The sequence below is a fragment of the Scyliorhinus canicula genome, chromosome 21 (genome assembly GCF_902713615.1).
Source record: "Scyliorhinus canicula chromosome 21, sScyCan1.1, whole genome shotgun sequence".
In the NCBI taxonomy this organism is placed as follows: Eukaryota; Metazoa; Chordata; class Chondrichthyes; order Carcharhiniformes; family Scyliorhinidae; genus Scyliorhinus; species Scyliorhinus canicula.
The window spans coordinates 45649857-45897003 of record NC_052166.1 but is presented as its reverse complement, the minus strand read 5'-3'; the positions used below and the strand labels follow the sequence as shown (position 1 = coordinate 45897003).

General features: G+C 45.9%; 1 protein-coding gene and 1 pseudogene across 1 annotated transcript; both read right to left on the bottom strand.

Annotated features, from left to right (window-relative positions):
• Positions 1–8089: 8089 nt before the first annotated feature.
• adgrd2 (adhesion G protein-coupled receptor D2) lies at positions 8090–230036 on the bottom strand. Its single transcript, XM_038781796.1, has 25 exons — positions 229838–230036; positions 228139–228387; positions 218197–218835; positions 214348–214455; positions 207255–207340; positions 199105–199386; positions 187648–187759; positions 185505–185640; positions 183925–184004; positions 182953–183067; positions 165998–166103; positions 161000–161049; positions 158776–158902; positions 158320–158423; positions 157512–157614; positions 154230–154383; positions 148416–148549; positions 129395–129510; positions 109915–110035; positions 58377–58418; positions 56568–56621; positions 52430–52565; positions 50763–50842; positions 23252–23282; positions 8090–8765 (listed from the first exon to the last, which is right to left on the bottom strand). Exons 1-25 carry the CDS (start codon positions 229938–229940, stop codon positions 8758–8760), a joined length of 3276 nt encoding a protein of 1091 aa, XP_038637724.1. The 5' UTR covers positions 229941–230036; the 3' UTR covers positions 8090–8757.
• Positions 175984–178674, bottom strand: LOC119955779 (annotated as a pseudogene).
• Positions 230037–247147: the final 17111 nt, after the last annotated feature.

Below are 247147 nucleotides of genomic sequence, written 5' to 3'. Positions count from 1 at the left end.
AGGTCTCAGATCAGCCATGATCTCATTAAGTAGCGGGACAGGCTCGAGGGGCTGAATGGCCTACTCCTTATGCAGTGTCACTTTTGTAAAACACACGCATTTATTACACTATGTCAGTTGTACCGAGACTCAAAAGATTATTTTTAAAGGTTATTAGACCATGTTTTGATGCTAGACCATGTTCATCAGGGGTATATCTTAAATATGCAATAGACGTCGATAACTTAAAATATTAATAATAATCTTTATCAGTGTCACAAGTAGGCTTACATTAACACTACGATGAAGATACTGTGAAAAGCCCCTCGTCGCTACTCTCCTGCGCTTGTTAGGGTACACTGAGGGAGAATTCAGAATGTCAAATTCACTTAACAGCACATCTTTTGGGACTTGTGGGAGGAAACTGGAACGGCCGGAGGAAACCCACGCAGACATGGGGAGAACGTGCAGACTCCGCGCATACAGTGTCCTAAGCCGGGAATCGACCCTGGGACCCTGTGAAGCAACAGTGCTAACCACTTCTCTTGAAATGAAGGTTAAATGCTTTGATTTTAAGAGGTTGAAATTATTTGGTGGATAGTATATAACGTTCCTTAAACCAGGTGGAAGTGTGTGGTGGCAGGCAGGGGAAATCATCAATGGTAAAATAATCATCAATGGGCTTTGGATGGAGTGGTGAATGGTCTTTGATCATTTGGACTTTATGAAAGAACCTGGTCAGTCTGAAAGATTATTTCCTTTAAAATTGTACCTAAAATGAACCCAAGTGCAATTCAATTGCTCATAAAGCATTTCCATTTGTTTGTAATGAACTGAAAGAGAAGTAATTTCTGAAGTTTTGTTTGGGTTTAAGTTTTCAGAAGATTTCGAGGATTAATTTAGAGACACTGGCCATAATTCTCCAGCCGTTGGGAATTTCTTTTCCCGCTGGCAGCGCATCCCTGCCCATGGGTTTCCCGGCCGCGTGGGGTTGTCTCAATGGGAAATTCCATTGACAAGCAGCGGGAAAGAGAGAATCCCGCCACCACAGCGCACCGCCAAGAAACACACGGCTGGGGGATCTGGAGAATCGCACCCACTATTTGTCAAGAGTAAAAATTAAATTATTGGCAAGAAATATGTTTTTCTGTTCTTCCCTTTCTGCATCATGTATCAACATTGTCATTAATCATTAAATATAAATCATTAAATATAAAACATTAAGCAATGTAAATTGCCGTGCTCTCATGAATTAACACGTACAAACTAAAATATACAATTATATTCAGTTAAAGTAAATGCCTTTCAAACTCCCCCAACACGTCGAATGTGGATCAATTCTGGCAGATTTAATGAACACTAAAGCTATTTCATAACTATGCAATCACCCATAATTAATTGTTTCCTTTCCTTGTTGGTAATTCTACCTTTCGGCCTTTTTCAACGTTGATACTGAATGGAGAGGAAATGACAGGATCAGATTAAGTAATGGGCATCACAGATTCATTAGAATTTTAAAGACTTTAATGCTCAGGAAATATTGAACCACTGGCTAGGATAAACTAATGTATACAAGTGTTTGGTGCACCTCATGTGATAGACGTAAATCTCTTTTGAACACAATAATAAACTGAACTATAACTAAATTCCTGAACTATGTTCGGTGTTTTATGGGCTTGTTTTCCGAAGATTTCAAGGATTCACTTGGAGACAGTTTTTGTCAAAAATAAAAATAAAGTTGTTCTCAAAAAAATGTTTTCTTCTGTACTTCCCTTTCCTCATCATGTATCAGCATTTCTTGATGGTTTATATTTAAGAACTCATTCGAACAAAGCAATGTTCTGCAACTGCTATCAGCATAACTATGCCAAAAATGTATTCGGAGCAACGTGTCTTAATGCATTGAAACATTTTATTATAAGCGCAACAAATTCAAAAGATAAGAAGCATTGACTAGTTATAGTGTTTATTAGGATTTCATACATATATTTTGGAAAACAGTTTTTTAAAGATATTATGAAATGGCAACAAAGCAGAATACTTAATTGACTGATAAGAATATCTGAAATTTAATCACTGCCACAAGTGACTGTGTTATGTGACATTTTCATTAAAGATGTATTACAACAAATTCTGTCTTGTTTTGCTTTTTATATGTGTAGAAACAATAGTTATGAAGAGCACAAACATTTCAATACTACAATATTTTACGCAAAGGCAACAATGCTGTTCAATTTCTTACCGTATATCCTAGTTATTTTTAAATCTACACACAGTAATAAAGTTCAATGATTTTGAAATCTTGTGAATGGTAATTCACATGACATGAACAAAAATCAAATAGATATGGACAAGTAACAACATGGGCTGAAAGCATGAAAGGTTTGGGTTCCACTTTATCCTTGCCCTGTGGTATCACAAAATATTCCCAAATGGCCCTAACCTGTATCAATGCAGGAACACAATTTGTTGCGGTGTTTCTGAAAATTAGTATTGACAAACTGCTAAGGCGTATCTGTTGGCAAACATTTTGTAAGTAACCCGAAGGGTGAATGCAGCAATTCACAAAGTCCCCACTGCAGCATGGTGATTTGATGGAGTGGAAACTGACATGAGGGCATATTGTTGGTCTGTCTCCTATCGAAGTGCGATGTAATAATATTCTTATCTTCGTGGTCTTTGCATGTTGCAAAAAACCAACTGTGCGCTCCTTACATAGCCTCTGATACTTTGACGTACACTTTGGTGGACTGTAAACTATCACTTCTGTGCTTTGACCATAAATCACTATTCAGATACCAGTCACTGGACAAAGCACAGGTCTCCATGATTGGCTGAACATTTATGCCAATTGCAAGCTCATTTTGGAAAGATAGAAGTGTTTCATCAAACATTAATGCAGGTGCATCATGATTGGTAAGAAGAACCATAAACAGCTTTTTAAAAATTCTTTAACGACATGCATTTATTGCCCATCCCTAATTGCCCTTAAAGAGGTGGGGATAAGCTGCCAGAGTTGATAGTCTGCTGGATGGTGTGGGAAGAGTCTGTACTTAAGGGTACTTCCTGACACTATTGGACTGGAGGGAATTAGATGATGCAGAGGTCTCAAAATCTTTATTTTCTTTATTTTTGCTAATCTCCAGGACATCTGCTGATTTTGCAGCCGGAATACAATCACATTGTCCAGCAATGCCTGACATCGCAGCCCTTTCTACACTGGGTGGAATTGTCAGAGCTTCACGCGCAATCTTTATAGAGCACCCTGATCAACGAAGAAGGAAACCCTCCCTCCACGAACACGGGGATCCCCACAAACATTGGGGCTCTTCCCCACTCCAACACAAACATCAGCATTGGGGCTCCCTCCCCTCCCTACAAACAGAATGGGACCCCTCCCCCACCACCAATTGGGGTTCACCTGGCACAGGTTGGCCAATACAACAGTGCCAACCTGTAGCGGGAAGAAGTCCCTCACCTCAGGGGTTTATATTTACCTTTGTTTTTCAAAACGTGTTGTAAAACTCGCCAACGGACGGACTATTCTGTGAGGTGGGATTATGTGGTGGGGAGCCCGCTCATTTTTTGTAAGTGTATGAAAATTAGGTTCTTGCCCTTTGCGGGTGTGAGCCTGTTATGCTGGCGAGTTCGCGGGCGGGATTTTTAGGTCCCATTCACCCCGGGCACAAATCCCACTTTGGCCGCCACCTCTGGCGAGAGGGCTGTCATAGGATTTGTGCCAGTGAGATTTCTGAGTGCGATGCCCCCTGGCCCTCCTTGATAACGTAATCTGGGCATGAACCTGATTTCAATAAAGTAAAACACATTTTAACGTAATTAAACAGCTTTAGGGAAGCACGGTAGCACAGTGATTAACACAGTTGCTTCACAGCTCCAGGGTCCCAGGTTCGATTCCCGGCTGGGTCACTGTCTGTACAGAGTTTGCACATTCTCCCGTGTCTGCGTGGGTTTCCTCCGGGTGCTCCGGTTTCCTCCCACAGTCCAAAGATGTGCGGGTTAGGTGCATTGGCCATGATAAAATGCCCCTAGTGTCCAAAAATAAAGTTAAGTGGGTATTACTGGATTACGTGGGCTTCAGTAGGGTGCTCTTTGTAAGAGCTGGTGCAGACTCGATGGGCTGAATGGTCTCCTTCTGCACTGCAAATTCTATGAAATCTATCTATTGTCGCCGTATTTTTGGGCAGTCAGATGTCCATCCTGGCAGCAAGCTGTTTAATCACGCCGGCGACAATCACTATGGTTTCTGAATACAGAAACCAGTCATGATTACCACGCCGGGGATGCGGAGATGAGTATAGTCCATGGTTGGTGTGGGACATGGCTGGGCACTGCCCTTGGCAATGCCAACCTGGCAGTGCTGGGGTGGGGTCAGGATTGTGGCAGGGGCAGAGCCTCTATGGAACCTCACGGGGGAGGTTCCCATTAAGTGGGGGGCAAGGACGATGGTGGAAGGGGCGGTTTGTGTCTGCATGATGGTGGTGGGGGGAACATTTGGGGGGGGGGGGAATGGGTGTAGAGTAACCCCGATACCTGCGTGGTGTGTGGGAGTGATCTGACCATCGAGCGGTTTGAGGGTCAGGGTTGGCCCTTTGTGTTGGAGGGTTGGGTGTGCTCCCCTTGTCTGCCAGAGTCCTGATGCCCAGGGGTAGGTGGGTGAGAGGGGTTGGGGTGTGTGTGTGTGTGGGGGGGGGGGGATCCTTTCACTTTATTTTGAGATCAGAGAACCCTATAAAAATGATGACCCTATTTCTGACTCCCAGCCTTGACAGTGCGCTTAGGCCCCCCATGCCCCAGTGTAATCCTCGCCAACACTTTAAAACTGGACTGAGCGTTGTTTGATTTGACTGGAAAATGCAGCCATAAAACCAGCAAGTTTCACATTGCTTTCTCACCTGATTCAGCCTTGATTACCCATTCCACCCTCTATTACCCATTCCCCCTCGATTACCCATTCCACCCTCGATTACCCATTCCCCCTCGATTACCCATTCCACCCTCGATTACCCATTCCCCCTCAATTACCATTCCACCCTCGATTACCCATTCCACCCTCGATTACCCATTCCACCCTCGATTACCCATTCCACCCTCGATTACCCATTCCACCCTCGATTACCCATTCCACCCTCGATTACCCATTCCTCCTCAATTACCCATTCCACCCTCGATTACCCATTCGCCATCGATTACACATTCCACCCTCCATTACCCATTCCACCCTCCATTACCCATTCCCCCTTGATTACCCATTCCACCCTTGAGTACCCAATCTCTTGGAGCAGAGTTCTCCAGTCCGCCAGCTGCGCTTTCCTGCGTGGCGTGCCCTCGACGGCAGCAGGGCCCTCCGTTCATGCAGCCGGCCAATGGGATTTCCCATTGTGGCCCCCCCATGCTGCCAGGAAACCCACGGGCGTGGGTGTGCTGCCGGTGGAGTGGAGGATCCCACTGACTGAGATTTCCACCCATGAGATTTTGCACCCCCGTTGCTGTTTGCGCTGACGGCGGACACAGGGACACAATTCATACCTATCATGTTAATCTTTGGTTACCGAATGTGCAGGCCAAACAGGTTTGAACGACTACTCCTGGGTCTGCCCTTGAGCATAGTGAGAGCACAGGTTCAGGATATTGCTTTGCTTGCCTGATAGTATTCAGAGCTCGGATACATTTACGGGGGGACATGGGAGTACGGACATGCACCGTGCATCGGTTCACCCAAAGTCCTCTATAACTTTTGAGGCACATAACCAATTCACAGTGTGAGTAGGTCAGACTTTTAGAGTGTATACCCAGGAATGGTTTCAATTTAATGGGTTAACTGATTATCTTATAGGCAGGTTGCCACGGTGAAAATTCTGAAGAGACTGTTGATGCTCAGTGTAAATTCATGTCCATCCAAAGCAGAGTCAGATGCTGTATAACTCCACGGAATAACATGCACATAAACAGGTCATTTGGCCTAACTGCTTTATGCTGGTGCTCATACTCCAAATGAGCCACTTGACACCCAACTTCCTCTAAATTTATCAGCAAAACCATCTATTCCTCGTGTTTATCCAGCTTCCCCTTAACTGTATAAAAGCTAGTCACATTAACTACTCCTTGTGTTAACGGGTTGCACATTCTAGCAACTTTCTGGATAAAGACTTTCCTCCTGAATTCCCTATTGTATTTATCGGTAGCTATTTTATATTTATAGCCCTGGGTTTTGGTTCAAGAATATGACCGGGAACAGTCCTTTTCACTGTTTGAGGAGATTCAAAGCTCTGGTTCGTGCATGGGAGGACATGGAGTACGAACATATGGAAATATTTTCGTGACATCAACCCTATCAAATCTTTTCATAATCTTAAAGTGGTCAGTCAGGTCACCCCTCAGTCTTCACTTCTCCACAGCAAGAACAACCCAGCTGCAGCAAGCATTCTTCACGGGTATGATTCAAGGTCAAAATAAATCTTTTCCACCTCAAGGAGCATGTAAATCCTATTATCAGGAACTTCGGAGTGGTGCAATCCCGACTTATAGCGTCAAGTTCAGTTTCCCTGAACATGTCAACACTATAAAAGATTTTCTCTAAATAAATGAAGGTGGGGATGAACAAAAGGATCTTGTAAGACCAGAAGACATAGGAGCATAATTAGGTCATTCAGTCCATCGAGTCTGCTCCCACATTCAATTATGGCTGATATGTTTCTCATCCCCAGTCTCCTGCCTTCACTCTATAACCCCTGATCCCCTTATTAATCAAGAGCCTATCTATTTCTGTCTTAAAGACACTGTGACTTGGCCTCCACAGCCTTCTGCGGCAAAGAGTTCCACAGGTTCACCACCCTCTGGCTGAAGACATTCCTCCTTATCTCTGATTTAAAGAATCGTCTCTTCAGCCTGAGGCTGTGCCCTCGGGTTCTAGTGTCTCCCACTAGTGGCCCGTAACTTCCTCGGAGTGGCAATTATCGACTGATTGCAACTCTGTAATGACATACCTTTGCTGGAATTCAAAAGCCCCTGTCTTGCCTGACCTTCCTGACTTATGCTGGGTGAGACAGGAGCAGTGAAGCAATTCTGGGGTTCCAGCAGCAAAGTGTGAAAGGAGTGCAGTGAAGGAGGACACGCTCTCCCCCCCCCCCCCCCCCCACTTTACACCATTAGCTGCCGTAGAGCGGGTGAGCTTAACGGGACCATTGAAAGGGGGAGCATAAGTTTAAAAGCTTCCTGAACGGGATGTGAATGTGGTAGTTCAACATCTGCAGGGTGGAGGACGTTGGGTCAGGGAAGAGATATCAGATCGGATCTGAATATTTTGTGGTTGGGGGGGGGGGGGGGGGCATTGGTGGTCAGGCTGTGTGGGGTCACCTCTTGGGCCAGGTATTAGTTGGGGAGAGTGGAATCCCATGGAAGGGGATGGGGCTTGGGAGTGTACTGGGTTTGTTTAATAGTTACTCTGAAGTTAGAAGGGCTTTTCTCCTCTGTCTCTTTCAGAGTAACAAGGAGGGTAAAACTGGCAGAACCACCCGAAGTTAACAACTCAAATTGCTTTGTCCGATGGTTCCCAGCCCAGGGGAAGTTAGCACTTCTGGACAATTGCCAGGTAAACCCTTACATGGGAACTTCCTTGAGGGATTCCCCAGTGCATCATTGTGGCTCCAAAATCCAATGCAAGGGAGCCAGGAAATTATGGACCATTAAAGTTGATAAATATTTTGCAATAGTTTGCTTTTTGAAGAATAAGTGACAATGAGATTGTCACATAAAGCACCAGACTATTGAATATAATCATTCACATTAATTGTTTTTTTATTTTTGATCTTTTATGATGCTTACTTGGGCAGCATGGTGGTTAGCACTGCTGCCTCCCAGCACCAGGGTTCGATCCCAGTCTTTGGTGACTGTCTGCGTGGAGCTTACAAGCTCTCCCTGTGCCTGCGTGGGTTTCCTCTGGTTTCCTCCCACAGTCTAACGATGTGCGGGTTACGTAGATTGGCCATGTTAAAAAATTGCCCTTAGTGTCCAAAGACGTGGAAGCTAGGTGGGGTTACGGGGATAGGGCAGAGGAGTGGGCCTAGGGAGGGTGATCTTTCAGAGGGTTGGAGCACACCTGATGGGCTGAATGGCCTCTTTCTGCACTGTAGGGATGCTATGGATTACCTGAACATTGCAGCATACATTCTGCTGTGTTCACTTATCTACTATTTTTGAAAACTATTGCGAAGGACATCATTGTAAACCTCTTAATCTCAAGAAAAATTAAGATTATAAGGCTAAACAGCCGATTAACCTGAGAAACCAGAAGTCACATTGCTCTGGCATCAATTGAAAAGTGCCTTTTGTTTTATTCCTTTCCAATGTCACCCTCTGAATACCTTCTGTCCTCCGTGTTCGAACGTGAACAGTTAGAACTTTTCTCTGCAACATAACTCTATCATAGCCTATCACACTTGACATTTCTGGTCCAAGGCTTACTATTTACTATATTACAGGGCTTAATATTTAATACATTATAAACAGAGACACCAGGTACTTAAAATATAGACTTCAATCAGTTGGTGATCTGTGTCTTGTTAATCAGCATCACAAGTGGTAGAGAGCTTGTTTGGTTGAGGTTTAAAGTCCACTTTCGGAATGCAAAAGCGCAGTGCGCAGAGCTTGGTTTTAAAATCCCAACTTTAGCGAATAGCTTTTGGTCTTCTTTCGCATTACAACTGCAGGGTCACTCAGCGAGACTTTACATCCCCCCCTCAGAATTGTTGTGTTGATGTTTCATAATCCTGCAAATGAACATAAAAATCTGAACACTGTCACGTAGCATTACCCTGAACAATCTGAGATACAGGCTGAAAAAACTTCCGTATAGGGTTGGAATAAATGTTCAACTCCAGATTATCTACTGCTACAAGACAAACAATTGCTATTCCGCACTTTCATGGAAATTGTAAGTGCTGAAAGGAGTAAGGGCAACAATAATAGGAAATGTGCTTTATATGGAAGGCTTGAATGTATTACTATGGGGGTCGGTTATCTCAGTTGGGTGGGCGGCTGGCTTGTGATGTGGAATGAAGCCAGCAGTGCGGGTTCAATTCCCGCACCGGTGGAGGTTATCCATGAGAGGACCATCTTCTCAACCGTGCCTCTACCCTAGGTGTAGTGATCCTCAGGGTCAGCTCTCAAAGGGGAGAGCAGCCTATGGTCCTTTGGGACTGTGGTGACATCATAGTTGTGTTAATGTTTTATGGTATTGTGGAATATCGACTTTTTAAATGTTATTATATGTGGTGATAACCATTGTAGATATGCATACTTGCTGTAGGGGGATGTATGGCTGTACCTGTAATACAGGTTCCTCCGGTAAGCCCCTGCCGGCTAGCTCCGCCCAAAGGGAGCTTGTGTATAAATATGCGTGTGAGTCACTCAGACCCTAGTCTACAGTTGCAGCCGGAGGAATAGCATCACACAGCAATAAAGCCTCGATTGCACTTGTCTCTCGTCTTTGAGTGCAATTGTTAGCGCCACATTATATTAGCCTGTATTCAAGAGCAGCAACAGCAAAACAACAGGGGGACATTTTCCAGCAATCTGGATGGTTACATTTCTGAAGATGTTTCCACTAGTTGCTTTTATTTGTCCTGATAGTTAGTTGTGATTTGATGCTTTAAAAAAATTTGGCAAAGTCTTAAAGTTTTATGGTCGCTGTATTGCACAGGAAGTGAGATGTGAGACACATGCTATTACCCCTTTTATAGAATTCATATATATCTGTTCACTGTAACAATGTCAGACAAAGTAGTTCCTCAGCAGAAAGCCATCCTCTGTATCGCATTTCCTCCTTCAAGCTTTTCTTCTCTGTATCCTTGTTTTCCGACCCCAATTCCCTCTCCTATCTCTTGGCCTATGGTCCTAATGTCCTGCTTGAATTTTTCTATACCACTAAAACCTATAGACTTTGAAAGCCAAAGACTGACGTTACAGATGCATTAATATTTATCTAAACTACTTTTCTCTCAACTTGTTCCAGACATGGCATTTTACACTTTACTTCGGCCTATTAATTTACAACAAAATAATGTCCCCAATTTTTCACTATGGGGCAGTTTTTGACAGGTGAGTTTTGGTTTCTGTTTAAAACTTATAAGCAGCACCAACAGTACACCAGTGACTTCATTATAATCTAACTGGTCAGTCAGAATTAAAACAGAACTACATCTATCCAGGTGAGGTTGCATTCCCCTGAGCTTGTTTTCTTTGTAAGTTGATGGAATAAGAATCTTCTCAATGGATAGTAGCCATATTCCAAGATTCTCAGAAGTATCCCTGGAAGTGTTTCTGGAATAGAAAGAACACATCCCCAGCAATGCCAGAAATGTGGTCAAATACACTCTTCACCAGGCACAGGTAGAGACTGCAGACATTGTCAGCACTCGGAGTGTGACCCACAGGACATATAGTGCAGGTCGCAGTCCAGTGACCTCACTTGGGTGGTTAAGTAAGCACTGCCTATTCATTTATCACTCGCTAGAACATAGGGGCATAGGAATTAAGAGCAGGAGGCAATTTAGCCCTTTGAGCCTGCTCCGCCATTTAATCAGACCATGGCTGATCTCTTCCTGGTCTCAAATCCTCCTCCATACCTATTGCCCATATCCCTTTAACCTGTATCTATCTCTTCCTTGAAACCATTTAATGACTCAGATTCCACTGCACTATGGGGCAGCGAGTTCCACAAATTCACCACCCTCTGTGACAAATAGTTCCTCCTCATCTCAGTTCTAAATCTACCACCTCTCAACCTATATCCGTGACCTCTCGTTCTAGATTTCCCCACAAGGGGGAACATTTGGTGCACATTTACATTATCAATCCCTTTTAGTATTTTATATACCTCGATCAGATCCCCTCTCAGCCTTCTAAACTCCAGCGAGTATAAGCCCAAACTATTTAATCTCTCCTCATACGTCAATCCTTTCATTCCCGGAATCAATCTGGTGAACCTCCTCTGAACTGCTTCCAATGCAACATCCTTCCTCAAATATGGAGACCTAAACTGGCACAATATTCCAGATATGATCTCACTAACACCCTATGCAATTGCAACACTACTGCTCTACGTTTATGCTCCAATCCTTTTGCAATAAACGCTAACATTTCATTTGCCTTTTTAAAAATTAAATATATTTATTCAAATTTTCAACGATTTTCAACAAAACACACCAAACAGAAAAAGGAATAAAGCACAAAACAAGCAAAAATTAAACATGGGATATCCAACAATATCCAATAACTCCCATTTAACAAATAAACACGCCAGTAAGGGAAATGCCCCACTCTAATCTAAACAAAAAGAGAAAAACCAACCGCCCCTCCAGAACCCCGCCAGCGCCGGGCACGTCCAGAACACATGGGCATTATTTGCTGGGCTCCCCGAGCACCTCACACACCTGTCCTCCACCCCAAAAAACCTACTCATCCTCGCCCCCGTCATATGCGCCCTATGAACAACTTTGAACTGTATTAGGCTGAGCCTGGCGCAAGAGGAGGAGGAATTAACCCTACTCAGGGCATCAGCCCACAGATCCCCATCCAGCTCCTCCCCAAGCTCCTCCTCCCACTTGCCCTTTAACTCCTCCACCGAGGCCTCCTCACCTCCTGATAAATCGCCGAGATTTCATTTGCCTTTTTAATTACATGCTGAACTTACATACCTATTCATCAACAAAGGCATCCAGATCTCTCTGCCCTGATGCATCTTGAATCTGCTTTCCATTTAGACAATAATTTGCCTTTTTTGTGGGCAAAAATGAATAATCTCACACTTATCTACATTGAACTCCATCTGACAAATTTTGGTCCAATCGCCTAGCCTATCTATATCCGTCTGTAAAATCTTCATCTCCTCTTCACTGCCCTTTCTCACCTATTTTAATATCATCTGCAAATTTTCCTATATTACACTGACCCTGCTGGCAAATCATTTATATAAATAAAAATAGAAAAATAGAACACGTGCTTGTGGTTCTTCACTCACACCCCAGCTGTCTGGGCAATCTGTCACTTCCTTCACTTCTTGCCGAAGGCTATACCCGTACCAGCTCTTGTTCACACTACAAACATTCAATCATCACTTCCTTGCTCAGTTTATGGCAACAGTATTATTCTCCCAGGGCAGCCTTTGCAGAATCCATCCTTCCTTCACACTCTGCACCCTTACTTCCCTTCCAGTGACTCTTCATCCAGCTTGTATCTTTTCTCCTACTCCTCACTCCCAACGTACACACAACTAGCAGAAGCCCCACATATCTGCAATCCTCATTGCAGTAGCTACACACTGAGTCTCCCCACAGGAAGAAAGTGCAAAACAATTGTCAGAGAAGCAAGATTGGGAGAGGACCAGCTAATCATTGGTAATGGCCTTCCAGAGTTGTGTGTATCGGATAGTTTGATGCTGGGAATCCTCACTAAACAGAGTCTCCAGCAATTTGCCTTCAATGGGAATGAAAATAAAAGGCATGTAAAGGGTGGCCGGGCCATTTTCACATGTGTTACTCCATTGTCTGAAATCAAAATAATCCCATGACATTTCTGGTCACTCAGATACCTCCGTGGTCCGAGTCCGCCATGGAGCACGGAGCTGCCGCTGGAGGCCGCTGCTGTGCGCATGCGTGGCCTCCGACTTGGAAGTGCAGGGGCCCGTATCTGCAGCAAAAGCTGCGAGATCTACTCCGGGTCCCTGCTAGGGGATGGATAAGAATTTGTGTCGCTTCGATGCCAGTTTTTCTGGCGTGAAACTCTACCGTTTTGATGCCGCCGTGGGGCATAGTCCCAATAATGGAGAATCCAGCTCATGGTCTATGCTAGCATAGGCAATGCAGTAACAATTTTATCAATACCTAAAACTTCCTGGATGATGGTCTATATCTAAGTTTTGCACTTTTATTCGCAAATCATTTGATTATTTTCATAGCTTATTATTTTCAGCCTCTTGTTTGTACTGTGATGAATGTAGGATTTTTGATACATTGGGCTGGATTCTCCAATTCTGGGGCTATGTCCCAACCCTAGTGTGGGAGCGTTTTACTCCAGGCAAACTGGCGCAAAATGGCCACCGATTTCCCGTTTTGCTGAGGGCTAGCAGGACGGCAGCGTAAAGCACCTGGCTCGGAGAATTCATGGGCCTGAAGGGTGAGATTATGAGAGACCCACACCATCGGGAACTTGGCCGGTCGGGGGTGGAGCATTGGGGGGGGGGGGGGGGTCAGGAAATGTCCTGAGGCCATCGATACATGGCAGAGGGGGCAGAGCATCGCAAAAGCGACGCTGCCCCCGATTTGGTTGGGAACTCGAATTCTCCAGCCGTTCGCCGAACGCGATTTTGGCTTCGTGACCAGAGAATCCAGCCCATTGGATTTTAAGTATTTGGTGCAGTAAGGATTGAACACATGGGTTAGAGTGTGTTTGACTGCTACAGTCATGTTTGTGAAAGAATTTTGGTTTGAAAGACAACAAAGCTTTTATGAGCCTGAGGTGTAATTAACTATAGAAAAAGTTGGGCTAATACAATTTTGTTTTAATTAAAGGGATTCCCTAAGGAGTTAATACGTTTTCAGCTTGGAGAAATGGTGTCATTTCTGGGTGGAGCTAAGACATCAGGTTTTTTGGAAAAGCATTTTTCAGTTTCAGTTCTGATCTGGCTAAAGGTGTGCACAGCAAAACAGTTATTTTTTACAGTAAGTTAGTAAAAAGAGATTAATTAAAGTTAAAGCAGTTCAGACTTGTCTGAGGACAAGGGGTAGCTGAAACAAGCCAGTTGAAACAACTTTTGAAGACATCCAGCCAGAGGTTCTGCAGGGGTTCAGACCAGAGTCAGATCTGTTCTGTAAAGCAGTGTCAAGAGATTTCTTTCTCAAAGGATAACTCTGTAAAACTAGTTTACTCTGTGCCATTGGTATTTAGAGTCGATTGAGAGCTCAGATGGTCTTTTTTTGTGGTTTGTGGGAATAAAAATAGCAAGTAGGGGTATTGTATTCACTGCATTGAGGAGTATTGTTTAAGGCTTTTCTTGAGTATAATATTAAAGATTTTAATGCTGTGTTAGTCATAAAGTTTTAAGATATCATATCCCTATTCCTTTGTGCATTCACTCTTGGAGCGAAGTATCCTTTCCTTACAGTTTTCCAAAATTAAAATAAAATATCAGGTTTTTGACCCAGTATCCTAGCCACTGTTGGGGTACGGTCTGGGATCGGAACCGTATTAAACAAAACTCAAGAGAGCTACAAACGAATGAGAATAATTTCCAAATATTCGTTTTGAATGGTGACTTTATTCAACAATAATTCCCGTATGGATCTCCAGGTAACAACAGCATGAATCAGGTTTCAGAGGCAGTTGGACTGAGGCTGGAGCAGAAACACTTGATATTGTGGAAACGGAGCAAAGTTGTGTTTATGATGGGGAGGAAGTTGGTTTGGAAGCTAAACTCAGGGTCAGATAGGATGTGAACAGTCTAGTGCAACCTCATGACAGTAAGTGCAGTGGCTGGGTAACAGAGTTTGTGGTGGGGCCCAAGGACAGTAATTTCAGTCTTCTTATGTTTATTTGGAGGGAAAGTTGGTTCACGCAGGACTGGTTGCCAGATAAGCAGTTTGACAATTCAGGGTGTATGGAGGAGTCAAGAGAGACGTTGGTGAGCTGGAGGAGGATGCCACCAGCTTACAGGTAGACGTGTTTTCAGATGTGGTTGCCAAAAGGCAGCTTGCAGATCAGAGTAGATGGTTTGGGAACTCCAGAGGCTGTTGGAAGGAAAGTCATTGCAGGAGAATTTCTGGCTTTGACTTGATAAAAATTTCTGTCGGTCTGACTGCGAAGGAAATTTCACTCAGTTGGACAATGGAGAAGAGGCGTTGGAGGAGGATTGCGTGCTCCACCATATCAAAGGTCAAGAAGGATTAGATGACATAGTACTCCATGGTGGCAGCCATTTGTGATTGACGAAGTTATATGCGTGATTCAATCACCATGTTGTGCCCGGCGCAGATCTCGGAACGCCGGGTAAATAGCGGAAAGGCCAAAAATCGAGATTCATGTCGGGCGTGAACCAGTTTGCAATTCACCCATCCTGGGCGAAATTCTCCCCCCCCCACGACGGGTGGGAGAATAGCGTGAGGGCCTTCCCGACTTTTTTGACGCCCTCCCGCTATTCTCCCCCCCCCCCCGCCGAAATCCCGACACGAATCGCTGCCGCCGTTTTTTTTACGGCCGGCAGCGATTCACAGCTGTTAGAAGGGCCGAAGTCCCAGCCCTTTACGACCTTTTTACGAACGGCAAACACACCTGGTCCTGCCGGTTCGTAAAAACGTCGTGACCACCTGGAAAAAAATAACCATGGCACCGATTGGCACGGCAGTACCACGGCCGTGCCAAGGGTGCCATGGGCCCGCGATCGGTGCCCACCGATCGCGGGCAGCGGGCCCGATGCCCGCGCACTATTTGTCCTTCCGCCGCCCCGCAGTATCAATACGCGAGGCGGCTGAGGGGCAACCCGGACCGCGCATGCGCGGGTTTCGCGCAAAAACGCGATGATGTCACCCGCGCATGCGCGGGTGGAGTCTTCCCACCTGCGCATGCGCGGCTGACGTCATATGATGCGTCAGCCGGCGCTAAATCCGACAAGCGGGCTTAACGATTTTCGTTAAGCCCGACTTGTCGGAGCCTCCGACGTCGGGCTGCTAGCCCCGACGGGGGACCAGAATCGGTCCCCCGTCGGGAAGGGGCGCGATGCCGTAAAACCCGCCCGGGTTTTACGGCAGTTTGACGATTTCTCCCGTTTTGGGAGAATTTCGCCCCCTGTTCCCGATGGTGAGTTCTGGATCGTGCCCAAAGACGCCGAGAATATCATTAACCCTCATTTGCATTCATTTCAATCTCATTAGCGAGACTGAAGTTGAACGCAGTGCCACAGTGAATTATCCGGCTCACCAGCGAGAAATCACGTGGCCGTTGTTTAGTATTCCTTTTTAAAAAGGTGAAGCTGGTGCGGTGGCTTCTGAGGAGAAGTGAGGAAAAGAATAAGCAATTACATTTTCTGGTATGCAGCCTAAGGACATCGGAGCTGCTGCCCCAGTGTTCAAGGAGGAAACCATAGAACAGCTGCCACTAAGAGCAGGGCTTCACCATTGTGCATCTTCTTGCAACCAAAGGATAAGTGTGTGGATCAGGGGAGGATACCGGAGCACAGCCTCCCTACGTTCCTGGCAGAGGTCTGGAGTATGGAGTCTCGGGTTCCTGATGTGGCCCAGGGGAACTTATGCAATTTGAGGTCTCGTTCCTTCTGCAATTCCTTCCAGGTTAAAAAATGTTTGCTGGTGTGGATCCCGCAGAAGCTGTCCTTGTGTTGCTGGTGGCAGCTGAGGCAGGCAGAAGCTGGAGAAGACGGTGGAAGTGATGACACAGGCTGCAGGAGGCACCATGTGCAAGGGGCTGCCACACACCCTGGAGATGTGGCCGCCCATCAGGCTGAAGAGGAAACCAGCGGGGAACAGCAACGGCCTAAGTTGTACAGGCATCGTTGATCTTCCAATGGGATAGTGGGCAACATTTGCTGCAGGATATTCCGTCTCAGCAGAGAGACAGTGTGGCACCTGTGCCACCTCCTCACAGACTTGGCACCCCCTGGAAAAGGAGGACACCCACTCCCGGTGGCCGTGAGGGTTACCATAGCCCTGAACGTTTATGCAGCTGGCTCTTTCCAGGGCTCGAAGGGGCCCAGTGGGACATTTCTCAAGCTACAGCCCTCAGGTGTATCCAGGAGGTTGCATATGTCCTGTTGCTCAGGCATCAGACTTTATCAACTTTGAGCTGGACTAGACCCACCAAGACATCCAGGCTTCAGGATTCTCTGCCATCGCCGTGATGCCCCAGATCCAGGGAACAATAGATGGCACATACGTCGCATGGCATGTACCGGGGCATCAGGGTGTGCCCTTCATTAACAGGGAGTGGTTAGAAATTTGAGGGGTGGCAGGCGGAACTGATGCCAGGAGAGAGATGGTAACTTACGCTTGCATCTCGGTGGAGGTCATCGGATGTCTTCCGACATTGGCAGTGGTCCGCCTGGTCATGCTGCCTGCACTGACAGCCTCTGCCACTGCCTCCCAAGTGGCTTTGCTGAACCTGCTGCTGGGCCTCCGACCCGCTCGGGGGGACAGGATGTCCTATCTCGCTTCGACGGCAGCGAGAAGCCTAGCCAGGATGGCATCACCAAAGCAAGGAGCAGGTCTGAGCGCTGCCATGCTTGTGTATTGGCTGGGAGTGAGTGGTAAGGGAGCGTTTAAAAGCAGCTCCCTCTTGTTAGCAGCAAAACGCTGAGAAGCGAGTCTGGTGAATCAGACGGCGAGACAACCTTTAATGGCGGCAATTACATGGGGCTCATTCTTTGCAGTAAGTGCCGTTGAATACGGGCCACAATCTCTCCAACACAGCTGTCAAGGAACACTGCAAAACGTGCCCAAAATTACACTTAGAAATGTTTCCGTTGAATCACGCCCCATGTGTCCAAATCAATGAGCCTAAAGATACTAGAGGCTCGATTTGCAACCAGGCTGAGCTCCTGCACTCTGTCAAATACCTTGAACGAATTGAGGGTTATGGCTGTAACTCTACTTGTCCTTGAAAAAAGTATTGTTTTTCTTGCCCACGAGACCGAATGTGACAAACAGACTGACCAATTCACTCTGAAGCCACAACAGCAGAGCAGATAGCAGGTTGTTTTGCTTAAGATGTTGTAGACTTGGCGCGCCTGACAAGTGTGTAGCCATCATCGGCTAATTCAGATTTCGTTTTGTGAAATTTGTCCGTTTTTATAATGTTACAGCCATGCAAGGAGGGGTAAAATTGAATCCCCTTGACTCTGCCTGGCTTCAGCCCTTTTGCATTCAAACGATTGTCCTTTAGCTACTTCAACCTCATGGTGTCTATCCTGATCTGTTTTATTTCCACTGGGGGCCAGCTTCCGCCTTTTTAGTTCTCTGTTCCGCACTCTTGCCGGCAGTCGACAGCCTCTCCAGCCTCCCTGATCGTCTCTGACTTTTCGGAAGTACTGTTCTCCAGCTTGTCTGGCTTCCCCGACCTCCCTACACCATTCACATAGTTTCATCTGCCTTTCTTGCTGTCTTCTGTGGAGCACCTTCTCCTTCTCTCTTTTTCCTCTCCCTTTCGAATGTTTGCAATTCCATTTCTATTCATTTCAGTTCCAGCCACATTTTTTGCTGTTCAGTTTTTTTTTCTTTCACATGTCCCAGGTTTGCAATCGAAGTCTCCAGCTACTAGTTTTAACATTTCAAATCACCTGGCTTCCAGGCAAAACTCTTCAACTCCAAAACTTTTTTTTTTTTTTAAACTGCGACAGTTAAATCCTCAGAACTAATTTTTAAGTTTATATCTGGGTATTAATTTAGATTCCACTTTTAATTTCTCTCTGTGGATTCAAATTGACTTTGGATTTATTTCTGGATGTTTAATTTCTGTTATGGACACATGAGGAGGGGTAAGATATGGCTCCCCTGTGATATCATTACAAGTCTAACCATAACAGGGTTTTCTTGTGCATTTAGAAGGTGTGGTTGGGAGCGTGGAGGCCTGGGTCAATGATATGGCGGGGTTCATCAAATTGGAGAAGGTGAAATTCGCCCTGAGGGGATCAGTACAAGGGTTCTTTAGGCGGTGGCAGCCTTTCCTGGACTTCCTGGCGGAACGGTAGGGAAATAGGCCGGCAGCAGCAGCAACCCGGGGTGTGGTTGGGGTTCAGTACTCTAGTTATCCAGATGTTAGAAGTGGATTTAATTCTTCCAATCTTTTCTGGGTAAGTATTAATGTAAGACAGTCAGAACCACCTGAAGTTTGCTATTTATATCATAGTTTTGGGTGATTCCCATTGCAGGCTGGTTGCCCCAGCGGAACTTGAACTTCCAAGGCATTCACTGCTGTGCTGGTCAACATTTCACTTTTCGTCTTCACACAATTCACAACTTTTTTTCTGGAGATAATGTAGGTTGATTTTCCAAATCAGCATCAAATTAATATTAAATACTTTAAACACTTGCTATGTGTTTTTGTTGTTTTTTTGGCACCCAGATATTGTTAATAGCCAGTTTAAGCTCTTTGGCTCATAACTTCCTGGAATAGGGGGTACCCCGATGAGACGCTCTAGGATGTTCCCACATCAGGGTTTACCTGACAACTGCCCAAAAGTGCTAACTTCCTCTGGACAATTGCGTTAGGCTGGGAACATTCTGACTGAAGTGATTTACCATAAGACCATGAGATATAGGAGCAGAATGGCCTCCTTCTGCACTGTAAATTCTATGATAATTAGGCCATTCGGTCCATCGAATCTGCTCCATTATTCGATCGTCGCTAATATGTTTCTCATCCTCCTGCCTTCTCAATGTAACCCGATATCCTTACTAATCAAGAACCTATCTATCTCTGTTTTAAAGACGCTCAGTGATTTGGCCTCCACAGCCTTTTGCGGCAAAGCGTTCCACAGATTCAGCACTCTCTGCCTGAAGAAATTCCCCCTTATCTCAGTTTTAAAGGATTGTCCCTTCAGCCTGAGACTGTGCCCTTGGGTTCTAGTCACTCCTACTAGTAAAAAACATCTCCACGTTCACTCTATCTAGGCCTCTCAGTATTCTGTAAGTTTCAATGAGATCACCCTCATCCTTCTAAACTCCATCGAGTACGATCCGGAGTCCTCAACCGCTCTACACGTGACAAGCCCTTCATTCCTGGGATCATTCTTTGAACCTCCTCTGGACCCCCACATCCTTCCTTAGCTATGGTGCCCAAAACTGCTCACAATACCCCAAATGAAGTCTGACCAGAGCCTTATACAGCCTCAGCAGTACATCCCTCCTCTTATATTCTAGCCCTCTCAAAATCAATGCTAACATTGCATTTGTCTTCCTAACTACGAACTGAACGTGCATGTTAACCTTAAAAGAATCTTGAACTAGGACTCCTAAGTCCTTTTGTACTTCAGATTTCCGAAGCCTTTCCCCATTTAGAAAATAGTGTGCCTCTATTCTTCCCACCGTAGTGCATAATCACACTTTTTCACATTGAATTTCATCTGCCATTTCTTTGCCCACTCTCCTAGCCTGTCCAAGTCCTTCTGCAGCCTCCCGACTTCCTCAATACTACTTGTTCTTCTACATATCTTTGCATCGTCTGCAAACTTAGCAACAATGTCCTCAGTTTCTTGAGGATTGTTAACGTATATCATGAATATTTATGGTCTCAACGGTGACCCCACTAATTCCACTAGTCACCGGCTGACTTCCTGAAAAACATCCCTTTATCCACACTCTCTGCCTTCTGCCAGTCAGCTAATCGTCTCTCCCTGCTGGCACCTTGCCCCTAACACCTACCTATACGGCATCCTGTCAGAGGCCTTCTGGAAATCCAAATAGATCACGTCCACTGGCTCTCCTTTGTCTAACTTCCTTGTTACCCGCTCAAAGAATTCTAACAGATGTGTCAGACATGACGAAGCCGTGCTGACTCTGTCCTATTTTACCATGCACTTCCAAGTGCTTCGCAATCTCATCTTTAATAATGGACTCTAAAATCTTACCAATGACCAAAGTCTGGTTAACTGGTCTATAACTTCCCGTCTTCTGCCTCGCTCCCTTCTTAAACAGGAGTGTTACATTAGCCACTTTCCAGTCCTCTGGGACACTCTGACTCCAGTAATTCCTGAAAGATCCCCACCAATCCCTCCACAATCTCCTCAGCTATCTCCTTCCGAACTCTGGGGTATAGTCCAGCCAGTCTGGGTGATTTATCCACCTTCAGACCTTTCAGCTGCCCCAGAACCTTCTCCCTAATGGCGGCCATTACACTTAGCTCCCACCCCTGGTACCCCTCTGGTGTATTCCACCATGAAGACTGATGCAAAGTAACTATTCAGCTCCTCTGCCATTTCCTTGTTCCCCATTACTACTTCTCCAGCATAATTTTCCAGTGGTCCATTCTTATCTTTTATAAATTGAAAAAAACCTCTTGCAATCTTTTTTGTACCACTAGCTAGCTTACACACATATTTCATCTTCTCCTCTCTTATTCATTTTTAGCTGTCCCCACTTGCTTTTAAAGGCTTCCCAATCCTCTGGCTTCCCACTAATCCTCACCACATTGTATGCTGTTCTTTTGCTTTTATGCTGTCCCTGACTTCGCTTGTCAGCCATGTTTCCTCCCCCTTGGGATGAATTTCTGTTGTGCCTCCCGAATAGCCCCCGAAATCTCCTGCCATAACAAATATTTTCATTGCGAAACTCCAGGTTGAGCGTGCCAAAATATCATTGATGAGTATCACTTGATGAGCTGCCATTGCTGTTCTGCCATCTTCCCTGCTAAGCTCCCTTCCAATCAACTTTGGCCAGCTCTTCCCTCATGTCTTTGTAGTTACCTTTACTCAATTGTGATACCTTTACGTCTGATTCCAGCTTCTCCCTTCTCAAACTGCAGGGTGAATCCTATCACATTGTGGTCATTGCTCCTTCAGGGTTTCTTCTCCTTAAGTTCCCTAATCAAGTCTGCCTCGTTACACATCATCAAATCTAGAATTACCTGTTCTCTAGTGGGCTCTACCACAAGCTGCTTCAAAATACCAACACATAGACATTCCACAAATTCTTTTCTTGGGATCTGCTACTAACCTGATTTTCCCAGTCCACCTGTATGTTGAAGTCCCCTTGATTATTGTTATTTAAAATGCTAACTTCGGACGGTTCTGTCAATTTTACGCTAATCGTTACTCTGAAAGAGCTAGTGGGAAAAAAATCACTTCCAACTCCACAGTAGCCATTTCAAAAACCAAGACCCAGCCTCACACTGCCCCCCCCCCCCCCATATACACAACACCCAGGAGGCCCACCACACCACCCTTAAACCCGACCCAACCACACCCCTCCCAAAGAAGCTCACCCTACCAAATAAGATCCAATCCGACCACCCCACTCAATGTGACCTGGCCTGACACCACCTCCTTTTGGCCTGATTCCTTGCTCCTGGCTCGATCCCTCCAACCCCCCACACACACAGACACTCCAACCTGACCACTCTTGAACAAATCCCCCCTCCAGACCGGCACGCACCCCCCCCCCCCCCACCCCCCCCCCCCCCCCCCCCCCGTATTGGCCCGCAACTCCTGTTTCTCCCCCCCCCCCCCCCCCCACTCCCAGACTGTCCCATCCTTCCCTCCACCCCTCCCGGCCTTCCCACCCCTCCTGTCCGCCAGAGTGCAGGCTGATCTCACCCAAATTAATACAAATCAAAGTCACTATAATCCCAGATGACCATAGGCTGCTTTCCCTGTTGAGAGGGAAGAGCTGACTTTAACCCAAGGACCACCACACCTCAGGCAAGGGGTAAGGTTGAGAAGGTGGGGTTTTCATGCATAACCTCAGCTGATATGGGAATTGAAACCACACTGCTGGCTTTGTTCTGCATCACAAATCAGCTGTCTAGCCCACTGAGCGAAACAGGTATCCAGTACAAAACGTAGCGCATAGTGGTGACAGAATTTGGGGACCACTATTTGGAAGGAACTATCAAGAGGAATACTAAACTCTGAGGGATTCTTGACCACCTATAAAGACAGGGGACTTCCTGCATGTGCCTTGAACAACAAACATTAGAAGAAATAAAGCATTCTAGAAAAGGGAACACAAAGGCAGAAAGAAAAAATAAAAATCATCTAATTTTTATTCACATTTTTAAAAAAGGAACTAAATTGCTCAAACCTCAAAAATAATATCCACTTCACACTTTGAGCTGAAATTTGGCTGGGGCAAATATCTTTCCCAATGTTACTTTTACACTGCACCTAATTTAATTTTTCATTGGGGTCAACTGTTAAGGCCATTGGATGGAAAAATCCTTTCATATGGACTTATCTACCATTTGCCACCTCCGTCTGAAATTGATTTAATCCCCCATTGAATAGAGCTGTACTTGCTCAGGTAAACCTTAGCCAGAGCTGTAATTAGGCTTAGTAAATTATAGATTCCATGAATAATGTCCTTATTTGAAAATATTAATCTCTAGATGTTGGTACATGTGCCATCGCTATGTTGCATGTACACATCACTGCAAGAGTATGCTTCGTGTTCTTGTTGGTCTTAGAATTCAGGGCTTGTGCAGCCAAATTTTGTTCCTTCCATTACAGTAAGAAATCATCAGTACTGTAAATTGCACATACCTGATACTCTGAACGCGGTCAGTTGAATCTCCTAAAAAAAAATTGTACAATGAAACACAACCAAAAGTAACAGAATGTGTAATATGATCACAGGATATCTTCTACAGTATGATTATAAAAACAAATTATCGGCCATAAGTTTTGGTCTTCCCTGCATTAGTGCACATCTTCCCCATATCTACCCTCTCAAAATCTTTCGCTATTTTCAAGACCTCTATCAGGTCACCCCTCAGTTTCTTTTTCCAGAGAAAGGAGCCCTAGCCTTTTCAATGTTTGCTGATAGATATAAACTTTTAAGTATGAGTACCATTCCAGTAAATCATTTTTTATAAGCTTCTTTAATGCTTCTATGTCCCTTTTTCTAAGATGGAGACCAGGTTGATGGTGCTCCAAGTGTAGAATAACCAAGCTTATATATAAGGTTAACATATTTTCTCCACTTATCAATTCTATCCCACCAGAAAGGAATTCCAGAGGTTTGTTTGTTTTGGCCTTACTTGCTTTGAATAAATTGTGTTTGTGTACCCCCCGGCCCCTCTGCTCCTCTTTTGACACTTATTTTCCAAGGTCCTCCTTATTCTTCCTATCAAAATGGACCATCTCACACTTATCGACACGGCACGTAAAAATATTCAATTCTATGGGTATCCAATACAAAACACAGTGCACAAATGACAACATTTCAGTAAACAAGAGTTTAATTTTTAATTAGCACTGTTGTTAGGAAATGAGAAGTGGTGTGCATTGTAGTTATTCTGTGCCTAACATATCGGAGCTGTATTGGGAAGAGTGGTGTTGGAATGGATTCATTATGAAAACATTTCAGCTCTGATGGGAATGTTTCACTTTCTCATTTTGTTTGTTGCACAATTCAAGCATAGTTGTCTCACACCTTCGATACATCAGTTCAACATTGACAATGGGTATTGTATGCTTTCAGGGGCCTAACACATGTGATGTGTCTTAAAAGTGTGTGTTAATTCAAATTCATCTCAAAGAATCCAATTGCCTAATTCAAATTTAAAAAGGGTTGGGAAAAGCTAAAACTGTGTGACAAAGGAAACATTTTAAACTAAGTTCCTTTGACATTAAAGCAGCTCTAGCCACAGTGCTTCGGTGCAACAAGTCTTGCTGCCAAGGTCACTGGGAAAAACATTTATACTTGTGCTTTGCTCAGTTGAAATTTTCTGGTGTGACAGTCTTGTATAATAATTCAATGATGGTATTTTAAGATAAATAAGTAATTCAGTAATATTACAAAACAATGCTTTAAAATGGACTCCTTTGCCTGAATAATTTGTAACACAACAGGAATAGAGGGTTCACATTATCAGCAAAGGACTTCTTCAAACACAGTTGTTTAACCAGGGGCGGAATTCGTGAATCCCGCCCTGCCGCTCCGACACCGGCTGCCGAATTCTCCGGCGCCGGTTTTCGGGCGGGGGCGGGGATCACGGCGCGCCGGTCGGGGGCCGTTGGCAGCGGGCCCCCCGGCAATTTTCCAGGCTCCGATGGGCCGAGCGGCCGCCCATTTTCGGCCAGTCCCGCCGGCGTGAAATGGACATGGTCCATCCCGGCGGGATCTGGCTTGGAGGGCGGCTAGCGGAGTCCTCGGGTTGGAGGGCGGCTAGCGGAGTCCTCGGGGGGTGGGGGGGGGGGATATCCGGCCGGGGGGGGGGGGGGGGGGTCCCCCACGGTGGTCTGGCCCGCGATCGGGGCCCACCGTTCTGTGGGCAGGCCTGTGCCGTTGGAGCACTCTTTTCCTCCATGCCGGGCCCAATTCGGTCGTAAACGTCGATTCTCCGCCCCTGCGCCAAACGCGATTTCGCCGCGGGGCTGCGGAGAATCTAGACCTGGAGGTGAGAACAAAAATATTTTAAAGAACAATTTACATTGATATAGCACTCTTAATATTTGAAAGCACCGGACAGAAATGTGAAAAAAGCATGCTGAGCTGAAGAATGAAATGTTAGGAAGGATGACCAAAAGCTTGAGTTTTGGGAGGGGATTCCAGAACATGGGGCCATATGTAGCTGAACATATGACCACCATCGGTAGGATAATAGGAAAGGATTGAAGAAAAAATCAGAGGGATGAAGTTCAGAAGGGGTTATGGAGAAGGTTACAGAGATAGGAGTAGCCAGGTCCTGGCCACCAAGTTGTAATGAGTTGATGTTTAGGGCGGGCGGACCATTCACAGACAACCAAAAGAGCTTTAAAGTAGTTTGGGTTGGATGTGAAGGGTGAATGAAGGATTCAGTTGCAGATGGGCCGTAGTAAAGGTGAAGGCGGGTAATGTTTCATATGTAAAAGTAAATGATGGTGCGGATATTGATTTGGAAAGTCAGCTTGAGGTCAAATGGGATGCTAAAGTTTCAACAGTCTGGTTGGTTAAGGGGGCAGATTACACCATTGGAAAGGGTATGCTTTTATGGCAGGAACTGAAGACAATGGTTCGATCGAGGCATAGATTACAAAAGCAGTGCGGTCATGTTGGAGGTCATGATGTGAAGATGCCGGCATTGGACTGGGGTGAGCACAGTAAGAAGTCTTACAACACCAGGACCTGAGGAAGGAGCCGTGCTCCGAAAGCTAGTGTTTGAAACAAACCTGTTGGACTTTAACCTGGTGTGGTAAGACTTCTTAATGTTGGAGGTGTATAGAGCTTTGGTGAGGCCACAGCTGGAGTCCTGTGTACAATTCCCGTCGCCACATCATAGGAAGGATGTGATTGCACTGGAGGGGGTGCAGAGGAGATTCACCAGGGTGTTGCCTTGGATGGAACATTTAAGTTATGAAGAGAGGTTAGTTAGGCTTGGGTTATTTTTGGTGAAGCAGAGAAGACTGAGGGGCAAACTGATCAAGGTCTACAAGATTATGAAGGCATGAACAGGGTGGATAGGGAGCAGCTGATCCACTTAGTTGAAGGGTCAGTCATGAGGAGCATCAAGTTCAAAGTAAGGTGCAGGAGGTTTAGGGGGAATTTGAGGAAAAACCTTTTTATCCAGAGGGTGGTGATGGTCTGTGACAGAGGTGGGTTGCCTAACATCAGTTACTTGGATGAGCACTTAGCACCTCATAACATTCAAGGCTTTTGGGCCAAGCGCTGGCAAATGGGATAGGTAGGCAGTTCAGGTATTCTTCATATGTCGGTACAGACTCGATGGGCCAAAGGGCCTCTTCCGCACTGTATTTTTCTGCGATTCCGTGGTTTTCCAAATGTGAGCTGGAAAAAAATTTCAATTCATCCAAGGTTGGATATCAGACAACGCAGAGCCAGTGGAGGTACTGGAGAGATAAAACTGGGTGTCATTGGAATACATGTGGAAGACAATGTCCTCTGTGTGAAGTTGTTGCCAAGGGGAGCATGCAAATGAGGCAGAGGAAGAGACCAATGATAAATTCAGAGGTAACAATGCAGGAAAGCAAAGAGGTGTCATTTCTGAAGTTTATCTGCCTAATTGGATGAGTAAGAATAAAGTTTAGTAAGGGTAGTCTGACTAAGTTGCACGATGGAAAAATGGTATTGGACAAAAAAGGTGTGTTTGACTATGTCAAAGACTGCAGGGTGCTTGAAGATGGCTGATGGTTGCTCTCCCCAATGGTCCTTGTGCTTGATTTTAGCAGAGGCACATGAGGATTGTTAGTGCTTGTTAGATCGTGTGGCGAATGACTAAAGCAGTTGCCCACCTGATATACTCAAGTCTACACTCCTTGAACTTGAGGGAGTGAAAATAGGTTTATTTCAGACAGAATGATCAGGATGTGAGGTAGTAAAGTTTTCTCTGGGGACCAGGACATCAAAGGTGGAGGTGAGAAAGCAGTTGAGCAAGGTGACAGCTGTAGAAGCATCATGATACATAGAAGACTAAAGTTGGCATTCTGAAAGTACAGGAGTCAATGACTTGGGGGAGGTTTTTCTCCCTCTCAGAGAAATACAGAAGGGCATGGATCAAAACTTTTTGGCCCTTCCAGCCAGAGGGATCATCTGGTCCCACCAAAGGCGAACGTCCCCCCCCCCCCCCCCCCCCCCCCCCACGGTGCCTTCCCCGGTGGAACGTAGCACATAAAACCTCATAGACATCGGCAGGACTGGACGTTCCCGGCGCTGGCCGATGGCGGGCTGCCTCTGCCGCTGGAAAATATGCTACAGGGGCGGTGGGAAGATGGAAAATCCCACCCATATGCAGGTTTGTAAAAGTACGGCAGAGTTCATGAGCAAAATGGCTTGTCAGTGACCAAGACAGTGAGTAGAAAGGCCACGAGAGATTAAAAAAAGGTCGCAAGTATTTTTATGAATATGTTTTCAAAAAAAACCATTGAATTGAATCTATCTCAATTTATTTTCTTCATTCTAATTTATGATTGTGATGCAAAAAGGTAGTCAATTTTGAACTTTTTTACAAAACAAGATATCGCATAGGTATCAACCTAGTTGAACTGATGTTAAGAATAAGCTAGGTATAGGGGGCGGGATTCTCTGATCCTGAGGCTAAGTGTTGACGCCGTCGTAAACGCCATCGCGTTTCTCGACAGCGTCAACATGGCCTCAGAAGCAGCGACGCCACTGCAGCAACTGATCCCCAGAGTCAGATGGGTGCCGCAGGTCTGCGCACGCGCAGTGGGATCAGCGCCAATACGCAGTGGGACCGGCGCCAATGCACGCATGAGCAGTGGCTTCCTTCTCCGTGCCGGCCCCGACGCAACATGGCATAGGGCTGCATGGGCCTGCGCGGAACATAAGAGGCCCCCAGCCTGAGAGGCCGGCCCCGATCGCGGGCCAGGCCACAGCGGAGCCCCCCCACGGGGTTGGAACCCCCTCCCCCACCACCAGGCCACCCCGTGATACATGCACGCAGAGGTCCCTCCGGGTAAGAGCAGATGTGAACGGCGAGACTCGGTTTATTTTGCGTGACCGCTCAGCCCATCCCCGGCGGAAAATCGCCTGTTGGGGGGGGGGGGGGGTGCTCGCCGCGCTGACACCGATTCTCCGCTCTCCGGAGAATCGCCGGACCAGCTTCTGGGGGTGCGGCCCGATTCACGGCCCGATTCTCCAGCCTGGGCTGAGAGAATCCCACCCATGATGTGTCAGAACTGGCTTGAAATTGGATTGAAAAGTTCAAAACAGGGGCAAACAATCTCTTTATTTAAGAAGTTCTATTCCAAAAACATCCACTGATACTTTCACAAATGCGGCACAATACTGCTTACCGGTTACCAAATGCAATACTGTACAAAGTCTGCTCATTGGATGGCACCTGCTGAATGGGATGGTAAAAGAGGGTGCCAACCTGGTGGTTCTAAAGATGGTGAATTATCAATCTCAGTTAGGTCACCTGGGAGAGAGGCCAAGAGGAGAGCTCATAGAGTGACAACTGACAGCAAAGCTGCCTGTGATCCTTCTGAGTGGAACTGGCAAACACCAAAAAACAGGCTACTTTCCTGAGCCTCTTGCCCAGTGAATGGTGCCAACAGATATATTCTCGAGATGGGACAGAAAGCTAATTATCACTGCAAATTGATGTTCAAAAGTGTATGATCATGCAGAGTTTCCACAGACTATGCTTCAGAAGCTGGCTTCTTATTGCTCTCTGTTTGGCATTTCCATTAGTTTGAGCTGGACAAATCTGCAGTTGATGTTGCCAAAAGAAAGCATGTGGAAAACAATTATATTCAGTGATCAAAATGAGCCAACTGGGGAGTACTTTTGAGTTGTGCACCATGCGCAACAAACGGTAGCGCACGGTAGCACAGTGGTTAGCTTCACAGCTTCAAGGTCCCAGGTTCAATTCCCTGCTTGTCTGTGCGTAGTCTGCACGCTCTCCCCGTGTCTGCGTGGGTTTCCTCCGGGTGCTCTGATTTCCTCCCACAGTCCAAAGATATGCAGGCTAGGTGGTTTGGCCATGCTAAATTGCCCTTAGTGTGCAAAAAAAAGGGTTAGATGTGGTTACTGGGTTATGGGAATAGGGTGGAGGTGTGGGCTAGGTAGGGTGCTCTTTCTGGGGGCTGGTTCAGACTTGATGGGCTGAATGGCCTCCTTCTGCACTGTATATTCTATAAAGAAAAACTATCTCCACTCACAAACAGATGCATTAAAATGGAACACAGATTTAGAATGATTCCACATTCTGACAGTACAGGGTTTTGTGCCTCTGAAACTTAAAAGGCTGATGAGGCAGAGATACTGAGGAAGCTTTAATTTTCAGGTATTGCCAACGAGCTCTCAAAACCTATGAATGATTCACAATAATAAAAAGAATAAAGCAGCTTACCATAGTCACCATTTGATATGTGGGCAACTGAAGCTGGTAGCAAAAATGTCTTTATTCATCCTTCTTTGTTTTATTTAGATGCTTTCACTAAGAACTGTAGTCATCAGGCTTGCTCAGTTTACCAATTTGAAATCTGAAGCATTCACATGAATATGGGGCTCAGATTTAAGGAAGTATAATAATGAAATGTATTCATTTATCTGAAGAGGTCACACTGATGAGCTTGCACATCGAGTGGTATGCAAAGGAGATCAAAGGCTCCCCCTGGTGTCAGACTAGGCGATTATTTACACTGCACAGTTAGTAATGTGAAGCCAATAGTCAAGTGGCTGAGTTATAATGATACGAGCGGTGCAAATTTTCAAACCCCAAGTTTTCTGTGGTGCTTAATACCCATGATATTAATTTTTCCATGTAACTGGGATGCCATTGCAATATATTTGCCCACTCCTGGGTATGTAACAATCTCTCTCCTATCTGCTCTATCTAGGTGGATAGTTTTACTAATATAGGAGGTGCCACTTCACGCAAGGTTCAATTCCTGGCTTGGGTCACTGTCTGTCCGGAGTCCACACGTTCTCCCCGTGTCTGCGTGGGTTTCCTCCGGGTGCTCTGGTTTCTTTCCACTGTTCAAAGATGTGCAGGTTAGGTGGCTTGGACCGACTAAATTGCCCGTAGTGTCCAAACGTTAGGTGGAGTTGCTGGGTTACGGGGATAGGGTGGAGGTGTGGGCTTAGGTAGGGTGCTCTTTGAGGAGCCGGTGCAGCACGGTAGCATAGTGGTTAGCACTATGGCTTCACAGAGCCAGGATTCCAGGTTTGATTCCCGACTTGGGTCACTGTCTGTGCGGAGCCTGCAAGTTTTCCCTGTGTCTGCGTGGGTTTCCTCATGGTGCTCCGGTTCCCTCCCAAAAGTCCCGAAAGACGTGCTGTTAGGTAATTTGGACATTCTAAATTCTCCCTCTGAGTACCCAAACAAGCGCCGGAATGTGGTGTATAGGGGCTTTTCACAGTAACTTCATTGCAGTGTTAATGTAAGCCTACTTATGACAATAAAGATCATTTTAAAAATGGGCCGAATGGCCTCCTTCTGCACTGTAATTCTATGATCCTATATGTGTAGCAGTGATCCACGAGGAGGCTATTATGTTGGGCAGAAGGCCAACAGGTATTTGAACAGTTCACAGAAGGTACGTCCACATTTACTATGGTGGTAGATAGTCTCAAAAAGGGTAATGATCGAATGATAAACATTCCACCAGAGGCGCCATTAAACAATATGTGACTAGGTCCGGCATGTAAATTTGGTACACCAATCTAAAACCGAATCTGTGACCATTTCATTGAAAAGACTTCAATTCCATGAATTAGGGGACGCCTGTTAGGAGAACAAGAACGAAAAGAACAAGAACTGTCGGAACTAACCCCTCGGACCTACAATATTATGACTAGACAAGGACAAGTCAGCCAACCACCACGTGGGCCCCACCCAACTCCCAAGAGGAATTGACCAAGGATAAATACTGGACACCACCTTTGAACCTACCTCAACTCCTCTCCAGATGTGGGCCAGCCACATTGGACCCTCTGCGGCACCCCAAAGGGAGGTAGCCCCCCCCCCCCCCCCCCCCCCCCCCCGCCTCCGGAGCAGCAACAAGATATCGGAGAACTGGCCCCAAGGACTACCATGACGCCCCTATCCTAACACCCCTCTGAAGCTATGCCAGTCCGGTATCATACACCACACAGCAGCTGAAGAAACCCTCCCAAGAGGGACCACCCCCCAGTTGCACCAACTGCCACCAAAAATAAAGGATATTTAGGTCCGCCAGCCACAGGAGCTCTGACAGCAAATAGACCAGTCAAAGAGGGAGACCTGCATCAGGAGAAATGACCGATCACCCCTAAAGGGGAGTCCAACAAATCCCAGTCCTCAACTGGACAACAATTGAGTCCCTCTGGGCCTGAAGAAAAAGGCGCAGCCCAGAAAAAGATTATGTCCGACTACGGAGGACCTCCCTCGAACGTAGCGAGGACTGAACTAACCTTACCATCCACACCTTCTACCCCACACCCCGCTCTGGCTCTGCTCAGAGAGAATTATAGAACCATAGAATTTACAGGGCCAAAGGAGGCCATTTGGCCCATCGAGTCTGCACCGGCCCTTAGGAAAGAGCCCATGACCCACCCTATCCCCGTAACCCAGCAACTCCACCTAACACGGAGGGAAATTTATCATCGCCGACCCACCTAACTTGCACATCATTGGACTGTGGGAGGAAACCGGAACACCCGGAGGAAACCCAAGCACACACGGGGAGAACATGCAGACTCCGGACAGACAGTGACCCAAGCCGGGACTTGAACCTCGGACCCTGGAGCTGTGAAGCATCTCCCCCCCCCACCCTCCCCCTCGAGGGTATATTAGGATAAAGAAACTGCAGAAAATCCACAATTAATATTCAGCTTAATACGATAAAACCTTATTAACTAACGGTGCAGGACATCACCCCTGAAATATTTACTCCACTGCAAGCAGATAAAAAGACATTAACAGATGACAACGGAATTATCAGGGAGTAAAGTCCAGGACAACAACTCAGGAATACGGTAGCCATCAAGGTAAAGATCACTCCCACTGGCGCATGACGGAAGCAGACATCTAGACTAAAGCAGGATCTGAAGCGGTGAGCATTCAGGATCTTCCGAGCATTCTGACGATTGGAACAAGAGCCTCAATACTTCCAACATGCTGACTCGACTGAGCCCAGACTGTTGTTTTTAAAAAAAAAATTTAGAGTGCCCAATTAATTTTTTCCAATTAAGGGGCCAATCCACTTACCTTGCACATCTTTGGGTTGTGGGGGCGAAACCCACGCAAACACGGGGTGAATGTGCAAACTCCACACAGACAGTGACCCAGAGCCGGGATCGAACCTGGGACCTTGGCTCCGTGAGGCAGCAGGGCTAACCCACTGTGCCACCGTGCTGCCCGAGCCCAGACCGTTAACAACCTAGGCTCCTGCTGGGGGGGGGGGGGGGGGGGGGGGGGGACCTTTCTCAGCAGACACCAGGAATAGTACCTCACCGATCCAGAGGTGGAAGGCCAGCCCAACCAGGGCCTCGGAAACAGGGTTACATTTGCTCCAGCAAATCTGAGATCTGGCCTCCAGTTGAGATTTCTGAAACATGGCAACCAATTCGCAAACTCGGCTGGGAACGTCTCCACCACCTCAGCGCAGACACCAGGCTCAGCAGGATTCTTTACCAGTTCCCCCTCGTCCTCAACTGAATCCCCCAGGATGGACAACAGGCTATGCAATAAGAACTCAACCTAGCAGAGATGGGTTTCCACCAAAGACTATGCTCTCTCCGACACAGGAACATTCTCATGCGCTGTCAATGCCTCCACAGAGTCACCTTGCAATTCATGAAATTGGGCTTAGATGTCCTGCACCGCAGAGCCAAGCCACTCAGACAGATTTACTTCATCGCCAGCAGTCATCTCATCCAACAGTGAACACCGTACTGTCATGGCAGGAATCCTCTCAAAAGCAGCTATGTCAAAGACAGGGTCCCACCCTAACTCTCTCCAACTGCTGTGAATCAATGAGGAATAAAGCCTTTCTTCTTGACTCAATGGTGCTGAAACGTTAATCAACCACTCTTGGCACATAGCATAAACTATGCAACCTAAAAAATACAACAAAAAGAGATGTGCGCAAGAATAAAAACAAAGATTGAAAGAAAAGGAGAGCCGGAGCTCGCAGATATGCAGCCACTCCTACGCTCACATCACACGGTACCCCGTGACTGCAATCTTGATCACCTGACTTACTGAATTGATCACATAGAACCACAGCTTCAAATTGGTAGATGTCGGTATAATCATTTTGTATCTCAAAGGCTATGGGCAAATTTTCTGGACCCATTCATCACGACGCAAACTTCCCTCTGTTCGAGACATTCACCCCCCCCCCCCCCCCCCCCCGGGCCAGCGATGCAATCAGAAGGCACCGGTTTCACACCAAATTGCAATTCTCCAGTGCCTCGGCAATGGCGTCAATGCGTTCCACTCCGCACGTACAGTAAACAACGTTTGCATATCATTAGTGGTCCTGACCCGGTATTCTCCAGGGCCTCTGCGATTCTCTGCCCCCACTGGGGGGAATTCCCGGCGGTGAGGTTCACTTGTGTTTTTAAACATTTTGAAACAGGCGCCATGGCATGCCGGGGGAGAGGGGGTACGGAAAATGCCCAACATTGCCATAATTTGCTGACAGTTGTGCCGTTGGCCGGGGGGCTTCTGCCAGGGCTGGATGGGGTAGAGAAGTGTGGCCACGAGGTGGGCTATGGGGTCGGAGGGGGGATGGACATGGGACACCATTGCCACAGCCTGCAGGGAAGCCATGGTGTGCAAGTCGCTGACTGCCCACTGTAAACTTAGGGCCATGGGTCATATGGGTGTCCCTCCAGGCCACCCCCCAAGTTGTCCTCAGATCTGCCCTCAGTGGCAAGATCAGAAAAGTTTGATGGTGGTGGAAGGTTAACAAAACAGGAATACATGGAGTTATCCTGTATCTGCCCACCTTCAAATAATACCTAATCTGTGAAAAGCCACAAAAGGATGATATATTTGCCTTCTCTATGAATACAATGGCATTTCTGTAGTCAGGATCTACCTGAATATTAATTCATCTGGAAGTCCTTGTAGGTCTTCAAGAGCTCTAATTTACTCTGGTAATGACAGTACCCCAGACTGTAGGGAAGACAGCGAGCTGGCAAATGTGCTCTTTTGACCTGATGCCTCCTTTTATCATGGCAAAGTAATGAAGCACACTCTTGCTGCTTGTGCATTTTGAAGACCAGCTGATCTGTTGGATTTATTCTATGGTGGCTGGGAAGGATGAGTTAGCTTAGCCCAAAGACTTAAAATACTGTGGTGATCTGCAGATGTATGCAAGTCAGTTTACAAGCAGATGATACTTCTCCTTTGATGGCTGCGATGTACATGCAGTTCTTAGAGACTGGCAGGCGTGGGCACAATGCGTCAGTTGCCACCATTTCAGCATTTGGTGAACACGGGCAGCAGGGTAGCAACGGGCAGCAGGGTAGCATGGTGGTTAGCATAAATGCTTCACAGCTCCAGGGTCCCAGGTTCGATTCCCGGCTGGGTCACTGTCTGTGTGGAGTCTGCACGTCCTCCCCCTGTGTGCGTGGGTTTCCTCCGGGTGCTCCGGTTTCCTCCCACAGTCCAAAGATGTGCAGGTTAGGTGGATTGGCCATGCTAAATTGCCCGTAGTGTCCTAATAAAAGTAAGGTTAAGGGGGGGGGGTTGTTGGGTTACGGGTATAGGGTGGATACGTGGGTTTGAGTAGGGTGATCATGGCTCGGCACAACATTGAGGGCCGAAGGGCCTGTTCTGTGCTGTACTGTTCTATGTTCTACTGCCCCCCAAACTCCCCCCCTCATTTAAATCAAGCTGTGCTGGTGCAAATGGACATTCAGCCCTCACCAGTTCACATGGTGCTATTGCAATAGCAGCTGCAATTAATGAAAACGCACAAATGCACTGACAACAGCATCACATTACATTGGAAAAATGTCCCTCTCCTCAAACAATGCACGACACAAATGCAAACAAAAATGACATAGGGAGGTACCTCTGCTGATGAATTTACTTGAAATCTTTAAGAATTCCATTTGAGCAAACAGGCCACAAGATTTGTCATTCACTCATTTTGTACAAAAGATCTCAATGTTAGGCTAATGTGCTGCCTCAAAAACAGGAATTCCAGCAAATTAAATACAGTATTTGCCATCTTTTTGCCCAAACGAACAACAATGCTTTGTCTGGCATGTCATACGGCCTCTCACACAGCTCAGGGATGGCCGGGTGGCTTCACCTCTTTTGGGTTGGTTTACAAATCTGACTTTATGTTCCGATCTTGCCACCAGCGAAACTCCCCCATGAGAGAGAGGCCTCGTAAAATACGCCACTATATTCTTATTTTATATATGAATAGATGGAATAAAGGTGTATGGACATAGGAAAGACCATATAATTTCCTTTCACTCCTCTGGGGTGTGCAAAAGAAAGGGATTTCTCAGACTTTGTCAAATATCACAAAGAAGAAATTATTTTATCTATCTACAACTTAGCCAATCATATTCAATCGGGACCCGTATTAAGGGACAGAAGAACAAAGTATACAAATGCAATGGTGACCTGTTTGGTTTGGAGTCATGTGGTGATAGTGTTCCTGATCCCAGCTGTGTCACATTACAATTAACACAAATTGGGGTCACTGTGGGTTTAAATTAACACTTATCCAGGGTGCTGAAACAAATCCTCAAATAAATGGCACATCTGGTATGGATTACATTTGATCTCCTTCGAGCTGTAACAAGTGAAGTTTAACACATCACCAGTTGTACATAGAACTGAACCCCCAATGGTGAAGTTAATAATAAATTTGCACCTGACAGTTCAAAGGTTCGGAAAATTCCAGGGTTCAGAGTCCCCAAAAAGCCACTTGAAAGATCAATAACCAGAGGTTTGACCATACCCAATATATGCATGTTTTAGGACATTTCTCATTAGAAAGATTCAGTGCAGGAACAAATTTACAGAACCTAAAGCCTTTTGTATGATTTTCCATTATGTCTTTCAAGAAATGTATTTTTTGTGGACCCCATTTATTTCAGAAGTCCTCAAAATGTTTCATGTGCCAAGAGGTCAGTTAACATGATATTTCACTTGGTTTTCCTGTTCAGCGTGATCTTTATACTTTACGCACCATACACAAAATAAAAAACTAGAATTACTTTATAAAAACTGAATGCATTCTTGAATTCTTCTCACTGCGGTCGTTCTTTGAGGTGCTCTTGTTGCTGTTTTGTCTCAATTACTCATTTTGTTTCTTTCAATTTTGAGTTGCTGCACGTCCCCCGGCTTCTTTACATCTAACCGATGATGCTTCGTCTCCCAGATTTAAAGGAAATTTAAAGTAAAGACATAGGAGCAGAAGTAGGCCCTTTGGCCCATCGGGTCTGCTCCACGATTCAATGAGATCATGACTGATCTGGTGATAATCCTCAACTCCATTTTTCCGCATTATCCCCATAATCCTTGATTCCTTCACGGATTAAAAATCTGTCTATCTCAGCCTTGGGCATAGTTAACGACCCGGCCTCTGCAGCTCTCAGTAAAGAATTCCACAGGTCCACTACCTTCAGAGAAGAAATTCCTCCTCATCTCTTGACTTAAATCATAGAATCCCTACAGTGCAGAAGGAGGCCACTTGGCCCATATAAATTGTACTAACCCTTCGAAAGAGCATTGAATTGTCTCCCGCACGCTATCCCCGCTCTGTCCACATAACCCCATCTAACCTGCACATCTTTGGACACGAAGAGGAAATGTATCATGGTCAATCTACCTAACCTGATATCTTTGAATGGTGGGGAGAAACCGGAGGAAACCCACGCAGACACGGAGAGAATGTACAAACTCCACACGGCCAGTCACCCAAGGTCAGAATCAAACCTGGGTTCCTGGCGCTGTGAGGCAGCAGTACTAACCACTGTACCACCATTCCACCCTTCCTCCCTGACAGCCTGACATCCATAACCAGTAGTCCTGAATTTCCATACAGCTCATGGCCTCTGGCTTCACAGTGCTGCCTGAGAGTGGTGGTTCATTCTCGCTGCAGTCGTCCTGACTCGTTTGAGGGTCTTCAGGCGTCACGACTCTGGAAAACACCCCTGCTCAGAGTCCCCACTCAGAGTCCCCACTCTGAGCATGCAGCCTGACCTCTCATGAAACCCCACCCAAGAACCTCACAGTTGCCCCCAGTGCTGACTCTATGGACTAACCTGCTCCCACTCACTTTCCAGCTGGCACTCTGGAAGGACAATCCCTCAGCGGTGATATCACCACAAGCCCAGCAAGCAAGACACAAGAAGCGCTGCCTTTATACCAGTCGTCAGACCACATTAAACATAGACGTTCACAGGTATGAAGAGCCTCTAAGGCCTGCAAGTGACTCCACCCCGCCTGAGATGCCGAGACTGAACCCCCCCTTCCCCATGTCTCGAGTTACACACTTGAACCTTTCTGGGTCCCCCCCGTCCGTCCGTCCTCTCAGCTGCCCCCAATGTGACTGGCACCCTGGAGGGTAATGGTAACCTGAGCGCTCACCTCCAATATCCTCTTCAGAGGCTAGGTCGCCAGGTTCTCATTTTTAGACAACTGTTGTAAATGGCGCCAACTTGGTGACCAATGGGTATTTAGAGTTGGCAAATCCCAGAGAGGGGGAATTATATTATGATGTAGTATAATGAGGTTTCCAGCCTTCCACAGCGGATTTCTCATCACATTGCCGTACCGCCTGGAAAATTGGAATTTGCAATCTCGCCAGAAAGAATTGTGTGTTCCAATTCTCGCTGAATTTTCTGCCAGCATCACCATTCTTATTAACGTCTAGGTTGGGTTCCAAATCACCTCTTTTGGCATCCCCAACACTTGACTTCCCACCTATTTTTGCGTCACCTGCAAACTTGCAACAGTTAATTCACTTTGCTTGTCCGCATCATTAATGTAGAGAGGTGATATCTGTGATGGGAGGGGTCCGTAATGTGGGTGTGTGTGGGGGGGGGGGGGGGGGGGGAAGCTGGGGGCCGTTCAGTTTCTTTGCTGATTGGGGCACCCATCAAAGATGACACCCTGATCTCTGTGTCAGCTCTGTCTGGCACCGACCTACCAGAATGGTGGCAGAAACCCCACCCACTCATTTTTCTTTCTCAGGGAGATTCAACCTCTGGGGTGAAAACTGGTCTGTGCAGCTGGGGAGCTATACATCAGTTTTCAGTCAGAGCCTTAAACTTTGAAAAAATATGGTATGGAAGATAAGTAATTGTGACCCCAGCACTGGTGATCCCTGTGGGACTCCACTAGTTACAGGTTGCCATACTGAAAATGTCCATCTTATCCCAACTCTCTGCCTTCTATTAGCTGGCTAATCCTCTATCCATGATAATATACTACCCCCAACACCATGAGATCTTGGGCGGGATTCTCTGACCTCCCGCTGGGTTGGAGAATCGCAGGGGGTCAGCAGAATCCCGCCCCCCCCTGGCTGCCGAATTCTCTGGCGCCGGAGATTCGGTGGGGGCAGGAATCACACCGCGCCGTTCGGCGGGCCCCCCCGGCGATTCTCTGACCCACGATGGGCCGAAGACCCGCTCGTTCTGTGTAGGTATCGCCGGCGTAAATTGGACTAGGTCCCTTACCGGCGGGACCTGGCAGCGCGGGCGGTATTCAGGGTCCTGGGGGGGGGGGGGGGTGGCGTGGGCCGATCTGGCCCCGGGGGGTGTGTCCATAGTGGCCTGGCCCGCAATCGGGGCCCACTGATCTGCTGGCGGGCCTGTGCCGTGGGGGCACTCTATTCCTATGCGCCGGCCGTTGTAAGCCTCCGCGATGGCCAACATGTAGGTGAACCCCCCCTGCGCATGTGCGGGGATGACTCGGAGTCCCTTCGGACCCAGCTGGCGCGGCGCCAAAGGCCTTCCATGCCGGCTGGCGGGGCGCCAACCACTCCGGGGTGGTCCTCGCCCCTGAAGGTGGGGAGGATTTGCCCGTCCCTCCGGGACCCCCCGCCCCACTGGGTATGGGAGAATCCCGCCCCATATCTTACGTTTTGTACCGTATCAAATGCTTTTTAGAAATGCAAGTATACTACATCTACTGGTTTCCCTTTATCTATCCCACTCTTCAAAGAATTGTAACAAATTTTTTAGGCTTGATTTCCCCTTCATGAAGCCATGCTGACTCTGATTATATTATGTATTTCTAAATGCATTGCTATTACATCCTTTAAATGTTAAGCTAACTGGCTTATAGTTACCTGTTTTTTTATCTCCCTTTTTGAATAAGGATGATACATTAGCAGTTTTCCAATTCTTTGGGACTTTTCCAGAATTTAAGGATTCTTGGAGGATTACCCAGTGCACCCATTATCATTATCTCTGTAGATGCTTCTTTTAATTATCTAGGATGCACCAACCCATCAGGTCCAGGAGACCTATCAGCCTTTCACCCCATTAGTTTCTCTATTACTTTTTCTTTAGTGATACTGATTGTATTTATTTCCTACCACCCCTCCCTCCCCCCTTTATTATTTAGCATTTTTGAAATATTGTCTTCCACTGTGAAGTGTGATGCATAGTATTTGTTTAACTCCATTACAATTTCTTGGTTCCCCATTATTATTTTCTCAGTCTCATTCTCTAAGGGGCCGACGTTAACTTTGCCTTTTCTTTCCCTTTTTACATGTTTAATGAAGCTCTTGCTGTCTGTCCATTTATACTTATTATTACTTGCGAGTTTACCCTCATAGTTTATCTTCTCCCTCTTTAATTTTTTTTGGTCATCTTTTGTTAGTTTTTACAACTTTCCCAATCCTCTGGCTTACCACTAATCTTTGCCACATTGTATTTTTCTTTCAGTTTAATAGTATCAACCATGGTTGATTTATTCCCTTCCTAGAATCCTTCTTCCTCACTGGGATATATCTTTGTTGCGAGTCATGAACTATTTTCATCAATGTCTATCATTGCTGATGATCCGTCCTTTCTGCTAAACTCCTTTCTCATTCCACACCTGCCAACTCTGCCCTCATTCCAGTATAATTAGCCTTATTTAAGTTTAGTAGTTATTTCCTACCCAAGTTTCTCACTCTCAAACTGAATGCTAATTCTACCACATAATGGCCACAGTTTCCTTGTAAATTTTTACTTTGAGATTGTTTCCTAAGCCTAGCTCATTATACATTACCAGATCCAAAATAGCCTGAACCCTTGTTGGATTCACAACATATTGTTTGACGAAACTGCCCCAAATAGACTATGAATTCTGCATGATGGCTACTTATTTAATTAAGCCTGGATTCAGATACAGAAAGATTTTTATGTCTCAGAGGTTCTTCTCGGATGTACTAAGTGTTAATCTCTCTGACGGTGAAACTTAGTATGAATGTGGAGCCTCATTCGTTCAGAATTCAATTTCTGTTGGAGATTTCAAAAACTGTTAAGATCTCAAATGTAATTTCAAAAACAGCATCTAATTTCTGGGCGGATTTCTCCCAAAAGACGTCTGTATCATTTTGGATGGGAAAACCAGTATGATTGCGGTGGCTTTTCCGATACGTTTACCATCACAATTCTCTCAAACGTATTCATTTTTTTGGAGCCAGGGTGAAACACGCCGATAAAGTGATGTGTGGAACCTGAAGACGCCAGCAAGGCTGGCCTGCCAGAGATCTCCCAGTGAGAGTGTAGGAATTACTGGCATCTCCCTTCAGGTCTCCCTTCAGGCTGCACCCCCTTATAGTCAGCATCAGGCCCCCACACAATCCTCAACACTAACACCCCCCCCCCCCCCTCCCCCCCCCCACCCCAGGTGAGCGACACCTCACTATGCGGTTGACAAATGCTTCTCTCTTCATGTCCCCAATACTCCCTTCATGGCCATGCACCCTTTCCCTTTCAGGCCCCACCCCTTGGCACCCTGGCAGTGCTAACCTGTCAGTGCCAGCCTAGCATCCTGGCACAGCCATTGTGCCAGTGGACAGTGCCAGGGCATTTCTCTGCCATTTCCCGACAAGCATCTCCAATGGACTCCAAGCCCCCTGGCGTGGTCAGCACGTCTGGGCCCCAGGAAGGGATTCCACTGGCCTCAGCTGTGCTGGTGCGGGTGTGGGGGTTAGAGGAAAGGGGAGAATCCCGGGAGCCAGGTGACTCTGGCTTGAAACGGTCTGAGCATATTTAAATCTGATTGGTTGAAGGGCTGTTTGTCCTGTCCCAGTTTGCCTTGCTGTGACAGCACCAACGTGCACTCTCAAAAACTTGCCATCCAAAAAAAATTTTTAAGCTAAAAAAAATTTAAAAACTTGAGTGGTGCATCAATGCTGTGATGCAGGAAAACCTGGGGTATTACTTTCACTGGGTCATACTTTCTGAGCAGTTTTAAACAACTAATAGTTTTTTTTTACTTTTTTCTAAGGTACACTATAAATTCTGAAAGAAATAAAATCTGTGATGGAGTAAGAGGGGGGGGAAGAGATGTGGAAGTACAAATACATATGCCGTTAAAATTAATGATGTAGGTTAATCAGCCCATAAAAAAGCAAACCAAGCTGACGTCAAGAGCGATGGAATTCAAAATAGAGAGGCGGTGCCAAATGTGCATCGAGCTTTAGACACTCAGGAGCGCTGTGTGTACAGATCTGGTCATCAGATCATAAAGAGGACACGGGAGTGGGTGCACAAGTTATTTATAATTGAAAGTCAGAATTAAATTACTTTAGGGCAGCTCAGTTTTGAGGAAATCCAGTTCTTTTTGGGCAATTATTTACCTGAGAATATCTTTTATTTACCTGAAAACTAAAAACAGAACAAGGACTGAATATTTTGTTTAATATTGTTGGGAACGGCGTTACTTGAAATTCATAGAATTGTGCGATTTATAAACTTGAACATACATTAGAAAGAATTGTTTTTTCCTCCATACCAATCAGTTTTCTGTCGATATGCCACATATGTATCTTCATTGTGATGATTACAACGGAAAAATGCTGAAGGTGACAGCATGATGTAGAAAATATACACAAAATGGGTGTAGATTATTTAAGACCTAGGGCACGATAACTTTGTGATCAGAAAATCGTTTGCTCTTGTTTATATTGAGCAGGCTTCAGCTTGTTTTTTTAAAATGAGAAGCTTTCTACGAGGCAACACAAAGTGTACAGAATACACAAGTAGCCTTGTGGCTACACTTTATGGGTTTCTATTCACTCTGGAAGAACTGTTTTATCTCTAACCAGTGTCACATGTCTTGACCAGGCAGCTGAGTCTAGAAACGGGATCCAGCAAGAAAGAAAACCGCTTATTGTCACGAGTAGGCTTCAATGAAGTTACTGTGAAAAGCCCCTAGTCGCCACATTCCGGTGCCTGTTCGGGAAGGCTGTTACGGGAATCGAACCGTGCTGCTGGCTTACCTTGGTCTGCTTTCAAAGCCAGCGATTTAGCCCAATGTGCTAAACAGCCCCAGGATCCAGGGAATAACCCTGCTGCAGAAAGTCTGGGCTCAAGACCATAACGAATTTAGAACACTATATATTTTTGGTACCATCGTTACAAACCATTCTCTTTTTAATGAGTCAGTTTTGGCGGCTGAATTGTCCATCAGCGTCGACTGTCAAGTTCAACTACTGCAAACCTAATCGGTAAAGTCTACCCTTTCTCCATTGCCTGAAGTCAACATCATGGGGACAATAAGCAAAATACTGCGGATGCTGGAATCTGAAACAAAAACAGAGGATGCTGGAAACAAAACTCAGCAGGTCTGGCAGCATCTGTCAGGAGAGAACGCAGAGTTCACATTTTGAGTCCTCTGGCACTCCATCAGAACCGATGAGAGGGAGAATATTAGATTTTAAAGTCTAGCAGTGAGAGATTGCAACAAAATGTTGCAACTTTAAAAATAAAAGATCGAAGGCCTGGGGGTGTGGGATGGCAGGGGGTTGCATTAAGGCAATAAATGTATGGGATATTTGTTAAAAAGGGTTTAAGATGGAGGAGAAAGGTCACAATCTAAAGCTGCCAAACTCAATGTTGAGTTCCAAGGGCTGCAACGTGCTCAACTGGAAGATGAGACGCTGCTCCTTTATCACAAGAACATATGAAATGGGAGTGGGGATAGAGCAAATGGTCCTTCGAGCTGCCCCAATTAATACGATCATGGCTGATCCTTCTATCTCAACTCCATCTTTCCATAAAATTCACATACCTCTTAATTCCCTTATCATTTCTCATGCATGGGAACATTGGGACTTTACGGCCGTTCCCGTTAGAGGGATCTTCTGATCCTGCCAATGGCAAGGCCCCACCGTGGGTTCCCCCGGCAGAAGAGGGTGCAAACAGTGGGAAACTCCGTTGACAGGGTAGGGCCGGAAAATCCCGCCGTTGGCTAAGGGTGGGATGGCTCTGATACCACAAAACAGGGGAGTTGGGGGTTCAGGTAATTCTGCCCATTATATAGTTCTGCTTTGTATGCTGTTTTGCATTGTGAGAAAAGTCAGATAAAAAGATGTTGAACTATTTTCAGCTTGGGGCAGATGCTCCCCACTGTGGCAAGTTGGATTTCCTACGAACAACACGGTGAGGGGATTTTTGATTTGATTTGATTTATTATTGTCACATGTATTAGTATACAGTGAAAAGTATTGTTTTTTGCATGATGTACAAACAATGCATAGTGAGTCCCAGCCCTACGGAATGGCAGCCCCCCCACCCCTGCCCCCACCCCCGGCTGAGACACCATAAAATACTCACTCTTGTCCAGGTTCAGCTTGTACCCAGAGAAAGACCCAAATACTCGCAGTAGCTCTAATATTCCCCCTATCGACACACTCGGTTCCGACACATGCAACGGCAAGTCATCGGAATATAAGGACACCCTATGCTCTATCCCCCCCACCTGCACTATTCCTTTCCATGCTCCCGAACGTCTTAATGCGATGGCCAACGGCTCAACCGCGAGTGCAAACAGCAAGGGGGACATAGGGCACCCCTGCCTCGTCCCACGGTGGAGAGAAAGGTATCTCGAGCTGGTGTTATTTGTGCGGACACTTGCCTTCGGCTCCTTATATAGTAGCTTTACCCAGTTCACAAATCTTGGTCCAATGCCAAACCGCTCCAGATCTGCCATCAAGTACCCCTATTCTACCCGGTCAAACGCCTTCTCGGCGACCAATGCCACAACCACTTCTGTTTCCTTCCCTTCCGCCGGTGCCATAACGACGTTCAAAACCCTCCAAATATTCAAAGAAAGCTGCCTCCCTCTCGTGAACCCCGTCTGATCCTCACCTATCACCTTCGGGAGGCACTCCTCCAGCCTACCCGCCAGTACGTTCGGCAATACTTTTGCGTCCACATTCAGAAGTGATTATGGACGTATACGACCCACACTCGTCGGATCTTATCTTTTTTTAGCAACAGTGAAATCGATGCCTGCCCCAAGGTTTGTGGCAGCACTCCCTTCCCTATCGCCTCTTTAAACATCCCCACCATCAGGGGTGCCAACTTATCCTTGAATTTTTTATAATATTCCACCGGAAAGCCATCCGGCCCTGCCACCTTTCCAGACTGCATCCTCCCAATCGCATCCTTTATCTCTTGCTGCACTATTGCTTCTTCTAGTGTAGCCCTGTCTCCCTCCCCTACCCGCGGGTACTCCAACCCATCTAGAAATTCCTGCATCTCACGGTCTCCCCCGGGTGGCTCTGACCTGTGCAACCTCTCATAGTGCGTGGGGTCCTTAATGATGCTGGCTGCCTTTCTGAGGCAGCGGGAATTATAGGTAGAGCCAATGGATGGGAAGCTGGTTTGCGTGATGGACTGGGCTACATTCACAACCTTTTGTAGTTTCCTGCGGTCTTGGGCAGAGCAGGCTCCATACCAAGCTGTGATACAACTAGAAAGAATGCTTTCTGTGGTGCATCTGTAGAAGTTGGGCTGGCTACCCCATAAGCATGCCCTTTTCTGTGCCCAATATGCCCAAGATACACGAATAGGAAATATCCTTTGCCTCATACTTTATATGTACAAATGAAGTGTTGTAAATATTCCTGTGAATCAAAAAAAATTCAAAGCTAAAAGAGAAATATTGGAAACCATTAGTTAAAAATGAACAAAGCACAGTTACATAGAATTTACAGCCCAGAAAAAGGCTATTTGATCCAACAGGTCTATCCTAATGTTATTGTTCCTGTACACGCCTGCTTCATTAGCATATCCTTCTGTTGGACCAACACAGGTTCGCGAGAATGGCTTTTACATTAAATTGCAGCAGAATTTGTTGATTATATATAAAATTTGCACAGCTTCATCTTAATCTCCCTAGGTTTCTTGTTACAAGCATTTTAATCGTCAGTAGTTAAGAAATACTGCATTAGAGATTCACTGAACTAGAAAAAAAATGTATTTTTGACAGTTGTAGAAATTTCCTCCAACTAAATATTTGGAAGCCTAAAGCCTCGGTTCCCTAGATGCCACCCCCCCCTCCCCCCAAACTCCATCCCCCTCCCATGCAACTGGCAACGCTAAGGGTGGCACAGTAGCATAGTGGTTAGCACTGTTGCTTCACAGTGCCAGGGACCTGGGTTTGATTCCATGCTTGGGTCACTGTCTGTACGGAGTCTGCACATTCTCCCCATGTCTGCATGTGTTTTCTCCCGGTGCTCCGGTTTCCTCCCACAAGTCCTGAAAGACGTGCTGGTTTGGTACGTAGTACATAAAACATACAGTGCAGAAGGAGGCCATTCAGCCCATCGAGTCTGCACCGACCCACTTAAGCCCTCACTTTCACCCTATCCCCATAACCCAATAACCCCTCCGAGGTGAAATGGGCATTCTGAATTCTCCCTCAGCGTACCCAAACAAGCGCCGGAATGTGGCAACGACGGGATTTTCACAGTAACTTCATTGCAGTGTTAATGTAAGCCTACTTGTGACACTAATAAAGATTATTATTACTAGTATGTTATGACACCCTGGTCCAGTGCGCAGTCAATTCCAGCACCACTTGTCACAGAGTCACAAACGTAAGTGAATTAACCAATAATTCTTATAAAAATACCTGGGGTTTTGGTCCTTGGCTGCCAAATAATCACAGTCACCACGTTTGTAAGTTGAAACACATTTACCATTTACTTATACCAGGAACTATCATGAAATATGTAGTAAATACAACTAGATAACAGCAAGCTAATACCTACTACCCACTTTAACCACCTCCACCATCTACCCACACACACAAGACAGGCAAACACACAGAAGTGGAAAGGGGTATGAAAAAAATAAGGATAAAGTCGAACGATATGAGTATTTGCTTCAAATGGTGGTTCTTTAGCACACTTTCCTCACAGCACACTGGTTGATCAAAGCTTTAGAACTGGTAATAGTCTTCTTTGCAGAGCCATTCATTCAAGGTCCTTGTAGTTTAGAAACCAAATGCAGTACTCACAAGCAGCAGGTTTTCTGGAGGGGCACTTTAGCTCTTATCAAACTGGTCCTTCAGCTCGAGGTTCACTTTTAGGTCTATATCTTTCTGTATAGACACTTTATTTCACATCAAACCTGGCTTTCAGCTCATGGTTAGACCTCAGACCAATGCAGTCTCAAGAGAATAACACCCAGACTTGCTGGAGAGTGAGTCAGCCCCCACGGTAGTCTTCCGAAGAGAATTAGTTAAATCCTTTTAGAGAGAGTTGGTTAGATCGCTCCATCAAGGCTGCAGAATCAAAAGTGAAACCAAAATGGAACCTTGTGGCTCTAAAAACGTTCCGGTGGGATAATATCTAACCATCACTTGTTACCGGGCCGGGCACAACATTTTGGGCCAAATCATTGGTCACCAGCCAAATCAATCAAACTGAGTCATCACGTATGCCGGCCAGTCGGGAATCACCAGTCGAAAACAGCACAGCCTTCTGAAACCTTCTGTTTAAATTAAGGCACAGGCCCCTGCTTCCTTCTGCTTGAATTTAAATGGCAGGCTGCCTTAACTCCACCTGTCCATAAATCATCCATGGATCAAAAATGTAACCGCAAAAATAAAAGAAAGGGGAGCTAAGGGGATAAACAAGATCAAACAGGAAGGACCCTTGCAGGTGTCATATATGAATAGGAGATGAGCTTCTATCAATATATCCTTGCCATCACGAAGCCCAGTTCTGATGAAAGGTCACAGATCTGAAACATCAGCTTTGTTTTTCTCTCCACAGATGCTGCCTGATCTGCTGCGTGTGTCCAGTATTTCCTGTTTTTATTTTGTTCCATCACTAAGACTGCTTCTGTCCTCCTCTAGAGCATCTGCTGCTGAAACCCTAATTCATGCCTTCATTACCCCTAGACTTGAATATTCCATTGGAGGAGGCAGGAATCAGAAGGCAGGTTCAATTCCTGGTCACGAACCAGCCCCCGACAGTGAACCGGAGGTAAAACCAGATAATTAATTGGCTTAGTCTGCACAGAACATGAACAGTAATGTCCATGGACTACATGAAGTGCCATAGAGGCTGGAAAATGGGCGTGTGACAGCAGAACTTCTACTATTACAAATGTATGGAAGTATACTCTGGCAAAGTTTCAAAGTTGTGATGAGTACCTGGATCTTCCAGAGGGACTGTTGCTATGTTGTCACCGAAATAGCAATTGAGCGGATGAACAGTGCAAACAAAGGCTGCAACAGGTATGGGGACAGCAAAGGGCAAGAAATGCACAATGCCCCCTGCCAACTTGGGACACTGAGAGGAGGCTGTCTGGCAGACCAGCTAATGCACATTGCACCTCAGTGGTTATGCCCACATTCTCCTGTACTAGCCCCATTGAGGTTGTCACCTGCATTAGAAGTTTCCTGCGATCAAGTCCTAGTTTCACTCTGATCTGCCTGCAGGCCACCCTTGCCCAGGTGGCTCAGTGTGTGTTGATTCCTACCCTCCCTAAGGTATGTGCAATGCCTGTATCTGAATTGGTGACCGCAAGTGTCAGATCAAGTGAATATTGGTGTCAGAATGGTTTAAACACGGGAAGTTTTAGTGGTGTGGGACTGTAAGAGCCACTTTATCTTGTTAGGCCTGCATTATTTTTGATTAAGGGAATCTCAAGCTAACGTTAAGAAACACAAAATCTGTCCATGTGGAGTTTGCACATTCTCCCCATGCCTGCGAGGGTCTCACTCCCGCAACCCAAAGATGTGTAGGTTAGGTGGATTGGCCATGCTAAATTGCCCCTTAATTGGAAAAAAAAAATTGGGTACTCTAAATTTGTGAAAAAAAGATTTTAAAAAAAGAAACACAAAACAAAAATTTCACACTGTAGCATTACTGGGTGTATTGGGGGGAGAAGGGAAGCACAGATGGTAGCTTTATTTAAAATAAACTCCAACTAGCTGGGGGAGGACTTTACATTAAACAAACTCCCTCCAGTTTTACTCCCTTTTAATTGAGTGCATTAATAGGTCAGATTGGTTGGATGAATAAAAGGGAATAGAAATACACAGCAGGAAACACATTTTGGTAAATCACAATTCTTTGCAATATGTTTGAAGGTTAGCTGTTGCTGAGACACTTCAAATTGCTAATAAAAAAAGTTAATAAAAACATGTGACTGGCTACTAAAAATAGCCTTAAATTACTAAAGTAACTAGCTCCGTATATCAAGAGTATTACTGTTTGGCAGGCAGTCAGATGTACTACCAATAGCAACATCCTTAACAAAGAACACACAATAATTGACTTAAAGGAAATTGTAAGATGGAGTATATTCGGTATGATCCATTTCTCCCTCTAATCCAGTTTTTTAAAAAATCATTCTGTAGCACTTTATCTTGCAAAAAAAAACTTACTTTTTATTTCTATTGCCTCCTCATGAGCTGCCATTTTTGATCACACAATTATAAAAGCTACTCATCTAATGTCAAGCTACAATGCCAATTAGCGTGCACCTCTATAAGGTGTAACGTAAATCAATATCTTTTAATGCCTTGAGTATAAGTGAGGTGTCAGTGATTGGCACACACCAATACCAAGTGTTACTAAATTTTCTGATACAACCAACACCTGACCATCATTGCCACATTATGTGAGAAGATACTGATGAAATTCCAGAGACTCACAAGAAGGAAGAGAAAATCAGAATGATAGTCCTCCCTGGATTACCCTCGGGTAATTTCTCGCAGTTTGCTCAATGCCTGACAACTGGCTATTAACCCTTTCTGCTTAACCCAGAAAGAAGGGAAAATCCAAGCACCCAGATTATCCCCCAAAGTTAAAACGCTACAGAAAATAACCTTCAAGCACATTTCATCATAGGTTAATCGCTGAACTGGTCCAGATGCGGCGCTAGTTTTGCTGTTGTGCAACTCCACGAATCCTGCCCCGGCGTCAACACTTAGTCTCAGGAACAGAGAATCCCGCCGATGGTGTTTGGTCGCTGCCACAAACTCCATACCTTGACCATCGCTCTCCCTATCAACTGTCTGAGGCAGAACCACACCTTCCATGACACAGATGTTGCATTTGACCTCAAGGTGAGTTTCTGACCACATATGTGCACTGTTACTATGACGTACTGCCTGTACCTCCACCTCATATCATCGCCCGATGATTCCCTACCTCAGCTCATCTGCTGCTAAAACACTCACCCATGACTAAACTCAACTATTCCAATGGTTTCCTGGCTATATCCCACCTTGCAGCCTAGAGAAACTTAAAACCCTTCTATCTTATCTTAACTTCTACCAAGTCCTGATCACCTACCGCATCTGTTCACTGACATACCTTGCCTCCTGGTTCAGCAAAGTCTCACCTCTCACACTGAAAAAAAATCCTTCCATTGTCTTTGCTCTCCTAATCTCTGTAACTTCTTCCAGCCCCGACAAGCCTTCGCGATCTCTGATTTCCTCCAACCCTGGCATCTGATACATCCCCAACTTTAATTAGTCCACCATTCAGATGCCTGTTCTCCAAGCTCTGGAATTCTCTCCTTATAGCTCTAGAATTCTCTTCCTAAATCTGTCCTCCCTTAAGATGCTCCTTAAAACCTACTTCTTTGACCCTTTTGGTCATCTATGCTAATACCTCCTCCTGTGACTCGGTGTCAGATTTTGATTGCCATCACTCTTGTGCAGCCGTGTGGGACTTTGTGCTGCATTAAAGGCACCATATATATTCAGTTTGCCGCTCTCCCCCTTCCCCCCTGAAGTATGCGATCCTATAGGCTGTGGCACTCCCGTACTTTTATCAACTGGCCCTCAACAATAAATGACAATCGGCTACTCGACAACAGGAGCACAGCAGACACCAGGGCATAAGCACTTGCAGTAGGGATCATTGATTAGCGTTGAGAGGTAGGGAATCAGGAATATTTTCCCTTTGCCACGAACACTAGAATTCCAGGAACAGGAATTGTGATGTCTATTGCAACACTGTGCATGATCAGTTAACTTAGCACGGATTGGAAACTGAAGCTAGAAGCTTACCGGTTACACAATGGACAAATTTGAAAAGCAACTATAGTTTACGTAATTGAACGTTATATCATTCTGAAATTACATTATGGTGATTAGCTTTCTGTAGAATTAAAATTTTATCTACAACAAGGCCATGGTTCACTCACTGGGGTGTCAGGAGTTAAGCTCGCAGGGAAACACATCACACCTTCTGCTCCAATTTCCCTGTTGAAAATCGCAGCTTTCCCTGAAATAAAAAAACATAAGTTAGTGAAGCAATTAAAAGGTCTGAGCACCCTACAGATAAATATTAAGAATGTTGGTTAGTCCTATCATGCACAATTTATGAGCACTTTATAAATGTAGAATGGGATCTACCGGTTTGCATTGGGCCTGTAAAGCAGTGCAGTGCAGAGCCACCCGGGAGATGCTGGGAAATCCTGCTTCCGAGCTCCACCCGGCTTCCCACACCTCGTGAGGTCAAACGCGATCTCGCGATATGTCGCAATGCGCATCCCATTGTGAACGGGATCACTATCTGGCAAATCTGCACATTACCTGTCTCAAATATGCGTTCCCAAGGTCTACCCGAGTGGGATCTAACTCCCTTACCATGGAGACCTCAGTCGATCGGCATTCAGTGCTGGTCTCCACAAACGGCACTTATGAGGGTCTCTCAGGGGGTTGGAGGCCTCCAGGCACATGCCCTCTGGGCAGGGTGGTACTCTGGCTCTGCTGGTGCCACCGTGACACTGCCCGCCTGGCACTGCCATCTGGACACCAGTCTGGCACTGCCCAGGTGGCACATTTTGCGCAGCGTTGATAGGGCTGGGAGGATTGTCCTGTGGGGAGGGAGGGAGGAGAGGGGAGGTGGGAGGCCCTTATAGTGAGTTGGGACTTGGGGGGTGTTGGAGTGAGGGGGCGAGAGACTGAAGCGCCATTTTAAAATGGTGTCCCGATCTCTTGCTGCATTGAGAAGCTCTGCTCGCAGTGCAGAAAACAGGGCTGTGCAGCCTCGTCGGGGAGTTCCCCGCTGAAGCCCCCGATCTATCCGGATGGACGTTGGATTAGGGGGTGTTTCACGAAGCTCCTGGCTAATCCCGCATGCTACGGAACTTCGTCCCCATTTGGGTGGAACGGGCCCATAATTTTTGAATTCAATTTCAAGCCCAGTGAAACCCTGGAAGAATATTGTAGCTGTACAATGGCATTGGGTCCTGTGTGGATAATGGGCTATTTAATGGTTGGCGTTGTGGTGTATTGTGCTATAAGCATTTATCACACTTTGTAACATTTAGTTCCATGTGCCTCAATATCGTTTGTGTGCTCAACACATGTTTTAATACAAGTAACAGATTTGCCGGAGGTGATATTTCTAGTTTTTTGAAAATTAGATGCTATCACAACAAGACTTATGCAGCATTAACCCCACAATTTGTAAATAGGTTGTGGGGGAGGGGAAATATACAGAGAAGGCTCAGAAGTATTAGTTCCGATATTAAATAAGAGATGAGCTAGGGAGTGAGGATTACAATATCCTGCACATCTATGAGTGATTTTTGTGGCTCAGCATCTGCCATTATCGTCACTTTGCACCATTGCTGAGGATTATCACACTTCATTATGGTGTTTCAATCAATGTTAGAGCAAATTATGTAATGGGTGGGGTTGGGGAGGTGAATTGGAGAGGAACAATCTGCAGGGTTCCCCCGCTGCTACTTCAGTGGAAGATCGACGAATCCCTAGAGAAATGGTAGCTTTTTCCATCGTCTCTCTGGAAGTTTTAGTCATGGATTGGCAAGGTGCCATGGACATTCCAGGTATACATGTTTACCTTCATTGAAAGCTGAGTTACTGCTCGTAGGTTTTGAAAGACTCTTATCAGGTGCAGAGATATATTTGCCAGCATCCAGTGAGGTGGTCATCTTTGGACTAGCTAGACAACTTGACGGCCTTGAGCTTGTGCAGTTCTGCAGGGTATCAAAATAGATAGATACATTAGCTTGCCTACTTTTTGCCAAGTCCCAAAATTGAACAAGGGGCGAGAAAGAGTTGGACTATGGCTTGAGTTCTGTTATTTGTCTACAGTTTACTGAAGTTCACTGACAACTAGACGATAAGTTTCAGGGATAATGGGAAAATAGGACTGTGCTGGTTAAAATCATGGTGCAATTTGAATATTTTCAGATTGCCTCATCAAACACATAACTGCTTAAAACTGGGTACAGACACGATCCCTCCCAATGTGTGAATATTCTGAATACCTTGCTAGAATTATAGTAGATAAACCAGGTCCTAATAAACCTTTTACCTGCTGCTTAACATATTTTCACAATTGTACAGTTTAGTGATTATTATCATGCAGAAGGTGAAAATGGGAGATTAAAAGATTTACAGAAAAATACTACAGTTTTATCTAAAAATAATGACACCTTCAAATTGCAATGGTGCCTCAGGATTGCAATAAGCAGTGTTAGGAAAGCAAAGTTAGTTTTATGGGATTTATATTTGTATTTATGAACATTAGAGATGAAGTATAGTTTTGAGGGGTTTCATTTAATGTTTCTGTGGCTGGAAGGGTAAAACCTATAGTTAGATTCATGCTGGACAAAGGTATTTGCATGTGTGGGAGTTGGTTTCAATTCTAACTGTGATTCTATTGTGCTTATAGAAGACTGCGGCGTGAAGTATAAATAAACCAGCAGCGGTTGCTTAGCAGATGGGGCCTTGTAAGGTAGAAAAGCTTTTACATTTTAGTTTAGCTAACTTAACTGCAGTCGGAGAAATGAATGAGAGGGAAGGCAGCTCTCACAGCTCTACTAGAGGCAATTGCTTTTAGAAGGCTAAAGAGGGACAATCTCTCTCAGCCTTGCGAGGCGAAAAGCCACACTATGAAGTAATGGTGAAGAAAAAGATGCCGGAAACCTAAAGTCAAGCTAGTTAAGGTAACTGGGGAAATTAAGAAAAGTTTCTAAGAAGTCTGGAGTTGGAGGAACAGAAGAAACTGGGAACGAGGGCAGATTACTGTCAGTAAAGTCACAGAGAGTTGAAAACACATTGGATTGTGAGAGGCCAGAAAGATATCAAAAGTAGTGCTAATGTCTGCGAGAAAATTGCTTCAGTTTGAGAGTCATTATTTGAGATAATTGTGGAAATTGGAGGCTGGACCCCAGCGTTTGCGTACAAGCAAACTGCTGTCTCACATCACCAGGGACCCAGGTTCAATTCTGGCCTTGGGTAACTGTGTGGAGATTGCATGTTCTCCCTGTGTCTGCATGCGTTTCTTCTCTGTGCTCCGGTTTTCTCCCACAGTCCAAAGATGTGCAGATTAGCTAGAATATCCAATCTAAATTGCAGCTTAATGTCCAAAGATATGCAGGTCAGGTGAGGTTACGGGGATAAGGTGGGGAGTGGGCCGAGGTAGGGTGCTCTTTTGGAGGGTCGATGCAGACCCGATGGGCTAAATGGCATCCTTTAACACTGTAGGGAGTCTACGATTCTATGAAAGAAAACATGAAGGGAGAAGTGTAAAACCTGAAAGTGAAACCTTGATGTAAGCAGCGGAGCGAAAGCATAATTTAAAAGAAGATTTGAAGTGTTATGTTTGAAAGCGGAATTTGAAATCATTCGTGTGGAAGCCGGAGTTCAGTGAGACAAGGTGGCTCATGGTGCAAGAATCATCTCGGGAGATTTTGAGGAGGAATCCACAGACATTAACTTGGGTTCACAGAGGAGTGTGTCTTGCCACAGTCATCTTGCGTGCTTGAAAGGGACTTTGTGTGTTAATGAGACCATGGTAGCTTAAGATGTAGTTTGTAATCTGTGTTCATCCTAAAACCTGTGTATAATTGTTACAATACAGGGGGAACTAAAAGAGTATTTTTTGTAGTGCAAATCTTTCATGCTGAATAAATGTTTTTTCTTGTTGTTAAAATTAATTATCAGTCGTGTGACTGTTCCTCCACTTTTTATTAGAAAAAGGCATTGTTACGGTCCTCTAAGCCAGGGTTCCATTCTGGAATTTTTCTGTCCAGTTATGGTAACAGCATCAACCTTTCCTTCAATTGGAATAAAATAGCATGCTAATAATCAGTTTTTAGTTCAACAGTTATATTGCTTATTTTTTTCCACTGATACATGTTTATTGCTGGTAAACACCATTCAATATTTTAACAGCAGTTGCACAGATACTGAAGGATAATAGTGAATGGCTATGAAGTGGGAGGATAAAAAGGACGGCCAGAGTGAGTGCAGCAGTAACATGCTATCATGATTTATTTCCGCAACTTGGTTAAAACTATAATAGAGAAGAGTTCCTAAAACACAAACAGGGATGAAAGTCTAGTGCTGTAAAAGTGCAATACACCCAACGTTATTAATGACCAATCTATTAAATCAGTTACTTGTAAGGAATTCTCTTAGCAAGGGTAGATTGTGTGCCTGCCTTTTTGACAGAACATATAAAGAAAATGGTCCAGAAATTGTTCCTTCAGATTGAAAAATTTAAAAAGAAATCCATTATTTAAGAAAGAGAAAATAAGAAGTTATAGACTTGTTGGCATAGATTGACTCAGCACTTTAGAGAAATTTGAGCTTATTAGGGAGAGCCAAAATAGATTTGTAAAGGGGAGGTCATGTCAAATGAATCCAATTTAATTTCTCAAGGAAGTAATTAATGTAATTGTAAGAATATCATGTAAGTAGATTATAAGATGTAGCATTAGGATTTGGTTTAATATCATACGATTAAGGTTTCGTTTTCTTTTTAACCAATAAACGGCTTGTAGATTTTTACTGTAGCTAAAAACAATCAAACAGCTAAAATTGTACATTTTCCGAGTGTTTTATGTTTTCCTGTGTCAGGGTACAATTTAGCTGTTTAGCTTCTGCTGAAAATGCAGGACGTGTGATTTATGTCTCTTGACTTGCCACCTTGTGAAGCAAAATAGTCAAAACAGTCTTGAGGTAAGGAGATGGGGAAATGAGTTCAGGATGATTCATTATAACTTGGACATAACGCATTGGCCTGTTGGAAGTCAGCAGGAACTACCTCATTTCTGGGGGGTGGGGGTTCTTGTTCACAATAACATTTGTCACACCGTAATGAATCAGCAAGGGTTTCATCGGAGGTCCATGACGATCAAAACGTTTGGTCGCCGGTGCTCCTTTGAAAGCCGAGGATGTAGGCTGGATGTAGGCCGAGTAGTCCATTCGCCCCTCGAATCTGCTGCGCCGTTCGATAAGATCACGGCTGATCTGTTTGTGTTTTAAACTCCCTATTCCCATCTACCCAGATAGCCTTTGATTCCCTTGCCTAACAAGAATCTATCTGCCTCCACCTTAAAGATATTTAATGACTCCGTCTCAACTGCCTTCTAAGGCAAGTGCAGGGGAGTTGTTTTCTGCAGCACCATTCCTTCCCCTTGTCAGATCCCTCAATCAGGCACTGAATGCCCTTGAATAAGAAAGTTCCTCCCTGGGAGCCAATAAGCAAACACAAAGTTGAATACCAGCAGCAATGGGATGTGGGCCTCAAATGGCTCTTATTTGCCTACATGAGGGATTCAATTGACGCTCAAGTGGGAACACTATCCACGAGCCTTACCACTCAGGGCATAATTAGGTGGAGGCAGGAAGTCAGTGCGTTCCGCATCCCACATCCATTCTACATCAGAATCGATTACCCCATTTGGTACCAAAATGAAGAAACAATTTAAAAACGCACGAGAATGTTTAATATTGTGTAATTCTGACAGTTTTAATGCATCTGAAAGATTTGACGTAAGCCTTGCTCTCAAATCAGTTAGGTGGGCATTGTTATGATGAGACATTAGCAAACAATCTTCTAAACAATTAATTAAAGGTAATCTTTACAAATGGTACTAAAGGATTTTTCATCTTATTAACTTGTTTGTGCAGAATACATGAACAAAATATTTAAACAGAGCTAATTTTGTACAAACTGTACTCACTGTGAAAGACAAAGCTTTCTTCTTTTCTTTCATTCTTTTAATGGCATTTCTCACCTGCAGAAAATAAATCAATCCAATCATATTTACTACTTGGTGCGGATGGGTGCAAAGTACCTGATTATATCTGTATCAGAAATTTGCTTTAATTTTCTTGCAATTTTCATTTATCGTTTGCGCTTTTAGGATTATAATTTTGTTTTTTTAAATACAATGATCACAGGAAAACCACTACACTGTGCAAAATAGCAGATTGCACCTTACAGCGCAAAAGGGAAATCTGAAATAATCTCATGCATGCAAATAATATGATATAAATGCTCAAAAGCAAAGTGACCACAATATCAAAAAATTCACCAATATTACACAGAGCCTTCTTTGACCTTGCGACGTAATGTTAATTCCTCTTTCCAATGGAGTTTTTTTTTCCTTTTTCTTTTTTTATTATTAATTTAGAGTACCCAATTCATTGTTTCCAATTAAGGGGCAATTTAGCATGGTCAATCCACCTACCCTGCACATCTTTGGGTTGTGGGGGCGAAACCCACGAAAACACATGGAGAATGTCCAAACTCCACACGGACAGTGACCCAGAGCTGGGATCGAACCCGAGATCTCGACTTCCTATGGAGTCTTATCCAGATTTTACGTTGTCACCTTTCTGCTCAAGCAAAAACAAAATAACTAAAAAATGGGGTGCCGCTGCTGAGTTATTATTGGTGAACTCCTGCCCTTCATTGTGCTGCCAATTAGGAATTTGCCTTCTTTGTGGGTGTGGAGGTGGTGGAGGGGTGGTTGGTGCCAGGAAACTGTGTGCCATTGTTGGATATTAAAGGCCTAAAGCAGCTTAAAATTCTATTTCAAGGGCAGCACATTGGCGCAGTGGATTAGCCCTGCTGCCTCACGGCACCGAGGTCCCAGGTTCGATCCCGGCTCTGGGTCACTGCCGTGTGGCGTTTGCACATTCTCCCCATGTTTGCGTGGGTTTCGCCCCCACAACCCAAAAACAATGTGCAGCGTAGATGGATTGGCCATGCTAAATTGTCCCTTAATTGGAAAAAATTAATTGGGTACTTTAAATTTATTTTTAAAAAATTCTATTCCACCATATTTTGACAATCAAATTCTGGAAAATCAGCAACAAAGCCGCCAAAACGGCTAAAAACTGACCGTTTCACAAAGAAACAGTGGATATGCTTCTCCACAAAATAAAACAGAGGACAACTATTCTGCTTATATCAGACAGCAGCCAGTCCAAAGGAGAGCAGCAGAGCCACAGTGGGCAGGGCAGTGTGCGCCAACAATAACATCCATGGCAAGAACATTACCTCAGTGGAACAGGAGTCAACAGCATAATGCGAACTGCACTTACAAAGCAGGCTACCATTGCAGTGACCAACCCCCACCCCTGTGCCCCCCCCTCATAATTAGTTAAATTAAATGCATAGTTTAACGTGAATGCCAGGAGCCAGCATGATGTCTTTTACATCCAGAGCTTTCTCATAGAAATGTCCTTCCCTCTCATCCTTACATGAAATCACCCTACTCCAAGCCTCATATGAACTCTAATTTCCATTATGCCAGGAGTGACAGCTCATATGGTGTATCTCAAATAGCAAATGGATGAAAACCCTATTACAGTTTTCATGCACTGAAGCCTTCAAATTGATGTAGTCTTTAAATTATCACACTCATTCAAAAATATCCATATAGTTTCAACTTCAGCTCTTTGCCCATACTTAGAACATTAGGAGATTTGCATGATTTTATGCATATATAAAATTGATCAACATAAAATTAAATACCTCATACCTCACTGTTATAAACAGCGTACACCAAGAATATATACAGCCCCTAAAACAAATCAAAACAAATTATAAACACGATGGTTATACTGATGTTTACTTGCATTTAATTTTAAAAATGTTATCACAGGTCATTTTAAAAGAAAACCGGTTAATCTCCGGTTGTTGTTTCATATCTTCAGTCTTCCCTTGGAGATCAGCATGAATTCTTGGTAGGTTTCGCTAATTGATTAATAGTGTGACAGGCCATGATATGAATACTCATTCCATGGCCATAAATATCTTCGTACCAGCCGATAGGGTGCTTTGTCCTCTACAAACATGGGCTTTCACAAGCTACCACAGTTAAAGTACTGCTCGCAGTTCTAGTTTCCATGCTGTAAAAAGGGTATAGACGCCCTGGAGAATGTGCAAAACAGATTTACAATGATGATTTTAAACTGAGAGAATGGTTAGAACATGGATCTCACGACCACAGGAAGTGGTGAGGCTTGGATGTTTCCAAAAGGAAACTAGAGAAATGCACGAGAGGAGAGGATAAACAGGTATGCTGAAAGGCTGAAATCGTGATAGATGCAATGGAAGGAGACTCATGCGAAGATAAGCACCAACACGGGCTGGTTGGGCTGTTTCTGTGCTGTATGTTCCATGTAATTCTATGTTATGTATATGGTGAGAGGGGTTGCGGGGGTTGTGGTTTGGGTCGAAAAAAAGTACACAAGTGCCCCTGCTGCATGTTGGTACAAAGATGGGCGAGAATGTTGGAGCTCCAGAATCCACCCACCAGAACTGTCCGGAGCTTGGTTTAAACCCTGCTCTTTCAAACCTGGAGGTGGGAAAGTTAGCATTAAGCCAAAGACTTTCTACTAAGTAGATTCATTGGGGAATAGCCCATGTTTGCTGATGTACCAAAGGATCCTCAATCATTTAACACAACACTTTTTTCACTCATTCTTGCAGACATGAAGAGATTGGATAGACAGATAGAAATTCAAATAACTTGAAAGGCCTTCTTTCATTATTAATGCACATCCACATTCATTTATCAGAGTGAACACTTAGAGAAACAATTATCCATGGACATGTCCACAGGATCTATCTAATTGACTCCAGGTTTTTCCTCCCCCTCAGTTATGCCGGTTAATAATTTGTATCATGCTCACTTTGTACACATCAAATACTGGTACAAATTCCTGGAGTTCCCTTCTTAACAGCACTATGAGTGTATCTAAACCATATGGTCTAGCACGGATCAAGAATGTAGCTCATCACCACCTTCTAAAGGGCAATTAGGGAACGGGCAATAAATGCTGGTTTCGCCAGTGACTCGCACATCCTGCAAAAGAGTAAACTTTCAAAAAATGGGCAACTCTGTTCTTTAAGAGCCTCTGTTCAGAACCCTCCTCCATCCTTCCCTCCAGATAATTCATTGGTACTTGCTTCACTCCCACTGCAAATCCCACAACTTTAACTAGTTTCCTAACCTTTCTTCTGTCCCTTTGCAACCTTTTATCCACCCATCACTAACACCCCACCTCGTTCCCGAAAAAGGCTTAGGGCAAGATTCACCTCTCCCATTCCCTTCGGGAAGGTTCGGCGATTGGAATGGAAAATATCGCGAGGTCAAAGTTGCATTCCATGGCAATGTCGAAGCAGGAAGCGATGTGTCTCTCCCTCCTCCCCCAGCCCCCTCCTCCCCACCCCACCCCGCCCCCGCCCCATCTGTGGCTGGCCGTGTTTCTTGACGTTGAACTTCGGGAACCTCATTGCGGTAAATTAACATTATTATCGGGCCCATACACAGGAATGATCCCCCCCCCCCCCACCTCATAAGATCCATCCACAGCAGTGTGACGAAGCAGGACTGATCTCAGAAGGCATGCACCCGGTGAACACTACTCCCAGGGGAGCTCAAAGGTATGGGCACTGCTCAGAGGGGAAGAGGGTCATGCCAGGTGATTCCAGGGTAGTGCCAACTTAATGCCAGTGGGGTGCACCTGGGAATGGACTGTTTCTTAGTTTGCTCGTTATGATTGCGGGGCGGGTGAATCAGAGGCCGCCTCACCAACGATACGCCGTGAAACCCGTGGCTACGATACATTCTAACACTTGGACTAAATGGCAGAAATAGCCAGCACTGCCATTGGTGGGCTCGACGCTGCTTCTCCCGCTTGACATCGGCCTTTGCCGATATCGGAGAAAATCTCCCCCACCCTTGGTCTTGACTAGCTGTTAACAATGTCAAAATAGATCAAATGACTACTGATAACTGGGAAATAATTTGTGGCACTCCACCAGTTAACACCAATACTACAAGTATGATTTTCTTTCATGTCAGATTTAACTGGAAATTCTTAGATTTAGTTAAGACTCACATCTACCTTTTTCAAGTGTAGAAATCAGGGGCTATTATCATGTTCAGTCCAAGCACTAACATTTTAAAAAAAGCACACACAGCTCAAAGTTCTCACTTATTAACACAACAGTTGAATTTTCTATTTCCTTTTGATTGGGTTACTGAATGGATAATTAAGAAGGTTTACAAGACAAAGATTGTTGTTTATAGAGATCCTGATCAAAGCGATAATCTGATCTAAATATAGTATTTCTTGGCAAAGTGCTTACATGTTTATCAGGATTCAATTGTTGTATACTTCCTTTTTCAAACAGGAGGGTGGGACAATCAGGGTTGCAAATTTCTTTAGTGCCACTCTCATTACTCAGTCCATCACAGACCAACAGATGTGCTTTGATGCGCTACATTGGTCCCAACAGTTCCCCTTCCCCTCCCGAGATGGAAAGCTCACTCCCACACAAAATTCCACCCTGCAGTGCAGCTGAAACTGGCTAAATGTATATGAATGCAACTGACAGATAAGACAGCAATTCAAATGTTCAATGTGTTGGATCTGTAGCCCCCATACTAGATTAGAGCTCATAGGGCCAATAATATGCTGCTTTCTGAGAAAAGGTAAAAATTGTGAATAGTGCACTTGTAATAGCTCTTAATGACTAGATAGCGGGAATGGTCATGAATTTGCCTTCATGAATTCCCCCAAACTCTTTGGTAGTGGAAGTCATGCCGTTGTCGGTGATGAACACCTCCGGGATTCTGTGCGTACTAAACAAGAGTCGCAGTTTGTCAATCATCGCCTTCAGAGTGGTGGACGGCATCCTGTGGATCTCTAGCCACTTTGAATTAGCATCCACAATAATCAGAAACATGGAGCTCTGGAAGGGACCAACAAAGTTGGAATGAAGCCGCACCCTTGGCGGTCCTGGCCATTCTCACGGGTGAAAAGGCACGGGGCGGTTCTTGGCAAATACTGCACTGGTGAGTCAGTCAACTCCACATCCAGGCCTGGCCACCAAACATAATTTTGGGCTAGCATTTTCATTTTTGTTACGCCCAGGTGCCCGTTATGTAGATCCTGCAGTTTCACGTCCTGACCCCTGCCTGGGACCAGGTTGCGAGTTCCCCATCGAAGGATGCCGTCTTTGATGCTGAACTCTGCTATATTAGTCGATAAAGTGTTTTATTCGTTGGGCAATTTCTGGTGTTGACCACTGTATAACACCATACAGCGTACTTTGGGCAATAAAGGATTGGTTTGGGCCGCTGTGACTGGCAACGTATCCATGAAGTTCAGTGTGGCTACAACTTTGTCGGCTCTATGGGGGAGTCGGTGGTCATGTTGGCAGCAGAAGTCTATTCAACGCATCTGCGTTAGCGAGCCGTGTGCCCGGTCGGTGCTCGAATGTATACTCATAAGCCGCCAATAAGAGGGCCCATCTCTGGATCTAAGTCGATACTATTGGCGGGATACTTTTTCAATTTGCACATAGTTTTCCGCTGCCGCAGCTAATGTTATGGTTTGGAAAGGGAGAATATTCCTCCTTCCTTTCCATCTGTCCCCAGCATTTTAAGCAAATTAACAATTTAAAAATACTGCACTTACAAAAACTATGGACACTCCTTTAATCTATAGCTGTTGTGTTTTAGTGAAAGTTCTTCAGGAACTTCAGGAAGCAAAGTACTGTGCACACCCCTGTCAGCATCAACGGAGCCGAGGTAGAGATGGTGAGCAGTTTCAAATTCCTAGGGGTGCACATCACCAAAAATCTGTCCTGGTCCACTCATGTCGACGCTATCACCAAGAAAGCACAACAGCGCCTTTACTTCCTCAGGAAACTAAGGAAATTCGGCATGTCCACATTAACCCTTACCAACTTTTACAGATGCACTATAGAGAGCATCCTATCGGGCTGCATCACAGCCTGGTATGGCAACTGCTCGGCCCAGGACCGCAAGGAACTTCAGAGAGTCGTGAATACCGCCCAGTCCATCACACGAACCTGCCTCCCATCCATTGATTCCATCTACACCTCCCGCTGCCGGGGGAAAGCAGGCAGCATAATCAAGGATCCCTCCCACCCGGCTTACTCACTTTTCCAACTTCTTCCATCGGGCAGGAGATTCAGAAGTCTGAGAACACGGACGAACAGACTCAAAAACAGCTTCTTCCCCACTGTCACCAGACTCCTAAATGACCCTCTTATGGACTGACCTCATTAACACTACACCCGTGTCTGCTTCATCCGATGCCAATGCTTATGTAGTACATTGTATATATTGTGTTGCCCTATTATGTATTCTCATGTATTTTCTTGAATTCTGTTTAATTCCCTTTTCTTCCCATGTACTGAATGATCTGTTGAGCTGCTTGCAGAAAAATACTTTTCACTGTACCTCGGTACACGTGACAATAAACAAATCCAATCCAATCCAATCCAAAGTTCAACTGCTCAGTCCATAATTATTTTCTGAAAATAATGTTTATTAAGGTATATTATAGATTGTGATACAGCATTTACAACATTATATACTTCTTCATCAAGCTGTTTAAAATCTTATGATCAATTGTTATATTTCAGTCAAATGTTCTTTGTATCATGGTAGTCGTCAGCAGTTGCTAGGATCAAAGTTGCAGTGACCTCAGTATTGCCGAGCGATGGTTTGAAGCTCAAAGTATATATAATGTTTAAGGCCAACTGCATCTTTCCAAATTTACCGCATTCATTAATTCATGTTCATGTATTCATCAAATGATCAGTAGCATTCGCAACTCCTCTGATACAGAAGCAGTCCATTTGCACTTGGACTGAAAAGTGGCAAGTAACACAGGTGCCACACATGTGCCAGGCCATGAGCACTTCCAACAAGAGATAATCTATCCATCTCTCCTTGACATTCAATGGCATTATCATCGCTGAATCTCCCACTATCAACATCTTGAGAATTATCATTCATCAGAAACTGAACTGGGCTAGCCATATGGATACTGTGGCTACAAGAGCATGACGGAGGCTGGGAATTCTGAGGCGAGTAAGTCACCTCTTGATTCCCTGTCCTGTCCACCATCTACAAGCCACAAGTCATGAGTGTGACGGAATACTCTCCACTTGCCTGGATGAGTGCAGCTCTGACAATATTCAAGAAGCTCAACACTATCCAACAGAAAACAACCCGCTTGATCCCATTCACCACCTTAAATAGTCACTCCTTCCACCTCCGACGCACAGTGGCAGCGGTGTGTACCATCTACACGATGCACCGCAGCAACTCACCAAGGCTCCTTTGACAGCACCTTCCAAACCCACAATTTTACCACCCAGAAGAACAAGGCCCAAACCTACACCCCCACCCTTACTTGGAGCAATTATGCCATTCCTTCTCTGTTGCAACATCAAAATCCTGAACCTCCCTTCCCAGCGGCACTGTTGGTCTATCTGCATCAGATGGAATGGGGCAATTCAATGGTCACCACCACTTACTCACGGACAATCGAGGATGGGTAATAAATGTTGGCCTAGCTAGCAATGCTCACCTCCCATGAAAGAGTAAAAAAGTTATGTCAAAACATACACTTGTGCTCCTGCATAAATTTACTTTCATTGATCGAATTACAAGAGCAAACATGAAAATCTTTTATTTAGCCGCTCAAGGAAATACATTTCTAAAAACATTTTTTATGTCTTTAATATTCATTCAGACATGCAGATTTCGACTACAGTTTCTAGTGACTTCATGACCAATCGTTTCTCTCCTTCCTACCCCATGAGGGATGGGTGACCCAACAGCGCGGGATCCAATGACATGTGCCCATCAACGTAATTAACCTGTCCTGGGGCATTGGCAAAGGTCAAAGGTGCAACAATGGAGCAGACAAAAATCTTACTCTGTTGGCTTTGTTGCATTAAGAGGGAATTTTGTTACATAAACACCAGCACAGAGCAGCTGGTCTGAGTGATTTTCTTCTGCACCATGAATGTAATCATGTCCAACCTGGGCCATTGTACCTTTCCTCAGACTGCTTTGCATTTTCAATATAATGTAGATGTAGGGATGTCTTTTCAGTTTCACTGTGTAGTGTAGCTGTGCAAAGCACCCACCTGTCAGGGAACACATCCACTGCAGAACACTCCCATTGCAGGATCAATGGAATAAAAACTGAGCTTGTTCTATCTACAATGGGTGGGTAATCTGATTGGTCAGATTGATGCTCATGTGGTGCAGACTAAAATTCATCCCCAAAGTTTGTAAAACAAATCAGTTTTCATACAATATTTAATTTTTATATTGTTAAAAATGATGGCCACGTTGGACCCGAGTGAGAACATAACGTGGCTGTAGAATACCAGGAGAGGCTTGCAGTGAGCCTGCCGAAAGGCTCCGCACCTCGCGAGATTCACCAGAGTCCCGTGAGACTTCAGAATTTGAACTCTGCCCCAAATGGGCACGGCCGAATGACGCTTGCGGAAGTAGGTCGTAAACCTACTTACGGCCTACCTGCCCGGAATCCACTCGGGGGATCAGTGCTGGTCCCCAGGGAAGGGGGTTGGGCCTCCCAGGCTATCGGAGACCCCTGGGTGGTCAGAGTAAGTGCAGGATGGACCCCTGGCCCTCTACCTGGAACATGGGCACCATGGCACTGCCACCCAGGTACTGCCAAGGTGCCCAGATGGCACTGCCAGGCCAGCACAAGCACTGCCTGGGTGGCAGGGTAAGGGTGCCTAAGTGCCAGGGTGGCACATCAAGGGTCAGGGGGCGAGGGGGGCCATGCCCATGAAATGAGGGTGGAGGGGGCGTTTGAAGGGTGGGGGAATGCAAGGCAGGTCAGGGGGGTTGATGGGTGGGGGTCCTAGAAGAGAGGGGTATTGCAAGGGGGCTTGGGGGGTCCTGAAGAGGGAGGAGCCCGTAGCGGGGCGTCCTCACTTAGGGGGTGTGGGGTAGTGTCCATGTGTGGGGGTGACATTGCCCATGGATGGGGGGTGTGGGGGACTCTTAGAGACCCACTTAGAGATCGGGTCACCCTTCAAAATGGCGGCCAGATCTCTGAGTTCAGCGCCCAAAAAATTCTAAGTGTGGGCTAAACTGGTGAGAAATTCCCCAGGGCCCAAAAAAGTGACCAAGTGTAATTGAATAGTGGTGGGGAACCCGCTGGCAGAGCCAGTGAGAAACTCCCTGAAAGCCCCCCACATATTAGAAATTGTCCAGAAGAATCGTGCCTGATATTAGATCAAGACATGGAGAACAATTATCGACAGTAGATGCTAATTATTCAATATATTTTTTTGTCCTGCACGACCCTGACGCTCAACCCAAACAAAATATTGGCAGATACAATTACTGTAGCTAGTAACATTTTCTTGTTTGTGCCAACATAAAACTAAGTAACGCAGCATCAGACCTTCAGCAATATTGTTCCCGGCACTCAGTTAAGTGAATACATGCAGCAACAATGACATCTACTTCCATGTAGGTCGATCTTTGTACATGGCCTTCAATAAAGCACTCAACCTGTCACTGCTAAGGTAAACAAGTCTACTTTGCAACAACATTTGTTCTTTATCTTTCCACCCTTTTTTCAATCGAATGGTTTTTCTGCACTTTACTCATCAGGTCTTTGGGCATTGAAAATAATTCATAATAATCCTTATTAGTGTCACAAGCAGGCTTACATTAACACTGCAATGAGGTTACTGTGAAAATCCCCTAGTCGTCACATTCCGGTGCCTGTTCGGGTACACAGAGGGAGAATTCAGAATGTCCAAATCATCTAACAGCACGTCTTTCGGGGCTTGTAAGAGGAAACCGGAGCACCTGGAATAAATCCACGCAGACACGGGGAGAACGTGCAGACTCCGCACAGACAGTGCCCCAAGTTGGGAATCGAACCCGGGTCCCTGGCGCTGTGAAGCAACAGGGCAGCATGGTAGCACAGTTGCTTCACATCTCCAGGGTCCCAGGTTCGATTCCCGGCTTGGGTCACTGTCTGTGCAGAGACTGCATGTTCTCCCTGTGCTTGCGTGGGTTTCCTTCTGGTGCTCCGGTTTCCCCCCACAGTCCAAAGGTGTGAAGGTTAGGTGGATGGCTATGTAAATTGCCCTTAGTGTCCAAAAAAGGTTGTGTGGTTACTGGGTTACAGGGATAGGGTGGACGTGTGGACTTAGATAGGGTGCTCTTTCCTAAGGGCCGGTGCAGACTCAATGGGCCAAATGGCCACCTTCTGCACTGTAAATGCAGAGGGTGGGGGGGTGGGTGGAGTGGAGAAGGGATAGTACCCTTCTCCACATCCAGAAGGTTAGGCAATTTCTCATACATACAATTGACGAGGAAACATGAAATCTCAGGACATCATGGGAAATTGACATTTGAACTTACCACTCAGCTATTTGCGAAACCAACTTGCAAGTTTCACAGCCAGATTACTGAGCTCTCAGCTACATATACCGATTAAGTAGCTTCTTACCTTGCTTCTGAAACGTTAGGTGACGAGTGTCGAAAAATATTTCCCATTAATTAAATTGTTTGTTTCAGAACTGCAGTCTCCGAGGGCAGCACGGCGGCGCAGCGGTTAGCACTTCTGCCTCACGGCGCTGAGGTCCCAGGTTCGACCCCAGCTCTGGGCCACTGTCCGTGTGGAGTCTGCACATTCTCCCCGTGTTTGCGTGGGTTTCACCCCCACAACCCAAAGATGTGCAGGGTAGGTGGATTGGCTAAATTGCTCCTTAATTGGAAAAAATGAATTGGGTACTATAAATTTATAAAAACAAAAAAAAAAACTGCAGTTTCCTTCCATTTTGCTACTGGGTCTTAACTGATTGCAAAAGGAATATAATTAAAGTCTGTTTAAATTAAAGAGAGAAACATGGGCCCAGACCTTCACAGGGACAGCAATCATCATCGGATTGCCACTTGTCTCGAAAATTCCCCCCCAATTCGACACAGGTCCACCTTTCTTTGGGGATCTTCAAAGCTTGGCTTTTCCAGGAATCCGGACCTCAGACGGCTCCGTTGAAGTGGAACAGTGTTGGGGAGGGACGACAGGACATGCCCCCATTTTACAGCACCAGCTGCCAAAGGGTAAGTTTAAAAGTCCAGTTTGAATGTTAGGGAATGGGTGAACAGTTGACTGGATGAGGAGGTTCAGTAGGTGGGTGAGGTAAGTGGATAATGTGACTAGGTAAGTGAAGTGTGCAGGGTGGGTGAGGTTGTTAAGTGGGCAGCTGGTTGAGGTGGTTAGGTGGGTAGTTGGGGAGATGAAGTGGTTAGGTGGGTACTTGGTTATGTTTGTGAGGCGGCAGATGTACGGAGCCTGAGGCTTGGGGTTGCAAGCTAAGAGACAGTGTTACTCAACACCTGACTATGCTCAGTGCTGCTTCTAGAATGTTCAATATTGAAAATGAAGTGAAAGTCACACATGAACATCTTTCACTTTGATGAATGAGTGAGCACAACAAAATGATTCAGAAGTTCAGAAGGTCTATTAAATTGATTGAAACTATTTAAATTAAACCTTAATGTTGCTAGAAAGTTAATGAAGTTACGATTTGCATTTCAGATTTACTATGACTATTATGAAAGATTCATTCAGCAGCTAAACCGAATTACTTTCAAATGTCAAAGCCAATGACTCATTCAAATGCGTTGGCTTTTATTTTTTTAGCTAAGCTACTAAATGCTGTTTATTAACCTTTAGTGTCAAACATTCTTACAATCATGGCCTCACTCTTCAGCAGGGTGAACGCAATAAAGAATCTTCCTGTCTCCTCTACCTATGTCAGATGCCATCAATCAAGGTTCTGTGCCATCTATTCAGTAACCTGGACAGTTGTATGGGGAAGTGTAGGATCATCCTCAGTGGATACAAGAAAAACAAATGGAATATTTACTTAATGAAGAGAGACTAGGGGGTGGATTCTCCATTGCCCGACGTCACGATTACGAATCGGTAAATTTGCATCCATTTCATTTGATTCATGGGCTGAAAGACAGATCTCCCCCCCCTCCCAAGTTATGCGCTGACTCCCACGACGGGAAATCCACTAGGCGTGCTTTGGTGCAAATTTACCCAAGCGTGGCCCTGATGCAGTGGACCCTCTGGAGTGGGTCAAGGGAATCAGGGTATAACGTCCTTCAATATCCTTGGATGCATCTCATCCGGTCCAGGTTCCTGGTCAACTTTCAGTGCCGACAGTTTGTTCAACACATCCCCCTTATCAATTTTGAACACTTTCTGGGGACAGGGTTTCCTCGCCTGTTGCCGTGCCAATTACAAATGATCCCTTTACAATTAATTCACACTCTTAAATGCCCCTTTCAAAAATTCTTAAAAACAATTACAGATTCCAGAGACATTTTACAGAAATTAAAATTTTCCCTGACTGCGCTGCTTTGGGGTCAAAGGGCATTACATGGGACATTTAAAAATCTAAAGACAAAAGTCAAGACAATAGAACAGGGTAGAAATACAAATAGAAAGATTTAAAAATGCAATCCACAGGTCGACCCCGGATGCATGCACACCGAGGTCCCGCCGGGTAAGAGCAGCTGTGAACGGTGGCGGGGGGACTCGGGTTTTTATCGACGGACCGGCATCAGGGCGGCGATGCGCGATTCGCACCCGTCCCGGCAATTCTCTGGCCCCGGCCTGGGCTGAGAGAATCCTGCCCAAGATTCTGAAGGAGCTTGACAGGGTAGATACTGAGCAGCTGTTTCCCCTGAGTGGAGAATCTAGAACACAGAGGCACAGTCTCAGGAAAAGGGGCCAAATACTTAGGCCAGAGGAGAAATTTCCTCACTCAAAGGGTTGTGTATCGCTTGAATCTCTGCACCGGAAGAGTTTGGATGCTCGATCAGTTAATACATTTGAGGCTGAGATAGACAGATTTTGGTCTCTGAGGGAATTAAGAGATATGGGGAACAGGCTGTAAGGTGGAATTGAGGCTAAAGATCAGCGATGATCGTACTGAATGGTGGAACAGGCTCAAGGAGAAATATGGTCCACCCATGCTTCTGCTTCTAATGTTGTCTTTTTGCGGCTGGCTGACTAATTTCACCTTGTGCAACATGACTAACATTGCTGTCTCCACTTGAAGCACTACCTCCAGAATCATATTATGCTCTGCTGACTTGTGTGTGAATCAACCTTCTTGGAATTTTTCCTCGAGTGACTAATAGCCTCTTGTGCACACAACACAAACAAACAGAATTCTTACCCCCATGGCCAAGAACAGACCTGAAAGGCCCAAGGGGGAGTAAACAGACCTTTAAAAGAGAAATGGTAAAATGGCAAAATGGCTGAATCCTCAACGCTATAAATCACAGCAGAAGTTGGGAAGCCAATTGAAAACATACATTGCATTCACAGTGCAGCCCCCCTGCTGGGGGAGGCTGACAGCAGGAGGATATTCTCCTGTACATGGTGTGGATATGGCCTCTCACTCGCCATTCACAAAAGCAGTCCAGGAAATAACTGGGAACATGGGTCCAGTGTTTAGTGCTGAAAACAAGGGCCCTCTACAATCAGAGAGCTGGGGCGGGATTCTCCAACCCCCCCGGGGGGGGTTCGGAGAATCACTTGGGGCCGGCATCAATCCCGCCCCCACCGTGTCCCGAATTCTCCGCCCCCCGAGATTCGGCAGGGGCGGGAATTGCGCCGGTTGGCGGGCCCCCGACGACGGTCCGTGGGCCCCCCGCGGCGATTCTCCAGCCCGTGATGGGCTGAAGTCCCGCCGCTGACAGGCCTTTATCGCCGGCGTAGATTAAACCACCTACCTGACCGGCGGGATTGGCGGTGCGGACGGGCTCCGGGGGGGGGGGGGGGGGGGGGGGGGGGGGGGTGGTGGCGGGGCGACCTGACCCCAGGGGTTGCCCTCACGGTGGCCTGGCCCGGGATCGGGGCCCACCGATCGGCGGGCGGGCCTATGCCGTGGGGGGGCATTCTTTTTCTTCTGCCTTCGCCATGGTCTTCACCATGGCGGAGGCGGAAGAGACCCCCTCCCCTGCGCATGCGCCGGTATGACGTCAGCAGCCCTGATGATCCGGCGCATGCGCGGACTTATGCCGGCCGGCGAAGTCCTTTCGGCCCCGGCTGGCGTGGCGCCAAAGGCCGTTCACGCCAGCCGGCGGAGTGGGAACCACTCCGGCACGGGCCTAGCCCCTCAATGTTCACGCCACTCCGACACGCCGGGACCCCCCCGCCCCGCCGGGTAGGGGAGAATCCCGGCCCTGAACACAACTTATTTCAAACCCTCCTCTACAACAGACACGGGTCTGATGCGTATGTGGAATATCTGTCAGTCAGAACGGATGATGTTTGACTTCTGCCTGGAGCCTGATCAACATAAACTACTCCCTCAGCACAACAATCCACTACCCACAAAAGCACCAATTCCAACCAGCGTAGCCGCATTCCCATTGCCTCCAGCTTTAGCCAACTACAGAACCGATGGCTCAGCATGCTCCTGTCTTATTGTCCATGTAAGCCGCCTGATGTTTTGCTCACAAGCATTGCAGTTACAGTCAGGATGTGCAGCAATTTCATGAACAATATCCGGGATCTATCACATTAAACGTGTCCAATTATACATCAGTTTACTTTATGAGCTCATAGTATATTTATATGTATGTACCCCTCATCATAGAACGGCTGCGTGTGAATGTATGCTTTTATTTATTCCAGTTTCATAAAATGTTAAAGTACGAAAGATAAATGAATCGCAAATTGGCTAAAAATCATAGAGAGGAAGTGTGTTAATATATTTAATAAATTTACAATTTCTAAGTATCTCGAAGTGGCGGAGATGGCAGGGGTGCAGTGGGGGGGGGGGGGGGGGGGCATGCTGAATGGAAAATTACCCAATATCTTTAAAACAACAGTGCTTTATTTTAACAATTTATGCACATGGCTTTGGAAATATCAATGCTGAAATCAGATAAACACTAAACCCGAGGCCTCCTATAAACATTTACCTCTCAAAGTGGGATTAAGTTAAAGCGGTGCTTACTACTTTGCATCATTGCTCGTTCTCTGCCAGCAGTTCGCAGTTTATAAGCAATGGATGCTGGATATTCTCCTGTCCATTACAGTGCACACAATTTATCTGTGTTAGCTGGAGCACGTGCAGCAGTGTAGAGGTTGAATTTAGGCCACAAAATTCAGATAAATTAGTTTTAAAAATATTACACGAAAGGCAATATTTGAAGCATACCGCTTCATGTTCTGCTGACCTGATTTATGCTACCTACTTGTTTTTATCACAACGAGATAAAATGGCTGCAGTCACCGCTATCCATCTTACAAGATTTCCTGACTAAGTGCTGTTTTTCATTTGGACTATTTTGGCAGGGTAAGTGGAAGTAATATTGCTGGACGGCTGCCATGACCTGTCCTTCGACAAAATACCAAAGACTCCTACAGGAGCAGCTTTACTGGTTAATTTGCCAAACCAAGCAACGATTTGATGAATTTCCAATGCAATTTTGGATTAAGTAAAGTCCAGCTGCAAGTCAGAAACCCTGAGAACACTAACCGCTTGCAATGTTAACAATGAGGTCTTGTCTAATTAACCATGAATCTAAAATTTGTTTTAATTTTTAAAAAAGGATGTTGAACGTGCCTTTTTGTTTACTTTCCTACAAACAGTGTGTGTAACAGAGTATCCCCAAGAAGTTATTCTATTCAAAAATTAATTGCTTAAATATCACGTAGCACCTGCCGCAACATAATTACTAATCTTTAATACAAAGCTGCTCAAAATCAGGTAGAAATCTTTAGCTCCGTATTTTTGGAAGTATAGCAAAGTATAAAATATTTCATGAAGGCTCATGAAAATAGATTATTTGGTTCTTCCTTGTAAAAGATAGCAAATATAACTGACATTTAAGGACAAATTGAGTAACTAATCCCATACAACACGAAGGCCGGAATTCTCCGGCCGTCCGCTGGATTCTCTGGTGTCGCCGGCTGCGCTCACGGTTTTCCCGGCAGCGCGGGATGGCTTCAGCTGTTCCATTGTCAGCGGCGGGAGCAGGAAATCCCGGCGCCAGCGAACCGAACGCCGCCGTCGAGGCCGGAGCATCCCGGTTGTGGTGAACGTATCATACTAATAATCCACCAGTGTATTTGTATCTGTGCTGTTGCACTTGTATTTGTATCTGTGCTATGCTGTTGCCCTTGTGGGCTTCTCCTATGGGCCACTGTATGGCATTATCCATTGGGGAACATGTTGGGGCATGGAGCCCATGGCTCCTCCCCTTGAAGGGAGGTATAAAGAGCAGTCGACCTGTAGGCAGTTCTCAGCATTAGTTCAGTCGCAGGCAGGCACTGTTCTAAGTTGATTAAAGCCACGGTTTACTTCTACTCATGTCTAGAGTGAATTGATGGTCGCATCACCGGTCTAAAGGAGCAAAATACTGCAGACCCTGCAAATCTAAAGTAAAAACAGAAAATGCTGGGAATACTGACATGTTTGGCCACCGCGGAGAGAAACATTAACAGGCTGGATGTCTGTTCTGTGGTTGGGACACGGTGACAGAGGGAGAACGTCCAGGTCCCAACCCCACACTCGCCAAAAATCGATGCACAACGTGATTTAAGAATTAAAGGCCGCTAGGGGCTGGTTTAACACAGTAGGCTAAACAGCTGGCTTGTAATGCAGAACAAGGCCAGCACCGCGGGTTCAAGTCCCTTACCGGCCTCCCCAAACAGGCGCCGGAATGTGGCGACTAGGGGCTTTTCACAGTAACTTCACTGAAGCCTACTTGTGACAATAAGTGATTAATATTAATTAAAAAAATTAAATTGGCCCAAGGTCGAAATCACTATCTAATTAGTGGCAGGTGCTGATGGGGAGAGGGCAGAGCAACAGGGCCAGCAGTGTGCCAGAACTGCCCCACACAGAGGTACTTTCAGATGCTGCGGTAGCAAGGAGGAACATTATTTTCTCTAGGAGCGTAAGGTGGAGATCACCCTGCCAGATGAAACAGGCATGGTTGGAAGTGTCTTACGCTGCAATGTAACAACAGCATTGTGGGGAGGATGTGGGTTCAGTGCCGTAAGGCCTTCAATGTCCGTCTTAGGTCTGTCAAGATGAGTGTAAGGTGATACGAAAGAGAGAAGCCTCCAGGTCTGTAGTCACCAGAAAATGCCCCAGCTGCAGTTGTGTAATGCTTCTGAACGTTAGGAGAGATGTGTACCCACGACCACTAAGAGACCTGAGGAAACCTCACAAAGCCAACATAATTGTAGAGGAGGCAACAAAGACTGCAACATCTCATGTGCTTGTTCTGCTGCAACTGGTGAGGGAGAGCAGTGTTGTCTTTATAACTCTTTACTGATCTTGTAGAGAAATAAAAAGTGCACAACATGAAAGAGAAGTCTCAATCAGCTGATGGCATGTCCTCGATTTCTATATTAACACCTAGAGAGGAGGTCTGGTGAGAAAGGTGTTGGTGATAGAGAGAGATAGGAATCTGTCAAAGAAAGGCAAAGTGATCTCAAAATGTCCAGGTGAAAGCGTTGGATCACACTCCTCCCTGTTCTATGCCATACCATAACATCAATTGTAAGGTCACGATTCAGTTCTGCAGAAGTGTCTGCTGATGGAGGCGAGTTCTCATTTAATATCTTTTAATATCTCCTAGAGGGCTGGCTGTGGAGGTGGAACCCACAGTTGCGGGAGGGATGTTGCCCATGGAGGATGAAGCACCAGAGCCTGTACTATCCCATCCTCCAGAAATGCAGACGCACTCACCTTGGTGGATCCTCAAACCAGCTTAGAATGGGTGACACTTGGTGAATCACATGTAACGAGTGAAAAAGAGGAGAGGCAGTTGCGAGAAGCCTAGGAGGATGAAGGCCGGGCAAAGCCATGTGTAGCTGGGCCGGGCTGCAGAGACGCAGAGGTCACATACAAGGCGGGTATTCCTGGACCAGCAGCATGGCAGAACGGTAGCACAAGTGGATAGCACTGTGGCTTCACAGCACCAGGGTCCCAGGTTCCATTCCCCACTGGGTCACAGTCTGTGCAGAGTCTGCACGTTCTCCCTGTGTCTGCCTGGGTTTCCTCCGGGTGCTCTGGTTTCCTCCCATAGTCCAAAGACATGCAGGTTAGTTGGATTGGCCATGTTAAAATTGCCTTTAGTGACTAAACAGGTTAGGAGGGGTTATTTGGGTTACGGGGATAGGGAGGAGGTGAGGGATTAAGTGGGTCAGTGCAGACTCGATGGGTCGATTGGCCTCCTTCTGCACTGTATGTTCTATGGTGCATACAGTGAGACAGTACAAAGTCACTCACAAAAATGGAGAAATTCATTCATCAAATGTGCCTCCGCTATGTCTCGTGCATGAACTCCTCCATTGAGGGAGTGGCCAACCTCGTGGAGACGTGTGGTGTCACTTAGATGGATGCAGGAACCCTGGCATACACAGAATATATAACACAAATGGATGCCTGCAGACCAGCTGGTAGTTCTCTCTATTGGTCACTCGCACCATGGAAAGGATTGGGCAGTCACAGATGATAATGAAGGGGCCAACCCTTGTGGAGCACTGACATCACATCCAGCTCCTTGGCCCCTCTGACTGAGGAGCCACCTGTTCAGGAAAGCACTTGATGGAGGTTGCCCCTGCGCTGTCACTGGCGCAGCAGTCTTTGGACAGGCCCTTGGCATGGAGACCGGTGGTTCCTCACCTCTGCCATGTCCGCCAGCCTCCACGTTGGTGACTGCCCTGCTCTCACCATACTAGTCACCTCCAGGGCCTGCTCCTCGAAGGTGATGAGGATTCTGATGTCTGGCACCCCACCACCATTCTGGGCCCTCTCCTGATGAATGTGGGAGAGGTTTTCCTGAGGAGACATAGAGAGGGCATTGTTAGCCACATACATGGTTCATTGTGGTGGGAGAGGATTGTGAAGGCGAGGTTGGGGGAGTTGAGGGGGAGAGGGAGGGCTGGGGGTTGCCTGGGGGTGTTGAGGGTAGTGGATGCTCCCTTGGGGGGGGAAAGGAGGGACAGGTGCGCATTGGTGTCTACTCACCCATGCTGGCCGGTATAGGTCATTGACCTTCTTCCTGCACTGCTTGCCAGTCCCCTTGGTCATACTGTTCAAACTAATTTATTTATTTCTTTCTTTAAGGGGCAGCACGGTAGCATGGTGGTTAGCATAAATGCTTCACAGCTCCAGGGTCCTAGGTTTGATTTCCGGCTTGGGTCACTGTCTGTGCGGAGTCTGCACATCCTCCCCGTGTGTGCGTGGGTTTCCTCCGGGTGCTCCGGTTTCCTCCCACAGTCCAAAGATGTGCGGGTTAGGTGGATTGGCCATGCTAAATTTCCCGTAGTGTCCTAATAAAAGTAAGGTTAAGGCGGGGGTTGTTGGCGGGTATAGGGTGGATACGTGGGTTTGAGTAGGGTGATCATGGCTCGGCACAACATTGAGGGCCGAAGGGCCTGTTCTGTGCTGTACTGTTCTATGTTCTATGTTAATGGCTGCCGCCACCTCGTTGCAGCCAGCCTTGTGGTTCACCCTCCAGGCCCCCGGGGGAACAGGACATCCCTCCTGACCTCCACCATGTCCATGGTCCTCCCTAGCTCAGCGTCCCCGAATCTTGGGGCTGGTCTCCTGGGCGCCAATATTGCAAACTGGCTGGGGTTGGCTGAGCAAGTGCAGCTCGATCTTGTTCACAGGAGGCTGGCGCGCGCAGTCCTGGCGAATCAGCTGGCGAGCCTCATTTGCGGCAAGAAGCCCGTGAAGCCTTGTTAAGTGAACCAATTAGCGTTGAATTGCATCACTGGGCCAAGTGTGGGGAAGCCTACGACAATTCCCGCTCAATGCCACACTTAGAAGTTTTTTCTGGAGGATCGCGCCCATCACATTTCTACCTCTCTCCAGTTGGGCTCGGAATGTTAATTCTGTTGTCTCTCCCCACAGATGTTGCCAGACTTGCTGGGGATTTCCAGAATTTTCTATTTTGATCACAGTGTACCTGCAGGCCTTTTGCAATTTAAATAGTCTGCTGATGACCTACCTGCCACTGGTGGGTGGGTAACCTGCCCCCTATCTGGCCTTCCCCAAATTGGCTTGTGGTGGACTGGTGGCAGTTGGCATGCCGACTGGTGGTGGGGAAATTACCTGCCCACCTGCACCCAAATTCAGGGCAAAAATCCAGCCCTGTCGCTTTCTCCTTCATCAGCCGATGCTGCTATACCTGGCCTCATCTCCTACAGACCAAAGATAGCTCCCCACCCCACCACCACCACCACCCAGCAATATGTTAATCATCAAGCACTCCCTTTCTCCTGGTGACTTCTCTTGGGTGCAGCAACATTGGACTCTGTAGGTATAGCCTTCAGATAATTTCCAGAATAAATGTTGATTATCAGCAAAGTTTGAACAAGTTGTCACAGAAAACCTCCCAATGTGTTTCAAAGGTCCTCGTCAAATTAATGTAGTGGGTGATATGCCTGTTGGTAGCACTTGAACTCCTCAGCGATCCTCCCAATGGCTGGTCACTGTTAGGATAAGGGGTTAGGTCAAGCACTATTCATCAAAATGCTGAGTTAGCCTTCTTAATATGAGTGAGCAGGTAACTTATGTGGCAAACAGCTACTTAACAATCACCCGGAGGCCGTTCCTTCGCAATCATATACTTTATCAAGAAGGCACCTTGTACCAGGTGGAGACTATACCGTCTTTTCAGTTTAAGACGTCTTGATCACCTCAGAGATTTTTCAGTGCTTGATGTGACCGGGGAAAAATCAAGCACCAAGTGTTCATTATGACATATTTTAAAATTCTGAACACATTAGTATGTTTGCTTAATACATTCTGGATTAGTTATAATGCTCACAGAGCTTCATTGCTCTTTAAGTTACACGTTAGCAATTGCAATAAAGCACCAATGTGTTTTATGAATGGAAATTATCAGCTGAGCTAGAGAACCAACTTGAAACCTTATCAGAACATAAATTTTACACTGATGTCTGCGAGAGGTCAACAGTCTACACACTCTGCCACAGAATATCTGTTGTACAAAGACTGAAAAGAAACCATTGTATTGTGTAAGTCATCAGTCAACTTTCCAACTTTGTTAATATCTGTACTTCTGAAGCTGCAACTACAATTGTCCTTGAACACTCAGCGGCTGTTACTTTACACATCTATATTAACACCTCAGACTGCAAATGTCTGGACTATCTCCTTTAACATGTAGAAAATGATTTGATGAAACCATTCACCACCATCACTTATTGTTTCAGAATAATGTATTACGATATTGAAACGCGTGTATACTGAGGAAACATTTCTGTCCTCAGCCACCAAGAAGGCCACAGTTGTAATTTTTCACTTTTAATACGGGCCTTTGCGCAGAATGGTAATCACAAAATAACTCTTGATGAAGGAGGCCATTCAGCCCATCACAATGCATGACAGTCTTCCCCCCATTTGCAACATCTAATTTATCTCTTAAAGCATTTAAATAGCTTTCTCCTCTACCCAGGAGTCACAGAATCATAGACAATAGGAGCAGGAGGAGGACACTGGGCTCTTTGAGCCTGCTCCGTCCAACTCAATAGTATCTTGCCCCCATATCCTTAGATCCCCTTCGCCCCAAGTGCTCTTTCTAACTGTTGCTTGAAAACAGGTGTCCCATGTCCCATGTGTTGATCACTCCTTAAGTGAAGTGGAATTTCCTGACATTAGTCATTGTTATTTAATGAGTTTGAATCTGTTTTTCCCTTGTCTTTTCACAATTCACTTTATCCCACTGCCTCTCAGATGCTTCCTTTCAAAGGAGAAGATTCTGTTTTGTTATGCTCTTAACATAGCATAAGCTGCTTCCTTGATGTGCACTCTGACAAAGGAAGGTTCAGACTTGGAGATAGCTGTAACACATTTATTACTGTTAACGATTCTCCTACTTGGATTCGACTCTCCTGTTGATCCTTCTATAGCTACTCAGACTGACGAACCAATCTGCTACAATCCACATGGTGGGTGTGATTTTCAATCAACCCTGTGTCTGTACTCACTGAGTGTCTCCACTGGAAAGAGGAAGATCTGTGTGCTGTGTCCTTTTATATGGGTTGGTGTAATGCCCCCCTGTGGTAGTGTCACCTCTGTGTGTATCGTGAATGCCCATTGGTCATGTCCTATCTTACTGACCTATTGGCTGAATGTCTGTGTGTCATGTCTCTGGTGCTCCCTCTACTGTCTAGCTAGTCTACGTGTATTTACATTAAACCCTTGTGTATTTACAGTGATGCATATCACCACAGATTCCACGCCTTTCCTTATCACACAGACCTCTGGCAGCAGCCATTGTGACATTTCTCTTCATTGTCTCCAGTGCTTTATGCATTATTTGTGTCTCAAGGTGAAATTTTATGACCCCCCCCCCCCTCTCTCCATGCTCCCAAATGGTGTGACAATACCTGTTACCTACATTCCTCCGTTAGTATTTTACCAGTGTTGAAGTGGGTGTTGAGGAGCCTGCCCCTCTATTGAAGCCTTTAAATAGCTAATTAATGGTTCCTCCAGCCTCCAATGGTATCATCAGTGACAGGCGATGCCCACAGCATATAGTCAGGCCACCAGGCAACGCTGAAGGCCTGGTAGAGGGAGGTGGGAGTGGTAGGGGCCTACTCCTGCTCAGGACTGTGCCTAATGGTGGCAGCTCCCCAGTTAAATGGACCTCCGTGCTTGAGCCGCCCTCCCCCTGGCACAGCCTCCCATCATCACCCCACCACTACTGGCCTTGCCACAAAGCCTGCCTGTCTGGCCCTGGTGAGGCCGCTGACCTACCGTACAATCTCAACAATCAATGTTGGGAACAGGATGCAGGCAGCAGTGTTCACTGCTCCTGGTGGCACGGCTGGGACTAGGCAGCTGCCACCCAGCAGCACTTGACTGCATGACATCCACCCACATGGGGGGGGGGGAGTAGAAGCCCCAGTAATGGCATCCAGTGGCGGCTGGGGTGGGTCCTCTCCCCCCCCCTCCTCCCGACATGGCTGCTGTTGGGACAGCGTGCTATCACCCCACCCCAGCAGCAGCTTGCCAGGGCCACTGCCTGCATGTAAAATCCAGCCCTTGACAATAACCAGACACAGTATGGAAGGATTAGAGTACTGCACTGTTTGATTATAACCTGTTCATGACTTACGATCTACTGTTTTGCTTCTATAATTCGTTTTTTCCATTGGTTCGGCTGATTGTTGCTCTGCAATTTATAAAGCTTTGCATTTGACTAATAACCTATCACGGCAACTTTGCCAAGTGCCTTTTTGATGCCCGGCTGCACTCTGCTTTAAGACTTTCCACAATACATTTGGGATATTACTTCCTCAAAGAAACTGAGATAACATAAACTGCAATAGTTTTACACTTGGTATTAAGATAAGTCAGAAATGATAACTGTTGAACCAAGGTTGCGGTGGAAGTAACATACATGCATTAATCCTGATTACCATGGATGTCTGACCACTTTTTCTATTCATTGTAATACACATAATGACGTACAGTGCACAGCATAGAAAAGGCCACTCAGCCAACACATCTGTCCTGATGTTTATGCCGCACACAAAACTCCCCCCCCTCCCTACTTCATCTAACCCTATCAGCATGTAAACACTTGTGCCTTTGGGTGTGTGTTTTTACAGTCATGCCAAGCAGGTCTGTACAAAAGATTATTTTTTCATCTTTAAAGTGCTATATTGATTAAACTTGTTTGGGAGGGGTGGGTGGTGGAGGGGTGGATTCTCCAGCCAGGTTGCACCCGGTGCAAATCTCACTATGTCGGGAGAGTTGGGGGAGAGCCCCGAAACGGGATTAGGGTGCTACTCAGATTCCGATTCTCCTGGCCCACTCCAGCTGCAGTAATCAGGATCTCATCCAGGAAGGACGAGAAACTGATCACAGCTAATTTGCACATCCATTTTAATCTCATTACTGGGATTAAAGGCCTCCTAGTATTCTCCCACCTCGTCCCAAACGGGAAGACACCTGGGAGCGAATCACTACTGGTCCTTAAAAGCGGGGACCAGGCGCCATGGACTCAGAGGGGGAGAAAGGTGGTGAACACCCTCTCCACTTACCTCCCAGGAGCCCAAGGGCACAGCAGCTGTTGGCCTATCCCATGGTGGTGGTGGTGGGGGGTGGGTGCTTCAAGGGAGCTGAGGACTGGGGGGGGGGGGGGGGTGCTCAGGCTGAGCTGGAGGGGGCCAGGTCAGGGGTCTCCCCCAGAATGAGAGTCACTTTGGGTCTGTGAAACCTTGAAGCCTGCTTTCTTTCATATTAAATACCTTATAACAGGACAAAACACAGCTGCAGCCTGTCTATCCTAAAGCTCTCTCACAGGACAGAGCCATTCTGCAGCCTGTTGCTTAGAGAAGCACTTCATTCCCCTCGAAGTTTCAATAGGCTCTGTGGTTTTAATGTCACAGTATACCTTCTTTTATCCCTTTGTACTTGGTTGTTTACATTAAATTTCACACCCCATTGACCTGTCTGAGCCTCTTGATTGACAGCTGAAGGCTATCTCAAAGGAGGGATTAGCTTTATTTGTTTTTATAGCACTTCGCCGTTCATTTATAGCAGGTGTCCTGCTTGACCACATCTTTTCTATGTTGTTTTTCTTCTACTCTGAAGTATTTCCTAGAATGAGCAGGTCCTCTGTCTGAGCGCATTTTATTCAGAGTGGGATTTTTGAAAGTCTGATGTGCTTTCTGGGAGGGAGAGGTGAGAGTCTGAGTACTTTTTTTTTACACCGGATCTTTGTCAACCTTGGATTCCTGAACAGCATGCCTGCACTGGTTGAACTTTTCCAAAATAGAAGCAGCTGGCACCACTCAAACATTGACGTGTAAGGATGGTGGTCGGGGAATAGGGCAGGGTGCACCCTGGCACTCCCCCTGCCAACAGGGCACTGCCAGTCTGGCACCCTAGGGGGAGTCAAGGAGATTTGTCCAGTGCCCATATTGACCTCAGGGCTCTTCCCCGGGATGGGGGTCCCGTGTATGGACTGCTCCTTCTGGCCCACTGATCAGAAACTGAACTGGATTAGCCACATTAATACTGTAGCTACCAGGGAAGGTCAAAAGCTATGAATCAGACAGTGATTAACTCACCTCCTGATCCCCCAAAGGGCTATCCACCATCTGCAACCCACAAGTCAGGAGTGTAATGGAATATTTTCCACTTGCCTGGGTGAGTGCAGCTCCAACAACACTCAAGAAGCTCGACACCATTGAAGGTAAAGCAGCCGGGATTGCTCCCCCTTCCACAAACATTCAAACCTTTCACCAACGACAAACAGTGGTAACTGTGTGTACCATTTACATGATGCACTGCAGTAATTCACCAAGGTTCCTTAGACAGCACCTTCCAAACCCACGACCACTACCATCTAGAACGAGAGGAGCAGCAAATACCTGGGAGCCCCACCACCTGGAGGTTCCTATCCAAGTCACTCACCATCCTGACTTGGAAATATATCATCATTCCTTCACTGTCGTTGGGGCAACATCTTGGAACTCCCTCTCTAACAGCACAGTAGGTATACCTACACCTAAAGGACTGCAGCGCTTCAAGAAGGCAACTCACCACCACCTTCTGAAGGGCAACTAGGGATGGGCAATAAATGCTGGCCTAACGAGCGATGCCAACATCCCGTAAATTATTATTTTTAAAAGCGCTGGGAAATCTGAAGATCACTCTTAGAATGGTGATCTCAGCCAGGCCTCGGCTCAAAATCCTCATCCTTGTCTATGAACTGTTTAAACATTGAGGTGGCCTTCTTACTTTGAACTGCTCTGCCCGACAGATGGTGAGCAGATCAGATAGTTCATTAAATATTCAAACCAAGAAGTTGCAAGGACTTTCCCTTTCTTCACATCTGCTCCCTCAGTCCCATACTTTTAACAGTGCTGTTTTTTTGAAGTCTCAGAGCATTCCTAGAAAGTTCACAATACTTGAAAAGCTTTGAAATCCCCTGAGATTCTTTGAAATGTTTTGCATTCATTCAATTTCACAGTGCAGTATCTTTAAATAGCCTTTGATTGACAGCCTAATGGTTTGGACACAGCAAGAAGGATGTTTGTTTATTTATCTTTCCCTTCAGGCTTGAATGCATCTGAAGGCACTCCCAATGATCCTAACCACATTGTTTATAATTTGTTCTGATTGACATCTGCTGGCCACTTCAAAAATGTTACCTGCTTTCACTTCTGCTTTTCTAACCACAGAAAGCCACGAGAGCATTTGTCATGAGTTGCCCAAAGTCCGTCCAGTGGAATATAACATAGAGGTGGGGGGGGTTGGAGATTTGGGCTTCCAGCCCATTAATCACATTCAGATGAATGCATATGTGCTGTTTGCATGTTACCACCGATGCACAGCAGGAAGCCGCTTTGGCCGGTTGGGTGGGACCGGAGACTCAGGACGGATCTGCTGCCTGACGCCGATCCCGTTTTTGAGATGACGTGGGATTCTCCGTCTGATCGGAATTTCCTATTACAGTGGGCGGGAGCGGAGAAACCCCCCCCCCCCCCCCCATAATGTTCAAGCTGAAACGAAGGCTGGTTTAGCTCACTGGGCTAAATCGCTGGCTTTTAAAGCAGACCAAGCAGGTCAGCAGCACGGTTCGATTCCCATACCAGCTTCTTGTTGCTAAATGTTGCTAAGTGTGCTTTACACTTGATTTGCTCTGTTTAATCATCTTGCTTTAGAGTCGCCAGGTATCTTTATGATACCACCACAATGTTCAAGTGCTGATCAATAACTCAATACACCAGTTCGTAAGGTTCAAATCTAAACACATTTATTATATACACAGTCATTCGCTACTCATGCGTAAAATACTACTCACTAGACTATTTCTAACACTAACAGGCCAATACTTAGCTTTGGAAAAGGGACCCACTAGGTCAGGGGAACAATTGGCTTCTCGTTCGATCCTGAGTCTGCAGGCTTCCAGCTGGTATGGACTAATGGTTAGGAGTGCCTATCTCGTAGTGTGTGTTGACTGGACACTTACTTCGTTGGTGCAGCTGCTAGGCAAGTCTCTCCGAGTTGAGAGCCACGGTCGAGTTCGTTGAGAGCTGCCAAGAAGAACAAATTGAACTTTGGGACTCTACTTTATAGTCCCCAGGGGCTCCACGCCCTTTTGGGCGGACACCGTACCTGGTTCCAAGTGATTGGACTGAGTTCTGATCACTTGGATCGATTTCTCCAATACTGGAGCTGTTCCCTGATCGCTGGGTGGTCCCTAAGTGTCCGTTGGCCTTCCTTTGTCTTGGCTCCCGCTGCCGCCGAGGAGTCTGGTTTGGTCTTGATTACTCTTAATGTTACCAATTGTTCCCGGGGATCGCTCATTACTATGCAGATGGTTTTTGGTTTCGAGTCTGTCTGGGTTCTGCAAGTTCTAATATACAGGAAACTTTGCACCTGCTTGTTTTCCTGTCCTTGGCTGAATTTCCCTGCATTCTTAACGGCTTCCATTTTGGAGTCAGGAAGTGGCCAATCCAGGTGGCTACACTCCCTCCTTGTGATCCCTAACGCGAAGCGTGAAGGATCACATAACTACGTCGTCTTCATTCCCTGACCCAGCAAGCACCCTTCCTTGCCCTCTATACTGACCATAACTATGCAAGAAATTTTTAACTGACAATTCTAAGTGGCGCCAAGTCATAAAAGAGACATGCATTACAGAACAAGAACTGGAACCTCTAACTATCCTCAATAAACTACTCTCACTTAAATCAACCAAACATATTAACTTGCTAACAGTACAAAAAATAATAGCAGCATTCACATTTTCCTCTGGCTTGGCGGTCAGGCACAGAGTTTTACAATCTTACAGTCACGAACGAAACACATTTCTTTATTTACAAATGACGCACAAACAAAAACGAAAGTTCTTCATTACATCTCAAGGGGTTCGGGGGCCTGGTGGAAACCAAAAATAGGGGATCTCATCCTGTATACCGGGGTGCGAGAGCGGTGGCTCTCCTTCGCCATTTTCTCATGCGGATAGTCTGCACGATGCTACAGAGTATCGTCAATGCTAGAAGGGATTCAACTACGTATGAAAGGGAGTGCCTTTGGGCCTCACGGTAGCATGGTGGTTAGCATCAATGCTTCACAGCTCCAGGGTCCCAGGTTCGATTCCCGGCTGGGTCACTGTCTGTGTGGAGTCTGCACGTCCTCCCCGTGTGTGCGTGGGTTTCCTCCGGGTGCTCCGGTTTCCTCCCACAGTCCAAAGATGTGCGGGTTAGGTGGATTGGCCATGCTAAATTGCCTGTAGTGTAAGGTTAATGGGGGGATTGTTGGGTTATGGGTATACGGGTTACGTGGGTTTAAGTAGGGTGATCATTGTTCGGCACAACATCGAGGGCCGAAGGGCCTGTTCTGTGCTGTAATGTTCTATGTTATAAATCTGTCACACCATGATGGTGTGTTGTTACTTGTCACTGGGCTCTGGGTGCTATGGGGAATTGAATCATTAACGGCCGGTGGGCTTGGGGTCAGGGGGTTCGCGTTCGTGCGCTACCGAATACAAATTATAATAACGAAAAACATGGCGGATGTCTTCATTGTTGTCTTCTCTCTTCTCTTCCTCTGTTCTCTCCCTGGAGCTTCTGGAATTCTGTGGATGAAGCATAGTGTCTGTTACTGCCTTGTTTAATAACTTGTACGTTAGTATGTCTGTCCTTTAGTGCCAATTTCCCTTTATAATTGGTCACCATCTGTGACTCCCTCATTTTTTATTTATTTTTTGTTAAAAAAAACGAATTTCAGGACCATACATACTCAAAAATACTGAACCAGTGCGAGCCGTCTCGCAGGCTGTGCGATTTACCATCCAAATGTTTGAGGATGCAAATAGCAGGAGGGGTGGCAACCGAAGGGTCACCTTACAGTGAAACAAAACTTTTTGAACCAAAAGAGCCAAAATGAGGTGCGTATGGGCAGCGACGGGTAAGATTTGGATGGAATCCCCGGGGAGGGCGGGCTGTGCTCTACCTGAGCTTGGCTGACCAGAGGGGGGGGGGTCTGGAAAGGTTCTACCGTCAAAACAGAAGAGCAGTTACGAATAGGGATCTGGCAAGCTCTCAGCGGTTTCGGCTGATAAGCATGCCGGCAAGTTCCTGTAGGTATCCGTGGACAAATGGGGCGTGTGGCCGTAGGAGCTGATGAAACTGAAACAAAGAACACATACAAACACAAAACAAACAAACATGCAACGATCATCGTGCAGGTTCCACCAGAAAGGACACTTTCTCTCGCAAGCGGTTCCTTTTTAAAATATCATCTGGACACCTCAGTTATCTGTCGTGAACAGGGTCGCAAAGGGATTCTCATGTTGGGAGTCAGACTCAATGTCATCCGCTTCTCCCGGATGCCATACTCTTGTATGGATAAGGGTTGCCAAAGCGGCGTGATGTGATTTAGGGTCCATCACGTTGTTCCAGGCATGCCTGTACGAAGTGTCACGGTGCCAAATAGTCGTGTCTAGTTCTGTGGGGACGGAGTCGGGGTCGTCATCGTAGGGCAGTGGTCTTGGGTGAGGGCTGTTAAGGAATGTGATCAGGAAGGGATCACTCGAGTTGTGTTCAGATTCATCAGGTGTGGGGCCTGTTGGATAGTAGGGAGGCGTGCTGTGGCTGAAGTCTGTGTCACAGTCGCTGTCTCTGCTGCTTGTGGGCGTTCCGGGGCGGAGTCTGGAGTTAGGGGGCGGAGTCGAGGTCGAGTCCGTGGATGGGCTGGACGTGTTGGGGGAGGCCAGGGGTACGTTGGCTGTGGGCAGGGCGTGGTGTGCTGCGCCGAGCATGACATGGTGTGCGTGGTTAGACTGCGAGCCATATGCCTTGAGCTGGTTTATATGAAACCATGCAGTCTTCCCGTTGGGGTACTTAATCTTATAAACTGAGGGGCTTACTTTGTCTGCAATCGAGTACGGACCGGTATACTTGGGTGACAGGAATGTGCTGGGGTTGTACAGGGATAGCATGACCTGCTGTCCTACATCAAACTCAGTCACATGCACTGTCTTGTCTAAACAAGCCTTTCTCTGTTGCTTCTGTGCGCCTAAATTTACTGCGGCTGCTAGCTGAGCCGTTTTTACATTCTCTACTAACTGTTTCACTGCATTCTCGTGGGTGAGGGCCGTCATTTCGGGGCTGGTCAAGTCCTAATAAAAATTCTGTGCCTTTGATGGGGCGTCCGGTCATGAGAGTGTGTGGGGTGTAACCTGTGGAAGTTGAAACGGTGTTACGAAAAACATCAGTGCAGAGGGGAGGACTGAATCCCAAGTGGTGTTGTTTTGTTGGACCATTTTTCTGAGGGTTGCTTGTAGGGTACGATTCATTCTTTCCATGATACCACTTGACTGGGGGTGGTATGCTATGTGGAATTTTTGGGTAATGCCAAATATCGTGAGGACGTTCATTACACGTCCCGTAAAATGGGAGCCTTGGTCGGATTCAATGCTGCGGGGGAAGTCCCCATCTCGTAAAGATGTGGTGGGTTAAAATCTTAGCTGTGGTCTTAGCTGTATTTGTCCTAGATGGGAATGCTTCAACCCATTTCGTAAACGTATCTATGACAACTAACACATACTTGTAACCATTCCTGCAAGGGGGCAATGGTCCTATGAAATCAATCTGGAGGTTAGTCCAGGGGCCATTAACAGGGCGGATGTGGCTAAGCTGAGCTTTCTTCGCATATCTGTCCGGATTGTTTTGGGCACAGATAAGGCAATTTTCTACGCAGTGCGTGACATCTTCCTTTAAATGCGGCCACCAACAGAGCTGCCTAAGGTAGGCTGTAGTGGGATCAATTCCCTGATGTTCATGACTATCATGGAACAAACAAATAAACTGATTCCTGTCCTGTTAAGGAACCACATAAAGGGTGTCTTTTAGGATCACACCATCATGTGTGGTTAGTGCGTTTTTAAACCTATCGTACGGGGCTGGGAATTTTCCTTTTAAAATCTCCCTGAGATTACTATCTTGCTTCTGGGCCTGCACTAAATCTTCAATATTTGTCTGCAAGACCTGAACTGCATTTATTGGGACGCTTTCGGGGGGGTTCCAAATATAACCATGCCTGGAACCTGCTTTAGCCAGTGCTTCGGCTTTCACATTCCCAGGTGAGGAAGAATGGTGGTGACTTCGTACTTTAATGATACCAAATATCCTGTCCTATGCTTTGTCTAAAATGTGGCGAAGCAATGGGGCTGATGGGAGGGGTTTACCGTCCGCGGAAACAAATCCTCTTGCTTTCCACAGGGGTAGAAATTCTGTAAGGCTGTTGCAGACATAGAGGCTGTCCGAGTATATGTCTTCTGGGCTGGGAAAGGAATCTGGGTGATCTACTATATATGCAATGGCCGTCAGTTCTGCTGCCTGCGTGCCAAAGTGTCCTGGCAGTTTTAACCAGATTTCTTCTAGGGCGCGTCCTCAACATAGATGCCGCATCCTGTAATGCGCTTCCCATCTAATATAGTGGAAGAACCATCCACATATATTCTTAGGGGTGTGCACGTGTCTGTGTGCTGGGGTCTCTGGGGTGAACCACCTATCTTCCTGAGAGGTGTTTTAGCAATAAAGGGGCCTGTGTTATGGTGTGGTGAGATGATTTCACATTCATGGGGGGTGCCTGGGTACTGGAGGTTGTCGGCTAAAAAAGTGTGGGTCTTGGTCCTTTTAACAGTGATGTCCCGTCCCTGCAAAAGGGTCCATCTGGCTGCTCTGATCTGGCTAACTGTACCGTCCTTTAGTCGTCCGTCTAGTAAAAGTTGTGTGGAGGTGTGTTCCGTGAGGATGGTGATGGGGTTTAGTCCGGTTATATATGAGAAATATTGAACTGCCCAGAAAACTGCGAGCAGGTGCCTTTCACAGGCTGAAAATCCCTGCTCCACAGGATCTAAAACTCTGGAGGCGTAAGCCACGGGTCTTAGCGGTTCGTGCCGTTCTTGGAGGAGCATGGCCAAAAGGGTGCGATTTGCGCTAGCTACCTCTATAGCATAGGGAGAAAGTGGGTCTGGAACCTGTAGTGCGGGGGCTGCGATGAGTGCTCGTTTTAAAGCATCCACAGCATCCGGATGCTGCGGAAGCCATTCCCAAGGGGCTCCTTTCTTCAGAAGGTCGGATAGGGGCGCTGCTTTGGGGGCGAAACCGTCGATATGGTTCCGGCAGTATCCAACCAGTCCTAAAAACGACCAGAGGGCTGATACATTCTGGGAAAGGGGCAATTTGACAATCGAGTCAATCCTTTTGTGCTCGATCTGGCGTTTAACGTGCGTGATAATCGTTCCCAAATATATCACTTTGTTTTCCAAAATTTGGGCCTTCTTGGGGTTCATTTTGCATCCAATTTGCTGTAGGAGTTCTAGGAGCTCTGACAGAAGTGCGATGTGCTCTGCCTTTGTGTCTGTCTGCAGTAATAGGTCGTCCACATACTGGACCAGACATTCGGGGCGAGAAAATTTAGCTAAACCATTTGCCAGCTGTCGGTGGAAAATGGAGGGGGAGTTGCGGAATCCTTGTGGAAGGCATGTCCACGTGTACTGCTGACCTTTAAAAGTGAAGGCAAATTTGTACTGGCACGCCTTTGCCAATGGAATGGACCAGAATCCATTACTGATGTCCAAAACCGTAAAATATTGTGAGTTGAGTCCCTGTTTGAGCATGGTCCCGGGACGTGTGGCTACCGTGGGGTCTGCTGCGGGAGTGATTTTGTTGAGATCCCAGTAATCGATGGTCAGTCGCCATGATCCATCGGGCTTTCTCACTGGCCAAATCAGGGCATTATTAGTAGAGGCTACTGATCTAAGTACGCCCTGCTCTAATAAACTTTCAATAACTTTTGAGATTTCTCCCTCTGCCTCTTGGGGAAATCCATATTGCTTTTGGGGTCTAGTGTCAGGTCCTGTAATCTGAACCAAACCAGTCATCCTGCCACAGTCATGTTTATGACTTGCAAATGCTGTCCTATTTTTCTGCAGAACTGCCCTAACTGTTTGTCTGTGCTAACCGTGGTCGGGTCAAACCAAAAATCGCCGACTGCGCTAATGTTATTAGCATACTCACCTACTGTGAGCGTTGCGGGGGCTCTTGCTGACTTTGCCATTTTCCATACACATTGATTTACTGGGTCAAATGACAGGTTATGCGAGTTCATAAAACCGATGCCCAAAATGTGTTCTGCTGTGTGGGGCAGATCGACCAAAATGATGGGGTGTTTTGTTGTAATGGTGCCAATTTGAATGGATACAGGGGCTGTGATGTGTCCCTGCTGTGAGTGGCATGTGAAGCCGCTGAGGGTGATTGTGGCTGTAGTGGGCCACGTGTCTTTTTGGAACATGTTGGAGGAATTAATTGTGGTGCGGGACCCTCCTGTATCCCAGAGAAATTCAATGGGCTGTCCCCGTATTTTCGCTGCAACGACCGGTCGGCCGGACCTATCCCAAAGGGTGTCACAGACCCAAGTGGGGGAGCCCGAACACCGTCAGTCCGTTCATGTCTGTCTGGTCTGAACGGGTGCTAACACTGTGAATAGTCTTTGCCCTATTCCTATTTAGAGTGCCTGTCTGTTGGGCTCTCTGTGCTTTCTGTGGGGCGTTGCACTCTAGTGCAAAGTGACCTAAGTGTTCACAGTTGTAACATTCCTGTGGTTTCTGTGGGGGGCTGTTCCTGCCTTCATTCACCCATGCGGGGTTCTGGTGTGCTCTAACTGCTTGAATATCTGCCTCTGCCTGCTGATCTTCGGGTTTTCTAATCGCGGGTTTATTGTGAACAGATTGCTCCCAAGCGCGGGACAACCTTTTTAAAACCCATTTCTCATGTGTGCTTCTTCTGAGGGGTCATAGTTCGTACAAGCTCTTTGTCCTGCCTCTGTGGCATGGGAGCTAAGGGTACGGGTCCATTTGGCCGCGTCATCAGGGGTCAAATGGGCACGGTCTAAGTCGCCGAAAACGGCTGTAAAATGGATCCACAGGCGTCCAGCAAACGCTGTGGGGGGGTTCAGTTTTCTTCTGCCTGCACTTATTCAGCCCTTCTACTGGGTCACCTCTATTATAACCGATCGCGTCTAGGATTGCCATGCGCATCTCTGCAAGGGTGCCTCCTCCTACGTTCTGCGGGTGGGGAAGGGCTGCTACAACAGAAGGGTCTAAACTTAAAACTGTGAGCTTCACTTGCTCATGCTCATCCAGGCCATACATGGTCGCCTGCTGTTTCACTCTAGCAAAGAATTGGTTGGGGTCTGAGGTGGGGAGGAACGGTGTGATCTTGTCGCACGCATCCCGTAATTGGGTCACGGTTAAGGGGGTCATGTACAGGAATTACGCTTCTCCGTCCGCTGTGACTGTGCGGTGGGTGGTGACTGGATTCATGGGTGCCTGATCTATCTGCTCTGTGGGGGGTTGGGGTGCTTTTCTCTTTTGGGGCTTTCCTTGTGCACATGTGCCCTGCACATATCTATACGTTGTTTCGTTTAGTTCTTGCCAATCTAACTGGGATCCAAAGGTGCTTTGAAACCCGTTTTGAACTGTAAGCAAAGACTGCAGTTCTGCAATCTGCTTCCGGTATTTCGCATGATCCACTGAGCTTTGTCTCTGCTCCCTGGTGGCAGCATGGAGTGCTCTTAACGCTGCTTTCAGATCGATGCATTGCTTTTGCAATACCTCTACCTGTTTCTCTGTCTCTTCTCTTACCAGTTGCGTGTCTGATACGCCTTATCGTATTGGGTTTGGAAGCTGCTCAGATGCGCCAGACAAGGCTGGTGTGCCCTCCTGGCATCATCCACCTCTCCGTCTTTTGCTGCTAGCTTCCTTCTCAATTCTATATTCTCTCTCTCGATCTCACTAACGTCAACTTTACTCATTCGATTTCTCTCTTCTAACTCTTTGCGGAGCGTCTGAACGACCTCCTCTGTGCCTCGCAATTGTGCCAGACAGAACACGATTGCCATCGGCTTACGAGCTTTCTCTAAGCTCTTCTTATGGATTTTGGTCAGGTTCTGCCACCAAGTATGTCCTATACTCCCGGGACCTGTTTCCTCATTTAAACAAAAGTCACTCCAAAGGGGCCATCCCTTCCCTTTGAGGTACCTTCTAATCTCAACTTCCCAAAAGGGACACTGTCCTACTCTGCTGCTGGTCGCTGCGACCACGAATTCTTGAGGGTTCATGAGGCGTTTCATTGCCTTCATTGCCATTTTTCCTATTTGAATGCTCTCTTTTAAATTTGGAACGAGGGGTACTAAGGTGGTGCTGTGAACACGGGTACGGCTTTCGCTATTTTCCGGAATACAAATTCGCGACATTTTTTCGCAACAAAATCTATCAGTTTTACCTTATAACCCTGTTAGTTACACATGCATTAACACACTTCCGAATTATGAGGATTGATCAGAACTGCTTGAACACTTGTGGTTATCTCTGTTCCCAATTGGATTCTAATTTCAAATGTCTGGGTTCTCTCGGAGTGGGGGGGCCACTTCTAAGTCGGGTCCCGGTGGAGTCGCCACTAAATGTTGCTAAGTGTGCTTTACACTTAATTTGCTCTGTTTAATCACCTTGCTCTAGAGTCGCCAGGTATCTTTATGATACCACCACGAGGTTCAAGTTCAAGTGCTGATCAATAACTCAATACACCAGTTAGTAAGGTTCAAATCAAAACACATTTATTATATACACAGTCAATCGCTACTCATGCGTAAAATACTACTCACTAGACTATTTCTAACACTAACAGGCCAATACTTAGCTTTGGAAAAGGGACCCACTAGGTATGGGGAACAATTGGCTTCTCGTTCAATCCTGAGTCTGCAGACTTCCAGCTGGTATGGACTAATGGTTAGGAGCGCCTATCTCGTAGCGTGCGTTGACTGGACACTTACTTGGTTGGTGCAGCTGCTAGGCAAGTCTCTCCGAGTTGAGAGTCACGGTCGAGTTCTTTGAGAGCTGCCAAGAAGAACGAATTGAACTTTGGGACTCTACTTTAGAGTCCCCAGGGGCTTCGCGCCCTTTTGGGCGGGCCCCGTACCAGGTTCCAAGTGATTGGACTGAGTTCTGATCACTTGGATCGATTTCTCCAATACTGGAGCTGTTCCCTGATCGCTGGGCGGTCCCTAAGTGTCCGTTGGCCTTCCTTTGTCTTGGCTCCCGCTGGCGCCGAGGAGTCTGGTTTGGTCTTGATTACTCTTAATGTTACCAATTGTTCCCGGGGATCGCTCATTACTATGCAGATGGTTTTCGAGTCTGTCTGGGTTCTGCAAGTTCTAACATACAGGAAACTTTGCACCTGCTTGTTTTCCTGTCCTTGGCTGAATTTCCTTGCATTCTTAGCGAATCTCCATTTTAAAGTCGGGACGTGGCCAACCCAGGTGGCTACATCCCCGGACAGGCGCCGGAATGTGGCGACTAGGGGCTTTTCACAGTAACTTAATTGAAGCCTACTCGTGACAATAAGCGATTTTCATTTTTTTTCATTTTCATTTCATTTCATTCATTTTCAAAAACAAAGGGAACAGTTGGAGAATGGAGATGAACATTTATTTTTCATTAACATCAACCATACATCACCAGGATCATAAATAAGTAAAATACTGAACAGCAGATAGCTGAAGACTCACTCAGTTCCTGATACCTTATCGCGCGACCAAACAGCTGCGCTTGGTCAGCGTAATAGGCTGTATTTTACTAATCAACTTGAACATCTGTTTTACTAGTAATGAAACAGGACCCCATCTGTTGTTACTTTATGCTCCATGTGTCCGTCCTTCAAAACGTGAACTCAATACATCACCTTGCTCTGGATTTCAGTTTTATCTCTTTATAATCAATCTTCTGTAACAAATTGATATTGTATTCAGTCTTTATAATCATCTTGGCTTTAGACCCACTGCACTAAGTTTCCATCTATTCCAGAGGAACACAAACAAATCAAGAAATTGTTTCTAAACATCTGGGAATGATTTATTTTTGAGCATTTAAATTCTCGAGCAGTTTAATAATTTGTTTGAATGCCCCCATGTTTGCGAGTGTATCGCCTGGCAAAATGTCTGATCGAGCAATGGTTTTTAGACAAGCAAAGTGCAGGGTATGCATCAGTTGTCCATATTTACAAAATAACATAATTTCAAGTTTCAATTTCAACGTCCTCCCAATATTCTTCGACATTAAGCAACCTGGACCCAGGGAACATCCATGCAAACTGCTGAAAGAAGGTTTGGTTATATGACCATTACAATGAAAAAGCTATAATTTGTCCTGGCCACATTTATCAGTCAACACCATCAAAATATCACATTGTCAGTTAGCACCTTGCTGTTTACCTACAGAATAACAGGAACAACATTTCAAAACTAATTAATTTAGCTGCGAAGTGCTTTGAGATATTCGAAGGATGCAAAGGGTTCTAATAAATGCAAATTTATAATGCAATTTCAAAATAAGGTATTTGTGGAGAAAATGGGTATGTAACTACATTGGCAGTAATACCAGTGTCACACATGTAATGCACTATTTTATAAATAAACACACTTAACCAACAGACTGAAAGATTAACTCCGATCTGCATTTCATGACTTTGTGCATGATCCTTATGTCGCATCTATGGCTGAATAATGTCTAGAACTTTAATTCACAGTCAGTGACAATTAGTGATAACTTGCTCACTTAGCTGTTTGTGAAGGTCATAAAAACCTGCAGGAGAGTGTGGCAAATACTAAATGTTGCGGTAATTCCATCCAGTTCAAAACTGAACTCTCAAATTAAAATAATCACCGACTTACTCATTTTCTGAGCTTCGTTAACCAGTCTCGGCGATGAGAAATAATACTTCACTGACTTATCTGCTTTAAAAGACAGCCTGAAGAAAAGACTGCTTTAATGTCTGTAGACAGTCACTGGTTTGGTGGCAGGAGATGCCTAGGGAGGGATTTTCCTCCCCCGTTTTTGGCGTGCTGGAATGGCACCGGGACAGAGAATCGAGGGGGTAGCCCCAAAATGGCCTTCGTTGACGGTGGGATTTCCCCGCTCGATTGTCCCTGCCATTACTATATAATACCAAATACATAGCGGGCACCCCCCACTATATCGTTTCCCCCCCCACTCGGCCAGCATGACATCATGGGACCCGCCTGCAGCATTTTTAAATACAAGTTTAAAAACATATGGTAGGAAAGGCTGGCAGTGGAGCTGGAAGGCAGCACACCGCTTTTCCCGCCTGAGTTCACACTCATACAAAATGAGAAAATTCCGCCCTTAATAGGCCAACATATCACTTTTCCGTGGACTAGGACAAGAAGCAGCAAGCCTGTTTGGCAAAACAATGCATGATTCTCAACATAAAGATCAGGAAAGCTGCTCTGGAATTGTTACCGCCCATGTTCATGGGCTTTAGTTTTGCTCTCCTGGAGAACGAAGAACATACCAATGAAGCTTTGATCTAAAATAGATAATTTTACAAGTCCGCAGATAGGGATGGAGGTGCACAGATTCCTGAAAGGACATGGTGGAATTCAAGTGCTCTCCCCATGATTTTCCGACATATCAGACTTTCACAATTATTTTTTACTTTATGTACATTAATCAAGCCAAATGGAGACAGATCCAAAGTTTATCCTGCCACTATGCGGCTATCTCACACCATTTTTTAAAAACAAATCTAAATTTTAGCATCCCGAGGTGAAGTAGGTTTGAGCGCTATGGAAACTGCTAGGAGATACAGCAAAATTAGTAATTTGCTTCAGCATTAACATTCTTTGGCGAATTTATTTGTAAATTTTAACTTCTGTGTTATATTACACTTCCTCCTCCCACAAGACAGATATCACTGTTATGGAAAGTGAATGGCATCTAAGGAGTAAGCGTGGAGGAGTTACTGAGCCAGTGCTGTCAAGCTGAAAATATGGTCACTAACTCAGGATACATTACAGGTCTTGTCATTTAAATTGTACATGTTAATTCAGCTCCCCAAACTGCCGGGCACAGGAACTCCTCCAGCAAATTACCGGTCAACGATGCCTCTTAGTCAACATGTAGTCTTCAAAGTAAAACAAGGTTCTAAAATCAGCACTGGCAAGAAAGGAAAGGAATCAAAATTATGCATTTTAAGTTTTTTAAAATTGGTGCTTTGCCCACCTGAGCTCGCAGAGAATGCTTCATCGCGTCGACTGAATTTTTCTAAATCTATCCTCTTACGGGTTGATAAAACTTAACTGAAGTAAGCATTCAGCTCAAGTTGAAACGCTATCAGTATGAGAAGGGAAGTGATTTATTATTACATTAGATTTTTATGGGTACTCAATTGAAGGATTTATGGTAAAGACAATTCTCCAACTATTTGGCGATTATTAACATTCTGTCAGACTACTATAGTTACTTTAACTACTTATCAAAGAAATTCTAGATAAGGTTAAATTCATGAGTTTTAAGCGTTTTATGTAATTGGTGGTGCTTTTACCAACATTTCATTTTGTCTCATTAATCTCTGTACTTTAAACCAGTGAGAGGTAATTGTTTTCATATTGTCATCCTTTTGGGAATTAATTAGCTTGTAAAATCTATTTCAATGCAGGAAATACTAGGCATTTGTCTTGAGGGTTAGACATCAACTGAATTGGATAGGTTTCTTAAATTGATTTATACAACCAATTATTTGTGTTAGTATTGCTTTAAAGACATAACTATTTCCCATCAGATTATGAAAGTTTCAAACAGCATCAAACTAATAAATGAATGACTGAAAAATGACACCCGCAGTAGGAAAAAGGCAATGGTATCGCTGAGTTTGTAACTTTCTTTGAGAAGAACACAAAGAATGTGAATCCCCTAATCTTATAATTTCTTACTTCCCAGGACAGAGGATGCCCCCACCCCTGCCGTCCCCCACCCACCGTCCCATCGGACTTATCACTGGAAAATTGGAATCATGTTTCAAACTGGCAATACAACAAATTTCTAAAACTTATTTTTAACCTCTATAATGAAGTTTAGAAATGCAGTCATGCTGTTTAATACTTACAGAGTACACAGCCCCAAAAAAGGCTCTGCTGCCAGAAAACCTTCACTTGGCAGGAACATGGATTGGAGAGTCACTTCTCGAGGTCAGCATATTTGGGGGCGAATTCTCCGCCGGCGGGATTCTCCGTTCCGCCGGCAGCGCACCCCTCACCCACGGTTTTCGCGGTGGTATAGGGGAGGGCCACAATGGGAAATCTTTGCCCGGAACAGACAATCTGGCCTCTATTACCCTCCTTTCTGGTGGGAATTCATGGCAGGAATGGAGTCTTGTCATTTAGGATCTGATTTGATTCTAGGAGCACGATCTACTGGCATGCCGGGCGCGAATCCACTGAGCCGGTTAGGTCGGGCGAGGGGCCAAAATCGGGCATCGCGCTGATTTCTGATCTAACCAGCACGCTCCCATTGGAGAGATGCGGGTCCTGCCGCGGCGTGGTGAGAAACCAAAACCCACCAATTATAGCCAATCTCCGCCCATCAACGGGAAGGAACCCATTTCAAGTGGCCTCCCGTGATCCAGCTGGCTCTCCAGCGAGCAGTCACACTTATGCCCTTCAGCACATCTATTTAAGTGCAATGACTGCTGTGGGGATCAGAGGGGAGTAGCCATCTTGGAAATCGGACAATCAGCCCAGGGGCACTGGGGTGGCTCAGGGTGGGTGGCCCGGGGGGGGGGGGGGGGGGGGGGGGGGGGGGGGGGCAGTCGGGGGGGGGGGGGGTCAGATGCCAATAGTGGATGGTAGCCCCTGGGCTTGGGGTTGAGGGGCTCAGCGCCCTCGGGTCCAACATACCATCCCCAGGATCGTTTACACCTATACCAGGGGCAACTCCAGTTGCTGCCTGTCCATCCCACCGAACACCCCCAGAACAGAGTCCGTCTAATATGGACAGGTCACTTTAACTTCCTCTGACAATGGCGGCCTGTGGCTGCACAGCTGAAGCTATCGCTAAAAGGGAATTGGCAGTATTAGAATGTGAGCACTCCACAGCTCCCAAGTGGATTCCCGTGGGTAGAAATTTAATGTCACAGGTGAGTGTTACTGCCTGGCATCCCAGTCACACCAGGTTTGGACAGTCTGCCGGAACACTGGAGGCATTAACACCACAGAGGCAACAGCAAAAACACCCAAGTGCTGATCCTCAGACCTACGATTGCTGTCTCCTCTGGATGTTCCTGCCTCCTCCTGAGATCCATCAGCAACTGTGTGGTGCTCACCAGATTGTGCCCCAGAAGCCTGTGCACTACTTTCGGCCACCGAGGAGTGTGTCCCTCCGCTGTTGGAGGGTGGGGATGAAGGCTGTGAAGCCTTGAACATGGCATCCTCAGAGCTCTCCTTGGAGGTGTTCCCCTGGATGGCTGGGGAGGGCGAATGGAACCACCCTAGATGGCCGTCACCATCGGATGGAGACCCTGCGGGAGAATGGACATGTGATCAGTGGAAGGAGAGGATCATTATTCTGGCATGAACAACACACTTGTGACAGCTCATCAGGGTGTGGGCTGGTGGATACTTACCACTGTGGCGCAGGCCAAGCTCGACGTCAATGAGAGCTCTCAACCTTTCCTCGTAAGACCTACTCTCCATTCCAGGCAACATCCTGGTAAATCTCCTTTGCACCTTTTCCAAAGCTTCCACATCCTTCCTAAAATGAGGCGACCAGAACTGCACACAGTACTCCAAATGTGGCCTGACCAAGGTTTTGTACAGCTGCATCATCACCTCACGGCTCTTAAATTCAATCCCTCTGCTAATGAGCGCTAGCACACCATAGGCCTTCTTCCCAGCTCTATCCACTTGAGTTGCAAGTTTCAAAGATCTATGAACATAGACCCCAAGATCTCTCTGCTCCTCCACATTGCCAAGAACCCTACCGTTAACCCTGTATTCTGCATTCATATTTGTCCTTCCAAAATGGACAACCTCACACTTGTCAGGATTAAACTCCATCTGCCACTTCTCAGCCCAGCTCTGCATCCTATCTATGTCTCTTTACAGCCGACAACAGCCCTCATCACTATCCACAACTCCACCAATCTTCGTATTGTCTGCAAATTTACTGACCCACCCTTCAACTCCCTCATTCAAGTCATTAATGAAAATCACAAACAGCAGAGAACCCAGAACTGATCCCTGCGGTACGCCACTGGCAACTGGGCTCCAGGCTGAATATTTGCCATCCACCACCACTCTCTGACTTCTATCGGTCAGCCAGTTCGTTATCTAACTGGCCACATTTCCCACTATCCCATGCCTCCTTACTTTCTTCATAAGCCTACCATGGGGAACTTTATCAAATGCCTTACTAAAATCCATGTACACTACATCCACTGCTTTACCTTCATCCACATGCTTGGACACCTCCTCAAACAATTCAATAAGACTTGTGAGGCAAGACCTACCCCTCACAAATCCGTGCTGACTATCCCTAATCAAGCAGTGTCTTTCCAGATGCTCAGAAATCCTATCCCTCAGTAGCCTTTCCATTACTTTGCCGACCACCGAAGTAAGACTAACTGGCCTGTAATTCCCAGGGTTATCCCTATTCCCTTTTTTGAACAGGGGCACGACATTCGCCACTCTCCAATCCCCTGGTATCACCCCTGTTGACAGTGAGAATGAAAAGATCATTGCCAATGGCTCTGTAATTTCATCTCTTGCTTCCCATAGAATCCTTGGATATATCCCGGCAGGCCCGGGGGACTTGTCTATCCTCAAGTTTTTCAAAATGCCCAACATATCTTCCCTTCTAACAAGTATCTCCTCGAGCTTACCAGTCTGTTTAACACTGTCCTCTCCAACAATATGGCCTCTCTCATTCGTAAATACTGAAGAAAAGTACTCGTTCAAGACCTCTCCTATCTCTTCTGACTTAATACACAATCTCCCGCTACTGTCCTTGATCAGACCCACCCTCGCTCTAGTCATTCTCATATTTCTCACATATGCGGAAAAGGCCTTGGGGTTTTCCTTGATTCTACCCGCCAAAGATTTTTCATGCCCTCTCTTAGCTCTCCTAATCTCTTTCTTCAATTCCCTCCTGGCTACCTTGTATCACTCAAGCGCCCTGTCTGAACCTTGTTTCCTCAGCCTTACATAAATATCCTTCTTCCTCTTAACAAGACATTCAACCTCTCTTGTCAACCATGGTTCCCTCACTCGACCATCTCTTCCCTGCCTGACAGGGACATACATTATCAAGGACACGTTGTGTCCTTCCCTGACAGTCTATGTTCCCAACTTATGCACTTCAGTTCTTGTCTGACAGCATCGTATTTACCCTTCCACCAATTTTAAACCTTGCCCTGTTGCACGCATCTATCCCTCTCCATTACTAAAGTGAAAGTCACAGAATTGTGGTCACTATCTCCAAAATGCTCCCCCACTAACAAATCTGTCACTTGCCCTGGTTCATTACCAAGTACCAAATCCAATATGGCCTCCCCTCTGGTCAGACAATCTACATACTGTGTTAGAAAAGCTTCCTGGACACACTGCACAAACACCACCCCATCAAAACTATTTGATCTAAAGAGTTTCCACTCAATATTTGGGAAGTTGAAGTCACACATGACTACTACCCTGTGACTTCTGCACCTTTCCAAAATCTGTTTCCCAATCTGTTCCTCCACATCTCTGCTGCTATTGGGGGGCCTATAGAAAACTCCCAACAAGGTGACTGCTCATTTCCTATTTCTGACTTCAATCCATACTTCCTCAGTAGGCAAATCCTCCTCGAACTGCCTTTCTGCAGCTGTTATAATATCTCTAATTAATAATGCAACCCCCCCTCCCACCTCTTTTACCACCCTCCTTAATCTTATTGAAACATCTATAACCAGGAACCTCCAACAACCATTTCTGCCCCACTTCTATCCAAGTTTCCATGATGGCCACCACATCGTAGTCCCAAGTACCGAGCCATGCATTAAGTTCACCCACCTTATTCCTGATGCTTCTTACATTGAAGTATGCACACTTCAACCCATCTCCGTACCTGCAAGTACTCTCCTTTGTCAGTGTTACCTTCCCCACTGCCTCACTACACGCTTTGGCGTCCTGAATATCGGCTTCCTTAGTTGCTGGACTACAAGTCCGATTCCCATTCCCCTGCCAAATTAATTTAAACCCTCCTGAGGAGTATTAGAAAATCTCCCTCCCAGGATATTGGTGCCCCTCTGGTTCGGATGCAACCCGTCCTGCTTGTACAGGTCCCCCTTTCCCCAGAATGTGCTCCAATTATCCAAATACCTGAAGCCCTCCCTCCTACACCATTCCTGCAGCCACGTGTTCAACTGCACTCTCTCCCTATTCCTAGCCTCGCTATCACGTGTCACCGGCAACAAACCAGAGATGACAACTCTGTTCTGGCTTTTAACATCCAGCCTAACTCCCTAAACTTGTTTATTACATCCACACTCCTTTTTCTACCTACGTGGTTGGTACCAACGTGCACCATGACTTATGGCTGCTCACCCTCCCCCTTCAGGATCCTGAAGACACAATCCGAGACATCCTTGGCCCTGGCACCCGGGAGGCAACATACCTTCTGGGAGTCTCGCTCGCGACCACAGAATCTCCTATCTATTCCCCTAACCATTGAGTCTCCTATCACTATTGCTTTTCTATTCTCCCCCTTCCCTTCTGAGCCCAGAGCCAGATTCAGTGCCAGAGAACTGGCCGCTAGGGCCTTCTCCCAATTAGTCATCCCCCCCCCCCAACAGCATCCAAAACAGTATACTTGTTTAGAAGGGGAATGGCCACGAGGGATCCCTGCACTGTCTGCCCCTGACTGTAACCCAGCTACTCTTGTCCTCTACCTTGGGTGTGGCTACTTCCCTGTAACTCTTCTCTATTACCCCCTCTGCCTCCCGGGTGATCCGAAGTTTATCCAGCTCCAGTTCCCTAACACGGTCTCTGAGGAGCTGGAGTTGGGTGCATTTCCCGCAGGTATAGTCAGCGGGGACACCGGTGGTATCCCTCACCATCCACATCCTACATGCAATTGCCCTACCCTCCATCCCCTCTTACCTTACAGAATACAGCTGCACTGTAGACCAACTGGAATTCTGCCCACCGACTCTGCTCCCAGTCAGCTGTACTCTCTATAAACTCCCGGCTCTCTTCATGCTCTTTGAGGAAATGTAGGAAATGAAATGAAAGGAGTTCCTTACTCCCTCCTCACCTAACTCCCTCAGTCACCAAACTCTCACTACAGCACTCAAATGCATCCAAATTCAGCACTTCCTCAGTCACCAAACTCTCACTATAGCACTCAAATGCACCCAAATTCAGCACTCCCTCAGTCACCAAACTCTCACTACAGCTCTCAAATGCACCCAAGTTCAGCACTTCTGCATTGTAACTAGCTCAGATTTATACTGTGTCTCTAGCATCTGAAAACTGGCCTAATCCAATTAACTAATTAACAAGCTCCAGCTGCAAGTAGTTACAAGTAGAGTCTTTGTTTAAAGCTGATTGAAAATTCACCTTCTTCTCAACCAAACAGCAATTTTTAAGTTACTTAACTAAATAAAAGAAAGACTAGACTTTCGATACAAATAAAAAATAAACCCGTAATATCCCTCAGTCACCAAACTCTCACTATAGCACTCAAATGCACCCTAATTCAGCACTCAGTGCAAACTTCTCCTGCGGGGACAGAGAGAGGGCATCGTGAACCGCACGATTCATGGATTGCGGGCGGGAGGGCGGGGGGACATGGTGGCAAGGAGCCTGGGTACCACTGCTGGTAATGGGTCAGGTATACTGATGAGTGGGCAGCATGGTGGCAGAGTGGTTAGCATTGTTGCCTACGGCGCTGAGGACCCGGGTTCGAATTCCGGCCCTGGGTCACTGTCCGTGTGGAGTTTGCGCATTTTCCCCGTGTTTGCGTGCGTTTCACCCCCACAACCCAAAGATGTGCAGGATAGGTGAATTGGCCACGCTAAATTGCCCCTTAATTGGAAAAAATTAATTGGGCACTCTAAATTTAAAAAAAAGTTATGCTGATGAGTCCCGGGGTGGACTGAGACACTGGGGCGGTATTGTGCTGGGGGTGGGGGCTGCATGCCAGGGACAGGTGTGTGCACCACTGCTGGGAATGGGTAAGATGTTGCTGTGTGCCAGGGTGCGCTGGGACACGGGGGCAGTATTGTTCTGGGTGATGCCGGTGTGGTACCAAACACAGGTTGTTGGGGAGAGGGAGGGGGTAGCAGGTGGAACCAGTGCCAGGGAGTAGAAGTCAACTCACCTATCCGAGCCAGTAGAGGTCATTTAACTTCTTGTGGCACTGGGTGGCGATCCTCTTTGTGACACTTGCCACGTTGATGGCTGCTGTTGCTGCCACTGCGTTCCAGGCCAATCAGCTGGCGGGACAGTCATTTCCGATGTGAAGCTCGTGGGGCATCATTACCGGTCCTAATTGGCATTAGATACCAGTAGCAGTCTCGCCGGACCATTGGGAACCACCTGGCAATTCTTGCTCACTACCACACTTGGAAACTTTTCCATTAGATAGTGTCCTAAGGGCAGAATTCTCCTAAGCCTCTGCCAGTGTGTTTGATGACAAATGGGGAAGAGAATGGGGGTCGGAGAATCCCCGGGGGGCAGCGCGAATCCCGCCCTCCCCCGGCTGCCATATTCTCTAGCGCTGTTTTTCGACGGGGGCAGGATTCACGCCACGCCGGTCAGAGGCAGCGGGTCCCCAGCAATTCTCCAGGCCCCGATGGGCCGAGTGGCCGTCCGTTTCTGGCCAGTCCCACCGACGTGAATCACTTACCGGCGGGATCTGACAGGTAGGTCGACTGCGGTGTTCCTCGGTGGGGCACGGGGGATCTGACCCCGGGTGGGCCCCCACGGTGGCCTGGCCCGCGATCGGGGCTCACCGATCTCCGGACGGGTCTGTTCCGTGGGGGCACTTCTTCCTTCCGCGCCGGCCCCTGTAGGGTTCAGTCATGGCCGGCGCGGAGAAGAGAACCCCCGCATATGCACGAGATCATGCCGGCCCTTCGACGCATGCACGCACTCGCGCCGTCCCTTCGCCGTCCACCTAGCCCCAAAAACTGCGAATTGTTGGCGCCGATTCTCCCACCGCTGTGGGGACTTAGTCCCTAGAAGGGAGAAGAATCCTGCCCATGGTCTCAGCAGTCGGGAACCCGGTGTGACGACTGCGGACAGTGTCTAGCGCCGCCACAGTCGGACGGGATCCATGCTGCTGGCTGGTGGGGCTTTGGTGAGGGCTGGGGGGACTGGTGGGGAGTGGCCCGGGAGTGGCGTGCGGGTGTCCAGGCGGGCACTATCAGACAGGTCGGGCCCGGGCGCTCCTGGAAATTGGAGAATCCAGCCCCATGGAAAATCCTTCACATAAGGTAGGGGAACTGGCAGCATGGGTTGATACCTGGTTGGTACCTGGGACTTCGATGTTGTGGCCATTTCAGAGACATGGATAGAGCAGGGACAGGAATGGTTGTTGCAGGTTCCGGGGTTTAGGTGTTTCAGTAAGCTCAGAGAAGGGGGCAAAAGAGGGGGAGGTGTGGCGCTGCTAGTCAAGGACAGTATTACGGTGGCGGAAAGGATGCTAGATGGAGACTCTTCTTCCGAGGTAGTATGGCAGGTTAGAAACAGGAAAGGAGAGGTCACCCTGTTGGGAGTTTTCTATAGGCCACCTAATAGTTCTAGGGATGTAGAGGAAAGGATGGCGAAGATGATTCTGGAAAAGAGCGAAAGTAACAGGGTAGTTGTTATGGGAGACTTTAACTTTCCAAATATTGACTGGAAAAGATATAGTTCGAGTACATTAGATGGGTCGTTCTTTGTACAATGTGTGCAGGAGGGTTTCCTGACACAATATGTTGACAGGCCAACAAGAGGCGAGGCCACATTGGATTTGGTTTTGGGTAATGAACCAGGCCAGGTGTTAGATCTGGAGGTAGGTGAGCATTTTGGAAACAGTGACCACAATTCGGTGACCTTTACGTTAGTGATGGAAAGGGATAAGTATACCCCGCAGGGCAAGAGTTATAGCTGGGGGAAGGGCAATTATGATGCCATTAGACATGACTTAGGATGTGTAGGTTGGAGAAGTAGGCTGCAAGGGTTGGGCACACTGGATATGTGGAGCTTGTTCAAGGAACAGCTATTGCATGTTCTTGATAAGTACGTACCAGTCAGGCAGGGAGGAAGGGGTCGAGCGAGGGAACCGTGGTTTACCAAAGAAGTGGAATCTCTTGTTAAGAGGAAGAAGGAGGCCTATGTGAAGATGAGGCGTGAAGTTTCAGTTGGGGCGCTTGATAGTTACAAGGAAGCGAGGAAGGATCTAAAGAGAGAGCTGAGACGAGCAAGGAGGGGACATGAGAAGTCTTTGGCAGGTAGGATCAAGGAAAACCCAAAAGCTTTCTATAGGTATGTCAGGAATAAAAGAATGACTAGGGTAAGAGTAGGGCCAGTCAAGAACAGTGGTGGGAAGTTGTGTGTGGAGGCTGAGGAGATAAGCGAGATACTAAATGAATACTTTTCGTCAGTATTCACTCAGGAAAAAGATAATATTGTGGAGGAGAATGCTGAGACCCAGGCTATTAGAATAGATGGCATTGAGGTGCGTAGGGAAGAAGCGTTGGCAATTCTGGACAACGTGAAAATAGATAAGTCCCCGGGGCCTGATGGGATTTATCCTAGGATTCTCTGGGAAGCCAGGGAAGAGATTGCTGAGCCTTTGGCTTTGATTTTTATGTCATCATTGGCTACAGGAATAGTGCCAGAGGACTGGAGGATAGCAAATGTGGTCCCTTTGTTCAAGAAGGGGAGTAGAGATAACCCCGGTAACTATAGGCCGGTGAGCCTAACGTCTGTGGTGGGTAAAGTCTTGGAGAGGATTATAAAAGATACGATTTATAATCATCTAGATAGGAATAATATGATTAGGGATAGTCAGCATGGTTTTGTGAAGGGTAGGTCATGCCTCACAAACCTTATCGAGTTCTTTGAGAAGGTGACTGAACAGGTAGACGAGGGTAGAGCAGTTGATGTGGTGTATATGGATTTCAGTAAAGCGTTTGATAAGGTTCCCCACGGTCGGCTATTGCAGAAAATACGGAGGCTGGGGATTGAGGGTGATTTAGAGATGTGGATCAGAAATTGGCTAGTTGAAAGAAGACAGAGAGTGGTAGTTGATGGGAAATGTTCAGAATGGAGTTCAGTTACGAGTGGCGTACCACAAGGATCTGTTCTGGGGCTGTTGCTGTTTGTCATTTTTATAAATGACCTAGAGGAGGGCGCAGAAGGATGGGTGAGTAAATTTGCAGACGACACTAAAGTCGGTGGAGTTGTAGACAGTGCGGAAGGATGTTGCAGGTTACAGAGGGACATAGATAAGCTGCAGAGCTGGGCTGAGAGGTGGCAAATGGAGTTTAATGTGGAGAAGTGTGAGGTGATTCACTTTGGAAAGAATAACAGGAATGCGGAATATTTGGCTAATGGTAAAATTCTTGGTAGTGTAGATGAGCAGAGGGATCTCGGTGTCCATGTACATAGATACCTGAAAGTTGCCACCCAGGTTGATAGGGCTGTGAAGAAGGCCTATGGTGTGTTGGCCTTTATTGGTAGAGGGATTGAGTTCCGGAGCCATGAAGTCATGTTGCAGTTGTACAAAACTCTAGTACGGCTGCATTTGGAGTACTGCGTACAGTTCTGGTCGCCTCATTATAGGAAGGACGTGGAAGCTTTGGAACGGGTGCAGAGGAGATTTACCAGGATGTTGCCTGGTATGGAGGGAAAATCTTATGAGGAAAGGCTGATGGACTTGAGGTTGTTTTCGTTAGAGAGAAGGTTAAGAGGTGACTTAATAGAGGCGTACAAAATGATCAGAGGGTTAGATAGGGTGGACAGCGAGAGCCTTCTCCCGCGGATGGAGGTGGCTAGCACGAGGGGACATAGCCTTAAATTGAGGGGTAATAGATATAGGACAGAGGTCAGAGGTGGGTTTTTTACGCAAAGAGTGGTGAGGCCGTGGAATGCCCTACCTGCAACAGTAGTGAACTCGCCAACATTGAGGGCATTTAAAAGTTTATTGGATAAGCATATGGATGATAAGGGCATAGTGTAGGTTAGATGGCCTTTAGTTTTTTTCCATGTCGGTGCAACATCGAGGGCCGAAGGGCCTGTACTGCGCTGTATCGTCCTATGTTCTATGTTCTGTACCAACTTGGAAATTTTTTGGTTGAATTCCCTTTGTCTCAAAATGGGAGAATTCTGCCTAAGATTTGAATTGTCAGCAACCACAGGTGCGATTCTACGGCCTTGTTGCCCTCTCACTTGAGCGAAACAAGGCTGGTGAATAGCGGGAGAGACTGAAATCGAGAACCCCGCCTGGCAATCAGTTTGCAGTGCAACCAGCTCGCTCCCATAGGCAAAATTGGAATCTTGCCATAGTGTGGAGGGAAACCAATTATCACCACTTCAGCCCTATTTCCAAACAATTAATGGAAGCCACTCCTTATCCAACGACCTCTCATCATTCATCAGCCTCCCCAGCAAATGGACAACTGGGAAGGGGGGGGGGGGGGGGGGCTGGGAGGACAACTGGGAGAGGGGGGGGGGCTGGGAGGACAACTGGGGAGGGGGGGGCGGGCGCTGGGAGGACAACTGGGAGGGGCAACAGCACGCAGCACCACCATGCCAACCTCTAGATCTGCATACCCATTCTGGGGACAACCCCTGTCCCTGCCCATCTGCCCCACCGACCACCCATAACCCCTATTGACTGCCAAGACCTCTGGACGATAGCTGAGGGCTATCACTAATAGCGAACTGGCAAACCACTTAACGTGGTTAAGTGAGCACTTCACACAAATCAAGTAATTAAGTCTTTAGGTTCAGGTCCAGAAGGAGCAACTGGAGAGAGGGATAATCACAGGTTAAAGAGATGTGAATTGTCTCAAGGCAGGACAGTTGTTACGATTTTGCATGCCCAGGCCAGATGGTTGGGGGTGAATGTAATGTGATATGAATCCAAGGTCCCGTTTGAGGCCATACTCATGTGTGTGGAACTTGGCTATAAGTTGCTGCTCGGCGATTCTGCGTTGTCGCGCGTCCTGAAGGCCGCCTTGGAGAACGCTTACCCGAAGATCAGAGGCTGAATGCCCTTGACTGCTGAAATGTTCCCCGACTGGAGGGGAACATTCCTTACCTGCAAAGACTTGCATTCAAAGTATTGTATTGCATCTTTGACTTTGTCCATGGATATGTTTCTGGAACCCACCTCTTCATTCACCTGAGGAAGGAGCAGCACTCCGAAAGCTAGTGATTCGAAACAAATCTGTTGGACTTTAACCTGGTGTTGCAAGACTTCATACTGTGCTCACCACAGTCCAATGCCGACATCTCCATATCTGAGCCGGTAGGTTGTGGGTTCAAGTACCACTTCAGAGATGAGCACGTAGACACTTCCGAAATCTCAGTGCCGTAATGAGGGAGTGCTGAATTGTTGGAGGTGTTGTTTTCAACAGACATCTTAATCCCTTCTGCTCTCCCAAGTGGACATAAACATCCCACAGCATGTTTCACATAAGGGCATGACGGTTCTCCTGATGTTCTGGCCAATATTTACACCTCAATCAAAATCCAAAACAGATGACTAATACAAACGCAAAATACTGGGGATGCTGGAAATCTAAAGTGTAACCAGAAAACGTTGAATACACTCAGGACTGATAAAAGGCATGTGTTCGGGTTGGTTATGTTGCAAATGTATTTCTATTGTGCTCAGAGTGGGCTAGGGTGTGAAGAATAAATAAACCAGCAGTGGTTGCTTAGCAACTGGGTCCTTGTAAGGTACAGAAGCATTTAACTTTTAATTAGCTAATTTGATTGCAGTTGAAGACATGTGGTGACAGACGGCAGCAATTTGTTTAGAATGCAAGAGAAGGAACATCTCTCTCAGCTTTGCTAGATGAAAAGCCATGGAGTCATTGTTAAGAAAACTAGTGCAGAGATCTGAAGAGCAGCTAGTTAAGGAAGCTAAAGAAATGAGGAGAAATGTTCCAGAAGTCTGGAGTTAAGTAAACAGAGACCATGCGATTGTTCAGAAGAATTCAAGGTAGAGTAAACAAAGTGTCTGAGTTAAAGAGACAATTGCAGTAACTAGATGTAACATGGGACAACAGACTTCAGAAGTAGATGAAATGTTTAATGCCATTTTAATACAGTCTGGGAATCAAGAGTTAAGCAATTGTGAGCAGTTTGCTCAGGAGTCAAGACAAATAAATCCTGAAGGGGTAGGTGTAGAATCCTGGTCTGGATTTGCTATTAAAAGTGGAGTGAAAGCTTTGTTTAAAAGTATGATTTGGAAAACCTGGTCGGGAGTTTGGAATGCAAACGGCTAACGGAAAGCATAATTATGAGAGATGATTTTAAAGCATGTTTTCGGGAGTGAAACCTCATGTGACAATCATCTGGAGGATTCTGGGGAGACATCCACAATGGAGGGTGTATTTGCCCATTCTTGTGTGTTTAAAAGGGACTTTGTGTTCACAAAAGCATTGTAGATTAAGATGTACTTTGTTGTCCGTGTTAATCTTAAAACCTTAATGTAATTGGGATGGGGGAGTAAAAGGGTATTATTATCCAATTTTTCCATGATTAATAAATATATTTTTCTTGTTGTTAAAACTAATTAGCGGTCCCGTGACTATGTTCCTCCATGCTTCATAAAATCCAAAAAATAAAAGTTACAGTATTTTGAGCCAGGGTTCGATTCCGGGATCTTCCCATCCAGTTGTAATATCAACTGGGACCGTAACACTAAACAGATGATGTTGTCATTTCTTTCATTGCTATGTGCAAGTTTGCTGTTTACTACAACCATGACTGCAGCTCAAAAATACTACATTGGCTGTAAAACGCTTTTGGACATACGGAGGTATGAAAGGCGTCATATAAGTAAAAGTTCTTTCCTGATTTGGGATCCATAACACACTTCCGCACAAAGTGACTCGAAACAAACCAGGCAGTTAATCAGAAATGACCAGGACTTTGCTATGAAATTGATTTAAAGATTCCTGATACAATTCTCCATTACGATAAGATAAATAAAATAAAACATGTCTTCATCTCTTAATCTCAATCTTTCTCGATGAAAGGAATATATATATATCGTGCACACTTACCTGGAAGGAATTAAGCACAACAAAGATATATGCAAGAGCAATACTGAGGTGGACTAATACCCCACAAAACCAGGTCAGACCCAACACTGGCAGAAGGATCACCACTGGCTTGATGGCTGCCCTGTAAACAAAGGAAACATTGCAAAGCAAACTTTTCACACGTTATATACAGAATAAAGTTAACATAAGAACATAAGAACTAGGAGCAGGAGTAGGCCATCTGGCCCCTCGAGCCTGCTCCGCCATTCAATTAGATCATGGCTGATCTTTTGTGGACTCAGCTCCACTTTCCGGCCCGAACACCATAACCCTTAATCCCTTTATTCTTCAAAAAACTATCTATCTTTACCTTAAAAACATGTAATGAAGGAGCCTCAACTGCTTCACTGGGCAAGGAATTCCATAGATTCACAACCCTTTGGGTGAAGAAGTTCCTCCTAAACTCAGTCCTAAATCTACTTCCCCTTATTTTGAGGCTATGTCCCCTAGTTCTGCTGTCACCCGCCAGTGGAAACAACCTGCCCGCATCTATCCTATCTATTCCCTTCATAATTTTAAATGTTTCTAAAAGATCCCCCCTCATCCTTCTAAATTCCAACGAGTACAGTCCCAGTCTACTCAACCTCTCCTCATAATCCAACCCCTTCAGCTCTGGGATTAACCTAGTGAATCTCCTCTGCACACCCTCCAGCGCCAGTACGTCCTTTCTCAAGTAAGGAGACCAAAACTGAACACAATACTCCAGGTGTGGCCGCACTAACACCTTATACAATTGCAACATAAACTCCCTAGTCTTAAACTCCATCCCTCTAGCAATGAAGGACAAAATTCCAATTGCCTTCTTAATCACCTGTTGCACTTGTAAACCAACCTTCTGTGACTCATGCACTAGCACACCCAAGTCTCTCTGAACAGCGGCATGCTTTAATATTTTATCGTTTAAATAATAATCCCGTTTGCTGTTATTCCTACCAAAATGGATAACCTCACATTTGTCAACATTGTATTCCATCTGCCAGACCCTAGCCCATTCACTTAACCTATCCAAATCCCTCTGCAGACTTCCAGTATCCTCTGCACTTTTCGCTTTACCACTCATCTTAGTGTCATCTGCAAACTTGGACACATTGCCCTTGGTCCCCAACTCAAATCATCTATGTAAATTGTGAACAATTGTGGGCCCAACACGGATCCCTGAGGGACACCACTAGCTACTGATTGCCAACCAGAGAAACACCCATTTATCCCAACTCTTTGCTTTCTATTAATTAACCAATCCTCTATCCATGCTACTACTTTACCCTTAATGCCATGCATCTTTATCTTATGCAGCAACCTTTTGTGTGGCACCTTGTCAAAGGCTTTCTGGAAATCCAGATATACCACATCCATCGGCTCCCCGTTATCTACTGCACTGGTAATGTCCTCAAAAAATTCCACTAAATTAGTTAGGCATGACCTGCCCTTTACGAACCCATGCTGCGTCTGCCCAATGGGACAATTTCTATCCAGATGCCTCGCAATTTCTTCCTTGATGATAGATTCCAGCATCTTCCCTACTACCGAAGTTAAGCTCACTGGCCTATAATTTCCTGTTTTCTGCCTACCTCCTTTTTTAAACAGTGGCGTCACGTTGAAATAAATGTAGTCATCCTTTATCTATAAATCTATAAATCCAAAAAGCTCAGAACGATAGGGAATAAGGCCAGCAGCAGCAGCAGCCTGGGAGGGGGGGGGGGGTTTATCAGTTGTTAATATTTTCTGTTATTTATATTTTGTAAAAATCTGAATTAAAAAAAAAAAAATTTAAATCCAAAAAGCTAACACATCCAAAAATCGCACTATTTTTGAACCTCATCAAACTTTATTGTGGGATGTTCCTGACCCAAGACGACATCAATTGAGCCGACCACACCTGCCTGACCTTTAGCAATTGTTTGTCTGAAAATCGACACTCTGAAATCTCTGTTACAAGCAGAATTGCAGGTGGTGCCACAGGTGGAAACTTACTGCTCTGTATTTATTATTTGGGCAGCACGGTAGCATTGTGGATAACACAATTGCTTCACAGCTCCAGGGTCCCAGGTTCGATTCCGGCTTGGGTCACTGCCTGTGCGGAGTCTGCACATCCTCCCCGTGTCTGCGTGGGTTTCCTCCGGGTGCTCTGGTTTCCTCCCACAGTCCAAAGATGTGCAGGTTAGGTGGATTGGCCATGATAAATTGCCCTTAGTGTCCAAAATTGCCCTTAGTGTTGGGTGAGGTTACTGGGTTATGGGGATAGGGTGGAGGTGTTGACCTTGGGTAGGGTGCTCTTTCCAAGAGCCGGTGCAGACTCGGTCGGCCGAATGGTCTCCGTCTGCACTGTAAATTCTATGATGATTCCGTGATATATCTTACTTTTCTAGCCATTTTAATTACTTTAGATTATAGCTCGCATAGGTTTAGGCTATTGAAATGAAAATCGCTTATTGTCACGAGTAGGCTTCAATGAAGTTACTGTGAAAAGCCCCTAGTCGCCACATTCCGGCGCCTGTCCGGGGAGGCTGGTACGGGAATCAAACCGTGCTGCTGGCCTGCTTGGTCTGCTTTAAAAGCCAGCGATTTAGCCGAGTGAGCTAAACCAGCCCCTGTAATGCAAGTTGCCCATGGCTTATATGTGGTATCCAAAAACCAAAATTATTTGAAACATGATCGTCCCTGAGGTTTTCGTATAACGGATACGCGACCTGCACTCGCAAACATTTCAAGAATATTTTAAAACTTCATTCATTTGATAGGGGTGTCCCTGGCTAGGTAAGCATTTTTGCCCACTCCCAATTGCCCTTGAAAAGTTGGGGGTGAGCTGTCTTCTTGAACCGCTGCAGTCCATGTGATGTAGGTCCATCCACAGTGCTGTTAGGGAGGGAGCTCCAGGAGTTTGACCCAGCAACACTGAAGGAGCGGCAATATATTTCCAAGTCTGGATGGAAAGTGGATTGGAGGGAAACTTACAGATCGTGGCGGTGTTCCCATGTGCCTGCTGCCCTTGTTCTTCTAGACAGTAGAATCAGTAAATTATTACAACAATGTGATTTAACTGATTTTACCCAGCAGCATTTTGTGGGTTATAATTTAAGATTCTGCTATAGCTGATGCAATAAGAACAACTTGCATTTATATTGGAAGAGTACTTCCTGTTCATTTCCTTTGTTCCCATTTCATTTATTTATTATTTTTGGCCCATAATCGGAATCTGCCTTTAAGCAGAAGACCCAAGCTGAAGCAGCCTGCTGGGACATTATGTTCCCAGGTTTTATGTTTGGAAAGGAGAGGCCAAACTCGTTAGGCCAAATGAATCTCAGGAACCAGTTTTTAAGGAAGTCAGATCGACTGGCTAACTGGTGGGCGGGGCAGGGACAGTGTTCTGCCTGACAACAGTCAACAATTGATTCCTGCTAGGTTGTTTGTTTTTCCAGAGAGAACCTGCCAGACACATTTGACCCTCAAAGAAAGAGGAGTTGTTTCCTCTCCCTCTCTCAGCTGCCGGTTGCCTGCATTGAGTCTGCAGTGAAGATCATTACAAGCTGAATGAAAATAAAGTACTCAACTGAAGGCCTAACTTTAAGAAAGGAACAAACTGGAAGACATCCATCTGAATCAAAGATCCATATCCCACCTCTCAACCACCCTTTCCCCTCTATGTTGTTTATCTGCGTGTGTGTATGTATTTAGTGAGTGGGGAGGGGGGAGTTAGAAAGGGGGGTGGTTGTGAATCAGATAGTAGATAGCCAGTTGTAATTTTTGCCTACTTTTTTTTACAATAACTGCTAATAATAAAAGATGACTTGCATTTAAATGTTATAAACCTAGTGACTGTTGTCAATTTAACTCAACCAAAGCCAAGGGTATTAATAGAAAATCTAATTTCACCTGTGTTCCACATCGGGGTCAAGTGGGGCTGGAATTGAGCGCATATTAGCCCAGGGTGTCGTACCAATATAGTGCCTTTAATGTTGAAAAGTGTCCCAAAGCACCATACAGGAGCATTGTAAAACACAATTACACTGAACCACAAAAGGAGATATTAGGTCAGACGACCAAAAGCTTGGTCAAAGAATAGGTTCAGTTGACAAAAAGTGGGCCAAAGTGCAGATATTTTAGTGGCTGATGAAATTAAAAGATTGATCAAAGAGATATGTTTTAAGAAGCGAGAAGTTAAGAGACAAAAATATTCAGAGAGAGAATTTCGGAGCTTAAGGCATAGCTGCCAAGGACATGGCCACCAACGCAGGGGCGAAGAGAGGTTTGTGTTCCACAAGAGGCCAGTGTTGGAGACTCAAATCGTTCTCAGGTTTCTGTAGGAGGCTACAGAGCAAATAAAGTGCAAGGTGTAAGATCTTGATAATTCTACTAGTTTTTAGAAACTGTAACATATTTGGAACGTATTCCTTAACCACTTTTAAAAAGGTCAGTTTGAATTTATGTTGTATAATTAACAGGCAAGTTACTGGGGAACAGGAAGGAGTTATTTGTGAAGAAACAAAATTGTTTTATTGTTTTACAATTGAGGTCCTTTGAACCTTGAGCTGAAGCAGCTATGTGCTGTTTTAATGGCCACAATACAATTATGTGCTTTTTAAAATCAGTTTTAAGGAATGGTTCAAAGCAATCTGAACTTAGGATGGTACTATGTTTAAACAAACCATGTATTGCTTCAATTGATCTCTGGGTCTTGAATTAAAATATGTTGACAAGAGAATGTGACTTTATTCATAGCTTCTTTATATCTGGAAGAAATATGTTATTTGTTTGTAATGAAATATAAACTTCTAACCAAGTAAGAAATAGAGCTGTGTCTCTGTTTACAACTCATGAAGTAGGGGAGAAGAGATGAGGACTTGTCTTTAGTCTACATGGCTCTAGTAACAGAGTGACACAAGATGATTTGAATCTTATAGCCGATAGAGGAGGTGAATATGGACCATTTCCGAAAAAGGAAGAGCTGAATAATAATAATAATAATTACTTATTGTCACAAGTAAGCTTTAATGAAGAATGACATTTTGAATGGGACAGGGCATGCAGGAACAGTATCTATAAGAGTATCACATAGACAATTACGGGCAGCACGGTAGCATAGTGGTTAGCATCAATGCTTCACAGCTCCAGGGTCCCAGGTTCGGTTCCCGGCTGGGTCACTGTCTGTGCGGAGTCTGCATGTCCTCCCCGTGTGTGCGTGGGTTTCCTCCGGGTGCTCCGGTTTCCTACCACAGTCCAAACATAGAACATAGAACAGTACAGCACAGAACAGGCCCTTCGGCCCTCGATATTGTGCCGAGCAATGATCACCCTACTCAAACCCACGTATCCACCCTATACCCGTTACCCAACAGCCCCCCCCCCCCTTAACCTTACTTTTTAGGACACTATGGGCAATTTAGCATGGCCAATCCACCTAACCCGCACATCTTTGGACTGTGGGAGGAAACCGGAGCACCCGGAGGAAACCCACGCACAGACGGGGAGGACGTGCAGACTCCACACAGACAGTGACCCAGCCGGGAATCGAACCTGGGACCCTGGAGCTGTGAAGCATTTATGCTAACCACCACGCTACCGTGCTGCCCAGGTGCGGGTTAGGTGGATTGGCCATGCTAAATTGCCCGTAGTGTCCTAAAAAGTAAGGTTAAGGGGGAGTTGTTGGGTTACGGGTATAGGGTGGATACGTGAGTTTGAGTGGGGTGATCATTGCTCGGCACAACATCGAGGGCCGAAGTTCTGTGCTGTACTGTTCTAAAAAAAAATACACCCTTGTAGGAGAATATCCACACCACAATGAATGTCAATGAAAAGAGACTACAAATTGACATAGCAACCTAAAACAGATGCTAGAAAACTGTGAGATTGACAGGGTCAAATGGGTTGATGGCAGTTGCCAATTATCTGACTGACTGGCTGATAGAAAAAGGGGCTAGACTGAAGACGTTATTAGAAATTGTTAAAGAGGGGCTGGTTTAGCACAGGGCTAAATCGCTGGCTTTGAAGGCAAGCCAGCAGCACGGTTCAATTCCCGTACCAGCTCCCCGAACAGGCGCCGGAATATGGTGACTAGGGGCTTTTCACAGTAACTTCATTTGAAGCCGACTTGTGACAATAAGCCATTTTCATTTCAACATTCCTATTAGGAAGGCAATGTGAGCATTGTATAACTACTTTTTTAATATAAGGAGGAATAAGGCGTATTTATTGTAGAAAAGAAAATATATAAATTTGTGTTATAGTTATTTAGGGGGGATCTGTTAGCAAAGAGTTAATGATTCCCAGTGCTTATGTTAGAATTTGTGCTTTAATTGTTTAATAGACCACACTTATTGTCTGATAGACGGCATATTGGAAAAGTGATTGTTGAACATGATATGCATGTGAGGCAAAGAAGCCAAGACTTATTTTCTAGTTCTTATTATAGTGTTACCATCGGAGCTTAACATATGTACTGAGTTACAAGTAAACATACCTACTTATGCATCAGGAACAGAAGTAGGCTGTTTGACCTCTTGAATCTGCTCTGCCATTTGATATGATCATGGTTGATCTGACTGTGGCCTCAACTCCTCTTTCCTGCCCACCTCTTATATCCTTTGACTCCCTTATCAATCAAGAATCTATGTGACTCTACCTTAAAAATATTTAACAGCACTGCCTCCACCACTCTCTGGGAAAGAGAATTGCATAGACGCATTGCCTTTTAGAGGAAAATAATTTTCATGACCTCCATCTAAAATGGGAGGACTTCATTTTTAAATGGGAGGCACTTCATTTTTAAACTATGTCCCCAAGTTCTAGTCTCTGTTGCAAGAGAAAACATATTTTCAGCATCCACCCTGCCCTGTCAGGATCTTGTATGCTTCAATAAGATTGTCTCTCCTTCTTATTTCCAATGGAAACAGTCACAATCTGTCCAATCTTTCCTCATAAGATAACCCCTTCATCCCAGGAATCAGTTAAGAGAACCTTCTCTGAACTGCTTCTAATGCAATAGTAGTCTTTCATAAATAATGAGGCCAAAACCTAACAGCACTCAGATGTAGTCTCACTAATGTCCTGTACAACCGTGGCTAAACGTCCCTACTTTTATATTCCATTTCCCTTGCAATAAATGAGAACATTCCATTTGCTTTCCTAACACTTGCTGTACCTGCACACTAATCTTTTGCTATTTGTGTACCAGGACACTCAGATCCCTCTGTAACTCAGAGTTCCACAGTCTCTCATCTCATGTATATACGCTGATTTTTTAAAAATTTCTTTGTGTCAAAGTGAACAAGTTCACATTTCCCCTCATTATATTTCATCTGCCAAAGTTATTCCCACTCATTTAACCTAACTACATCCCTTTGCAGACTTCTGTCCTCTTCATAGTTTATTTTCTCATCTATCTTGGTGTCATCAGCAAGCTTAACAACCATGAATTCAGCTCCTCTAATAATTGAGATTAACTGATCCCTGTGCACTTTATTTGTTCAATTTTGCCTCACAGAGCAGGCAGCTGGGTGGTTGGTGAGTGAGGGAATCTTCCTCTAGTTTTGTTTGCATTTGGCCTTTAACTAAACATGATCATTTAAGTTAAGTTGAAATTTCACCAGCCATAACAAGCTCTCTATTTGTGAGCAGCTGTACTTAGTTAATTAGGTGACCAGCTTAATCTAGTTTGTAGCAGCACTGATTCATCTGAGTCTCAGTTTGTACAAATACAGGGCCCTTAGTGCAAGTTGCATGGAATGTGACTTCCCAGAATGAGAAGCTGGGGGCGCGATTCTCCGCTGCCCACGACGGGTCGGAGAATAGCGGGAGGGCGCCCCCGACGTTTTTCATGCCCTCCCGCTATTCCCCCCCCCCCCCCACAACCGTGCCAAGGGGGGCATGGGCCTGCGATCGGTGCCCACCAATCGCGGGCAGTGCGTCTTTCTCAGAATCAGTCCGCGGGGCGGCCGAGGGAGATGACGGCCCCGCGCATGCGCGGGTTGGAGCCGTCCAACCCGCGCATGCGCGGCTGACGCTTGCCGCGCGGACTTAGTGACGGTCGCTAAGGCCGCGATGCCGTGCTTCACGGGGCCCCACTGCTAGCCCCGCCTGGGGGGGAGAATCGGGTCCCGGGAGGGGGCGCGGAGGCTGCCGTGAAACACGGCCAGTTTCACGGCAGCCTTTACGATTCGCCGCATTTGCGGAGAATCGCGCCCAGGGAGTTTGGTGAATAGGGAAAGGAGATGCTCTTTTGGTGAAGAGGGAAAGGAGATGCTATTTTCTTTTTCTAACTTTCTCAGTCTCCGATAATTGATTCTTACTTTGGTACAGAGGAAGAAGCTACTTGGGGGGGTAACTGATAAATTGTTCTACTTATAATAATTAGTTCGTAAAAATAAAAACACTAAACTGGGTCACTGTCTGTGCGGAGTCTGCACGTCCTCCGCGTGTGTGCGTGGGTTTCCTCCGGGTGCTCTGGTTTCCTCCCACAGTCCAAAGATGTGCGGGTTAGGTGGATTGGCCATGCTAAATTGCCCGTAGTGTCCTAAAATGTAAGGTTAAGGGGGGCTTGTTGGGTTACGGGTATGGGGTGGATACGTGGGTTTGAGTAGGGTGATCATTGCTCGGCACAACATCGAGGGCCGAAGGGCCTGTTCTGTGCTGTACTGTTCTATGTTCTATGTTCTAAAGCATGACAGAGCAGCTCAGCTAAATGGAATGTGCACTCTGTGAAACGTGGGAAGCCATGAACACACCATGTGCCCTGGACAAGCATGTCTACAACAAGTGTCACCAGCTGCAGAAGAAAGGCAGTATAATTTAGGATTGGATGGCATGTGGTACAGTGGTTAGCACTGGGACAGTGGCGCTGAGGACCCGGGTTTGAACCCCGGCCCTGGGTCACTATACCTGTGTAGTTTGCACATTGTCTGAACCCATGTGCGCGTGGGTTTCACCCCCCACAACCCAACGATGTGCAGCTTCGGCGGATTTTCCACACTAAATTGTCCCTTAATTGGAAAAAAACATTGGAAATTTTTTTTTTTTAAATAATAATTTATGATGGAGAATAAGGAAATGATAGAGAAACTAAGCAATGACTTTATGTCTATGTTCACAGAGGAAGATACAGAAAATCTCCCAAAATGCAAGGGAACTACATAGCTTGTGAAAATAAGAAATTTAAAAGAAATTAATATTAATGAACTCCTACAAATAATGGGATTGATGGTTGGTAAATCCTCTGGGCCTGATGAGCTACATCCCAGAGTATTGAAGGATAGTGGATGTGTTGGCGATTATCTTTCAAAATTCTATTGTTCTGGAAAGGTTCCTGCAGACTGGAAAGTAGCAAACGTATCTCTACTATTTAAGAAGGGAAGGAGAGAGAAAAAAAATCAGAACTACAGATCTATTCGTTTGACATCAAGAATAGTGAAAATGTTCTAATCTACTACAAAGGATGTGACTTGGAAAATAATGATATGATCAAGCAGAGTCAACATGGATTTGTGCAAGGAAAATCCAGTTTGACAAACCTCTTGGATTTTTAAAAAAAGTATATTTATTTGAAATTTTATATAATAACACTAACAATATTACGGACATTCAACAACAAAGATTTACGGGTACAATGTCAAAAAGGTACAAATAAATCCTCAATTAAAAACACAAACTAAAACCTAAACACTATAACTAAACCCCCTAACAGCCGACAGATCCTTAAAAAAGGAAATAAATAGTTGCCATCTAAAGTGGAACTTCCCAACAACCCCCTAATGGTATTTTTTTTTTTAAGTGCAGGAGTGTCATTAACCCAGGCAGGCAGAAGCACTGGGTGGGATGGGAGACCTCCAGCTAAGCAATATCCACCTCTGGGCTACCAGCGCGGCAAAGGTGACAACATCCGCCCTGACTCCAGAGTGAAATGATGGTGAGTCTGAGACCTCCAAATATGGCTACCAATGGACACTGCTCTAGGACCACCCAAAGAATTCTTTATTAATTATCTGCAAGCAGGGACAGAGTGTAACATAGCAACATTTGTGGATGATACTAAAATAGGTGGGAAAGCAGGCAATAAAGAGGAGATACAGATTTTACAGACGGATATAGATAGGCTAGGAGATTGGACCAAAATTTGGCAGATGGAGTTTAATGTGGATGAGTGTGAGGTTATCTATTTTGGCTGAAAAATAGTCAAGCAAATTATTATCTAAATGGAAAGTAGATTCAAAATGCTTCTGGCAAAGGGATCTGGGTGATTTTGTTCATGAATTCAACATTAACACAGGTGCAAAATGTAATAAGAAAGACAAATAGAATGTTCGCATTAATTGCAAAAGGACAGGAGCATAAAAGTAGAGACGTATTGTTGCAATTGGATAGGGTGTTGGTGAGACCACATCTGGAGTATTTTGTCTACTTTTGGTCTGCTTGATTAGAGGCAGGATGAAGTGGCATTGGGCACATTTACAAGGTGACTCACCGGATTGATTCTGGGGATGAAGGGGTTGATGTATGAGGAGAGATTTTGGGCTTATACTTGCTGGAGTTCAAAAGGATGAGAGGGGATCTGATCGAAGTATATTGAATCCTACTGGCTGGGAAATACTGGTTATCCCATGACTCTTGGGAAGTATGAACTCCCCCAATGAGGGGAACAGGGAAATCATTAGCAGTTATACCTGTATAAATAGAGCTGGCCAGTGTGGTACTGGCTGGAGTAGGAAGCAGTGGGGTACTACTGCTGCTATGTATATATAGTTGTAAATAAAGTTATTTTCTGTTTGAATCTACAAACTTGTGCTGGATTCTTTGTGGCCCTCACAAAATATATAAAATACTGAAAGGGATTGATGAAATAAATGTAAACCAAATGTTCCCCCTTGTGGGGCAATCTAGAACAAGAGGTCACAGATATAGGGGCTGTTTAGCACAGGGCTAAATCGCTGGCTTTAAAAGCAGACCAAGCAGGCCAGCAGCATGGTTCGATTCCCATAACAGCCTTCCCGAACAGGCGCCAGAATGTGGTGACTAGGGGCTTTTCACAGTAACTTCATTTGAAGCCTACTTGTGACAATAAGCGATTTTCATTTCAATAGGGGCTGGTTTAACTCACTGGGCTAAATCGCTGGCTTTTAAAGCAGGCCAGCAGCACGGTTCAATTCCCCTACCAGCCTCCCCGGACAGGCGCTGGAATGTGGCGACTAGGGGCTTTTCACAGTAACTTCATTGAAGCCTATTCGTGACAATAAGCGTTTTTCATTTTCATTTTTTTTCACATAGGTTGAGAGGCGCTAGATTTAAAACTGAGATGAGGAGGTACGACGTCTCAGAGGGTGGTGAATCTGTAGAACTCGCTGCCCCATAGCGTGATGGAGTCTGAATCATTAAATGGTTTCAAGAGGGACACAGATATACTTCTAATTTTAAAAAATGGGTTTAAGGGAGATGGGGAACAGGTAGGGAGTTAGCTTTGAGACCAGGAAGAGATCAGCCGTGATCTGATTGAATAGCAGAGCAGGCTCGAAGGGCTGAATTGCCTACTTCTGCTCCTAATTCCTATGTTCCTACCCTCGCCCTATCCAATGAGGCGGGATCTGACAAAAGAATATAGCTACATAAGTCTGAAATAGATCCTTCGCCAGGTTGAGCCAAGAATAAAACCTTCTTCAGCAAGGAGGAGGGCGGGGCCAAAAGAAAGGAAGGAAAAACTTTACGGGAAAAGTCACAAATTTGAAAATAACGTAAGAGACTAGAATTGGGCAACTGAAATTGGCCAGCCAGCTCTGTAAAACTGGCAAATCTCCAGGTCCCTAAAATACTCAAGTCCCTTTGCTTTCCAAGATTTAAATGAAAGGATCAAACCAGAATGTAAGAAGTGGTTGTGACGTTCTCTACTTTGTCACAATGTCTTGAGTACGTAGTGTTGAACAAAGAACATCAAGCTAAGTAAATAAACAAGGTGATTTATTTACACTACTTAAATAAGATTTAAGCAAGTTCCTAGGTAAAAGGATACTAAACTAAACTATACGATGCTATGCAACTAATCTCTCTCACGCCTCAACACTTTCTCCCAGAAGTCACATGATGTTTATATGATTGCACTTTATTCCCAACTGGTGGTGAGAAGTATTAACATGAAATTGTTAACCCTTTATTATTACAGAGGTGATTATTAAAAACAGGGGCTAAAGAAGACAGTGAAAAAAGCTGAAGTGCTGTCAAAGGGGGGGGGGGGGGGGGGGGGGGGGTGTTCACCAGAAAACACTCGCTGTTACCCAAGTTCAATTTCTAACCAGAGAAGCACCCAAATGTATCTTCATTATGCTATCCATTGTTAAGGGCCGGGTTTTAAAAATTCCAAAGTGTATTATGGAATTCACCTGACCTATAACTTTTCGTTGAATTTGGCTAGGATGAGCACAAGAGCCTTCACGTGTGGTGTGATTCAACAGTCTTCCCAGACACTTTAATCAAAGTAAGCTTTATTCTAAAAACTGAGTTAACATGCATATAAACACGCAAGAATTTTTATCAATTACAAACATAAAGACACCCCACAGCTACAGTAATCTATGTACATAACACTTAATAAACACCCCCTTAACTGTTCCAATTCAAAAACAAAATCCCATAAACCAAAACCCCTGTTCAAGAGCGTGGCCCAGCACTCTGCATTCTCACTTGAATAAGACTGGCTTTCCCTATGATTCTGACCCTGTCTCACCAGCAGGTTAAAACCTTTCTGAAAGCAAACTATATCTTTAGTTACCAAAATGGCAGGTACCTATAATCAATGTTTTTTTTTACTGGAACAGATATTTAAATTGAAAATAGAGAGAGACAGGCAAAAACACTTCTGTTCTCTGCCGAAACCAAAAACAGCTCACAGAGCCACAGCTCAGCTCCACCCACACAATGACATCACTGAAGCCATGTGATAAGATGAAAACCTTTCTTAAAGGGACATTCCCATGACATTATGGAGGGAGTCAGTCAGAAATATATAGAAGTAGGTCACCTGCATAACACGATACACGATGCACCACCTCATCCCGTCAAATACCCCTCCATTGATCAGAGGCCTTTAACGCTACAGAAAGAAGTTCTATTGGTAAGGCAAACAGAAGTGGGGAAAGAGGGCAGCCCTGTTTAGTGCCCCTACCCAAGGGAAATAATCTGAGTGTAGAGCATTTGTGCGAATGCTGGTAGTATGGGCATTATACAACAGATGAATCCAGGAGGCAAATCTATGGCCAAATCCAAATCTCCCGAGAATCTCGAATAGATAATCCCATTCCACCCTATCAAACACTTTTACAGTGCTGAAAGATACTATAACTTCAAGCTCTATTGCTGGGGAGGGGGAAAGAATAACGTTTAAAAGGCGATGAATATTGGCCGATAATTGTTGGCCCCTCACAAAGCCTGTTTGATCCTCCGAAATTATACCTGGGAAGCAAGGCTCTAGCCAGGGGGCCAGGACCTTATCCAGCAGCTTAACGTCAGTGTTTAGAAGTGAGATGGATCGGTATGAACCACACTTGGCTGGGTCCTCATTCCCCCTTAAGGAGCAAAGAGATTGAGGCTTGAGTGAAGGTCGGAGGCAATGAATCCCAAGACAGTGAGTCATTAAACATGACCAATATTAAGGATATGAGCTGATCTGAGAATTTTCATGTAAAACTCTACCAAGAATCCATCGGCACCCAGGGCCTTGCCAGGTTGCATCAGCCAATACATTTTCAAATCTTGTCCGAGCGTCATGGGGAATCAAATTCACACTCTTGACCATTTCAACAAAAGTTGGCCATGATCGCCTTATCCGCAGGGGGTTCTGACTTGTACAGGTCGCAGTAATAAGATCTAAAATCTGCGTTGACCTGGAGAGGGGCGGAAACAAGATTGCTGAGTACTCAGCCACAACCACCAAAGGGAGGAGAGCCCTATCAAAAATAAAAAAGTTAATCCAGGAATACACATGACGGACATGTGAGAAAAAAATAAAAAAAATGTCTTTGTTGTTCTGGTGCAGAAAGGGCCATGGATCCACCCCTGCCAACGCGGATCCCCCACCGCCCCCCTACCCCGAGCCCCCAATCTGTACCACCCCCACCCCCCTACCCCAGGCCCCCAATCTGTACCATAAAGAGAGGACAAAGCCCTGACCATCCCGGATGGGACAAGCGATGTAGGTTTGAATGGTCTAATTTAGGGTCCAAAACACAGTTCCGGCGAGTCAAGATTGGGGAGAAAGTTTAAAAGAGAATTGATAACATTCGAAGGGCAGCATGGGGGTGCAGTGGCTAGCACTGCTGCTTCATGGCGCTGAGGTCCCGGGTTCGATCCCGGCCCACTGTCGCGTGAAGTTTGCACAGTCTCCCAGTGTCTGCGTGGGTCTCAGCCCCACAACCCAAAAAGATGTGCAGGGTAGGTGGATTGGCCACGTTAAATTACCCCTTAATTGGGGAAATAAAAGAATTGGGTACTCTAAATTTATTTTTAAAAAAGATAAAGTTTGTTCATCCGAGTTAGAGGCATAGACATTAATCATGATTGCTGGAGTGTTCACCAGGGAGCCACAAACAATAACATAACGACCATTAGGGTCAGCTATAATCCGAGAGGAGGAGAATTGAACTCTCTCATTAATTAAAATTTCTGTGTAACTGGCCATGCCATTAAACCTGGAGTGAAAAACCTGCCGGACCCAAATCTTGCGTAACCTGGTCTGGTTCTTGACACACAAGTGGGTCTCCTGCAAGAAGACAACATCGGAGTTTGGGCTCTTAAGATGGGCAAATTACCTCAACCATTTTACTGGGCCATTCAGACCCTGAACATTCCAGGTAAGCAAACAAATTGGAGGTCTCCCACCAGTCCTTAATCCGGAGTCAGCCTTCGCAAAGAAAAGAACCAAAAAAGGGACACTGAAAAGGCAAAGTAAAGAAATTCACCAAAGGTGGCCACCGAGATGACTCGACAAAGAAGAACCCACAAACACCGTCAGCAAACTAACACTAAATCTCCAACTCTGCACCTCAATACCGCCATATTGAAACAGTAAGGTGCGCAATTTAAATGTTCTGCCTTCTGGGCCTATTTTCCAAGTCACTCAGTTTAGCCTTCAAGTGATTTGTTACATTCGATCACGAAGTAACATTGGCTTCTAGAGAAGCGATCCGATCACTGTGGTCTGTTAATGCCGTCTTGATGCCTTTAAATGTGACTCCATGCACATCTGTTCCTTCTGCCAACATGGATTACGTCAAATTATTCCATATTATATTCCATCTTCCATTTCCTTGTCCTCTCACTAAGTCTGTCCAAATCCTTCAGGCAAGATGATACTTGTAACCTGCCCTGCACAAAGTGCATCACATATATAGCTTTACATCTTCCTCACATCACACACTGCTGCCGAGCTTTGTAGCTTTGTATCATCCACAAATTAGGAAATATCACGTTTGGTCCCCACATCCAAATCATTGATATATACTGTGAACAGCTGGGGTGCAAGTACTGATCCTTGGGGTCGCCCACGTCCACAGCCTGCCAACGCGAGAATGGGCCATTGATACCTACTCTGTTTTTTGCCTGTTAGCTGATCTTCAATCCATGACAGTCTGTTGTCTCCTAACCCACCTGTTTTTATTTTGTTAATCAACCTCCTGTGGGGGACTTTATCCAAATACATCTGGAAGTCCAAATATACTACTTCCATCAACTCTCCTTTACCATTTTGTTAGTAACTTTTGCTACTCATCTTTCATGATCTCCCATTGTCTCTACCAGAGATGCCAAATTAGTTTCTGTATGTTTTATGTTTGTCTGGAAGCAGGATGAGGTTCTATTGTTTCTGAGTATCGCCCATCAGCGAGTTCAGCCAGTGACTGACTTTTCATTCTCAATCATCTTTGACTTGTATGCCCAATAAAATAAATCTCACAGGTCTTAGTTAAAGTTTCTGGACATAATTTGGCATTTTCCCTTAATTATTATGATAAATAACCAAGGCAGGTGTGATGGTCAACCGGCAGAAAAATGACAATAACTGTGGGTGGAATGTTGGAGCGTCTTAGGCAAGTAAGTATGTGACGTGTGATTTGACAAAGGGCCATCTGGACTCGAAACGTTAGCTCTTTTCTCTCCCTACAGATGCTGCCAGACCTGCTGAGATTTTCCAGCATTTTCTTTTTTCTGACAGGTGATTTGCTTGTTGATCCATCATAAATGTCAGGACTGTCTCACTAATCAATTTTAAAAAGTCACACTCACACTGAAGTAGATTGTTAGGAATAACAAGGACAGTGGGGAATTGTTAGAAAATATTGTGGAGTGACATAGTAAACATGCTACCACATGTAATAATCGAGGTAAACAGCATAGATACCTTGAAGAGGAAGTTAACTAAGTACATGAAGAAGAGAGGATTAGAAAGATAAGAAGATATGGTTAGAGGAAGTCAGGTAGGAGGTGGCTTGTGCGCAGAGCATAAACATCGGCATTAACCAACTGGTCCAAGTGAGGACCAAAATTTTACGGTTGTTCCCACTGGCAGGATCTGGACCACTGACACCCACTCCCCCCCCCCCCCCCCGCCCCGTGCCAACCCAGCCAGCCATGGGTTCCATAGTAGCAGAGGGTGCGAACAAAGGCAAAACCCGTTGACAGCGGCGGGACCGTAAAATCCTGCTTGGGCGGGGGGGAGTGGCAGAAAATTCTACCTGAACCTCCAATTTTGCTGGAAATCCCACTACTTCACAAGTTCTGGGGCAATATCGGAAGAAAACTGCACGGCGGAAACCTTTCTAAATATTGTGAACACGGCACTAAGTAGCTGCTGGGAATGAATGTCAAACGAATGCTCACTAGCAATCAGAAGGTTTCAGAATCTTGTTAGGTGAATTCATATGAAAAACAACATCTCAGAAAATCAGGAAATAAAAAAAAGCACTGCTCTGAATAATGTCAGCAAATGAAGCATTAGGGCGGAATACTGAAGTAAAAATCCCAAACAAGCAAAACTCATACCAGCTAGTCCTTGTGAGATACAACCATGGCAAATGAATCTTTGCAAGGAACCAGGGTCACACTAAATCACGTTAAGGAGCAGTAGCTTATTAATACTGTGCCTGACTACTGTGGGAGCTCAAGCTACCACAGTCATTTGGTTTCAAAATTGAGAATGTCATGGTGTGTTGTGATTAATTCTTGAAAGCCACAAATGTCTCAAAGTAAATCAAGTCATGAGAGCAATATACTGAATCTCTCTCTGAGAAACTGGTGCTTCTGTGAGACATTGAAAGAAACAAGCGGTGGCTAAATGGGTCAGGTTGTGCGAAAAATAAGATGACTCAACACAATAATGCTCTGTGAATCACTGCGCGGAACACAAGCACAAGCTATTTTGCAGAAATTTACTTTTAGTTAGTGGTTTTCATTTATCAAAACACCCCACTTGACTGAAAGAGAGAAATGATGAGAAAATGAGCCAGGGCACCGTCAGAGAAGAGAACATTCAGCAGCAGGAAGCGTGAGAATGCCTTTTTCCCAATTAAGGGGCAATTTAGCGTGGCTAATCCACCAACCCCGCACATCTTTGGGTGGTGGTGGCGAGACCCATGCAGACACGGGGAGAATGTGCAAACTCCACACGGACAGTGACCTGGGGACTGGATTGAATCCGGGTCCTTGGCACCGTGAGGTAGCAGTGCTAACCACTGCACCGCTCTAGGTGCGAGAGTGTTTGAGAGCGTTCCAGAGAGTAAGGTTCGATGGTTGAAGGCTCTGAGGCCAATGGTTCAGAGAGCTTCTTCCAACCTCTGGGAGCAAGACGACTGGGAGATTTTGACCACAGCCCCATGTGGCGATGTGGCTTATCCTCGTATGCCAATAACACAGAGGAGGAGCAGGAGAGAATGGAGGAAAAGAGTGCAGCAGCATTTAAGGAGGGTGAATCATGCACAATATTACTCCCTTAGCTAAAGAATTTGCAGGTAAGATGATACGTGTAACCTGCCCTGCACAAATTGCGTCACATTTTCCCAACTGTGCAGTTGCTCAGTGCATTGAGTCTTCACATTTTAGTTGTAGTCTTCCAGTATGTCTATGCACATATTCCACATGGCCTCTGAATTAATCACCATTCCTACATCAGAACGCCATGGTGACACAGTGGTTAGCACTGCTGCCTCACAGGGCCAGGGACCCGGGTACAATTCTGGCCTTGGGTGACTGTGTAGAGTTTGAACTTTCTCTCCGTCTCTGCAAGCGATTCTTCCAGGTGCTCCGGTTTCCTCCCATAATCCAAAGGTATGCAGGTTAGGTGGATTTACGAGAATAGGGCGCGGGATTGGGCTTAGGTAGGATGTTCTTTCAAAGGGTTGGCACCGGCTCGATGGGTTCACTGGCCATCTTCTGCTCTGCAGGAACTCTATGATCTCAACAACACAGTCCTGATTTTTCAGTTTCGGTCCAGTATGCTCTCTGCTATCCCCCCCATCAGTTCATCATTGGTGTCAGAGCCATTTCCTACTACATTTTTTACTCTGAGTGGATCATAAAAGGGGTCAAATTACGTTTGAAAATTCTGCTGCTCTATTGTAGGACTGAAAACTGGTGTAAATAGTTTTTGTACCAATTTATTGGCCATAGTACGTTGCACCATCTATAGCTGTATCAAAATCAGTGTGGAATTTCAAGGCCATACTTTGCATTGGGTACTGGGTTCAAAAAATAAACTGAGAGGAATACTCGTCATAGAATTTACAGTGCAGAAAGAAGCCATTTTGACCCATCGATTCTGCACCGGCCCTTGTAAAGAGCATCCCACTTAAGCCCATGCCTCCACCTTATCCCCATAACCCAGTAACCCCACCTAACCTTTTGGCCACACGGGACAATTTAACATGGCCAATCCACCTAACCTGCACATTTTTGGACTGTGAGAGGAAACCGGAGCATGGGGAAAATGTGCAAACTCCACAGGTGGTCACCTGAGGCCGGAATTGAACCCGTGTCCCTGGAGCTGTGAGGCAGCAGTGCTGACCACTGTACCACCCTACCGCCCAGTATGTATAACATTATTGGTGACTAGTTGCAGAGCGATGCTTAATTAAGAGGAAAATTGAAGTTTGAAAGTTTTTAGGCTTATTTTAATTCTGAAGCTTCACCTGAGGCACTTATTTCACCAGTTGAAAATTCACGTAATCGGGTGAGAAAATTCATGCTTCAAAACAAGTTCTTGGATCAGGTTTATCATTTTTGGCTTACAATGGTGGATTAGAATTGATATACCACATCCTGCCAAAATAACACGGGCTTATCAGCAAATGCACTTTGCATAATGAGTGCAAGTGCAGCTTAACTGTCCTCAGGTTAGTAACCTGCATTATCAAAATACAGGTTACTCTTCTGACGGTGCTGCCTACAAAATACAGCTGCAGGTGTGGACTTAGTTATGACTCACCATATCTGGGATGAAATCCGTTTGGCCAGGCTGCTGTCTGATGCCAGCATCATGGAGCGTCGTTGTGAACTGGCAACTGTGATCATCACTACACGACAAAGCACAAATGTGTTGATCTGCAATGCAAAAATACGAATTTACCCATTTTACACCAACACTTCTGGTAAAAAGGTTTGGTAAAAATAAACGTAAATATAGATCATAAAACCAATTTTCACAATCTTGCCTGTGCCCAAATGTACACACAATAGTTTACACAAGAATAATCAGCTTGCTTCTCTTGCACCAGCTCCTGAATATAATTAAAATGATCTCCCTGCACATTGGTACAGGTTTGGGGATGGCTGTGATTGACTAAGGGCAATCTCGTCCTTGTTGCATCACCGGTGAGGGGAAGGGGAAAATTTGAGAACAACATCCCACTATTGAGAATCTCATTCCCGCGGTCTCGCAGGGTTTTCCCTCAAGCTTGTCATTTTTGGCCGCACTGAACACTGGTTAAAAATCAGCAGCTTTTTGTTACGAAATACCACCATATTTATCCAACAATGACTCAGACTATTCCAAGGAAATGGGACTAGGAACTGATTTCCATCTTCTATAGAAAGAAAGATAATTTCCAAAGTATAGGTAGCAAAACATTTCAGTAGGAATTGTGGAGTCACTTTGCCGACCCAATATTTAACCAGCATTGAAAAAAATCAGTTCAAATTTTTTTGCTAAACATGCAAAGTAATTTAATATTTAGGATGTTCTGCAGTTGTTAAATAGATCCGAAGAGACAAAGATGATTTTTAAATTAATTAATTTTGGATGGTAAATAGTATTATTTTTCACCATTAATGAGATCATCTTTAGTTAATCTTAGGAAGATTTTCCAAGCACGAATCAAATTTATTTTGATAAATAATATGACAAATGTTTAATCCAAAATATCACAATGTGTGCCCATTTAAAGTTGTTGCCGATTTTGCAGATTTCTGTGTGACAAGCTCCAGTTGCCAGCTTCTAGACCGGCTATCCAATAACTCAAATTAATTGGGAGCTTCTTTTTGGGCATCAATAATGTTTCACAATGTTTCAGAAATTTAACAATTTCAATTTTATATGAACTAAATATGAAATCAATGAATTTCTATGCTTTATGCTACACGTGAGTGAAGCAATTTATTTTACAATGCCTATTTATACCTTTTTGTCTGAAAATCTGATTTTCGTTGGTGGGTTAAATTTAACATTTTTACTGGATAAAGCACAATTAAGAATTCCGATACATGATGGACAGTTGTTTTAAACTCCAAACACAAGTTTAAACATATCAAGAAATCTACAATAAAGGCTTCAATACAAAACAGATCATCCAGTTTTACTCTGTGCTCCCACAATTAGATTTTCTATTCTTATGGTCTAATTATTTTTGATCTTTGCTTTAATTTTTCTCCTCTTCCTTTGAATCTCCTTGGATCATTTGTTCACTTCCCTGAAGGGAGAGGTAAATGAAGAAAGCAAGAATGCGTAGGGGAAGTATAAAAACTCAGAAAATGCAACTGAGCAATAAAAGAGAAAAGAATAAAGGATAAGAAACTGGAAACGAGAAACAGCAGGAAAAGTAACAACTGGGACTTCTGGTGGCGGCCAAGGAGTGAGTGGTCGCACACAGGGCAGCTCCGGCTCGAAGACGTTGATTTGGGCATTTTATAACGAATAGTGGGGTAGTTCCGGCAGGAAAGTGGTGCAGAAGGTATAGAGGGAGAGGTTCCCCCCCCCCAAGATTAGCTACCAGACCTGGCAAAAAAAAACAGTTAAAGACCTGGCTAAGGAATTGGAGGGGCCTGTGGTGTAGCAACAATTGAGAGAATGGCAGAGGGGGAAGGGTCGTCACCAGTGGGAATGCCCCCGATGGAGCAGTTGATGGTCTTCATCAAAGACGGATTCCGCCAGCAAGGGAAGGAGATGCATGAAGACTGGTCGAAGGCCATTGAGGGAGCAGTAGCACTTCTGCAAGAAACTATGGATCAAGTAGAGAAGTGCATTAGGCACAAAGGGGTGACGATATGCGAGGTGGAGAAGGTGGTGTCCGACTAGAGCAATCGAATTGTGTCTCTGGAGATGGAGGTGGGGATCCTGGGGGGTTCTATGTGAGTCACTGAGAGTGAAGGTCGAGGAGCAGGAGAACAGGTCCAGGTGGCAGAACCTGCGAATTGTGGGTCTGCCAGAGGGTGTGGAAGGAACAAGCATCACGAAATATGTGTGGAGGATGCTTTCCAGGTTGATGGAGGAGAGGGTGCTGCTCACTGCCCCAGAGGTGGACCAGGCCCACAGGTCCTTAAGGCAGAAGCCGAGAGCGGGGGAGCCGCTGCGGGCAGTTGCACAAGTTCGTGGAAAAGGAGAAGATTTGCGATTTTGGGTGTTTTTGCTTTACAGGTAAGGGGTGTGGATGGTGGGGCCCGCTGGGTGGGGTTGCCAGCGGAGGGGCATTCAGGTGGGTAGGGGGAACAGGCCAAGGACGGACTGGTGAGGAGGGGCTTGCAGTGGAGGCCTTCAAGCAAGAGCCTCCACGTTGACAGGCAATGCTGGTGAACAGAGTTGAGGTAGGAGAAGGCTGCGAGAGGTGCACAGGAGGATGGCCAGGGGTGAGGGTTGGGAGTATTGCGATGTGACAGAGGTGAAAACTCAGCATGGTCATGGGTGGAGGGGAGGAGCAGTTTAGGGTGGTATTAAAGGAGGTAGAACCGAAGGGGGATGATGATGGTGGGCGACAGAGTGGAGTGGAGGCGTAAGCCTCCGGTAAGAGTTGTAATGTGGGACGTTCATGGGTTAAATGGGCTGATTATGAGGTCTCAGGTTTTTGCACACCTGAGGAGTTTGAAGGCGATTGTGATTTTTTTTTACAGAAGACGGGTGAAGGATCAGAATAGGTTGAAGAAATGATGGGTGGTATAAGTATTTCACTCGGGGTATGATTCAAAGTAGCGTGGGGTGGCCATTTTGTTGAACGAAAGGACGGGAGGGGGGCGATTCTCCGATATGGTGGCCAAGTGTTCGCGCTATCGTGAACGCCGTCGCGTTTCATGACGGCACGAACAGGGCCCGGGCACGACCTATTCTGGCACTGGAGCGGTTCACGCCGCTCCAGCCTCCGTACGCGGTGCCAAATGGGCGCCGCGCCAACCCGTGCATGTGCAGTTGGGCTGCGCCATCCTGCACATGCGCGAGGAACCTCTTATGCGCACCGGCCTCGACCCAACATGGGGTCGGTGTTCAGGGGCTGGCCGTGGCGGTAAGTAGACCCGGGGGAGGGCGAGAGGCTGGCCTGCCCGGTGAAGGAGTCCCCTTCCTCCCACAGACCGCCCCCCAGCGTTCCCGCAGAGTTCCCGCCGGCAGCGACCAGGGGTGGACTCTGTTGTGTCGGAGCGGCCGCTCGGCCCATCCGGACCGGAGAATCGTCGGGGCCGCCGATTCCAGCGGCCCGCGGCTGGCGCCGCGACAAATGCGGCAGGGTAAATGGCGCCGATTCTCCGCACCTTAGCGATGGGGCGTCGTGGTGCGGTTGCTCCGATTCTCCGGCCCGGCGCGGGGCTCGGAGAATTGCCCCCCCCCCCCCCCCCCCAGGGTTTGTGGGGGCCAAGGAAGTGCGGGACTGCCGGGGGGGGGGGGAGGGGGGTAGATACGTGATAGTGAGCGGGATGCTGGAAGTGACGCCAGTGGCATTCACTAGTCAACATATATGCGCCGATGTGGGATTTGTGAAGGGTTTACTGGGACTCAGATACGCACCAGTTGATTATGGGTGGAGATTTTAATTGTGCGATTGAACGAAGGGTGGACAGGTTGAATCCAAGTCAATGGGAAGGTTTAGGAAGGCGAAGTGTTGGAAAGGTTTATGGAACGTATGGGAATGGTTGATTTGTGGAGGTTTAAGAACCCGAGGTGGTGGGTTGGGGGGGGGGGGGGGGGGGGGGGGGGGGGGTACTCCTTCTTCTCACATGTGTATAAGGTGTATTTGATAATTGATTTCTTTGTGGTGAGTCGAGCAGTGTTGATGGGGGTGGTGGGCGTGGAGTATGCGCGAATCGTGATTTCGGACCATGCGCTGCATTGGCTGGAGGTGAGGCTTAACTCAGGTCAGGTACAGACACCGGGATGGAGGCTAGATTCAGGTCTTTTGGCAGATAAGGGGTTCTGCGAATAGGTGAGGTCGGCGATTGGGGACTACGTGGAGCTTAATCAGAATAGGGAGGTGCAGTGGCCACGTTCTGGGAGGCGTTGAAGGCGGTGGTCCGAGGGGAGATTCTCATTCAAGGCGCAAAGGGATAGGAGGAGGAGCGGGGAGCGTGGGCAGTTGCTGGACGAGATAATCGAGGTGGACAGGATATACTCGGGGGCCCCCGCTGTTGGAGGAGAAAAGGAGGTTGCAGGGGCAGTTTGAAAGGTTGACAAAAGGAAAGGCAGTGAGGCTGCTGCGGAGGGTGAGGGGGATGCAATATGAATTTGGAGAGAATGCTGGCCCTCTAGCTGTGCAGGCAGGCTGCGTCTAAGGAAATTCTAAGTGTGCGAACAAAGAAGGGGGAGGTAGTGTCTGAGCCGGGGAGGATAAACAAGGTGTTCAGGGGATATTATGAGAAGCTATACAGGTCCGAGCTGGGTGGAGAGGAAGGGGATATGGGACGGGTTTTGAATGGGTTGGAGTTTCCAAGTTTGGAGGAAGAGAGGAGGCAGGCGATGGAGGAGCCGCTGGGGCTGAGGGAGGTGATTGATAACATTAGGGGGATGAAGTCGGGTAAGGGTCCAGGGCCGGACGGCTTTAAAAGGCTTTTGCGGCAGTGTAGGCACTGCATTTGTTGGGGATGTTTAGTGAGGTGTTGGATATGGATGAGCTGCCAGAGACATTGACACTAATATCAATCACATTAATCCCGAAGCTGGGGTGTGGGTTGTATAAGCCCATTTCGTGGTTGAATACAGACGTGAAAGTGCTGGCTAAGTTGTTGGCAGAGAGGATGGGGGGGGGGAATGTGTGCCAAGGATGGTCGGAAAGGTTTTGTAAAGGGCAGGCAGCTCTCCAGTAACTTCAGGAGACTGTTAAATGTGATTATGACTCCTCAATGGGGCGAGTGCCAGAGGCTATTGTCTCTATAGATACAGAGAAGGCTTCTGATTGGGTGGAGTGGAGGTATTTATTTGAAATCCTGGGTTGATTTGGGTTTGGCCAGAAGTTTGTGGCGTGGGTACATCCGTTGTATGTAGTCCTGTTGGCAAGTGTACGTACAAATGAGATTAGCTCACAGAGTTGTGGACTGCACAGGGGAACAAGACAGGGGTGTCTGCTGTCTCCGTTACTGTTCGCGTTGGCGATTGAGCCTTTGGCTATGGTCCTTAGGGGATCGGTTGAGTGGCAGGGGATTGTGAGGGAGAGCAGGGAGCACCAGGTATAATTGTACATGGATGACCCTGTTGATGTAACCACATCTAACAGCCTTCTGATGTTATTAAGAGAGCTGCCTGTCCTTTACAAAACCCGTTTGATCCTCAGCGACCACCCCTGGCACGTATGTATCAGATCTGCTGGAGAGTATGGGTAGGATCATGGGAATAATGGAGAGGTTTGGAGCCTTTTTTGGGTATAAGTTAATGTCGGGAAGAGTGAGGTGTATCCAGTAAATGCGGCAAGGTGGGGCAACAAACTTGGAGGTGTTGCCAAGGTAGCGAGTGAAAGGTTCAGGTATTTGGGGATTCAGGTGACAAGGGAATGGGCTACAATATACAGGTGGAATTTGACAACATTGGTGGAGGAGATTAGGGGGGATTTTAAGAGATGGGATACATTCCACCTGACATTGGCAGGGAGGGTGACGTGCTCAAGGTGAATGTGCTGCCAAGGTTCCTGTTTGTTTTCCAGACCCTCCAGATCTTTCTCCATAAGGCCTCCTTCGGAAATTGGAAACAGTGATTCCGGAGCTTATATGGACAGGGAAGGGGCCAAGGGTAAAGAGGGCCCTGTTACAGCGACAGTTGGCGCTCCTGAACCTGCTGCACTATTATTGGGCGGCGAATGTGGAAAAGGTGAGGTGATGGTGGTGGGTCAAGATGGAGGAGGAGTTCTATAGGGACACCACGCTGAGGGCTATGGTGACGGCTCAGCTGCCACTATCTCCTGGGGAGTATACGGGGAGCCCAGTGGTACAGTTGATGGTCAGAGTGTGGAATCAGCTGCAGAGACACTTTAAGTTGGAGAGTGTGTTGGTGTTGATGTCTGTGCGGGAATCATATGTTTAATCCAGGGGAGATGGATGGGAGATATAGGAAGTGGAGGGTGGCCTGACTGGTGTGGGCAAGGGACTTGTACTCTGAAGGAAAGTTTGCAGGTCTGGATGAGTTGCGGGAGAGGTTTGAGTTGCCGAGGGCGAGTGAATTCAGATATATGCAGGTGAGAAAAAGGAGTGGAGGACGTTTCCCAGGTTGCTGGCATACACCTTATTGGAGCAACTGCTACTCCCGGATGAGTTGGGAGAGGGTAGGATTGGGGATATATATGGGTGGTTGGGGAGCGGGGCGGCGCAGGTGATGAGGATCAAGAACAAATTGGAGGAGGAGTTTGGGGGGGGAAATAGGCTGGGAACTGTGGTTCTAGGCGATATTGAGGGTGAATTCAACATCCTCCTGCATGAGGATGAGCTTGGTCCAGTTTAAGATGGGGCTTAGGGTACATATGACCTGTTCGAGGATGTGTGGGTTCTTCCAGGGGTGGCTGATGGGTGTAAGAAGTGTGGGCAGGGGCTGGCGAATCATGCGCATATGTTCTGAGGCTGTGAGATGCTGGAGAGATACGGGGAAGTGGTGTTTGGGACGTTATATAAGAGTGTGGGGGGCTGCATGTGGTTAGCACTGGGACTGCGCCGCTGAGGACCCGGGTTCGAATCCCGACCCCGGGTCACTGTCCGTGTGGAGTTTGCACATTCTCCCTGTGTCTGCGTGGGTTTCACCCCCACAACCCAAAGATGTGCAGTTTAGGTGGATTGGCCACACTAAAAAATAATTGGGTACTTCAAAAAAATGTTTTTTTAAGATTGTGGGGATGGCGGTCAGGCCGCACCCCATGATGGAGATCTTTGGGGTATCGGAAGTGCTGGAGCTGCTGGAGGGGACGAGGTCCGATGTTGTGACCTTCGCCTCTCTAACTGCCCGGCAGAGGAACTTGCTAAATTGGAGATCGGGTACGCTGCCGGGGGTGGCGGCCTGGATGGGTGACCTGTACAACTTTCTCCGGCTGGTAAAGATTAAATTTGAGTTGAGGGGGTCAGCAGAGGGCTTTGAGACACGGTGGGGGTTGTTCATGGCAATGTTTGAGGAACTGTTCATCTCGGGGAATAGGGGGGTGGAGGGGGAGGGGGAGGGAAGGGAGTAAAAAGGGGGAAAATTGCACAAACTGTGGACTGAGTTTGTGGAGTGAGTTTTTGTATATGTTGCTGTTTTTTACACACGTTTGGAATAAAATAAGTTTTAAAAAAAAGAAAAGTAACAATTGGACTAAAAGGCATTTGTTTCACAGGTGTGAAAAGTAACAACATCACAAGAATGACAGAATAATAAAAACTGAGGAGGCACAACTGGCGATATAAAACTTTTAGTGCAACAAAGTGTTAAATATAAGCAGCCATTTTTGGCACAAACATTTATACTTTGAAAGACTAACAATGTATATGTGCTCAAATAGTACACATGTATCACAGCATGCAGTGATGAAAAGTAAGGCCAATCAGAAAGTTGTCACGTTGTGTGCTAAACCCTGCCACGATCGGGTGTGAGAACCTGACTTAATTTACCTCCACAGCTGGTGGGGGGATTGATTTTATCTCCTTGCAAAGCAAACCTCTAAACAGTATATAAGGCTCATTTACCATTTGACTAAGAGAAAATCACTTTCTCAGTTAGAGTGAGATAAAGCATAACAGCAACAGATAAAGAGAGCAAAGAAAAAGGGCTGTCAGAGAAACAGATTTACAATAAAGTGGTACAATAGCAACAGGAGTCCAAAGATGTGCAGGTTCGGTGGACTGGCCATGCTAAATTGCCCTTAGTGCCCAAAATTGCCCTTAGTGTTGGGTGGGGTTACTGGGAAATGGGGCTAGGGTGGAGGTGTGGGCTTGGATAGGGTGCTCTTTCAAAGAGCTGGTGCAGACTTGATGGGCCGAATGGCCTCCTTCTGCACTATAAATTCTATGATTTTATGAGGAGATTGGAAAAGGCAATGATCAATGTAAGAAATTGCATTTTTCCCTTTGCCATATTGTGGAGAGATATTAGTCAACATGAGGTGTTAAATCTCAGCATCACTGCTATTAAAGTAATAAAACTCATTTTAAAGGTAGGGTTGCAAATGTTGACAATACAAACTGCCTCGAACAAATATTGATGATTAAAATCTCTTTTAGTTTTGCAGCTGGAAAATGGTGCATAACTGGGCTGTGCTCGGAGGAGGAATTATTGTTTATCTACTTGAACAAGGCAAAGAGAAACGTCAGTAGGTGTTCAATATTCAGTCATCACAGAGCCTCTACGTGGAATTTGATCATTTTTACATCCATTTATGGGCATGTGATAAAAAGCATTAAAGTTATGGGAAGTGCATTTGTATAGTGCCGTCAAAGAAGTAATGCACCCCAAGGCACGTCAGACTAAAGGTACTGAAACCAAACCAAAGAAGGAAACATGTAACAAAGGATCAAAAGCCTCAAGTCTAAGGTTCCAATATTATTTTGGAGGTGCTAATGGAGTTGGGAGGAGCGGCTGAGGATGGGAAACCCTGAAGTATGGATTTCTCAAACATCTTATAGGATGAGTTTTAATTTTTCAGCCTGATTGACTGCAGAAGGATGCAACAGAGCAGCAAGAAGGATGAGATCACTCTTGGGTATTCCACTGGTAGTGGTGATGGCCGTGGTGAGGTGTGACAAGAGATCTCAATTGGGGGTGGTGTACGATGGGTTCTTTAGATGTCTCAATGATGAGATCTTGAGACGTATTTAAACGTGAACCGTTTATTCTTAGTCTTTAACTATTAACAGATCTCGGGTTATTAGCATGTCTGGAGTTGCTTCCACACAGATAGGCTGTTTCCAAAGTGTTCTCTCTGAGTCTATTACAATGTGACTCTATACATTATACTGTGGGAGGTGCTTTCTTGAGTTCCACCTTAACCCTGGCTGTGCCAAGCACCATTACATTACAATGGCATGCAGGCACATAATGCAACATCCACTTTCTTCTCTGAAGAAAAAAATCCTCCTTTCTAATAGAGTATTATAATGCAAACTTCACTTGCTAATCCTGCTCCCACATCTCAAATCCCTGACTTGAGAAATTCTGATAGTCCAGAGGCTGGAAAGTTGTTCCACATCTCAGTCTGGAACAGTAGTAATATTCTGCATTTCTGGTATTTGGCTATTTCCATTTGATTTGTTTTGTTGTGCTCCTTCGAGTTGTGTTTCTCTTTGTTCACAACTCATCTGCCTTTTTTGGCCGCCATGGGCGGGATTCTCCGATGCCGCGTCACAGTGTCCGCGCCATCGTGAACGCTGTCGTGTTTCACAACGGCGCGAATGGGCCGCTGGCAGCATTGATTCAGCCCCCCCCCCCCCCCCCCCCCCCCCCCCCCCCAGATTCCGGAACCATGACCTGGAGACACCACTGCTGGACGCAGTGGAAGAGCGGAGGGCGATCCTGTGCCCAAGACGTGGCCACCGGCACCCAACCAGCACAGATAGGCGCAACTGGCATGATGTGGGCATCGCCGTTAGCGCTGTGGGGCACACCCCACGTACTGGTGAGCAGTGCCGCAAGAAGCTCCACGACCTGACGAGGGCAACCAGTGTAAGTATCCTGAAAGTTCCCCTGGGCCAGAACCCCCCATCCCCCACCACGTGTCCCGCCCCCCCCTACATACGTAGGAGGTGGGGGGCACCACGTTCCACCCAACTGACATAGGCACCACACCCCCCTTGCGAGCCGCCATGGCGTGGTGCCAAGTGCCCATCCTGCAGCCATAATGTTGCCAACATCTGCGCGTCTTGCTGCTGACCATCTAACTCTGATGCTTACCCGCCCCCTCCCCCCCCCCCCCCCTCCCCTCCCCCGCAGGATAAGACAGCCCACAACCATCGTGAGCGTGCAAGAACCGGAGGGGAATCACCTGTTCTGCACCCCCTCACCGTCCATGAGCAAAGGGCTCTGGACTCGCTGGGGAGCCGCCACCTGGGAGGTAGCGCCATGCCAGATCAGAGGCACAGTAGCAAGTGAGACTCCCCTGCCTGGCTACACTCCCTCAGCCCCTCACCTCCCCCCTCCCCCCCTCACACTGCACCCCCAGACACTGCCCCCTCCAACCTTTAACCCCCCCCTCACACTGCCCCCTCCAACCCCTAAGCCCCCTCACATTGCACCCCCACACACTGCCCCCTCCACCCCCTAACCCCCCCTCACTGCCCCCCTCCACACACTCCCCCCCCACCCCCCACACTCCACTCCGCGTGTCTAGCGATACATGCTTTATGGTCTATTCCAGGGCCAGTCGATGATTGTCCCGGCACATCTCAAACAAGCCACCGCAATCCAGGTACACATGCAGCCACCCACAGGGATGCACGCCAGGAAGGGGAAGGATGACGGACAGGAGGGCCCTCATCCGAAGCCGGGGCACTGGAAACGGACGCACAGAGGGCACACACAAATGACAGTGATTAATCGAGGACGGACAGTCAGGACACTGACGGCCATGAAACAGATGAAGAGAGGACGGAGAGCCAGGACAGTGACGGACAGAGGACGGCCAACCAGATGTTGGACAGACCGGACAGGGCCCCTCACATGGGCCGGAGACAACGTCCATCGGTTCAAGGCTTGACCCAGGAGACCCCCCGATGAGGACATGGACCTTGCGTCACAGCTGTCACCCACACCTTCCATCATCGCAGATACACTCACCTCGGTTGGGCACATTAGTGATGAGGCTTCTGGGGCACTGACTAGTGGGCACCACACAGCCGAACCGGTGCAGCAGGTGGAGGTAGGTGCAGCAGAGGGGCCGGATGGTCGGAGGACAGCCCGGCGCCAGCACCCAACTGTCGCCCAGGTGTTTCCCGGGTTCCTGGACTTACCAGACCCACCCACAGACCCGACGCGTTTGGAAACCCAGGGAGTGGACAATGGGATGACGGCCCCTTCCAGCATCTGCAGATGCAGTTGGGGGAGTCCATTCGCATCCAGGAGCAGGGAGTGGTGCCGGTCATGGCTGCCACCCAGGCCGACACCACCTGAGTGGTGTCCGTGGTGGTGGCAATGGGGGCAACGATTTCGCCCATGGGTCAGGTTCTGCAAGACTTGGGACTTCATGTGCACGCGTCATCCGTGACCCAGGACAGGGCTGCCCTCTCACAGGCAGCCATGTGCCTGAGCCAACTGGACATTGCCACCGCGCTCCGGGGTCTGGCTGAGTCTCAGCAGGCCATGGCCCAGTCTCGGCAGGCCATGGCCCAGTCTCAGCAGGCCATGGCTCAGTCTCAGCAGGCCATCGCTGAGAGCATCGGCGACCTTGCCCACGTGCTGGATGGCGTCACACAAGCCCATAGGGAGGTGGCGCAGTCCCAGACTGGGATGGCGCACTCCCTGAGCTCCATCGCTGCGAACGTTCAGACCCTGGTCGATGCCACCGCGGGCCTCCAGGACTGGCAGCGCCAGGTGTCAGTGGTGCCACGGGGCTTGTCTCCACTCGCAGCACCGTCCCATAATGAGGCCCAGGGGCCACCGGGCACCCCGAGGAAAGAGGAAGTACTGGGGCCCGTCCCGGTGACTCCTGCAAGGGAGGTCCTTGGACTCCCCCCGTGCCGTCCTCGGTGCATCTGGTGGGTAGCGGGCAGAACAGGGTGGCACCATGCCATCCAGCATGCCTGCCGAGCAGCCTGACCCATCCAAGCTGGACCACCCCAGGAAACGCGCGCCGACCGGGAGCCAAGTTGCAGAGCAGGAGTCTCAGCAGTCCGCCTCCACTCCTGCTGTACCGTCTCGGGAAACACCAAGTCGTAGTCGTAGGGCCCGTAAGGCAAAGAAGTTTGACAAATAGTAAGTTGGCACGGGTGCAGGGCACAGCTTAGTTATAGGGCCTAGGGCACTTGTGTGTGAATGTCACGATTAAAGTCACTGTTACACCAAACCTAGATGCCTCTGTGCTATGTCCGGTGCCTGAGGGGTCTTGAAGGGTACCGAGTGGCACTGGAGTCAAAGATGGTACAACAGTGAGACCAGGTGCCTGTCCCCCCCCCCCCCCCCCCCCCCCCCCCCCCCAATCGTCCTCGGAACACCAACGCCAGCTACCCCACATGCCATGTGATGGAGTGTCCGTGACACATACATGGACCACCCAGGTGGAGGGTGTAGCTGTGGCCATGAGTCGGACATTGTCTAACGATCCGGAGCTCACAGTTCATCGCAGAGCGGATTGTCATCATTCAACATGGCACTGATCACACCCGCTTCCACAAGCATTCGTGTGAGACCCTCACGTTGTGCCGCAGGTGTAAGCTGCTGTGCATGTGGTGGTGTGGGAGCTAGGGTTGTCGGATGGTGCGGGAGGTGGGGAGTGCTGGGTGGTGCGTTTGGGCGGAACGATGGTGCAAGTGCCCCTGCTCAGCGAGGCCCTCCCCCCTAGTTGGTGAAACGTGCGGCGATCAACGTCTCGCGTGCTCGCTCGCCAAACCGGTGGCATTGTGCAGCATCCCGGCCATATCCAGCCCCCATGTCGCGTCTGAGCCGCCCCTCCCCATCCTCCTCTTCTTCCTCCTCATCTAGAGATGCGTCGCCCTCATCAGGCTCCCCCTGTGCCTCCTCCTGCTCCTCCTCCAGGACATTGCCCCTCTGCTGGGCTATGTTGTGCAGGATGCAGTAGACAACAACGATGCAGCTGACCCTCTCCGAATGGTATTGGAGGGCCCCTCCAGAGCGGTCCAGGCTTCTTCAAGAGGCCAAAGCAGCTCTCGACTACACCCCTGGTTGCTGCAAGGGCCTCATTGTAGTGGGTCTCCGTGTTGGTCTGTGGCCTCCGTACAGGCGTCATCAGCCACGACCGCAAGGGGTAAAGATTGTGCCAGTATAAAGGCATCATGAACACTGCCGGGTTACTGGGCACACACGTGCATGATCTTCATGTGGTGGTCACAGACCACCTGAATGTTTATGAAGTAGGTCCTCTTTCTGTTCATGAAAACGTCCCTATTCTCCGCTGGTGGACGTATGGCGACGTGCACCCCATCAATTGCCCCCTGGACCATTGGTATCCTGGCCACGGAGGCGAATCCCGCTGCCCGGGCATTCTGGTGGGCGCGGTCCTCTGGGAAATGGATGTACCAGTCCGTGAGGCATACAGGGCGTCGGTGACTGATCGGATGCACCGGTGCACCGATGCCTGGGAGATACCGGACAGGTCCCCGCTCACCACCTGGAATGACCCCGTCGCATAGACGTTAAGGGCAACCAACACCTTCACGGCCACCGGGTAGCATGTCCCCCCCCCCTATTCCACGTGGTGCCAGGTGTGCCATGAGGTGGCAGATATGGGCGACGGGTTCCTGACTCATCCTGAGTCTCGAGGGGGGGATACAACATGTTTACCAATGGCGCATTGACACCTCAACAGCCAGGTGCCATGGGATATATGTGTGCCCCGGTTGGCTGGTGTCGCCACAGACACACAGGCACCCTGACCGTATCCGTCCACCGCCCAGTTTTGCCTGTCCTCCCTCATTGCGCCACCATGGGCAGGCCATGCCCTCACGGGGGCTGGCATGTGTGTCACCTTGACCCTTCCCAGAGATGGTCTTCATCAGCTGGGTGTTGCGGCGCCTTTGAGGAGGGGGGGGGGGGGGGGGGGGGGGGGGGGTGGGGGTGGGCACACCCAAGGTCAAGGCGTGTGGCCGTGCGGGATGGCAGCGCTAGTGGCCTTTGCCCATCAGCATGATCTCAACTTGCGGGCGTGGCTTTGCCACTGCCCTGCCATGGCAGACTGGCTAGCATGTCACTCCCGCAGAACCCCCCCCCCCGGAATATGGAGGCCCCCTGCCCCGAACACTCCCCGCCCCTGAGCATGGCGGCACTAAACGGCGCGGCATGGGAGAATCCCGCCATGGGTTTGCCCCATTCCTTACAAAGGGAATGTGCAATTTGTTCCTAGAGTGACCCAGAGTTTCTGGTTTTGTGGTGTCCGCCACATTCTTGCCGGACCCGTACGTTTTACAAATGGATCCTTCATTTCCCCTTGCTTCACAACTTCAGAAGTCTCTGAGTCTCTTCACTCAGCTCAGCTGTTTCTTCTTCTAGTTCCGTGTGCTTCAGTGCTGGATTTTTCCAATCTAATTTTCTTTCACTACCTGCAGCAGAGCTTCACTTCGGTTTCACTGTTGGGCAGGTCTGTCTCCAGCGAAGTTTCCTGTCATTGTGTTACTCCTGGCTTCGCTGTCCAATCGCAGCTTGGAAAGTTCTACTGCTTTTCCTTTCGATGTCCCTCTCATTTTCATTCCACTGCTTCTTTAGCTTTTCAGTCTGTTTCTTGTAGCATTTGGTTGCTTCCTCGAACATAGAACGTGAGTCTGCTCTGCCAACCTGTTCATCAATTGGTTCAGAGTGCCGTTAAATTCATTATGCTTCTCTTCGCAAGGTTGCAGAGGAATGAACCTCGATGACCCTTCAACTGGATTTCCTTTTCTTTGTGAAGATCGGTTTCTTCATCTTGAGCTTTTCTAGAATTCAGAGTCTCCTCAAGTTGCTTCTGCTGTGCTTTCATTCAGCTGTTTAAGATTTTTACTTCAATTCTTCATATAGCTGAATGATCACACGTTCCTTTTCGCATTTGATCTTGAAGGTTTTCTTGCAGACATCCTGCCAACTTACTATGGGTTTCAATGCATTGACTCATTGAGTCAGCTTGCATTTTGTGCTTCAGATCTTACAGTTCAGCTCTGAACTTTCTTGTAGAACAGCTTCATTTAACTTTTTGCACATTTTGCTTCTTTTTAGTTACCTCAAATAGCTTTCCTTAATTCAAAGCCATCTGCACACTCTATACTGCCATCTGATATTGCAGTTTGGGTACTGTGTCAGCATTTTCAAGGAACTCTATTTTGAGCCTCTTGGCTGCTTCTCAGCCATTTTTTCCTTCTGTACCAAACTCTTTGGCTCATGTATCCCTGCACTGGCAGGGTCATCAACCATCTTGTAGCTTGCTCGAATGGCGTCTCCCTTGCTCTGGAGTCTTCCATTTCTCAACCTCAGGGGTCTCTTGTTGCCCGTGGCATTTTATTGGAAGTTGCCTCTCTCTTGGTCTCTTGTTGTCCTTGGAGCTTTATTGGGGATTTGCCAGGCAACTCTTGCGTCTGGTGAATCCATTTGCCAAGCCAAAATGCCGCCGGCTCTTCTAAGTTTCTGTCCATGGCTATTTGCATTTTCTTGTACTTACAGCTTTAAATGTCATTACCACGTTAAGACGGTCAGGGCAGTAACTGCTTTGTTCACACAGGCTGTCTCTGCAGCTGTCGACTTTCAGTGCTGTGAGTTTCCTGCACTTTTCTGGGTTTTTCCTTGGCAGCCATTGGCCTTTTTTATAACTTCAAAATAGGAGCATTGCTTTTCTGAGATTTTTTTTTCAACTTTGCACAAATGTTTCTGTTTGCAAACCTTTGTGCGCTTTGTGTAAGGATCCTTTCTGTTTGTTCCATTTTTATTCCATGTTTATTACCTGATTTCCCATTTCTTTTACTTTGCTGTTACATTTTTAATCCATGGATGATTTATAGGCATGTGTCTTTAAGGCAGCCTGCCACTTTAATTCAAGCAGAAGGAAAATGTGGCCTGTGCTTTTAATGCAAGCAGAGGATTTCAGTAGATGGAAAGATCAGCAATAACTCGGTTTGACTGATTTGGCTGGCGGCCAGCGAATTGGCCTAAAAGGTAGTGCTCTGCCCGTTAACAGGCGGTGATTAGATCTGTTCCCCCTAAAATCGTTCAGAGACTTGAAGAGCTTGCTAAGGGAGAAAACCTCTCTTTTTCCCCACTCTGTTTTCTCCATAAATATCCAGTTAATTCTCACCAAAAGGCCATTGTGAGAAGCAACTCTTTCTGCAGAAAAGCCAGATGCAAGCTTACTCCAGAATCTTTTAACTCTCTCTGCAGAACAGGCTGATGTGAAGCCAGGGGCCTCTCCTGAAAAAGCTCTGAGTAAGGTATTGCTAACTGCAAGGAAGATTATTACAGGCTGTAAACCAGAGACTTCAATCCACACATACTGTGAAGAAAGTACATGAACGAACTCATCATCTGAAGCAAGGAGTCTTATATGTTGACCTTATTATTCTTACCATTTTCCACCCCTCTGTGTTTACCTGTCTTGTGTGTGTGTGTGCGTGTGTGTGTGTATGCGTGTGTGTGTGTATAGAGGGTGGGGCAGTTAAAGGGGGAGTAAGGCATTAGCTTGTCATTAAGCAGCTGTATTTATTGCATATTTCATATTTGTCCTTATGAATAAACAGTAATGGTATTTAAACATCTAACCTGGTGACTGTAATTATTGAACCACTAAGGGCCAAAGATTTCGGGTATTTTTTATAACAACTATTGGTTAATTCACTTGAGTTGTGACTCTGGGACAACTGAGGCTGGAATTAACTGTGCACTTGCCCAGGGCACCATAAGATTTGTGATTTTGGCGGGCTCTCAGGCAGTTGTTGGGGGTCAAGCCCATGCTCAGCCCCTGGTAATTACAATCATCTATTCTCGGTGACAAAATGCCACTGGAGATACAGAGGCAGACAGTGGAATATCTGGCAGAGGTGCTAGAATCTATAAAGTACCTCGCACAGTTATGGAAGAGTCTATCCATTCCTTGACCTCTGCCATGGCTCCACCATGTGAGCACATGGGTTTCATCATGGAGAGTTTGCCAACTGCCATGGAGAGTCAGAGTCAGGTCTATTATAGGGTCCATATGTGTGAGGGTTTGCACCCGCCTCTGTCCATGGGTTCCATAGAGTAGTGGCTAAGTGCCAGGGGAATGAGACACCTGAAACTCCCTCCAGATGTCCCTTCTCCTCAGGGATATAGGAAGGTTCTCAATTGGCAATGAGGTGCTCAATTGGTAATTGGCCTCGGCAGTGTCCTCACAGGGCACTTTCAGGGCAAGAGGCTGCATCTCAGCCCAAGAGATGGGCTGTAAGTGAGACCATGCAGGAGTCCCCCATGGATCCTGAAATCCTCTGCTTGCATTAAACGCCAGGCTCTCATGGCCGACCACCAGAAGAAGGCAACCAAGGTCATCACATACAATGAAGAATCTCTCAGCAGCCTCCCTCCTCATTAGCTGCTGATGTTGGGGTCTCATCTAGCGGTTATAAAAGAAAGGTTAAGAAGTATTGTGGGCACGAAGGTGGCAAGGGTGTTGAGACACTATTATGGGATGCACATTATATAGATCTCACAATATATTCTAAAAGCCATATACAGCTGATGCTGAAATGAAAACAGAAAATGCTGCAAAAACCTTTAGAGTCATATTGGATTCAAAACTTTTAACAAGTCTGTTTCTCTCTTCCCAGATGTTGCTGCCAGACCTGTAGGGTTTTTCCAGAATTTTCAGTTTTCATTCCACAATGGAGTTTGTTCACTTGACTATTCTGCGTATTATTGGCATTTGCTGGGATGCCCTCCTTTGGAGGGCACATTGCCCTGTCTTGCTTCATGGCGACTGTTGCTGAATGAAGGAGACTAAGGGACATCTCACCTGTGTGGGCAACAATGTGGCGGTTTGTTGGAGGTCACTCTTCGTAGGATGGTAGTGTGTGTGTGTGTGTGTGTGTGTGTGTGTGTGTGTGTCTAATTTGTTTTCTTTAGGCAAAGCGGCATGGCTGAACATGTAGCAGCGACTGGACTCCCCATAAATGACATGCTAAGGAGATTGACTGAGGCCACTAGCGAGCACAAGAAGTGATGTGCTGCTCAAGCAATAATGTCCTTGACAATGTTGGCAAAAAGAAGAGAGATGGCCCATGATAGCTTCATTGGCTTCTGTGTCAGTGCAAAGTCGGGGATCCCTGGAGAGAATCATCTCTTTTTGTCCCGTGTGTGAGAATTGTGCCGAACCCCTTTGCCTTCTCGGGGTAGAGGATGTGTGTAGTGAAGTAGCTTCTGTTGGAGGCTGGCAGAAGAGGCCGCACAATCAGAGCAGGCAAAGGTTTGCAGACGAGGAAATGAACATCAGTTAGGTGCATGATTCTTGTTCAAACAGCGATAATGAGTCCTTGGCATGCCTCTCATGGCCTTAGCATCTGGAACAGGAGATGTGATCTTTAGCTTCCAGGCAGAGGTGATTGGTGGAGGGGTGAGGGGGAGTTCTCTGCTATGGTTGGGAGGGGGCAAAATGGCAGTCTGATAGTGAATCTACAATCCCTGCCATGTAAAAATTTGTATGGCTAGGGAGAGTGAATCACTTGTGGGCACATTCCCAGTGCCAGCATAAAGCACAAGCGATTCAGCTCCGGTGGCAGAACATAATCTTCCGAACTGAGAATCCAGCCCCATAGCACTCTAATTTCAGAATAGGAAACATCTAGAGCCAGTAAAGTTTCTACTTTTTAGGAAACAATGGTGCAATATGAAAATTTTTGTCACGGTGCATCTATACTATATCTGAAGAATGGTTGCAATATTGCTTATTAGTAACACTGCATAAATTTCAGCAATAAAAAATACATTTGTACATCTGAAGCAAACTGAACTAGAAATCTGTGCAGCAAAAAACAGATCCCTGACAAAGATTGTTAGCACAAAAATCAATCACAGTTTAAAGATTGAAGAATAGTCGCAGATCCATTCTGTTACCTTTTTATATAATCAGTCACTCTAATAATATATATATATATATAAATGGAAATCATTACATTTTCATTTAGTATGTCAGTGCAGAATTCATGGGGACTGAAGTACTCACTGTTAAAGTAAAAAGGACAGGCCCAACAAAGGCCCAGATGATCTCACTCTGAACGTTCAGCCAACAGTGATTGTCTGCTATGTATTTGTCACCGGCAGTTGCTAGGGTGATGGCCACAATAAAAACTGGGAATCCTAAAGAAAAAATGTAGAAAATGTTTCCGGCTTCTCATTAATAAGCGTTTCTTTTGCTTATTTTCCGTGTGCGTTAAAGAAACCTGAACATCATTCATTTCATTTTCCTAAATAGAATTCCTATTATCCGTCACAAGCCGCACTGAGGAAAAGTTGGTGCAATCAACACAGCAAGATGCTTCACTGACCCTTTAACATTAAACACCGCAATAATGATACAATATGAACTACAGGCACTGAGCACAGACACAAGAAGAGATGTTGGGCCAAGCAAGCCGCAGTCAAGTACACAGACCAAATTTGTCACAACTGTGGGTTAGACATGTGTGTGTGTTAAAACCAGTGAGGGGGCCACAAATAATTCTGCAATGAATTGGGTCCCCTATATAAACATGCAAGCCCTGTATGCAGAATTGTAATCTCCATGCACGAAGAAGTACACTAAAAGCAAGACCCTCCCACATATGATGATCTCCTCCATTCATCCCCTCACTTCCCCCACTCATCCCACCCCCCCCCCCCCCCCCCCCACCCCCCCAAACAAATGAACTACTGGACAAAAAGAGACCAGAGACCACCTGATGACTCAAAATATTAACTCTAGTTTCTCTCTCTACAGATGCTGCCTGAGCTGCTGAGGTTTCCAGGATTTTCAGTTTGTGTTTCAGATTTACAGCACCTGCAGTATTCTGTTTTTATTCCAGGATACATCACATTTGCCATCCTGGTCATCATGTAGTACAACGATAACGGTGTTGACAACCAATCTTTTCAATCAATTTCTATCAATTCCTCCGCAACAGACCCAGATATGCGGCGAGAAAGCATACGGCGGTGATAGCTTTGGGAACCGTAGCTCCAAAGTCACCTGTCCCCCTCAAGTGTGTGACACACACCATATCTAATGTTGTAAATACTGCTATTTAGAGAGTGGCTATCTTGCTCTCCTAATTTTTATCAATCTTCCTGCCTCATGTTTTTCCAGTCCTTCTTGATTTATCTCATCATCTTTCTCTCCCTCTTTGTCCTTTGGTGGACCTCCATCTTCTGCTTTGCTGTTTCACCTTCGGTTACGGCACACCTTTGAAATTATTCCACTAATTTCAAGAGCATAATTCCCTTCCAACAGAAATTTCCTCCATTAACAAGAACACCATCAGTGAGGACAGTGATTAAAATCTCTATTCACCTGCACTGCCAATCTACCAAGTGCACAGAACATCTTAAAACGAATGTCACTATTTCACTCCAATTTCAAATCTTGGGATCACCAAGGCAACATGGGAAGTGGGAGTGCATGTTTCAGCCGTTTAAAATTGCTGGGACGAGAGGTCATGGTGTTCCCAAGTTCCAAAGCACCTGCTGCCCTTGTCACTCTAATTGGTGAAGGTAAATAATAATAATCTTTATTATTGTCACACGTAGACTTACATTAACACTGCAAAGAAGTTACTGTGAAACTCCCCTAGTCACCACATTCCGGCGCCTGTTTGCATACACCGAGGGAGAATTGAGAATATTCAATTCACCTAACAAGCACGTCTTTCGGGACTTTGTGGTAGGAAACCAGAGCACCCGGAGGAAACCCACGCAGACACAGGGAGAATGTGCAGACTTCGCACAGCCAGTCACCCAAGCCAGGAATCGAACCCGGGGTCTCCCGGTGCTGTGAGAGATGCATTGCTGAAAATGTCTTGGCAACTTGGTGCGGTGCCTACTGTAGATTGCATCACAGCAATCACGGCACGCCTGTTGGTGGAAGGAGTGAATGGGGTATCAATCAAGTAGACTGATCAGTTCTGCATCATGTTGTGCCTTGTGTATTGTTGTGTCCATTAGGCAGGCTGAGAGTATTCCAGAACAACCCATGGTGCAAATGGTGCAAAGGCCCCAGAAGGGATGCCTAACCAAACATTTATCCCAGCATTTAAAAACATGGAGCAGAACCTTTGATTAACACAGCTACATTCAGAAACCTTTGATTAACACAGCTATATTCTGGTTTTGTTGCAAATAGGGAGCTAGCAATTCACAGTTGCAGATTTTTAAAATATATATTTTCAAGGGGAGAATGTTACCTGTACTCCCAGAAATATATATAAATATTTTACTAAGTGCAATGGAGCATTTGAACATTTGGGCGGGATTCTCCTTTCGCGGGACTAAGTCCCCAAGCCAGCGGGAAAACCGGAGTGAACCACTCCAGCGTCAGCAGCCCCCGAAAGTGCGGAATTGTCCGGGGGCTAGGGTTAGCGTCGCGCCACCCGGTGCCGAAGGGACCTCCGGCGTAGTTCTGCACATGCGGAGACCGGCCGGTGTATTCTAGAGCATGTGCAGGGGGTTGTCTTCTCCGCGACGGCCATGACGGAGCCCTACAGGGGCCGGCGTGGAAGGAAGGAATGCCCCCACAGCACAGGACTGCCCGCAGATTGGTGCGCCCCGATCGCGGGCCAGGTCACCGTGGGGGCCTCCCCGGGGTCGGATTTCCCCCCCCCCCCTCCCCCCCCGAAGACCACCGCAGCCGACTTACCTGCCAGATCACGCCGTGTGAGACTATGTCTAATCCACAATGGCGGAACTGGCCAAAAATGGGCAGCCGCTCGGTCCATCAGGGCCCGGAGAATTGCCGGGGTGGGGGCCGTTGCCAACGGACCCCGACCGGCGTGGCGTGGACCCCGCCCCTGCACAAAACCAGCGCCGGAGAATATGGCAGCCAGCGTTGGGGCGACGGTGCAGGATTCCCCCCCCCCCCCCCCCCCCCCCCCCCGGGGATTCTCCTACTCGGTGGGGATCGGAGAATCCCGCTTATGGTTTGGATCGCTAAATTTGAGCAGAACATTATAATGATATTTTAGAAAGCTGTCGCCAAGAAATAAGATTTAAAAAACATTAATTAACCCTAAGGTTTAAAAATTACAATTTAAGTAGCTATCTGAGCATGGCGCATTAACTGGCCGATTATATCCTTAAATAAACAACATGCACTTTTTGCTGATCTCATCTTTCGGCTTCTCCACTTTACTTGGGGTTGTCTCAATTCTGGTTGATCACCCTTCTCCATTTCCTCCTCTGAGCCACCCATTCCTCTTGCAAACCTACTGCCTTTATGTCTCTTGCCACTGCACCTTTCCATCTGGTTTTGGGTTTTCCTCATCTCCTCCTACCCGGCAATCCCATCTCCATCATTTGCCTTACCAAGTTTCCTTTCTCCACAATAGATGGCCATACCACTTCAATCTCTTCTCAGCTACCTTCTTCAGCGCTCATACAATCTTTACTGACCCCCTAATGTGCTGGTTCCTGATTTTGTCCTTTCTCAATACCACATAAATCAATCTCAGCATCTGCATCTCGTTAGTGTCCAGCTGTTGCCCCTCTCTTCTTGATGCTGCCTGGGTTTCTGCACTATAGAACAAGTCTGGTCTCACGACCAGCATGTAGATCCTTCCTTTCAGTGTTAGTGATACTTCTCTCTCATCCAACACTGCACTCCTTCCAATTACTCCAACTAGAGCTAATCTGATGCTTGATTTCAATATTTCCATCGTCTAGCACCACTAACCCCAAATATTTGTAATAACTCACTTTCTCTCAGTCTTCACCCATAATCTTTACACTTTCACTACAATTATCTTCCCTAGGCTCAGACTGCCAGTTTATAAATTGGGTCTTCAGTCTACTGATCTTCATATCCTGTCTTTCAGTTCTTCAGATACTCAGATTCTTCATCCCCACCACAGTCAGCTGTAAACATCACCGACCATGGCACTTCCCGGTTCACTTGCTCAGTTAGAACATTGTGACAACCAGGAATTGGCTGAGTGCTGATCCTTGGTGTTATCCAACTTTGGCTTCAAAACTCTCAGTCTGTCCCATCCTATTCCTATTGTCTGGCAGTCCTTGTACATAATAATCTATGTACTTCTCAGAGACTCCATGAATTCAAGAACATCTTCAGCACATTTCCTAGTTCAATGAATACAGTCTCTGTGATGCTTTGGCTTTCCTGATATTTCCCCATTGCTTGTTTCAATGTGACAATGCATCCGCAGTGCTTCCTTCAATCATGAATCTGAACTGACCTTCCTGGATTTCCTTTATTTTTCTCAGCCTCCAGTCCGTGACTCTCTCCCACATCTCAAGGTACGTGGTAGGTGTTTAATTCCTTGGTAGTTTTTGTAAACTTGAATGTCTCTCTTTCCCTTTGAATAATATTGGCGCTAAAATGCTTTGCTTCCATTGGGACATTTCCTTTTATCATAACACAACTGAATTGCTTTGTCAGAACCCTGGACCCTGTAGTCATCCAGGCAGATCCATATTTCCACTGGTATCTCATTTTTTTCATTGCTGTTCTGATTTCATCCAGATTGATGTTAATTGTCATTTGCTGATTTGCAGCTACCTCTTCTTTGTTCTCAGATTCCTTCATTTATAAACCTGTTAAGTCACTGGCCACACCTCGGTTTTATTTCATTTTCTTTCACCAAGGTTACTCTAACTGCACCCTGGATTGTACATATATTTCCCACATCTTTTGTCAACCTATCTCTAGCAGCTGCGATTTGGAAGCTATCCGAAATTATGAAATGAAAATCACTTATTGTAGGCTTCAATGAAGTTACTGTGAAAAGCCCCTAGTCGCCACATTCCGGCGCCTGTCCGGGGAGGCTAGTATGGGAATCGAACCGTGCTGCTGGCCTGCTTGGTCTGCTTTAAAAGCCAGCGGTTTAGCCCAGTGAGCTAAACCAGCCCAGTGAGCTAAACGTCAATCAGACGTCATTTAGAGTTGAAATAAACACATGAATTTAATTGAAACAAGTCTCCTCCGTACAGAAAAAACAATAGGCTGACAAGACATTGCACACATAACATTAACAACTAAATATAAAATGTAACCCTGCACCACATTTAATCTGTGAAGCACTGAAAGGCTATCTTATTAGGACATGATGGTGCTGTCAACATCATTTACAATACTCTCAGTTCAGCACCTTAAAAATCTATAATAAATTAATCTTTATTGTCACAAGTAGGCTTACATTAACACTGCAATGAAGTTACTGTCAAAATCCCCTAGTCGCCACATTCCGGCGCCTGTTCAGGTACACTGAGGCAGAATGCAGAATGGCCAAATGACCTCACAAGTTAGCCTGGTAAATAACCTTTTTTCACGCAGCCAGTGATTCGGGTCTGGAACGCGCTGCCTGGGAGTGTGTCAGAGGCAGATTCAACTGAGGCACTCAAGAGAGCTTGAGATTATTATTTTTGAGTAGAAACTGTGTGCAGGGGTACGGAGAAAAGGCAGGGAATAGCACTAAGCCTTAATGCTTTTTGGAGTGGCGGTGCAGTCACTTTGGACCGAATGACCGCCTTCTGAAGCATAACAATTCTATATTTCTGTGATACATGAGGCCTGCGAGTCCAAATAGGCTTGCGCTTTATATCGGCTTGACACTTCCCATAAAGGCAGAGCAGTGGGGCTAGCTTAATTGCTCTCACAGTGAGCCAGCACAGAAAATACAGGCCGAATCACCCGCATCTATGTTGTAATTATTTATTTAACTCCCCCCAACCCACTGAGCTCCACAATTCACCACCCGCCCAAGTCAAAAGCATTGGGTGAAGAAAAATTTGAACAAGAACAGCACAATAAAGAGTGAACTGAAGAATACTTTACCCCAACCAATCAGATAGTAGTACTTCATTCGTCTTTCTTCACTGATATTGACGGCGACGACCTTACTCCAGAGAAGTATTCCTTCCACCAGCATCCAGGCAAAAGCAGCCATGAAGAACAGATGTAGCATCGCTGTTACAACACAGCATGCCACCTAGTGGGAAAAATAGAGAAACATAAATATTGCCTTTAGGTCAACGTATCTTACATGCACAGGCTTTACAGAAAACGAGAAAAATGGATGGGGAATCAAGGATAAATAAGGCAATATTATGTTTTTTACAGTTAAACGTACTTTCTACAAAATATTAGCCAAACTGACAAAAATTCTTGCTACTCGGTATGTGATCTAACATAGAATAAATGAGTCATAGTGAAAAAAATGAAAATCGCTTATTGTCACGAGTAGGCTTCAATGAAGTTACTGTGAAAAGCCCCTAGTCGCCACATTCCGGCGCCTGTCCGGGGAGGCTGGTACGGGAATCGAACCGTGCTGCTGGCCTGCTTGGTCTGCTTTAAAAGCCAGCGATTTAGCCCAGTGAGCTCCATCCTTGAATATAATGGGCGCGATCTAACAAAAATAACAGTCCGTTCTGGGTGAGATTCGAGGTGTCGTTCCCGGTACTCTGGGTTTTGTCGGGCCTCAGTAGGGAATACCCCGTTGAGGCTGCACTCAGTCAGTGCAGGAAGAGGTCGGGGCGCCACAATCTCTTGACCACCACCCCCCCCCCCTCTCAACGCCCCAACTCACCTGTTGGGGGTCCCCGAGTCGCCCCGCATCCCACCTCATGCGGGCAAGGTATCTCCGGGCCCAATCCCTGGCATGGGCAAAATGCCACCTTGGCAGTTTCCCTGCCATCCAGGCAGCACCAACCAGGCACCCAAGTGGCATTGCCAGGGTTCCCAGGTGGAATGGGCAGGGTGTCCAGGTGACAGTCAGGATACCCAGGTGGAATGCCCAGGATGCCAGTGCCAAGGTGGCACAAACAGTGCCAAGGTGGCACAAACAGTGCCAAGCTGCCACCTGCCCAAATACCAACCACCTGGGGCTTGGTTACGCCATTCTCTCTGGTCTCCGTTTGTGGGGGCCAGTCCTAAACGCCGCCCGGTTTTGTGTCTCCATCGGCGAAGCCAGTAGATCTCTGGTGCTAGCTAGATCTGGCGTTGGTAGAGCTGAGTTCACTTAACTCTGCAAGCCTGGGTCCCATCCATTGTGGGCAGGATCCAGATCCCAACGTCTCAGAAGATCTCGTTAGATCTCGCGAGGCGTATCGACCATCAGGAAACGCGGAAGAGGCCTCTCGCGGGATCTACCGGCCGTGTCCCATCGCAATTCCAGCAAGGCACGGCCGGTAAATCATGCCCATCATTAACAGTCAGCAGATTCTACCTTATTCAGTAACACATTCAGCACATGTCAATGACAGGCGTACTGCCAGGGTGCCAAGCTGGCATTTTGTTGTGCGCGATTGAGCCGTTGTTGCCCGGCGAAAGTGTTGAGGGGTGGGGGGGCTGTGGGAAACTCCAATGTTGCGTTAAGGCTGGTGGGGGGAGGGGGGGGGGGGGAGGGGGGGATTTGTTTGTGGGCCTCGGAGATCGGGACACCATTTAAAAATGTGGTGTCACGATCTCTCTCTGCAACAGAGTTCCGCTGAGTGGAGCTCCCCGTTGTAAAAAACGGGCTATGTGCGGCCTCAAAAATGATGTGCTTTATGAACCGCACTCTCAACCTGTCCTTCCACGTTCAATGGTTTTTGAACATAAACATAGGTGGTCCCTCTGCTCCTGCATTCCCTTTAGAATGAAAGCTTTTATTTTATAATGTTCATCCTTCAAAAATGACTCACCTCATATTTTTCTGCATTGAACGTCATCTGTAGCCTTTATGCCCATTCCAAAAACTGTGTCCCTTTGAAGTTCTGCACTCCCCCCTCCCAGCTTACAAGGGATATGCTTTTATGTTGACTGCCAATTTCTTTTGCTTCTCTTTGTTTCTCCTATTTGCTTTTTCACTTCCCCTCTGAACCTTTCATAACCAGCCTCATTCTCAGCTGCATTTGCTACCTGACATCTACCATGAGAAAATTTTTTGTTGGCAGTGCCACGAGGGTAGATCTTCAGGCGACATCCATTGGGTGGGATCCCCTTATGTACATTGGGGGTTGCCCGTATCCATTGGGAGGGGTATTGTTGTCAGTGCCCTTTGATCTCGGTGGAGCCAGCATTGGCGGCTCTATCAAGCCCCGTCCCGCCAGCTTGACAGTGAAAACCAGGCACCCAGATTTTCTGTGCACAGTGTGCCATTCACCTGAGGAAGGAGCAGTGCTCCAAAAGCTAGTGTTTGAAGCAAGCATGTTGGACTTTAACCTGGTGTTGTAAGACTTCTTACTGTGCTCACCCCAGCCCAACGCCGGCATCTCCACATCATAGTGTGCCAGAGAATCTGGAGAGAAAAGTTGGCTGTGCGGTGGAGAGTGGCACTCCAGTTTCCTCACCTCACCCAGCACTCGGAGCACAGTGTGAAAAATTCCACTCAATGGCCGGGATTTTCCACCCCGTTTTGGTGGGCAGGAATGACGGCAGAGTGGCGAATCCAATGGGAGTCCCCAAATGGCTTTTACTCTGTTGAGCTTTCCCCTTTTGATTGTCCCTGCTCCCACTGTCAATGATGTAATAGGGTTCCTGTGATGAAAGTTATTCCCACCATTACCATACTTTTCTGAAGTATCATTCGCAGGCTTTCCTGCTCTATTATACCCCACGTATGGATTTCCTTACCAATGTCAGGGTTTGCAACACTTTTTGACAAACGGGGACCTGCCGAAGAGAACCCGCTTGGGATGCACAGGTAAGTGCAGCTCCCAAGGGGGGCGGTGGTCATGCCTGGGCAGTACCTTGCCATGCGGGGGCTTCCAATGGGGAGGTCTTTAAAAAAAAAGGCATCCTGATCTCTTGAATTCTGAGGTTTCTGATGGGCGAGCTCATTCAGAGACCACCCCGCCAGCGTGGGACCCTGTGGGACCGCCCGCCATGGTTTTTGTTGACCAAGTGTCAAAAGATATGGCGGGAAAAGCTGGCAGTGGGCAGCACACCGCTTTACAGGCTTGAGGAGGCACTTTTCCAAAAAAAAGACCTGAAAAATTCCTCAGTGGTTCTTCGTTTAACCTGTCTAACCCGTTTTGCCAATTGTCCCTTGGCTGTACTTTTACTCTTTCTGGACAAGCAAGGTTCTGATCATTTACTTGCATAATTAACTTATGCCTTTTATCCACTTTCTTTTACCTGGTTTGTTTTTGCCAAGTCACTTGCCACAAGAAGAGCCTCTGCTGCGACTAGCGCAGAGATGAGATTTTTATGCACGGTGGTCCGATCTGATTTTGGGACGCTGCAAGACAAACATTGATTGAATGTAAAAGCAGTAAATAACACTGTTATAAATGCAATGCAGGATATAAAACATGTCTTGTGATCGCTTATAAAAAATTCCTGGGTTTTCGAATTAACTGTAAATAGGTGTCAGACGACATTCTCTTCCAGCGCCCTCTTATTCTGTTAGACAGACCGAGAGGGTGAGAGAGAATTCTGCTCATTGTTTGATCAAACAATTGCTCTGTCGAATTCTCAACCAGTTCCCAGCAAATGCCACCCAGATAGCACTGAGCTGCTACAACTCAAGTTACTGGCAACTTCATTGGGAAAAAGTACAACGTTTCCCATTTTCCCAGCCATGCACCCCTCATTGTTCCACACACACACACACAAGCAAATTGAATCACCAAAAAAAACAAATAAACTTCAGCAGGGAAATTTATCTGAACTACTCTCGTTCTACCAGCACTACTTTGCCCCAAAGCATGGTGAGGAATTTCCTGGCTTCTGTTAACAGAGTTCACTAGCCATTATGATTCAAGGTGGACACAGCTTGTTTGGCGAGTGCACAGGCAGGAAGATCTGGTCCCGTACTGCTTGGATGATACATTAGCAAATGTAAAATGTGGACAATAAAAAGCGCACACTTAAGTAAAAACACATGAAAATTGCTGACGGTGTACAGCATACAGGAATCAGCAGAAAATAAGAGACTACTAACCCCACCACTGAGAACAGAATCAGTGTGATCACCAACGCGCAGAACGATATAGTGCAGCCAATCAGTGTTAAATTCATAAGAACAGTTTCTTCATGAGAGCTTCTCTAGAAATATAAATACAGTGTATTTTCTTTTGATCAGTTCCAAAATACTGTAACAGAATAATTGATCATGATTATAACCCAAAGATGAGTCTTTCGTGACTCCAACAATAGGGATTGGACCTATCAGATGGATCTCCCTCGCATTTACAATATAGTTATGATGTTACAAACTGGGTTCCATCTACTGCACAGCAAAGCCTGCTTCGGAATGGGTTGCGTGAGAAAACTATTCAAATTATAATTTTAAATATAGTAGTTAGACTAAAAAAAATTTCCGACCAATGCATAAGTATTTACATAATAAGAACATTTGCTACAAAAACAGAAAAAATGTTTACTTTGTAAGTTTTACCTTCACTTCGTAAAGTTGGAAAAGCAAAGCAAAATTTGTAGTGTGATTGCAGAAACAGGTTGTTGATTCAAGCTCAGACTCGACTACTCTGCACCCATCTGTAGACCAGCTTCCGCCTTTTTCTGGCCTGTTAGTGGACAATTCAATACATTGGTGATATGCATGCGAATGTATCTTTTTAAAATACTTTGACAATTTGCTGTAAAGGAACCTTTTAAAAATGTGCTCACGGAATATTAATAATAATCTTTATTACTGTCACAAGTAGCACATTAACATTGCAATGAAGTTACAGTGAAAATTCCCTTGTCGCTACACTCTGGCGCCTGTTCTTGTACACTGAGGGAGAATTTAGAATGTCCAAATTACCTAACAGCACGTCTTTCGGGACTTGTGCGAGAAAACCCACGCAGACACAGGGAGAATGTGCAGACTCTGAACAGACAGTGACCCAAGCCGGCAATCGAACCTGGTGCTGTGAAGCAACAGTGCTAAGTTTGATGAACATGATGTGGAGATGCCGGCGTTGGACTGGGGTGAGCACAGTAAGAAGTCTTACAACACCAGGTTAAAGTCCAACAGGTTTGTTTCAAACACGAGCTTTCGGAGCACGGCTCCTTCTTCAGGTGATGAAGTTTGATGAAGTGTGAGGTTAAAGAAATTAAGCTAATGCTGCTTTCATTCTTTGTCCAGAAACGATTCACAAATGATAATCCAGGTGTTGGACTATTGTTAATTCACGTTTGCATTCTGATTTGACAATATTCAATTGGAACCTACCTAATTTTCATGTATGGATCGATCTGCCTGAACTGTAAACAGAAAAATACTTTTCACTGTACCGCGGTACACGTGGCAATAAATTTAAATATTGAAGTAATGACTAATTCATGGTTATTAACTGATACAGATTAAATCAGCAATGATGTGTAACTCTGTTATGGTTTATGGACATATAAACAGAAATGTAGTAACCTATATCAGCATCTTTTAAAGAGAACAAATGAGCCAATGTTTCAGGTGGAAAATAATAACTTTGAGAACTGGCTCCACCAGTTAACTGATAAGAAACAACATTTTGTTCCAACTATAAACAACTATTTTCAGAGTGCTTTAAAATGGTCTTTCCACATTCAGCTCCAGGGTCCAACTGCTGGGACAAATCCCAACACGTCCCAGTGAATTCCCAGCTCCCGACCCTGACCCTAGCGGGTCACGTGACCCCTTCCCTCAGTGAATGTACTTTAAAGGGGCTAGCTACTGCAGAAACCTCCAATACAGTGTCAGCCTTGGCTCATTTGGTAGCACACTCACTTCTGAATCGTAAGATTCTGAATTCAAGTCTCACTCCAGGGCTTGAACACAAAACATAAACAAAGGTGGACCCTCCGGTATAATACTGAGGAAACATTGCATTGTTAGAGATGCCATGCTTTGGATGCGACATTAATCAAATGCCCTGTCTGCCAGCTCGGTTGATGTAAAAGATGCTGTGGCACAATTCTGAAGACCAGGGGATCAATCCCCGGTTTCTTGTCCAGTATTTATCCGTCAAGCAATATTACAAGAAACAGATGGTCCAGTCATTATCACAATGCTGTTTGTGGGAGTTTGCAAATTAGCTGCTGTATTTCCTCATTACAACAGTGACAACACTTCAAGAAGTAATTCATTGGCAGTAGAACGGTTTGAGATCCCTCCATGGCCAAGAGAAGTGCTATAAAAGTGAACGGTTTTCCTTTTTTTTCCAGAACTCAAGGTATACCTCCAAAGAAGGATTTTCATACAATATATTGAAGACGTTTTAGATGCTGATAGGCCACTGTATAAATGGCCCACTTTCACATGTAGGGGGGCGATCTAACGGGAAAACAGTCCCAGATGGAGTCCCAGTGCCCAGAATGACCCCACTATCAAACAGCACTCTGTTTTTTTTTTGGGCCTCAATGAAGAATTAGGCTCCATATTTAAGTGTGTACGAGGCCACGTTCCAATTTTAGGTAGGCATCCAAGATGTTTGAAAAGCCACCTTTACCTTGCTGATGCCTGTAAAGCAGACACAAATCAAGCATGGGGTGATCAGAACGCACTAAAGTTGATCCTTTTCACCCTATTTCCTGCCTCTTTTAAAATTCAGAATGATTAATATAATGTGTTCCTTATCATAAGTTTTGATCTTAAAACGTTGATTTTTTTTCTGTGTTGACGAATTTGGAATACTCACCTCAAACTAAAATTCCAAAAGACGCAGATTGAATCCACAGCAAGACTGGTCTAAAGGGGGAAAAAACAAACTGAACTGAATATTAGATAATTCAACAAATGTGACTCTGAAGTACTGGAAATCATAATGACTTACATTTTTTTTATCATTACTCGTGTCGTAAATGGCGCTTTTGTGTTTTCTTCATTTGCAATGTAGGTTAAATGTTGCCTAAAACCTATAATTGCATTTCATATTTTCTGCTTAACATTTCAAATGCTCTATATTCAATTCTTTCCCTGTTCCTGTTCCTCTCTGAAACCTCACAGAAGTGAAATAAAGGGCATGATATAACCAAATTGCAACAGAGTCCCATGATGAGAGCGTTTAGCCGGGTGTTTCCCGGCACTCGCAGCACCGAGAAACAGCACGCTATCTATCGGGACGTTGTTGCATTTCGAGGACTCAGGGGGGAAACGCCCTGCCGAGGTCGCACTTAGTCCCCTTTCCTGCAGGAAACTCCTCAGTGCAGGAAGGGATCGGGATGCCATTTTTAAATGACTTCCAATCTCTCAACCCCTCCTGACATGACGCCCGAATCCCCCCAAAGCCCCAACCCACCTCTAAGAGACCCTCCGCACCCCACCTCAAAGGCACATGGCACCCCCAGGTCCGATCCCCAGTGCAGGAAAAATGTCAACATGGGACCACCAGCCGGCAGTGCCCCTGGGCACCTTGGCAGTACCAGGGTGCAAGATTGGCCGTGAGAAGGTGCCTGGCTGGCACCAGCAGTGCCAGGTTGCCACCTTGCCAAAGGGCCATCACGTGGGGGCCTCCGATCCCCTGAGGGAGCCCCCACAAGTGCCGCCTGGTCCCCGTTTGTGGGGACAGCCTGAATGGTGCTTCCCCCGAGGTCTCCAAGCCGAGGCGGTTATTTGCTGCCCACAATGGGCGGGATTCAGATTGTGCCGTCTCGCGAGATTGCATTAGTCCTGCGAGGTGTGGCGAACCGGGTAGATCCCGGAAGAGGGATCTCGCGGCATCTACCAGCCGCGCTTTTTTTCTGGCGCAATGTAGCCAGTAGATCGTACCCATTGATTTAATAGGTACAAAATCTTGACGAGCTTCTCTCTGCAATCTCATCTCTCTGCCCTCACTCACTCTTACCATCTGCAGGGTTTAAAAACGAAGTTTCATTTTACTTAACTGTTATTTTGTGTTTGTTAGGATGGATTTTCCTGGTCTTCCAATTAGGTATACTGGATTGGCTGGGCCCAAAATGAGTAGGAGATGTGTTTCTCCACCAGCTGGGTTGAAGGCAGAGGGGAATGTTGAGTCCAGTGGGCATCATACACACCACCTACCTGCCTGTCATGATTTTACCAGTCGTGGAGTAGACGTGGGCGGCACGTCAACATGCAGAACGATGGAGGTTCTTAAAATGGGCAATTAATGCCATTGGCAGAGAGGCCCACACCAATCCGTCAGCCTGGCAGCTTTCCGTTCGAATGCAGGTGGTGGGTAGGGATGGGGGTCTCTCTTTGGTGGGGTCCATGGGACTGCCTTACCCACAAGGCATAACCATCCCTCCCTATCCGGGTTCACCCCCGCATTGGCCTTTCCCACCATCCCCCTCGCCAAAGCTCACCAGCTTGGCCCCTGCCAGACACCAGACCCCATCTGTCGGGCTGGACTGTCTCCCTTTGGCCTAGCTGCAGTACCAGCAATAGCCACCCATCCCGCTGGAGCTGCCTGAACTGGAGAGCCACCAACCTCTGATTGACTGGCAGCTCTCTGAGTTTGGGCTTCCTGTTTCTGAGGGACAGTAATTCCATCGCTATTCAATTAACAAACAATCTGCTGCTTAATGGCTGCAGAGCAGCTGTGAGAATCAATGGCAGGCTCTCCTCGACTTTACAGTCAAGGTGGCGGAGACTACAGAACCCATTAAGTGCAGCACTATGTCCGTCGGGGAGTTTGTTTAATTTCCAGGTCATTTAAATTAATCAACAAAACACCAGATGGATTCCATTTCTGGCAAACACCCCTCCCAACCCAATTCTCCTGTATTTAAATTTCTACACATTAGATACATTTAAGGGAAGGTGGATAAGTATATGAAGAATGGATTGAAGGGTTACATTGGGCGATTTTAATAAGGATGGGCGATTTTAATAAGGATGAGAGTTGAAAGGTCCCTGGGTAAGGCGCTGGTTTTAGTTTTCCAAAATTCTCTGGTTTCGGGGAAAGTTCTTGTTGGAAAATAGTGAACGGAACTCCTTTATTCAAAAAAAGGGAGGGAGACAGAAAGCTTAACATGTGTCATGGGGAAAATGTTATCAGCCGTTATTAAAGATTATAGGGGGGCATTTGGGGAAAAAAGCATGGTAATCAAGCTGAATCAACATGGTTTTGAGAGAGGGAAATCAAGTTTAGCCAATTTCTTGGAGTTCTCTGAAGGAGTCACATGTGCTGCCGATAAAGGGGAACCAGTGGGTGTACTGTACTTAGATTTCCAGAAGACATTTCATAAGATATCATATCAAAGGAAATTGCAGAAAATAAAATCTTATAGTGCAGAGGCAACATCTTGGCATGGATAGAAGATTGGCTAGCTATCAGTAAGCATAGAGTAGACATAAATGGGTCATTTTCTGGTTGCCAATTTGTAATGAGTGGTGTGTCACAGGGATCAGTTCTGGGCCCCAACATTTTACGATCTATATAAGTGACATGGATAAAGGGACTGAAGTTATAGTTGTGAGTTTTTTTTGACAAGACAAAGATAGGTAGGAAAGTAAATTGTGAAGTGGTCATAAGAAGACCACAAGTGAGTGGGTAATGTTCTGACAAGTGGAGTACAATGTGGGAAAATGTGAAATTGACCATTTTGGCAGGAAGAATTTAAAAAAGTGAATAATCTAAACAATGAAAGATTGCAAAGTTCTGAGACACAGGGGTATCTGGGTGTCCCAGTGCATGAATCTTAAAAAGCAAGTATGCAGGTACAGCAAGCAATTAAGAAAGCTAATAGAATGTTATCAATTATTGCAAGGCGAATTGAATCAAGAGACGAGAAGCTACGCTTCAGTCATACAGAGCATTGGTGAGACCACATTTGGAGTACTGTGTTTGGAGTATTGGTTACCTTATATTTTGTTTAAATAATTTAGAGTAACCAATTATTTATTTTTTTCCAATTGAGGGGCAATTTAGCGTGGCCAATCCACCTTACCTGCATATCTTTTGGGTTGTAGGGGTGAAACCCACGCAGACACGGGGCGAATGTGCAAACTCCACACGGACAGTGACCTAGGGCCGGGATTCGAACTCACGTCCTCATCACCTCAGTCCCAGTACTAACCACTGTGTCACCGTGCTGCCCTTTGGTTACCTTATTTAAGGAAAGATAGAAATTAATTGGAGCAGTTCAAAGAAGGTGTACCAGACCGATACCTGGAATGGGTGGATTGTCTTTTGATGAATGGTTAAACAGGCTAGGCTTGTATCCACTGGAGGAGTTTAGAAGAGTAAGAGGTGACTTGATTGAAAACCATAAAATCCTGAGGGGTCTTGACAGGGGGATGTGGAAAGGATGCTTCCTCTTGTGGGAGAATCTAGAACTCGGGGCCACTGATTAAAAACAAGGGGTCACTCATCGCAGACAGAGATGAGGAGAAATACTTTCACTCAGAGGGTCACAATTCTTCTAAACATTCTTCTTCAAAAGACAGCGGTAGCAAGAGACTTGCAGTACGTTTAAGGCAGAGGTAGATGGATTCTTGATAAGCAAGAGGGTGAAAGGTTATCGGAGGTTTACAGGAATGTGGGGTTGAGGTTACAATCGGCTCAGGCATGATGTTATTGAATGGCTGAGCAGGCTCGAGGGGCCGAGTGGTTCACTCCTGTCCCAAATTCATATGTTCATATGAAAGGTAGAAGGAAGCTTGAATGGAGCATAAACACAGGCATGGGCTGACTGGGCTATTTTAGTGCAGAACATTCTTTGTAACTTGCTACACTCTGGTGTTTCAGGGTACAGCAGCAGGTACAATAAAACTCACACCACCTCTTTTTCTCATCTTCTAAGCTCAAGCTCAATGACATCCTGTACTGTGGATCTTGGCTTTTCAGCAAAAATAAAAACTGCCGATTTACACCTAAACTTATATTTTTTATGCTATTCGAAATAAATAAGAGAAGAGGACCACACGGCTCCTCGAGCCTGCTTTATCATTCAACACGATCATGGCTGATCTTCTGCCTCAACTCCACTTTCCTGCCCACTCCCCAAAGGACTTGATTCCTTGGGAGATCAAATATCTGTCGGTCTTGGCCTTGAATATGCTCCACAATGGAGCATCCACAAACCTCTGGGATAGAGATGTAAGAATTCGCAACCCTTTGAGTGAAGACGTTTCTCCTCAGTCCCAGATGATCGACCACTTATCCCGAGACTCTGCCCTGTGTTTTGGAACCCTCAATCAGGAGGAACAGCGTCTACTCTGGAAACCCCCTTCAGAATCTTGCATGTTTCAATGAGATCAACTCTCATTCTTGTAAACTCAAATAGAGGATCGGGGTCCAGTTTATGCAGCCTCTTAAGGTTGGACAACGTTCTCATCCAAGGTACCAACCTAGTGAACCTTCTCTCTGCCACCTCCAATGAAATTTATGATTTTCTTAGTATCAAGTTTTTAAAAAATGTATTTAAGTGACCGATTGAAATAGAAAGAACGGAAAAGTAAGCAGGGGCGATCTAATTTTGATACCTTATCCCAAGGATACGCTTCTGACAATGCAACATTCCATCAACGCCACACTGGAGTTCCCAGAGTATGAATGAAAATCCAGGCATGTCACTTCAACCCCAAACTTTCCAAGTCAGAGGAAGTTGTTTTACTAGCTGAACTAAGCTGACAGCATAGTTACAAGTCGCCAGTTAAATATAAATACATATTACTCTGCGTATTTAGTTGGTTTCAATAAAATGATCAGCAGTAAAATACAAACCCCTACCTTTACTCTGTGTTGCAATCTGTACTGTGTGGGTGTGCTGACTGGCTGACCCCTGTGATACACAGTTGATGAAATAATTGCTGATGCAACCTGCATACCTCCATGTCTGTGGACAGCATGGAAAACATTAAAATTGACTCAAAGCACATGGGTTTTGAAGGTTAAAGCATCTCAAATCTTCATCAAAAACCATACTATCATTTACAATACCATAGGCACTGAAAAACATTAACGAGTTGATAGAATTGTTGTTGTAATCCTGCCTGCTTACCACTGGCTGGGGTCTAATGGCAATCCCACAATCCTGAGGGAGTATGAGCTTCCCAAATGAGTCGGGCAGAGAAATTATTAGCAGGTCCCTGCATAAATAAAGCTGACCAGTATGGAACCAGATAGAGAGGAGTGAGCAGCAAGGGAGTTACTTCTGCTGTTGTATATATATATATATGTTATTGTAAATAAAGTTTTCTTTCTGTTCTATCATCTCGTGCTGGATTCTTCGTGACTCTCGGAAAACTGGCGACGAGGGTTAAAGTGGACAGCTGTCTACGCTGCTGAAGCCACCACCCTGGATTTTTGTTGGATACAGGTTGGAAGTTGTTTTCTATTCAACCATGCCTCTGTATGGACGTTTGGATGTCTTTGATGCTGCACTGGAAAGCTGGAACCAGTACGCACAATGGATGTGTTACAATTTCCGGGCAAACAACATCACCAAAAACGAGCGCCAGGTGGTCATTTTGCTCACCGCCTGCGGCCCGCATACGTTTGGGGTGATTAGGAGCCTTACCTACCCAGCTACGCCGGACACCAAGGCGTTTGATGAACTTGTGAACTTAGTGGGGCAACATTTTAACCCAACCCTATCCACGATAGTCCAGCGTTACGGGTTTTATACCGCTGAGAGGACCCCAGGAGAATCCCTTGCAGAGTTTCTATCCAGGCTACGTAGGATTGTGGAGTACTGTGACTATGGTGAGACATTGTCAGAAATGTTACGCAACTGTTGGTTTGCAATGCAGCCATACAGAGAAAGTTGTTAGCTGAGCCAATATTGACTTTTCAACAGGCCATTCAGATAGTATTGTCCTGACAGAGTGTGGAACGGGGAGTGCAAGAGCTACAGGGATTGGAGGTGCACGCTTTGGGGCGCAACCCCTTCCATCCAAAAGTGTCTCCCCACACCCCTGCCGTACCTTGGGTGGGGCGACGACCAGATCGATGCCAGTGGCAGCCGGACGTTCCTCCCCAAAGGGAGCCTTTCTCCAGAACCGGGAATGGATGAGGAGCCATGTCAGTCTCACACTTGTGGCCGCCGACCCGGTCGCGGACACCGGTCCTGGGGGTGCCAGAGGCGCCGGCATTACGCCAGAACCTGGGGCCAGCCCAGGAGCCGTACATCCATTTGGATGAACCTGTGGGGACTACTCCTGAGGACGCGGAGATGGAGGATGACTGCCTGCAGCTGCATTGTGTAGCAGCTCCCGGTGGCCCGCATTAAGGTGACAGTACGGGTCAATGGTCAACCGCTTGAGATGGAGTTGGACGCTGGTGTAGCGGTCTCCGTGATTGCCCAGAGGACATTCAGCCACATCAAGCAGGGTATACAGATCCTTACATTAACTGATACACAGGCCAGGTTGGCCACCTACACGGGGTAACCATTGGACATTGCTGGAACTACGATATCTCCTGTTGTTTATGGACGCCAGGAGAAGCGTTTCCCACTTATCGTGGTGCCCGGCCATGGGCCCAGCCTGTTGGGTCGAGACTGGCTGCGCCATTTGCAGCTGTATTGGCAGCACATCCTTCAAACAGGTTCTGGAGGGTTGACGGAGGTTCTAGGACAACGTCCTGCGCAACGCTCGAGAAGATGCATTTGTCTTTCAGTACGCATGGCCTCCCCGAGGTGCTCGTCAGGGACAACCACTCCTTTCACAAGTGAGGAGTTTGCAATGTTCATGAAGATAAATGGCATACGCCATATCCGCACCGCTCCATAACACCTGGTTTCCAATGGGTTGGCAGAGCGCTCAGTGCAGACATTCAAACGGGGCCTAAAGAAGCAGTCTTCTCGGTCTATGGACACGAGACTGGCTCGTTTTTTGTTTTCATGTTGGACCACTCCACATGCGGTGAATGGGGTAGCTCCCGCGGAACTCCTAATGGAGTTCGCACCCACCTTAGCATGGTTTTCCCGGATACTGGTGCAAAAGTAACGCTGCACTCAAGAACGGCAGGGACATGGCCTTTCTCGGCATCGGCCAATTCGGCAGTTTGCGCCCGGTGACCCGGTGTTCATTCAAAACTTTGCTGGTGGTGCCCAGTGGGTCTCTGGCATTATCTTTCGACGCGTGGGCCCAATCTCTTACCAGGTGCAAGCCCGGGGTCGTCTCCAGCGCACATGTAGACCACGTTCGGTCCAGAATCTCTTCCAAAGATTCCCTTCCCCCGGAGCTCACTTCTACAGCCACAAAGACCAGACACAGTAGAGGGTATTCCTCACGATCGTCCTCTGGTGCCGTACTCAAAGCCTGCGCAGGTCATTGCAGAACCGTGTGGAGATAGGGACGCCGAGATGACAGAGGCAGTAGACTCCAAGATGGAGACACAGGATGCCTAAGAAGGGGAATCCTCAGTCCTACGGGCTGTGGATGTCCAACCATTACGCCGTTCATCACGGAAGCGCCGTTCTCCGTTTCGTTACACGCTGCCCGATCCAGCGCCTTGTGCAAATGGTGTCCAGCCTGTGGTAAAACAAGTCCGACGCCCTCCTTCGCCAGGGTCTTTGGTGGATTCCTTGGACTTTGGGAGGGAGGGATGTTATAACCTGCCTGCTTACCACTGACTGGGGACTAATGGCAATCCCACAATCCTTAGGGAGTATGAGCTTCCCCAATGAGGGGGGCGGAGAAATCATTAGCAGGTCCCTGCATAAATAAGGCTGACAAGTATGGAACCAGCTAGAGAGGAGTGAGCAGCAAGGGAGTTACTGCTGCTGTTGTGTGCATATATATGTTATTGTAAATAAAGTGTTCTTTCTGTTCTACCAACTCGTGCTGGATTCTTCGTGGCCCTCACAAAACTTGTATTATTTGGAGATTTAATTCCAAATACATGAAATGGCAGAGCAAAAACTCCCCGTACATTTTGTGTATATTTTACACCTGGCTAATTAACAAAACCACAGAATGTTTGAGTCTCAAAAGCATATTATTAAGACATCTGTTTGAGTAATGTTTCCTTTTGCCTGGTGTGTGGTGTCCACTCACCATCTGCTGATACGGCCCACTTACCCAAGTCTGGCATAGCTGAGAATGAAGTACAAACTTCACAATATACTTCGGAGTTACTTCCATATGAAATGCCAAAGAACATCAGGCTACAGATTAAGTTAAATGGTACCTTGACTAATAATTCAAAACAAATCTCTGTAGCACTGCCACATTGAGCCCCTAACTCCATGTCTGAATGCCTACAATCAGGTTTCCAGCCCCTTTATACTACTGAAACAGCTCTTAGTTATATCCTATGTGACCAACGAAGATAATCCATCCCTCCTTGCCCTGCTGGACCAATTTTATTATTGTTTTTTTTTTAAATAATTTTTATTGAAAGAATTTTTTACATGAAGATATTTACCCCAACTAACTATAAAATATTACAAAATATTCCCTCTTAACACGCGCGCGTTGTCCCTCCCCCCTCCCCCAAAAACAAACAAAGCAACAATCAACATCAAACATGAACAGCGAGCAAATTTGCCCGCATTTCAACCGTAAATAACCCACCACAACCGTTGTTGCCACCCCCCCTCCCCCTCCTCCCCCCCGGGTTGCTGCTGCTGCGACCTCTGTACCCTATCTCTGAGCCAAAAAGTCGAGGAAAGGCTGCCACCGCCTGAAGAACCCTTGTACCGACCCTCTCAGGGCGAATTTAACCCTTTCCAACTGAATAAAGCTTGCCATGTCATTAATCCAAGTTTCCACGCTTGGAGGCCTCGCGTCCTTCCACTGTAATAGTATCCTTCTTCGAGCAACTAGGGACGCAAAGGCCAGTACTCCGGCCTCTCTCGCCTCCTGTACCCCCGGCTCCACCCCAACCCCAAAGATCGCAAGTCCCCATCCTGGTTTTACCCTGGATCCCACCACCCTCGACACCGTCCTTGCCACCCCCTTCCAGAACTCCTCCAGTGCCGGACATGCCCAAAACATATGGACATGGTTCGCTGGACTTCCCGAACACCTGACACATCTGTCCTCACCCCCAAAGAACCGACTCATCCTTGTCCCCGTCATATGGGCTCTATGTAGCACCTTAAATTGAATGAGGCTAAGCCTCGCACACGAGGAGGAAGAATTAACCCTCTCCAGGGCATCAGCCCATGTCCCATCCTCTATCTGTTCTCCCAGCTCCCCCTCCCACTTGGCTTTCAGCTCCTCTACTGATGCCTCCTCCGCCTCCTGCATTACTTTGTAGATGTCCGATATCCTCCCCCCTCCGACCCAGACCCCCGAGAGCACCCTATCACTCGCCCCCCTACTGGGGAGCAAGGGAAACCCTTCCACCTGGCGTCTAGCAAATGTCTTCACCTGCAAATGTCTAAACATGTTTCCCGGGGGGAGCCCGAATTTCTCCTCCAGCTCTCTCAGGCTCGCAAACCTCCCATCTACAAACAGATCCTTCAGCTGCCTGATGCCCACCCTGTACCAGCTCTGAAATCCCCCGTCCATGTTCCCCGGGATAAATCTATGGTTCCCTCTTAACGGTGCCTCCATCAGACCTCCCACTTCCCCCCTGTGTCGCCTCCACTGCCCCCAGATCTTGAGGGTGGCCTCCACCACCGGGCTCGTGGTGTACCTCGTGGGAGGGAGCGGCCATGGCGCCGTTACTAGGGCCCCCAGGCTTATGTTGCCACAGGACGCCCTCTCCATTCGTTTCCAAGCTGCCCCCTCCCCTTCCATCATCCACTTGCGCACCATCGATACATTTGCCGCCCAGTAATACCCCGAAAGATTGGGTAATGCCAGCCCTCCACTATCCCTACTCCGCTCCAAGAAGACCCTCCTCACCCTTGGGGTGCCGTGCGTCCACACGTAGCTCATGATGCTACTCGTCACCTTTTTGAAGAAGGCCCTAGGGAGGAAAATGGGCAAGCACTGAAATAAAAACAAAAACCTCGGGAGGACCGTCATTTTAACGGACTGCACTCTGCCCGCCAGCGACAGCGGCACCATGTCCCACCTTTTAAATTCCTCCTCCATCTGTTCCACCAGCCTGGAGAAGTTCAGCTTGTGGAGAGTCCCCCAGTTCCTTGCCACCTGCACCCCTAAATATCTAAAACTCTTTCCTGCTCTCTTAAACGGGAGTCTCCCGATTCCCTCTTCCTGGTCCCCTGGGTGTATCACAAATACCTCACTCTTGCCCAAGTTTAGCTTGTACCCCGAAAAGTCCCCAAATTCTGCTAGCAGTTCCATCACCTCCGGCATTCCCCCTTCTGGGTCTGCCACGTATAGCAGCAGGTCGTCCGCGTACAGCGATACCCGGTGCTCCTCCCCGCCCCTTGTCAGCCCTCTCCACCCCCCTGAGCCCCTCAGTGCCATCGCCAACGGTTCAATTGCCAGTGCGAAGAGCAGGGGGGACAAGGGGCACCCCTGTCTGGTCCCCCGGTGGAGCCCAAAATACTCCGATCTCCTACCATTCGTCACTACACTTGCCGTCGGGGCCGCATAGAGCAGCTTCACCCATTTAATAAATCCCTCCCCAAATCCAAACCGTTCCAGCGTCTCCCACAGGTACTTCCACTCCACCCTATCAAATGCTTTCTCCGCGTCCAATGCCACCACTATCTCCGCCTCACCCTCCACTGCCGGCATCATGATGACGTTTAGCAGTCTCCGCACGTTCGTATTAAGCTGCCGCCCTTTCACAAAACCCGTCTGGTCCTCGTGTATCACCCCTGGCACACAATCCTCTATCCTGGTAGCCAGGATCTTTGCCAGCAACTTGGCGTCCACATTCAGGAGCGAGATAGGCCTATATGACCCACACTGCACGGGGTCCTTGTCCCGCTTCAAGATCAGAGAGATCAGTGCCTGCGACATTGTCGGGGGCAGAGCCCCCCCCTCCCATGCCTCGTTGAAGGCTCGTACCAGCACAGGGCCCACCAAATCCGCATATTTTTTGTAAAATTCCACCGGGAACCCGTCTGGCCCCGGCGCCTTCCCCGTCTGCATATGCCCAATCCCCTTGACTAGCTCCTCTAACCCTATCGGCGCCCCCAGCCCCTCTACCAGCTCCTCTTGGACCTTGGGGAACCTCAATTTGTTCAAGAAGCCCTCCATCCCCCCTCCCCTCGTCGGCGGCTCTGACCGATACAGCTCCTTATAGAAGTCTCTGAAGACCCCATTTACTTCTGGCCCCTTCTGCACTACGTTCCCACCCCTCTCCCTCACTCCCCCAATTTCTCTAGCCGCATCCCGCTTGCGGAGCTGATGCGCCAACATCCTACTCGCCTTCTCCCCATATTCATAAATCGCGCCCTGTGCCCTTCTCCACTGTGTCTCTGCCTTTCTGGTGGTCAACAGGTCGAACTTAGCCTGCAAACTGCGCCGTTCCCCCAACAGCCCCTCCTCTGGTGCCTCCGCATATGTCCTATCCACGTCCAAAAGCTCCCCCACCAGCCTCTCCCTCTCCTGTCTCTCCCTCCTTTCCCTATGTGCCCGTATGGAGATCAGCTCCCCCCGGATCACCGCCTTCAGGGCCTCCCAGACCATCCCCACCTGCACCTCCCCCGTGTCATTAGTGTCCAGATATCTTTCAATGCTCTTCCGGACCCTATTACACACCTCCTCATCCGCCAGCAACCCCACATCCAGGCGCCACAGCGGACGCTGGTCTCGCGCCTCCCCCATTTCCAAATCTACCCAGTGTGGCGCATGGTCTGAGACCGCTATGGCCGAGTACTCCACTTCCCGTACTTTCGGGATCAGTCCCCTGCTCAATACAAAGAAGTCAATTCTAGAATAGACTCTGTGGACATGGGAGAAAAAGGAATACTCCCTCGCCCTCGGCCTCCCAAACCTCCAGGGATCTACCCCTCCCATCTGCTCCATAAACCCCTTTAACACTTCTGCCGCTGCCGGCCTCCTACTCGTCCTTGAACTCGATCTGTCCAGCACGGGGTCCAGCACTGTGTTGAAGTCCCCCCCCATGATCAGGCCCCCTGCCTCCAGGTCCGGAATGAGGCCCAGTAGGCGCCTCATGAAGCCAGCGTCGTCCCAATTCGGGGCATACACATTAACCATCACCACTTTCTCCCCCTGTAGCCTACCCTTCACCATGACATATCTACCCTCTTTATCCGCCACCACCTCCACCGCCACGAACGACACCCTCTTCCCTACCAGGATCGCCACCCCCCGGTTCTTTGCGTCCAGTCCTGAGTGGAACACCTGTCCCACCCACCCCCTTCTCAGGCGGACCTGGTCCGCCACCTTCAAATGGGTCTCTTGTAGCATTGCTACATCCGCCTTCAGTCCCTTCAAATGCGAGATTACTCTCGTTCTCTTGACCGGCCCATTCAGCCCCCTCACATTCCAAGTGATCAGCCGGGTCGTAGGGCAGCCCGCCCCTCTCCCCTGCCGACTAGCCATATCCTGTCACCTGCTCGCCCCGAGTCAGCCCTCCCCTTCTGACCCGCTCCCCATGGCGATGGCGCCCTCCCCCCACCCCTCCGGTCCTCAACTTCTCCTCCCTGGCCTTTTCAGCAGCAACCCGGTAGCCCCCCCCTTCCCCCCCTCCCCCTCCCCCCCCACCCCCCTCCCCCCCCACTCCCCTCCCCCCCCCCCAGGCTAGGACCCTTCCTAGCCGCGATGCACCCTCCATAGCACTTCCGTAAGTCAGCTGGTTTACGCTGACCTGGCTGCCCCTGCCACAATCCGACTCCTCCCGGCATGGGGGACATCCCCCCCCTTACCACCCCTCCTTGACCCCGCTCCAGCGCGGGAAAGGGAGCCATTGCTGACCACGCCCCTTCCTCCCACCCTCCTCCCTCCTCTGCCCCGCGCGCGGGAAACCAGAGGAAAGCCCGCGCTTTCGCCCTGCCACTCCCCACCCCTCCATCTTCAGTTCCACCCCCGTCCCCGATCCCACACCGATAAAAAAAACCCCCACAAGAAACACATACCCCCGGCACTCCCCCCCCACCCCGCCCCCCCAACATAACATTATAAATAACAGAAAGAAAAAAAAAGAGAAAAGAAAAAAACTGGTAGAGAGAAAAAAAGGGGTCCAAAAATACAGCCAAGTGAAAATCCAACCAAAAGAAAGCCACGTGTCCAGCTTAAAGTACCAGAGCGGCAACGACCGCCAAGTATCCCCTGGTTCTAGTTCGAGTCCAGCTTTTCCTCCTGGACAAAGGCCCACGCCTCCTCCGGGGACTCGAAATAGTGGTGCTGGTCCTTATAGGTCACCCACAAGCGCGCTGGCTGCAGCATCCCGAATCTGATTCTCTTGGCATGCAGCACCGCCTTCGTCCGGTTGAACCGGGCCCGCCGCTTTGCCACCTCCGCACTCCAGTCCTGGTAGATCCTCACCGTCGAGTTCTCCCATTTGCTGCTCCTCTCTCTCTTGGCCCACCTCAGCACCCTCTCCCGGTCACTGAGTCGCTGGAACCGAACCAGCACCGCCCTCGGGGGTTCGTTTGCTCTTGGCTTCCTGGCCATTACTCTGTAGGCCTCCTCCAGTTCCAGGGGCGAAGGGACGGCCCCTGCCCCCATCAGTGAGCCCAGCATTTCTGCCACATACCTCGGGAGGTCCGACCCCTCCAGCCCTTCTGCCAGTCCCAGGATCCTCAGGTTTTTCGGCATCATGCGGGTATCCATCTCCTCCAGTCGGTTTTGCCATTTCCGGTGGAGTGCCTCGTGCACCTCCACCTTTCCCACGAGGACCGTGGCCTCCTCCTCCCTCACAGCCATCTCCTGCTGCAGCTCCCGAATTGACGCCTCTTGGGTCGCCTGGGCTCCCATCAGCCTGGTGGTCGTCGCGTTCATCGACTCCAGCAGCTCCACTTTCAGCTCCGTGAAGAAGCGCAGGAGAACGGCCTGCTGCTCCTCCGCCCATTTCCTCCAGTCCTCGGGTGCGCCGCCGGCCGCCATTTTGGGTTTGTTCCCCCGCTTTTTTCGGGGAGCTGCTGCCGCTTTTTTTCCTGTCCCACTTCGGGTGACGACCATAAATTTTGCAGGGTTCTCCTCTGGGAACCTTCCCCCACCGGGAATCGTCATTCCAGCGCCGTTAGGGGCCCTCCAATCGGCCCGAAAACACCTTCCTCGCAGGAGCAGCCAAACGTGCAACTTAGCTGGTCATAGCCGCAACCGGAAGTCAATTTTATTATTGTTAACCACACCATTTCTTCCAAAGCCTTGCAAACATCGTCCAGCTTGCTTGACTGCTCTCGCCTCTTTCCATTCATCTCTATCTAATTGCAGCCAGTGAACTATCTAAAATTGCTCCTCTTCCCTCTCCTGCATCACTACCTCCGGTTTTCCCTGAAGGATTTATCCTTGACCCTCTGCTGTTTCTCATCTACATGCTGCTCCTCAGCGACATCATCTAGTACACGGCATTCATTTCCATAAACACAGGAGACCCAACTCTATCTCAGTACCGTCTCTCTTAGGTCCCCCAATATCATTCCTGGGCTCGGGCGGGGACTTGTGTGGCATCTCACAAGCTGCAGCCCACAGCGCAAAAAGAGGCTCTTTGTCCCATTGTGTCTGTGCTTACTGAGGTTAAGCTCAGTTGGCTGGACAGCTGGTTTGTGATGCAGAACAGGGCCAACAGTGTGGGTTCAACTCCCGTACCAGCTGACGTTATTCATGAAGACCCGCCTTCTCAACCTTACTCCTCGCCTTTTTTTTTTAATGGTATTTACCCCCCTTACTTTTATTGACCAATGCACACATTTCAGAGCTGTAATACTGATGCTTGTAACCTAAATTCTAACTCAAATTACTGTGAAAAACCCATCAGAAAATTAACATGTGCACCAGACTGCCGCATGCAGGAGCTCCATTCAAGTTCTGCTGCTTCATCGATGTGTGAAGAATCCCTGTGGATGATTGTATTTGAAAGGCTTGATTCGATTAGGACCTCTAACAAGATGCAGGCACATCTTCTCTCGTGGGAATTCCTTTGGTCCTTCCACACTGTTATCATGAGCCTCTGTTTCCAGATACACATGCAGACACATGCATAAACGTTGGATCTGATTTGTCAGCAGCTGATGCCCTGGCTTGGGGCCTAGCAATTCCTTGAAACATACATTAACTTCACTTTCTATAACCATTAGATTATCATCATTACGGCTTGATTTCTCTCCCTTCCAATTTAAACAGATGCTGAAGATAGGGGGGGATGGTAGAATAACCAGGATTCAACACGATTGCCACATGGAGCTTAGCTGTTCCTCGTTCTATAAAAGCTGAAAAGAAGAGATCAGTCTCATGAGCCATGTCTGCTTCTACAACATGCTTGGTGAAAGGCAGAGCCACATAGTCTCCGTATGAAATGGCACACCATTTGATCAATCTAGATATGGTCTTCACTGGGAAAAGATGCAGACACTCACTGGATATTGGCACAATACTGTGCTCAAGTGAAGCAAACTGCTTCTGCAGAGCCAGTCGAGACTGCAACCCGACACGCAGCAGTTTTATTGTAGTTTCCATGTGACTGGCACTCAAAGAATTGTCGGCCATCACAAATTTCTGTGGCTGGTCTTTTGGAAAATGCAGTCCTCCGAGCTTCTGAACTTAAACATAGGGATGTCCCAGCTCGCCAATATAGTCACTGAAAGTTAAGATTCCAACTTTCTCAAACTGATAGTGATTTGCAAGATTTGGAGTCTTCCTGCCATGGTCTCCTGGGTACAGACAACTCAGTAATGAGGCTGGAGATAACAGATCTCCAGCACTGATAGCTATGGACATTTCAGTGGCTGTGGTCACTTTAGTCTTGACAGTCATTATATTGAGGTTCATCAAATAGTAGAAATAAAGGTGAAGGACCCTGCCATCTTTGTATTTCAGGTCTAAAGTGACGGACAAAGGGTGCCGTTTTAACATTTCTCTGCGTTTATCATCCAGCTGTAGGCCAAGAGTTGGGCGACGACGTTTAGTTGTTGTCTGCTCTTCCTCGGCATCTGAGTCACTTTCATCATCTTGAGAATCTTCTGGTGGTCTTGCAAGTGCCTTGGCTTCTTCCACATCCCCATCAATAGCGACCGTAAGATTCTTATCACAAGCTTGCCCATAAGAATTTGCCTGCACCTACAGCACATGTAATGGAGGAGGCAGGTGTCTCGTGATTTTGTACTGTTTATGAGCCTGGTCAAAGGGCATAGAAAAATACTCCTGCACTGATAAAGATGCCTGCATAATAGTGTTGAGCCGTGGCTGAAGACTGCTTAAATATTCTTTTTTGATTTCAATGTCTTTTAGAATTTTCTCTTTGTTTGCTAATGTTTCTTTATATTTTTCGGCCAACCTTTTACGTTGTTCAAGTTCCCAGTCTAAACGAGACAGAGTTTGCTGATGTGGATCATTCATGGTGAACGTAGGCTTGCTAATTTTCAATGGGGCATCTTTATAGAACTCATCCACATTCACCAAGTCAATCTCTTCATGTTTAGATTTGAATTCTAAGCACTTAGTGATCTCCTTTTGAAGATGCATCACCTCATATAGAAGATTCTGAAGTTGCAGATGAAGAGCATCCACCTTCTGTTTGGCCTCATGAGTTTGATCTCGACCCTTTTTTAACCTGATATGAGCCAAATGATTTAATTTCTTTAGAGTCATGAAGTGAATGCAGCTTTGGATCCGCCGCTCATCAATCTCTGCTGACGCATCTTTTCCCCCTTTACTCTTCAGTTCGTGAATCTCAGCCATCAACCTTTGAAGATCCTCACAGGTTTTCTTGTACAGATCGTAGTCCTTAGCAGGGTCTCGTGCGTCCACTTCTGCTTCTTCACTGTAAGACTTAGTCTCCTGAAATAAGCACGTATTTTACCATTCGATACACATCGACAACTATGAGGCCACTCATAACCACTGCTATGTTCATCTGCAAAAGTTGCCTTACAGGAATGAAGGTGAAGGGACTAGATTAACATGGGGGGGTTGCTTCAGCTCAACTACCGAGCCAACTTTAAACCTGATGATGATCAGGTCTGGAGACTGAAAATACTAAAATTAAAAATAAAATACTGGATGTGGGTGATTTATCTTTAACTTCACCTTTTTAAAAGAAAACAAGATGCTGAAATGCTCCATAAACAGTTTCAACAGCAATTTCCAGATAAAACTCCAATGAATTGAAATGTTGGCTTTTCTTTGATATCCTGTTAGGCTTGAGCACAAGGTAATCTGTGAGGAGGAGGAGGAGGAACTAGATCCTCCTGTGCTTGTGGTTTGTTCAGCAGCAGCTCAGGGTATTTGTCGGGCCGGCCCAGGCCTCGGCACCCAGCGTCGCACCAACCCCACCCGCATTCAGCCAGCCAGCCAGCCACCCACCTGGTCGGCGTCCCCCCGACACTTCCCAGCTTCCTTCTCCACCGCCCCGCCATCGCTGCGAATCACTTTGGTCTTTCTCTTCTTCGCCGACTCCATGGACATCACAGCTTCCCGACTCCGCCAACTGGAGCAAGTGACCTGCAGGCTCTTCCGACTCAGGCGGCAGCAGGAGGGAGAGAAGGACAACACCTCCCTGCCTGCGGGCGGCGCTGTCGCCGCACCAAAGCAACCTTACTCCTCGCCTGAGGTGTGGTGATCCTCAGGTTGAATCACCAACAGTCAGCTCTCCCCCTCAAAGGAGAAAGCAGCCTATGGTCATCTGGGTCTATGGTGGCTTTACTTACTTTACTCTGGGGTTTGAATCCCACCATGGCAGATAGTAAAACTTGAATTCCATAGAAATCTGGAAACTCATGAAAACATTGTTGTAAAAACCCATCAGGTTCACTCATGCCCATTTAGGGAGGGAAATCTGCTGTTCTTATGCTGCCTGACCAACATGTGACTCCAGATCCACAGCAATGTGATTGACTCTGAAATGACCTCGTAAGCCATTCAGTTCAAGGGCAATTAGGGGAGGCATCCCATGAATGAAATCTGCCCCAATATCTCCTTACATGGCATGGTGTAAAATCCTATTCTATAACGCATCTATGAAATGCCATGTCTTTTACTACTTTAAAGATGCTATATAAATAACAGTTGCTGTGATTGTTGAGAATTGTGGTGGATGAGCAGCCAACTAACAAAGGAAATGTTATCATGTCAATGTGTTGAAATTCTCTACCTATCCCACTGCAGGAACATCATAGTCTCAAGAACAACAAACTTCACAGAGCATTCTGCCCATACCTTCTCAGGACATTACATGCAGCCTTTGAAGAGTCACCCACATTTTAAAAATACATTAAAAAAAAGCATGGCTATTGGCTGAAAAGGCACTGGCACGCTATCAGCTTCTTTAACAGCTAGACCATCCTGCTTCACAGGGCATCGGTTTTCGGGATTATCCAAATTTACTTGTCAATGACAAAATCAAGCTGCATTTATATAACACAATTACTACTAATAATAATAATCATCTTTATTATTGTCACAAGTAGGCTTACATAAACACTGCAAGTTACTGTGAAAAGCCCCTAGTCGTCACATTCCAGCGACTGTTCAGGTACACTGAGGGAGAATTCTGAATGTCCAATTTACCGAACAAGCACGTCTTTCGGGACTTGTGGGAGGACACCGGAGCACCCAGAGGAAACCCACGCAGACACGGGGCTAACGTGCAGAGTCCGCACAGACTGTGACCCGAGTGGGAATCCAACCTGGGACCCTGGCGCTGTTTTCAACAGTGCTAACCACTGTGCTACCTTGTTGTATATGAATGCAGATTGCTTCAGTATCTGAGGAGTTGTGCGAATGCTACTGAACACTGTGCAATCACCAGAGAACAAATTCTATTTCAATACTATTGAGGGAAGTTGTAATGGAATAACATCCCAAGCTGCTTGACAGGACAAAATTTGACACTGAACCACATAAAATGATGCTAGGTCAGAAGCCCAAAAGCTTGACCAATGTGTTAGGTTTTAAGTGGCCTCTTAAAAGAGGAAAGAGAGGCTTAGGGAGGAAATTCCAGAGCTCAGCGACTCAGCAGCTGGAAGCACATCTGTCAAAGGTGGAGTAAGAAAAATAAGGGATATGCAAATGGCCAGAATCAGAGCACAGGGATCTTGGAGGGTTGTGGGCCATGTTCACTTTAGGCTGCACACAAGTTACTACACCTGCACAGCTGGGCACAAAGAAACTTAAAGGGGTCCTGCACTTCAAAAACATTTTGAGAGTATACCTTGGCTGTACGACTGGAGGAGATCACAGATATGGAGGCATGAGGCCAGAGAGAGATTCGAAAACCCAGTATACGAATTTTGAAATGGAAGCAATGCATGAGCGGGAACCAATCCAAGTCAGTGCACACAGGAGAGATTTGTGAACGAGTGTGCAAGATCTCAGTCTGCTTATCTAGATGCGAAGTGCAGCAGGTCTACCTGGTTCATGTGTCAGGTTATAGAACCTGCCACATCGACAAACGGAGATTGAATCTTCCATCTGCTGGCATGCTATCTTGAAGCTAACGTGATCCCTCAGAGATCCAATTACCTCCCCATTCTGGCTATAATTGCTAGTATGTCTCATTCATTAAACTAAGCTATTCTATTAATACAAACAGGTGTCGTGAAACGCAACAGAAAAAGAAAATCACTCGAGGTGCTGTTTTCTTTAGGAGTACGATGCTATTGCAGATGCAATCTTGAACATAATGTTAGCGCCTCAGTCCTGCCAGGCTATACTCGACCTATCACTCTACTTATAGATCCAAGTTTAGTAAAGTATTGCTCACAAAAGGAGAAAAGGAACGATACTGGAACATGGGCAACATGGTAGCACAAGTGAATAGGACTGTGGCTTCACAGCGCCAGGGTCCCAGGTTCGATTCCCCGCTGGGTCACGGTCTCTGTGGAGTCTGCACTTCTCTCCGTGTCTGCGTGGGTTTCCTCTGGGTGCTCTGGTTTCCTCCCAGTCCAAAGACGTGCAGGTTAGGTGGATTGGCCATGTTAAAATTGCCCTTAGTGACTAAAAAGGTTAGGAGGGATTATTGGGTTATGGGGATAAGGTGGAAGTGAGGGCTTAAGTGGGTTGGTGCAGACTCGATGGGCTGAATGGCCTCCTTCTGCACTGTATGTCCTATGCAAGAACGGAAAGTCAGATGACAGAAGTAGAAATTCTTATCGCAGCCACCTTTAATGATTCCTGCATTAAACGATTTGTCCGTGTAAAGAAAATCACATGACTATTTTTTTAAAGCAAAGAAAGGCTCTAATGCATATAAATTTCCCTGAAAGTAGCAGTACTCAGACATAGAAAGACCACTCTGTTCTAACACTCCCTATCATGGTGGCACAGCAGTTAGCACCGCTGCCTCACAGTGCCAGGGGCCCGGGTTTGATTCCAACCTTGGGCGACTGTGTGGTGTTTGCACCTTCTCCCTGTATCTGCGTGGGTTTCCTCCAGATGCTCTGGTTTCCTCCCACAGTCCAAAGCTGTGCTGGTTAGGTGGATTGGCTATGTTAAATTACCCGCTTAGGGTAGGATTGCAAAAATACGCTGAGGGGTTGGGCCTCGGTAGGGTGGTTTTTCGAAGGGTCAGTAAAACTCGATGAGCCGAATGGCCTCCTTTTGCACTGCAGGTATTCAGTAATTACATATACACTGAATACACAAAGTTACTGTGGGCATTCATAGCGGCCAAACATGAAATGCGTTCTTACATGACTTTTTGTCCACCATGCCAACAGACATGAAAACATTTATTTTAGCCTCCTTCAGGGGTTTGCTGTCTCCAGAGTTGGTGGAGCACAGGGTTTTCTCTACAAGTTATAACATTTCTTTAAGTGGAATTTAATTTTAAATAGTGGTTCTGACATTAGCTTTGAGGTGGGGAAGGTTGTTTTGCAGTGGGGAATCGCAGAAGGTGAAGTTTCCATTGGAGACCCGATGAATCGAAAGGCAGGGTCTGAATTAATATTATTGCCTCCAAGGGCAGCGCGGTAGCATTATGGTTAGCACAATTGCTTCACAGCTCCAGGGTCCCAGGTTCGATTCCCGGCTTGGGTCACTGTCTGTGCGGAGTCTGCACGTTCTCCCCGTGTGTGCGTGGGTTTTCTCCGGGTGCTCCGGTTTCCTCCCACAGTCCAAAGATGTGCAGGTTAGGTGGATTGACCATGCTAAATTGCTCTTAGTGTCCAAAATTGCCCTGAGTGTTGGATGGGGTTACTGGGTTATGGGGATAGGGTGAAGGTGTGGGCCTGGGTAGGGTGCTCTTTCCAAGAGCCGGTGCAGACTCGATGGGCCAAATGGCCTCCTTCTGCACTGTAAAGTCTATGAAATTTCCCGATCACGGTCGGACAGATTGAGGTCATAGTCAGGTGGGTAAGTCTTCAGCATCAAGCAAAGAGGTGGTCAGAAAGAAGGCTGTGTTGTGTGGTGAGATTAGAAGAGTCCGTGTGTGTGTGGGGGCTCGGGATTTTTGACAGTTTAACATCCCACCCAACCAAAATCCACCTCTTTTTTTGGGTCAAATTGCTCTCAGCATGTCTAACATATTGTTACCGTTAACTATTGCAGCGTACTAATTTATAGAGTCTGCATCTCAAATTGCATTTTTAAAAATGGTTGTGGACATTTCAATCAAAAATTCTGAGAAGATTATGATACTGGAAAGTATGACCGGAAGTTCAATTGTTATATTTATGTTTTCGGTGGTATGAAATGTCAGGTGGATGAATAGGCAAGCTGAGGATAGATACTTAAAGTTTCACTTACTTAAATCCTTCATCAAAAACAGTTTCCAACAAATTATTAGTGCCCAATGTGCCATTTCCGAGCAAACTGTGAAGGGTGCCGTACCAGGTGTTGACAAATGTAGCTGCTGTTAAACCTGTATGTATTAGAGGTATAAGAGAGAACCAATAAGTTTTAACTTACATTGTTTGAAAATCATAATTTGATCTACCAATTTTTGTACAATTTATTTACGTTTTACAAAGTACTTTTCAATATTCTTATGTCACATCATTTTCTGTTGTGATGCAAGTGTTTGGTGATTGTCGGGATCCCTGGGGAGTTGCAACCGGCACGTCGCAATGAAAATGAAAATGAAAATCGCTTATTGTCACAAGTAGGCTTCAAATGAAGTTACTGTGAAAAGCCCCTAGTCACCACATTCCGGCGCCTGTTCGGGGAGGCTGTTACGGGAATCAAACCGTGCTGCTGGCCTGCTTGGTCTGCTTTCAAAGCCAGCGATTTAGCTGTGTGCTAAACAGCCCCTGTCATCCTCGTGCTCAATACAGTTTTGATGTAGCTGGGCGCTTCCTGCTCGATATGGTTTAATTCTACAATGCATGTAATTTAAACAAAGCCTGAGAGAAAGAGTGCTGATAACCAACATGATAAAAGCAGGGTGTTACAACAGAAGTCAGAGAGAGCTGGTTTGAGAACAACCAGTGTCAGAGAACAACATGTATAATAATAAAGGGAGATGGTGGGTGATACAGAGAGGAAACCAGAGAGAAACCAGTGATGACCAATAACACACAAAAGCAATGTCAGAGAGATGGGGCAGGATTTTCCACACTCCGTCACAACCTTCAGCCGCATCCCACCTTGCCACGCATGTGGAGGCAGGCCGCCGTCGACCGGCAGCGGGGTCTTCCCTTTGGCAGAAGGATTGAGAACTGGAGGACACCAATTTACCAGGTTGGCAAAAGGACCAACATGAGGAAAAGCATTTTTTACCTGGGAAAATGGATTGAATCTGTAATGCACCACCCGAGAATGTGGTGCAATCAGATACATTCCAGGCTTGAATAAGGGAACTGAAAAAAATTGTGGGGTTATGGGGTAAAGGTCAAGAAGTGGAACTGGCTGAGTTACGCTTGCAAGCTAACTCTAAGTAAATATTGTAGTTTAAATTGTGACAACCTCAGAGGTGTACAAAATTATAATAGAACGGAATCTGGTCTTGTGACTTAAAAACGATGAGAAAAGCGCACAATGGTCTGGACTCTCCGCCGGCGGGATGCTCCATTTTGCCAGCAGCCCGGGGGTTTCCCGAAGGCGTGGGACTGCCCCACAATGGGAAACCTCATTGACCAGCTGGAGAAATGGAGCATCCCGCTGGCGTGCTGAACCAGAAATCTGGTGCGGGGGAACGAGAGAATCCAGCTCTTTTTCACAAAAGAGCAAGACAGCTTATTTATTTTTATTACTGGAAAACCAAAAGGCATGGCTTTGTAGCTTAGGACGCAAGTTGAAAAGGGATAAACAGAACATAAGATAATTCAGGAAGTTATTAGGAAATGCCAGGTTTCCAGAATGCAGGAGGGTTGGAAAATGAGGAAACCCAGAGGTTCCACACTTTTGAGAAACTGGAAGGAATCACTCCAATTACATGATGGATCGTTATTCAATCTAACAGAAATGCTGGAAAGAAGATCAAGTAAGATGAGATTCGGAGAAGAAAGATTAGAGAAACACTGATCATTGTAAATTTTTGGTAACCCAGTTGCTCAAGCCTAAACCAAAATAAACATATTTGACAGGATGTTGAAGTACAAGTAACAGTGAGGCCAACAATTCTCACCATTTTTAATGCATAAATCGGACAGCAACTTCCAGTGACCGCACATGTCCAGTTAAATATGGAAATCAGGACGTTGGTGTTTGAGATACCTTGCTCCTCCAAACGCTGTGTGAAAGTGGAGAGTGAGTGTGGAGACTCACCGTTAAAATATATGGAGCAGCGGAAAGCTGCTCTACTTATCTGAAATATGCACACTAAACTCACTAGAAAAAAGTAAGGGTCTGTTCATTCTGTGGATAAGTGTGGGAGGACTTTAACAATGTGGGAGGACTTAATTGCAGCCGAACTGAAAATTAACTTTAACAAGCATGGAGCCTCATTCTTTCAGGTTTAATTAGTCTTGGTGATCTGGATTGGTTTCTAAATTTACTTTTTCTTTTCGTGTCTCCTCTCCTTCTCTCAATCTATTTCTTTCTCTTGCTATCTCATTTTCTGTACTCGATGGTGATGTAATGGGCATGATCTACCAGCTGCATTCGGCCGGAATCGGAGTGGGATGCCGCCTGTAAATGCCAGGAGAGGCCTACTTCGGGCTTCCCGGCAGCCATTGCTTCAACACATGCTTCCTGCAGGTTACTATTACACATTGAAGTTTGCACAACAGGGGACAAACTCCTCAGGAGAAATATGAAAATGTCAGATAATTGATCACAATACATTTTTGCATTAAATTTAACTCATGTCAGCCATTTTTCTGCACATAAAACAGGACGGAACACATTGTCAGCAATACTCCCCTCTTTGTTGGAGTCTTTCAACTGCTTCTTTAGGAAGTCCTATTTGATCAGTTGATTTGTTGCTCATATCACTCATATAAACTTCAATGCCATTTGTAAAACTGCTGAGTACCTTTTGTCTAATTTCAAGTTCTGCAAAATACAGTAGAATTATAAATACAATGATTTGACTCAACCAAAACGTTTTTGCTGAAATTGCTGAACTATATTCCGAATTTTGATGCAGCATTTCACAACCAATTGCAGGTGCCATACCTTGTTCTGACAAAAGGGTGGCATGGTGGCACAGTGGTTAGCACTGCTGCCTCACAGCGCCAGGGACCAGAGCTCCATTCTGGCCTTGGTTGAGTGTCAGTTTGCACGTTCTCCCCATGTCTGCGCAGGTTTCCTCCCACAGTCTAAATCCGTACGTGTTAGGTGGATTGGCCATGCTAAAATTTCCTTAGTGCCCAAAGACTGACAGGTTAGGTGGATTGGCCATGTTAAAATGCCCCTTAGTGTCCAAAGATGTGCAGTTAGGTGGTGATGCGGGGATAAGGCGGGGAGGGTTGGTACAGACTCGATGGGCTGAATTACCTCCTTCTGTACTGAAGAGATTCCATGAAAAGCAATTGCTGTCAGGCTTGTAAATGTTATAGACAATGGGGGTAATTTGGATTCTATAAATTGGAAATAGGTTTAAAAACCCACATTACACCATGTCATGTCAATCAATGGAAGAGAAAAATCAAGCGGGATATATACTGGACACTCAATACTGAAATAGTTATAATTACCCTGATGTACTCAGCAAAGTAGAAATCCATCTTTACTGTCGCTGATTTTTCAATCTTTAATTGGCTTCCTTTTATCTTTTTTCCTTTTTATGAATATTTATTTGAATCAAGGTGAGAGATATGAATGTTTGGGAACACTTTTTTTCAGGCAGCCTGAGAGAGGTTCAAGCACTGTTAAATGCAAAATAAACCTCACATCACTGGACCTCAGCCCTACAAGTGCAAAATTGACTCAATTCATGCACATTTCTGAGAAGCATTAGGAATCACAGCACCGGATGCCTTATCCCCCAGAAGGCAGATGGGACGGCCATCGAATACTCCAGCATCAACCACATGGGGGTCAACATTTAGTAACAAGTCAACTGGGCCAGTTACATAAACAAAGGAATCCATCTGGAAGGAGGTGAGACCACCAACACAGGGTCCACTCTATAGACATGTCAGAGCTCCAGCCCCTCAAGGGGCTCAATCTCTCATCTCAGATCACTTCAGCCTCGTGGAGCAAGGCGTCTTTCTCAGTGGATTGGGATGCACAAATGGTCAATGGCCGATAAGGTACTTGTGACTGGTGGGCAAATCACTAACTCAAGTTCCTGACCCACAAATGGTCCCATTGTTCCGCCAGGTTCTCAGGCAAGAAGATTTTGTCCTATATTTAAACAATGCTAACAGATTTATCTTATTTCTCTCCATGGTCTTGACACCTTTCCAAAAGTAGATGCTCAAAACTGTGGCCTAAACAATGATTTGTATGGATTTACCATTATAGTTTTGGCTTTTACAAAACTTTTTTTTATTTGTTCATGGGATGTGGGCATCGCTGACTGGGTCCGCATTTATTGCCCAACCCTGAGGGCATTTAATAGTCAGCCACATTGCTGTGGACCTGGGGTCACATGCAGGCCAGACCAGCTAAGGACAACAGATCTCCTTCCCTGAAGGTCATTACTGAACCAATAGGGGACTCTGAATTCCATATTTTGAAAAAACTGAATTTATTTATTTTTAAATTCTAATTTCACCATTTGCCGTTGCGGTATTCGAACCCGGGTCCCCAGAGCATGACTCTGAGTCTCTGGATTACTAGTTGAGTGACAGTACCACTACACTACTGCCTCCCCTCAACTTAGGACACCGTGTTTATTTTTGCAAGTTTATAATCTTCACAACCCTGTTTTAAAGCATCCAGCTCAATTAGCTTCATAAAGATAACCAAAGGGCTTGTAAAATAACAGCTGCATATTTCCCAGTTGTTGAAGGGATTTAATTTTATGGGTCATTGTGTCTTTTTTCATCGAATAGCTGAAGAATGAGCAATGTTTAAACATTTGCTCTACGTGATCCTTGACATTATACTTACGGATATTTTTGCTTCTAATGACTATATTTTCTTGATCAGAAGTAAGCAGCTTGTTCAGATTTTGCACCATTCTGTCAACAATATAAACTACTGCCATTGGACCCTGGACAATCTAAGATCAAAGATGATTAAACATCAATAAATTGTAAGGATTTTATAAAACGTGCAATATTCAAGAACTTTTCTTTTGAATACAATTCCCTCTTTTGTAACTTATTTTTCCACTGCTATCAGGTTTCCCATCAATTCCCGGGTAAGGAGGCAAGAGATAAGTTTCTTTTCAAACTGTACCAACGCACCCCTCAAACCACATGAGAGTCACGAACGAATGGCAGCACAGTTTATGGTATGCCTCCCTGTTGGCAGCTTTAGCCACAACAAAGAGAATTATAGGTCAAAATTCTATTAATCTGCAGGGTAATGCAGAATCAGACAGACTGAAGTAATGAAGAGCTTTGACAAAGAGTCACCCAGACTCGAAACATTAGCTCCCTTCTCTCTCCACAGATGCTGTCAGGCCTGCTGAGATTGTCCAGTATTTTATGTTTTTGTTTAAGTCATATAGTAGGCTAGCTTTTTGATTGTAAAATACTGTGGTGTGTGCAATTCTATGACAAAATTAGGGGCTGTTTAGCACAGGGCTAAATCGCTGGCTTTGAAAGCAGACCAAGGCAGGCCAGCAGCACGGTTCAATTCCCGTAACAGCCTCCCCGGACAGGCGCCGGAATGTGGCGAATAGGGGCTTTTCACAGTACCTTCATTTGAAGCCTACTCGTGACAATAAGCGATTTTCATTTCATTTCATTTCATTTTCATGTCACTCATAGATGAGAAAATATACATGTTTTTACCTTTCTGCCTTTTTACCCAAGTGTAGATTGAGTAATTAGTACAATTGAAACAAATTAATTGGTATTCTTTAATAATTTCAATAACTGTCATCTCGTATGATTAACTCAGGTAGATATACTAGATGCACATTGCTCATTTGAAATAATAATTAAGTTTGAGTTTCTACATAACCTTTCTGCTCCAAGTAACTTTTACAGATTTTTTATTTATATTTGTTCAGAGCTAAAATAGACAACATTCATTAATATATTTTATGTACCTGTTAGCTAACACACCAAATTTAATTTCCCTGGATAATTTGTCACTCAGGTATCAGTTTTAATTTTTAAAAATGCGCTACCCAACACAATTGGAAACTGAGGAACTCTTTATGGGCAAGGCTGGTTCCAGAGATTGGGGCGCCATCTTTAAATGGCATTTTGATCAGAAATGAATATAAACTCTCAACAACCCCCACCCCCATCGCACACAATCACAGGCTCTCTCTGCGCCCCCCTGCAACATTCCCCAGTCTCCCTCTCCCCCCACAATCATTGCCTTTGTCTTTCCCTGCTCCACCCCACAATCATCTGGCTCCTCCCCCCCACCCACACAATCTTGGCTTTGCCTGTCCCCCCTCCCACTCTCTACAATTATCGGGTTCTGTTGCTCCCCCTGCCACTCCCCCATTATCAGGCTCTCTCCTTCACTCCACCCACCCATTTCACCCCCCCCCCCCCACCCCACCTCCTCATCATCACCCCAACTCATGCCTGTGAGATCCCTTCTCAATGGCTTTGGCACTTTCCCCCACCACCACAACACGTAACGGACCACCCCTCCAATGTGGCTCCCCGGAGGGTCCATACCTGGCTCTGCCCCCTGGTACAGATTGGCACAGGAAAAGAGCCCTGGGGGCAATGCTTACATTTGCACTCCCGGAGCGATCCCCTAAACTGATTCTCATTTAAAAAAAAGCTGTTTTGAACATCGCTGACGTGAGATCGGAATATTCAGTGAGGGCAAGGGAGGGAATCATGTGGTTGGGGGGGGGGGAGGGGGGGGGGGAGGGGGGGGGGGGTAATGGTATTCAAATTGATTAAAATCCACCCTTTGCAAAGTCATTGGCGAGGGGAAAAAAAAATCGGGAAATAGGATCTCTCCGGATTTTCTACCCGCAAATCGTCCCCAGTGAAACCAAAGGTGATAAGTTGAATTTTATATCCCCCAATATTTCAGATTTTATTCCATATGCGCAATTAGCATTTTGATTAGTACATGATCATCGTCAGTGCTGCACAATAAACTAAAAGAGACATCAGGCTCCTGTGGCGAGCGTACGGACGAATAAGACAACATTTGACTATTTTAGGCTACATCGGGGGATGAGGCAGGGATGCCCCCTCTCCCCACTGTTGTTCGCATTAGCTATAGAGCCTCTGGCAATTGCACTAAGAGCCTCAAGGGGCTGGAAGGGGCTGGTCCAGGGGGGAGTGGAACACAGAGTGTCGCTTGAAGGAGACAACCTGCTCCTGTATGTGTCGGACCCTGTAGAGGGGATGGAAGAAATCATGAAGATTCTGGGGGAATTAGGCCGGTTTTCGGGGTACAAACTAAATATGCGGAAAAATATGGGACTAGTAGACCAAATGAAGGATGATTTCTGAAGGTGGGACGCACTCCCGTTGTCAATAGCTGGGAAGGTCCAGACGGTGAAGATGACGGTCCTGCCGAGATTCCTGTTTGTGTTCCAGTGTCATCTTCATTCTGCGGTCCTTTTTTAAACGGGTTAACATAGTTATCACTGGCTTTGTATGGGCGGGCAAGACCCTGCGAGTAAAAAAGGGGATGCTTGAGCGTGGCCAGGAGGAGGGCGGGCTGGCGCTGCCAAACTTCAGTAACTATTATTGGGCGGCGAATATAGCCATGATTAGGAAGTGGGTGGTGGGGGGAGGGTCGTTATGGAAGCATATGGAGGCAGCTTCATGTAAGGGCACCAGCTTGGGGGCGTTGATAATGGCGCCTCTGCCGTTCCCACCGGCATGGTACTCCACCAGCCCCGTGGTGGTGACGGCCCTGAGAGTCTGGGGGCAATGGAGGAGACATGTGGGAGCGGAGGGAGCATCGGTCTGGTCTCCAATTTGTAATAATCACTGGTTTTCCCTGGGAAGGATGGGTGAGGGGTTTTGGAGATGGTAAAGGGCAGGAATTGAGAGAATGTGGGTTATGTTTATTGAGGGGAGATTTCCTAGCTTGAGGGAGCTGGAGGAGAAATTTGGATTGGCGAGGGGAAATGAATTCAGGTACCTGCAGATGCGGGACTTCCTACGTAAGCAGGTTTCAACCTTCCTGCTCCTACCACCAAGGGGGATACAGGATAGGGTAGTTTCTGGAGTGTGGGTGGGAGAAGGGAAGGTCGTTGACATCTACAAGGAACTCATGGGGTCAGAAGACACACAGACTGAGGAACTGAAGCTCAAGTGGGAAGAGGAGTTAGGAGGTTAGGAGGAGAGATAGAGGATGGTCTCTGGGCGGATGCGTTGAGTAGAGTCAACACGTCCACAACATGCGCCAGGCTCAGCCTGATACAGTTTAAGGTCGTTCACTTGGTTCACATGACAGTGGAGTGGCCCTGATGAGCAGGTTCTTTGGGGTAGAAGATAGGGGGGGGCAGCGAACCATGTCCACATGTTTTGGACATGCCCAGAGCTCAGGGGATACCAGATGTCATGTATGGTGTTAAAAACAAGGGTGGCACCATGTCTGGAGGTGGCAATTTTCGGGGTGTCGGAAGACCCGGGGATCCAGGAGAAGAAAGAGGCAGACGTTCTGGCCTTTGCTTCCCTGGTAGCCCGGAGACGGATACTATTAGCTTGGAGGGACTCAAAGCACCCAAAGTCAGAGACCTGGCTAACTGACATGGCTAGCTTTCTCTGTTTGGAGAAAATCAAATTCACCTTGAGATGGTCACTGTTAGGGTTCACCCGGAGGTGGCAACCGTTCATCTACTTCTTTGTGAAAAATTAATCGTCAGCAGAAGGGGGAGGTTAGTTTAGCTTAGAGTAGGGGGTTAATAATAGTGGGGCCTGTAAGGGAGAAAGGAGGCTTTTGCACTATGTTTATAGACTCATGTACATTGTTTATTTTGTTGTTGTAAAATGAGGGGCGAGATTCTCCGACCCCCCCGCCGGGTCGGAGAATCACCGGGGAGTGGCGTGAATCCCACCCCGCCGCCGGCTGCCAAATTCTCCGGCGTGGTTATCGTTGGGGGAGGGGATCGCGTCGCTCCGGTCGGGGGCCATTGGCAGCGGCACGTCCGGGCCCCGATGGGCCGAGCCCCCACCCATTTTCGGCCAGTCCCGCCAGCGTGAAATAGACAAGGTTCATACCAGCGGGACCTGGCTTTGAGGGCGGTTAGCAGGGTCCTCGCGGGGGGGGGGGGGGGGGGGGGGGGGGCGGGGGCATCCTGCCCCAGGGTGGGCCCCCGTTGTGGCCTGGCCTCATTAGAGGTCCTACCCGCCCCAATTTAAAATGATAACTAGGTCAAGCTGGTGGGCGGGGTCCTGGAGGGAATCCTGACCCATGCAATTTCACGTCCCCTCTCCCCCGCCCTGCAACAAAATCCGCCGGGTTAGGGGAGCATATAGTGCAGGCCCAGATGATTTTGATGACATTTCAAAACTCACTGACAGTGAATGAAATGCCCAGGGGTCATAGAATATCAATGACTGCTTTCTGGACAAGACATCTGTGTGACCCAGCGGTTGCCCGTGTCATGTGAGAGCACCTTTAAGAAATTGATGTTTAAGCAATGTACCTTTAAGGAATGGAGCAGCTCATATTACTGAAGTGATGTCAGAGGTGGGGAGCTGAGCTGTGCTCACTGCTGCTTTTTGGGAGTTTTAGTTTCAGTTTTGAGAAAAAGAGCTTGGGTGTGTCTGTGTTTGCAGTGAGCTGGATCTGCTGTGATCTCTGCCATGAAAGACTATCTCTGAATTATTTGGGTGATTTAAACTCATAATAGTAATGTCTTTAACCTGATGTGTTTCTGTTGTTAAAGGTGTTAAGTCTTTTGGAGGTATGAAGGAACATTTTGAGGGATTATTTAGTGTTATATTATTTTCGGTGTTATCTTTAAAGGGGTGTTAAGGGATCCAATGTTTATTTGAAAAGGTTAAGTTGAATTCATGGAATAAACATTGTTTTGTGTTTAAAAACCCATGTGTACATAATTGTAATCCCACACCTGGAGACCACACCTTGTGCTTCAAAAGCAACAATACATTAAAGGGAGAGGTTGGTTGAACTCCATGATACATTTTGGGGTTCTGAAAACACCACTCCCATAACAATTGGGGGCTCGAGGGGGATAAAAGTCTATCTATTGGATTGGCTTTTGTGAACTTAAAGACAGTGAATGATAGTTGCTTTTCCGGTGCAGTATTTTAGTTTAAGTGGGGAGAGTTTTTTGAACAATGGCTCTTTCAGAGGCTCAGACGTTTTTGGGGGTGGAGAATGACACACGCAGTACCTTACGGACAGAGACGAAAAGCAGATTGTTCGATTTGGCAAAAACATTGCAGTTACCATTACCTGACAAAATGTGAAAAGATGAGGTAATTATGACGGTGGTTAAGCATTTAAAGTTACCTGAGATAGAGTCTGACTCATTGGAAATGGCAAAAATTCAGTTGCAAATTAAACAAATGGAACATGAGAAAGAATTAAAGCGGCTTGAATACGAGAGAGAGGGAAAAGAAAAGGAGAGAGAAGAAAGGAGAAAATAAAGAATAGCCCTAGCAGAACAAAAAGAAAAAGAAAGGGAGATACAGATCAGGGGAAAAGATAAAGAGAGGGAGTTTGAACTTCAGAAAATGGCCATGAAACAAGAAAGTCAATTAAAATTGGCAGACATAAAGGGAAACGTACAGTTGGATGATAGTGATGAGAATAGTGAGAAAGAGCGTCATAGTCGAAGGCTTGGTGGGAATCTATTTAAATATGTCCAAGCATTGCCAAAGTTTGACGAGAAGGAAGTGGAAGCCTTTTTCATTTCATTTGAGAAGGTAGCTAAACAAATGAAATGGCCACAGGACATGTGGGTGTTACTGATTCAAACAAAGCTGGTCGGTAGAGCTTGTGAAGTGTTTGCATCACCACAGGAGGAGGTATCTGGAACGTATTGGGAGGTGAAGAAATCCATCTTAAGCGCATATGAACTAGTGCCTGAAGCTTACAAAGGTTTAGAAATTTAAGGGAATAATTTGGTCAAACATACATGGAGTTTGAAAGGCTCAAACAGAGTAATTTTGATAGGTGGATAAGGGCTTTGAAAATAGACCAAACGTATGAAGCTCTCAGAGAAATTATACTTTTGGAGGAGTTTAAAAATTCAATTCCTGATGTAGTGAGAACTCATGTGGAAGAACAGAGGGTTAAAACTGCGAGATTAGCAGCAGAAATGGCAGATGATTATGAAGTAGTTCATAAATCAAAGACTGGTTTCCGACATCAGTTTCAGCCAGTGAGGGATAGAAACTGGGGACATGAGAAATACTCAAGTGGTAAAGGTGATCTGATGGGAGACAACAAAGAGAGCGTACCTCAGATTAAAAAAGAAATCCTGGAGTGTGGAAATGAGATGAAAAGTTTCAACTGTTTTCACTGTAATAAACTAGGCCATGTAAAGTCACAGTGTTGGTGGTTGAAGAAAAGCACTGGGAAGGCTGATGTGGTAAAACAGGATAAGACAGTGGGATTTGTTGGAGTGGTAAAGGAAAGCCCAAGGGAAGTGAAGGAGGTGCAAACGATTGTACAGCCTGTTCAAGAAGTAATTGTTAAGAAGGTGCCAGATGTCTTTAAAGAATTTACTTGTGTGGGTAAAGTGTACTCATGTGTATCAAGAGGAGCAGGTAAATAAGTCACAATTTTAAGAGATACAGGGGCTAGTCAATCTTTAATGGTAAGAGATGAGGAATTATGTACTTTGGGAAGAATGTTGCCAGAAAAGGTGGTGATATGTGGAATTCAGGGTGAGAGGAGTAGAGTTCCATTATATAAGGTAAGGTTGGAAAGTCCAGTGAAGAGTGGTGAAGTGGCAGTAGGAGTAATAGACAAACCATCTTGTCCAGGAATACAGTTTATCTTGGGTAATGATATAGCTGGATCGCAGGTGGGAGTGATGCCGATTGTGGTTGATAAGCCAGTGGAAAATCAGACAACTGAGGTGTTGAAGGACGAATATCCTGGGATTTTTCCGGATTGTGTAGTAACCTGGTCGCAAAGTCACAGGTTAAGACAAGAAGAGAAATCAAAGAGTGAAGATGAAGTTGAAGTGCAATTATCAGAAACGATTTTTGATCAGATGGTTGAAAAAGAACAAGAACAGGTGGAGGATGAGGCGGATATTTTTAGTTCAGGAAAATTGGCAGAGTTACAACAGAAAGATGTAAAAATAAAACAGATATATCAGAAAGCATATACGGAAGAGGAATCTGAGAGTATACCAGAGTGTTATTACCGTAAAAGTGATGTCTTGATGAGAAAATGGAGACCTGTACATATGCAGGCAGATGAAAAGTGGGCAGAATTTCATCAAGTAGTATTGCCGGTAGGGTATAGAAAGGAGGTGTTGCGAGTTGCACATCAGATACCAATGGGAGGTCATTTGGGAATCAGGAAAACCCAAGCAAAAATCCAGAAACACATTTATTGGCCTGGACTACATAAAGATGTAGTTAAATTTTGTCAATCATGTCACACATGTCAAGTGATAGGGAAACCTCAAGCAGTGATAAAACCAGCACCCTTAATACCCATTCCAGCATTTGAGGAACCTTTTACGAGGGTCCTAAATGATTGTATCGGACCGCTTCCTAAAACAAAAAGTGGGAATCAATATCTTTTGACTATAATGGATGTGTCTACTAGGTTTCCAGAACAATTCCAGTACGTAATATTACAGCTTAAAGGATTGTGGAGGAGTTACTTAAATTCTTTACTAGATATGGACTACCCACAGAAATTCAATCGGATCAAGGATCAAATTTTACTTAAAAGTTATTCAAAGAAGTTATGGATAGCTTAGGAATAAAACAATTTAAATCAACTGCGTGTCAGCCAGAATCGCAGGGAGCGTTAGAAAGGTGGCATCAGACATTAAAGACAATGTTGAGGGCGTATTGTCAAGATTACCCAGAGGATTGGGATAAAGGAATTCCATTCGTATTGTTTGCAATTAGGGATGCAATGAGTCTACCAAATTTAGTCCTTTTGAACTAATTTGTGGTCATGAGGTAAGAGGACCACTTAAATTGATTAAGGAAAAATTAGTGGGTGAGAAAACGGAAATTACACTATTGGATTATGTGTCAAATTTTAGGGAACGAGTAAATAGAGCAGGTGAATTGGCGAGACAACATTTGAAAGTTGCACAAAATGTGATGAAACGGGTAGCGGACAAGAAATCCAAAGTTCGTAGTTTTGTCAGTGGGGATAAAGTTTTAGTATTGTTACCAGCGGTAGGTGAGCCTTTAAAAGCTAGGTTTTGTGGACCGTATCAGATTGAAAGGCAGTTAAGTGAGGTGAATTATGTGGTAAAAACACCAAATCGAAGGAAGACTCACCGAGTGTGTCATGTGAATATGCTTAAAAGGTACTTTGAAAGGGGAGAGGAAAAGGAAGTTTTAATGATTCAAACTCAAAGTGACGAACCAAATCCAGATGACTGTGAATTTGACATACCTCAAATTAAATTGGAAAATGAGGATGTTCTAAAACATTGGGATGAATTGATAAGTTACCTTCCAGAGGAAAAGCAAACTGACCTGAAAGAGTTATTGGTATCACATGGGCAAGTTTGTAGAGATAAATTGGGAAGTACTAAAATGGCTATACATGATGTAGATGTGGGAAATGCTGTTCCTATCAAACAACATCCATATTGACTTAATCCTTTAAAATTGGCACACGTTAAGAGAGGGATTGAGAGTATGCTTAAAAATGGCATAATTGAAGTGGGTTGCAGCCAATGGAGCTCACCCGTAGTGATGGTACCTAAACCAACGGTTGTGTGTGGACTATCGAAAGGTGAATGCAGTTACAAGAACGGACTCTTATCCTGGCCCCCGTTTGAAGGATTGCATTGAGGAAGTGGGACAATCTGCTTTTATTTCCAACTTCCAGACATGGAAAGAACATTTAAAACATCGTCTGGAGTTCTGCAATCGACTTTAGGAGGCGGGCTGGGTGATGAACCTAGCCGAAAGTGAATTTGGAGAAGCCCGAATCACTTTCCTTGCAGAGTTTCCGATACCCTCAAGACGAAGGGAAATAATGCGATTTCTTAGCATGAGTGGATTTGATCGAACCTTTGTGCAAAGATTTTGTGGCATGATTACTCCACTGATGGACTTGCTAAAGGAACACCAAAAATGTCAATGGGCAGCGGACTTTCAACAGGCATGTGACTGCCTGAAAGCTGTGATAACCGATGCTCCTGTATTGGAGAATTGCAAGGGACTCTGTGATCAGATTGAACTGAAGTTTCTAACTTTAAAGAGAATTGCTGAGGCGTAGAGGAATGGATGGATCATGCATTGACTTTCTTGTTCAAAGAGACTGCCATCGAGAAGGATTTCGGTTGGAGGAAGAAGAACAGGAAAGATTGACTTTATTATTATGCCTGTTTGCGTGTGTTTTTTTTTGTGAAACAGAAAGTATATTTACTGTGTTCATTTCTTAGTGGATGGTGCAAAAGTGAAAAATGAAACCATCTTGAAGTTGATAGGTTTTTTTTCTTGGGGGGAGGTGTCATGTGAGAGTACCTTTAAGATATGGATGTTTAAGCAATGTACCTTTAAGAAATGGAGCAGCTCATATTACTGAAGTGATGTGGGGGGGGGGGGGGGGTGAGCTGAGCTCACTTCTGCTTTTTGGGAGTTTTAGTTTCAGTTTTGAGAAAAAGGCCTTGGGTGTGTCTGTATTTGCAGTGAGCTGGATCTGCGGTGATCTTTGCCATGAAAGACTATCTCTGAATTATTTGGGTGATTTAAACTCATGATAGTAATGTCTTTAACCTGATGTGTTTCTGTTGTTAAAGGTGTTAAGTCTTTTGGAGGTTTGAAGGAACATTTTGAGGGATTATTTAGTGTTGTATTATTTTCACACTCATACTCGGAATGCTCCCCTCTATGAACATATCCCCCATCCTCTCAATCCCTGTTTTCCGCCTTTGAGGAGGTGACAAGTAGGTTAGACCAGGGAAACCCAGTGGATGTGGTCTATCTGGATTTCCAAAAGGCCTTTGATAAGGTGCCACACAGGAGGCTGCTGAGTAAGGTGAGGGCCCATGGTGTTCGAGGTGAGCTATTGGCATGGGTTGAGGATTGGCTGTCTGACAGAAGGCAGAGAGTTGGGATAAAAGGTTCTTTTTCGGGATGGCAGCCGGTGACCAGCGGTGTCCCACAGGGTTCAGTGTTGGGGCCGCAGCTGTTCACCATATATATTAATGATCTGGATGAAGGGACTGGGGGCATTCTAGCGAAGTTTGCCGATGATACGAAGTTAGGTGGTCAGGCAGGTAGTGCTGAGGAAGTGGGGAGGCTGCAGAAGGATCTAGACATTTTGGGAGAGTGGTGCAGGAAATGGCTGATGCCATTCAACGTGAGAAAATGTGAGGTTTTGCACTTTGGAAAAAAGAATCCAAGCATAGACTACTTTCTAAACGGTGAGAAAATTCATCATGCCAAAGTACAAAGGGATCTGGGAGTGCTAGTCGAGAATTCCCTAAAGGTAAACATGCAGGTTGAATCCGTGATTAAGAAAGCGAATGCAATGTTGTCATTTATCTCAAGAGGGTTGGAATATAAAAGCAGCGATGTGCTACTGAGCCTTTATAAGGCTCTGGTTAGGCCCCATTTGGAGTACTGTGTCCAGTTTTGGGCCCCACATCTCAGGAAGGACATACTGGCACTGGAGCGTGTCCAGCGGAGATTCACACGGATGATCCCTGGAATGGCGGGTCTAACATATGAGGAACGGCTGAGGATCCTGGGATTGTATTCATTGGAGTTTAGAAGGTTAAGGGGAGATCTAATAGAAACTTACAAGATAATACATGGCTTAGAAAGGGTGGACGCAAAGAAACTGTTTCCGTTAGGCAAGGAGACGAGGACCCGTGGGCACAGCCTTAGAATTAGAGGGGGTAAATTCAGAACAGAAATGTGGAGACATTTCTTCAGCCAGAGAGTGGTGGGCCTGTGGAATTCATTGCCGCGGAGTGCAGTGGAGGCCGGGACGCTAAATGGCTTCAAGGCAGAGATAGATAAATTCTTGATGTCGCGAGGAATTAAGGGCTACGGGGAGAATGCTGGTAGGTGGAGTTGAAATGCCCATCAGCCATGATTGAATGGCGGAGTGGACTCGATGGGCCAAATGGCCTTACTTCCACTCCTATGTCTTATGGTCTTATGGTCTTATGGACTTTTAGATCAGTAACAAGACAACTCTAAACCCATAGTCACTCAGTAATATTCTGATTATGAAAAGCCAGGTTCTACGACGAAATGATCTTTTCCAATCCTTACTTCAAACAATTGCATTAAATTAAGAAATCTAACCGATTACCTCATTAATTTCAGTCCACTTTTCCGCATTATGCTGATCAAGAACTTCACCAGCTAAGTCTATGTAGCTCCGGCTTATAGTCTCCAGAGCCTCTCTGGTGTCATTTATTTGTGGTTCCAGGCTGGCAACATCTTGCAGCAAACGTATAACACTTAGCATGTCAGCTGGCTGCAAAGTGGCATTTTCAATGCTCAGAACATGTTGCACTGTCTTCAGTATCGTCTCAGCTTCAGAAATATTGGGTACAAGTTTTGCACTATTCAACAACATGTACTCAGTAACCTGTGAAAGCAGAGTTTATGTCAATTGCATTCACATGGGTACACCATCTTATCCACTTATCCTGTTAATTGAGCTATTGATAATGACAAAGTAATACTTTCCTGCATAACAGATTAAATTAATGTTTATTGTTATATCTAATGCTTATAACAATAACTGTTTGAAATGAAATGAAATGAAAATCACTTATTGGCACAAGTAGGCATCAAATGAAGTTACTGTGAAAGGCATGGTTGCTAGCTTGTGGTGTGTGTTATCACACCCTAGGCTAGCGTGCAGTCAATTCCAGCAGCACTCGACTTGGCATCACAATACAACTGAAATTAACTTTTAATTTTAAAAATACCTAAAGTCTTTAGTCTTTGGCTGCCCAATAACTACAGTCACCAGATTTGTAAATTTAAACACAATTAACTTTTATTAATAACAATAACTATAATTAAATAGGCAACAAATAGAACTGGTTAACTACTACCTAATTTCTAACCACCCCCCCCCCTTAACTGGCCCCACCCTCTATACACTCACAAGACAGACAAACAAACAGGGATGTAAAAATAACAGTAGAAGTAAAAGGATAAAAGTCTCTGTTTCTGATGGGCGTCTTCCAGTTAGATTTTTCTAAAATGTAGGGCGCGATTCTACGCTCCCGCGCGGCATCGGGAAGGCCGTCGTGAACTCGGCCAAGTTTCACGACGGCATCGGAGGCCGCTCCTCGCACCCTATTCACCCCCACCCAGGGGGCTAGGAGCGGCGTTGTGAGAAACACGGCCGCCGGGCCTTGACGCTTGCGTCAAAGCGGCGCGCCGAGAATGACGCGACGGTGGCGCCTAAGTGACGTCAGCCGCACATACGCAGGTTGGCCGGCTCCAACCCGCACATGCGCGTTGCCATCTTCCCCTCCGCTGCCCTGCAAGATGTGGCGGCTTGATCTTGCGGGGTGGCAGAGGGGAAAGAGTGCGTCTCTTGGAGACGCCGGCCCAACGATCAGTGGGCACCGATCACGGGCCAGTCCCCTCCCGAGCACGGCCGTGGTGCTTGATCCCCTCTCCGCCCCCCACAGACCTCAAACTTACCTTTCGCACTATGTTCACGCCGGCAGCGACCAGGTGTGGTTGCTGCCAACGTGAACAAGTCGGGAACGTCAGGCCTCTTGGCCCATTCGGGCCGGAGAATCGCCGGTCGCCGTGAAAAACAGCGAGTGGCAATTCCGCGACACACCATTTTGGGGGGGGGGGGTGGGAGAATCGCGGGGTTGCCAGGGCGGCGTGTCGTGATTTGCCCGGCCCTTCCGCGATTCTCCCACGCGGCGTGGGGAGCAGAGATTCGCGCCCGTAGACTTTGCTTTCAGTCTGCAATGATTTTCACTGTAGATCCATCAGAGTCTCAAGACTTCTCTGCAGACTCAGGGAGGGAGAGAGAGAGAGAGAAACACACAATCTCTCATCTCGGGGTCTAGGATCTTTCTCCTTGGTTATCTGAAAACGCCCCACCTTGCAGGATCCAATCACTGTCTGTTGCCGGGCAGAACACAGTCCTTGGCCAATTCTTTGGCCACCAGCCAACCAATCAAACCAAATCTTCCCCATCTCGTGGGTGCCATAAAGTCTGGGTATTCTGTGTAACAACGAAAATTTCATAACACAGTTTACTATTTTGCAACTTTTGAATTCCTCACTTCTCCTGCTCAATCTAAAGGTACATCTTCATTACAGATCTGTTATAACCTGCCTGCTTTCCACTGACTGGGAACTAATGGCAATCCACAATCCTTAGGGAGTATGAGCTTCCCCAGTGAGGGGGGCGGAGAAATCATTAGCAGATTCCCTGCATAAATAAAGCTGGCCAGTATGGAACCAGCTAGAGAGGAGTGAGCAGCAAGGGAGTTACTGCTGCTGTTGTATATCTATATATGTTATTGTAAATAATTGTTATTTCTTTCTGTTCTACAAACTTGTGCTGGATCCTTTGTTGCCCTCACAAATAGATCCAGGGATCAAACTTGATAACGACAAAATAAAATAAATGGGAAATAAGGAAATCTATAGGAAGGGCCCTTAAATCTATGTGACCTATTTTTTTTTAGATGTATTTCATTACCAACGTGTATCAAAACAGGTTACAACAAATTAACACCCCGGGAAACATACTTCCCAGCAATCAACTGTACAGTCTATAGAATATTTTTTCTGCTTTTTCACCTGCCCCCCCCCCCCCTCCCCGTGACAAACAGCTCCTCTAACACGGTCACAAACATCCCCCACCTTTTCTCAAACCCCTCTGCAGAGCCCCTTAACTCATGCTCTTTGGGGCAGGACAGTAGCATAGTGGTTAGCAGAGTTGCTTCACAGCTCCAGGGTCCCAGGTTCAATTCCCAGCTTGGGTCATGTCACTGTCTGTATGGAGTCTGCACGTTCTTCCCGTGTCTGCGGGGGTTTCGTCTGGGTGCTCCGGTTTCCTCCTCCAAGTCCAAAGATGTGCAGGTTAGGTGGATTTGCCATGATGAATTGCCCTGAGTGTCCAAAAAGCTTGGGTGGGGTTACTGGATAATGGGGATAGGGTGGAGGCGTGGGTTTAAGTGTGGTGCTCTTTCCAAGGGCCGGTGTGGACTCGATGGGCCGAATGACCTCCTTCTGCACAGTAAATTCTATTATTCTGTAAATTCTATGATTCTAACCACAGGAAGTCGTACAGGTCACCCAACCAAGCCGCTACCCCGATAGCAATGCCGAAGACCACTCCAGCAAAATCCGCCACCGTATAATCAGAGAAGCGAAGGCCACAACATCGGCCTTCCTCCTCACCGGAAGCTCTGGCTTAATATCACCACTATGTGGCCTATCTTGACAGGCTGTAGTCGGACTCTGGTACTTGCTTTAAACTAGTTTATTAACCCTATATATAGGTATATCTGTCCTGAGTAGAGCGTTCCATCCTCTCCCCTCTATCAGAGTCTAGCACATGATTGCCAATTTTTCTTTTCTTACCACATATAATCGTCAACAGGCTGAACATAGTTGGCATGTCTACAGAGTGCAAAATCAAAATGTTCTCTAGGTTTGGTGTATTCTTCATCTGATACCCTTATCTCTGAGCAAAATTTTTTATCTTTGGGAGCCGAATGGGCAATTTGCCAATACAACTTTAACACAATAGCTTTTGTTCTCTAGATTTTGTGCTCTGATGCTAACTGTACTTCCTTAATTTCTTTACAAGAAAAATTAGGATTCATTAACAGAATACAACAGTGACCAGACTGTGTAAATTGAAAATCCACAGTTTTTCCAAACGTGATGAATTTATCATTTTCCATAAAGTTTTTTATATGCTTTCTTCATCAATGGTCGGCTCAATAATATTTATTTTTAGATATTTAGAGTACCCAATTCCATTTTTTCCAATTAAGGGGCAATTTAGAGTGGCCAATCCACCTAGCCTGCACATTTTTGGGTTGTGGGGACCCACGCAGAAACGGGGAGAACGTGCAAACTCCACATGGATAGTGACCTGGGGCCGGGATCGAACCCGGGTCCTCTGCATCGTGAGGCAGTAATGCTAACCACTGCACCACCATGCTGCCCTGGTCGGCTCAATAATAAAGTAATTTCACGGGATGCGACATCCATGCTAATAAATTGATTGTTTCTAGCAATTTTGCAAGGAATCACTACTCTTTTCAGCAATTTAAATCTGAAACTCATGGAACTTTCAATTTCCTTAACCTTGTTCCAATCTTTGTCACTTGAAGAGCCCAGGAAACATTTTAACTAGTCGATTCCACATACTGTAGATGTACATCCACTGTCTAATATGGCACAATTCTGCGACCAGCGCCTTCTTCACCAGACTGAAACTTCTCATTACCAAGAATGCCTTCTCTTTGGTTAATAGCATCCTTTTCTTCTTCAAATGCTCCTGACTTGTGTTTGGTTTCAAACACCCTATTAGATTGCTTAAGACAGTTTATTACTCAATGGAATTTTGAATTTCACCTAAAACACTCACTGATCACACACTGGGCATTTCTGGGGTTCATTTTTATGTTGAAATTTCCCAACTAATTCCTCCTGCCCAAACTGTTAAAGGTGTTTCTATCATCCGAAGAAATCTTAGTTTGCAATCCAGTTTACTCACAAGGGCTAACCATGTTCTTCTACCATTGTTAAACACCAATGTTAACTCAATAATAAGAACGAGAAAGCAAGTCTTGACAAGTCTTTGGGCAGCACGGTAGCACAAGTGGTTAGCACTGTGGCTTCACAGCACCAGGGTCCCAGGTTCGATTCCCGGCTGGGTCACTGTCTGAGCGGAGTCTGCACGTTCTCCCCGTGTCTGCGTAGGTTTCCTCCGGGTGCTCCGGTTTCCTCCCCCAAAGACGTGCAGGTTAGGTGGATTGGCCATGATAAATTGCCCTCAGTGACCAAAAAGGTGAGGAGGGGTTATTGGGTTGCGAGGATGGGGTGGAAGAGAGGGCTTAAATGGGTCGGTGCAGACTCGATGGGCCGAATGGCCTCCTTCTGCACTGTATGGGATATTGGAAACAGGACAAACCCTGTGACCCTCTGTATCAGCGGTACAGTCTGTGTGTCGATGGAGATGAAGTGCCCCACTCTGGCAAAAAGGACATTAGTAATGTGATGGATACGCCTGTGTTATTTGGACTGTGAGAGCCCATAGACGTTAGACATGAAGCTTTGGAAACAGTCAATCATTAAGATATGAAGTGCCCCAGTCACCTTCAAGGTCACTGGAGGTACGTGCATCTGGTTTGCCCTTAGCTGGAAGTTTCTCGCAGAAGGTCGCAAAATTCATCCGCTAAATCTCAGGACAGACACAGCCTCCTCTCGACATTTCCTCTTGGTCACATCAAGGCACATTTACCCTGCCCCTGTAGGCCCTCCCTTGGGTGGTCCCTCAGGATTACATGCCTCCTACTAACAACCACTCAGCTTTTTTTGTGCCTCCCTACCTTGGAGTGGTGCGCATAATGAGAAGGCATTTCAGGCTGCTTTTCGCTATTCTACCTGCGTCTCTGTGCACCTCACTTGGGATGAGGCTGCTGCTGTTCTATATTTCAGATTCATAAGTGTTTTGCAAAATAATGATTAGTTAACACTTGGGAGGAAATGGTAATGTCACCAGACAAGCAATCCAGTCGGCCCAGACTAATGCTCTGAGGTCCCGGGGGTCACATCCCACCCGAGCAGCTGTTGGGAGTATAAATTCAATGTATTAACCTGGAATATGAAGCTAGTCTCAGTAATGGTGATCATGACAGCTATCGTCCTTGTTGTAGACAACCCATCAGGTTCACTTATCCCTTTTGGAAATCTGCTGCCCTAAGCCAGCCTGGCCTACACGTGACTCCAGACCCAGAGCAATGCGGTTCACTATACCAAGCCACTCGGTTCAAAGGATGGGCAACAAAGGCTGGCCTGTTCAGTGATGCTCAAGTCTCATGTAAGAATATCCAGGAAGGTGACTGACCCAGGATGCACAATGGCTGATGTTCAGATGTGCTGAGCATGGCTTTAAGGAAATTCTTCTTGCAACCCCCCCCCCCCCCGCCAGAAAGCTACATGAAATGCCAGCTCCTTACCCATACAATATGCAATATTTATGTAGCATCCTAAATGTTCTCGGTACTTGCCAAAGCACTTTATAGGCAAATATTTACCGTTGAAATGTAGGCAAATGTAAAACAAAATTGCATAAACCCAGGGGTGGGATTCTCTGAGCCTCCGCGCTGAAATCACGATCAGCGTGGGGGCGGAGAATGCCCACGATCGGGTCCGACGCCAAGACACGATTCTCCGGTGACCGGAGAATCGCCGCCAGTCATGAGTGCACGATCGACGCAGCGCCAGCCGGGGAAAGAGGCCCCTGCTCCGATTCTCCGCGGTCGACCGGCCAAGTTCCACCAAGTCCTGCCAGCATGGTTCCTGTACGGTTTCACCCGGCGCAAGCTCGGCGTCGCGGCTGTGGGGGACATCCTGGTGAGGGGGCGGGGGGGAGGGAATCAGACTCCGGGCGGGTGGGGGGCTCCACGATGGCCAGGCCTGCCATAAGGGGCAACCGATCGGCAGGCGCGTGTGTTCCGGGGGGGGGGGCTATCTTCTTCCGCGCTGGGCCGCTGTAGGGCTCTGCCATGTTGCGCAGGGGCCGGCGTGAAAACAGCCGCCGCGCGCATGTGCGAACCCACGGCCGGAAGTGCTGGGGCCCGTATCAGCTGCCGGAGCTGCGTGAAGCACTCCAGCGTTGTGCTGGCCCCCTGTGGATTGCAGAATCGCTGGGCCAAGACACCGGCATGAAACACTCCGGTGTTTACGCCGGCGGCAACACTTTGCCGCAATTTTGGAGAATCCAATCGCTGGCCTCAGAAACAGCAATGAAATCTGCTGCTCATCTGCTTTTGGTGGAGTTAATTGACAGATAAACGTTGATCAAGACAGAAGAAAAACATTCCTGCTCTTCAAATGGTACCATGGGATCTTTCGCAGAGAAATGTGGGCAGGCCGGCAGATTCTTCGCAGTCCACCCAAAGAAGCAACACCATTTTCAATGCACTGAGTACCTCACAGGTACCCAACGGACAGTGACCCAGAGTCGGGATCTAGGAATGTTAGGTAGAAAGTATCCCTTTGTTTATAGATTTCAGCGAGCTGCTGCATGCCAGAAGGTTATCTTACGGAATTGGGACAAACAATTTTATTTTTTTGAGCACTTAAACGAAATACAAAAACTGCTCATGCCTTCTCTCACAGTATATGTTCTGATGTGTATGGAGTGTAATATTTTCCTTTACGTGAAAAAGTAGATTGCAACATAATAGCAGTGTGCTTATACACTTGCACCATAAACAGTGAATAAAGTATGAGGATCGCAGATGAGAACCTGACTATTTGCAATTTGTAAAATAGTGAGAAAATGTTACTGCACCACAGGAGTGATAACACTGACCAATAGGTATCTTTAATGTAAAAACAAACTTTAAACAGAGAACTAGCCACATTAATGACAGAGAAATAGCTTTACAATTAACAGTTACAACGGGAAATAAAAGGAGAAACTTTAACGTTTTTCCTAAATCTGCTTCTGGATTGGTTTGAAAAGTTGGAATACAAATACCACTCCTGAATAAAGTTCACAGTCAGGTTTCTACTTGTTTTTCTCTGTGCAGCATCTTTAGGGAGAACATCTCATAGGGCCAAAACTGAAACACCTCTGTTCAAATTAAAATACTCGGAAGAACTAACTTTTCAGACAGTCCTGGCTCCTCCCTTTAATTACACCATCTGTACCCAAATTATAAGGTATTCCTCTGTCAAGGTGTCCCATTAATTATTTAGCCATAACCAAATATAATACCCTCATAAATCATCTAAATCCCAGTTGTCCTTTAATCGTAAATAATATTTCATTAGCAGAACACTTCATCTGCAAAATCAGTGATTACTTCACTTTTACAAGACCATAATCGCAGCTTTAGCAGACATACTGTCTGTATGCATCTTAACCTAGGTTTTAATAACAGCACTGCAAAATATATATAAAATATGACAATGTCTTACATTCATCACAAGAATCAAATGTACAGCAATATCTTCACACACGTAAACTAAAAATCTGATTTTGCAATCCAGCTCGTGGCAGTTTCTTTGTTACATCATCAACTTTATAAGACTTTAATTAAGTAGTCTTGAAACCTGTACCAGAAACACGTTATACAGTCATGCTGTATTATGCGGTGAATAAAAACATATTTGTTGTACAACTTGGTGAATTAAATACCCAGAAGTGACAATACTATTCTCAGACGAGGATCTTATTTCAGGCTGTCCTTGTAATAAAGATGAAAAAGAACTTACCATTGTATTGTTAGAAAATTCATTTGATTTCATCTTGAATAAGCTTCTTGAATCTGACTCAAACTTGTTCAACTTCAAATATGTATCTACAACACAAAGAGATATATTATTTGTCAATGAATGATTTAAGATAGGAGAATGGTTTTAGAAAAGGCCCCAAAATTACATTTTAGCTCTGAACAAAGTAAGGAATATAAAATTCTCCCATTCAAAACAGAAAAGTAAAATACCATTTATAATATTTTTAAGTTTACTTTTGTCATCTTATTTGTATAGAACTGTGGAAAATAACGTTAAATATCACAAATGGAGCAATCTGACAGAACAAATGCGCTGTGAAGCCTTCTTCGACAGGAATTTTAGCTCTTTGAACAATGAACATATTGTCAACACCAAGGCTGTCAGTCAGTATTTCTAAGACTTTACGAAGTTGAATTATGATATATTTTAAGTTTATGAAATATAACAACATTTGTACATGTTAGAAGCTTGTGTTATAATAATGATGATTTCGGTCAGTGTGCATCTGACGTGTGAAAATGCATCACCAGGCTTAAGAATTTCAGAGCCAATCTAACAGGCCTCAATAGAATTTTTGGTCTCATGAAAATCTCTTTTGGGCAGGAGTTTTTGGATGGTGTGGCTTGCTGCCCTGCCACCAATAAAGTCGGCGGGGAATGCGTCCCAACTAATGATGGCAGCCCAGCAGCCATTTAACACTTCCAAGAGCACTAATTGGCTTGAGAGGGGACTTTTGCTCCTCACTCAGGAGGAGGCTCCTCACTCACTCCTCAGCTAAGAGAATTGCCAGAGTCACTCAGCTCCTCACCCCATTACAGCTTTGGTTCAAACTTGGACAAAGGAGCTGAATTCCAGAGGGGAGGTTAGAATGACTGAATTTAGCATTAAGGCAGCATTTCACAGAGTGTGGCATCAAGGAGCCCTAACAAAACGGGAGTGAATGGGAATCAGGGTGAAAGCCGTCCACTGCTGGAGTCATACCTAGCACAAAGGAAGATAATTGTGGTGGTTGAAGGAGAATCATCGGATTTCCGGGACATCACTGCAGGAGTTCCTCAGGGTAGTGTCCTGGGCCCAGCTATCTTCAGCTGCTTCATCAATGACCTTCCTTCCATCATAAGGTCAGAAGTGGGGATGTTTGCTGATGATTGCACAATGTTCAACACCATTCAGAACTCCTCAGATACTGAAGCAGTCCATGTCCAAATGCAGCAAGATCTGAACAATGTTCAGGCTAGGGCTGACAAGTGGCAAATAACATTCACGCTACACAAATGCCAGGCAATGGCCATCTCCAACAAGAGAGGATCGAACTATCACCCCTTGACATTCAATGGCATTACCATCGCTGGATCCCCCACAATGGGGTTGCCATTGACCAGAAATTGAACTGGACTAGCCATATCAATACTGTGGCTACAAGAGCAGGCTAGATGCTAGGAATCCTGCAGCGAATAACACGACGCCTGACTCTCCAAAGCCTGTCCATCACCAAGTCAGGTGTATGATGGAACACTCTCCATTTGCCTGGATGAGTGCAGCTCCAATAACACTCAAAAAGCTCAACATCATCCAGGACAAAACAGCCTAGTTGACTGGTACCCTGCCCACAAACATTCAAACCCTTCACCACTAACGAACAGTAACAGCAGTGTGTACCATCTACAAGATGCACAGCAGGAACTCACCATGGCTCCGTAGGCAGCACCTCCCAAACCCACGACCGCTACCATCAAAGGCAGCAGATTCCTGGGAACACCACCACCAGAAAGTTCCCTTCCAAGTCAATCACTGTCCAGACTTAGAAATATGTCACCGTTTTTTCATTGTCGCTGGGTCAAAATTCTGGAACTCCCTCTCTAATAGCACTGTGGGTGTACCTCCACCTCAGGGACTGCAGCGGTCCAAGAAAGCAGCTCACTACCACCTTCTCAAGGGCAACCGGGGACGGTAAAAAATGCTGGCCTAGCCAGCAACATCCACATCCCATCAATTATTTTTGTTTAAATCTGATTGGCTGGCAGTTCTGGGGTAACAGCAATGCAATAGAAGCATTGGCCACTGTTGGGAATACAAAAGTCTCACCCATCTAAATGCTGGAGCCGACAGGACTAGAGAAAGGTCATCTCCTGGTAGGGACGGAAGGGGATGGTTGGGGGGGAAAGGTGGTGGAGGGAGGGTAGGAAGGTTACCTGGCAAATTCTACAGGCTCCCCCACTTGCAAACTTGCCTATGGGGGCTCGTAAAATTCTTCCCCAAGTATCGAAGATGTTGGGAACTCAGATTGACAGAGAAAAACAAGACTTAAGGACCCTATGACTACATAAAGGTATCAACTATTGTTCAGTGCTAGCAATCTTGGCTCGGAGTCAGAAGCTTATGTGTCCAATTACCACTCCAAACACTTGTGTCCAAAATCTGACACAAGTCAAATGGTCGGTGCTTTCTGGCGTACTGAGGGAAGGTCAGATTAGGTGTGAAATCTGCTCACTTAGGTGGTTGCAAAATATTTAATATTTTGTGCCCTAAAATACAGCAGTTTCCCGAGCCAGGTGTCATATTAATAAATCGATCACAAAGCACTCGCTCAATTTCAAACTCCCTTCACCATACTTGCTGTCTTTGAAGAATTTAATGTCAAAGAGGCTCTGCTCACCCTCACTCAAGAGAGAAAGTCCATTGTTGTTCAGATAAATGCCACAGCACATACTGATACCTGTAGCCACCTGGGTTGGCCACTTCCCTAGTTTAAAATGGAGATTCGCAAAGAACGCAGGGAAAAATGGACAGCATTCGAAAACAAGCAGTTTTGCAGAGTTCCTTTGTGTATTCAGTCTAAAGCAGACAGCACTGAAACCAGCAGTAATCTGCATATTGATGAGCGATCCCAGGGAACAATTAGCTACATTTGAGATACTCAATAACAAGTCAGATTCCTCGGCGCCAGCAGGAGTCCAAGACAAAAGAGGCTAACGAGCCCCAAGGAATGACCAGTGATCAGAGAACAGCCCCAGTATTGGGGAATTCAAACCGATCGATTGGTACGTGATCCAATCGATTGGAGTCAGGTACAGGGTCTGCCCAAAAGGGCGCGAAGCCCTTGGGGCCTATAAAAGACAGGTCCCAAGTTCAATTCACTCTCTTGGCCGGCCCTCCCAGCAGAACATCTTAGCAGCTTGGAAGAACTCTTGACTGTGAGGAGAGGCCTGGCTAACAGCTACACTGACAAGTAAGTGTCCAGTCAACGCACGCTACGAGATAGGCGCTCCGGACCCTTAGTCCGTACCAGTTGGAAGCCTGCAGCCCAGGATTGAACAAGAGGCCATTGCTCCCTGACCCAGTAGGTTATTTTCCAAAGATATGTATTGGCCTGTAGTGGTAGAGATAGTCTAGTTTTGTAGTGTTTATGCATGAGTAGCGATCAACTACTATATAATAAACGTGTTTTGATTTGAACCTTACTAATTGCTGTACCGAATTATTGATCAGCACTTGAACTTGAACCTCGTGGTGGTATCATAAAGCATGTCGCGTCTTTTCGTCCGACGTCACTTCGTCCAACGACACTTCGTCCACGTCTTTTGGTCCAATGTCTTTTTGTCCGCACGTCTTTTGGTCCAACGTCTTTTTGTCCAATTATCCAATTACAAATAAACTCCGTATAAAACCATTTAATTGATAAAATGCAAGTACAATACTGCAAGTAAATGTAAAAGTTTACTATGAGAATTTAATTGCTAAAATACAAGTAATTGATAAAATGCAAGTAAAATACAGCAAAAGTTGAAAGATGCAGTTAAAAAATCTAAAAATGCAGTTAAAAAATCTAAAAGTTTACTAATTACTTAAAATTCCTGAAAGATATCACATCACTTAGAGAATACAGTTGGAAAATGTATTTAAAAATTCTTAAAGTTACTTAAAATTGATGTAAATTGTATGCAACATTCTTCAAGAAATCAATTTTTGTTGTAGAATCATATTCAACGACCAATCTTTTGAGGCGTTCAGTTATTTTCTTATATCGCGTACATGAAGTCGACTAATCTCCCCGAAGAATTTGAGCCTTTTTGCCTATTATGAACCCTTCCTCTTCCTTCAGAGTTTTGATTAACCTCCAGATATTCAAATGAGCTCCACCCGCCGAACGCTTTATCGCAGAATGAAACCCCTCAGCAGCATTATTTGTTCTCGGTAGATCTTGTAGAACATGCTGATTAACATTCCATACAGCTGTCGGGTATATAGGTGTTTCTCTCCTTCGTCTGGCACCACGTCCTCTCACAATGCCTATGTAAGTCAAGTCGAAGTAAACGATGAATTCAGCAGGTATTTCTTCATCGTCTATCAAATCATCATAAGCCTCTTCGACATCTTCAACGGGGAGGAAAGCTAATGCTGGAAAACATCGAATTTTAAGACAGAATTCAGAGTCTGTATTGTATTTTTCTTTGAGGCCTAAATCGGTAATTTTTCGAAACACAGATTGGCTCAAATGAAACAAACATGCCACGACAGATGAATTAAGGAATGATGAATTAATTGCCTTGTGAACTGCAACTTCGAAATCTGCCATGATATCAATCGGATCTGCATTAGGTTGCATAATTTTCAATTGGTCAAAAAATAATTTGTATGTCTGCTTTCTTTTGTTCGGCAGTAATGCAAAGACCCGTGGAAAGCTGCTTCCTTTAACTTGTACATGAATGCAGAACAGTTGAAACCACTGTTGTGGCACAATCTTGAATGTTCCATCACATGCCCAATGACGATATGATGCTAAATCCTGAAGAGCACTTTCTGATGCGAATACTAGTAAGCGCTGTTGATCCTCGACGCCCGAATCGTATCTCAGAAACTGTTCGCCATTGTCAAGTTTACAATATTTGTCAGGTATTTCAAAACCGTGTCTAGCCGCTGGATTAGCGGGAAATCCAGAATTTTTTTGTCGGCACCTTTGAATAGTCCTTGAGACGACGGGCAACCTAGGTAGTTGAGAGCAGGTATTTTCTGATAGCTGCGTAAACTTGGCCGCTAGTACGCTACGCGAACTTGCTGCTATGTTTTCCACTGCTTCATGCTTTATTTCTGCAACTGCTTTTCTAGCATTTAACGAATCAACATCAGCTGGATGAAGGTGCTCATTAGAAAAATAAATAATTTTCGGCTCATTGTTTTCCGTTACCGTGAATCCGCACTGAACACAGCCTTCTTTTCTCACATCTCCAGTATTCTTTTCCAAGGTTTGGACTGCTTGAATGAAAATCGTAGATGTAGTTACTTTCATCAGCTACCTTCCTTTTGCTCTTCGTTGACACAATGAACTTTGCCATTTCGGGATGGCCGAATTAAGAAAGAGAACGATAATATCTATCCCTTAACGAGGCTCGTTAAAGGAAAGAGAACGATAATAACTATCCTTTAACAAGGCTCGTTAAAGGAAAGAGACCGGTAATAAAAATCCTTTATTACATATTATACCTTGCTATGTGCATTACAGAAGATTTCTATTTACAAAAAGTCAAGTTACAAAAAGTCTTTGACAAAAAAAATCATCCGACAAAAAACGTAACAAGTCACAAAAGTCTTTGACGAAAAAAATCATCGGACAAAAAGACGTAGGACCAAAAGACGTGGACGAAGTGTCGTTGGACGAAATGACGTCGGACGAAAAGACATAGCACCATCATAAAGATACCTGGCGACTCTAGAGCAAGGTAATAAAACAGAGCCAATTGCGTGTAAAGCACATTCACCAGAACGAGCAACATACCATAGTCCTGATACTTACTAGGGTGGGATTTTCAAGCAGGAGTGAAGTGTGTACATGGTCCTATTTAGCAGCCCGACTGGCTGGCATGGCTCCCTGTCAGGAGTAAAATACCCAAGACTAGACCACAAGCCGAGACCTCAGCTCCTCTGTGGAGGACTGTGAGGAATGCAGGAGGATGTGATTACAGGAGTTTGGAGAGAAGGATTTGGAGCACATATGAGGGCTGGATTTGGTGATTATTGGAAGGGGGTGCTGTTGTTTAGCACAGATTAGATTTTTAAAATTGAGAGAAGATATACATCCCAGCAATTTTACCAAATATGTTTCCAGAGTCCCAATACCGTTCATCGAGGATTCTCAAACCGTCACAAATAATATAGAACCTTCACAAATAATATCGATTTACAATGTGTGTAATTCTTTGATGGACCATAAAACTGAACAGAACTTAAAACAGAATCAGAAGTGCATTGATGGACGTTCAACTGAAGCAAATCAGAATGATCAAAAGTTAACGCTGCACAAAATAAGGAAGAAAAATGTATTCTTATTCACTCTTAATATACAATTCAAAGATGCATTCAACTTTATTGTTCATTGAATTGAAGTATATGAAGAAAAAACCTTGGACGGGATTCTCTCAGCCCACGCCGGTTTGGAGAATCGCTGGGCGCAATTTGCGTAATGCTGCCTCGATGCCGGTGCGCCGATTCACTGGTGATTAGCGCCGACACGGTTGGTGCGGCGCCAGTCAGGGGCCACTCTACGTGCCCCCCCCCCCTCGTAATTCTCCGCCCTGGATGGGCCGGGTGGCCGCCGAAAAAGCCCGAGTCCCGCCGGCCCCGTTCAAAAGTGATCTTACCCGGCAGGTCCTCGGCATCCATCCTGTTGGGGGCGGGGGGGAGGAGGGTCCAACCCTGGGGGGGCCTCCATCGTGGCCTGGCTCGCGATCGTGGCCTACCGATCGGCGGGCTGGCCTCTCCTGGTGGGGGCTTCTTTTGCTCCTCTCCGACCCCTGTAGCCCTCCGCCATGTTTAATCGGGGCTGGCGCGGAGAAGGAAGCTGCGCGCGTGTGCAGACCCGCGGCGACCATTTGATGCTAGTATCGGCAGCTAGAGTGGCGTGGATCGCTCCACTGCCATGCAGGCCTCCTGTAGGGCAGACGATCGCTACACTTAGCGGTCCGATGACACCACCGTTAAACTCTCCAGTTTTTACGACGGGGTCAACACTCTGCCGTCGGTAGGGAGAATCCCGCCCCTTATGTTTGCGATTTTCAAATGTGCATCAATAACTAACCTTTTTTCACCTGGCAGAGGAATGACAGTGGAGTCTCACAGCCAAATTGGCTTTTAAACCCAGAGACAGCATCAAAAGTCTGACATTCAGCCGAAGAAACTGTCACTGCTGTAATAAAGCAACAAAACGGTGTCGTCAACTTCATCTTCGGAGGGCACTGACATTACTAACGAGGTAACACATATTGTGCATTTACTAAAGCTGCCACCAAACTGGTTAAATGTATCCCAGGAGAGATTTAAAGGTTTTGCAACTTTTATCCAAATTAACTTCTCATTTGCGCATGAACTAATTTCAGATTTGAATGAACTGCACTTGAATGCATCAGCCTCTATCTGTATGAACTTTTAAATAATCAAAATTCCTGGTCACCCTGAAATTTAGCAACTCGAATTTTAGTAAAATTTAAGTCAGTAATAAATAAGCATTGGTCAGAGAAAGAAATCGCAGCAATTGGATCTTGTTTTTCAGTTCTCTGCCCAAAGTCAGGTCTGACGCATAGCTCCACAACCCCCACTACAGGTAGGGCAAGGAGGCAGGTCCTGAATTCACCCCCACTAGAACAGTGGTCAACCCCCATGCCGTTGGCACCAATCTGATCCACATTGGTTGTCCAGCCAACTAATTCCCCAAGGAGTCCTGTGGCAATATGCACAATGCTGTCCAGGAGCTATGCACTGAGATGGCGGAGACTCCAATTTTATTTCCACCATATGGCTAATGTTAAAAATTAGGGAAAATGACAATTTTTAAAAATGAAATTGGGGTAAAAGAAAATAAAACAGATGTCTAAAGAGATGCTGATGCACTAGATTGGATTGAGGATTGGCTGACTGGCAGAAAACGGAGAGTCAGGGTAATGGGTTCTTCTCTGGCAGACGAACTGTAACTAGCGGGGTCCCACAGGGGTCAGTCCTCGGATGTCAATGCTTTACAATAATTCTACCATCAGGGACAGGGTGTAACATAGCACAATTTGCGTATGATACTAAAATAGGTGGGAAAGCAGGTAGTGAAGAGGAGATAAAGAGTTTACAGACAGATGTAGACAGGCTAGGAGAAGTGGCCAAAATTTGCCAGATGGAGTTTAGTGTGGATAAGTGTGAGGTTACCTATTTTGTCCAAAAAATAGAAAGGCAAATTATTATCGAAATGGAAAGCAGATTCTAAATGCGTCTGGGCATTTGAGGGATCTGGGTGTCTTTATTCCTGAATCGCAGAAAACCCGTATGCAGGTACAGTATTAATAAAAAAGGCAAATGAAATTTTAGCGTTTATTTCAAAAGGACTGGAGTATAAATGCAGAGAAGTGTTGTTGCAATTTTACAGGGTGTGGGTGAGATCACATCTGCAGTATTGTGTGCTGTTTTGGTCTCCGTATTTGAGGAGGAAGGATGTGGTGTCATTGGAGGCAGTTCAGAGGAGGTTCACCAAATTGATTCTGGGATGAAAGGGTTGACGTATGAGGAGAGATTGAACAGTTTGGGCTTATACTCGCTGGAGTTTAGAAGAATGAAATGAAAAATGAAATGAATTGAAAATCGCTTTTGCCACATGTAGGCTTCAATTGAAGTCACTGTGAAAAGCCCCTGGTCGCCACATTCTGGCGCCAGTTCGGGGAGGCTGTTACGGGAATTGAACCGTGCTGCTGGCCTGCCTTAAAAGCCAGCGTTTTAACCCTGTGCTAAACCAGCCCGCAATGAGAGGGGTTTTATCGAGAAGAGGGATTGATAAAGTAACGTAGGTCAATGTTCCTCCTTCTGGGGCAATCTAAAAAGAGAGGTCACAGATATAGGTTGAGAGGCGGCAGATTTAAAACTGAGATGAGGAGCTACAACTTCTCGCAGAGAGTGGTGAATTTGGGGAACTCGCTGCCACATAGTGCGGTGGAATCGGAGTCATTAAATGATTTCAAGAAGGAAATAGATATATTTCTCATTTTAAAAATGGGTTAAAGAGATATGGGGAACAGGCAGGGAGGTGGATCTGAGATGAGATCAGTCTGATCTGATTAAATGGCAAAGCAGGCTTCGAATGGCTGGATTGCCTACTTCTACTAATTCCTATATTCCTATGATGCAAATTGCCATATCAGTGAAAAAAGCAAGTGTTTGGAAGTCAGCAATGGGGGTATAGAAAAGGTAACTTCAAAGCAGAGCGATAAGAAAATTGATACGTATATGCAAAAAGTCGACTTCACAGGGTGGATTACATCAAAGGGAAAATGGTAAACGCGTAGCACAATGACTGAGGGAAAAGGGAGACAGAAACAAACACAGACACAGACAACAGCCACCCCCAGTTGCAGAATCAATCTCCCAGAAACACGTTATTGCTAAACTGGCAACCGGTTGAGATCAAAACTCAAACCGAGCAGATTTCACCTTTGCTGAAACTGAAGACGGTTTTCCCAAACATGACAACATAACATGTACATAGTAATTATTTACTGGAATTAGCTTGTAATGTTATACAATATTAGATGTTGTTTGGGAACAAAGGGGTGTCTCAGAGTTCAGGGAACGTAGTTGGTAGGAACCAAGGGGTAATTTCCTGTAACACTGTACGTGTGTATGGCCATGTTGTAGTATATTACAGTCCTTTTTGTGGTTTGTTTTTTTCTTTTAAGTTAATAAATATTCACACAACGACTGGCCAATTTCTCCCTGGTTCACGTATTTTTCCTCACAGTATACCAAATTTAAAATATACATCACTAAGAACCAATGTTCCAAGTTACCCTTCTGGGTTTTGGAATAATCTCTCATTTAACATCAGCAGGGGTCTTAACACTAACCAGGAATCTCTCTCACCCTTACCTCCTGCCATTGAATTTCCAGATTGATAGTCAACCTGCTTGGCTACATTATGAATGCACCTTCTGTTATATTACAAAGATGTAATATAGATATTACTCATTTGTCTTGCCAAGAGGTATTTAACTTGATGATAAACAGCCAAAGTCTTCCAGTTGATGACAAATTATTTATTGAGTAAGAAAATAATATACCTGTGAGTTCTTTTACTTTAATACTTTGACGAGTAATAGAATTAACTAAGATTAGATTAAATTAACAATATAATACACTACACTCTGAGCTGGTCACATCTAATCCTCTAGCTGCAACACGCACACACTAATACTAAGAACGAGCGGGAAACTCCTTATATAGTTCCTGTTACTGTTGCCATCCAGTGACCATTTGACTGTGCTGACTGCACATTACCTAATCATGTATTAACATATACAAAGATCACGACACTGTCCTTGGCCATCAAGTCCTAGAGTGAGACTTGAACACAGAGTGTCTGGCTCAGAGGCAGGGACACTACTGTGCCACAAGACCTCCAAAACAACTGGGTATCAGTGAGACTTTAAGAACACTATGTGCTCAGATATGTTTAGTTGAGCGTTAGCAGCCGAAATGCAACTTTAGTTAAGTATCAATGCTCCATTTAGCATCTATGCACAATACTTCTAGGGGCACAATGGTGAGTAAATTGTGAAAATTTCAAAAACATATACATTTAAATATTAATCCAGTCATCTGTGTTTTAAACATAATTCTCCAAAAGGCACAATTTGAGTGTAAAGATAAACAGGTTAATGCTCGACATTAAATAATAGTAATCAGTTCATGTCCAAAGTGTTGAATTGAAAGTTTGAATTAAAAATGAATAATTCATGGCTCTCGTGGGAAACATTTAGTGCAAGTTTCAAATGTGATTTTCTTACGTCAAATAATTGTCTTTGGAAAAAGACAAGCTACAAAATTTGAATATTTACAGCAATTTCAGCAGTAGAATGTTTGCAAATAATAAAATTATAATATCCACCTTTTTTCTTACCTGAACAATTCAACTGAACTTCCATAATATGCACCATGGGTTCAACTTCCAAACTAGCCAAGTTCCACTTGGAGATTAAGTTTTGCTGAGGGAATGAGCACATATTGACTGCTGTAATCTGGTGGGCATCAAGCGCGTGGGCCCAAATGTTCAAGTCTGTGATATTGCCACTAAAAGCCTCATTTTGTTTGAACGTACCTCCTAATGAGTCTTGATCTTGGCCAATAATAAACGTCCCATTTCCAGCAATAATTTGAGAACTGTAGCAGCCATCTCCCGAGCTCACCTTTGTCCCGTCTGCATAAATGGACCACGCACCATTCTCCTTTTGCCACGTTACACAAATGTGATGCCACTGCTCATCACTTTTTAACACCGATTTGTAAGGCGTGTGGTGTCCATGAACTATCAGGGCTAACTGAATGAATCCAATATCGTCAATGCGGCCACGTAGCTGAAATTCATTGATAAACACTGGGATGGCATAAGAAAATACTGTGGCAATGCCAGAAGACTGGTGATCCCACTGAACCCTGGCGCAGACTGTAACCGCATGCAAAGGAGGCAGCACGTTGAGAACTTTGGCATGTTTGGTATCTGTTTTGTTCAGGAACACCAGCACCCTGAGCTTGTCAACACCTGAAGTAAAGGTTCAAACACAATCTGTTAGCAATTATACAGTAAACAGCGGAATCTGTAAACCTCTGGCGAGCAGAGTTTTTGGTACTGGCAATTTATGAATTTGATGTTAAAAAGCAGAATCCTCAATCTACTCAGAAAATACTGGGTGCCAGTTTCATCTATGCAGCGTCGGTTTGGTAATGTCAGGATAGCCTTGATTCATGGGTCTTCCGGTGCACAGAAAGGACCTTCCCACTTTGGCCTTCTCCTTCAGCAACATTGTTCAGGCCAGGAAGGAAGCAGCTGGTGGCATGGACAACACAGAAAAAGTGGTGCAAGGGCTACAGTGCCATGACAAAAGGCAACTTCAGTCCTGAATGTTGTGCCATCTTTCCATTAAAAAAATCCCGATATTCACAGTGTCTATAGATATATTTATTATGTCCACATGTGGAGGTGCCTACATTCAATATAGCTTTTTCCATTAATGTGACTTTTTGTCACATACTTTGAATGCTGGATAGTATTTTAAAGAAGACTAGCCAACCATCATTTAAAGATATAAAGTCATTTTTTTTATATTTTTAAAGAAAATTTTTCATTGTAACACAGTGAACCCGCAACACATAACTGATACAAGTTCAAACATACCCACCCTCCCATCCCCCCCAAAATAGATCTTAGCCAAACCCCCCCTCCTTAACAGCTGACGGTGACTAGACCCTTGAAGTAGGAAATGAATGGCTGCCACCTCGAGTAGAACCCTTCTGCCGATCCCCTCATGATGTACTTGACCTTCTCCAAGTACAAAAACTCCATAAGGTCACTCAACCAGGATGGGGCACTGGGCGGAAGCGGAGGCCTCCACCCAAACAGAAATTGTCTCTGGGCTATCAGCGAGGTGAAGACGAGGGCATCCACCTTCACCCCCATCTGCGGCACTGGCGATTCCGAGACCCCAAAAATGGCCATCAATGGATAAGGCTCCAGCTCAATCTCAAGAATCCCTGACATGGTTGAAGGAGAGCAATAAGATTACAAATTTAGGACATGGGCAGAACATGTATATATGATTAACCCCCCCCCCCCCCCCCCCCCCCCCCCCCCCCCGCTGGAGAACATTGCTCACACTGGTCCTCCACCCCTGGGTAAACCCCACTCAGCCGAGCTCTGGTCAGATGTATCTGATGCACCACCTTGAACTGAATCAAGTTGAGCCCAGCACATAAGAAAGTCGAGTTGACCCTGTGAAGAGCCCAGTTCCCCCACCCTCTTCGTTTTTACCCCACCCAAATGGAGCCTGCTCCATCGACAAGATCCGACCACAAAAATCCAGAGATCTCCCCCCCCCCCACCTCCCAATCGGTCATCAAAAGTACCCTTTCCAAAAGTGCGAATGAGGGTGCCAGAGGAAAGCAAGCAATCTCCTTGCACAAAAAGTCTCAGACCTGAAGAAACGTAAACATGCTATTCTTTGGGAGTTAGAATTTATCCAACAGCTCCTCAAAACTGGTGAACTCCCCTCTACAAACTGTCCCCCAACCTCTCCAGCCCCTTCCTCCCATGACCAGAATGACAAGTCCTAGCACGCCGGCACAAAGAGATGATTTCCGCAGATCGGGACTAACACCGACGCCCCCAAATCAGCTCCCTTCCATGGTGAATTCATTCGAAAGTATTTGGGTTTGTTCAGATTCAACTTAAAGCCCGAGAAAGAGCCAAAACTCCTAAGTGGCTTCATTATCTCCAGTACATACAGCAGCAGATCACCTGCATACAAGGTCACCCTATGCTCCCTCCCTCCCCTCTCTATCCCCCTCCACCACATAGATGACCTCAAAGCTTTTTAAAAATAAATGTAGAGTAACCAATTATTTTTTTAACCCCATTTAAGGGGCAATTTAGCATGGCCAATCCACCTACCCACCCTGCAAGATGACCTCAAAGCTATGGTCAGAGGCTCGATTGCCAAGGCAAACAAAAGCCTGTCTCGTACCCCTATACTACTGGAAGTAGCCCGAGATCCAGGCATTTGTATGAACACTTGTGGTGGACCCTGTACAGAAGATGGGTCCAAGATATAAACCTTCTAAGGATCCACCCTATCAAACGCACTTCAGCATCCGTTGAAATAATCATCCCTGGCTTAGGGGCCGGAGAATCGACACATGTTGGCCAATAGCTGTCGGCCTTAACAAACCCAGTCTGTTCCTCCAAAATCACCCCTGGAAGACAGGGCTCCAAACGCATTGTTTAATTCCATCTACAACTTCTTCCTGCTCACCAACAACGCCAGTGTCAGGGCGAGCGAGTACTGGCAGTACACCTAAAGGATGGAATTACCACCTGCTGTCTCGCCACCCTTTTCTTCTCCTTATGTGCCTTGTTTGAGACTATTTCCCCAGTAATGACCGCTTACCACAACATGGACGACGAGATAGTCTCGCTCTTATTAAACTCAATGTACTCCCCATCTCATGTAATCCCTTGTCCGCCAACAACGCCATATCCAGTCTCCAGTGGGGTGCTGAGAGGGGCCTGGCTCGAAGATCAAATCCACAAAATGTGGAGCATGGTTCTAAATAACTATTGCCGTGTATCCCGCCCAGTTCACACCAGAAAGGAGAGACATGTCCACCACAAAAAGGACTTAGGTACCGTTGTAATAAAGTTTGTTTATAAAATAACCGAGCCCTATTTTTAATATTATCATTCCTGGAATTAATCTTTTCAGCCAAGGGTCCAGTGCACAATTTAAGTCCCCCCCCCCCCGAATTAACTGATGCAAGCCTAGGTCGTGAATGAAAGCCAGCAACTTGCTGACAAAAGCTTTGGTGCATGCAAATTAACTCAGGCCACCGGAGTACCTGCTAACCACCCACTAATGATCACATAGCTTCTCTTTGGGTCCGCCACTATTTTAATCACTGAAAAAGATACACTTTTATTAATCAAAACTACAGCCCTGGGGCCATACTATCAAAGCCCAAATGCAATACCTCCGCAACCCAACTCTTCAATAGCCTTGTCTGAATCTTGATCTGCAAATGGGTCTCCTACATAAAACACCACATCAGTATTCAAACTCTTACCGTGCGCAAACACCCTAGATCGTTTTACTTGGCCATTCAACCCCCTGTCATGGATATCTGGTCAGCACTCAACAGTGGCTCAGAGACTGGATCGGATGCCATCACATTTTTAAAGTTTTAAGACGGTGCAGAAAGATCGATTCATTCCAGGAATGATAATACAAGAAATAGGGGTTGGTTATTTTATAAACAAACTTTATTACAACGAAAGAAAACAATATATAAACTGTTACTTCAGCTCTAACACAGATTACACACAGTTTCTTAACCTCAACATATAGTTCCCATTAAACAACACTCATAATAACCATGCCACTCTCATACTGCAATTGTATAGGACATTTGTGAGGCCACACCTGGAGTAATGTGTGCAGTTTTGGTGTCCTTAACTGAGGAAGGATGTTCTTGTTATGGATGGAGTGTAGCGGTTTACCAGGTTGATTCCTGGATTCAGGATTAGGCATGGTAGATTCAGAAAGAATGTTCCTGATGGTGGAGGAGTCCAGAACTTGGGGTCATAGATTGAGGCTAATGGTTAAACTTTTCAGGACTGAGGTGAGGAGAAATTAGTTGAGAAAAAGTAGTTGAGGCTGAAATGTTATGTAATTTCAAGGAGGAATTAGATATAGCTCTTGGGGCTAAAGGGATCAAGGAATTATGGGGGGGGGGGGGGTGCGGGATCAGGTCATTGAACTAGATCAGCCATGATCATAATGAATGGCGGAGCAGGCTCGAAGGGCCGAATGGCCTCCTCCTGCTTCTAATATCTATGTTTCTATGCTACTTACACAGACAGGCTAAGGCAATACTTGCATTTAGTGAAGCACTTTTCTTTTGTTTGGGACATTTGTTCAGAACATATTTTCGAAGCCTGCCTCGGTGTTAACTTTTATGGCCTCTTTGATCGGTTTCCACAGCCTTCTCTCTGGAACTGTTCAGAACAGCATTTATAGAGAGAGGTTCCCCCCTCTCTCTATGCTCCACCCACTCCCTCAACAAATGTTCTGCCCTGAGGTGGCCAGACTTGAATCCAACATTGTTATCTTGGCTGATTGTCCACTCCTGGTTATACAAAAGAACAGAGCTATGCCATTTATATGTAACTGATCTTCCATTGACTTACAAATCGATCCTCAGACTCTGTGATGGGCTGATGGCTGGTCAAATAAGTTTGTTCCGAATGACAATGGATCTTCAGTGGATCATCCTGGCCTAACCGGGGCATCCTGTGTATTCCCACTAAAGAGGTTAAGTCTGAATGGGGCAAGAGGCTGTAGGCGTACCCCTCTGATTCAGCTGCTTGCAGTCTTTTCCTTCAGTTTAACCCCTGAATTACCTGCTACATCTTGGGCCCCATTTCTGGACCCACGTCCCTAATATCTCTCCATCATGGCACCCCTTACGTTCCAAGGAACCAGCCAGACTGGAGGCCGTCTACCCCCCCACCACCCCCTCCTACCGTATCTAGAGTTAGCCATTCCCATCATGCGGGGTAACCCAGCAACTACCAGAGAGTGCCATCACGGGCCCACCCAAGATGACCACGAACCCTCTTCAGCACAGAAAAAAAAAAGTTGTGTTCGCTGTCAGAAAACTAACCCTCCACCAGCTCGCCTTCCACCACTACCACACCTACGTAAACCAATAAATAGCAACAAGATGAACAAAGGCCCAGATCCTCCCTCCCCATGGGTTAAAGGGATATGGAGAGCAGGCAGGGAGGTGGATTTCAGACCATGAATAGATCAGCCATGATTTGATTGAATGGCAGGCTCGAATGGCTGAATTCCATACTTGTACTTTGTACTCCTAATTCCTATGTTCTCACCTCTAAACCCAAACAAAATGTTAACAGAAATCCTAAGCTCATCATAAAACTCCCCAAATGTAATGAGTGCAGTTAACACCCCCCCCCCCCCCCCCCCACCCCCAAACAGCCCGCATTCTGCTTCTTTTAACTAACTGTACAGCTAGCAGGACGGTCCCCACTCAGAGTACAAATGGAACAAATAACCATACCACCATCCAGTCCCCCACCCAAATTTAATAGATTATAAAATTAAAAAAGAAAAAAGAACAATGCCCATCCCATAAATGTACAACAAAAATACAAACTCCAAAATGCTCAGAAAAACCCCACTAAATCCCCAAAATGCCCTTTGCCCAAACAGAGATGTCACAATAAATACAATTCACATTTCACCCAACCTAAACCCATGCTTCTTCACAAATGCATCTGCCTCCTCTGGCACATCAAAATAGTGGTCTGTCGAATCGTAAGACACTCGGAGGCGTGCAGGATATACCACAACAAATCAAACATTGTTCCTGTACAATGCAGCCTTGGCCTTGTTGAATACCATGTGACACTAATAAAGATGATTATTATTATACAGCACTCCTCTTAGCCAGTTCCACTTCCACATCCTGGTAGAGCCTAATGGCATGGCCCTCCAATTTATTGTCCCACCCTCCCATATATAGTTCCGATGGTACTTTGCTCTCCACAGGACTCGCTTCCTCTCCAGGTAACTATGCAACTCCACGATGATCACCCGCAATGGTTCACCAGAATGGGGCTTTTGCCTGAGTGACCTGTGGGCTGGGGAGGGGTTGTCATTCTACCCTGCCTCACCATCTTCCCAAACTTCTGCGACATATATTCCTTTGGATTCTGGCCTTCATGATTCTCAAGTTCTGCCTTCTGAAGCGATTCTCCAAATCATCCACCTTGGCCCTCAGCGCCTTGTCATTCCCGGCCATCCTTGCCATCTCAGCTTCCAAGGTGACGATCTGGTCACTCTGCCTCGAGAGGGCCACCTCCACACGCTATATCACTGAGCCTTGCAATTTTACCATCTGGTCCATTTTCACCAAGGCCAGTTCTGTTGAGGTCCTCAGAAACAGCCTGCTGTAACTTCTTAAGCTCCACCGCCAAGATGCCTGTCAGCATTTCGGCTGTCAGCGGAGTAGCCAAAATCTCAGCAGGAGCCTCCACCATTTTTCTCAGCAGACGGGTCTGACGATTCTTTACTTGCCTGCTTTAGTACTTTTTGGGAATTCCTTTTACGTGGGAACCATATCCCATCAAACTAATAAAGTTTGCCCCAAAATTATCCCCAATAAAAGGGGTGAAAGGGCCAAAATCAAAGTCCTCTGGCAAGAGCCAACTCATGTGTGACTGCTCTCTGCATGTCACCACCGTTAAGTCTCAGAAGACTAAAATAAGTTAATTACAATACTTTATTTTCAAAACATTAAGTAAAATTATTCAAAAGGTTCGTTAAATTTATCCATTGAATTGCCCTTTGATGGTTTTAGCTTCTTTATTAAAATGTTTCTTTGAAGGCCTCAGCTGTCTCAAGCTCTTGATTGTGGATATTTTGTCTGGTTACGGTTAAAACAGATAAGAGTCACATTCGCATATTGAGTAGACGTAAATTGCATAATTGTCCAGAATTCACCTTTGCTATAAAGGTAGTTGTGAAACAAACTAGGTGTTGAATTTTCAAAGAGTTTATTTGAGGGTGACACGGTAGCACAGTGTTAGCACTGTTGCTTCGCAGCACCAGGATTCCAGGTTCGATTCCCAGCTTGGGTCGCTGTCTGTGCGGAGTCCGCACGTTCTCCCTGTGTCTGCGCGGGTTTCCTCTGGATGCTCCAGTTTCCTCCCACAAGTCCTGAAAAACGTGCTGTTAGGTGAATTGGACATTCTGAATTCTCCCTCAGTGTAACCGAACAGGTGCCGTAGTGTGGCGACGAGAGGATTTTCACAGTAACTTCATTGTAGTGTTAATGTAAGCCTACTTGTAACAATAATAAAGATTATTACTTTGTATGAATTTACATAAATGTTAAAATTGTGATTTTCTATTATGAACACATCGCCAAATAACAAAAGCAGAACATGTGGATTGAAACAACTGTTACCATGAGGGAGATAGGTGTAGGAAACCAAACAGCTTTTTGTGCCAATTTTATCGAAGGGTGGAAAATAAGTGATTTATAATTGACTATTGGATATTTGTATTCATAGTTTTTATATACTGCATTTAAAAAGAATATTTGTGATTGGTCGCTCTGATCCAGTGTATGACTGCCGGGGTGAATGGAGATGGCAACAATGGGGAAGCATGCACCAAATTCTTTCATTTGTATTGAATCCAGAACAGGATGGAAATGCAGCAGCAAAACAAACAAACATCAAAGCTAGCTCAGCGAAGAGTAAAAGATCCTCATAAATTGGAATTCCAGCAGCAGGTTAAATACAAAACTATGGCAACACAGTAAATTTTACAATTTTATTTTAAAAATGGCAGGGAGCTGCAGGCCTGTACGATGTCCAGTCAGAAGCAATGGAGAAATGGACTCTGGCCCAGGGAAAACTTAATTTCTTTCCGGAGCCTACTGCTACAGAAAAAAGTTGGGAAAACACCTGTGCATTGAAGCACAGTCGGAAGCTCAGAGGGTAACTACAGCAGGTGCAAATTGCCTCAGGTTAGAAAACATTACTGTAAAACCTGGAAGTGACAGAATAGCACAACAGTCAAAGCAGCCAGGTCTCATAGCATAGCCCATTACAACAGGATAATTCAATTGTAGCCGAACTCCAGCCATTGAGAAGAGCTCAATGACATAGGAATGTGGTATGAGCAGTGCTCCAGTGGAATACTAGAATCTTACAACACAGAAAGAGTCATTTGGCTCATTGTGCCTGTGCTGGCTTTTTGATAGAGCTACTTTGAGTTAATCCCATCCACTGCTCTTCTCCATAACTCGGCAAACATTCCTGTTCATAGTTTATGTCCAATTCCCTTTTGAAAGTTACTACTGATTACGCTTCCGCCACTCATTTTTCATCTCCAGCATCACTGGCCAGCAATTATTGCCCATCCCTAATTGCCCTTTCACGCAGTACATTCCAGGTCATAGCTCCTTGCTGTGTAACTAAATGTCACCTCACCTTCCCACTGGTTCTTCTGACAAGCATCTTAAAGCTGTGGCCTTTGGTTTCTGCCCTCCTGCCAGTGGAAACAGTTTCTCTTTTATGGACTCCAACAAAGCCCCACATAATTTTCAATACTGACCTCAAAGAACAATCCTAATTTCTCTTAACACACCGCGTAACAGAAGCCCCTCACCCCTTGTTTCATTCTGATTGATCTCTTCAACATCATCTTCAGGCCGTGGGAGCTTCATCAAATTGTGGTGTCAAGAGTTGGGTGCAATACTCTAGCTGAATCCGAGCCAATGATTTATTGAAGATTTAGTTCAGGCTTGTCACGGGCCGCACATGGCCCAGAAAGCCTCCAATGGGGCAGTTTTCAAAATTCAGGTAAGTGGAGTGGAAATTTCTGAAAGATACTGCTCCTCCAATCATGGGAGACTGTTCCTCTGCCACCTTTGCTGCTGCACATGAGCAATGGGTGTGGGATGTTCATTGGTGTGTTACATTTACTTTTTTGATGAGAATCAGTTATCACTGTTAGGATGTCGAACCGGACTCCAATTTTCTGTCAGGGCACCGAGTTAGAAACTGCAACAATTTGCAATTTGTAAAGCTGTGAGGAAAGGGTACATCACCCCAGGAGTGATGGCTCTGACCAATAGGTATCCTTTATCTTAAAACAGACTTTAATTTAAACATAGAATCAATCACATTATTAAAGAAAGAGCTTTACAATTAACAATTAAACAGTTTTTAAATTGAAGGAAAAAAAATACTCACTATCTAGACCTGCTAGTATATATATCCCAACTAAGTAAATCAATACAGCTCAAAATCCACTCATAACTAACGTTAGCAATGTGCAGGCTCAGGAACAACCTGAAAATCCTTCTGTCTTGTCAGACTCAAATCCTACTCTGGCAAAACTGCCAAAAACTACATACAGACCTGGCTGGTCCCATTAATTACATCATCTCTATCTCACTAAGATGTCCCATGACCTGATTAGCTAGGACTAAACACCATCCCTCATTAATGATCTACACCCCAGGGAACCCCGTTTCTATCAATGATACTCCATTTGCCATCTATATGTAAACAAGTATATGGTTATAAACAATGATTACCTCACTTTTACAACACCTTATTTCAGCTTTAGTAGACATACTGATCGTGTATTTGAATCCCGGGTTTTTAATAACATTACATCAGAATTTTTGTTAACAATTTCCTACATTCATCACATCACATTTGTCAAATGGATAATATATTATTACTTACCATTCATTCCCACAGTTGTATCTTCCTTTTCTGATGCCCAATTCTGTTTTCCATTTATCCATACGTGCTGATTAACCCCTTGGGTAGCTAACAGATCCAACATAACAGTCTTGTCTTCAACATTACTAACATCAGGCAGACTGCCAAAGCGTAGCTCACAATATTTGGATGCATGCTCCCATTTTAATGACATATTCATATATTCATAAATGTAGTATGATGACTGAAAGATTGGTGAATTACTGAAAGCTGTTAAAGTGGAAAGTAAATACAGTTAACAGCCAAACACTTATACTTAAATATATTATCTTTATATAATGGCCCACATGAGTTATTTACAATGGTAACCATCCACACAAGTTAGCTGCCTCCCTGATTATCTATCAGAATCAAATCAAATTTGTATTCCACATTTGTTTCTTGGTGAATTGAAAAAAAGTCACATAATGTTCTGTTTTCTATTTGTACTGTTCTTCTCTTCGTGCCTGTCAAGGTTGTGTCACGATGAATGCAAGTCCAAATCTCGGGGACTCAATTATCCCCCATTTAAAAATTCAGAATTAACAAAAATCCTTCATAATAAAAACTAAATTATTTTACTACCAAAAGGTCAACCCTCAATTTATTATGGTGGGTAATGATGGTTTAATCATTTTAATTTAATACATTAAATATTTAAGCAGAAAAATACAGCCACACCTTGCTCGCCAAATTATATCCCAATTACTAAGCATGAAGGAAATTTATGACACGCTATAAGAAAGGTATTTATGCAGCAAACAACAAATTTAGTAATATTTTAATTTGATCACTCACATTAAACACTCACATCTCCATGATTCAATCATATTTTAACATGAAATTACACTCAGATCTATGAGGTCCATTGATTTATAATTTCATCTTGTTAAACAAATGATGAAGATGGCAAACAACCACATCAGGAGAAGAGAATGGCATAATGAGAAGCAAAAACATAATTTTTTTTATCAATATCACTCCCACAGATGCTCTTTGAGTAAAACACAGTAGTAGGTTAGGCCATTTGAAGGAGCACAAATGCATATGTGAATGGTTACTTCCACGTCATTTCCCATTTCTCTTTGGATCTGACATATATGTAAGTTATAATGGAGAAAAAAGTACAACACAAAAGTTTTTTTTGTCCAGTTACGTTATGCAGTATCTAAGTGTTATGTTATGTTATCTGTTGTCAGAAAATCTCCACAGTAGTACCCTTTTAACGAAAAACAGTTTAATAACCCACAATTTCTGTCCATATGTGTTTAAGCAGAGTGCTGATGACATCCTGAAGGAATCTGAATGGAGAGGTTAAATAGGGCCGAGTTAAATCCAACGAAGTAAAGCATTCAAACTGGACACCTAGTTATCATGGAACCCCCTCGAAGTTATCCACCGTTATAACCACTGTGGCTTGAGTAGAATCGAGTCTCTCGTTTCACCATGCTCCTCAGCAGAATATACATTTGGAATGGAAATACTAACACCCGCATCAAAACGTAAGGGAAAACATTAATCGTCTAATTATTTTAACAGTATTTTTTAAAGACCACCCAGACAGCGTGATAACCTTTTGACTCAAACTCGCATTTGCTACATATACATCTTCGGTCACCGCTACTGCGTCACACCTTGGGAAAGATACAAGTTGCCTGCGTTACAAAATATCCATTCTTACCCCGTGAATGGGTTTCGTCCAAATGACAGACCTGCAGAAATAAAGTGGATGATAGAAATAAATACACATCAGGACCGTATTTTAAGCTGACCGAAAACGCCATTCCATTTTATTACGAGAGATTCACGATTCTTTTTTTAAATAAAAATAATACTTTAGCGAACTGTATCCCACTTGCGATAAGATCCAATGATTGCCGTCAGTCTTCTTGAAAATCGGAACCAGTGTGCAACAGGAACAAACTTACCAGAAGCGCGGAGCAGAACCAAACTCTTGTCACGGCCCCACGCATTGTTCTTTCTTCAACCCCCTGTAACAATCAAAGATTTTAGAAGTCACATAAAAAGAAACTGAAGGCAGAAGATAAAAGTGTGCCCCTCTATTCCGGCAACAACTAAATGGTGCCGTCGGGCAGCAAGAAGCCTAATGAACTCGGATGATGTTTTCGCCAGTGGCCGACGCAGATACATCAAGTAAACTTACCTCATTAGGGATTCACAAACGTATCCATGCAGTGAAGTTACCGATGCATACATACAATACCAACATGCTCACATACAATTGAGGTTTTTAAAACAAAGAAAAAACGATCCTACTACATTAATAGAAGCGTTAATGCCGAAGGGAGGTGAAGCTGTGAAACCAATTTGTTTGGGGGGGGGGGGGGGGGGTACATTAGGCTGTGGCTTGTTTTGCCTGAGCGAGTTTGCATGGGAAGATGGCTCCATCGTTGTCAGGGTGGAGCGAACCTTTCCATTCAGGTATGGACCTGCAAATGACCGCCTCTCATTGCACGGCGCATCGCAGCAAAGGGCAGGATTTATTTCTATTTTATTTTTAAATCTGCAATTACTTCTAAATGATCGGATTCGAGTGGAAAGCTTAACCGGTCTCGAAAAAAAAAAGCTCAAACCCTTACTCCAAATATATAATCCTCCTCTCTAACGGACGCTGGCTCCTTTCCTTCAATGTAAACCTGATGAAAGTTGTGTCTCTTATTCGCCTTGTGCCAAAGGCTCCCCCACCCACCAACCACAATATTGTGAAGAAAAAGCTCTTCAACTTTTCTTATGGTAATGAGGTATCTTGTTTTCACTACCGTCCGAGGAGGAGACGAGGCCTTGCCCCCCCCCCCCCCCCCCCCGGCCTGAAAACGTCGCTGCTGGTCCATTTACCTCACCAAATTTAGCTGTTTCTCCCTCCCCCTTGCATCTGCTATTCGTATGTAAAACGGGCACAACTCACCTCAGTGTTTTGTGAGGGTGATTGGAAAGTGTGGGGAAGTTGTTTCTCCTGCAGGCAGCACTGGTGTGGACTGTCAGCCAGGGCTCCACTCTCATTGGTAGGTGCACATTTTTTGAGGCAAAAGTTCAACCTGCAACAAGAATAAATCGTCCAGGGTTTTCAGAAAGACTTGGCTGAGCTATAGTTAGAATTGGTTCCCTTTTATTGCCAACGAAGTGGGAGGGGGAGGGGGGAGGCTCAAAACCGAAAGCCATCAAATTCAAGATGTGAGAATGACAGGAGCAAGGGGGCAGCTGAAAAGGGATCTTGTCCATAAAAACACAAGGGCCTGTTTAAGAAATTCTGCATGATTAAGTGATCGGTCCTGTATTTTCTTTCCATTTCCTGTTACGATTACTGCTCTTCCAAAAAAATTGTATCTGTATTTTAAAGAGAGGGGGGGGGAAGAGAAAAGTCAATTTTGAAAGGCCAAAAAACCCAAAATGCTGAAATAGTCGGAACACAGGTAGGTGACAAGCAAAAGCTTGGGTTACTTAAAAACGGAATTAGGGTGTCTTATTGCAAATTTAGTGTCAGTGGGGGGTGGGTTATTGATCGTCAGAGATGAAAAATAATCAGCATGAGGTGAGATTTGAGATACTAGGACCGAATCCACTGGCAAAGGGATGGTCAAGAGGAGATTTAATAAAGGCCTTTAAAATTATGAAAGGATTTGATAGGGTGGATGTGTGGTGAATCAGAGACACAGGTCACACAGTGCGTCTGAGTTGCTTCTGCAATGTGCACTTTGACATGCATGTTGCAGTCTGGCACTATGGAGAGTGATGGTGGAGGCTCCAAATGTCCTTCCATCACTTAGCTGACCAGAAATCACTCCCGTACTTACCGCCTGCTATTTATTGGATGAATAGGGAAAGTATGTTTCCTTTTGTTGGGGAGTGAGTGACAAATTTAATAATAACAATAATAATAATCTTTATTCTCACAAACAGGCGCACATTAGCACTGAAATGAAGTTACTGTGAAAAGCCCCTAGTCGCCAAATTCCGGCACCTGCTCAGGTACAAGGAGGGAGAATTCAGAATGTCCAAATTACCTGACAGCAAGACTTTTGGGAGGAAACCAGAGCACCCGGAGGAAACCAACGAACACACAGGGAGAACGTGCAGACTCCACACAGACAGTGACCAAAGCCGGAATCAAACCTGGGACCCTGGAGCTGTGAAGCAATAATGCTAACCACTGTGCTACCGTGCTGCCCTAAGACTGTCACCAAGAGAATGAGGGAAGAGGTTGGAGACTAGTTCCTGAAAGCATGGACTGCTTCCCCCACAGAGACTCAAAAATTAGAGAATGGTTACAGCACTGGTTACATCAATGGTTACAGAGAATGGGCTGCACGGTAGCACAGTGGTTATCACATTTGCTTCACAGCTCCAGGGTGAAGCATGGAATGTAAATCCATTGCATTGTCACGTTTGTGCCTCAAGGCAAAAAAAAGTTAACTTCCCTGATAAACTTGCACTTAATTTGAACTGAACGTTAACCTTATGACCAAAATATATGAGATTACATACCACAAGACGAACAATGAAGGCTTGCACCTTTGGGGTAGAAAATATTAAACACAGTTCACCATCTTTTCCAGATCCTTTGCAATCTATAGAAACTATATACTGATGGATCATGAAGCTCAGGCTAAAATCAGTTACCTAAGTAATTAATTAGAAAACAATTATACAGAAGAATAAATTGGCAGATAAGCATAAATATGGGGCCTCATTAACATTGCACAACATTATCCAAAACAGGAAAAGCTCTGTTATTTAGCAGTTCATGGATGCAGAACCCTATTTAGTTCATAAAGTACCCTTTCTTACTTCTCTAAGGAAACAAGTCTTTTCTTTTTAAATTTAGGAACAAGTCCTGTAATGTGTTACAGACTGATTTTCAAAGTACAATTTTGTCCCAGTTCAAGCAACACTGAACGAGCAGCTGCTCTGTCACCAGATCGTGATTCATGCTGCCGTCTGCCGACTCAAGCAGTAAAAGTACAAGTTGGCATAGTTTACACTGGTCAGCATCATCATCATGAGCTACAGAGCTGGCTGTTCAGTGCACTCATAGGTTAGTTACATGGGCCATTTTGTGTCACCTCAAAGCAGTGTTTGGCATCTTCTAAGATGAAACTGCAGGGCCTACATTAACAGGTCAGAATAACATTTGTTCACAGAGTTGCATACTCCCTCTCAGGGCGTCTAGCCCAGACCACAGATTCCTTGGCAGCAGTACGTTAAAATGTTTGGTTTCTCACCAACAGTTTAATCAGTTTCAAAACTTCTAAGATCTTGAAATAAGACAATTTGGGACAAACTTCTGAAGAAAGAAATTAAATGAAAAAATGACAGTAAACCCTGATATTTACCAAGTATTTCACTAGCTATGGCTCATCAGCTGCCTGCTGGAACAAATGTTTTCTGAGGAACTTTTGTTCCTCAAAAGGAACCCAATTATGTTCCTTTTTTAAAAACCGAACTAAGGCAAATAAAGGTCACAATTAAATATAATTGTCAATTATGGTAGGGTTCAAATGCATCACTCTGATTGATTGTTCTGATATCATGTTTGCACCTGTGAAAGGGAGCAACTATCTAAGAGAGCGAGCTGTGCTAAACATCCTACACAATTAGATGTCTCTTCACAGCTGGGTACTGAATATTAAGAGCCTTTCTCAGGATTGGAATGTTGGGAAGTTGAAATCAAATTTTCCCTCTCTCTCTCAGGAGCACAAGACTGTTCAGTTGTTTTCAAATTGACTCCTTTTTAATGTGCCAGGATAGAGCGAGCAGGGCTTCCAGGATTTTGAACATCCCACCACTCAAGTTTACAGAATCACAGAATTGTTAGCTGCAGAAGGAGGCCATTCAGCCCATCTTGTCTCCAGACGGGCATCATGACTTAATGCCATTCTTCTGCCTTTTACCCGCACTCTTGCACATTGGGCTGGATTCTTCCGCCCTGCCCACTGGAAGAACACCATGGGTGAGACGCCAATGTTGGAATAATCTATTGACTTCGAGTGGGATTCTCCGGTCACCTGGGCGAACGTGCCGGAGAATCCCACCCATTTTCTCCATTCAAATAATCATCTGATGACTTCCTTTTTAAAAAAAATAATTTTTTTCTCCTTTTTCTTCCAAATTTACACCCACCCACAATAAACAATAAGCAGTAACGAATATAATATCGATCCCCATATCAACAACAATCCAATCCTCCCACCAGACAGCCAAACAGCAGCCCATATGTTAACATAAACAAATAACAAAAAGGAATCAGGAATCAACCATGGTCACCATTAACACATACAGTCTCTCCTCCAAACCCCCCCTAATGTTTGATGTAATCCAATTCTCAAAAGTGCATAATGAATAAGGCCCATGAATTATAGAACCCCTCCATCCTTCCCCTCAGTTCAAATTTGACCTTCTGAAGTGTCAAGAATTCCAACAGGTCACCCCGCCACGCCACGCCAGGGCACAGGGTGGAGAGATTGAACATACATAGAACATAGAACATTACAGAGTAGTACAGGCCCTTCGGCCCTCGATGTTGCGCCGACCTGTGAAACCACTCTAAAGCCCATCTACACTATTCCCTTATCATCCATATGTCTATCCAATGACCATTTGAATGCCCTTAGTGTTGGCGAGTCCACTACTGTTGCAGGCAGGTCATTCCACACCCTTACTACTCTCTGAGTAAAGAACCCACGTCTGACATCTGTTCTATATCTACCCTCAATTTAAAGCTATGTCCCCTCGTGCGAGACATCACCATCCGAGGAAAAAGGCTCTCACTGTCCACCCTATCTAATCCTCTGATCATCTTGTATGCCTCAATTAAGTCACCTCTTAACCTTCTCTCTAACGAAAACAGCCTCAGTTCCCTCAGCGTTCCCTCAAAATCTTCCCTCCATACCAGGCAACATTCTGGTAAATCTCCATCCCAGCAGGATCCGCCTTCGGGCGATCAACAAGGCGAAGGCTACAACATCTGCATCCGCACCCGCTTCCAACCCCGGCTGGTCCGACACCCCGAATATGGCCTGCCGAGGGCCCTGCTCCAGTTTCACATGCGCCACTTTAGAGATTACCCTAAAAATCTCCTTCCAGTAATCCTCCAGCTTTGGACAGGACAAAAACGTATGAACGTGGTTCGCAGGCCCGCTCCCCCCGCAACGTTCAAACACATCCCCTCAAAGAGCTGGCTCATCCTCGCTCTTGTGAGGTGCTCCCTATATACCACCTTCAACTGTATTAGCCCCAACCTCGCGCGAGGTGGAGACATTCACTCTCCGGAGCACCTCACACCAGAACCCCTCCTCCATATCCTCTCCCAACTCTTCCTCCCACTTCGCTTTGATCCCTTCCAGCGGTGCCTCCTCTCCCAAAATAGCCCCCTAAATGACCGACAATGCCTCCTTCATCTGATGCCTTCTTAAATGCCTTGCTTGAACCAGCCCCCACCTCACTTCCAGGCAGTGCATTCCAGACCCAAACCACTCACTGTGTGAAAAAGAAATTCTCCACATTTGCTTCTTTTGCAAATCACTTTAAATCTGTGCCCACTTGTTCTTGATCCTTATATGAGTGGGAACAGTTTCTTCCCCTCTACTCTGTCCAGCCCTCATGATTTTGAACACCTCTATCGAATCTCCTCTTCACCTTTTTCTCTGCAGGGAGAATAATCCCAACCTTTCTAATCTATCCTCATTACTCTCAGCAGCATTGTAGCACAGTGGTTAGCACAATTGTTTCACAGCTCCAGGGTCCCAGGTTTGATTCCCGGCTTGGGTCACTGTCTGTGCGGAGTCTGCACGTTCTCCCTGTGTCTGCATGGGTTTTCTCCGGGTGCTCCAGTTCCTCCCTCAGTCCAAAGATGTGCAGGTTAGGTGGATTGGCCATGCTAAATTGCCCTTAGTGTCCAAAATTGCCCTTAGTGTTGGGTGGGGTTACTGGGTTATGGAGATAGGGTGGAGATGTGGGCTTGGGTAGGGCACTCTTTCCAAGAGCCGGTGCAGACTTGATGGGCCGAATGGCCTCCTTCTGCACTGTAAATTCTATATCAAAGACTGGCTGTCAGTCAGTTAAAAACGGAACAAATTTTACATCACTGGAAAAGTTTTAATTATTTCTCTTGCCACCCAGTAATTTAGAACATTGTATCAGGTAGCTTGATAGAGTGAACTGACCAGCAATCACTCATATACAATTCTAATGTAGAGTGATTGGATTTAAAAGGAACAGCCACTAAAATAAAATGAAACAAAATATTATTTTGAATAAAGGTATTGTATAATATGGCAAGTTGCATTAATAAATATTAACAAAACTATTACTGTCCCATGATGTACAGTAAAAATATAAATAATTCTAATTTAGAGCCTTAGCTCTTCAATGCTGCGTCATTGTATTCAAAATATACTCCTTTGATATAGAATGGTATAGTGGAGGTAGAAGTTTAGTTGTCCATTGTCTTTATGTTTCCATCTATGTAGTGTATCACTTGTTGGTCCTTCATCAGGAGAGTATAAGTGTGTACTCCCTCTCAAGGTGTCATCCTTGGCTTAATGGCGGCACTCACACCTGTGAGTGCTGAAGCTTGTGGGTTCTAGTCTCATACCAGACAGCACTTAATCTAGGCTGACACTTCCATACTGCACTGAGGCAATGCTGTGCTTCAGAGGTGCTGTCTTTCAGATGAGGCACTAAACTGAGGCCCCTCTAAGGTGCCTCTATTTTGAATAAGAACAGGAAATCTCCTGATATACGGGCCGCTATCTATCCAACATCATTAAAACAGATAATTGGGTCAGTATCACATTGCTGTTGTGGTAACTTTCATTGCAGCTGTTTAAAAACACTTCATTGTCTTTGACGCATTCTAAAGTTGTGGAAGGTGCTATGTAAAAGCAAGTATTTCTTTCTCTGTACCTTGTCCGATGATACAAATTCGAATAAGAGCAAACAGTGCTCTGTCCAATATTTATCCCTCATTTAAGATCAGAAAAACAGATTATATGATCATTATCATACTGCTGGTGCTAGGAGTTTACTGTGCAGAATGTGGCAGCTTCGTTCCCTATGTTACGACAGTGATTACGCATCTAAAGTACTGCATTGGCTGTAAAGCATTTTGAGACCTCCGTTGGTTGTGAAGAGTGCTATATGGATGCAAATCTTCCTTCCTTCCTCTCTGCCTCCCATCCATCCATCTGTCCTTCCTTCCATTCCTCCGTCTGTCTGTCCTTGCTCATATTTAGTCACCGCTATCCAATCAATTCCTGTAAATTACACTTTCGCTCAACTTCCACCTTTTGAGAAATTACTTCAAAGATCACGATGGAATGAATAGTATGACCAAGGCAGCACATACTTAATATCAAGGCATTGAGTGTTATATCCCAGAAAACCAAGTGATGAAGGATATAACTGGACTCAGTTATATACACTTTACACTCTTTTATAAGTTTTTATTTACAGAGCTATCTCCCAACCCAACAGCCATAGTTTCAAGGTGTTCCTTACACAGGTTAATGCCTATAACCTATGTACAATTAAATATAACTAATATACAATTAACAGTGAGGAATTTGTACTTTTAGGTCTCACTACAATAGAAGAATTTAGTTACCTTATTGTAGATGTGAAAACATGCGACACTTGATTCTATTTTTTTTATTGTGCTGCCATACATGCCATAGAATTTTAAAAATGTAACATTTTGATGACATATTGTATTATTCAGGACCGACAAAAAGATTAGCTTAATCCAAGAGTTAGAATACATTTAAAAGCAACATAGCAACTCATTTTGTGTTCCTAGTGAATGCCAGTGAAGTATTTCTATCTCCATTTCTGAATATCAAATAAGAAATGTAAATTTTCACGGGCCACGTCCGCCCGGCAATCAGAGGATCCCACCCGAGGTCAATGGACTTCTCCATTGTCCGCCTCTCGCCCATGGCGTTCTTGCCGCGGGCGGGGTGGAAGAATCCAGCCCTTAGTCTTGGCATCAAGGTACAGAGATTGAAGCCGTCGTGTTTGGCACACGGTTTGTACCCTCACTACTAATTCCATGTCCCTTTCTGGATGAACTAAATTGTATACAATTTCTGCATCCTATTTGATCCCCAGGTTCTGAGCCTATACATGTTTCAGCACAAAATCCCCCTACTTTACTTCCACAGTTTTCCTGCCTCGGCCCATCTGTGGCTGAAATCTCATCCCTACATTTTCATTTCCAGGCTCAGCCAGCTTTCAGACACTGTCCTGACTGACTTCCAAACTGCCACCCTCTAAATTTCAGTTCATCCAAACCCGGCTGCCCATGCCCCATCCCTCATGACATTCCACTCACTTCTAACCTTTGCCTTTGCTGACGTTGGTTCGCTAACGCCTTCAATTTAGAATTCTCATTTTGTGTTAAAGCCCTTCATGGCCTTGCCCCTCCCCCTCTCTGCAACATCCAGCTGTCTCACCTTCTGTCCCAAACTGTCTGTTCGTCTGACACGGACCTTTTGTGCATGTCCCCTCCCTTCACACCACCATGACAGCCATGTCTTCAGCCACCAAGGTCCAATGCTCCTACCTGATCCCTTGTGCCAATCCACTCGCTCTCCCTCCATAAAACCCACTTTTCTCACTAGGCTTATGATCATCCCTCCTATTATTTTGTTTCGGCTTTGTGTCCATTTTGTACATATGGACATACAAATTAGGGGCAGGAGTCTCTCATTAAAACACCCTGGCATGTTTTTCCAGGTTAAAGACGCCATCTAAATGCAAGTTTTTTAAAATATCATTGGTACAGCACATTCAAGTAATGCTTCATTTAGGAAAACAAGCCCCAGAATATCAAACTTTGGTTATTTTAGAGTTTGGGGAGGAAGTGTTTTTTTCTCTGAAAAGATGATTGTAAACTTTTAGCACTTGTGATTGTACTTTTTTGTGATTGTAGATGATTGTACTTTTTAACAAAATAGTTTATGTATTCTGTCATTACATGACATATGATGTGCTGTAACCAATCCTGCTATTTTTTTGGAACAAACTAGATAAAGGCTTGAAGGCCTGAAGTTAATTCTGTTAAAATTCAATACTGATGTATTAAACATGTTCATATACAATTGGGAGGGTAAATCACTTCAGGTGCATTAGGGGGAAATTAAATGTAACACTTCTGTTCTTCCATTCCATTCTTGATGAAAACAAGGACCTTAAATAGATTCTAATAATAAAAAAAATGTTTCTGCCCACTTACAAGGTTCCAGGGTGAAATACATGGGTAGGAGTTTTGACTGCCATTTTCATAGAAAAATATAGTATGTTATGCCATCCCCTAACATGAAGCTTCTCTTGACATGGCTAAATACTCTCTAGCACTCTCCATGACAACCTATTAAATGCACATTTTATGTAGTGAGTCCTCTGGGACTGAAGCAAAAAAATAAATTCCAGCCTAAGGTGAATGAATATGGTTTCATTAATTGAGAAGTAGCCATAAATCATCGATTGTTATTGGGAAGGGGGCTAGTATATTCCACGTTTACAAGGTAGTGAACAATGGTGTGTATCCATGGTAAATGTTGATATTGCCTTTTCTTCCAGGGGAATAGCTTTCCCCAGTTAATGTTTGACAGTTCAGTTTAACCAGTGCTAAATTATTTAAGGTTGCACTCCACCCCCACAGCTGGGTGACTAATTTAGTTAGTTGCGGGAACCCTGGGTAAATGCCTATTGTTTTGATACATTCCAATCCCTCGGTTTGGTTGACTAATATCTCACTGCCTTTCTGTAAATTTCAATAATTCTTTCACTGAATGAAAGGTTCCATTGATGGCTGCGTCAACCTCTCTATTCATTAATGCCACCTCACAAGAAATCATGTCTCCAGCCTCTGACTGAAGCATGTATGGAACTAAAAGACATGATTAATAGTGATTTTTGGGGATGGTTTCAATCACTTTCTTCTTATCTCCTGCCTTTCCTTATTGAATTATAAGGGTAAAAATGTCACACTGGACTATTTTCCAGAGGGTGGCGACTACCCAAGAAGACAGAAAACAACGGAGTAGATTATTGCAGGGGGTAGGGGACATTGAGAATTATCCATCTTTGGTTGGTCTTTTTACTCCTATTTTCCTATGTTTCCTCCTTCACTGCAGATGTCATATGAACAAATTGATTCAAGCAGCAACAAGGTTCGACTTTGGAAGGTGGAATTTATGTACCCAGGTTACTTCTAACAGCAACGAGCAGTTTAAAAACAATTTCTAAAGGATGCACATAAGCTGCATCGAAACCAGTTTGATTTTTCAGTGCCTTTTGCAATTTTAATGCTTCTCATCAGTTCAAATTCTGAAAGTAGTGCGATGTTCCCTAGAACATCTTCACAAGAATGTTTCTGCATTATCTACTGCCTTATGAACCTTTGCTGAATAAAACGTCAAAGTACAATGGAGAGTGTCAAAATTAAAACGTTGGTAGTGACCATTATTTCTGTGGGTGCTGCATCAATTTATTAAAGATCTAAACCTAGTATTTCCATGTTCACAAAAATTCACAAAATTGGAATCAAAGAGTTGCTTTAATGCTTTGTACAGCCAATTAACAATAAACATTTAGTAGCATTATTTCAGTAAACTCCACACATTCTCCCGTACCCGGCGGGGCGGGGGGTCCTGGCGGGACGGAGTGGCGTGAACCACTCCGGCATCGGGCCCCCCCAAAGGTGCGGAATCCTCTGCACTTTCAGGGATTGAAATCCTCTGCCCTCCTTGGAGTGGTTGGCGCCCCGCCGGCCGGCGGGCTTCATCCCCGCGCATGCGCTGAGGGATTCACTTCCGCACCGGGAATGGTAGATGATCACGGCCTCCAGTGCGGAAGGAATAGAGTGCCCCCACGGCACAGGCCCGCCCACGGATCAGTGGGCCCCGACCGCGGGCCAGGCCACCATGGGGTCACCTCCCGAGGCCAAATCTCCCCGCGACCCCCCAAGAAACCCGGAGCCCGCCTGCGCTGCCAGGTCTCGCCGGTAAGGGACCAACTCTAATTTACGCCGGCGGGACCAGCATAGAATGGGCGGGTCTTCGCCCCATCGCGGGCTGGAGAATCTGGACAGCTCAGGGGCCCCTTGAGTCGCGCCGGACCCCGCCATTCTCCAAGGTGGGCAGCGCGACTCACGTTGGACCGGTTTTTGGGGGGTGGGAGGATGGCAGGGCGGGATTCATGCCTACCCCCATCGATTCTCCAACCCGGTGGGGGGTCGGAGAATCCCGCCCGCTGGACACTTCCTCTCGAATGCATCTGGAAAGCTGCACTGCTGTTCTAAAACTATTGCCTTTATAAAATTAAAATGAGAAGACAGTAAATTGTCAGAACCCACATGTCTGCTTTACAAGTTGCTATACAAAAGGGTCACAATTCACCGCTCGTTAAAACAAATATGGTCAAGAATTAAATACATTTGGATTATTTAGTTGCAAGATGCAAACAGTTGATAAGACGTTACCATTGATAGTTACGGTTCCTGTCCAGTAGAAAATAAAATATGTCTCTGAGTCAATGCCCTTCCTTAGTATTGTCAAACTAGATACAGATTTTAATATCTTTGAAAGGCCTTTGGGTTAAAAGGAGTTACGAAGGAGCATCTCATGGGCAGATTATCTCAGGAATTTGCATGGGGAGCTCTACTGCTTCTAACTTACTTACGTTTTGTGGGGAGATGGTATTACTGTCACTGAACTAGTAATCCAGAGGCTCAGGCTGGGGACATGGGTCTCACAACAGCAGATAGTAGAGTTTAAATTCAATTAATAAATATGTAATGACCGTTCTGTAATTGATTACGGTCGATTGTTGTAAAAGCCCATCTAGCTCACTAATGCCCTTTTAGGCAAGGCAGAAATCTGCCGCCCTTACCTGATCTGGCCTACATGTGACGGCAGTAATGTGGTTGACCTTTGCCTGAAAGGGACACTCAATTCAAGGGGCAATTAGCAATTAGGAATGCGCAAAAAATACTGGCCTTACCAGTGATGCCCACATTCCTTGAAAGAATTAAAAAAATAAATTACGGGTGGAATCTTACCACATTTTTTCAAAGTGTCAGGCTGCGATTGAGAAATGGTGTGTAGCTCTCCAGGTGCACAGACCAGTTTTCTCTCCAGGGCGTGAGGCTCTGAGTTTTTAAAAAAAGTGACTGGGTTGGAGTTTACGCCATCACTTTGGAGGGGCGAGGCATGATACAGCCGGCATGGCCGACTCTTCGTTCTAAGTTCACTTACTTCAACATGCCCCCCACATCTCCGCCTCCACCACAAAATCATTGGGTGCTCTCCTGCCCCAGCACAATCATCAAGGACTCCTGCAACCACCCCCAGCACAATTAGGGGGGCTCAATCCCCCGCCCCCCCCCCCCCCCCCCCCCCCCCGGCCCGGGAGCTATCCTTACCTTAGCGAACTCTGGGTATCTCCTCAATTGAATCTGTTTTTTAAATTGCCGTTGTAAGCCTCGCCAACGTGACGCCAAATCGGTGAGATTTGAATGTCCAGTGAGGGGGATCATGTGGTGGGGGACGATCTAATCATTTTAAAATTTATTTAAATCCATCAAAATGAGGTTCTCGCTTTTTGTGGGAGTGGACCTCATGACATTACCAGCGAGCAGCGTGGAAAATCGGGAATGGCTGGTTTAGCTGAATGGGCTAGACAGTGGGTTTGTAATGCAGAACAATGCCAGCAGTGGGTTCAATTCCTGTACCAGCTGAGAATTCTGAATTCTCCCTCTGTGTACCCGAACAGGTGCCGGAATGTGGCGACCAGGGGCTTTTCACAGTAACTTCATTGCAGTGTTAATGTAAGCCTACTTGTGACAACAAAATATTATTATTATACCTAAGTATTCAGTTGAAAGTGTTGGGGTGGTATGGTGGCAAAGTGTTTGACACTGTTGCCTCACAGCGCCAGGGGCCCAGGTTTGATTCTAACCATGGGTGGTTTGTGAAGTTTGCACTTTCTTCCTGAACCTGAGTATATTTCCTTCAGGTGATCCAGTTTCCTCCCACAGTCCAAAGATGTGCAGGTTAGGGGGATTGACCATCCTAAATTACTCCCTAGACTCCAAAGGTTAAGAGGTGATTGGGATAGGGTGGAGAAATGGGCTTGGTGGTGCTCAGGGTCGGCATAGGCTCGATGGGACAAATGGCCTCCTGTACTCTATGGATTCTATGATTTCTATGTCCTAGGGGCAGACTCATAGCTAAAATTGTCCTATCAATTGCAGGGCAGCACTAAGTATAGCCAAAAGAGTTGAATATGTCAAAAGAGATCATGATCAGCATTTGGTTCTTGCATCCAAGACTCATAGGACAACCAAAATCAGTCCAGAGAGCACCTTACACATGGAGAGACATTTCAGACACTTTATGTAAGGCAGTGGACAACTTGACCCCAAAACACCACAAGGAAATTTAGAGGAATTGTGAATGTCTGAAAGCCTAGTCGAAATGAAGGCTCTTGAGGAAGCTTTTGAATGCAGTAGAGAGGTGTTGAGGCAGAGGTATGAAGGAAGCATGTTTCACAAAATGAACTTATATGGAGTGGCTGAGACAGCAGCAAAACTAGGAGGCAGATCAGCGCCAGGGGCCCAGGTTTGATTCTAACCATGGGTGACTGTGTGGAGTTTGAACATTCTCCCTGTGCTTCTGTGCGTTTCCTCCGGGTGCTCCGGTTTCCTCCCACAGTCCAAAGATGTTCAGGTTAGATGGATTGGCCATATTAAATTGCTCCTTAGTGTCCAAAGATGTGTAGGTTATGCTAAGGGGTTATAGGGATAGGATGGAGGAGTGGACTTGGGTGGAGTGCTCAGGGTTGATGAGCCGAATGGCCTCCTTCTGCACTGGAGGAATCTATGATTTCTATGTCCTAAGGGCAGCTAAAATTGTCCAATCAATTGCAGAGCAGCAATAAGTATTGCACAAGCATCGAGGACTCCTGCGACCCACCCCATCCCCCCCCCCCCCCCCCCCCCCCCCAGCACAATCATCAGGAGCTCATTCTGCCCCCACCCTCGGGAGCTTTCCCTACCTTTATGCACCCTGGGCATCTCCTCAACCTAATCATGATCTCCTCTGATATATTGAACTCTTTTGCTGCCACACTAAACTAGAAAATTCCCAATGCTTAAGGAGAAGTAGTGATCAAATGTACAGTCAAATACATAATTTATGTGAAGGCTTTTGAGGAAATGAGAAATGAGGCAAGACTAATGGTGTTAAAAAGGAAATGAATTCTAGACTGATGGCTAGCTAGACTGATGTTACTGATGGTGGAGCAGGAAACTGGTGTAAACTTCAGAAATAGAGTGACGCAAAGCAGAGAAAATTTAAATTTGAAATCAATTCCTATGAGATGTTTTAAAGAGGGAGAGGAATAGAAAAAAGAAATGGGGGAGTGGCAGTATTGACCAGAAGTTCTCCAGTGGAACAATATACTGTTCAAAGACTAAATCTATTTTGTTAAGGCTAGGGAACAAAAGAGGAAATGTTACATTTCTGGGTGTTATTACAGACTCCTAAATAGTGGGAAATAGAGAAACAAATCTCAGAGAAATGTTAAAATAATAAAGCAACACTAATATGGGACTTCAATCACCCTAACATAGATCGGGGGGAAACTAGAGTAAAGGGTAAGAAGGGTGAATAATTCTTAAAATATGTACAGCAGAACTATCTTAATCAGTATGTTTCAGGTCCAAAGGGGAATAAAACTGCTGGCTCTAATTTTAGCAATTGAAGGAGGGCAAATGAAGTTTGTCACAGTGGGAGAACATCTGGGTAATAGTGATCCTAATATAATTGGATTTAAAGCAATTATGGAAAGAGATAAAGAAATATCAAAGTTGGAAATGCTGAACTGGAAGACAGACAGTTTCCGTGATTTGAGAGCGGATCTAGCTGAGGTGGATCTGATACAAAGATAGGGCCAGGAAAATAATTAATGATTAATGGCGGCCTTCAAAGCAGAGATACAGTAGGTACAAACCAAGTATTTTCCACAAGGAAGAAAGATGGGGCATACAAAGCTAGAGCTGCTTAGATAACAAAAAAAAGGTTAAAATAACATGGAAAATGTAGTTTAATGAAAACTGTCAGGCAGAGGAGACAGCACGCGAGAAATTAATAAAATATATAAGGGTAAAGAAAGGGTATAACAAAAGATTAGTGGGTAACAAATGGGAATCCTCAAATCTTCTGTAAATATATAAAAACTAGGATAGTTAAAGGGATAGTATGGCCAACTAGTGGCAAAAAAGGACATCTGGAGGCAGAGGGCATGCCTGAAATACTGAATGAGTACTTCGCATTTGTCTTCACAAAATAATTATTTAATAATAATCTTTATTGTCATAAGTAGGCTTACATTAACACTGCAATGAAGTTACTGTGAAAAGCCCCCAGTCGCTACATTCCGGCGCCTGTTCGGGTACACAGAGGGAGAATTCAGAATTTCCAAATTCCCTAACACCACGTCTTTTGGGACATGTGGGAAGAAACCAGAGCACCCGGAGGAAACCCACGCAGACACGGAGCGGGATTCTCCGAACCCCCCGCCGGGTCAGAGAATCCCTGGGGGGAGGGCAGCGCGAATCCCGCCCCGCCGCCACGACACCGGCTGCCGTATTCTCCAGCGCCGTTTCTCAGGCGGGGTTGGATTCACGCCACGCCGGTCGGAGGCCATTGGCAGCGCCCCACTCCCCCCGGCGATTCTCCAGGCCCTGATGGGCCGAGCGGCCGTTCGATTTTGACCAGTCCCGCTGGCGTGAATCACTCCACGCACGTACTGGTGGGACCTGGCAAGTAAGTCAGTGGGGGTGGTCCTCGTGGGGGCGCGGGGGATCCGACCCTGGGGGGACACCCACGGTGGCCTGGCCCGCGATCGGGGCCCACCGATCTGCGGGCGGGCGTGTTCCGTGGGGGCACTTCTTCCTTCCGCGGCGGCCCCTGTAGGGTTCCGCCATGGCCAGCGTGGAGAAGGGAAACCCTGCACATGCGCCAAAATAGTCCAGCTGGTCTGCGCATTGTCCCTTCAGCACCAGTTGCAGCAGCGCCAACGCCTCCGCCGTCCACCTAGCCCCTGAAAGTGCAAAGAATTCCGCAGTTTCGTGGGCTGTTGACGCCAGAGTGGTTGGCGCCGGTTCTCATGCCGGCGTGGGGGCTTAGTCCTCAGAAGGGAGACTCCTTGCCGGGGATAACGTGCAGACTCCTCACAGACAGTGACCTAAGCCGGGAATCGAACCTGGGACCCTAGACCTGTGAAGGAACAATGCTACCCACTGTGCAGAAGATTAAATTAATGGGCTGGATTTTCAATCAGGATGGCTTGGGGCCCTTTTTAAAATGGTTGGGATTCCTGGGATTTTTCCATTTTCATGAGTGCCTTTTGAGGGTTGGGTCATGAGCACAAACCCTGTACTCCCAACCAGGCCAGCTCCATTGCGGGAACACACATGTGCTTGTCCTCCACAATTTAATGCAGTCAGGCTACCTTTTCACAGAGTTGTGGTTTGAGGCACCTCAGAGATTCATGAACCATAGTCTGTATGAGGGAATGTTTTGAAAGCTTGGAAGGTCCTTCCTCATGCATCCACCATGCCAAAGATTGGCCTAAAACATCCCCTATGGCCTCTCATGCCCTTCATTTCAAAGTATCCCTCTACCCACCATCTGTGGGTCTTCATCTCCCCAGGTCAAAGTATGTCACTTACATGCCCATTCATCTACTGTGCAATGTAGAGAAGCAATTAACCCAATAGCAACAGCAATATGTGTAAAACGGGTTTTTTAAAATAATTAATTGCTAACTTTGCACTTTAGTTTTTTAAACTCATTTTTACTACATGCTAAAAAAGTGCCAATCATCCAAACCATTTAAAGCACCAATGGCTGAAACTGTCAGCACTTGAAACCTCTTTATCTTGTGTAAATAAACATCGTGAAGT

Excerpts from the sequence above, each read along its gene's own strand:
- adgrd2 (XM_038781796.1), bottom strand. The coding sequence starts at position 229,940 with ATGGCGTTTTCGGTCAGCTTAAAATACGGTCCTGATGTGTATTTATTT. Across the intron at positions 228,388-229,837 it reads GGACGAAACCCATTCACGGG|CTTTCAGTAATTCACCAATC; the intron begins GTAAGAATGGAT and ends CCACTTTAACAG. Across the intron at positions 185,641-187,647 it reads CATTAGAAGCAAAAATATCC|AACTTGAAATTAGACAAAAG; the intron begins GTAAGTATAATG and ends TGTATTTTGCAG.